Here is a 261,662-nt window from a genome sequence, read left to right as displayed (position 1 = left end):
GAGAGAAGCGCTGAATGGGAACGGAACAGAGTGAAGAGAAAAGGCTTGACAAAGTAACTCAGCATTAAGAGGGTAGCTGTTACAACGACAGCTCTGAAGAGGCCGTGAGGCTCAGCTTCCCCAGACTCATCACGAATCTACTTCCTGAGGCCTCGCTACTTTGGCCATTTGGGTTTTTGTTTTTTTTATATCCTGGGATATTGCCCCAATAAATCCCGATTTTAAGAGTTGTACACTTTTTTAAAGACCAGGGACTGAAATGATAATTGAATGCTATTTTACGCTAACATTTTTCACCCTAAAAGCTGTTCCATCATCACATCCGGTACTCGGAACTTGAGCTCATTACCTTCAAAAGCTTGCAGTTAGTCACAGTGGCAATGTGAGAGGGAGTGCCGGTGGCTCAGGCATCACGGTTCATCACCAAATGGGCTGCGGAGAAGAACCCACGTTTCCAGGCCTGGCTGGTAGCATCAATGTTGTATCTGAAGGGCAATTCTAAACTAATTCCCCCAAAATTTTCATAATTGCTGTCTGCTAAAACTAACTTCAATCTCTAGCAAAACAGATTTAATTGTTAAAAGAAGGTGTAGCCGAAACCGGTTTGGCTCAGTGGATAGAGCGTCAGCCTGCAGACTGAAGGGTCCCAGGTTCGACTCCGGTCAAGGGCATGTACCTTGGTTGCGGGCATACCCCCAGTAGTGGGTGTGCAAGAAGCAACTGATCGATGACTCTCTCATCGATGTTTCTAACTCTCTCTCTCCCTTCCTCTCTGTAAAAAATCAATAAAATATATTTATAAAAAAAAAAAAAGAATGTGTAACAGTTGTGACGGTAAATGAGTTAAAAGGGTAGCCGGGAATCATACAAATCAATCCTGTCAGTGCATATTCTTTTAGTTCTTCTTCTGGCTCTTTTTATTCCTGTTGCTACTCTCCCCTTTTCTCATCACCTGTTGATTGATTTGGTCCCACTCCCTCTGTCTCCATCAGTTCCTCTTTACAGACCTCAAGTGATTTTTTTTTTCCCCATTTGAATTTCCTCCGTATCTGAGGACTCTTCAGCTTTCCCCTCCCCAGATCCCGCCGTCTATTCATCTCCCATTGGAAGAGAGCAGGCTCCTCCCTCCCCTCCAGCCTGTAACCCTTGCTCATGATTCTTCAAGCAAGATGGTCAGTGAGCAGATGCACAGTTTTTAAAATGAAACACTCCAAATTCAGACAACTAATGAAAGGACTGGTTACAACAGAAATGTGACTACATTTCTGTTATTTAATTCTTGACATCTACGACATCAAATGATTCTACATTTTTAGAATGCTTGGCTGAGAATTCAACAGCAACTCTTTTCTAAAGTAATTTTGAAAATTATTACTTCTATGTAATTATTCTAGGTCAGTAATTTCAGCCTTTTTCATCTCATGGCACACAAACGAATAACTAAAAATTTTGGCACACCAAAAGTTATATTTTTTGCCAATCTGACAAATAGGTATAATTTTGATTCATTCACACTGGACAGCTATTGTTGTGTAGGCTGTTGTGTTGGTCAGTGCCCCTGGCTAAATAGGTATTTCTCTTTTTTTTAATTCTTTTAATTTCCACTCCAGTTGAAAGTGACTCTTCTATGTGATATTTTAATAGGAAAAATTTCAAACATGCAAAAGTAGAATACTATGGTGAAACCCAGTGTAGCTATTATCCAATTTCAACAATCAGAAATTCATAGCTATTTTTTTAAATGTTTTTATTGATTTTTTTTTTAGAGAGAGAGAAAGGGAGAGGGAGAGAGAAATATCAGTATCATTGATCAGATGCCTCCTGCACGCCCCCTACTGGGAATCAAGCCTGCAATTTGGCATGTGCCCTGACTGGGAATCAAATCGAGGGTCATTCAAAACTTTTGAACTAGGTATCTGGGATACAAGAGTGGGCAAAACAAAGTCCCCAGAGCGTAGGGCCTACTGGGGATCACAGACACTGTATAATTACAACTGCATTGAGTGCTGTGCACGAGAGCCATGTGGTGCTGTGAGGACATCTGATGGGGAGACCCAGCCTAGTCTGGAATTTCAAAGGAAGTCATCCTGGGGCAGTAACTTGAGCTGAGGTCTGAAAAAGGAGTAAGAGTGAACGAGAAGAGGGTGTCCATCCAGGCAGAGGGAGCAGCGTGTAGAGACGTCTGCTCCTAGAAGGAGCACAGTGCACAGAAGCCAAAGGAGGCCTGAGTGCAAGAGAGACGGATGTGAAATGACCAAGGACAGAGGAGCCATACCATTCAAGGCCTCCCAGGGTGTGGATCAATAAGAAGCCAGGGAATTGTTTCAAGTAGATTGGGACACAATGAGGCATTTTAATCAGATTTGTGTCGTGAAAAAGGTCACTGTGGCTGAAATATAGAGAGTGACTTGGAAGGTGGTGGTAGCCAGCGGGAGAGCAGTTAGGAAGCTATTGCAGTGGCCCAGGCTGGAGGTGGGGGGGGGGGGGGGGGGAGATTATGCATTGTCAGTAAAGATGGAGAGAAGGGGGCGTGGAATTGAGAGCTATTTAGGAGATAAAGTCAGCAGGACTTGATGGTGGATTGATATGGAAAGGGAGGGGTCGAGGATAACCTTTTGGTTTCAGAATTGTTGAAACACCCTGGGGCTTGATCCCCAGAGTGGGGCATGCAGAAGGCAGCTGATCAATGATTCTCTTTCCTCATTGATGTTTCTATCTCTCTCTGCCTCTCCCTTCCTCTCTGAAATCAATAAAAATATATTTTAGATAAAGAAGCTTAGCTATGCATGGGGAGAAGAAAAAGAAAGGATTCACCATTTGAGGAAGTGAAGAACAAAGGATGAAGAGGCAAGGGAGTTGAGGTATTGGCAAGAGACCGGTTGTAGCAAAGAACTATGGGGCCAGGGTTTGAGGAAGTGCAGGCCTCAGTATGGGATGTGTGTGTGTCAGAAATGAGGTGTCTCAGCAAAGGCTAAAGAATCTATGTTCTTCGAAGCCCGTTCACAACTGTTTTCCTGTTTCTCCCTCACAGCAGGCTTGTGGTGGCAGAGCCATAAGTGAGTTAAGGGGCTTGCTGGGCTCAGAGACAGGCCAATACCTTTTGCTTTTCAGGACAGCATTTTCACCACCAACAACTGACTCCATATTAACTGAAGTATGTATATTTATATTTATGTTTATATTTATATTTATATTTATATTTATATTTATATTTATATTTTATTGATTTTTTACAGAGAGGAAGAGAGAGGGATAGAGAAACATCGATGAGAGAGAAACATCAACCAGCTGCCTCTTGCACACCCCCTACTGGGGATGTGCCCTCAACCAAGGTACATGCCCTTGACCAGAATCAAACCTGGGACCTTTCAGTCCGCAGACCGACACTCTATCCACTGAGCCAAACCGATTTCGGAGATAGATATATATATATATATATATATATATATTTAAGACCAGGGACTGGGACAGTGACAACTACTATACTTTCCTCAAAATGAGTATCTGTTAGCTTGAGCCTCTAATACCTTCAGAGTACTGAGTCTAGAGTACTAGGTCACTCTTCTGCTGCTGTTGTTCAAAATGTTCTTGCATGGCCATCGGAATTACCAGGCACTGTTCTAAGCATCTAATGACTATTAGCTCACTTAATCCTCATATCAACGCTCTGAGGTGGGCATTATCATCATCACCCCCACCCATGGTTAGTGTGGTTATCTCTTGCTGCACGGTGCCACAAAACTTAGTGGCTTAAAGGAACCATTGATTGCTATCTCATGGGGTTCGTGGTTTGACTGGGATCAGCTGAGTGGGCCTCCCGTGTAGTCGCAATCAGCGAGCAGTGCGGCCAGAGTCCTTCCTCTGAGGCTCCACAGCCCTGGGCACCGGGCAGCCCCCACCCAGCCCCCGTGTGGGAGGGCGGAGGGAGGGACTATACCTCTCTGGGGTGTGGGGGTGGCAGGCACATTCAGGGGGGGGGGGGGGGGGAGGGATGCCACGCTGCTGCAAACCGAGGCCCAGAGAAGTTACATCACTTAACTCGGTCACACAGCCTGTCTGGAGAAACAGTTAATCCGGTTCCTGAGCCCAGCATCGCAGGGCAGCCTCTCAGAGCAATGCGGGGGCGGTGAAGACACAGCACTGTTCACCGCAGAACCGGAGCGCTCCGGGGTCATCTCCCAGGGATGTGAGAGAGAGGATTGAGGGAGACATTCTAAAACTACTAGGACTGGAAAGAAACCATTCGGGTACAGATTTTAAGGGCTAACTAAATAAGGCTCTGTGTCTCTACCCAATTAGGAAAGAATGGAAATGTGTATGTGTGTGTGTGTGTGTGGTGTTGTTGTTATTGCTTTTCCATTATAAGTAAATCTGAAACGTTTAGTCAGCTATTAGAAGGAATATGGGGGAGCGAGCTTGTGGCTGCGACAGGGAGTTAGGCCCGGAGGTGTCCAGCAGCCTCAGGAAGGATCAAGCTCCTTGAGTGCCCCCTGCTGGACAAAGGCGTAGCCCTGAGAGTCCGCGCCGGCGCTTACTTTACACACATCCTGGCTCCTCTAATGGGAGAACACGGACACACATCTCTACTTCCGAAAGGCTACTCCCTGCACATGCGCCAGGGGGCGCTGCCAGAGAGAAGCGGACTCACGTCCAAGCGCCAGTTTCCCTCCCAAACTCTGACACCCCGGGATGGAGTATAGCTCAGGTCCTCTTCATTGCTGGCGTCTCAGTTCCACTGGACCAAAAGGCCAGGTTCCACCCATCAGCTTGGACAAGCCCGACGTCTGTGTAAACGTGGTGAGTGGGAAGAGCGGCAGGCCATTTCCCAGGTCATTTCTGACGCTTCTCTTCCCAAAAGCCAAAACACAGGGTCACTATCTGTGTCATCTCTCCTGTATAACGGGAACCAGCCTCCGCCGCTATTGCTTATGCTGAGTGTGTCAACGTCCCAGCCGGGGACCTCCTGACCTCTCAGCGTCCAGGAGGGCCCCTGCCTGGCCTCCTCCAGAGGTCCCCACTCCGCGGGGCAGAGAGTCAGCAGGAGTGTGTGCCCACCCCAGACCGCACTCTGAGTGCCCAGGACCTGAGAAATCCCCACCCCCCTCCAGGGCGGGCTCAGGCCTCTTCCCTCCTGAGCAAGCTGCTTGCAGGGGGCGTGGACAGAGTTTGGGCTGTAGTGCCGGGTCCACGTGTGTGTGCATGAGGCCCCCGGCAGGGCAGGCTGTGGGGGCAGGAAGAAGCTATGGGACAAGATCTAGGCTCCGCCCTTCCGTGTGGTCTCCTTCCAGCCAGGACAGCAGAGGGCCTGGGAGTCCCCCTTCGCCTGGCCTCCCAGGGGCCTATGAAGGTGTGTTTGTCAAGGGAGGAGAATAGAGCATTCCTATGTAAGAGCACGTTGGCCGGACGTACGCTTCGTACATATTTAGACACGTGATGCATAGGCTTCTATCGATGGGCTTGCCCTTGACCCTGCAAATGTTTGGCGAGGGGCAGGGGGGCTGTCACTAGTCCCCCACGTGGCTGGTCCTCATCACACTGAGTCTGTGTGCAAGCTCCTGGCCGTATTTCAATGTCCTTCCCACCGCCAAGCCTGGGACAAGCACGGGGCCCCACCTCCAGCCCTCTAAAATCCTCTCGTTATTCCGCACAGACTCCCTCTGTTCTCGTGTCTCTGCTGGCCTCCTGGGGAACCCAGCTCACCATTCAGCTTCCAGCTGCGCACACAAAGCATTGCATGGAGTCCACTCTCCGTATAAGGGGTGGTTCCACTCCTTCTGTTCCTCTCTCCGCCCCTCCACCCCGGCCCCAGTCTGTTCTGCTGAGGGTGGTGGTTGCCGATGGGCCTTCCTGCTGGGTCCTTTGCTGTTTTTATGATGAAAGCATCTGAATTTTCTTTAGACCCCAGCCCTCACTCCCTTACTCCTCAGCCCTACTTTCAGACCCTTTGGATCAGGTTGGGGGTAGCCGGATGAGTGAGAAACACATGACCCAGTTTCTGGTGCGCTGTGTCTCCGCCTCAGCACAAGAACAGGAAACTGAGTCAGAGTCTTCTCCAATATCATCGACAGGAGAATTGGATTTAAGCAAAGCTGGGCCCAAAGGCTCAAACAAACAAGCTTATTCTCTCCTCTCTCTCTCTCTCTCTCTCTCGCTCTCGCTCTCGCTCTCGCTCTCTCGCTCTCTCTTTCTCTCTCCCCTCTCTCTTTTTCTCCATCTCTCCCTCTCTCCCTACCTCCTTCTATCTCTCTCTTCTCTCTCTGCTCTACTTTCCTCCATGTTAGTTTCAGTCTCAGGCTGGTTCTCTCCAGTTGATGGCAAAGATAGTCATGCTTAAGGAAATACACACACACACACAAACATACACACACACACCCAAAAAAAAGCCTCCAGAGAGTGTGAAGGAACTCTGGGAATAATCTCCCCCAAACATCAGAGCCTGGATTTAAACCCGTGACACCTCAGAGGGAGGACACTCCTCCTTCCAGGACAAAGAAGAGATGTCCATCAAACTGGCCACAGAGCACGCTGCGTGCCGCTGAGACACACTGAGCCGCGCTCCCTCCGCCATTCCTCAGCAGAACCAGAAAGAAGGTTTTGCTGTCCCCACTTAATCGATGCAGAAAGGCCCGGGTCCAAGGACTTCAGCCACATGCATGCCGCTAGGGAGAAACCTGGGGACAGAACGAGAGGAAAACGTTCTTTAACACACTGTTGAGGAAGTGGGGTTTCTGCTGGGTTTATGTAGTAGCTCTTTACTATTAATAATACGTAATACATAAGCACTTACAAATGCATTATCCGCTTTCCTCTCCTATTAAGTACAGAGCAGTTATGTCCCTTAACGGTGATGGTTCCTGGAAATTGGAGCAGACAGATCTCCGTAAATGTCCACATCGCTGGGGTCACCTGTAAAGGCCTCCAGTGGCCAGATAGAGGCGGAGAGAAGAGAAGGCCGGGAGTTCCTCGGGCAGCACAGGTAAGGGGGCAGGGAACGGAGAAAGGGCGTGGTCTGAGCCCCAGCAAGTTGGTACCTGAGGGGGAGGAACCGCCAGTCACTGGGCTCCAGTTCCTCTGTGGCCACCTTCCTCCTCGCCTCTGTGACCAGCCTGCCCTGCCCGTCCCTGACGCCGGTGGGAGATGCTGCCCACCCCGCAGGACCTTACAGCGAAGTAGCCGCCAGAAATTGACTGTCATCCCTGGGTCCTATTTGCCAGTTTCTGGAAAAGGGTATCTGACAGCCCCCCCCCCCCCCTCCACCCAGCCGTCAACCTTGGATGGGTGCCTTGGTCAGTTTACTCCTGGCTCAGTTAGTTCAACTCCTGGTTGAAGGACAGAGCCTATTAGGAAGAAGATGGCTGCAGAGCCCAGACCCCGAGGACAAACTTCAGTAATCAGAGAACGCAGAGTGGCTGGGAGAGGCCCTGAGTGCCCACCAGGTGGTCCGGCGGGGACAAGTGCTGCGACTCAGTGATGCATCGCTGTGATCCTGGAGCCCTGTCACTCCCGAAGCCCTGTCACTCCGGAGCCCTGTCACTCCTGAAGCCCTGTCACTCTGGAGCCCTGTCACTCCGGAGCCCTGTCACTCTGGAGCCCTGTCACTCCCAGAGGCCTGTCACTCCGGAGCCCTGTCACTCCCAGAGGCCTGTCACTCCCGGAGGCCTGTCACTCCTGGAGGCCTGTCACTCCCGGAGGCCTGTCACTCCCGGAGCCCTGTCACTCCGGAGCCCTGTCACTCCCAGAGGCCTGTCACTCCTGGAGGCCTGTCACTCCCGAGCCCTGTCACTCCGGAGCCCTGTCACTCCTGAAGGCCTGTCACTCCCAGAGGCCTGTAACTCCAGAGCCCTGTCACTCCCAGAGGCCTGTCACTCCATAGCCCTGTCACTCCCAGAGGCCTGTCACTCCGGAGCCCTGTCACTCCGGAGCCCTGTCACTCCGGAGCCCTGTAACTCCTGAAGGCCTGTTACTCCCAGAGGCCTGTCACTCCGGAGCCCTGTCACTCCCGAAGGCCTGTCACTCCCGGAGGCCTGTCACTCCGGAGCCCTGTCACTCCGGAGCCCTGTCACTCCCGGAGGCCTGTCACTCCCGGAGGCCTGTCACTCCGGAGCCCTGTCACTCCGGAGCCCTGTCACTCCCGAAGGCCTGTCACTCCGGAGCCCTGTCACTCCGGAGCCCTGTCACTCCGGAGCCCTGTCACTGCGGCTTCTGCTGAGCCATCGGGTTACAGGAAGGGCTGCCTGGCTGAGCGCTGGGCTCGGGGCCCTGTCCCACAGCAGCATTCACCTGCTCGTGGGTGGGATGTCATGTGGCAACGTGAGGCGCAGGCTTTGATTATGCTCTTGTAAAGGATGCCTCATCCCTGACCTACGGACATAAAAAATGTGAGCTTGTTTTGACAGAGTGTTTTCACCTCACTTTGTTGAGTTGCAAACGTGTTATTCCTAAGAAATGTCAACTGGAATGTGTGGGACTTGTTTTTGAATATGTTCTTTTTGGGGAGAGCATTTTTACAAAAAGAAAACGTGTTTGTGTCTGGGAAATGGGCAATGTACGCCAGCGCCTGCGTTTGAGAGAAAGCTGGTGTGGGTAGGGATCAGGCCTGGCTTAATTCTTAACCGCTGCTACAGTGTTTCCCCGAAAATAAGACATCCCCTGAAAATAAGACCTAGTGCAACTTTGGGAGAAAAAAATAATATAAGACACTGTCTTATTTTAGGGGAAACAGGGTACCTCCAAACCCCTGGCTCACTTCCAGGGTGGGAGCCCAGGTGGCCCGCCCCACGCTGGGCACAGGACTCGCAGTGTCTCTGAAGAACCGTGAATCAGACACAGGCCCGGAGGGGGCCGGCCTTGGTGTGGAGCAGAGGACGATCTCGCCAGCAGAGGTCACTGGCGCTCCAGCTGGGACTCCGTGCAGCTGAGCCTCCACAATCACGCGCCTTCCCGTCTCCGCCCCTTCATTAGCGTGCTCCCTGCCCAGCTTTCCGCAGGGTAGGTCGGTGTTGCCTTAACCAAGTGTGTGCATGCTATTGCACCCAGCTTTTCTCAGCAGCACTTTACCCTTTGACATTCCAGACCTGAGGGGGTTTTGTTTAACATTGAGTTAATGCTCAATACGACAGGCACTAACAGGAGACACAGAATAGGTTCTGCTTCAACCCTGGATTGTGCCTGACCAGGTGGAGTCCATTCCACAAACTAGTTACACTTGCTTCTTGCCAGGGTTACTGAGAGTTTGTGTGTTTTTTAAAAATATATTTTATTGATTTTTTACAGAGAGGAAGAGAAAGGGATAGAGAGTTAGAAACATCGATGAGAGAGAATCATCCATCCGCTGCCTCCTGCACATCTCCCACTGGGGATGTGCCAACAACCAAGGTACATGCCCTTGACCAGAATCGAACCTGGGACCTTTCAGTCCGCAGGCAGACGTTCTATACACTGAGCCAAACTGGTTTCAGTGTTACCAAGAGTTTAACACACACACGCGCGCGCACACACACACACACACACACACACAAAGACCCCAGCAGAGTAAGGATGGGCGCTGTGGCATAGCATGGAGCAGTATAGCCCCACGATGGGGGTGAAAAGAGAAGGCGCCTGTGGAATGACTGCAGAGAATGGGAAGCTTCAGGGAGCCACCCGTGGGCCCAGAGCTAGCCGTGACAGCAGCTGCGCACCATGGACCAGCGTGCCAGGGTTCTCAAGTGGCCGCCAACAGAGCAAAGAGATGCCACCAAGGGCGGAGGGAAATAAACTGCATTTTCAGGGTGAGGGAGGACGTCCTCAGGCGCCTAAAAGCCACTGGATTGCCACAAGACAGCGCCTATCTCCCAGGGCGAAGAGGCTGCCGTCCGCAGAAGCCAGAGAACACCGACTTCATGAGCCATGAGGACGTGTAGCCTGTTCCTCACCCAGGCAGCCGGTAACTGCACCTCACAGACACTGGGCAGTAGATGTGCGGTGGTCCTAGGGAACCAGAAAGAGGCACAGTGGCAGCAGGAGGTCCCTGGGAAGAGAAGGAAGCTGTCCATTTGCCTGGGAGGAGCTCCGAGAAAGAAGCATGTGACCGAGGCCTAAGCCAATCAAAACGTTGCATGTCCAAGGGATTGGCTCAGCAATGTGCATGCAACCCACCTAGAGCCAATGAGACTTACTAGCCCCTGGGAATGCTGTAAGCGAGAGAGTATTTCTCCTCTTTCTGGACTTGAAGCTGACGGGGTACCCAGTTTGGAGACCCTGCCTCCTTCTTGTCAGCATGAGGAACACCTGGAGCCGAGTGGGACCACCCGGGGGTTCGTGAGACTGTGACTAGCACAACTGGAGAACCTCCAGGTAGGGGACATTGAGTCCTGCTGGCATTGCTTGAGCCCTGAATCCAGCCACAGCTGACGTTAATGGTTTTCAGTGAGCCTGGGATCTCCCTTTGGGCCAATCAGAACCTCGCTCCTGTGCCTGCTGGGGTGGAAGAGATAAAGGTAGGTGTCCTCCTCACCACTCCTAATGTCTGATACCTTTATTCGCCTCTGTCAGCTCTGTCTATAATATCTACCCTCACAATCAGAAGGTGGACAAAGCCAACATTAAGCATCCGGCCCTCACTCAAGGGCAAGAAGAAGAGTAGCATAGCACACTGATCCTCTTCCTCAAAAGCCTTCCACAATCCGTAATTTAGACCACTTCTTGGCAGACAGGGAAGAGATGGCCATGATATGGGTTATCTCCTGGGGCTGGGTTCACCATCACCAAATAACTGTACCAAGTTGGGGACCTTTGAGCATGGAAGGGGGAGACATGAGTTATCTTCATCATGGGATGGCCGCATTGGCGATCATCCAGGCCAATCCCAATTCAACTACACAAACTGTGTTTTAACTTTAAATAATCCATTGCCATCGTAAAACTGGATGACAGCCATTGACCGGCAACCAGGGGTTCAATGCCAATAGCCCTGGCGGCTTTTGGAGGCCCCTGGCGACAATAAGAGCCTTCTTGCTGTGTTTACCACAGATCCTCTCCAGCGAAGGCAGAGACTCGGTAAGTGCGCTCAGCCTCTTCCTGGGCAAAGGTCACCCCTCGGGGAGAAAGCGGCTCATTGTGTGGCCCTTGCAGAACAGTCATCGCTTGTTTCTTCTCCGGGAGACTCAGCGGTCTGGGAGCAGAACTGAAAACCCTTTAACTCTCCTTGCTGTAGCTCCACCTCCAGGGCACGCCCACAGGAGCCTGGAAAATGGCCCTGTGAGGGAGCATGTGGGGGTTGGCAATGACCCTGGGAGGGCACGAGGTTGAGGGCAAGGGGTGATTTCCCAGGAAGTAGCAAAAATGTCACCTAAGAGGCCCATGCATTAACAATTGGCCTTTTATTCCCATTCTTTGCCCAGAGTGATAGAGGCAGAACAAAGGCTATCCGAGCTGCAGGTAGAGACTGCGTGCATGCATGTGTGTGTGTGTGTGTGTGTGTGTGTGTGTGTGTGTGTGTTTACAGTGAACAGGGTCTGAATACGTGTATGAGTGGATGGGAAGGAAGTGGGCAGGATCAGAAAGTGCGTTATGCTTATTGCAATTAACCCACTTCCCAGGGACCACCTGGTTCCACAGGGGGCCACTGTTTCCCCTCCCTCCCAGGGCTGGGAGAAGCCCATGGGCCTGCTGGGTGACAGGACAGGTGGGTGCTGGACCATGGTCGTTGTCATGTGCTCTCTTGGCTTTTCTACTCCCTTGGTCCGCGTTCTGCTCTCGTCCTCTCTCCTTGTCTCTCCCTATGGCTGCAGTGCGGAACCCACTGCCCCCAAGGACAGAGTGTGTGGACCCTAGGAACCCCCGGAATCATCTCAGAGGGACACACCAAACATTTTATCATTTAATAGATTATGCATTAATTTTAGTTTTATTACAAAAAAAAAAAAAGTTGTAATGAGAATCACAATTTGTAAGGAGGCCATGAGAATCCGTTGGTTCTTGAACTCTCCCTATAGAAGAGTGTTGAATGTCCCCCAGAGGCTGGAGAAAAACAACACCCAGATGGAGGGGGTCTGAATGGCATCCTGGAGCATAAAGGCAGTGGCTTCAGTATTTTAAAAGAGCATCTTTGGGCTCCTAACAGAATGCTCCCTCCCTCCACCAAACTTGTGTTAAATACATCTATCTCGTCTTATGCACTTTCTGTTTTTACAGTAACAGAATTCTACAAGTTAACGGAAATAGCTACTTTCTAGGGGAAGCACCAAGGGCTGTAAATTCCTGGATTCCACCCTGATTTCCAGCTCCACTTTCATTTAAGTCTTTTAACACATTCCTGACTATGTTTTTCTTTTGATTCCCTCCTCCAGGAAATTACGGGACAGGGCTGACGTATTGGTGAGTTTTTATTTAGGAATTTAAAAGGAAACGATTCCCCTAGAGCCTGGTTTCAAAGAAAGGGTCGTTGAAATTACATGCCGATGCTCCGCATAAACAGCTCCATCCTATCGAAGATGACCCAGCCCACGTGGGGTAGCGATCTTTTTTGTGGATTCCTCTTTTCCCGTTGCAGACTCAATGCAACTGAGACATCTAGTGTCCAGTTCTAAGAAAAACAAATATCCATGGATCCTAGGTTTAAATGATTCACCAGGTCCGTGTTATGGTACTTGAAAGTAAAACTTGGATTTTCCCCACCCCCGTCTTGGAAACCCAAGGTGTTTCCCAGGTGAAAACTATGTTCCTGTTTCAGAAGCTCGAGAAATGTTTTCCATCCACATGCAGAGTTCTTATTACAACAGGGTTGCCATTCGCGTGAATAAAATATACCCCCTCAGTCCCACCGCATGCATCCTCCTCCAACCTTGTAAAGCAGTTGTCCCGGATAGAACATGTCTCTTTTTCAGTGGCATGTGAGCCCAGGCCACACCTTGTTTATGGATTCCCAGGCCCTAAGAATTCCCTCAAGAAGCCTGTACAGATAAACTCAAGGTATGTAAAGTATTTTCTAAGTACATATTATATACATATAAAATATTTTATGACATATGTTATATAAAATATATATGCACAAGTCATACATAGTCACTTCTATCACATAGTAAAACATATTTTTATATAAATTTGTAAAGTGAATAAATTTATATCCTAAAACTGACAACAATATCACAATCAACAAAAGAAAAAAAATAGATATATTGGACATCATCGAACTTAAACACTTTTGTGTTCCCAAGGGCATCATCAAGAAAATGAAAAGACAGCCCTTAGAATGGTAGAGAGTACTTGAAAATCAAATTTTTGGTAACAGTCTTTTATCGAGACTATATAAAGTACAGTTATAACTCAGTAATAAAAAGACAAATCTAAAATTAATTGGATTAAACAATCCAATTTAAGAAAAGGGCAAAGGATCCAAATAGGCATTTTCCAAAGGAAATGTTGGGTCCCCTCAGGCATTTCAGTTGCCTCATAGAATAAAGTTATACATTTAAAAAAACAAAATCATCGTAAATTCATCAAAAAGTAATAAGTACACTTCAGTGAAAATTATAGTACTAAATCAAATTCACTTAAACATTCAAACTCTTTACATACTTAACATTATCAAAATACTTTCTAATTAAAACCTTGGTTTTTCCAATAACACAAATAAAAACACAGATTATAATAATGATTAGAAAACATAGAGTGAACCCTATTTTTTCATAGCATTGGTCAGCTGACTTTACTGGACCCAACCTTTTCCCTCTCTCTTCCCAAAACTGCAAAGGCTGTTTGTCATCCAACCAGGTGCAGAGCTGTGAGCTCATGCCCGTGGTCCGTGAACCCAGGACCCAGGATGCACGGCGCTGATGCCAGCCTGGGGCCTGTTAATGTGCCATGCCTCATTTTATTTATTTTTAGTAAATCTAAATTTGTGATAATTTTTTTAAATTTCTTTATTGATTAAGGTATTACATATGTGTCCTTATAGCCCCACTATCCCCACTTCCCATTCATGCCCCCACCCCCACCCCCACGTGTCTGTATCCATTGATTAGGCTTATATGCACACATACAAGTCCTTTGGTTGATCTCTCCCCTTTACTCCAACTGTCCTCTACCTTCCCTGAGGTTTGACGGTCTGATTGATGTCTCTCTGTCTCTGGATCTATTTTTGTTCATCAGTTTATGTTGTTCGTTATATTCCACAAATGAGTGAGATCATGTGATGTTTATCTTTCTCTGCCTGGCTTATTTGCTGTGTCTCATTTTAGAGTGTGGGACTCTCTAAACCCATTCCAAATTTCAGCCTTAACCCTGTTCTGTAGCATTTCATTTTCTGATCCGGACTAAAGAGATTCTGAATCCTGTGTGTGCTCCACCGGCCTAGTCCCCTCCTGGTTTACATTGAAGGGCTTTTCCCTTCTTTACGCCTGCCTGAAATGTAGTGTGCAGGTATTCTGAAACTCCTTGATGATGCCCCTTTAACCATTTAAAACCCCTTGCCACTAAAAGGAAATATACACTTACAAAAGCTGCTGCCGCCATTATTATTTGGTCAATATTTATTAGCTCCTTCATATCAGTTCTCAATGAACACTTGTTGAATCAGATGTAAAAGAGTGAATCACAATGTTAATGGTTGTATTTTGAGAACTAGTTCATCTGGAAGAAAGCAAACATGAATGGTAACAAACGTGCCAAAGGGAATAGTGATGACAGACTTAGATCTTGAAAGTTAGTAAATGGTTACTGCGGTGAAAAATGCGTGGTATTGGCGCATAACGGACAGGCTGCTGAAGGGAACAGAAATGCAAGTCATGACGTTGATGTTGACATGAAAGCATGTGTCATTTATAATCAAGGGAAGAACACAAATCAGTGAAAAAGCAAATGGTCTGTTAAATGATATTGAGATTATTGCCTATTTGGGGAAAATATGTGAAGTTTGGTTCACACAATTCACTGAATTTCAAATAAATTAAAAAGTAAAATAAAAAACTAAGTGCATATATATCTGATCTCTGGAAAGAAGAGATTGTCTGACCACAAACAATGATGACAGAAATTGTCACAAAGAAAAAGACTGAGTATGGATTTATAAAAATTGACAATTTCTATATGATGAAAATATGACTAACAAGACTATAGAGAGAAAGAGAGAGAGAGAGAGAAAATCAGCATATCACATATATATGAATGTAGGAAATATTTACCCACAATGGATATGAACTATTTATTTTTTATATTTTATATATATTATATTTTATTATATATATAAATAGTTCATATCCATTGTGGGTAAATATTTCCTACACTCTCCCCCCTTTCACCACCCCAACTAAAGGGATCACAAAAAGCGTCTACTGCTGATATGGAGCCAGGAACCAGGAAAGGAAAGATAAAACATCAAATGCCAAAACCATAAGATTTTTAAAAAGAGTTTGGAAATCTGTCCAGGTGGAGACAAGCACGCCAGTATCCCAGTTCACAGCACTGGCAGGATGAAGCCTCCGAGAGGGGATCATGGGAGCTCCACATCACTGGAGCCGGTAAGCTTTCTGCAGACACGCACCAATAGGCCAAGGCGTGCGGAAGCATGAACATAAAATGTTTAGAACGTACATGTCCTTGTAAAGCACATCGTTGGCCAGGATACCAGTAACCATTATTTTAATGTAGTTCCAGCATAATAACAGATGTTTACAATACATGGCTGAGGCGCGTTTTTCTTTTCAATAACCTTGTATCAATGAAAGTCTTGCCACCCTGTCACTTACAGAATGTATTTCTATCACAAATACCGGTGACTCCGAGTGACACCTGCATGACACACAGGTAGTTCTATCGATTGTTCTCCTCCCTGACTACTTTTGCTACCATTTACTATAGAAGATTCCTTTATCTGGAATGTAGAGAACAGAATGAAACAAAGCAACTGCTTCCTAGAGAAAGAGTATAAGAAAGCAGCCAGTTTAGCGGAGGACAAGAAGCCAAGTCTAAAAAAAACAGTACAAAGCCTCTGAATGCCAGAGAAGGACCCCGTTTACCTGCAGAGATTGTGGGAAATGCTGGGCTTCCCCTCTTCTCCCGCAGGTGGCACTGCACCAGCACCCCGCCTGTGATCGCCCGCCGCCGGCAAAGAGAGGCAGGAACCACCGAGACCACTTCCTGTAGCAGCGATCATAGGACCCATTTGTCTGTGTGTGATTGTGGCCTTCGAGAGCCTCACTCTCTCACAGACCATAGCAACACAGGACCACACACACAGGAAGGCACTTCGCAAAGTGTGTTTGTGGACGCTGATTCAAACCACGCTCCCTAGAGGTACATTCATTTATTCATTCACTCACTTTGTCAGTGAGTATTTTGGGGTTATCTATCATATGTCAGGCCCGTGCTTGGTACTAGGGATTTAATAGTTTAAAAATATATATGGGCCCTAACCCGTTTTGGCTCAGTGGATAGAGCGTCGGCCTGCGGACTGAAAGGTCCCACGTATGATTTCAGTCAAGGGCATGTATCTTGGTTGTGGGCACATCCCCAGTAGGGGGTATGCAGGAGGCAGCTGATGGATGTTTCCCTCTAACTCCCTATATCTCTCCCTTTCCTCTCTGTAAAAAAAATCAATGAACTATGTATATTTTTTTAATTAAAAGAAATACATTGACCCTGTTTTTATGGTCCTTATGGTTTAGTGAGGAAGAGAGATTACTGAAATGCTCACATTAATGAAATAATCATGGTCTGTGGTAATTCAAAGGAAAAGTAGAAGCCATATACCAATACAGACATCAGAATCCAGGTAGAAAGCCTATGTAAATATGGACTAAATTCTGTACAGAATGAAATAGGAATAGTCTAAAATGTGAAAATCTACCCTGTACATTTCTATTATGTTATTAGGAGTCTATGTGGTACTATTTAAAATCACCTCCCAATCCTAGTGCACTGCTGGTGGGAATGCAGACTGGTGCAGCCACTGTGGAAAACAGTATGGAGTTTTCTCAGAAAATTAAAAATGGAACTTTTGTTTGACCCAGCAATCCCATTTCTGGGAATATATCCTAAGAATCCTAAAACACCAGTCTGAAAGAATATATGCACCCCTATGTTCATAACAGCATTACTTACAACCAGAGCCTGGTGCACAAAATTCTGGCACAAATAGGGTCCCTTCGGCCTGGCTGGCGATCAGGGCCGATCAGGGCCTTTCTGCTGCTGGCCAGGCCTTTCTTCATTCCACGCCACACCCTGGTGGCCAGCACATGTCATAGCAAGCTATCGAACTTCCAGTCTCCTCGTCAAACTTCTGAGGGGACACTTTGCATATTAGCTTTATATATATATGTGTGTGTGTGTGTGTGTGTGTGTGTGTGTGTGTGTGTATATATATATATATATATATATATATATATATATATATATATATTAGAGGCCTAATATATAGAGACAATAAGGAAGGAATATGCTAATTGACTGCCATGCCCTCAAAGATGGCAGTGCCCACAGCCACAAGATGGTGGTGCCCAATCCCCTCAGCCCCTCCAGGGCAGTTCCCTGCACCTGCCTCCAGAGTCCCCCAGTCCCCTCAGCTCTCCAGCTGCCGAGGGCCGGTGCATGGTGCATGAAAATTCATGCACTGGAGGCGGGGAGGTCCCTCAGTCCAGCCTGGCCCCTCTCACAGTCTGGGAGCCCTCAGAGGCAAGTGGTGACCCCCGTCACATCTCTGCTGCTGCCACTGCCAACAGCACAAGCCTCAGCCGGCCCTGGTTACCTGAGCCTCAGGCGTCCCTGGGCAGCTGGGGGACTGAGGGGACTAGGGGACTCCAAAGGCAGGTGCACGAAGCAGCCAGAGTCACCTGGGATTAGGCCTGGCTATGCTGCACGTCTGCCACCCCAGCAGGGCTGAGGGGACTGGGTGCGATCTTGTGGCTGTGGGCGCCACCATCTTTGAAGTTGGGGCAGTCAACATATTCCCTCCTTATTGGTGTGAGCACTGCCACCTTCGTGAGGGCATGATGGTCAATTAGCATATTTCCTCTTTATTAGATAGGGCTAGTAGCCCTGTGAATGGATTCATGCACATTGAAAGCAAATTAATTAGAAGAAATATTTTAGTATCACATCAACCAAATCCGTGATCAATTCTGTGAGGCATTGTGCTCCCTCCTCCCTCCTCTCTGGTTCCAGGATGTGAGTGAAGCAGATTCAGGGCTGACAGGGTCCCAGCAGCAAGCTAACCCACAGCCAGCAACCTAACTTACCAGTCAGAGCATCTGCCCCTGGTGGTCAGTGCGTATCATAGCTGCTGGTCGAACAGTCCAACGGACACTTTAGCTTATATGTATATAGATAGACTAGAGGCCCAATTCATAAAATTTATACACAGGTAGGGTTCCTAGGCCTTCCTTCATTCAGCCTGGGCCTTCTTTCATTCCACGCTGCCCCCTGGTGATCAGCACATGTCATAGTGAGCGGTTGAACTCCCGGTCAGTCAAACTCCCGAGGGAAAAATTTGCATATTACCCTTTTATTATATAGAATAGTCAAGATCTGGAAACAGCCCAAGTGCCCATCTAGTAGATGAGTGGATAAAAAAGACATGGTACATATACACTATGGAATACTACGTGACTGTAAAAAAGAAGGAACTCTTATCCCTTGAGATAGCATGGATGGGCCTGGAAATTATTATGCTAAGTGAAATAAGCCAGTCAGAGAAAGACAAATATCACATAATCTCATTTATATGTGGAATCTAATGAACAAAAGAACCTGACAAACAAAATAGGACCAGAGTCAAGGAAGCATGGAACAGACTGGTAGATCTCAGAAGTGAAGGGTATGGGGGGGTAAGGGGTGGGAAGAGAGGTACAGGAAGAGATTAAAAAGAGCATATGCATATATGCATAGCCATGGACACAGACAATGGTGTGGTAAAGGTGGAAGGAGGTAAGGGAGAGGAATGGGCGACACCTGTAACAGTGCCAACAACAACAACAACAAAAATTCAACTCCCAACCCCACCAGGATGACCTATAGGTACAATCACCAACAGATAGAGGACAAGTGTCCCATTCACTTCTCACTAAACCTTACACTTCAGCCAAAGTCTAGGATGGGTTCCAACTCTTCCCTCCTCAATGGCTTTCCTCCTCCAGCCTCTTGCCCTCAGAAGGCAGTAACTCCACCGGAGGCTGCAATAACCTACAACCTAAATTTCCCAGGCAGTTTCCTTCTCATGGACCAGTCAGATCCTCTGACTCTGTCAGAGCTGACAGTTTAGTTTCTCCCCAGATTACTCACGGATCTCTGAGACATGCTTGCTCTAAGTTCCTTTTAGTCCCGCCTCCCCTTGGCCTCTGCACAAATCCCGGAGGCAAATAAGTATAGCTACACCCCTGGAAAAGGGATGCCTCCCTCCCTTCCCTGCCTCTCCCCTGCGCCTTCCATCCGTGCTTTTCAGGCATCTGCAATGGCTTTCTGTCTCATCAATAAATGATGTCTTCCTTAAAATAAAACCACCAACTTTTTAGGTGTTAAAAGTCCTTTCTTTATTAAAAATAATAATAATAACAAACCTTGATGGTAAAAATAGCGGTTTCTTTTATTTTTAAATATATCAAAATATATATTTTATTGATTTTCCATAGAGAGAAAGGGAGAGGGATAGAGAGCTAGAAACGTCGATGAGAAAGAGAAACATCGACCAGCTGCCTCCTACACACCACCCCCTACGGGGGAAGTGCCCGCAACCAATGTGCATGCCCTTAACCGGAATCGAACCTGGGACTTTTCAGTCCACAGACCAATGCTCTATGCACTGAGCCAAACCAGTTTCGGCAATAGTGGTTTCTTTTAAAGATACTTGCTTGACAATGCCAGTCCTCCCTCTGACAACATTTCGTTACACCCACCTTTCAAACGGTAGGGATGGGGAAGCACAATCCCACAGCGAGGGCTCCCTCTGCAGGCCCGGGGCTACCTCCCCTGGGGAGGAAATGAGCCCACACCAGGGCAGTCCTGACTGGTCCGGAGGCCCCTGTGAGTCAAGGGGCCTGGAGGGGAAAGAGCCCTTTCGCCTAGTTGTTGAGATTTGTCCTCAGAGCTCTGGTTTCCTGTCTGCAGACCTGCATCTCCTTCTGGCCACTCGCCGGGCAGATGCAGTCTGTCCACAGGGATGTGGTCCCGCCCCGCAGGCCTCTATGGAGCATCCACCCTAAAGCATGACGGGTGGGAGGGAAAACCATCAATTTATATAATGGCGATAATAGTTTTGAAATACTCACCTATGCTGCTTTCCTTTATACAGGGGTAGGCAAACATAAGTTAATAATAATAATAATAATAATAAATAATAATTAATAAATAATAATACAAGAATAAACTCTGTTTCCTGTATTCACAACTGTAGACCTACTGTTGCTCACCCCCATATTTCCTTATACTGACCTCTCCTTCCCCTTCCCCTGCTTTCCAGAGCTTTCCATTTGCCTTGAGGAGGTTTGGGGTTGTGACAGAAGGAATAGAAGCAAAAGGAGAAAGGGGGAGAAAAAGTTAAGCATCTGCCTCCAAATAGGATTTTAGGATTTTTCAGCCCACTTCTCTTAAAGGCCAGGCTCTGTGCGAGAGAGGGAAGATGTTCTAGATTTCTTTTTCTGTCTCTTGTTGGCATGTCGAAAACTAACTCGATCCCCGTTTTACACCGGGAAGTAGGCAGGAAAGAAAGAGGAACATCTACCCTGTGTGTTCTGGTGGAATGCCCAGAAAAAAGGGAAAGAGAGGTGGGGGGAGGGGGAGCGTCAGAAGTGACCCTAATCTCCGGACTCCGACTCCGGCTCCGGCTCCCGCCCACAGAGGGAGGTGTGCTCAGCAGGCGGAGGAAAGGCGAGGGCTTTTGCAGACTTCTCCGGGCCTCTGGGAGGGGCTCCTCGGGCAGGTTGGCTGGCATCACCCAGGGAGTGGCTGTATCTAGGTTTAACCCAACAGCACAGCGTGGTTCTGCAGGGAGGGAGAGGGAGAGGCTGCCCGCAGGACCAGCAGGGAATAAATTGCACCAAGAAGTTCTCACCTGCTCCTGATTAGAGGCCGGGGAAGTAGCTGATTTGACAGCCAACAGGCCTCCAGGCATCAGCCGCCACGAGGGAAAGGTGAGTCAGCAGAGGGAAAGGTGAGTCAGCAACAAGACTCGTGGTGGACAATCTGGGCAAGAGTCAGACGGGGCAGTGGGGGCTGCAGCGGCCGCCAGAGCAGGGCTGAGTCAGGAGGAAGCGCTAGCAGGCCCTTCCAGCCCGGGAGGAACCGGCAGGAGCTAGAGCCCCAGCAGCGAGCGCTCACAGAACTCCGGGGGATGAGCTGGCTACAACCCAGGGAGTGTGCGGGCCACCCCCCACAGCAGCAGGCAGCAGAGATGCAGAAGGTGCTAATGGCCTGAGAAGCAAGCCCATCTTCTCTCAGTGCTTAGGGCGTGCACGAGCCACACGCCACCCAAAACCCAGACACCATCTCACAAAGACAGAGAGGGAGGATACAGATATCTAGACACTAAGCATGTTTTACATAAAGAGATGGACCAGCCCTAACTGGTTTGGCTTGGTGGATAGAGTGTCGTCAGCCCACATACTGAAGGGTCCTGGGTTCGATTCCAGTCAAGGGCATGTTCCTTGCTTGCGGGCTCAACCCCTAGTAGGGGGCATGTAGGAGGCAGCTGATCAGTATTTCTCATCAATGTTTTTAACTCTTTATCTTTTTCCCTTTCTTTATGTAAAATACACACACACACACACACACACACACACACACACACATATATATGGACCATTTACTTAACATGTCTATTTGTTTTTTTTAATAGATTTTTATTGATTTTAGAGAGGGTGCGTGAGGGAGATAGAAAGATGAAAGATGATAGATAGATAGATAGATAGATAGATAAACATCAATAATGAGAGATAATCCCTGGTCAGCTCCCTCCTGCATACCCCACCCCAGGGATTGAGCCTGCAACCTGGGCATGTGCCCTGACCGGGAATCGAACGTTGACATCCTGGTTTATAGGTTGACCCTCAACCACTGAAGCCACACTAGCTGGGCCCTCACATATCTGTTTAAATTGTTGTGCCAGCGTATTTCCCAGCCGGAGGCTCCTCAGGAAGATAAGAATAATTTTCAGAGAAATAAAGATGGTACATTTTCTCTGCACATTTGTGAGCTGGGTGAAAAAACCTGCCACCCTTCACACATATCGGCATTGCCAGCTTTCCCGTCCTCCTCCTGCTGCTAAATTTGGCACGGCTCTGGCTGCTCGGTTCCTCCCATCCACCCACACCCAACTGTGGAGGAGAGCGTGGAGGGTCCAGACCAGATTTCCGGGATTTTTCGATGCAGAACTGGAGACATGAGAGAGGGAGGGGAGTGGTATTAGCCACCTGGGTAGATTCTAAGGAGAAAAGAATAAAGAAACAAGCTCCTCTTGCAAGAAGCCATGGAGAGCAGGGCCGTGAGCGTGGGCAGCCACACTGGGTGGGAATGGGAGAGGGACGGAGCGAGATGCAGCAGAGAGCACGTTACTCAGGCAGCAGAGTGAGAAGTGGAATGGTTGGACCTTCAAGGGGAGGAAAGATTCCATACTTGGACCTCACTTATATTCCTTGAGATTAAGAATAGAATTTCTTGCTGAAACCGGTTTGGCTCAGTGGATAGAGCGTCGGCCTGAGAACTGAAGGGTCCCAAGTTCGATTCCAGTCAAGGGCATGTACCTTGGTTGAGGGCACATCCCCAGTAGGGGGTGTGCAGGAGGCAACTGGTTGATGATTCTCTCTCATTGATGTTTCTCTCTATCCCTCTCTCTTCCTCTGTAAAAAATCAATTATATATATATATATATATATATATATATATATATATATATATATATATTTTATTTTTATTTTATTTTATTTTATTTTTTTTAAGAGTAGAATTTCTATCAGAACTGCCTTCTGATGCCTCCATCCCTTTGTGGGAGACCTGGCTCCTTCCTCCAGTCACATCAAATGGCAGGCAGGGCCACCAAGTGATGAATCAGGGGCACCGCCCATCAGGTGACTCGTGAATGAACAACTTGAACTCTAAGAGGTACGGTTTCACAGTCAGCACATAACATGTGCAAAAGTCCAGCTTGCAGCAGCTGGGAGCATGCTTTGGGCATCAGTCACTGCCAAACAGTAGCTTAACCTAAAGAGCATCTATTGTCCTCTCTCGTAACAAGCCTGGAGGAAAGCAGTTCGAAGCTGGTGCAGAGCCTGGGAAATTTCGGGACAGGAATTGGCCTTTTTAAAAATGTATTTATTGTTGACACTATTACAAATGCCCCCCTTCCTCCCTCTCCGCCCTCCTCCTTGCCCCCCCCCCCCCAGCCTTTGCCACACTATCGTCTGTGTCCACGGGCTATGCGTACATATAATAGTATACCGAGTGGCCAGATTATTATGACCTCTGAACGCATAATAATCTGGCCACTCAATGTATATCCTATATAACAAAAGGCTAAAATGCAAATTGTCCCCTCGACCAGGAGTTCGACCAGCAGGCCGGCCAACCACCCATGTACAAATTCATGCACCTGGCCTCTAAAATATATATATATATATATATATATATATATATATATATATATATATATACATACACACACATACACACACACACACACACACACACACTGAGTGGCCAGGTTATTATGCGTTCAGAGATCATAATAATCTGGCCACTCAGTGTATATTCTTCCGCTAATCTCTTTACCTTCTTTTATGCACCCACCCGCCTCCCCTCTGACAGCTGTCAGTCTGTTCCATGCATCCACGCCTCTGGTTCTATTATGTTCGTCCATTTATTTTGTTCCTTGGATTCCACATGTAAGTGAGCTATGGCATTTGTCTTTCTGTGACTGGCTTGTCTCGGCCTTTTTGTCACGGTCATGAGAAAGCGGCTGCATTTCCAAACACTGTGTCTGTCCTGTTTAATGAAGGGAGAAGGTGAGGGGGCCGCAGGGAGGAGGTGTGGTGGCAGCCTCACCTGTGCCTTCTGCCAGGGAAAGCAAAAGCCTCTGGAGCCCCAGGAAGCTCCCTGTCGTGTCTCATTAGGCCGCAGAACCCACTCTAGCCGCCAGGAAGGCGAAAATGGCAACATTTGCCTTTACGACCCCTACCCTGAAGGCAGCAGAGCAGATCGGCCCTCGTGGCTGTGAACCCCACGTGAGTGGAGATGCACAGACTTACTTCCCCCGCCAGGGCTGTCAGTCTTCTCCTAGGTGTCTTCTTCCTGCCTTCAACCGAGAGGGGATGAGATCAGGAATGGAGTTAGAAAATGAAGCCCTGACGCTTTAGAACAGGAATAGGTATAGCATGTCTGTTTTGTGTTTTATCTAATTTTATCTAGAGATGGGAAGTACCTGTTAATTGCAATATAAAAGTCTCCTGCTTCCAGCCTGGCGTTTTTCACTGTTTGGAGGTTAGATGGGAAAAGAGATGAGAATGGGAGCTGAGCGTTGATTTTAGGAGAGATTTTGAGCCCAAGCTGTGCTGATTGGGGGCCTAGAACTGGAAAGATGGCCTTTCTCATCAGCTTCGCTGACACCTGGAAGCTGAATAGGCTCTAAGAGACGGGTGTTCTCAGTCTGGGCCTGGACATTCTCACAGCAGCCGCCACAAGGTGGTGAGATTCCCTCAAGCTGCTTCCTGAGTCCTCACAGCGACAGAGGGAAGCCAGGGCAGGAAAGGAAGAACATAACAACCCAGCAGCAGCCCTCTCTCCGCCAATGGTGAGTCTAACTGACCACTTGGGCGCTCCCAGAAATAAATCGATGGGGAGAGGTTGAATCATTCAGGCAAGTGGACGTCAGAGGCAAGATCAGGAACTTTGGGTTAATGATGTTAGCAAGGTTTCACGTGTAGTCACAGGCTGATAGGGTTGCCCGGAGATTCGACCATAATAACAAGCATAAAAACAACCTGCTACTTTGAACTATGTTTTTCCAACTTCCACAACAACCCACACGACATGGAAGATGTTTAGACATAGCCCACCACTAGACAACAGTTCCCGACCTTGGGCTTCTCTCTCCTCGGTGTCTCCGCCAAAAGGGAGCTTCTTACGACATCCACAGCCCCAGCCCAAGGGGAGGATTGCAAACCCCCAAACCCTGCCTTCCTTCCCTTTCTCCTTCCTCATCTGACTTCTGAGGTGTTGCCTTTTCTCTGCACCTAAGCTTCCTGCAAAGCCCGGGCTCAGCCCAACATGGTTATGTGGTCTGCTCTGGTTTCCCTTGTGGGTTTTAGCTTCAGAATGCTGAGTTCATTTATTAGCAGCTTCTCTGAACAGGCCATCCCATTCATTTGCTCATTCATCCATTCGTTCATTCATTCACCACTCATCAAACATTTAGTAAGTGCCTTCTGTGTTCTTGTATGTTTTATATGCCCCAGAGAGGCAAAGACAAATAAAATATTGTCCAGTCTTTGAGAATCTTATATACAATACATACCGGCAAACGAACAGGAATGGTAAGTGTGTTATGTGAATGTATGCACAGTGAATGTATGCAGAGTACTACAGTGGCTCAAAGGAAGAAGAGGCCAATTATACAAGGCAAACCAGGAGGTAAATCTTGGGTATTACACATATTGAAATAGTTTCAGTAGAACTTACTGAGATATAAGTTGTATGGTGGTCTGAGTTTGCTGCCTACTCTACGACTATGGGTTTCTTTTCTTTCACTGGAGAACGTTGGTCTGGTTTAGCTCTTGGGTCTCAGGCAGCATTGGATCGAGAGTCCATCTCCAGGTCCAGGGACTATTTTCTCCTGCACGCCCCCTACTGGGGATCAAGCCCACAAACCAAGCAGGTGACCTTGACCTGAATCCAGCCCAGAACCCTTCAGTCCACAGGCCCGATGCTCTATCCACTGAGCCAAACCAGCTAGGGCCAGATCCAGGGACTGTTGGTCAGGCTAAGACAATTATACATTCGTGATGATTATGAGTGAGATTTAAGGAAAATATACCTGGACAGGATGAGAAGGAGCATGAGGGGAGAGGGAGGTGACTTCCAGAAAATACAATCTGGGAAGGGTTCTCCTCCAAGATTTAAGAGAGAGAGAGAGAGGGAGGGAGAGAGAGAGAGAGAGAGAGAGAGAGAGAGAGAGAGAGAGAGAGAGGGAGAGAGAGAGAAATAAAGACTTCCATTGGATGTGAAGATGTTTAGAGCTTCAGCAGTCATCTTGTGACCAGGAGGCCAAAGCCCAAAGAATTGCCCAGAAGCTAACCCAGAACCTTGCCGTCGTTGAGTTGATGAATTAATCATCCCTTGGACTGTGTATCTAAGGACATTTTTTCCCTTGTGTTTTGTTGTGGTAAAATATATAGAACATAAAAGTGACCTCCTGAGCCAGTGTTAAGTGTACCATTCAGAGGCATTAACTACATTCATATCGTTGTGCAACCATTACCACCATCCATTTCCAGAACTCCTTTCATCTTGCAAAACTGAAACTCTGTACCGATCAAACTGTAACTCCTCGGTGCTCTCCTTGCTCAGCCCCTGACAACTACCTTTCCGTCTCTGTCCCTCGGACTGTGACTGCCACAGGAACCTCCTACAAGTGGAACCATACATGTTTGTCTTCTGTGCCTGGGTCACATCTGAATCGGGGAAGAGGAGACACTTTTACTTTGAAATAACAAGTTTTGATTCTTATTCTGCAGCGGACACTTTCACTAAGGGCAGGAGAGAAGTTGAGTCTCAGGAAAGGAAATGGAGGGGGAAATAAAATGGTTTTTACCCTCAGGGTTCTGCTTACGCTGAATCGCTGGCTTCTCCTCCTCCTCCGGACGGCCCTGCTGCTCCAGGTCCTTCCTCGTGGGCTCCTTCGTGTCTCCAGGAGCAGCCTGTGCCCTTCTTGGCTCCCATAAGATTCCCCTGGGATTCTCTTCCGGAGCCAGCGTTTCCCCTTCGGGACTAACCCCTCCGCCAGCCTTTTCACCTTCAAAATGCCATGGAAGCTGCTCAGACGTTTCTCTCACCCTCAGGAATGACTTCCTCTAAGGGCAGGGCTCACCCAAACCCTCCACACCGGGAAAGCTGCCAAGTGGGAGATGGCTCTTCCTAGGATGGCATTGGAGTAGCGTGACTGGGAGGGGGAGGGGGGGTGCCCTGCAGCGGGACCACATCAGGCCCCATCCCAGATATCCTACTTGCTCGCTGCCTGACCCGCGGAAGTCTCCTCCCTTCTGCACTCAGAGACATCATCCCTAAAAGAGGAATTGCAACAACAGCAAAAATAACAGTAAACAGCCATGATATCAGCCGCACACGGGTCCACATAAAGAGTCCGACACAGAGCACATGGCTCTCTCAGTCCATGGCATTATTCGCCCCTGTGCTTTGCCAGAGCATGGAGATACTCTCAGAGAAGGTCCCCTGGGGCCTGCACTGTTGGATTCTCCTTGCTGATGTTTTCCCCACCCTGGGTTTTGCTGTGAAAGGGGGCTCTGGGCCAGCTCTGTAGCCAGTTTCTTTCTAGTTCCACTCAAGTCTCATTTCTCCATCCTCAGGGTTTGGAAAAACACAAGGTCATGATCTACCCAGCCACGCTTCCAGTGTCCTCCCATGGCGCTGAGAAGAGGGCTGAGAGGCGACAGGTTGGTTTCCAGCCTCCCGTGAGTGCAGCCCGCTGTGACTCCAGCCCTCCCTCCTTGGCTGGAGGTGTCCACCAGGTGAGCGAAAGGGTTCTCCAACTCGGGAGCTCTCAGCTATGTCTTTCCATTCTGAAAATCAGTTGGGCCCTGGCCCGGTTCTCACCAGCCAATGGAACATTTCCCTGGGTCTCCTGGTGATGGGCAGACCTGCCCAGACAGAGAAATTCCTTGAGCCCAGAGCAAGCAGCAGGTGGCACAAGGGCATCTTTGCCCAGCATTCCCACTTTCTCTTCAGAGCCATGGTTTCGCCAGTCTCAAGTGACTAGAGGATACAATGGAGTGGGTACGCCATCCAGCTCAAAAACAGGGAGACTGAGAAACAGCTGGAGTCAGACTGGCATCATTCATTGTCCCAGTTCTAACACTCAGGCCTTCAGTGTCTTCCTCAGGCACCAAGCAAATCTGAAAATGTTTTTAATGGAGGAACTGAGAGTTTTAGGATAAAAACTTGCAAATATATATATATATATTTTTTTTGGGGGGGGGGGCACGAGGGCACATCCTTGTTATGGCCATGTTTGCTCTTAAGGTAAAATGTTAAAAGTACATTTTGAATATCCTGAAAACATATTCTGAGTTTTTAAGGTCTCACTTCACCTTCCACCACTGCAACGTGATCGAAACAAAAAAGCACTGATTGGCTTAGAGGGTGTTTGTACAAAGTAATTAAATGAGCAATGCTTAATATGCCAATGGTTCTCTGATGAGGCGATTGGGAAATTGTCATCAATGACCAAGAGGTCCGCTGTGGTCCCTCATGAGTGGGCAGCCCTAGGAGAATGATCTGCATTCCAATACCAGATCTGCACTCAAATCAAATTCCAGAAAGCAAGCATTTTTCTTCTCCTGGCTCACCAGTAGGAAGGTAATAAATAACTGGGGACCATGCGATGCCCGTTTCATTGCCCTGTTAGAGGTGGAAGGGTGCCAATTCAAAACCATGCCATGCAAACCCGCGTTCTGGGACTAGTTTCTAGCTGTAGGACATCGTCTTATGACGGGAGAGAAGCAGTGTTCCCACCTCAGGCACCATGAAGGCAAGCAGCGGGTGAAAATGACTGAATGGGTTAAACGCGGGCAAAGAAAGAGGAAAAGACAGAAGTAGTGAATGGTTGCTCATCAGAGCTGAGGGGGGGGGGGGGTAGCGTTAGGAGAGACGGCCTTTAAGTACATTCATTAATAATTTGAGGAAGGAAGTGAAGTGCAAGTTCGTGCATGATGCAATATTGTTCCGGTTACTAAACATCGTGAAGAAATGAGAGGAACTCTAGACGAGTTTAAAACACAATGTGCAAGGGCAGCGAAGGGAGGGAGGTGTGACCGCCTTCTTGTGATTGTGCTGTGAGTAAGTATTATTAGTCTCTATAAGATTTTATTTCCCAAATATTTTACATGAAGGAAACACTGACTCTGCCAAAGATCCCTGCAATCAGCCCAGCATCAGTAGAAGAAGAATACTGTCCTTAAATGTCTAATCAAAGTCAGAGCAATTACGAATCATTGTAGATGAAGAAAAATGGGCTTTTAGTGAAACTGTATGATAATTCTGAGACGTGCAATAGGAAGGCTGCTTGAGAGGGGAAAAAGAGGAGGATGCACTTCATGTAAAATTGTTTTCATATCTCTAGTGATAATTTCTTCTTTTTTAATATATATTTTATTGATTTTTTTACAGAGAGGAAGGGAGAGGGATAGAGAGTTAGAAACATCGATCCGCTGCCTCTTGCACACCCCCTACTGGGGATTTGCCCGCAATCAAGGTACATGCCCTTGACTGGAATCAAACCTGAGACCCTTCAGTCCACAGGTCTAGGCTCTATCCACTGAGCCAAACCGGGTAGGGCGACAATTTTATTAATAGAGCTATGGACTTAGAGTTAAAATAGTGAAAAGGAAGAGAAACTAGGAGAATCTGGTATAGATATTGATATTTTAAAGAAGGGAACAAAACTTTAAAAACTAGCTTTTAACTTCAAATTACAGAATAGCGTTCAAGTTTCCCATTTAACCATTTGGACGGCTGTGCTAATGAATAATAATACAAATCAGAATTTTCAAAGCAGGAAAACTTCATGTCGGCCTAGTGGAGGAAGTAGATGAGCAACTCTGATTGGGTCCATGTATTCAACAGATATTTTTTTGAGGGAGTTAAAAACACGAAGCTAGGAGAAGAGAAGAACACGTACACAGGCCCATCATACCCCGTGGAAAGAGCTCAGCGTCACAGAGAGGTACAGAGAAGAACTCTGTCTGGGAGAGAAGGAGACAGATGGCTGAGGCAACACTTGGCCAGGCAGGAAGGAGATGGTCACTAAACAGAGTCAGGCCCGAGAGAAAAGTGACTCAGTGTGGCTGGTGGTAAGAGGAGTTAGGTAGGCCGGGTCCATTTCCGACAGAGGACATTTGCCTGAGGGGTTTTAATTTTCCTCTGCTGTCATTCCTAGCACTCCTCATGACCTGCCTTGGAGCTGACTGGCTGGCTCCAGGGATGAATCAAGCCATCGACGTTCTCTTGGGCTGACAAGTGACAAGCTCCAATTTTTGTTTGAGGAGGATTAGCTTAAGTGGTGTGTGGGAGGATGGGAGACCTCTTAGAGAGGAGCATGAGGCGGTGTTGACTGAGCGAATCCTACTACATGCCCAGCATTCCATCAGACGCTCCACACACACACAGCTCAGAACAACTCCTTGAATGCTCAGAACAACTCCTTGGAGAAGGGAGAGTGAGAATAGCATTTCCATTTTATTGTAAAAAAAAAAATAAAAAAAAAAAATCAGGTTCAGAAAGGCGGAGTAACTTGCCCAAATGTTGCACGTGTAAAAGTGGTAGAATTAGGCTCCCACCCAAGTCGGCCTGTCTCATAAGCTCATGTCTTTTTAAAAAACAAACAAACACTGTAACATATCGGAACTATTCAAATGGCGAGGATTTTAACAAGGACAATGACCGAATGGGAAGGAAGGGAAAGGAGAGAGGAGATTTTGGCAGAGTCAGAAGGATGTGGCAACTGAAAACATATGGTGACAAGGGATTAAAAAAAAAAAAAAAAAACAGTCCAAGTTTTTAGCCCAGATAACAGAATATGGCTGTGAGCTCAGCCTTTGGAAAGAAAAATAAGAAATCAAGTTTTGGACTTATTGTTCGAAATGACAGCAAAACGCCCACATAAGAGGAGGTAAGTTGACTTTCTCCAACATGTGTAAAACCCATATCGAGATGACCAGCAACACACCCAAAACCTGGAAGTGGCACTCCTTGGCCAGACACCTACTGAGGAGAGCCTCTGGGGTTGTCCGGCCTCCGCTCAGTGGCTTCTTTTCCTTGTCACGTTTCTGCCTCTCCTGGCTTGTATTCATATTCAGTTCACCCCGCAGGGCATTTCCCAGGAAGGCCCCCCTCCGCGCCCCCCCCCCCCCCATTTCCTCATCTCTGTTCTTTCCTCCCAGTGCCTCTGTCCCTTTCTGTCTCCCCGTAGACCGAGCTGCTGGAAGGCGGGGACTCCCTTCACCTTGGCCCGATGTGCAGTCTCGGAGGCTATCACTAAGTCTGCCTCTCAAAAAATAATAATAATAATAATAATTTGTTGACAGACTGACTGCTTCCTATTGTTGCCCTGGAAAACAAATACCCTGCCCAGGTTAAGTCACAGTTTCTTCCTTCTTCGGGCAAAGCAGGGCACAACCTCAAGACCAGGAAATCACCTTCTCATCACATACCAGGCTATTATTCATGCAGTTTACTCACTGTATAGAGTTCCCTTGAAATAAAGCTGACAACCAGTCAAAAGATGGACAAATTTCCTAGTGCCAATCAACTTTTTAACAAGCCCACCCACTTTGCGGGGGAGGTTTTGGAGAAGCGGGGAGGGAGGCAGAGACACCCAACCCTTCTCCCTTCTGTTTCCGAAACACACCAGTGGTGGTAAAGGCTCCAGAATTTCTCTGCGGGTGGGTGTCAGGCACTGTCCTCATGTGCTAATGGGGACTATGGTCCTTTTTTTTTTTTTTTTTTTTTTTTGTACCAGCTTTTGCAAAGCAGTTTTATTAAAAAAAATAAATAAGGATGTGTGTGTAGTGTGTGATAGGAGGTGGGGGAAACCTAGGGATATGATTGAGGGACTCTCTAATGCACCTCTTGCTCCTTTTGAATATGGGGGTTTTGAGGTCCACCGGCCTGTCTGATTGCATCCTATTCCCGGGGCAGTTAGGAGAGGGAAGTCCGCGGGTGCAGAGCGCACTTCCCGGGGGGGACTTGGGGGTGTCGGGAGGGCCGGCGTCCTCTCTAAGCGGGTTTCAAGGCTGCTCACAGCCCGGACTTGGGAGCCGCGCTTGGCCGGCGCCTCGGCTCTTATGGGGCAAAGAGCAGGAAAGCCGGGAGCGCGGCTCCCGCGGGGGCAGCGGCCGGGCTCGGTCGGGGTAGGACGGCAGGGACTGCGCGGACCAGGCGGGGCGGGGCGGGGCCGCAGGGGGCGGGGCGAGCCGTCGGGGGGCGGGGCCGGGCGCGCGGCGCCCTCACTCGGCCGCTGGGCTCCGCCTCGCCGGCTACGCAGGCGGCGGGGCTGCGGCACGGGCCGGGCTGCACCATGGCGGCGGCGGCGGCGGCGCCTGATGCTGTGGCGGCTTCCGAGGCGCCGGCGGCGACTGCGACGGCCGAGCCCGAGGCCGGGGACGAGGACAATCGCGAGGTCCGAGTGCTGCAGAGTCTGCGGGGCAAGATCTGTAAGCGGGGGCCGGGCTGACGGGACCCGCCCAGCGGCGGCGGCGGCCGCGGGGCTGAGGGGGCGGCGGGCGCGCGGAGGTGCTGGCGCGGCGCTGCGCGGAGGTCGCGGGGCCGGGAGGGGACCGGGCGGGGGCCCGGGCGGGACGCGCGGTGAGGGGAAGGGAGGCTGGGAGGGGGGTGTGGTGGGGGAGGCGGCGTGGGCTCGGCTGCCCGGTCCGGACGGCGCGGAGCGTCGGGGATCCGTCGGGGAGGGGGGGGGAGGTGCCTGGGCAGCGCCCGCGTGAGGGGCTCGGCCCGGGGGCGCGGCCTGGGCGCGGGGACGCCCCGGCTCCGGGCGCGGCCGGGGGCGAGGGCCGGGGGCGTGAGGCGCTTCCGGCCGCCCGGAGACGCGGGCCTGCGGGCGGTGCGGGCGCCCGGAGCTGCCCGGAGGTGGGAGCCGGGCGGTGATTACCGGGAGGCGCGGCCGGAGGGAGGGGGGAGGAGGAGGAGGGCGGGGACGCGGGGCTGGCCCGAGGGGAGGGGGCTGCCCGCTTCCTGGGCTCGGGAGCCGGGGTCTGAGGTTGGGAGAGGCGCCCTGACCGGGAGGGCCCGGGCCGCCGCCGCGGGGCTCCCGGGGCCGCCGCCCGGGGCGGGGAGGGGCGGGCGGACACCTGTGCTCGCCCGGCGCGGCGGCGGCGGGGACTTGAGTCGGAGGCGGCGTGGCTGACAGTGAGTCGGGCAGGATGTAGTGGCTTCCTGTGAACAGGTCTCAAAACACACTCCTCCAGCCAGCACTTAACCCACTTAATTCATTTCCTCCTCGTGCATTTAATTACTCCTGTGAACGAGCCCTGCGAGCTGACTTAATAACAATTTTTTTTTTTTTTTTTTTTTTTTTTTTTTTGCTCAGAGGCTCTGAGCGTTATTACCACGGAAAGACTCTATGGAGGCCAGTCGTTTGGACGTTTATTTTGGAAATAAAACAACCCTTTGGCGTCAGATTGCTTTTTTTTTTTTCTTTCTTATTCTTCACAGGGTTATATGCAGAGGAAACACTTTTTTTCCCTATTTGTCATTTATATCAGTAAACCTTTTTTTTTTTTTTTTTTTTTTTGCCTTTGTCAGAGGTCACATCTTCTTTATTCCGTATTCTCAAATGCAACGTGCTTCGTGGAAATAACCCTGAGTTAGGAGGAGTACTTGCTCCTTTGTATGGAGGAGAGCGAATTACATTAAAATGGCAAACAATACTCTTCCTACACAGGATGTAAATTTTTCCTCTTTCTGAATAAGGAGTAGTATTAATGGAGCTTGGATTCTCCCACTTGCCTCTTTTCAAGTTGCTCTCCCGTGGCAAGTATTTCTGATTTTATTAAATCTCAGTGGCGGATATGTTAAACTTTCCCACCTTTTTATTCACACAAGTACAGTTTTTAAAACCAGGACAATGACACCAGAAAAGTAGATCTTGTCTGTAACCTTTCCAAATTGAAGTTACCTTTTAGGGTATAAACTCATACAATTTAATATTTGGGGAAATTATAAGTGGGCCAGAGTTTCCCTCTCCATCTAATTTTCCCAGGTTTTTTTTTTACTCCTTTATGTTTTATTGTCACTTGGAGGTGCTAGGCATTCTCCATAGGAGCCTCACTGATTTACATGGCTGCAGGTTACACCATGGAATTGAGGGTTGGGCTCTTTCCAGAGTTCACCTGCCCCCGTACTTTCACCTGCTCCGCTCCACGGCAAAGATATCACAGCAAGAGATACCACTGTAAGTGTACTTGGGCCAACACGTAAAAAAAAACAAAAAAAAACCCCACAAGTTCACTTCTATGGTTTAAGCAACCCCACTACCCAGATGTGAAGATTCATCATCCAGTTGCTAGGAATATTATTACTTTAACTGTAGTCAGAATATTCTGTTAATCTCAGTCAGTTTCTTGCTTTTTTAATTGCTGAGTTTATAGCTCAGATCATAGAGTGTCTGCTTCATAGGAAAAAAAAATTATCAGGACACATATATGAAGTTTCTCTCCCCCCCCACCCCCCTCACCATTTCTTGGCCCTCCTTTTAGCTGGTGTAATCCAGAGTTGGTTGACCTTGAGAACACTGAAGAGATGCAGTTTTCTGTTTCCCTGAAACTGACATGTGGGTTTTGCACGGTGGGGGTTGGGGGATGGAAGAGTCACTAGCAGGTGCTAAAGTCACAGAAATGGGATGAGGGTGGTTGTGACGCTGAAGATATTAAGCATCTTGGGGAATCATGTCAGCTTCCCTTTTCATCGTACTGGGCGCTCGGAGGAAAGCCTGATAGTGCCCACCAGCCTGGAGATGTGCTGGCAGATTCCGAACTGCTGATTGAGAGTCTGATCTGGAGAATTAGAGGCCCATAACGCTGAAAGGGGAGCCCAAGAGGAAATGTCCTTTTTCCTAAACTGGGGTAGGACCCTTCATCTCCAGATCATATCAGTAAAAAAGTGAGGATGGGTGTGTGTGTGTGTGTGTGTGTGTGTGTGTGTGTATATATATATATATATATATATATATATATATATATATTTATTATTATTATTATTATTATTTTAAAAATATATTTTATTGATTTTTTACAGAGAGGAATGGAGAGAGATAGAGAGCTAGAAACGTCGATGAGAGAGAAACATCGACCAGCTGCCTCTTGTACACCCCCTACTGGGGATGTGCCCGCAACCAATGTACATGCCCTTGACCGGAATCGAACCTGGGACCTTTTAGTCCACAGACCGACGCTCTACCACTGAGCCAAACCGGTTTCGGCTTATTTTTATTATTATTTATTATTATTATTATTATTTTAAAGTTCTAAAGCTAACAGTCTATAGCCTTTTCTAGGGGTTTCATTCCAGTGTTTCTTAATTTTCTCATATACTTTAAAAGGTGAAATATTCGGTTGGCAGATGGAAAAACCATTTTGTGGTGTCAAGTTTCAAAGATCAACATTAGCAAATACAGTGTTGCTGACAATATTTTGTCTTACAGGCTGATCCCAGATTCCCCGAGGTCCTTTTAGTGCCCTAGGAAACCATGGCCGTTCCAAATGGTCTGCTTGGTTAATATTCAAGAGGCAGGTTTGGTTGTTGGATGTCCTGCAGTTGTCATGTGAACCCTTGAAAGAAATGGTTACTTCAGACTCCATCCTTTGGTCTGAACTCCTGTACAATGAGTGGCAGATATGCTGGTGCAGAGGAAGCAATTTTGCATTGCTCCCAAAAATAACACAAACCCACACATAAGCAAAAGAAGGGAATTGGGGCTTTCTCCTTTATACTTTCAGGCTTTGTGCTGTTATTTTATGTTGTCCTTTTGTTTACTGCTTTTTGTTAAGTTTGTTCTTGTCTAATTAAATTGGATTGTAAAACTTTTCTGAAAGAGCCCATGCCACCTCATTCATGGGTTTATCTGCTCAAGAGAGACCAGATTTATAAAGGAGCCGAATTTGAGGATTTGTGTGAACATTGAGACGTGTTGTATGGTATCAAATTTGGGAACATGACGTGTCCCAAAACTTATTTGGTTTCCCTGACATCTTCAGATGAAGAATGACCTAGGCCATTTGGCCTAGAAGGATCTGTAGGGTATGCTGGAATATAGATGGATACTTGGTCAGGTTAGTCACTTAATTTCCAACCTTTGTTAATCTCTGTGTGCCTCTATTCTCATGGGTAAAATGGGGATAGTAAAAACATCTCTCACAGGATTGATTTGAGGATTAAATAAATCCTATACCCCCAGAATCTGGGGCAGATTCTCGAATAAGGAGTCAAGTAGGAGATAAAAATTAATCTTTACTTGATGTTCTTACCCAACATGCGCTGGCATTAGTTGGTGTGCGAAGCTGATTAAAATCATAAGAGACCTGTATTTTGTTTCTATTTTGTTAATTATTATTCATGTGATGACTTCAGGCAGCTCACTTAACGTTTGAGCTTATCTTCCTCATCTTTAAAATGGGAATAATGCTACATGCACATGTTGTTCCCACTGCCTGGAATGTTTTCTCCTTTTTTCCACCCTATATATTTATGTCTGAGAACTGCTCATCCTTCAAAAGCCTGCTCCATGTCATCTCCATGTCATGTCTCTTCTCTGGGGTACTGTCAGACCCCCGTTCCTGGAGAGAAAGTGTTAAGACTGTATTGCAGAGAAATCAAAATTCCTTGTCCTTATTATTTAACACATTTCATAAAAATTATTATCTTTGTTAGACTGTGAGCTCTTCCAAGGTAGAATTTATTCTTACTCATTTTTTATAAAAAACTATCCCAGTGTCAGCATGGTGCCTAGAACAGAATAGGCCTTTAGAAAATGGCCTGCCTCTCACTGTGTTTTCCTGAGGAGGATTTGAAACACAAGATAGGAAAGTGTTTTGTAAATTTTAAACTAAACAAAAAGAAGAGATGGTAGTATTAAGTGCCATCTGAGTTTAGGCTTGAACTGTTGCCAAAGTTGCCTCATCAGGAAAAGGATTAAATTTTTCTAAATGCTTTGATTGCTCATTATTAGTGGATTTGAATATTGTTACCTGACAGTATTCAAATCCATGATTGTTACTAATTGGTCCTGAGTCTAGTAAAGAAAAATCTCACAATCACACCTTACCCATTAAATATTTTTATTTGTCATGGCAAGTTTGAGAGATTTTTGGTAATAAAATATAAATCAAAACATTTTATTGACCATACAATACAATTGAGAGGTAGAGATTAAAAAGACTTTATTCATTCTAAGAATTCATTATTATCAGATATTTGAAAAGAGATGTTATTGAATAAATTAATAGAGGAAAAGATTTAAAAAGGGTTGGTTCATGGTAAGAATTTATTATTGTCAGAAACTTGAAATGAGATGAGTTATTCAGAATGAAGGAAGAATCCATCTTTCAGAGGGATAGAAATGAGAGAAAGGGGCTCTTTGTAAAAGTTCACAGAGCAGTCTGCTAATCATTTGCTCTGCGGAAGACAGGAGGTAAACCTCAATGAGTTCATAGATTTTCTTAGTGTGTTTTTTTTTTAACTTAGAACTCTTTGAGTAGACTCTAAGAGACTGTGGAACTAACCTAGCTGAAATAAAACTATCATTTTATCCTTTAATCATAGATGCTAATCCTATTTCCTAGTTAAGTTCTCTATGAAATTATTTGACAATATCAAATTACATGTTTTATGTATTAATGAAGTTTTATGCTCTAACAGTTTTATTGTATAGCCATTGATTAAGGTATATTAAGAAACCTTTTATGTATAGTAACCAATTCCTATTATATAGATTTAGTTTTATTTTTATTTTATTTTTATTTTTTAATATATTTTATTGATTTTGTACAGAGAGGAAGGGAGAGAGATAGAGAGCCAGAAACATCGATGAGAGAGAGTCATCAATCAGCTGCCTCCTGCACACCCCCTACTGGGGCTATGCCGGCAGCCAAGGTACATGCCCTTGACCGGAATCGAACCCAGGTCCCTTCAGTCCCCAAGCCGACGCTCTATCCATTGAGCCAAACCGGTCTCGGCTATAGATTTAGTTTTAAATATCCTAAATCTCTATAAAGTTATACCAGTACACATCAGTGAATAATAATTGACAAATTTTTATTAAAAGCATGTTTCTAAGAATATCATTAATGGCAGAATGACTTCGGAAAAATTCTTTAACTTTGCTGAGTCCCCATTTTCTTGTAAAATGAGAAATTTGGATATGGTCTTTAAGATCCCTATTAACACCTAGTCTTCAATTATTTCTTTTAAACTTGACCCATTTACTTTAAGACAATGCATCAGATGCTTTTACTTTAATGCTTAAATTTATTTAGTATGCCTTTTTGGCATAAGATACACTATTTAAAAAATATCTAAGTTTATTAGATCAGATTGTTTGAATCCTAAAATATTTTTTTCTGTGAATGTTAATTACTTTATTCAGCAGTACTTAATACATATCTGGATTGTAGGGCACTAGCTCGTTGGACTGTAAATTGGACCTCGGCTGTGAATGGAATGAAAACGTTCCTTACTAGTTTATCCTAAAGTGTAACTAAGCAATAGGTGCTTTTTAGACCCCTGTATTAGAGAATTATAGAAGTTTAGGGCTGGAAGATAGAGAACGTCTTTTGTTTTGTCCCCTCATTTTACAAATAAAATTGAAAGAGAGTTCACACAGTTTATGACCTATGTACACTAGTTCACTAGTATTATCAAAGTTCTTTTTAACATGCTATTGATACATAGGGTGAATTCATTAGTACTAATGTTGCAGATGTACTGCATTAAATATATGAAGATGGCTCTGCCCATCTAGTGATATATCCAGTGGTAATAGATTTTCGTGTTATCAACACACTCTCTCATCTGTTTCTTTTTAAGAATTTTGTGAAGTGGTTAGGATTAGTGATGAGACAGACTATGATTGTAACTTGAGTGGAGATTGAGCCTGGATGCTTCCCTGTTGGTGTCATGCTGTAACTCAGCTGTTTTTAGTCCTGACTGCCCATCAGCATCACCTGTGAATTTAAATTCTGATGTCCATGCTCTACTCCGGACCTACTGAATCAGAATTTCTGGAGTAGTACCTGGACATCTGTAGGTTTTTCCACAGAGGGTGCTAATGGGCAGCTAGGATGGCAAACCCCTGCTTTTGCCAATTGAACAGACTAGCCACAAATTACCTGAGTGGCAGCAACCTGCTGTGTGCATGACCATTCAAAGGGGACCAATAGAAAGTTTGGTGTGATCACAAGGAGGTTGCAATTTATTGGTGGCGACCAGGCTGGTAGGGGAGGGCAGTTAGAGGTGACAGGGCCGGCAGGGGAGGAAAGTTAGGGATACCAGGCCAGCAGGGGAGGTTAGTTAGGGGCAATCAGGCTGGCAGGGGAGTGGTTAGGGGATGATCAGGCTGGCAGGCAGAAGAGGCTAAAGGCAGGCAGGCAGGCAGGCAAGCAGGCAAGCAGTTGGGAGCCAGCAGTCCTGGATTGTGAGAGGGATCCTAGATTGGAGAGGGTGCAGGCTGGGCTGAGGGACACTCCCCCACCATGCACAAATTTTGTTCACCAGGCCTCTAGTTTTTAATATGAGTGTATGTGCCTATCAGTAGGATAAATTCCTAGATTTTATGAATTCAATTGATGAATTGAATGGTATGTACATTTTATGTGTAAAGACAATACCAAGCTGCTTTTCTGGGAAACTATAGCAATTTATGCTCCTTTCAGCAGTGTATGAATGCCTATTTCTTTATACCCACATAATGTGAATTTTATTTTATTTTTTATTTATTTTGTTTTTTTTTAAATTTTTTATTAAATTATTATCTCTGTACATATACCATTGCTCCCCCGACCCCCATAATGTGTATTTTAAAACTAATTGATCTTCACTAGTCTGTAAGATGAAATGTCTAGTTTGTAGTTGTAATTTGTGGTCAAGGATCACTTCATTTTTTTTATTTGCTTCATATTTTTAAGAACTATTATTCCATTTTTTTGTGAACTTGCCTATTTCTTTTGTCCTTTTTTTCTACTGGCTTATTATTTTTACTGGTTGTGGGAAAGCTTTATGCAATAAGGAAGTTATCTTTTTTTTTTTTAATGGAAAACTTTGATGCCTGTAATCAAAGAGAACTTGATTGTGAGATCAGTGAGGGCAATCAGTTGTTGTTTTCACCTACTTATGTAATTTCTGATATTAGAATAGAGATGGAGAAAGAACTATTTAAGGAAAGGTAAGTGTAGACTTATAAACTGGAATTAAAAGATAAACAATAGCTTGGGAGAAAATATTTGCAGCAAATCCTATAGGCAAAAAGAAAACATATAACACTTATTATGTGCCAGCCACTTTTAACAGACTTTAAGCATATTAACATACTTAATCCTATAAGAACAGTCATTGTCCATATTTTGCAGATGAAGAAACTGAAGCTCAGAATATCTAAACTAAGTAACTTGACCAAGATCAGACAGTTAGAGTTGTAACGGTTAATCACACTGGGCAGGCCGGCTTTATAGTCCATCCTGTTACTCTGAACCTTCTATGCTATACTGCATCTGTCTTTGTTAGTGTCCATGATATAAAAAGTTCATGCAAACTTTAAAAAGGAAAAGGCCATTAGAAAAATAAAGGATATGAGTAGGCATTGCACAGAAAAGAAGATAAAAAGTTTAGGAAACAGGAAAATACTGGTGAGATTTAACAGAATTTAACCAAGAAAATACAAATTTTAAAAAGTCACTCGTTTGTGAAACCAAAACTTTGTTAATTTCAGTTTTTGGTAAGGATTTAGGGATAAGGTACTTTCCTCACTGTTGCTGTAAATTTAAGTGGTAAAATAGTGTTGAAGAGCATTTTGAAAGTATCTGTTAAAATTTGAATGTATATATCCTATGCATTTCTATGTCTGCATATCTACTTTACAGAAACCCTTGTACATTTGCAGAAGAGGCATATACAGAGATGTTTAATATTGCCTTGTTGATAAAACAAAGCAATTAGAGACGACTTAAGTGTCCATCAGTAGAAAATAGCTAAATAATATATTCACAAATATCTTTTATAGTAGCTAAAAAAAAAAATAAAAAAAAAATGGGTGTATCCATAGTAAGAAAGGAAACAACTTTGACATATTGTTGAGTTAAAGCAATTTGTCAGAATAATATTATAGTATCATGTGTTTTGTTTTTCTATATGTATAGGAGAATTGCACAGAAAGAGGTTTTAAAAGAAGTACAACATTGATTACCTCAGTGGCAGACAAAGAGAAATTAGCTATAGTGTGTATTTGTGTATTAGTTGTGTTATAAAAAATGACCATTTGTATAAATGAATTTGATACATATTAAGCTGTGAGAGCTTCTCTTGCTCTACTGTTGAAGAATATCCTATCTGCAAAAATAATGATAACCAAGTGTTAAGCTTCCTAACATTTTGAGTGCACATAGAAATAGAGTCAACTTTCCTGTCAAGATTTGGGGTAACTTTATTTCCTATATTTTGCCTATTTTCACCATTTGTGTTTAAAAAGTTGACTAAAAAGCCAATGTTTTGTTTCAGAGAAATGGAGTAAAAAGAATAACCTTGATCCTTTAAAATATTAAAACACTTGTGTGAATGCTTTAATTTGGACAATCTTTTTTTTTTTTTTTTTTTTAATATGTTTTACTGATTTTTGTACAGAGAGGAAGGAAGAGAGATAGTCCTACTGGGGATGTGCCCACAACCAAGGTACATGCCCTTGACCGGAATCGAACCCAGGGCCCTTCAGTTCCCAAGCCGATGCTCTATCCATTGAGCCAAACTGGTCGCGGCGTAATTTGGACAATCTTATGTTAGGTAACATTTCCTTAGGATGAGGAAATGAACTAACATTTATTGGGTATTTACTTTTTTCTAGGTACTATGTTACGCTACTTTTGCAAATTGTTTCATTTAATCCAATTTTGTGAAGAAGAGTGTTACTATTCCTCTTTTAGTGAAGAAGAAGCAGACAGAAAGATTGTTTGTTCAGGATTTATAGCTACAGAGCCGGGTTTTCAGAAGGCCTTTAAGTTATCAAAAATCCATATTATTTTCTCTACCAAGTTGCCTATCAGATGGTATATTGGAAAGAACTGATGAGAACATTTCTCTTGTCAAGAAGTTGACCGTTATCCCTTAATTGGTTGTGGTCTAACTTAAAGGATAGTAAATAAATTAGAATGCTGGAATGCTATATCTTTAGTACTGTTTTAGAGATTGACATGCATACAAAATGTTACTTTTCTTTCTGCCTATCTTCATATGGATTTGTCTTGTTAGAACACACATACACACAGAGACACGCATACACTTATACACCTTTTTTATATCTAGGTACCACTTTTTTTTTTTTTTTTTTTTTTTTTTTTTAAGCACTAGGTCCTAATGAGTCCCCATTTGGCTTTGGCTCCCTGGATGCTGTTACCAGAAATTGCAGCCGTATTCCACATATGGCCTGCCCATGGACCCTTAGTTCTGCCACCACCTGGCTTTTGTTTGCTTGCCCTGTAAGGCCCTCTTGGTCAGTTTAGGAGCCTTGCTAAACTTCACATAGCTACAGGAACCTTTGGCTAATCTGTCCCAGGAGAGATTCTTACCATATGTGCTTCAGAATTTGGTTGCCTGTGAGAAGGGGGCTGTAGGAAGTTTAAGGATCAGCACATGTTCAAAACTGAAATAGGAAGTGGGCAAGGCAAACAAACCACAGGAAGATCCTGCCTGCATCTTGGTGACGTATCTGTATAACCCATGGACGCTTCCTGGCAGTACCTTGTGAAACTTGCCTTTTCATGTACACAGGTTTCCTAACTTCTTGTTCTGTACTAAGCTTCAGTCAAAGGTGATTAATACAATAGCAATATAGATAACTGTGCAATTATTGTGCACATGACATATATGAAAGAACTGGCCCCTAACTATGTTCTGTAGACTTTCCCACTGAGAAGTTGCATCTTATCTAGTACAGTAGGACATTTTTAAGGAGTTGCTGTAACTTATGCTCTAATTTTGACTTTATGTATTGTTAAGAATTGTACTTATTGTTCAGGTTTTATAGCCATAAAACAGTTCTTTGACACTGAGTTTAGGCCAACCACCTAAATTATGTTGGATTCCTAGAGTCCTTTACCCATTCAGGTTCTTGCTCTGTGGTATTACCTTGATTTTAGGCAACTTGATGATTGCATGGTACCTATTTCCATGATGGAATAGGTATTGTTATGATTTAGTAAGGGGTGCATATTTGCAGTTTTTACTCAAAACCATGTTGCTGTGTCTTTTATTATTAAATAGAAACCAGAAATAATATGTGTGTGTGTGTGTGTGTGTGTGTGTGTGTGTGTGTGTGTTAACTCTCCCAATTTCTAGATGTTGGCTGCATATTTTTTTTTTTTTTTTAATATTATGTAGGCCAAGCAAATCTCTGGCTACCTAACCCCCATTTTCTGTCCTCTAAAATAATTCAAGTCCCTCATTTTAGAGATTTGGAGCCTGAGTTATAGAAAGGCCAGGTGTTTTTCTACATATTTCTTAAAATAGAAGTGCATTACTTCTGAAATAAGAATCTAATTTTAAAAAAATAAATGAGCTCTTCTGGTGTATCCAGTTATTAAATAACAAATTATCTTCAGTTAGGACTAAATGGCTTGGGTAAAGGGAATTTTTACAGATGCTAATTTTTAGGAATCTCTAACCAAGGAAGGGTACTACTGCTTACTATTTACTGAGTGCTCACTCTGTTTACATATTGTGGTAAGTGCTTTACCTCAGTTAATGCTCACAGCAACCCTATAACATTATAGTTACCCCTTTTTATAGAAGAGTTTGAGATTAAAGACAAAGCTTATATTGAAACTCAAATCTCTGTCTCCAAAATGAATTCATGTAACTTGCTATGCTTTACCAATACTGAATGTTTTCAGAATTATATGCCCCTTTTATTGCAAAAATTTCAATTAAACTTTATAAGAAAATTTGAAAGACCTTATGATATGTTACCATTACTTAGGATTGTCTTGTTTATGTATAAATAGTAGCCCTGCACACAAATCTGTGTGCCAGTAGCTCTGCTGCTCTTCTGTAGCTTCCTTCCCCCGTCCCCCCTCATAGCTTGCTGCCCTGCCCTCTCCTGTAGTTCTCCGCAGGTCACTTGTAGCTTGCTGCCCCACCCTCCTGCTGATCCATGATCTGGTCGTTATGCAGTCGGTGGTCATGCTTTACGTTGTAATGACTATTTGTATATTACATCTTTATTTTATAGGATCAGAGAGCATAACAGTTATCTAATTTAATTTAGAGTAAAATTTTAATTTTTGCTTCATACTTCGCTTCTTTGTGTGTGTGTGTGTGTGTGAATTTAAATAATAAAGTGTGCATGTTTTTGTATCTTTTCTCCACCTAAGTTCCATTCCTCTGTTTAAGTTGATATTCCTGTTACTAGAAAATCATCTCCTGAGTCACTTAAGCCAAGTTATTCTACCTCTGTAGTATCTCTTCCATTTTTCTTTTCCTTCCATTGCCCATACATTACTTTAGTTTAGGCCACTTAACTGTCAGATTTCCCTGAAGCATAGTCTTGATCAGTGACCTTTGTTGCTTATTGAATGCAGTTAAAACTCTTTAGATTGGCATTTCAGGACCTGTTTGATTTCACTCTTCCTTCCTCTACAATCTTATTCCTTCTCGTTCCCCTTTTAGTTCCCTTTATGCTTTAACCAATTTGTACTATTCACTGCCACCTTGAAGGTGCTCCTGCTGTTTCCAACTCCAGACTGTTTCCTCTTACTTCTGTAATATTATCCCTCCATCCTTAGTGTCTATACTTTGGGGGGTGGGGAACCAGTTGGAAGAAGTTATGTGAAATTAAGTGAAGTAATGTATATGAAGTCCCTAAAAAAGAAAAAAATCTATGTGTAGTACATGTATTAACTTATTCAGTAAAGGGTAGCTGTTTTTACGATTTAGCTTTCCTCTCACATCAATCTTTGTCTTTATGGTTATCTTGTCCAGGATTCTGGCCCTTTGCAATATCTCTTGGTGTTTAATTTAATCCTACTGAGCTCTGTCTTGGCTCTTATCCCTGTTCTTAAGTTATCCTTTGAATAGACATGGGCATACAGGATCTCTTAGGGTAATTTCAGAAAGGAATACCTGTCTATGCTTCTCAGCACTTCTCTATTCAGAAAGACATTAAGAGTAATAGAAAGACTAAGCTTTGTAGTTTGATTTTTGTCAAATCATCTTACCAGATATGTAAATTAATTTTTAAAAATTTATAAAAAGGAATGGTAATACCTCTCAAGGTTTTTTTTATAGATCTAATGAGATATTTGAGAAAATGTTTAGCACTAATCTTGGAGTACAGTATTCAGCTACTTGATAAATGTTTATTTTCTTTTCTTATTCCAGTAGTGTCTTTCTTTAGGCTACACAGAAACATACATACAAACCTATACATATAAATGCATGCATATATTTCCCCAAAAACATACACAAAAACACATATGTGCATATTAGAACACATCCAAAAGCTTATATACCAGAATCTGTACCCCGTAGCCTGATAACTTGAAATTCTAGTCCTAGGTAAAATTTATATGGTAGTTCTATATTTACTATCTGGCGACCTTTACAAAGAATCATTGATCTTGTACACAGAAAGTTGGCCTTGTTTCTGTTTCTGTTCATCTGTTATCAGTTTTGATTCCCTGTGGTGTTTATCTTCTTAGCTTAAATTATTTACTTTTTGACAATGACTAAAAGCTACTGTTCTCTAGAAAATATTTACTTGTCTCCGCTCTTCAGGTGTTTATGCAGAAGTTACTTTTTCAGTAGAGCCTTCCTTGGTTCCTCTTTTTTACAGAGAGGAAGGGAGAAGGATAGAGTTAGAAACATTGATGAGAGGAAACATTGATCAGCTGCCTCCTGCACACCCCCTACTGAGAATGTGCCTTCAACCAAGGTTCATGTCCTTGATTGGAATCGAACCTGGGACCTTTCAGTCTGCAGACTGACGTTCTATCCACTGAGCCAAACCTGTTAAGGCAACTCTTTCTTTTTAAAAAATATTTTTTTTTTATTGATTTCAGAAAGGGAGAGGAAGAGAGAGACATAGAAATATCCATGATGAGAGAGAACCATTGATTGGCTACCTCCTGCACGCCCTTTACTGGGAATTGAGCCTAAACTCAGGCATGTGCCCTGACCTGGACTTCCTGGTTCATAAGTTGACGCTCAACCATTGAGCTACACCAGCTTGGTCCCTCTCCAACAAGAGGCTCCTCCCTCTGGAAATGGCATCTCTGTTCATCCAGCTGCTCAGGCTGAAACTCCGGGAAGTCATCCTTGACCTCTCTTTCTCTCACACCCACATCCAAAATATCAAAAATCCTGTTGGCCCTATCTTCAGTATGTATCTCTAATCATGATCATTACAATAGCCTGTGTAATCTTCTGTCTCCACCTTTTCCCTTCTGCAATGAGTCTTCTAGAACAAAAGTTAGATGGTGCCATTTTTCTGTTCAAAATCCTTCAGTAGCTTTCCATCTCACTCAAAGGCTTTCTATTGGCCTATAAGACCTATTTAACTTCTTCCCCCACCTCTGCCTCATCTCTTACCATTTCCTCCCTCTCTCTATTTGGCTTATTTTATAGTTATACTGGCTATTCCTTCAATGTGCCAAATTATCCTGTCTCAGAGCCTTTACATATTTTATTCTTTTTGCTTGTTCATCCCTATCCCCAGATACCCACGTGGCTCAGTCCTTTATTGACTTCCTTCAGGTATATACTCAAATGCCTTAATAGGAAGGCCTTCCCTGATTTCCTGTTATAAATTAACAGTTCTCCCATTCTCTACCCTCTGGGCCGGGCCTCTCTAACCCTCCTACCCTACTTTATTTCTTCCATGGCAATAAATATTAGTTACTTACTTGTTTAAGGGTTTATGTTGTTTGTTTCCCCTGTCTTGATTATACAGCAGTTCCATGGGCCGAGATCTATTTTTATTTATTGTTACATCCCCAGCATTTAGAAAAGTCCCTGGGATGTTGTAGGCACTTAATAAATATTTGCTGAATGAACTATAACAAGTGCAATACAATATGATTATTATAGTAGACATATATACGAGGAAATAAGAGTGACATGACTACCTAGAAATTGAAGGAAGGCTTTATGAGGATGCCCTTTTTTTGGGGGGAAACTGGTAAGAGCATTCTATGCAATGAAAATAACATTGCAGATGTATGTAGGCATGGGAGAATATAGCTGAGTACTGTTAGAGCATATCTTGTGGATGTAAAGATTAAGTAAGTAGAAGAGGCCAAATGTGTAATAGATGGTGTCAGATTATGAAGGGTTTTTATGCCAGACTAAGGAATTTTAGATTTCATTCTGCAAAGTGGGTAGTGTGGCACCATAAAAGATTTTTGAGCAAGGGGTGATATATATGTTTACATATTAAAATGGCAACAGTTTGACAGATGGGGAGCCAAGCTAAACAGGCATTTTATTTAAGCTATATATGATGTTGCAAGCTATGTATGATGCGGAGAAACAGTTACTATCTCATGAGTAGACAAAACGCTGTTTCATTTTATGGTTGGACAAAACCACTGATGTGTAGTGTGAAGGTGTTCTTGGCATCCTTGCAGTACCTCTCTGAGGGAGAAGAAATGCCCCGTGGAGATCAGTTTGCTCATCTCTAAAATTCTATGCTTTAGGAAGTTTTTTTTTTTTTTTAATTTTAGTTATATTATAAGTCATAATGTAGACTAGAAACGATCTCAAGGAGTACCATTTATGAATCCAACAAGAAAGGATGTTGTTACACAATAAAAGATGTTGAGCTTGAAAGCCAGCTTCCTTTCTTCATAGAGGAACAGTTGTTTTGTCAATAATATACTTCCTGATCTTGATTCACTGTTGAAGGAAATAGTGACATTTGAAAATATAATCAGGTCTGTGCTATTTGCTCTAGGGTCGATACATCTGCTTTTGTAGACAAATATCTGCCTTTGCATATTGCAGTACTCTGGCATGCACATAATTTTTTAAATGAGGGATAAGCTAAAAACATTTCTTTCATTCAAATGCAACTAAAAACCACTTCTATTATTTCATTTGTCTTGCTTAAGTGACCTAGCTCAGTAATAAATTGAATGTCTGGAATACTTATTACTTTAAAACATGATGTGTATAAATTTAAGGATAAGATAGAGTTACCCAGGCCAGATAGCTCATTTGGTCTGATATGCCAAGGTTGCGGGTTCGATTGCCAATCAGGGAACATACATGAATCAACTAATGAATGCATAAATAAGTAGAACAACAAGTCTCTATCTCTTTGTCCTTTCTCTCTTTCTCTAAAATCAATCAATACATAAAAACTTTTAGGTTGGAAAAAAGAATATTTTTTAAAAAGATGGAGGTACCAAAATGTTGTACATGGTTTGAATGTTGACAAGTTGATACTGCCAGATTTGTGGAAACATAACACTGTGTTATTGAACCTATTTTAAAAACCACATCCAAATGGTACAGTAGGAAATGAAGAAATATTTGTCAGAGACAGATACAGCAATACAGAGAATTAAGATCCATCTGTCTCTGTTTCTCAGGTTGAAGCATATACCATTCGATCATGCTGTGCTATTCAACTCGCTATCTACCAGAACAATAAAAATAGTTTTTAGTGAGATATTGCTTTGTCATTTCTGAGTTCATGTTTGATTCAGATAGCCACATCTAGCTGAAAGATTTGCCAAACTCTGATGACTAGTAATGTAGGATGGAGTTCTTTAATTTGTTTAGAAATAAAGGCAAGAAAAGAAACCAGTCTAGGATTAAGTTTATAGAATCAACTCTAGCTAGTTTGAGCAGAAAGAGATTTAGTAAAATATTTTAAGTGGCTTATAGAATTGTTGGAAAGACTGTGGAAATGGATTCTATGTTGAACTTTCAGGAATGGCATTTTAACGTCACATTGCAGCTGGACCACTAAGAGAGTTACTCTCTTTTAGGATTAAAAATGTGCCTGCAGAATTGGGAAGCTGTAATTTTTTGCTGCTTGTCTTACAACCTCGCCACCTCTACCATGATCAGGAATCTGCCACTATTAGGAAATAACCATCATCAAGCAGCCATCTTCCTCAGTAATCTGTTGTCATTTCAGCTGGCTCTAGAACCAAGCTACACCTGCCACAACCTGTATGATAGAATGGATGCCTCGTGCCTTTCTTCTTGATACCTATGAAACCTGTAACTAGACACAAGGACTTCTGCAAATGTTGCTGCAGAAAATCTGGACATCTTCAGTAGAAGCAGCCTCAATGCAACCTCCCTTCTCTTCTGCCCTCCAAATTTCTAATGAGTGCATCTGATTGGTGGAATTTAAGTCATATTCACAGTTCTAACTGCAAAAGAGTCTGGGAAATGTAGTTTTTAGCTTTCTAGTTTCTGCAGTGCAGAAAGTCATATACCAAAAGGACATTGGAATGGATGAAGAATACTGATCCACCATACGTACCACAGATATAGATCCTGATTCTCCTTAAGAATAGCCACCATTGAATGGGCTTTGGATAAATTGAGAAAATTTGCATATAATACCATCAAATGTTGAGAGATGTTTAAGTATTTGTTTGTATTTATACACACACACACACACATATATTATATATATAATTTTTATTGACTTCAAAGAGGAAGGAAAAGGGAGAAAGAGATAGAAACATCAATGATGAGAGAGAATCATTAATTGTCTGCCTCCTGTGTGCCCCACACTGGGGACTGAGCCCGCAACCCAGGCATGTGCCCTGACCTGGAATCAAATCATGATCTTCTGGTTCATAGGTTGATGCTCAACCACTTAGCCACATGGCTGGGCTAATTATTTTTTAGCGCGCGTGCGCGCGCGCGCGCGCACACACACACACGTATGCATATCCTATATAATAAAAGCCTAATATGCAAATCGACTGAATGTCAGAACAATCGGTTGGTGGGGGTGTGGGGCCAGTGAGCAGGCCGCGCCAGGCCAGCCAAGATGGGTGCCAGCGGGCAGAGGAAGGGGACAGTAATTGGGGGGTGGCAGTGACCAGTGGTGGTGGAGGGGTGATCAAGGGGGCAGGGGGCAGGGATGGTTGCTCACTGGCCAGCACCGTCCCTGATCACCCTACCAGTTGCCTCCCACAGAAGGAGGCCATTGGTAGCGGTGGCGATGGAGCAATCGGGGCATGTGCCCCTGATCAGCCACGGGCCGCCTCTCCCAGAGGGAGGCTAGCCTGGAGAGCCGGCCTAAGCCATTAGGCAGACATCTCCTGAGGGATCCTGGTCTGCAAGAGGGCACAGACCGGGCTGAGGGACACCTGCCTCCAGCCCCCACTGAGTGCACGAATTTTTGTGCACTGGGCCTCATATATTCAAAATATATATATATATATATATATATACACACACACATACACACACACACACATATATATATATATATATATATATATATATATATATATATATATAGTTAGTTATAGTTATAGTTATAGTTATTATTATTGGAGATAGAAAAAAATATCAATGATGGGAGAGAGATAGAAACATCAATGATGAGAGAGAATTGTTGATCGGCTGCCTTCTTCACACCTTCACTGGGGGTCAAGCCTGCAACCCAGGCATGTGCCCTTGACCATAATTGAACCCGGGACCCTTCACTCTGAGGCCGATTCTCTACCATTGAGCAACAGATAGAGCTGTTTTTTTAGTGTGTGTGTGTGTGTGTGTGTGTGTGTGTGTGTGTGTGTGTATATATATATATATATATTTTTTTTATAGTGACTTTTTTACTGTACCTAAAATGGGTGTTCCACCTATATTAAGTGGCATATGGATGCCAAAAGTTGCCTCACATTTACGGTGTGGGTAATAGATGAAAAGCCTGAACAAGGGAGTAAAGGGAAATTGGGAGTGGGTTCCCTAAACTGAGGCTAGATCAGTGCTATCAAATACTGAAGCATGGTTAAATAAGGTAGGAACTGAAAAGCAATCATTTGATTTGGTAGCACTTAGTATTATTAGTATTCTTGAAGGATCTAGTTAAGAAACACCACAAATTGCAGGTTCAGGCTGTGCGTAGCAGTTTATAGAACAAGTTTTCAAGAAGCTCGCCTTTTAAGGAGAGTAGTTGTTTCGTTTTGTTGTTTTTTTTGTTTAATGCACTTGCTTATTTATATACCATAATTAACTAGAACTAGTGAGGCTCAAAGCAAATATGCATGCAAGACAAGTACAATCTTCCAAATTTCCTCAGTTTTCCCTTTTTTGTGTATCTTGATGTAAAGTGTGTGCTACTAAGATAATCTCTTTTTGCTTAGAGATATAATGGGTACAGTATTACTTTTTTTTTCTGACCTTCACTTTTGATGATTCTTTTACAAAGTGGCAGTTAATTATTTCAATTTATGTCTTTTATAAAATGCCAATTAAATACCACTATATTTTGGAGTTGCAGTTTAAAGTCTTAATAGCTCGCTTAATCAACATATTTGTACTAGAGGCCCAGTGCATGAATTCATGCATGGGTGGTGTCCCTCCAGGAGGCCTGCGGAGATCAGGCCGCAGCTTGTGCCCTCAGCCTCACAGCCCCCCCTGCCAGCCTGTTTGCCCCCAACTGCCACCTCCCTGCTGGCCTGGTCACCCCCAATTTCCCTCCCTTGCTGGCCTAGTCGCCCCTCACTGCATCCCCTGGCACCCTAATTGCCCCCAACTGCCCACCCTGCCAGCCTGGTTACCCCTAACTGCACCCCCCCACACCAGCCTGGCCACCCCCAACTGACCTCCCTGCCGGCCTGGTCACCTCTCATGACGCCCCCGCCGGCCTAGTCGCCCCATGCAGCTGCTTGTTCAGTCATTTGGTTTTCCATCACTAACCCCCCTGCTGGCCTGGTCATAGACAGCCATCTTGTGAGGGCGTGATGGTCAATTTGCATATTACCTATTATATAGGTTGATTGATTGGTGAGTTAGGCACTGATTAGATGAATTCACTTTCAATGTAATTTATTTGAACATTATTGAACGAAGAGTATGATAACTGCTTTTATAGGAAGTTATATGAGTGCATTTTATATATTATATAGAACTTAAGTTTTTATTCTAAGTAAATATCTGTTAAACTTCACTTTTATGTGAATGAAACAGGAACATATTAAAGGCCAATGATTTAGTGTTCCAAGTTTTCTCATTAGATATGGAGCATGCCTATTATGATTTAATTCCAAATTTGTTTACCTTCTAGGCCCCATAGAGTGACCTAGTTGGATTTTGGTTTAAAATAAAACACAGATTATACAGAAGGGAGTTATCAAAGGAGAGACTTAAAGGAACAGAAGGTTGAAAATAATGAAAACAGAATTGCTGAGTGCTCTGGAGTGAAAGGGAAGAGATGGGGTAGAGAGAGCACAGGTAGATGAATGAACTCCAGATGAGCCTTGTTTGAGAGGAGGGACATCTAGAGGAAGAGAATGGATGGATACAAAATCAAATATATATTCTTTTTCCTGTTAAGAAACAGCTTGACCCATATGATGCAATTTTAGGGTCACTTAAAAGATTAGATTCCATGATTCTTACTTGAGATGAATATAAGTATTTTCACATCTTCCATTTAAGTGGTAAATTGACTTTTTTCCCTAATTTCCCAATGACAAGTTTAGTAACAATGATTATCTAACTGGTACCTTTTCATTGATTTTCTCATTTTTATTTTTTAAAAGTATTTGTTTATTGAGGTTTTTTTTATAGGTGCTCCTTAACTTTCTGATAAACTTCTTTAAAATATATTGGTTTAAATGGCCTTTTATTTTAAAGTTTATAAACAATAAGAGACTTAAGTTTATCTATTCCAAATTTTCACCAGGAAAGCTGTGCTTTAGTGATTTGTCTGAAGTCATTTAGCCACTTAGCAGAGGTAAGACAGAACATTGGTTTCATAATTGTTAGGGCAAAGCTCTTTTCCTTATGCCAACTGTCTTGCTTTTCTAATTTAGTACATTGGTGTCTGATTTCAGCACTCACACTTTTGTGTGTCATTGTGGCCCAAGCACATCTTATAAGAACTTCAAACTAGACGTATTGGTTTCCTTAATATGCATTCAACAAATTCTCTCAAGTGTCTTCCTTACTGGGTGGCAGTCACTATTTTAGACCTTGGGTATCAACAAATTCTCAGGCCTCAAGAATGAGGGAATCAGAAAATAGACACTTATGTAATATTAACAATTTCAGATAGTTGTAAATGCTATCATGAAAAGAAACAGAGAAATAAAATGTGGTAACAATAGTCAGAGAAGGTTTCTCTGAGGAAGTGACATTTGAGCTGAGACCTGAGAGATAAGAGCCAGCTACAGGTTAGAGCACTCCAGGCGGAGGCCCGAAGCTTGAGCAAGCTTGGCATGGTTGATGAATGGAAAGAAGGTGAACACTGGGGAAAGTGAGAGGAGAAGAGGTCAGAGAGGAGAAGGCAGTTCAGTAGGGTTGTCTAGACCAGTGTTTTTCAACCTTTTTTGGGCAAAGGCACACTTGTTTCATGAAAAAAATCACGAGGCACACCACCATTAGAAAATGTTAAAAAATTTAACTCTGTGCCTATATTGACTATATATAAAGTAATTCTCTTGAATAGGAATCAAATAAACACAAAGAAAGTATTTTATAATTACTTTATTATGAAATATTAAGTAAACAAAATAGTGAAAAATTATAAAATTCTTGTCTTGTCTGCACCTACGGCACACCAGGCAACATCTCGCGGCACACTAGTGTGCCGCGGAACAGCGGTTGAAAAACGCTGGTCTAGACCATGACCATGGGAATTTAGAAATGGGATTATATTCTAAGTGAAATGGAATGGTATTGTAGCAGGGGAGTGGCTGGCCTGAATGATATGTTTAAAAGATCACACACACTGCTTGAAGGAGAGTGGATTATAGGGTGCAACCAGTGAAAAGTGTTTGGATTTAGGATTTATTTTGGAAGGTCTGTTGGATTTGTTGATGGACTCAATGTGTGGGTGGGAAATTTGGGGAGGATGGTGAGAAAAAGAGGAAGATGGAGTAGACTGGGGAAAGAGCCTGTTTTAAGGGAGGAAGTCAGATGATTTGTCTGGGTCTTGTTAAATTTGAGATACTTACAGAATCCAAGGAGACACTTGGGTATTCATATTTAGTGTTGACAAGAAGGTAGCAGACCTGGAAATGTAGACTTGGGAAGCATCAGCATTAACACCATATACTGAAGGAGTTTTCTTGGGAAAGGAAAGAAGATGGTCCACACAGAGCCCTGAAGCATTGTAAGATTTAGAGGTGAGGAGGGAGAGACATCAGGAGAGAGAGCCAGTGATATAGGAGGAAAGCCAGAGTTATGGAAGCCAAGAAAAGAGGACAATTTAAGGATGGATGTTAGTATTAATTTATTTCTTTTTAAACCTATTTTAAACTAGAGGCCTGGTACATGAGATTCATATACTCAGGGCAGGAGGAAAGAGGACCCTCAGCCTGGCCTGAGCTCTCTCACAGTCCGGGAGCCCTTAGTGCTGCCATGGAGGCGGAGCTGTAAACTGTGAGTCTGGCTCCTGTAGGAGCACACTGACCACCAGGGGGCAGCTCCTGCATTGAGCGTCTGCCCCCTGGTGGTCATTGCACCTTATAGCGACCGGTCATTTCCGCTGGTCGTTTCAGCCTATTTGCATATTACCCTTTTATTACATAGGATAGTGCAGCCAGATCAGGTAGGAGGACAGAGAAATGACTATTGGTCTTGGCAATATGGGAGGCAATTTCTTTTTTTTTTTTTTAATTTCTTAATTGATTAAGATATCACATATTTGTCCCCTCCATTCCAACCCCCCACCCCTCCCCACTCATGCCCCCATCCCCCTATTGTCCTTGACCACTGGTTGGGAGGCAGTTTCAATGTCATTATGGAATTAGAAGCTGATTGGAAAGAGTTGAAGAATGAATGGAAGATGAGGAATTAGAGAATGACTGGAAATAATTACTTTCAAGAAGTTTTGCTGTGAAAGGAACTCTAAAGATGGCATGATACCGCAAAGGAGGAGGTGGAGTCAAAGGAGATTTTCTTTTTATGCTTTTTTAAAATTGGGAAATACCAAAGCTTGTTTATGTGTTGATGGGAACTATTTACTAGAAAGGAAAATTACTGATGATATAAGAAAGAAGGATTAATTGTAGAGTCAAGTTCTTGAGTTGGTGCTGGTGGGATGGAATAGACAGCACACGTTGGGGGATTACCCCTTTCTCAGAACAGAGATACAGTGTTGTAATATGACCTCACTCCCCTTTAAACACAGCTTCTCCCTCAGTATCACCAGACTCCTTTACAAGTTGATCATCTATTTCTAACCACTAATTTTTTTTTCCTGTGCCACATCTTATATGTTCTTTTGGATGAATTAATCCTATTTAAGGTTTAGCATGAAGCAGCTAGTGATATTTAACAACAGTTTCAATTTTTATGCCAACAGGTGAAGCAAAAAATTTATTGCCTTATCTTGGACCCAACAAAATGAGAGATTGTTTCTGCACCATAAATTTGGATCAGGAAGAAGTTTATCGTACTCAAGTTGTTGAAAAATCTTTAAGGTTTGTATAAAATTGGTAAATTATAATTCATATGATATATTTATTAATAAATTGTATGTACTTTTCAGACTTCATCAAAAAGACTTTCTTGATATGAAACTTTTTCTTTTACATTCTGAATTTAATTTTGGAATTACAGAATCTCAGAGTTTGAAGGAGCCTTTAATAGGCATTGAGCTAGACTAGCTGCCTTATGCTTGTTTTTTTCTGACAGTTGTCTTTGACAGGTGGTTCCTGGCATTTGCTTGATCAGTGACCAAGGAGTTTACTGCCTCCTAATCAGCCTGTCTGATCTTAGAAATATTCTGACTCTTAGAAAGCTATTATTTTTAGTTGGTTAATGTCTAATAAAAGAATTTACTATATGCTAAGAAAGTGCTGGGAGCTGTGTGTTAATATATCCATGACAACAAGATAGACATAGTGCTTGCTTGCTTTTGTGTGGCTTTTCATTGCTCAAAGTATATCTTCCTCTTAACTGTTTTTAATTATGTCCCTTGGATTTCAGGAGAACAAGTTTGACATGACACTCTCAAGTTTTTTAAAACAACTGTCATATACCTCAGTCTTTCTCCAGGCTGAATTTTGCCCATTCATTTGAACTTTTCTCAAACTACATCATTATTTTATTTATCTTAAAAATAAATAATCTCCTATAGTTTGTACAAGTCACTTAACTAAGTAGGACATTGTAAAGGAATGAACTCTCAGCTATGTTTCTCATCTTTGAAGGTGCAATAGCACTTGGAGTGTATCATAGTAAATTCTAACTCATAAATTTGAAGTGTGCCACCTCTGCCCTGTGGCAGTGTTTGTGGACAGTGCAGTGCAGAACAGAGCTGGCAGGGTGCAGTCTTGTTCAGACAGAAGAGTCAAAACAAGGGTACCTGTGAGAGTTGTTGGAATGAACATGTGGTGGATGAAATACTGAGTATCATGTCAGGTAAATTGTATGTCACATATATATTTTTTATTCAGTTTCATATATTTTTTCCTTTATACTTGCCCTTATTTTTTTAATCCCTGAAGTTTTCTCCATTATGTCTTCATTGTCAATATTTATAATTTTGAATGTCTATTAAGTTCTTCATAAGAAAGACATTGTATAAAGCTGAAGATACTTTAGTAACTCAAAAAGATTTGAAGTAATACACTACACATCTTTAGTTATAAATCACCTGCCTCTGTTATATTAGAATTTTTGTTATTTATGTTATAAATGATGAAACTGAGTCATCAAAAGGCTGAATAATTTGTGCATGTAATAAAGGAAGTTAGAAGCAAAACTAAGATTGGGACCTGAAACTATTAAAATCTCAATTTGTTATTTAATGTATACTGATTCTACACACACAAAAAATCAGTGATAAAACTAGTAATTGTTCATAAATTGAATGTTTGTGGTAATTTTTAATATGTAACCTTATAGCCGAAACCGGTTTGGCTCAGTGGCAGAGCATCGGTCTGCGGACTGAAAGGTCCCAGGTTCGATTCTGGTAAAGGGCATGTACATTGGTTGCGGGCACATCTCCAGTAGGGGGTGTGCAAGAGGCAGCTGTTTGATGTTTCTCTCTCATCGACGTTCCTAGCTCTCTATCCTTTTCTCTTCCTCTCTGTAAAATATCAATAAAATATATATTTTTAAAAAAATACGTAACCTTGTAAATGAGCAACTAAAATTAGCTTACTTTTTTTTAACCCTGGCCTTTCCAGATATTTGCATAAAGGAAAATTAAATGATAAAACAATTTTTGTCCATCTTAAATTATTATTTTTTTAAAATATATTTTATTGATATTTTACAGAGAGGAAGGGAGAGGGATAGAGAGTTAGAAACATCGATGAGAGAGAATCATCGACCAGCTGCCTCCTGCACACCTCCCACTGGGGATGTGCCCACAGCCAATGTACATGCCCTTGACCGAAATCGAACCTGGGACCCTTCAGTCCACAGACCGACGCTCTATCCACTGAGCCAAACCGATTTCGGCCATCTTAAATTATTTTTCTAAATACATAGCAACTTGGAAGATATTTTAAAGTTAGCAGTGGTTATTTCAGGTCATTCAGTACAGATTATGTACTAGTTAAACTAAGTACTTCTTCAAGTCTAGGTGTCCCCTAGCAATTTTGCCTGTGAAATAGTGTGAAAGAATCTAAACACTTACTCACCTTGTGTTCATTTCAGTGGTTTTTATCCTTTTGCATTTATGATAAGCTGTTAAGTCAAAAGTCAGTAGATACCATTTATATCTTTGGGGTTCTGGATATTACAGTTTTTATAGGTAGTCTGTGTATAGAGTTTTCATGACAGTTAAGAAGGAATTACATATGGAATCTATAGCTCCTAAATCTTTATCTCACTCAAATCCTTTTATACATATATATATATATATACACACACACACACACACACACACACACACACACTAGAGGCCCGGTGCACAAAAATTAGTGCACTGGTGGGAGGGAGTCCCTCAGCAAATTCGTTCACTGGGTTAGGGGTGTCCCTCAGCCCTGCCTGCCCCCTCTCACAGTCTGGGAGCCCTCAGGGGTTGTCCTACTGCAGCTTAGGCCTGTAAGCCACAGTATGGAAAGGCACTGCCCCATCACTCCTCTGCTGCTGCCACTGCCAGCGGCCAAGGCCCTTGCTTCTTAGTGCTGGCCCCGCCCACTGGTGTATTTTGGTGGGGGGGCGATCTGGGGCCAGGCTGGCTCAGGGAGGGGCTGTGGGAGGTTGTGGCACAGCAGGTCACACCCATTCAGCCTTTGCAGAAGTGTGGCACTGGGACCAGCCAGCCCTGCTGCCTCTGTGGCTGCCTCTGTGGAAGAGGCAGCACTGGGACCAGGATTGAGTGCTGCCTCTCCTACGCCGCCTCTGCAAAAGGGGCCGCAGTGCTGGACCAGCCTGTGTCGAGGTCTCTTCTATGCTGCCTCTGCAAAAGGGGTGATGGTGGCAGCAGGTGCCTCTCCCACAGCTTCTGCAAAAGCCACATCGCCCTGCCTCTCCCGCACCTCTAGGCCTCTCCCACACTCCTCGGCCCTTGCAGCTGCTGTGGCTTTGCCCAGATGGACGTCCAGAAGACGTCCGGTCTAATTAATATATTATCCTTTCATTAGTGTGTGTAAAATCAATTAATACACACACACACACACACACACACACACACACTAATTGATTTTAGAAAGGAAGGGAGAGGGGGAGAGAGAAACATCAATGATGACAGAATCATTGATCAGCTATTTCCCGCATGCCTTCTACTGGGGGTTAAACCTGAAATCTAGGCATGTGCTCCTGACTGGAATTGAACCTGGGACCCTTCAGTCCACAGGTTGATGCTCTATCCACTGAACCAAACCAACTAGGGTCAAATCCTTTTTAAAAGTAGGTAATATATAATCAAGCTGAGGACCGGCAGTACAGCTACCTGGGGCTCCTCTTCTCCACACCAGGAATTTCCTTAGGAGAGTCATATGCATGATCTAGTCATTGCTCTTATGAACTTTGTTGAAAAGTTGTCTACAAATGGATTTATTTATTTATTTATAAAATAAAAATGTGGCCAACCAAATATAAGAATTGTTGAGATTGGGATGATAAAGTGACAGATTACTTGGTAAATAAGTCTCATGTTATTCTTATTTGGCTTTAGAATGTGTTTTAAAAATAATATTAAAGTGTAGATGTATGCTATATAAAAGAAATTCTCCATTTTATAATTGTTTATAAAAATGATACAAAGGAGGAAAATATAGTTACCATATCTTAATTGAGATGGAGGCTACACAGTTTATAAACTTATCAAAAATCATTAATCTTTATACTTTGAATTTTATTATATGTAATTTATAACTCAGTAAAGTTGATTTAAAAATAACTTGTTTTATATTTTAATATATATTTTTGTGGTTTTTTAAAATATATTTTATTGATTTTTTACAAAGAGGAAGAGAGAGGGGTAGAGAGTTAGAAACATCGATGAGAGAGAATCATCGATCAGCTGCCTCTTGAACACCCCCTACTTGGGATGTGCCTGCAACCAAGATACATGCCCTTGACCGGAATCGAACCTGCCGGAATCAAACCTGGGACCTTTCAGTTCGCAGGCTGACGCTCTATCCACTGAGCCAAATCGGTTTTAGCTAAAATATATTTTGAAGTAGCATGTTACATAACACACATTTCAGGTGTTACATATTATTGTAATTAATATAGCTTTACTATTTCTGAGATGATGATGAAGACACTGTCCTCCGCTCTCATTTGTGTCCACTTTAGGTGAGCAGGAACCTAGGCAGTTACTGAGTCTTCTGTTCACATGATTCCTGAAAAGCTGTGTGTTCGGAGCTCAATCTTGCAATTGAGGTCCTTTCAGAGTTCAACTTGGTTGTACAGTATTTGGTTGTAATTTAGCATAGATAATTATTTTGGAGCTTCTGAAGCTTTTCTTATGTTTTTTTAGTGTGTAATTTAACTTTATTGAAAATATTATTTGAGGACACTGTTAAATTTATAATGATGAACTTTCCCCTTTTTCTCTCTAGCCCATTTTTCAGTGAAGAATTTTACTTTGACATTCCAAGAACTTTTCAGTATTTGTCTTTCTATGTTTATGATAAGAATGTTTTACAAAGAGACCTTCGTATAGGTAAGTACTATTCATAACTATCTTTAATCACAGCAATGGTTTTTATATTCATTCTTTTTCTAAGCATAAAGTGTTGTAAACAACAGTATAATATATGCTCAGCATTTCTAATCTTTTCTCTAGTCTTCATGTTTGTTTGTTAATCTGGTTTTAATTTGATCCCTCCTTGTCATGGTGTCATGTTTCCTTATACCTGATGGGTCCCTTTCCAGAGTACTCATTACGCTTGTTCATCAGTTTGTTTTTTAATATCTAGATTCTCTAGGTGAATATGATCTTTATGGGGCAGAGGCTATCGCTCACAGTGTCTTTCATTTAATAAATGTTCAGTACAGGTTATGTTAAATGATTCAAGAATGTTTTATACAAAGATTGCCATCTTTGATATCCCCAAGGAACTTCTGTTTTTGAAGTTTTCTAATAGAACTAATTAATTCACTCTAATATGATAATATGTTTTCTGTCTGTTTATATTGTGACCAGTAACTTTATTTATTAAATAATTGTCTGAGCCTCAGTGGAGTACATATGTGTTACATTCATGCTCTTTGTACCCAGTATCTTTGTATTTTAATAACAGGTAGAGGTCTGTAATTTACATGTATTATTCTCTTCCCTTTTAGTATCCTGAATTTCATCATCAGCATCTCTCCTTTCTGATTTGAAATATCTTCATGTCTCCTACAGTTTAAATGATTACGCTTTATTTGACTTAATCTTCTTAACCACCATTTGTTTCTGGCACCATTGAACCACCATTGAACTCTTTTTAACAAATGGTTTATATTCTTCCTTTAAGTTTGCAAAAGTTATTTTAGGGAAAATCAAGTAATCTTAAAAACAACATAGTTTTTTTTTAATTTTAAAACTATTACATGCCAAAACTGGTTTGGTTCAGTGATAGAGCGTCTGTCTGCGGACTGAAAGGTCCCACGTTCGATTCCGGTCAGGGGCATGTGCCTTGGTTGCAGGCACATCCCCGGTGGAGGGTGTGCAAGAGGCGGCTGGTGGATGTTTCTCTCTCATCGATGTTTCTAGCTCTCTATCCCTCTCTCCTCCTCTCTGTAAAAAATCAATAAAATATGTTTAAAAAAACCCAAAAAACTATTACATAATCTTAGTGACTAATAATGACTCTGCACAGGAATAACTATAGTTAAGAATTTATATATTTCTTCCCATTCTGTATTCCATCCTAAGTTCAGTTTTTTCCTTTTTCATTTACTATCAAGCTATGATCTTTTTCCTGTAATAGTAAATATGTTTTAAAAATATTTGTTATGTAATATCTTTTGTGTAGAAATGTATTATTTTAACTGCTTCTTTGTTATTAGACATCTATGATTCCAGATTTTTGGTCCTCTAAATCTTGTGCATACATTTTGCATTTCCATTTTTTCTAGTATAAATTTTTAGAAGTGAAAATACTGAGGCAAAGGGTATGAATATATTTAGAATTTCTTCTCTATATGTTTTTACATTGGTCCCAGAAATGTTGTACTAATTTACATTACCCCCAGACATGCATGGGCATAATCATTTCATCCTCATCCTTCTGGATATTGTCATTTAAAAAATTTTTACAATTTGATAGGTGAAAAATAATATTTAATTTTTTAACTTGTATTTTTCTGATTATTAGTGAATTTGAGGAATTTTTTTATGTCTTCCATTTTTCTTTGATGAATTAATTGCTCATTTTTACCCTATTTTTTACTGGAGTTATATCTTTTAGTTATTGTTATGTATCTTTATTTGTTAAATATGTTCACTCTTGTTAGCTATATTCATAGCAATACTTTTTGTCACAAAACGTAGTTTTTTAATCCTCATCTGCCTCGGTCACATTTGACTCTTTAGATTGCCAAGGAAAAAAACAGTTTAATGACATTGTGTTTTCCTAGTTATCTTTCTGAATTCTTTTTCCTTTATGCCTATTCTCCTCTCTCTTGCAAACCCTTAATTGTAGATCTCCCCTGAGGCTTCATCTTCAATTCAATTAAATAAACTGATACACACTTACATGTGGCATACAATGGATGGGAATGTTAAGATGAATAAGACTCAGGCTATCAGAGGCACACTTGTACTCTAATACTAATATTTTATGATAGGTGCTAGAGGTATGAACAAAGTATTGGGCAGCATAGAGGGAAGAACAGTTCATTTTATTTTATGGAAGATTAACAGACTACTTAGGTAGGAGGATGTTTCAAGGTAGTAGGGATTGACAGAGCAGAGGAGAAAAGTTGAATCATGTTTGTGGTGTATCTGCTGGAGTATATAAATTACTAAGAGAAGGATGGTAGAAGGTGAAGTTGGGAATAATAATTGGGGCAAAGTTGTGATAGACCCTAAAAGCTGTGCTAAGGAATTTGGACCTTATTCTATAGATAATAGTGTTGAGTCTCTTAAGAATGAGGAATCTTTTAAAAATTACATACTAGTATAGCTGTATATACATTTATACTTTTATAGTTTTACAACTTCCTACAATAGTAACTTTCAAACTATAAACTCTGTCTATTGATTATATATTTAAAGTATAATATGTAATTATATATAGCTATATACACACACACACACACTATACATATATATATATATATATATATATATATACACACACACACACACACACACACACACACACTATATAGTTTATAGTTGAGAATAGAGAGAGATTAGAGGCAGAAAGACCAACCAGAAGGCTGTTACCAAATGAGATGAATAGGGTGATGGCAGTGGAAAGGCAAATGAGGAAATGTACTTCATGGGAGTAACTTAAATAGGATTTAGGGACTAAGGGGGCAAAGAGGATGTGAGAAGAGAAAAAGTTGAAAATGTCTTGTTAGTATGGCTGCAGTTAAATGATATAAGGAACCCAGTAGGAGCATTCAGTTTTTGTCTTTTTATTTGTTAATCCTCACCCAAGGATATTTTTTCCATTGGTTTTTTTTTTTAGAGAGTGGAAGGGAAGTTGGGGGAGAGAAAAAGAGGTGGAGGAGAAAGAGAGAAACATCAATGTGAGACACATCGATTTGGTTGCCTCCCTCACGCACCTCAACAAAGATCAGGGAATGAACATGCAAGATAGGTATGTACCCTTGACAGGGAATCGAACCCATGATTCTTTGATGCGTAGGCCACTGCTCTAACCACTGACCACACTGGCCAGGGCAGGAGCATTCTGTTTTGAGTGGGGGATAGGAAGGGAAGAGGTGCTTTTGGTTTAAGCAAGTTAAATTTGTATTACCTGGGGAACATCTTGGTGGAACATCTTTGGTTGACTGGAATGCATATCTGAATCTTAGAGAAAAGAGCTGGAGATGTGGATTTGAGAGTCATTATTATTAAGTGATCCTTGAAGCCTCTGCTGAAATGAATGAATTTCCCCAGAAGATAAGGAGTGTGTTTCAGGGAAAATGAGGCTTCAGTAAAGATTGATAAGGTGTATTAGGAAGGTAGAAAGAGATAAGAAAGACTAATATCTGTGGAAGCAAGGAGATTTAATATCAGCAACTAGAGAGAGGTAGAATAGGATGAGGCTATTGGTGATTATTAGAGACTATGTCTTAAGAAAATAATTTGTAATTGTCATTGTCTGTTTATACATAACATCATAGCTATCATATAGTGTTTCTTGAAAAGGCCTTTAGTTGAAGTTTATGATTTTCAAAAGTTGCCTTTGTGTGTGTGTTTTTGCTTGTTTCAAAGTAAAAATTAATTTTAAGTAAAAATCAATTCTTTGTGGGTTGGTGTCAGAAAATCATACACTTGGTATGAGAACTTTTTTCAAGTAAACTTATTCTTATTAATAGATAACATTTATATATACCTAGTGGGATTTTTTTTCCTTTTATACATAGGAATTATTATTAAACACAGTATATATGTATACTGTTTTAAATCCTCACCTGAGGATATGTTTATTAATTTTTAGAGAGAGAGAGAGAGAAACATTCATCAGTTGCCTCCTGTATGCGCCCTGACATATGATTGAACCTGCAGCCTCGGTATGTATGGAATTGAACTCTCAGTTCTTTAGTGTTTAGGGACAGTGCTCCAACCAGATGAGCCACCGGCCAGGGCCATATGTACACTGTTAAAGTGGAAAAATGGTCTTGCTATTTTCATTTATAAATATTTACATTTTTGTAGTTTGACATTTTCTTTTGTCATTAGCTCATAAAATTGAGTGATTTATTTTTATTTTGAGTGACTGGAAATTGAGTTCCTTCAATTATTTTAAACTCTGAGTTGTCTAATTATAGAACTGTTTCTACTTAAATTTTCATATTAGGCATTTTATATTCCAGGAACAGTTAATGTAAAAGATTAATTAGGGATTAATTAAAAACTTTAGACTTAAAAACCATTTTTACACTAAGAAAGGAAATTGTAAAATTGAGGCTTTAAAAGTATGATATATTGTCTTAAGGTATAGTGTCTTCTTTTAGACAAAAGAAAAACTTTATGCAAGAATATTATGCAGCTATAAAGAAGAAGGAACTCTTACCATTTGCTACAGCATGGATGAAATAAGCCAGCCAGAGAAAGATAAGTATCAGATGATCTCACTTATATGTGGAATCTAATAAAACAAACTAATGAACAAAATAGATAAACTTAAAAAGAAAGAAAGCAGAGAAACCAAGATGGCGTCACAGGGTAGACACCCAAATACAGCCTACCACAACAAATTTGAATTTAGAACTGAAAAACGGGGGAAACATCACCCTGAAGTGCCGGATGGCTGGTTGAGGGGAGGCTCTACCATCTGGGAAGGAGAGAGAAGGCACGCTGAACCTCAGGAACTGTGAAGGTACGGAGAACTATGTGCGTGAAAAGGCGACCGCCCAACTTCGCTGCCGGCTTGCTTGCGGAACGCGGAGAGGGCGGACAGCTAATGCGCGGCTGGCTTTCTTGTTCGGGAGGAAAACAGAACCACCCTATTGCACTGATAGACGGCCCTAGACAGGGAGAGGCCAGACTGTCAGGCAGTGGGCAGAGATCTCTCAGAGGTGTGTGAAGCCAGCGGCCATTATTGCAGGACTCAGAAACCAGACCCCCATAGGGAGGGGCTAAATAATGCTTGTCTGCACCACTCAAGATTCCGCCCCATCCAAGCGGAGTACAGAAGCCCTTCCAGTGGCTAGCTTTCTCGTTCCCAGTGAATGGGACTCTCCTAGGGAGTGACAGACAGGAATCTAAAGCTTGTCTGTGCCTATACCAAAGAGGTGCACGCGCCTGCAACCAATTGTGCGGGATTCAACAAAGCTTGTCTGTGCCACCCCGAGACTCTGCCCCATTCAAGCGGAATACAGAAACCCTCCTAGCTGATACACTTCTGATCCTCATAGCCAATTGGCTTGGAGATCAGCGCTTCCTAGTGATACCAACAACAACAAGGCTTAACAACAAGACTGCACACACAGCCCACAAAGGGCTACACCAAGACTGTCCACCTCAGGTAACTGGGAGGCTGACTCACTGAACCATATTGGACTCCTTAGCACACAAAGCCACCCTACCAACTCAGGGAAGCTGTGAAAATGCCGAGACAAGGAAACAGATCACAGACAAAAGAAATGGAGGAAAAGAAGCGACTGGATATAGACTTCAAAACCACGCTTATAAGGTTTTTCAAGAATTTCCTAGAAAAGGCCAATAAAATAAATGAGACCTATGAGGATATGAAAAGGGATCAACTAGAAATAAAGAATACATTGTCTGAAATAAAAAATATTATATAGAGTCCTAAAAACAGAATGGAAGATCGCAAGAATCAAGTCAAAGATTTGGAACACAAAGAGCCAAAGGACACTCCTCCACAGAAGCAAGAAGATAAGAGAATCCAGAAAGTTGAAGATAGTGTAAGAAACCTCTGGGACAATTTCAAACGAACCAACATCAGAATTATGAGGGGCCCAGAAGAAGAGAGAGAGCAAGATACTGAAAGAATACTGGAAGAAATAGTGACAGAAAACTTCCCCCACCTGGTGAAAGAAATAGACTTACAAGTCCAGGAAGTGCACAGAACTCCAAACAAAAGGAATCCAAAGAGGATCACACCAATCATAATTAAAATTCAAGAGCAAAAGGCAAAGAGAATATTAAAAGCAGCAAGAGCAAAGCAGGTAGTTTCCTATAAAGGAGCACCCATATGATTGTCAGCTGATTTCTCAACAGAAACCATGCAGGCCAGATGGGAATGGCAAGAAATATTCAAGGTGATGAATAGCAAGAACCTACAGCCAAAAATACTCTACCCAGCAAAGCTATCACTCAGAATCGAAGGCCAGATAAAGAGCTTCACTAATAAAAAAAAAAAAGCTAAAGGAGTTCATCACGCCAAACCAGAATTATATGAATTGCTGAAAGGGGTTCTTTAGGAAGAGGAAGAAGATATAGATAAAAATTATGATCAACAAATACGTAACTATCAACAAGTGAAACTAAAAGCCAAGGGAATTAAAAAACCTGATGAACAATGTTAACTGGTGAATATAATAGAATCAGAGGTATGGAAGGGGAATGGACTGACTGTTCTCAGGGAAAAGGGGAGTTGGAGGTTGTGGGAAGAGCCTGAACAAAAACTGTGAGCCTATGGATGAGGACAATGGGGGGTGGAGAAAGGGCAGAGGGTGGGGTGGGAACCTGTTGGAGGGGAGCAATGGAGGGGGAAAAAATGAACATTTGTAATAATATGAACAATAAAGATTTATTTTTTAAAAATAAATTTTTAAAAATTAAGAAAAAAGAAAAAGAAAGAAAGCAAGAATGTATTTCCAGTTCCAATGAAGATCCTAATAACATTTAAATTAAAACTTCCTAATGTGAATTTTTGAGTTACTTTCATTTTCAGAGAATTCTAGGCTTAAACATTGAACTGCAGTTATCTTAGTAGACTCTAGTGACTTTTTCTCCCCTCCCTGGATTTTGCATGATATTTGATAAGAGAATTTTACTAGAACTTTGGAGATGTGAATTCCAGGCATGACTATCAATTTAATTGTATGACCTTAAACCACTTTACCTTTTTAGGCCTAGTTCATAAAATAAGGCTGAGGTTAAGATAGTTCTTTTCCAGCTCTTTAAATTGTAATTTCTGCTGTCATTTAGCTCTTAAGTCAAACCTACTGTTTAAAATTTGCCTAAGACTTTGGTGTCTGTTTGCATAGGTGTATCAGTTATCTATTGCTAAGTAACAACCCACTCCAATACTTAGTGGCTTGATACAGCAACTGTGTATTTGCTTATGATCTTGTAGTTTGTCAACTAGTGTGGAGCTGAAATGGGTGGTTCTTCTGCTGGTTTCACCTGGGGTCATAATGTGCAGATTGGTTGGGCTGAACCATCTGACATATATATCTCATGGCTAGTAATGGCTATTATCTGGGCCTTCCTGTCCACATTGTGCGGGTTCCAAGAGAGTAATAAGCCCAAATGCATAGGTGCTTATTAAGCCTCTGTTTGTATCGCATTTGCTGATGTCCCTTTGGCAAAAGCAAGTGACATAGTCAAACCCAGAGTTTGTGTGGAGAGGACTACACAATGGTATACACCAAGGAGACCATTAACATACAAGTCTACCATGGAGACCAGAGTGTACCCACCTAAACCCTATACACTGAGGCATCGTTATATTGCCATTGACTGAATTGCTGCTATTGACTATCTGCCAGAATTTATTCAGTCTTCTGGTCCTATTTCATCTTGTATAGGCAGTCACAGTTATCATTACTGTAATCTACTACTAGAGGCCCAGTGCATGAAAATTCATGCACTGGGGCGGGGGGGGGGTGGGGGTCCCTCAGCCCAGCCTGCCCCCTCTCACAGTCTGGGAGCCCTCGGGTGGGAGGAGACCCAGTGATAGCACCTCTGCTGTTGTCACTGCTGGCAGCACAAGCCTCAGCCGGCCCTGGTTACCTGAACCTCTGGCAACCTTGAGCGGCTGGGGGGGGCGGGGGGAGGCTGAGGGCAGGTCTGGTCACACCCCGTGCCTACCCATCCCCCACCCGCCTGGGCTGAAAGTACTGGGGGACTCCAGCTGGGCTGAGGGGACTGGGCGCCACCATCTTGTGGCTATGGGAGCTATTATCTTTGTGATGGTATGATGGTCAATTTACATATTCCCTCTTTATTAGATAGGACTTTACCCATTTCTCTTGGTGTCCAAATAAGAATGGGACTGTCGAGATTTTGCCAGTTGGTGAAATTTCTAAGAATATGCTTTGTCTAAAAATGGGGCCCAAATATAACAGTGTTTACAGATGGCAAGAAAGTGCTGCTGGAAAGCTAAGAATACTTTTTTTTTTTTTTTTTTTTTTTTTTTTTTTTTTTTTTTTTTTTTTACTTAGAAACCAAAAAGATGTTTTTTTTGCCCACAGTTCCTTAATTTCTTTTTGTGTTTCCTCTCCTTGTCTTATTTTAAGGAACTAATACAGTATCTAGTTGTGTGGGTGTATGTGTGGGTGTGTGTCGGGTTGTGTGGTCTAAGCTCTTTCTGTCTTATGAGTTCGTTAGGACAGTGAGGAAATGCAATATTACCTATAAATAATTTGTTGGGGTAGTTGCTCCTGGGTGATCATTATTATTATTTTTGAGGTTGGTGATTTCATGGCCAGTGAAGTAACGAGTTAACTTTGCTTAAAACAGTGAACAGTAAACTAAAACAACCTTTGGGACCATTAGAGACACAGAACAGGTTTTTAACATCATTAGAGTTAAAAGTTGTTTCTAATACAGACGAGGTAAATGAGGGGTAACATTTAAATAACCCAAGAGCGCATAGCTAACAAAGTAACAGAACTGATACTATGCTACTGAATGAATGTCTGTGTTGGAAGGAACATGGACAAGGGTACCTTAGTTTTGAAATCTGGCTTAGCACTTATTAGAAGTCAGGTTTCTAACTATCATTAAGCTTTCCTCATCTCTAAGATGATGATTATACCCTCTACACACAGGATCATTATGAAGAATAACCAGAAAATATGAAAGAATTACAATATCTATTATCTAGTTAATGTTCAGTAAATACTGGCTTTTTTTCTCAGTGCTCTTTAAATTGTATCAGGCTGCCTACCTTTTACAATCAATACTTGCCATCTAACCAATTTAACTAAAGGGTAGCCGGATGAAGAGTAGCAGGTTCGATTCCAGTCAAGGGCATGTACCTTGGTTTTAGGCATATCCCTAGTGGGGGGTGTGCAGGAGGCAGCTGATCGATGTTTCTCTCTCTTCAATGTTTCTGTCTCTCTGTCTCTCTCCCTTCCTTTCTGTAAAAATATCAATAAAATATATTCCAAGAGAGAGAATGGGAGGGGGGGGGAGCACCGAGGGGAGGGGAGAGAGAGAGAGGGCGGGCAATAAAATTTTGCAGGTTTTTCTCAATTTTTGAATGGTTTATTTATGCAGCTAGTCAGAGAAGGGTTTCTCTCTCAGAACACAAAAACCATTCAGCTCTTTCATGAGTAACTGGGATACCTAAGATATTAAATAGGAGAAAGAGGACACTTGCTTCTGGGATTTTTTTTAATTTTTTATTTGTGAACTAAGAAAATTCTCTTTTGGGAAGGCACCTGTAAGTAAAGATTTATTTTCAGTGATCTGGAATTGTGAGTCATAAATAGAACTGGTAGATTCCTACTATAGTTTTTATATGCATTATTGGTTAATAATTATACATTGGTTAGTAATAATTGGTTAATAATATAACAGTATTATGTTTGGATAGTATGTAAAAGTATTAATATAACAGTGCTAAGAATTACACTGAGTCTTTGGTTAGGAGAGTCTGGAAATCAAGTCACCATTTAAAACACTGTGCCACTGTGATTATTTTTGAATGTATACATTAATCAAACCAGTAAATTTCTAAATAAAAATTTTTTAAAGCCCTATTTTTAAGTTTGGAGCTTGCTTTAGTGATGTTTGCATATATTATATGTGTACACATATTACACCTACATACATATTATTCATAAATTATCTATGAAATTAGAAATCCTGAAAATTATAGAATAGGAATTTTTAAAAAATATATATTTTATTGATTTTTTACAGAGAGGAAGGGAGAGGGATAGAGAGCTAGAAACATCGATGAGAGAGAAACATCAACCAGCTACCTCCTGCACACCCCCTACTGGGGATGTGCCGCAACCAATGTACGTGCTCTTGACTGGAATTGAACCTGGAACCTTTCAGTCCACTGACCGACGCTCTATCCACTGAGCCAAACTGGTTTTGGCTAAAATAGAAATTTTAAAAAATATATTTATTTTAGAGAGAGGAAGGGAGAGAGAAAAATATTCATGTGAGAGAGAAACAACAATCAGTTGCCGTTGCACATACCTTGACTGGGGATTGAACCCACAGCCTGGGTATGTGCCTTTACCTGGAAATAGACCCTTGACCTTTCAGAGCTCAGGACAACACTCAACCAACTGATCCACACTGGCCAGGGCAAGAATAGGGATCTTAGTCAGGACTGGACCGATGAGTTTTTGGCTGGTGGGTAAACCCTCTTAAAATTCTATGCCAGGGGGAGAATCCAAGATGGCTGCCCAGGTAAACACCTAGCCGCAGCCGCACACAACAATTTCAATAAAATACAACTATTCAATAAAATATAAAATAGACATTACCCAGAACTACAGGAAAGTCGACTGACTGGAAATTCTACAACGAGAAGCAAGGAGAAAACCAGAAGGAAGAGCGGAGGAGCTGTTAAAGCCTAAGGTATGGAGACACACGGCGAGGAGAGGACAGAGTCGGAGAGAAGGGGCGGCTGATTGCCTGGCTGTTGTTCCCTAGCAGGAAGGAGATAAAAGCTCCGACTGTGCTGGGCCCCAGTTCTGACTGCTCTGAACCCCAGTTCTAGGCCAGACCCCAGGGACCCAGGCTCATACAGAGTGAGCCTGGGCTGCGAGGCGGAACCCCGGGGTGCGGCGAAAGGAGGTCCCGGAGGCACGCACATTGTGCGCATAGTGACAGAAAACTTCCCCCACCTGGTTGTGCTGCAAGATTGCCCTGGCGGGAAGGAGACTGGGGCTCTAGACGGCTCTGAACGCCACCTCCAATCCCACTTCCAACTGAACTGAACCCCAGTGCTGGGCTCATTGGGTGAGAGCATAGACTGTTTGGTAGCAGGCGAAAATCGCAAGGGCACCTTTCTCTCAGAGGTGCTTGCAGCGAGTACTGAAGGACCTGGAGTCTCAGGAGCCGCATAGGGCGGGGCTGACGGAAGCCAAGGCTATAGGCTCCACCCTGAAACTCCGCCCCATCAGGGAAGCTGTGAAAATGCGACAACGAAATACAATAGATAATAAATGAAAGAAATGGAGGACAAAAAATGACTGGATATAGAGTTCAAATCTACGCTTATAAGGATTTTCAAGAATTTCCTAGAAAAGGTCGATAAGACCTATGAGGATATGAAAAGGGATCTAGAATTAATAAGGAATCAACGAGAAATGATAAGGGATCAACAAGAAATAAAGAATACATTGTCTGAAATAAAAAATATTATACAGAGTCCTAAAAACAGAATGGAAGATTGCAAGAATCAAGTCAAAGATTTGGAACATAAAGAGCCAGAAGACACTTCTCCACAGAAGCAAGAAGACAAGAGAATCCAGAAAATTGAAGATAATGTAAGAAACCTCTGGGACAACTTCAAGCGAACCAACATCAGAATTATAGGGGTCCCAGAAGATGAGAGAGAGCAAGATATCAAAAACATACTGAAAGAAAGTGACAGAAAATTTCCCCCACCTGGTGAAAGAAATAGACTTACAAGTCCAGGAAGCGCACAACTCCAAACAAAAGGAATCCAAAGAGGACCACACCAAGACAAATCATAATTAAAATTCCAAGAGCAAAAGACAAAGAGAATATTAAAAGCAGCAAAAACAAAGCAGGTAGTTACCTATAAAGGAGAACCTATACGATTGTCAGCTGATTTCTCAACAGAAACCATGCAGGCCAGACGGAAATGGCAAGAAATATTCAAGGTGATGAATAGTAACCTACAGCCAAAGATAATCTACCCAGCAAAGCTATCACTCAGAATGGAAGGCCAGATAAAGAGCTTCACTAATAAAAAAAAAGCTAAAGGAGTTCATCACCCACCAGACCAGAATTATATGAATTGCTGAAGGTGTTCTTTCGGAAGAGAAAGTAAATAAAGATAAAAATTATGAACAACAAATACGTAACTATCAACAAGTGAATCTAAAAACCAAGGAAATTTAAAAAAAATCTGATGAACAATATTAACTGGTGAATATAATAGAATCAGAGGTATGGAAGGGGAGTGAACTGACGATTCTTGGGGAAAAGGGGAGAGAGGGATGTGGGAAGAGACTGAACATAAACTGTGCACCTATGGATGAGGACAGTGGGGGGTGGGGAAAGGGCAGAGGGTGGGATGGGAACCTGGTGGAGGAGAGCAATGGGGGGGGGGGGAGGAACATATGTAATAATATGAACAATAAAAATTTATTTATTAAAAAAAAATTCTATGCCAGATAATACCTGTGCATTTTTTTCTGGGGAGAGGACACAAAATATTCATAGTTAATAAGATTCTTAAAGACGGAGGTGAGTGGTCCTCAAAATATGTAAACTTCAGCTCTAGGACATAAAAGATAAATGTGTGTGTGTGTGTGTGAGTGTGTGTGTGTGTGTGTGTGTGTATGTATTCAACTGTTATATATTGCCTTAATACTTATATCTGGTGTGAACAATGGTAAGTAATCCACTTGATAGAACTGTGATCATCTTAATCATATGTGATGAAACAATATTGAATACTTTGTCATAATTCTATATACTAAGCCATTCTTGGTATTATATTGATTTACGAGGAATTTGATAGAATCTATAGGTAAAACATATCAAGAGATTTATATGATTTGGCTCTTAACCTAAACTTCTTCAGCAGCATGAAGAATATTTGGGTGTTCCAGTTAGTGCTTGAATTCTGTATTTGGCTTGTAATCTGTATATTTAGTACTAGAAGAATTTCCTTTTTTCCCATTAATTTCTATCTTAAATACAACCCTCCCAAAAGGCTGAAATATATTATTTTTCTAGTATCAATTCCTACAAGATTTGAATGAGTTATAAATGCTATATATTTACATGAAGATTTTGGCCTTCACATTAGATTTCATCCAACATATTTAAAAGAAAGTTGGAAAGATTTATACTTTTACATTTTAAAAGTGTTAATAAATATAGCTACTGAATTTTCAATAGCTCTCTTTTTGATTGTATAATTGCCACTTGTGAAAGTATATGTGGCTGTGAATTTTAATATTTTTCTTAAAATTATACATACATATACAGGTAGTCTTTGTAGTCTGAGTTCCAATAATGACTAGGAAGCTAAGCTTATCAAAGTTTTTAATACTGTTAAAATTTTTTTAATATATATTTTATTGATTTTGTACAGAGAGGAAGGGAGAGAGAGAGTTAGAAACATCGATGAGTCATCCATCAGCTGCCTCTTGCACACCCCCTACTGGGGATATGCCCGCAACCAAGATACATGCCCTTGACTGGAATCGAACCCGGGACCCTTCAGTCCCCAAGCCGACGCTCTATGCATTGAGCCAAACCAGTTTCGGCAATACTGTTAAATTTTTTATTTTATTTTATTTTATTTTATTTTATTTTATTTTATTTTATTTATTTATTTATTTATTTATTTATTTATTTATTTATTTATTTATTTTTATTGATTTTACACAGAGAGGAATTGAGAGGGACAGAGAATTAGAAACGTCGATGAGAGAGAAACACCGACCAGCTGCCTCCTGCACCCCCCCCCCCACTGGGGATGTGCCCGCTACTAAGGTACATGCCCTTGACCGAAATCGAACCCAGGATCTTTCAGTCCGCAGGCCGACTCTCTTATCCACTGAGCCAAACCGGTCCCCAATACTGTTAAATTTTTTAATAACATCTTTATTGAGATGTAATTCACATACCATAACTCATTGTGTTTTTTTTAGTATATTAACAGAGTATATATGTTTATTATAAATATTTAATATATAAGAGAAAGTGAACCGTTTTTTATTTTTAGTGCATGTACTTGTTGAAGTTTTGTGTAGAATCTTCAAATAAATTGTCAGTAATATGCAAAACTATGTCTACTTCTTAAAACTTGAATTGAGGAAGGAAATGCTTTGCACCAACATGGCAAATATGATACTTCATTATAATAAGAACAATTTTGTTTCTTCCTCTTCATAATACTTTATTCATTGTACTCTATCTTTCTCTGAGAGGTAGAAACTCTTTAAGGAACTGCCTTGATTTTTTTATATGCATTTAAGCAGCATAAGCAATGTTTGCAATATTTTGATAACAAAATTTTAATACCATGACTTTAATTTTTCTTTACTTTAAGTTAATTTTCAATATTGTCAGTGATGTATGATGTTTTCCTTTTTCTCTTAGTTTGGGCTTATAAACTCTTATTAAATGTAAATATAAAACATACGGTTTATTCATAGCATAAGAATTGGAAGGATTAGTTTATACTATTGTATATTGCATATTGCAATGATTGTATTTTGGGTGAAAACATGAGTGTAATAAGTACTAAAAAATGCAGTTGCATGTACTAATAAATGCAACTGAGTTTTTTCTAATCCCCTATTTCAAAATGACCCAGAGAAGGGCCTGCCAAGGGGCAAGGAAAAATTAGCACTTTTCAATCTTTAAAATATAGAAAAGTACTTTATAAAAATGTATTTTTAATATTAATAGGTATGAATTATTTTAGTTTTTTCTGAAAAATATTAAAATATAACAGTGCTAAGAATTACACAAAATGTTTCCTCATGGTTTTACTTATTTCCTATAGGAAAAGTAGCCATCAAAAAAGAAGACTTGTGTAACCACAGTGGTAAAGAAACTTGGTTTTCACTGCAGCCTATTGACTCCAATTCAGAGGTTCAGGTAAATATTAAGACTTAAGTGGTGTAAGAGATTATCACACAAAGAAAATGAATGAAAAACAAATTATAGTAGTTCATATACATAGAGCTTATTATGCCTTATTTTAAATTCTGGCACCAAGTACTATAGACCTTTGGGTAATATATAGTTAGAAGGAAATTCTTTACCACATGAATTCAAGAATAATACATATGCATGTGCATATATGAGTTTGGGAAGGTTATATTAGGGGGACATTTTCCCCCTTCCTTAGTTCTTTTGTTTAAGTCACAGTAACAAATTATTAAAGCTTTTTCAGATGGGGAAAAGTTTTAAAGGAAGAACATGTTTTATTGACTCTGACTTTGAGGAGAATCCCTAGATCTCTATGATTTCATCTGTTGTGACCTGGATGCTTTACTTTATTCTCTAGTTAACTAGGCTTAGGAAAATGCTATTAATTCAAACCAGGCTTGAGCTCACTATACAGTACCTTTATTCTCACACTCATCCTTCTTATTGTTCACCTTCTATTTTTTAATTTGAAAGGGCACCATTACTCTTTTTAAAGCTCTTCTTTCCTCTTGCCAAAATAAGAGGTCTTACAGATTCTATATGTGAGTAAAGATGGATAGTTAGCCATGTATCTTTTCTTTTTTAAATCCTCACACCAGGATATGTTTCTATTGATTTGAGAGAGAGAAAGGGAGAGGGAGTGAGAGAGAGAGAGAGAAACATCAATGTGAGAGAGACATCAATCAGTTGTCTCCCATACACACCCCAACCAGGGATTGAACCCTCAACCTTTAAGTGTATGGGATGGTGTTCCAACCAACTGAACCATTCTGGCCAGGGTAGGCCATGTATCTTAACTTTCTATTTGGTTCTGAAAAATCTGAGTTTCTCTTAGAAATTATTATTTCTAGCTAAAAGGAATCCTTTTTTATAACCTTACTTATTTGTAAAATATGGTAAGGATTGTGAAACCATTTCCCGAAGGCATAATTGCAAGCAGAATTCTTCCTCTCGAGAAGAAGCTATTATTTGCTACTGTGACTCAAACAGAAGTTTAAGACAAGAAAAAAGTGCTGTGCACACATCCACAGATACTTGCAAATGAAGTGTCTGTGTCTCTATTTCCTCATAACCTCTCAAGCTATCTCTTTGGTTAAATTCTTAAAAAAATTAAGCATTGGTATAATAAAACCCATTCTCAAGTACAAAATATAATTAAAACTTTTCCTGTTTTATCCACTGTACCCCATTTTAATGTTCTTTTTTCCCCTCTTGACAATAACTGTTATTCAGATCCCAATTATACAGTATATGGTAAATGATGCAAATGAGAGGCAAAGTGATGAAGTGGAAAGGGTTTTAAACTAGAAGTCAGAAAATTTAGGTCCTAATGTCTTATGTGGTTACTTTACTGAGCTTGAATTTTATTTTTATAAAATGGAAATAAAAGCTAACATGTTGACTCATCTGTTGTAAGAATTATGTGAAATACCTTTAAGAATATTTTGAAAGCTATAACATACTATCCAAATATAAATATCTGTTTACCAGCAGTTGATCCAGTGACCATTTTCTTATATACACCCCTATGAAAAGGCAGATATGAAAGTTTTAAAGTACCAGTTTTTAAAAATAGTTTTAACAAAAATCAAGATAATAGGCTTTGAGAATTTGGTCTAAAATGAACTTTGAGTTATTTTAAGATGCAGTTTTTAAAAATCCATTCTTATGACCAATGCAAATTTGCTAAACATTTGAGAGCACTAGCTCTCAAAAAGTAGAAATGTCAGCAATTTTTATTTGCTATGAGTTATTTTCATGAACATGAGTTATAATCTTTATAGCTCTTTATTCTTAAATGAAACTTTCTTAGCAGCTCACTATTTAAAATAAATTTGGAAAGAAAAAGACGTTAGGGGGTGGGAAGAATGTATAACACTTTTAAAGTTAATATGGCACTATTGAGAATATTGTTATTTGGTCCCAAAACTGACCTAGAAATAGTTAATTAATTTTGTGAGTCTAGAAAACATAGAAAAGCAGTCTGTGATTCATACAGACCCTATTTGTTAGTAAATTTGTTAACTTGCATAAACTTTATAAAAATATGGAAATTAGAGCTATTGATGGAGCCATATGAAAAAGTTATGACAGATTGAATTCAGCAAGAATTCCATCTAATAATTATTATTGGTAATTATGTCAGTTTATACCAACCAAGTTCTTAATATACATTATCTCATTTAATCTTCAGAATGGGATTATGATTATAGGTAGCATTACCTCCATTTTACAAATGAAGAAATTGATTCTTAAAGGTAGAATGATGTCTCCAAAGTCACAGCACTATTAAGTGATGGAGCCATGATTACAATGGAGATCTTGTGTGATTCTAAAACTCTAACCACAGTGCTTTACTGCCTTTTACCGTTCTGTAAACAGTAGGAGGATACCTTAGGGAACATCTGAGTATAAGAAACACAAGCCTACTCAAAAAGATCAAAGAAAAAGGAAGGGACATTAGAAACTTCATAGGGAACTTCTTAGAGTATAATTACAGGAACTTCAGTTTGGCCAGTAAGAGCTGGAAAATTGTTAGGCATTTACAGAGGAGCTGTATCTTAAGTGGAGGTCAGGTTCTTAGAATAATAGTCTAGATGCAGTTCAAATAGTCATTTTTAAAATACTTTAATTTCTCATAAAATACTGGATAGTGGGTTGTTTTTGGTTGACCACTACATAAGACAACTGGCTTGCATTTGGAGCCATGGTACAGGTAAAATATATATTGTATCTGTAAACTTCCACTCAGTGAGCAGCAGATATTGCAGGAGGCACATGGGAACTGATTCTCACTGATTCATTGCTCCCTACTTTTATGCTTACTGTGCTCATTGAGTGTAAGTGCTCACTGTTTAAATAGTGTTTCTTTTCCTTTTCATTTTGTAAAGTGAGTAATTTTTCTCTCTCATTTTATTAACTACTCACTTTGCAAAATGAAAGGGAAAGGAAAAACTATGAGATTCTGTTGTATTCTTTCAAAATTTTTATTTATTGATTGACTTTAGAGAGGAAGGGGGGAGAGAGAGAGAGAGACAGAGAGAGACAGAGGCAGAGAGACAGAGAGAGAGACAGAGAGACACACATTGATTTGTTGTTCCAGTTATTTATGTATTCATTGGTGTAATCTTATATGTGCCCTGACCCGGGATTGAGCCCGAAGCCTTGACATATCGAATGGCACTTTAACCAACTGAGTTACTTGGCCAAAGCTACCGTATTTTCCGGCGTATAAGACGACTTTTGAAATGAAAAAAAGTCAACCGAAAATTGGGGGCAAAAGACCAAAATTGCACAAAAATTACCTGCAGATCTTGACGGCAAAGTAAGTCTTTTCTTTGAAGTGGGGGGTAGTCTTATACAGCCAATATAGGCCTAAACCTATGTTTTAACTGTAAAATTAGGGGTCGTCTTATATGCCGGAAAATACGGGTGTATTCTTTTTATGTGTCTAATGAGGCTACATGTTTCTCCCTAGGCTTCTCTTCATAAATACATTCTTAATTTCTTGTTAACAGCTTTATTTAAAAAAAGGCCAAAACCACCTTTGAGTCTGCATGACCATAAAGCTCGCTCACTCTCTAAGATCTGACTCATTTCTCTGCCACAATTTAGAGAGAGAATCTGGCCAAACTTGGGTCAGATATCCACTGCAGCCTGATTTGATATGACTAAGGGTAAAGTCACTATAGAAAAGTCTGTTTGGGGGGCTTTGGGTAGGCATGTTCCCCAAGAAAGGGTTTTCGGTAGAGAAAGTGATTGGTATCTCTACTTCAGAGGTTAAGATGTTTGATTTCCTAGTTCTACCACTAATGGTCATTTGTACCCAAAATAGTTGCTAACCTACAATTAGTTGTCTGAGGATCTTCATCTGAAATGAGAACTTCAGTATATAGAATTCTCCATGATTCTCTTCAGTTTAAGTAACAAGAGAAAATGTAATTTAGCCCTGATATGAAAAGATCCCAGTAGTAGTAAGATGGGTTTTATACCAAAACAGTTGAAAAATTGTTAAGAACTCTAATCTCTTACTTGGACTTGTTTCACAGATGCTTTATTATTGCTTTTAATAAAGTTCATTATTTTAACTCTAAAATCACTCTAATCTGCCTTCAGACCCCACAGTGGGTCAGAGTCAGAGCACAACAGCTTTCACTAGTATCACCCATGACATTGTCTCACTGCATCTAATGGACTTGGTGCTTCTCGTACATGACTTTTTAGCATTTTTTTTATATTGTTGACTACTCTCTCCTTTTTGAAGCATTCTCTTTAGTTTCTGGTCATCGTCCTACTTCACTTGGAATTATTTGTCCACTAGAGGCGTGGTGCGCGGATTTGTGCACCGGTAGGGTCCCTTAGCCTAGCCTGTGAGGATCGGGCTGAAGTGGACTCTCTGACATCCCCTGAGGGGTTCCAGAATGCAAGAGGGCAGTTCTCAGGTGAAGCACCCAGGGATCAGTCCCCCTCCTCTCTGGTTCCTGGTGCGTCACCAGAGAACTGCAGCTGCCAAGTCACTGCAGCTCAGCAGCTTCTGCATTGAGCGCCTGTCCCCTAGCGGTCAGTGCGCATCATAGCTACTGGTCAGCCAGTCAGCCGGTCGCTTAGACTTTTATATATATAGATATTCTTTGCTGCATAAGTGAAGTTAAATTGGATTGAGTTGGAGCCTCTTCCTAAAAATCCTCTTTTGGCTTCAGTGAACTGCAGCCATGCTGTTAGCTATTTGGTCCTAGAACTCATAACAAACTAAATATTTTTTTCTTTATTTCTTAGGTGCTATGGTAAAGAGCATGCCTTTACATAAGACTGATTAAAGCAACTCTCTCATATGTAGAAGTTGGTACTCTCATTAAGAGTGGTTGTCTTACACAACTTGTACAAGCAGTAAATCCAGATATACTGTCAATCACATCCTTTTGATGTAATTACTTAGTTAATAAGTCTTTACCAACAAGCTGATCTTGAATTTCTGAGTCATGCCATAAGTTATTGTTTTTGTAGTTTTTCTTTTGGCTTCTGTCCTCTCTTTAAACAAGCATTTTAAAAAGAAATGCATTGATTATAACTGATAAAATAAATCAAGATTTTTTTATGTGCCCATTAAGACAAATTGAATGTTGCAGGTAGATTTTAAAAAATTTAGCCCTGGCCAGATGGCTCAGTTGATTGGAGTGTTGTCCCATGCACTAAACTGTTCTGGGTTCCATTCCCAGCCAGGGCACATATCTAGGTTACAGGTTTGATTCTCAGTCTGGACCGTACAGCAAGTAGCCAATTGATGTTTCTCCCTCTCCCCCTGTCTTCCTTCCTCTCTAAAATCAATAAAAGCGTATTGCCCTGCCCAGTGTGTTCAGTGGTTAGAGCATTGGCCTGGACACCAAAGGGTCTCAGGTTTGATTCCCAGTCAAGGGCACATACCTGGGTTATGGGTTCGCTCCCTGGCCCTGGTCAGGTTGTATAGGGGAGGAAGCCAACTGATGTGTCTTTCACATGATGTTTCTCTCTCCTTTTGTCCATCTCTTCCTTCCACTCTCTCTGAAAAAGCAATGGAAAACATATCTTCAGGTGAGGATTACCAAAACAGAACAAAACAAAATAATAATAATAATAATAATAATAATAATAAAGCATATTCTTGGGTAAGGATTAATTAATTTAAAAACTAAGAAATTTAAATTTGTAAACATGAAATAGCAAAGAAATTAACCTTCTAGATCATAATAAAAACTTCTTTAAGGAGAAAAATAAGTCTACCCATACATACATAAGAGGTGGTAAATAAAACCTTTATTTTGCATCTGACAGGTAGTTGTATCCAAAATGGTTTACAGATTTAATTACTGTATATGAAAACATCTGTCAGAATTCTAGAAGTTGAGATATTTTCCCCTCATATGTTAAAAAACTTTACTAGTTGAAATATACTGAGTTCTTTTATGTAGAATATTGTTAAAATTTAATATTTTGTGATAAAAACTAAAAAAGTGTTTAGACTCAAGAGATTTTAAGAGCATGCATCATATTTTGCTCAAATATCTATGTTCATCTGAGTTTCCCAAACGGTATGCAGAAATTCACATATCTTTATAGCGTACCAAGAATAACAATATAAAATTAACATAACGGATTTTTCTGTGTGAAATTTTTGTAAAACTAATTGAAATAAAGTTAGCATATAAAATATTAAACTTTCAGACAGTACCAGAATAATACAAGTTCCTAAATATGCTAATACAGATTAAAGTGATACAGTTGCATATATCAACCTAACATACTCAATACTGTGGAATAAAGAATAATACCTTCCAATTTTTAATTAAAAATAGAGACTATAATGCTAGATATCTGATCATTCCAGTATCTGACATATTTAAAAGGTATATTATTGTGTTATTGAATGTCCCTTACATATTGGATTAAAAAAAAATAGTTGTGGAGCAAATCACATTGCATGTTTCTGATCAAACATAATCCTTGTCAGTCTTATAGTTTCCTGTTTTTAGACAATAGCTCTGTTTTTCTAGTTGCTTTTAAGATTTTTCTCTTTATCTTATGGTTTCATCAGTTTTTACTGTGCTCTGTCTACTTGTGGTTTTCTTTATATTTATCTTACTTGGGTGTTCCTGGGGCACTTGAATCTTTGCCTTAATGTCATTCTTCAGTTTTGGAAAATTCCAGGCAATTATCTCTTCATCTGTTTGGGGTTTTTTCTTTCCTATTCTTTCTCCTTTCTTCTGGAACTACAATTACATGAATAATAGACCATTTATGCTCTCTCTCTCTCTCTCTGTCTGTCTGTCTCTGCTTCATTTGTAGATGACTACTGACTAATCTACTATTTTACTAATCCTTTATGTAGCTGTAGATAATTTGCTGTTAAATACATTCTCATTTTGATTATTTTATTGCTTAATTCTAAGTTTTTCATTTGATGCATTGAATAGTTTATACTTATTTGCTAGATTTTTTTTTCCTTATAAATCAAACATTTTTTCCCTGTCATTTGTAGGAAATTGAAATTTTTGGGGTGACATTAGATTATTATAAATTAAACAGCCATTTTAACCTGTCAGTTACTCTAGCATCTGCATCTTCTGTAAATTTGCTTCCTTCTGTCCGTTTTTTGTTTTTGTTTTTGTTTTTGGTGTTTGTCTTGTATTCTGGCATGCTCAGTAATTTTTGATGGAGTGCTAGACATTGAAATATGAAATACTTTATAGATAATTTGAAGCTCTGGATTTTTTTTTTTCTTCCTTGAGATTTACTTTTGCTTTTGGCATGTGGGTAGATTAGAGGTAGTTTATCTTAACTATCCAGTTAGGGCTTTGGATGATTCTATGCTAGGTTTCAGTTTGTAAGGGCTGGTCTATGTTCATTCTTACTCCTCAGGCATAGTCTCTCAGAGATTCTAATAGATAGCCTAGGTGTTTACTATCTCCAATTTTTTAAAAATAATTTTTATTGATTTCAGAGAGGAAGGAAGAGGGAGAAAGAGAAACATCAATAATGAGAGAGAACCATCGATTGGCTGCCTTCTGCATGCCCCATTAACAGGGACTGACCCCACAGCCCAGGCATATGCCCCTGACTGGAATCAAACCCAGAACCCTTCAGTCTACAGGCCAATGCTCTATCCAGTGAGCTAAACCAGCCAGAGCACTATCTCCAATTTTTATCTGCCCAAGGCTGTGGAATGCTTTAAGCTTGGCATCTCAGTCCCATTCAACAAGCTTCTTCAGATATCCCACCAGCAGCTTCTGATTTTTGTGTGTGTGTTTGGGAAAGATGATATTTTTTGACCATTGATTTTTAGAGAAAGTGGGAGAGAGAGAGAGAGAGAGAGAGAGAGAGAGAGAGAGAGAGAGAGAGAGAGAGAGAGAGAGAGAGAGAGAGATATGGAGAGATGGAGAGAGAGATATTGATGTGAGACTGACACAGATAGGTTGACTCCCATACATGCTCCTACTGGGGCTGGCAATCACACCTGCAACTCAGTTACGTAACCTTGACTGGAATTTGAACCCTCAACCCTTCAGTGGACAGGGCGATGCTTTAACCACTTAATAGCACTAGCCAGGGTAGCAGCTTCTGTTTTACATCTCAGAACTGTATCATAATTCCTATCTTTAGCCATTATCCCTGGCTTCAAGAGAGACTAGAAAATATTTTTTTATTAATTTCTTTATTGATTAAGGTATCACATATTTGTCCTCAACCTCCCATTCCAATCCCCCCCACACTCATGCCCATACCCCCCTATTGTCCTTGACCACTGGTTAGGCTCATAAGTGTGCACATAAGTCCTTTGGTTGATCTCTCCCTTTTATCCCCACCCTCCCTCTGAGGTCCAACAGTCTGACCGATGGCTCCTTATCTCTGGGTCTGTTCTTGTTCATCAATCTATGTTGTTCACCATTTTCCCTAGATGAGTGAGATCATGTCCTACTGGAAATATACTTATAAGAATCAAAAATGAGAAAAGCAATAATCGTTATGCTGAAAGGCATATGAATCAGTCTGTAGTGAGCTTCTTTCTGAGCCACCAGTTCTTTTGAGACCCAATTTCAATGTCAAACAGTTCCTTATGTGTACATGTCAGCAAGACTAGAAAATATTTTGCTGAACTCATAACTACCCTCTCAAAAAACAACTTGTTTTGCTACAATCCAGATATACAAAATGATGACAGATGTAAGTAAAAGTGAACTTTTGTGCGACTATTAAAGAATACCAAATTTTCAAAAATGTTCAAATATTTAGGTTTCTGACACTGAAAAGTACCGTAGCTTCACATATTTTTTAAAACATTTTTTTTCATTTTTCTTTATTAAACAAAAGCAGTACACATTGGTAGTAAAACTTAAAATCTAAATGAGCAAAAAGAAAAAAATCTGAAATCCCACCAACAAAAGTTAATTTCTATCAATGTTTTAGTAGATGGAGTTGTAGTAATTTTATAGTGATATATGCACAAGTGTATTTTATTATTTTAAATTAACATTATATTATACACCCTATTTTGTAACTTGTTTTTTTTATAAGTATCATGTACATATTTCCATATTAAAGTATACATTGAGGTAGTGTTTTACAGTTTAAAAATTATAATTTCCTTAATTTAATTCATAATGCTTTTTAACTTTAGTATTCCACACTAACAGTGTGTCTTGTGTCTCCTATTCTGTACCAACTCTTTTCTTGACCAGGTTAACACACAATTATGTTATTGTTGGCTAATACCAAAGGAATGTTATGTTTAATAGCTAGTGGGAGTAATGAACATGTTAAGTAGGCTCTGACTCAATGGTAATGATTCCTGGTAGAATCCCTTTGAATATCTTATTTCTAGGCTCAACTTAATTACAGTGCAATGATTTTTAGTTATGAATGAAATTATTATACTTTTTTCTCCACCCCACTTCAAAGGCTTTTTATTGACTTAGAAATAGAGATTCTAGACGTTCCTTGGAGACAGTAGGGAGTGCCTTCTCACCATACAGTTTCTACCATAAAATGCACATGTTAAAATAGTAAAACTGCTTTGAGATGCAAATGTTGGTATAGTTGGCTAGGCGCACTAAGTGACACACACATGCTGACAGGACAGCAGACATGATTTAAACTTCTACTTGAGTAATATTACAGATTACTGCAGATCACGGGCCTCTTCAAGGTCATACTTGAATAGCAGGGGTTGTGAATATTAAATGTAGGACTAACAAAAGATGTATTTTATTAATTACATATGACTTTATAAATATTTGTGCCTAGATTTTTAGTGGAAGATTTGCTTAATTTAATTCTAAATCCACCTAACTGCTAATTTTACTACCAGTGGTGCCTTTCTTTAGAGCTTGGCTTTCTCGTGCAAGTGTTGAGACCAATCAATATTTATTGCTCATCACTAACTATCAATCTAATCCCGAGCTTTGTATTTAGTGAACCTCAGATCCACTCTTGTATAACAAATCCTCATAAAATAGTGAGGCTGATTCAGGATAGATTTCTTTGAAAGAATATCTGAAAGGGTTTGTTTCAAAAAGGAACAGTGAGTAGATAATGAGCCTTATTACCTCTAATGAAATTACTTATGTCATCAGCCCCTGAACATCACATCCTTGAAATCTCCGCATGGCACCATGGGAATCTGTCTTGTCAGCTGGGTGGAGATAATCCAGCACCAGATTCTTAACCAGTGCAAAATTGCTCATAAACCAGTTTAGAATTGCTCATCACAGGGGCAGAGTAGAAATATTAAGTTCTAGATTATATTGTCCTAGGCCTTAGTTTCTTTAGAAGTTGATAGTTTGCTTTAAATTTACACTACTGAATTTTTAAAAATCCATTTGTTATTGGCTGTTTATGAAGGTGCTCCATTGTTTTTAGTATCCATTTTTCCATCAATGCCCTTGGCCATATATTGCTCTCTTTTGTTTGTTATTTTCCCAACTAGATTGTGAGCTTCTTATAAGTAGTAACTATGTGTTATATACATCTATGCATACCTACCCACTCCCACAGTGCCTCTTAAAATATAGTAGATATCCCCCAAACCTATTATTTCAATATTGACAAAATTACATTACTAGTTTTAACTTAGTTTTATTCTTTTAGAATTGTATTATTTCTCTGTCTTTAAATGATACTTCCTCTGCCCTTATTGATGGTTTGTCTTTTCTGGGAAAAGCATTCTACACTTTATAATTAGCTTTTATTTCAAAATTCCCTAAAACATAAGGGTTACCTGTCTTTGTAATCCATGATATTGAGATACATAAGTATTTGTTGAATTGGGCATAAAGTTCTTAGATTTGAAAACCTAAACATTCAAATGTTGGATATAAGCATTTAACCGCTTATCTTTCAGATTTTGATCTACATTGTTGGGTATTAGTCATTTAACAGGTACTTAATGTGGGCAAAACCATGTGCTAGGGATCACTAATATTTAGTTAGTGCATAACTAAATATAATAAGTTTAGTTTGACAAAATATGTACCTTTAATATTTTGTCAACAAAATAGATTACTCAATGTATAATATTTTTTGTCATTATAGGGTAAAGTTCACCTTGAATTAAAGCTGAATGAGCTGATAACAGAGAATGGAACTGTGTGCCAGCAGCTTGTTGTACAGTAAGCATATTTCTTTTACATAAAATAAATTAGAAATAATTCTCCATTTTGTATTTTTTGAATCTTAAGCCAACATGCTATCCTATCTAATAAAAGGGTAATGTTGCCAAAACCGGTTTGGCTAAGTGGATAGAGCATCAGACTGCGGACTGAAGGGTCCCAGGTTTGATTCTGGTCAAGGGCATGTACATTGGTTGTGGGCACATCCCTGGTGGGGGCTGTGCAGGAGGCAGCTGGTTGATGTTTCTCTCTCATCGATGTTTCTAGCTCTCTATCCCTCTCCTTTCCTCTCTGTAAAAAATCAATAAAATATAAAATAAAAATAATAAAAGGGTAATGTGCAAATTGACCCTAATGGCAGAATGACTGGGAATGACTGGGAATGATGTGGGGGAGGGGAGGGGAGTTGTGCCTAAGACTTTAGTTGGACATCCCCGAAGGGCTCCTGGGCTGCCGGAGGAATGTCTGGCTGCCAGCTTAGGCCTGATACCCTGGGGAGCGGCATAAGCCAGCAGGTGGACATCCCCCAAAGAGTCCTAGACTGCAACAGGATTCAGGCCAGGCTGAGGGAAACCCCCCCCCCCCCAAGTGCTCGAATTTTTGTGCACTGGGCCTCTAGTTTTAAATACTTCAGAAACTTTTTTCAGAAATGAAATTATGCCATTTCTTTATTAAGTTGATTTCCAATTTATTTTCTTGTATCTAATCTACTCAGATTATGATAAGCCATCAATTAATTTATCAATATTTATTATTGCACGTGAGTTAAATGATAGATACAGGAAGCAGGGTGTTAGAGTATCACAGGTAAGTGTGTCTAACTACCCGGCAGGAGGGAAGTGGAGAGGCTTCCTAGTGGAGGGCCTCTAGGAACTCTGATACCACAGAGCAGAGCATTAGGGACCTAGTTCTAAAACTAAGTGCCTATCTTGAGATTACTAGTATTAATTTTCACCTACTTTGAGTTCCTTTCCTCCTCTTTTGCTTTTGAGTCATTTTTTTATCACCCAGACTCTAACCTTCTAAGTGTTCTGGTAATCTGTTCCAGCCTAACCCACAACCTTTTCCCTCCCACTCAGATTCTTCCTTATGTTATTAACAAACTATACCCTGACTTCCTCTGAATGTTTTCTCTATTTTTGTCTTAACTGGTATCTGGTTATCCCCTGAGATATATTGTTTTCTCTACTGCTTTCTTAGTCAGAGGCTGTGTTTTTTTTTTTGTTTGTGTTTTTGTGTGTGTGTGTGTGTGTGTGTGTGTGTGTGTGTGTTTTGTTTTGTTTTTTACCATATCCACATACTTTGGAGCCAGGAAGTAGGATAAATGTTACTCTCTTATTGCTGTTCCAGATTATTATTTATTCTATTAATTGTCAATACCCCAACTCCTTTGAAGCATCCTCTTTCTATATAAATATATATTTTTGACTAGAGGCCTGGTATACCTCTAGTGTACAGGTGTGGTCCCTAGACCAGGCAGGTGATCGAAGCGCAAGCATCTGGTGTGGAAGGGCAGGTCCCAGCTGACCTCTGGGCCCTGGGCAGCACCCAGGCCCCTGGGTCCCCACGCACCCTCCTCTACCTGAATCATCAGGCCCCCGCCCAGCTCCCTCAGTATCTGGGAGTTGAGTGGCAGCCCCGCCCCCCGCTGCCACCACTGGTCGCCATCTGCGTCTGCGGGGCGATCAGGCCCCTGCTTGCACCTGCCTTGACCTGGCGCTGCCCTCTCACCTGCTCCACCATTCTGCACCAGTCCAGCTCTTGTTGCGGCCCATCAGGGCCAACAGTGCCTCCACTGCCGCCCACTGCCAGTGGTGTGTTGCTGATGCCCGCCATGTTCCATGCAACCCCCTGGTGTTCAGCTCACGTCATAGCGAGCGATCCAACTCTCTCGAACTTTCAGTTGAGGCGACAATTTGCATATTAGGCTTTTATTATATAGGAGGATTATATAGGATATTAAAGTATCTTTACAAGTACATTAATTACTATATATCTTTTATTTAATTTTTTAGTTAATTTTTTGAACTCTTTCAAAAGAAGGTTATGACCTTTAAGTATATTAGTGTTTATTTCCTAAGAATAAAGATGTTCTCTTAAAATAACTAGTTATCAACTCAGGAAATTTAACATTGTTCAAGTAAAAGTATAACCTGTAGTTATTATATTTAATACCTTAATCTACAGTTATTATATTTCACTTTCATTAACTGTTCCAATAATGTCCTTTAGGATATTCTGTTTCTCTCCATGAAAGAATTTAGTCCAAGAGCATATATTGCACTTAATTGTTATGTCTCCTTAATTTTCTTAACCTATACTGGCTTTTAGCTTTTCTTTGTCATACTGTTAAGATTTTTGAAGCATACAGACCAGTTACTTTTCCATTTAGATTTATCTACTAAAAACAATTGAAGATTTATTTGCAGGTTGTTCCACCTAGACTGACAGCATATAGTGAAGCATACTCCTATGCCCAGTTTGATTATGTTATACATTTGAAACACAATTAGTTGGTTTGGTTTGGTTTGTTTGCATTCAATTTAATGTTTCCCCCCATCCTTGTTGGTTTACTTTTATTTTTTGAATATGTAGAATATTATTAGCATGACTTCAAAAGTCAGAACTATACCAAAAAGCATTATTCAGAAATGTTTTCAGTTCCTGCTCTCTCTACCCTGATTTCTACTGCTATAGTGTTGATTTTTAATTCTTATCCAAGTATAAGGATTAATTTTTAGAGAGAAAGGAAGGTGAAGAGAAAGAAAGAGAGAGAGAGAGAGAGAAACATTGATCATTGATGTGAGAGAAACATTGATCAGCTGCCTCTCATATGAACCCTGACTGGAGATTAAACCTGCAACAATTAGTGTACGGGACAACTCTAACCCACTGAGCCATCTGGCCAGCGCTCTGTCTCTATAGTTTTCCTTTTCCAAAATGTCATATTTCTAGATTAATATACTTAATAGTTTTATATGTCGGGCTTCTTTTACTTAGTTAGCATACTGCTTTTGAGATTCATCTACATGGTTGCATATATCAATAGTTATCCTCTTTTAGGTTTTATTTTCTTGTTATTATTTGATAGATACTACCGAATTTTTCGGACCATAAGACGCACTTTTTTCCCCCCATAAGTGGGGGGGGGGGGGAAGTCCCTGCGTCTTATGGTCCAAATATAGCCTACACATATACTTTAAAAAAAAAGTTTTTTTACTTGCCCGGCTCTGTGTGGTCTCTGTGTGCTTGCCCGGCTCTAAAATGGTTCTAAATGCTGCTGTTTACTTTACAGGGTTGATTACATGTGTTTATGACTGTGATGTTGGGTTTTAATGCACATAAAATATTTTAGGACACTATTTGTTTCAGAATCTTTTTTTCTTCATTTTCCTTCTCTAAAAACTGGTGCGTCTTATGGTCCGGAGCGTCTTATGGTCCGAAAAATACGGTATTTTCTCATTTTACAGATGATAAAATGATACACAGATTGGTTAAATATGCCACCTTTATGCAGGGAGTGGTAGAGTCTGGATTTGAACTCTGGCAGTTTGGTTTAAAAAAACCACACGTTTTTCTTTTTAGATAATCATATATTTACAGGAAATTGTAAATTACAGAAAGGTTCTCTGTACTCTGTACTCAATTTCCCTCAGTGGTTACATCTTACCTAATTATAATACAATATACAAACCAGGAAATGGGCATTGTACACTGTGTGGTGTATTATATTGAGGTATATCATTTCATCACTATGTAACCACCACCACAGTTAAAATATAGAACTATTCTATCACCATAAAGATATCCCTCATAAGATTCCTTCATAGTTCAAACTAGAGGCTCTGTGCATGGATTCGTGCATTGGTGTGGGGCCTGTACGGATTGGCCCACTGTGGGAGCGCCAATCATCCTGGTCAGCAGAGCAGTGTTCCCACTGTGGGAGCTCACTGACCACCAGTGGGCAGCTAATGTGTTGAGTGTCTGCCCCCTGGTGGTCAGTGCAATTGGTTGACCCATCATTCTGGTGGTTCTGCCATTAGGTCGCTGGGCTTTTATATGTATAGATCTATTCCTTTCCTCATCACCATCCATGATGTTTGATTACCAGAGTTTCTTGTGAATAGAGTGTAATTGGTTCACTTTTTATATCTACTCTCCTAAGCTCTGTCTTTTATTTATGAGTTTACCATTTACTTTTAATGGAATTATTGACATATTAGGCTTAAAGCTGTCATGTTTTATTTCTTCTTCCCTCTTTGTCTTCTTTTTCCTGTGGATTACTTGAACATTTTTTAGATTTTCGTTTTGATTTATCTATATTGTTTTTTGATCTATAGTGTATTTCTTTTCTTTTTTTTTAATATATTTTATTGATTTTTTTACAGAGAGGAAGGGAGAGAGATAGAGAGCTAGAAACGCTGATGAGAGAGAAACATCGACCAGCTGCCTCTTGCACACCCCCTACCGGGGATGTGCCTGCAACCAATGTACATGCCCTTGACCGGAATTGAACCTGGGACTTTTCAGTCTGCAGACCGACGCTCTACTGCTGAGCCAAACTGGCTTAGGCTATAGTATATTTCTTTATATAGTTTTTTTAGTGATTGCTTTAGGTATTACATTGTACCTTTTTTAAAATCCCTTTAACACCAACCATCCTAGCTAATAAAAGATAATATGCAAATTAACCATCATCCTGCTATGCCCACAAGCCACACCCACCAGCCAATTAGAGCAAGTATGCAAATTAACCCCAACCAAGATGGCTGCGGCCACAGAGAGCAAGAGGGAGGCTTGGGTTTCCCCGGCAATGGAGGAAGCAAAGCTTCTTCAGCCCTGGCCGGCTCAGGCCTTCACTCCAGGCTACAAAGTTTCAATTATAGAAGATACATAAATTCCAACAGAAATAGCTGCTGCAACGAAGCAAGCAGGAGGCTTGGCTCTGCTCCAGGCTACAAAATTTCAATTATAAAAGATAAACCCCAGATACCAGGACCTCCACTTGGGTTGCGGGGGGGCATGGCCGGCCTGCAAACCACCACAGGTCCCTCACCCAGGCTGCCCTACGCCCCAAGGGAACCCCCACCCTGATCTGGGACACCCTTCAGGGCAAACCAGCTGGCCCCACCCATGCACCAGGCCTCTATCCTATCTAATAAAAGAGTAATTTACAGATTGACCATCACTCCAACACACTAGATAACTACCCCCTTGTGGTCAAAGATCCTGCCCCCATGTGGACACAAGATGGCCACCACAAGATGGCCAGCAAGGGAAGGCAGTTGGGAGGCATCAGGCCTGCAAGGCAGAGCAGTTGGGGGCGATCAAGCCTGCAGGGGAGGACAGTTAGGGGTGACCAGGCCGGCAGAGGAGAGAAGTTGGGGTCAAACAGGTTGGCAGGGTAGTGGTTAGACATCAGTCAGGCTGATATGGGAGTGGTTAGGGGATTATCAGGCTGGCAGGCAGAAGCGGTTAGGGGCAATCAGGAAGGCAGGCAGGTGAGCAGTTGGGAACCAGCAGTCCTGAATTGTGAGAGGAATGTCCAACTGCCCAGTGGGATCGGGCCTAAACAGGCAGTCAGATATCCTTAAAGGTGTCCCAGATTGGAGAAGGTGCAGGCTGGGCTGAGGGACACCCCTTCATGCACGAATTTTGTGCACTAGGCCTCTAGTTTGTAATATAATTGTTTTAAATGTTTCCTTTAGGTACCTTCAGAACCACATCAAACTGTTACAATTTTTGTTTCAACCATTTAAAGTTTAAATTTTTAAAAGTTAGAAAATTGTATTTATCCATATTTTTGCTCTTTCTGTATTCTTTTTCCTTCCTATTGTTTCAAGATTCCTCCTTTTATCACTATCTTCATGTTTAGAGAATTTACTCTTTTTCTTTAGGGTAAGTCTGTCTATTGGTGATCCATCCTCTTAATTTTTCTTCATCTAAGGATATCTTGCACAGCTTCCTAAGGCTCCGCTCTTCTCCCTCACCTCCAACTCTATTTTCCCTCTGTTTTTCATTTTGGGTCATTTCTATTGTTCCATCTTTAAACTCACTTATTCCTTCTTCTGTCTTCTTCATTCTGATGTTGAGCCCATTTATTGAGTTTTTAATTTTAGTTATTATATTTTTAAGTTCTAAAATTTCTATTTTGTTCTCTCTATATTTTTTTTCCTTTGGTGAGAATTTCTCTTTTCTGCTAAAACTTTTAATTTTTTCATTTATTTCAAATATGTTCAGAATTTCTCAATGAATCATTTTTATGATGGCTGCTTTTACATTCTTGCCAAATAATTTCAACATCTACATGTTAGCTCAGTGTTGACATCTGCTGACTATCTTTTCTCATTGAATTTGAAGATTGTCCGTTTTTTTTGGTATGATGAGTGGTTTTCGGTTCTCTCCTAGACATTTTGGGTGTTATGTTATAAGACTCTGGATCTCATTTAAATCTTCTATTTTAGCCAAATTCCTCTGACATTCTTCCCGGTGGAGGAAGAGGAGTACTGCCAGTAGAGGTAGAAGTGCAGGTTTCTGACTTAACATCTGTTGATACCCCTTGAGTAATGTTCCTTGTTATTTCAGATTGGAGTGACAGTAGCGCCCCTTATCAGTGGTTTCACTTTCTGTGCTTTCACTTACCCACAACCAATCACAGTCCAAAAATATTAAAAATAAATTTTCAGAAATAAACAATTATAATTTTAAATTGCACACAAATCTGAGTAGCATGGTGAAATTTCACACCTCCCTGCCCCATCCAGCTCAGGATATGAATCATGCCTTTGTCCGATGTAGCCACACTGTACTACCTACCGTTAGTCACTTTGTAGGTGTCTGGTTATCATATTGACTGTCACAATATATCCCAGTGCTTATGTTCAAATAACCCTCATTTGACTTAATAACCCCCGAAGCACAAGAGTAGTGATGCTGGCTGCTGGGAATCCGGATATGCCAGAGAGAAGCTGTAAAGCACCTCCTTTAAGTGAGAAGGTGAAAGTTCTCAATTAGAAAGAAAAAATTATATGCTGAGGTTGCTAAGATCCATAGTAAGAATGAATTTGCCCTGGCTGGTTTGGCTCAGTGGATAGAGCGACAGCCTGCAAACTGAAGGGTTCCAGGTTCGATTCTGGTCAAGGGTACATGACCGGGTTGTGGGCTTGATCCCTAGTGAGAGACTTGCAGGAGGCAGCTGATCCATGATTCTCTCTCTTTTGATATTTCTATCTCACTCTTCCTTCCTCTTTGAGATATATATATATCTTACGTGAAATTGTAAGGAAGGACGAAGAAATTCATGCTAGTTTAACAAGAGAGAGACCAGATTTATATAGCTTTTATTAGAGTATTTGGCTATAATTATTAGTTATTATTGCTAATCTCTTACTATGCCTAATTTATAAATTAAACTTATAGGTATGTATGTATGTATGTATGTATGTATGACGAAAAACAGTATACATAGGGTTCAGTACTATCCATGGATCAGGGTGACTACTGTTTAAAGAAAGCCCAGGGAACTCATTGCTGTATCTTTCCTTGGTCCCAAGAGTTCGACTTGGTTTGTCTTTTCTTCACCCTTAAGATTTTTCTTACGTTTTATATATAATGTCCATGTTTCTTATTTATATTATTAGAAGGAATAGAGAGGCATACATCTACTCCATCTTGTCATGGAATTGGAAACAAGTTGTTTTTGTTTTGTTTTTTTGGTTTTTTTTTTTTTTTGTTAATCCTTACCCGAGGATATTTTTTATTGCTTTTTAGAGAGATTGGAGAGAAGGAAGGGAAGGAGGCGGCAGGGGATGGGAGGAGAGAAAGAAAAAGATGGAGACCGTGACATCAATTGATTCCCCTCAACAGGAGGGTCAGGATGGAACCTGCACGCCAGGTACCTGCCCTTGTTTGGGAATCGAATCTGCCACCCTTCTACGCAAGGGCTGATGCTCTCACCACTGAGCAACACCCGTGAGGATTGTTGGGGGTTTTTCTTTTTGCTTGTTTTTGTGTTTGGGGGTTCTTTTTGTTAATTTTTACACGAGGATGTTTTTTCCATTACTTTTTAGAAAGAGTGGAAGGGTGGTAAAGAGGAGTGGGGGAGGGAGGGAGGGAGAGAGCGAGAGCGAGAGCGAGAGCGAGAGAGAGAGAGAGAGAGAGAGAGAAAGAGAGATTAATGTAAGAGATACACATCAATTGGTTGCTTCCCCCATGTGTCCTGATGGTGCCTGGAAATGAACCCCAGGTACATGCCATGACCCAGATTGAACCTGCAACCCTTTGGTGTGTGGGCCTATGCTTTCACCACTGAGCAACACCGGCCAGGGCCCTTTTTTTTTTGTATGTTTATGAGTAGTATTCCATTATATGAAATTTTTTTATTCACTCATCAGATTATGGATATTTGCATTGTTTTCAGTTTGAGACTATTATAAAGAAAGCTGCTGTAAATGTTCACAAACTGGTTTTTATGTGGACGTACACCTGTCTGTATTCTTTTTTCTTTTTTCTCCTCTTTTTCACTTAAGCCTCCATTGTCCATACTCACTGACTTGCAGCAACAGAATACCAGTAATAGCCTTATGGAATTCATTGTCGCTTTCTCAGCTTGAGAGGTATTTTGAAGTTTGTGGTATTCTATGTTTCAGTAATGTTGACGTTATAGTTTTCTGTGTGCTCCTTGGTTTTGAGGGGTTATGTGTGGAATGATTCATATCTTAGCAGTAGCTATTTTTCTCCAGACATAGAAGCTCCTCACTGAAGCATTCTTATACGTCACTAAGACCATTTTCCACTTGTCTTTACCACATTCTTATTACCTGCTCTTATTTCACTTCCCTTTATGTCTCTCTTTATTTTTTTTTAATCTGTCACTATAATTATTTTCTTGCAGGTTCCCTAAATCCTCTGCTCTTCTCTTCATCACTGTTATTTATTTAGAAATTTTTAATATTAATTAAATTCTTCCTCTGCGTTCAATCTGCACTTGAATAGTGCTGGAGAAAAGGCACACAGTTAGATTGATTGTACTTTAAATTCATGACCACAAACCTTATATCTGCCCTGGAGTTTTATTGTGCTCTAATGCACCAATGAGATTTTCCATCACTACAGATTATATGGTCACATCTTCCTGAATATAAATCTGTAAACCTGTATTGGCACCCATATTTTTGTCCTTATGTGTAATAGTAGAGGAGTTGCCCCTTTTCTTATTGGGAGTGAATTTTTCCATTCGAGTTCCTGGATTACTTCTATTTCCCCACTGAGAGGCTTTCTTTGCTCCTTCAGATATCCCTTCTTCTGTTTCATCCCTTTTAGATTGTTCTCATCATCATGTAAACGTGTTTTAGAGTCTCCCATCTTAAAAGACATACCTTTCAAGACCTCATCTCCACCACTCTCATTCCTATTTTTCTGTTCTCCTTCAAAGACAGATTTCTCAAAATATAGCCCTATATAATAAAAGCCTCATATGCAAATTGACTGAATGGTGGAACAACTGGTCACTATGATGCGCATTGACCACCAGGGGGCAGACGTTCAATTCAGGAGCTGCTCCCAGCTTGCAGGCCCCAGGCCAGCCATGGTGGGTGCCATCAGGGCCCCCCTCTCTCCCCACCAATCGCCCCACAGATCGGCCCCGATTGCCAGCCAGGCCTAGGGAACCTACCTGTGCATGAATTTTGTGCACTGGGCCTCTAATTGTCTAATAAATGTAAGTGTGTGTACACACTAGCTCAGTTTACTGAGAAGGCTTAGAGATAATGTCGCCACAGTAGTAATGAGCATACTTAGCACCCATATTTTGACTTCTAAATAGCATTCTCCAATCAATACTGTCTGATAGATCTTTCTGTGGTGATGAAAATGTTTTGTATCTTAACTGCCAGGACAGTTATGTGTATGACTATTAAAACTTGAAATATGGGTAGTGCACTAAAAAACTAATTTTTTAATTTTGTCTAACTTTAATTAAATTTAAGTAACTACAAGTGGCTAATGGTTACAATATTAGCCAGAGCTGCATAAATAAAAAGAACTTGGACCTCTTTTTAGCAGTGGCTAATTTCAAGGCTTAGCCAGAGAAAATATAAGATGAGCTCAGAGCATGTGTGGAGACAAAGTGTGAAAGAGCTTAAAAAATAATGAGGCCATGTAGAAAGGACATTGAAACCAACTTGAAGGAGCTTCAGATAACCAAATCTGAGATGATTTGAGCATCAACATGAAAAACTATGATGATGGTTTGTTTTATAAAACCTGTAGAATAAAATAAATATCTATGGGTTAGTGCTGCTATAAATAAATAAATACCTGGAGGAGAAATGACTGCTTTTCCTTATAATGGAATTCTAATTACTGAATGTTGGGCAAATGATATAAATAGGTATCATTGTTGGCAAACACTATAGTAATGCAGGGACAAATTTAGTTGCTAAAAAAGTGAGCATAAGTATGATGACAAATAGCATATCTGCATAGTCTCAGTATCCACACAAGGTATCTGATAGATGCCACCTTACCTGAATGATCAAAGTTAATATCATCTGTAATGAGACACCCAGTACCTCCTTGTATGTCCACCTGCCTTTTTGATACCTTCACTTTGATATCTCACAACATCGCAATTTAACACATTTAAAACTGAAGTACTGATTCTCATATCTATCCAGCTCCTCCCCTTAGCAAATGGTATCACCATCCACCTAATTGCTCAAGGCATGATTCTGAGAGGCATTTAAAATCTCCTCACGCATTGGATCCATTTCTTTTTGATTCTATACAATATTTCATGAATTTTCTAATTTTTAATAATATCTACTGACATGTCCTTATTTCAAACCACCAATCATTTCTTACCTTGACTTGACTATTTCAGTAGTTTCTAAGTTAGTCTTTCACTCTGCAATGCATTCTCTTTATAGCAACCCAGAATAATCTTTTAAAACAAATTAGGTTATATCATTCCCCTGCTCAAACAGGTAGTGATTTCCCATCGCATTTAGAATAAAGTGCAAGTCCCTTATCTTGGCCCGCAAGATCCAGCACGTTCTGACCCTGCCTGCCTCTTTGATTTCATCTTGCGGCATGCTTCATCTAGTCCCTGTGCTTGCTGGCCTTCTCTCAATTCCTCAAATGTGACACAGTCATCCAGGTTAGAGTTCTACAGAAATCAATTCTTTTTACCTAGAATGCCCTTTGGCCATTTTTTTTTTAAGCTGGTTCCTTCTCACCCTTCAGATTTCAGCGTAAATACTACTTACTCTAAAATAGGGCTTTCTATTATTTTTCCTTCATAACACTTACCACTATTTGTCGTTACTATTTTTTTTTTCTTTCTTTCTTATCATTTACTCCTTCAAGTGGATTCTAAGCTCCATGAGGTCAGGGAACATGTTTGTCTTGTTCACCTCATTACCCTATTGCCTGACACTTAATAAGCACTAAATAAATCCTTGAAACAATAAATGAAGAAAAAAGGTAGCATTTGAATGAATAGAAAATAGCTATCCTAGCAAAAGTGAGATTTATTTTATTTTATTTTATTTTTTTTTTTTTTTACCCTAGAAGAAACAATAGAGGCAAAAGTATGGGGGCAAGAATCAGCATGATGAGTGTTTGTTTAATTTTGCTGTTGTCAACATATTTTGTATTATGTGAATACTTTTAAATTTACCAACACTTATTTTTTGCCCCTAAAGACTATTTTTTATAAATGTTAATTATATCAGGTCTATTTCTCCCTGAAGTTTTATCAGCTTTTACTTCATTTGTTTTGTAGCTCTGATGTTAGGAGCTTAACATTTAGGATTGTTATGTCCCCTTGATAAGTGGAACTCTTCATCATTATAAAATGACCTCTAACTCTCTGTTGTGAAATCTACTTTGTCTGATGTTAATATAGCCATTTTGACTAGCTATCTTTCTTCCTTTTTTAATGTTTCTAATTCAAAATATAACTTTAATTTATATTTATATCTCTTTCCTCTTAATAAAAATCTTAATTTCTAACAACATTAACATAATTACTTATCTTCTATATCTTATCTTGTGAGACATAAAAAATAAATTTAAAGTAATATTGCCAATTACCACTGACAGGTAGGTTAGTTACTGAATGAAGTTTAAGATATCTTCCTGTTATTTGTTCTAAGAATATATGTCACTAAGAATGTAGTCAAATACTGTGTTCTAGACCTTTAAAATTAATTATTTTCTTCATTAGTGGTTTCTCAGGTTTTTATTTTTAAGGATTGCTTCGTAAGTTTAATTTTACTTTTGAAATGTAAAAGTTTTTATGTTTCCAAAATCAGAACTTATATAAGATATATTTGGGGAGGTATCACATCCATTCCCAACTCTGTAGCCTCCTTACTCCTATATTTAAAAGTTTTGGATTTTCTTTCACTATTTTTGAAGATATAAGCAAATATACATTCCTACATATGTAAATAGAAATAAAAATATATTTACATTTCCCGCTCAATTCTTACACAAAGTATAGTGTTTTATAACTTCCTCTTTTTTAATAACATAACCTGAAAATAACATAACTCTGACTTCATGTCAGAGTAATTAGAGAATATTTACCTTTTTTTTTTTTTTTTTTTTTTTTTTGACAACTGCAAAGATTCCAATATAAAGATTTACTGTAGCTCATTCGATCAGAGCCCTACTGATGGACATTTGGGTTATTATTACCCATATACATACTGAGCTTTCTTTTGATTAAGTATTAGCAAAGTATGTATTTTTCCATTCTTATACTTTTAACCTAATTTTTATATTTAAAGTGAGTTTCTTATAGGTAGCATATAATTTTCTCTTTTTGTTCAATCTGAAAATCTCTGCATTTTAATAGGCATGTTTAGACCATTTACACATCTTTTTAATATGTGTTTATTGCTCTGTCATTGTGTGTACTAATCTTTTCTTCTGCCATATCGAATCTTCTGTTATTCCCATTTAGTGTGTTTTTCTTGTGAGGCCTGTGTTTTTCATCTCTAGACTTTCATTTTTAATTAAATTTAAACTATTGTCTGTGTCTATACCAAACATATGAAACAGTTATAATAACTGGTTTTTAATATCCTTATCTACTAGTTCTATCATCCATGTCATTTTTGGTCCTTGATTGCTTTTCTTTTTCATGTGGGTCATATTTTTTTTATTCTTTGTGTTTCTGCTTATTTTCTATTGGAACTATACATTGTGAAGTTGCTGAATATTATTGTATATATTCCCATGAATATACTTAAGGGCTCAGTTAAGTTATTTTGATTCTTTTGTGTTTTGCTTTTAAGCTTTATTAGATGGAATAAGAGTTGGCCTTTTGCCTAGGGCTTATATTCTCCCACTGTTGAGGTAGAACCCATGAATTACCAGGTTTTCTGGTTAGACCTCCTTCTAGCCATTTGTGGGCTTTAGGAATTGTTCCCTTTGCTCTTATCAAATGGTTCTTTCCCAAGCCTCAGGTAGTAGTTTCCTCATAAGTGTATGCTTATCAGCACTCAGCATTCTTGTACCTTTCTGGGGTTTGTTTGTTTTTTTCTGTGTGCAGTTTTCTTTCCTTTAGCATTCTGCCCTAGAAACTCAAGTCACTTTGGCCTTTCCCAACTGACAATTCTTCCTCTTCTTCCCAGGAAAACTATATAACTGTAAGCTGGGACATTTGGAGGGCTCACCTTATTTATTCCTTCCTCAGAAATGACTATCCTGTGTTACTGATTTTGTCCTTTTTTTAATATTTTTTTTTTCTGTTGGGAGAGTAAATCTATTCCCTGTTCTTTCATCTTGGCTATATGTAGAAGTTAATATTTGTCTTTTAGTTAAAAAAAAAATATTAAAAAATTCAAGGGCCCTAGCCGGTTTGGCTCAGTGGATAGAGCATCGGCCTGTGGACTGAAGGGTCCTAGGTTTGATCCCAGTCAGGGCCATGTACCTTGGTTGTGGGCATATTCCCAGTGGGGCATGTGCAGGAGGCAGCTGATCGATGCTTCTAGCTCTCTATCCCTCTCCCTTTCTCTCTGTAAAAAATCAATAAAATACATTTATATATATATATATATATATATATATATATATATATATGCACAAGATAGGTATGTGTGTGTGTGTGTTTACATACTCATATACATATATGTATATACATATATACACACACATATATATCTCCAAGGAAAAGATTCAAATCACTCTATATTATTAACTAGTTTGGACTAAGTGTATTTTCCTTTGTAATTTCTAAAAATAAATGTATTAATATCCAATCTTTGTATGTGATGTATAAACAAGATGTAAGATAATATACTACATAGTATACTACGGTGGATATTTTCAACATTTTCTGCTCTTCTATGGTTTATGATATGAAACTGCTTGGTTTACCAATTAGAAGAATAATTGTATCCTATTTATTAGAAACATAGTATTTCATAATATATGTAGCAAATAAAATAACCTATATTTATAATATTACTTGTTTATCACAAAACTCTTACATTTAAAAATTGAGTATTCTGATGATTTTTATAGACTTGTAAGTTTCATTGTTTTTGGGTATTATCATAGAAGTCTTTGTATACTGCATTTTTCTCAATTTTTTATACTTCATAAAATTATAGTAAATTTCTATAATTTAGATTTCTCATAATTAGTGTTTACATAAGACATATTTTATATTACAAGGAGAGTAATACAATATATTCAGGCACTGGGAAAAGGTAGAAGTATGCTAGACTTCAGACACAATTAAGAAAGTAGAAATTGAGTCTTGGCCCACTTCTTACACATTTTTTATTACCTTGTTAGCCTTATTTTGTTACTTTCTTACATAACCTTTTGGGTCTTCTTCTTTAAGATAGAATGATGGTACTCTTTGATGCTCTTCTCAGAGGCATTTGTGAGAACTGGATGTTTTGTGAAAATGCACAGTAAACTGCAAACGTTATATAAAAATCAGGTTTAGCCTGAGAAATGTAAGTTTTACACAGCATGTACAGTGGGAAAGTTTGACTGTACTTAAGCCTAACATTAATAACCAGAATCATTATCTTGGCCTGTGCTTTCTTTGGTTAGTTTCAGAAATTTTTAAAATTTGTTTTTTATACCCAGTTTAATAGAAATGAGTCATATTATCATTTCTTTCTTTACTCAGCAGTACACCATTTGTACTTCACATATATGATCTGTGGGTTGAGAGGAATAGGATGTTGCTCAGTAGCCCACATCTTTCAGTGAAGAATACTTTTCAGCAGCACTGATGACTTTCTCTGAGGCATTAGGAAATGCATATATTAATCTAAATTCATGAACTCAGTAATAATTCATGAGGAAATTTGAGGAGCAGGTCATTGAGTCAGATTCTGTGATCTCTGTAAATACCAACTGCTTTTACCCATGGAATGGATTAGATGCCTTCTGTTTTTATGGTTTAAAACATTTTCAACAGAATGATGCAGGACCTGTTACTGAGAATCAGAATAAAAGGCTACATACAGCATTATCTGAGGCTTGCCCTCCATATATGAATCAGATTTTGTTGTTGTTATTTTGAGGTTTTTTTATTTTCTATATCTATTTTCATTGTTATTTATATAACATGATAGTTGAATAACATGCAATTAAATCAGAGCTTTCTGCTTCACAGCCTAGCATTTTTTAAAATCAATTTTGTGGTAAAAAACCCTCTGACATCACAGCCTGTTGCTGTGAGAATAGAACATCTAAAAATTGGCAGCACAAATTTATCTAACAGGGTAGCTCAGGATAAGTTTAAAGGAAAAGAGGCCAAGTTACAATTCCCATTTTTCAAGTATTGTCTTGGCCCCTCTAATTCCTAAAGATATCTAACAAACATGAAATTTGAAAATTTACATGATTAAGAAACATTTTCACTGAAACCAGTGAAAGTTATTCCTATCCACAGGTCTAGTGTACTTGTCAGAAACTGGGCTGTGAAGTCAGTGAATTTTGTGATGCTCCATGTGATGCATAGGCCTCTCCATCAGGTTCAAATGTAGATCCTCAAAGTACATCCAGCATTAGGGCCGATGGAAGTTTCCAGAGAAAGGCCAGGATACCCTGGACCACCCAGGAGGTCAAGGGCCCACAAAGCCCGGTTTTTCCCCTCCTGGCAGGTACTTGGCATCATTCATCATTCCTTTATGAATCAGATTTTAAGGGGAAACCACAATTGTTTCTTTGTTTCTCATTCATGTTTTAGCAGAGGATGTGCCACCATAGATCTGGCTAAGTTTTGTAGTTTCACCTTTAAGGTTCACACCGCTTTCTTTTCCTTTTTAGAAGCCACAGCAGTTTTAATATATATTGTCAAACCACAAAATGTACCTTGTTAGAGATTTAGTGGGGATATGTGTGCTAAATATTATTTGGTAGTCTCAGATCATGTGTGCTAAGTATTATTGTATAATCCTGTTTTGGAATTCTAGCATAAATAAATGCATGCATACATACATATATTTGGGGTAGGCGTTGTATGTACGCATACAACACCAAGCATGTGGAAAACAATTTTCTCTCTTTGAATATGTTCATTTGTATTTAAAAATAATGTCTTATATTGCTTAACCTGAATATTATATCTTAATTTTCTTTTATTCTTCCTTAGCATCAAGGCATGCCATGGGTTGCCTCTCATAAATGGACAAAGCTGTGACCCTTATGCAACAGTTTCTCTAGTGGGCCCTTCTAGGTAATATTTATTAAATTACGAGATTTTTAAGTTTTAAAGTTTGATGTAAGAATTATAAAATTAAGGTTCTAAAAGCAAATGCTAAGTAACTATTTATGACACAAAGTAATGTATTGAAAGAAAAATCTTTAGTGAGTTCTATTATACACTTGTAACAACCAAGTCCTATTTTTATAGAAAGAAAATGAGTATCATTTCAAATCTGCCAGACTTTTAGGCTGTGGGGAAAGAACATCAATTTTATAGTAGTTAAAATGTACTTGAAAACATAAACTTCACTTTCTTTATTCATTGTCAGCCTTCCTACTGGCAAATGTCTTAGGTTTTATGCAGAATAAGGCAGTTTCCTCAGAATAAGGCTGTTTCTATATTGTTACCTGGAAAGCAGCTCAAGGCCAAAACTGCCTTATCTACTCACAGCATTTGTGCTGAGAGAATCTGAGTAATAGACAAAGTGCTCAAGTGCCAGGACATGGAGCGCACCCACCAAACCATGGGTTTTACTTATTAGTCAGGCTAATTTAAGGGAAGCCTGTAGCACTTTGTACTGTTTTGTAGTTTATAACTTCATTATGGTTTTTTTCAGCGCCTGACTAGTTTGAAATTTATCTACAACTGAAAGGTTTAGAATCAGGAAACAGAGCACAACATTCCCTCAACACCACTGGTTCTCACCCTTTCTAATGCCACGACCCTTTAATACAGTTCCTCATGTTGTGGTGACCCCCAACCATAAAATTATTTTCATTGCTACTTCATAACTGTAATTTTGCTACTGTTACGAACCGTAATGTAAATATCTGTTTTCTGATGGTCTTAGGCGGTCCTGCTAGCGGTTCCCACAGGTTGAGACCATTGGAAAACAGATATTTACATTACATTACAATTCATTTGCGCATCGGCCTGGTATTTATTGGGTACTCAAACAGTGGTACGCTATTAACATACATGGTTTTAAATATAAAAGGAGCTAGATACCCAATCCTTCATGCTGTCAGAGAAATTTGTATGTTAAAAATATTTAACCTGGTTGAGCTGTTCTTGTTTTTTGTCTTTGTAATCTATACCTGACAAGCAAATTCTTAAGTGTAACTGTTTAGTGACATACAGATAGAAACTATTTGGCATATGAATTTTTTTTATAAAAAAATCAATATTGCTTTTTATATTGTAATATAATTGTATATGATGTTAACTTTGGAGGAGGCTGGGGAAAGATTGTGTGGGACTTCCTTATTTTTTTTCTAACTTACTCTGAATCTGTAATTACTTCAAAATAAGAAGTTTTGTTTTTTTGTTTTTTTGTTTTTTGTTTTTTTATAAAGCCACATTGTAGCTGAAGCCCAGAAACTAAATTGAGTGCTTTTCATGTTTCTCAGGTATTTTTCAACATAGGTAAAGGCACTCTGAATCTCATTGTCTTCCTTCTGCCATTTCTTCTAAGTTGTTTATATATTAGAATGTGTTATTAAAACCTCTGACATAAGCTTGGCAGTCAATCTGATATAGCCACAGAGAAAATCATACAATTTTGCTAAATATCAGATACACAAAACTTGTGTATTCTTATATTTGAATTTTTAGACACCTCATTTGCCAACTCCCTCCCCCCAAGTAGTATTTACAAGTGCAGTCTTCCTGAGGCATCTTAACAGCTAAACAGAGGTCAGGCTCCCTGGTTGGAAATAGCATGTTTTATAATTGTGTGCTGTTAAGTTCTACAAGGTAAAACTCTACCACATTGGAACAGGAATGACCAAAAGAAGACTAAAGTAAAGAAGAAAACAAGCAATCCACAGTTTAATGAAATCTTTTATTTTGAGGTAACTTTCTATTTTATATAAATTTTAACATTTAACATTGAATGTTGATTTACTTCTTTTTTCAAATTACTGCTATAGTAATCATTTCACCAACTAATGCAACTAAACAGTTCTCTTCTGAAAGCAGGAGAGCCATAGTGCAATGCAGTTGAGGCTCAATGTGTAAAATAAATGAAGGCAGAGCCCTGATTGATTGATTGATTGATTGGGGATGGGGAGTTCTAGGAGCATACCTCAATATCACATGTCATCCTCAATATCACACATTCTCTGTGCGTCTCCCCAGCTCACCCAACCCTCCACCCTCCCCTCACACACACACACCCCTGACAGACAGTGACCACAGGACTCTTCTGCAGAGTACTGTTTGAATACCACAGTGAAGCCAGAACAACTTAGTTCTGTTGCTCTACGTTCATTAATGGTTGTTACATCCAGCCTGGAGAAAAGATAGGGGCAACTTGGAGCAAGCAGATGGCCCTCTGGAAATCAAGACCTGACCTGCTTATTATATCCAAGCATACCTATTAGGCCTGAAACATTCATTCAAAAGACACTTTGTTGAGCTGATTTTAAAGATAAGATTTGGTGTCTGCTAGTGGAGCAAGAGACACAAAACACACATGCAAGTGTACCTGCAGCAGTAAAATGATGTAGATATTGGGACCCAGATGAGCTCTGCTCCAGTTGAGTTAGTGAAGTCAGAGGAAAGAGAGAGTATTACAGAGGAGCATTTTGAGGTAAACAGAAAGTTGTGTCCAAAGATAGCAAATAGTAATTGGACTGGAAGGTTTATGTAAGGGAATAATGGGAACTAAGCTTAAAAAGATAGAGTAAGACCCTACCCGGTTTGGCTCTATGGATAGGGTGTCGACTTACAGACTGGAGGGTCCCTGGTTTGATTCTCGTCAAGGGCATGTGCCTTGGTGCAAACTCGATCCCTAGCCTTGGTCGGGGCACGTGTGGGAGGCTAATCAGTGTGTCTAATCAGTGTATCTCTTTCATATTGAGGTTTCTCTCTCTCTCTCTCTCTCTCTCTCTCTCTCTCTCTCTCTCTCTCTCTCTCTCTGTCTCTTCCCTCCCTCCCCCGCCCCCCCCCTCTCCATTTCACTCTCTCTAAAAAACAATGGAAAAATATCCTCAGGTGTTAACAACAACAACAAAAAAAGTAAGACCACAATCAAAGATCCTGGGTGCCTGCCTGAGGTTCTTAAATGCTAGCCATTAAATATTTTTGAGCCTGGAAACTGTAAGAGTAATGCAGTATTTGGGGAAGAATTAACCATGATCTGTGGACCAAATGGCTGAGGTAGAGAGAACAGAAATCAAGAGATTGTAATTTAAAAAGGTAGGGGGGAGGGAGGAAGCGGATCTGACCCAAGAGAGTAATATGGAAATAGAGAAGGGACAGATGAAAAAAGAATGACAAAGGCAAGACACTGGATTAGTTATAGAACCAAAGACAAAGGGAGGAGTCAGCTATTGTCTTCATGATTTCATATCTTGAGAAAGAGGAAAATCAAGACAAGGAAAAAAGACGTGGTTCATTTTGGGGCATAATTAGCTTGAGGTCTGGGATGTAAAATCCTCCAATAAGCAGTTTGTGACTGAAACGTAAAATGGAGGACAGGTGCAAATAAAGACTCCAGACCTGCTTACAGAGAGGCAAGAAAGACAGGGGGAAGAGGGAGGGCCACAGTAAAGGAGGAAAGTGAAGACAAGCAGTTTTGGCACTCACTCGGTATTCAACTTGGAGCACGTCTCTTCATTTTTGTACTTGAGCTTCCTCATTTTTGAGATGAGGATAATAAATCTAGCTGCCTGCTTCAGAGCGGTGATCTGATGAACAAAGGAGATAATGGATCTGAAAGCACTTTGTCAACTATGCAGCACTTGCAGGTCTTAGGACAAAATAAGAAATAAAACCTTAAAGAAAACCCATACTCGTAGGTTCTGTGGAAAAAGTACCAGAGGAAGAAGCGGAGAGAGCAGAAGGTTGCCAGGATAGTGCCTGTGCACCGCAAAGAAAAGAATGTTTCTGGAAAAGGAGATACAGTTGTGTGATTGCTCCTTCAGATAGAGGGGTCAGTGAAGGTGAGAACTAAGAATCCATCATCCGACTTGGTGATTAAGAGCAGGGTTTTAGGCGGGTGACCTGTGAGGAAGTCAGATATGAAGAGTTACTGTAGTGAGTGGGTGGTGAGGAAGTGGAGGCTATGAAGATGGTTTCATGGTTTTCAGATATTTGTCTGAGAAAGGAAGGCGATAAAGGGACCATAGTTTAAGGGGAGAATTTTTCTTAGCCTTCAGTGACATGACAAACTGGTAAAGAAAGCTGTAATTAAATCAACTAGTGGAGACCACAACCCTAAAACGACATAGCTGGAAAGCTGCTAAATATTCTGTTAGGGTCTTCCCCAGAATCTCCCCTAAACTCAACCCTTAAAACCCTTAGGAAAGAGGACCCAGTGCACGCTCCTTCCTGGGAGCATGCCTTTCCCTTCTTCTCCTTCCTCCCCACCCTCCCAGGGGTCTTATCTTTCGCTTCCTAACTCCCAGACTCCCGGGGCCCTTCCTTTATGCCAGGGATGTGGAACCATCCGCCTGTGGGATTTGGCCTGGCCCTACCAAGGCAATCACAGGCTGGACTTGAAATTCAATAAATCTAGGAGCTTTTTTATAGCAACATGAATTTATATGAAATAAATTATATTAGCAATCCTATATAATAAAGAGCTAATATGCTAATTAGACTGAACAACAGAATGTCCTTCTGGACAAAGCTGGGGCTGTGAGGGCTGAGCCCCTTGCACAAATTTCATGTATCGGGCCTCTAGTTATATAAGTAACCAAATAGCCCTTGGCAGAAAATAGGTTCCCCACGCCTGCTCTGTAATGTTTTTTCGAAGCCCATTTCTTCTAGGAATTACTTTTTCTACCTCTGAGATTTATCAAATAAATATTCTCTTTTAAAAAAGTGAATGCTTACTGTGTATTAGGTGTGGGTGGAGTAGTTTAAGAAAAGAGGAAGATCATACTATCTTGTTGCGAAGGGGCTGGAGAAAACTCAAGCAGAAAGGACTTAATGGGCATGGACAAATTCAGGTGGATTGTAGTTGAGGAAGTTCCTACTAATGGCCTTGATATTTTCAGTGAAAATGTGAGAAGGAAGAATAAGGGTGGCATAGGGATCGTCAGAAATACGGGACTATGCAGCTTCACTGAAATATAACACTCATTGAGTCACCACCAGATTACAGTTGAGCCAGAGAATCTAATGTTGCTTTATACTGAGTTGATAAAGAAGGGTGTGGAGGCTTTTGGTAATTTTTAAAATCCTCATATACTTACTGATTTCAGAGAGAGGATGGAAGGGAGGGAGGAAACACCCATCAGTTGCCTCCTATATGTGCCCAACAGGGGATCAAACCCGCAGCTTTTTGGGGTATGGGATGATGCTCCAACCAACTGAGCCACCCTGCCAAAGCTTTTGATATTTTTATACCACCTTGTTCTTCCATGGCTATTTTACATTTAGCTTTTGGGCTAAAATATTGCTAGGCATTTTCCTCTGTTTATAATAAAATAAAAGATTTTAAAGGTAATGATTTTAAAGATAATTTTAAGTTCATGACGGAAAAAGATATTTCAAAAAAAAATTTTTTACTAGAATATTCTGTTTACAGGTAACCAGATCCAGTAGTTATACCAGAAAATCCCAGTTCCAGGTAGAAGAGGAGGACATTGAAAAGCTAGAAATTAGGTATGTGTTTTGGAGTTTTACACAATTTCTTTTTTTCTATGCCAAAAATTATCCTAAATTCAACTGAAAAAGGTGTACCATTCTTAATAGAATTCTCTTTTGTAGCAAGTTGGTTGATGAAATTTAGAGGAACATGCATCTAACTTCAATCCAAATTATCTTTCCAAAATATGATTCTTGACAGAACAGTCTTTATAATAGAAATAGTCTTATAAACAAAGATGAACTAATTTTCACCTATTTTATTATATTTTAAAATTTTAATTGCTCCTTAAATTTCTGAATCATAGCATAATGGATACAAAAAGTATATTTATAGAAAGTAATTACATATTAGCCTTACACATTAGAAATAATGTTTTTATTCTTCTTAACATATCTGCTGTCTAACAGAAATTTCAGTGAGGTAAGAAGTCTTGTAAGATAACTCAACAGGTGCATGTGTTTGAAGTTTGTGCATTTCCTAGATCTTAAATACCTGTGCTGTTTGGAAGGGGAAAGTTTTTGTAAGTGCATGTATAGGTGTGGTGTTAACAGTGTGTTCATCTAAAGGATATGTTAATCACATGTTTGGAATGATCGGGTAGTATATTTTTCTAAATTGTCTATCTTTACACATTAACTGATTCTAATTGAGAAACTGTAGTTTCTTTTCTCCAATTCAACAAAGTAACTCTGTAGACCTTATTGTTACAGGTTAAAATATTAAAATAAAACCTAGACTTTGAAACTGAGAAACTTAAATGCTTTCTTTAGACTATTTAAAATGGTTACTTTCTGTGCTTATAAATAAAAGCTACTGCAATATTTTGCTTTCTTAGTTAGATAGTGAGGTATATGAAGTGCTAACATCTCTTTTAAGCATGTAAAATTAATGCTGTAATCCAAATCAAAATAATTTGAAGCTATTTGGTGGTTTGAGTTCTCTTAAGCATTGTTTGCAAACAAATAAAGCCAGTTTTAAATTTTCAGGATTGACCTGTGGAACAATGGAAACCTGGTCCAAGATATCTTCCTAGGGGAGATTAAGGTTCCTGTGAACGTGTTAAGAAATGATACCTCCCATCAAGCCTGGTAAGAAGACAAACATTCTAGTGAACTCTCTGTACATGCAAATAAGTGCTTATAATAATCATAATGAAATAAGCCAAAATCATTAATATTAATTGATCTGGTCATTAATTTATTCTTGCAGAAATACACTGAGTGGCCAGATTATTATGATATCTAAACACATAATAATCTGGCCACTCAATGTGTTGTGTATAAATATATATATATATTAGAGGCCCGGTGCATTTAATTCATGCATGGGTGGGAGTTTGGCCAGCCTGGCCATGGGAGGGGACATGGCCTGCCTGCTGGTCGAATTCCTGGTCGAGGGGACAATTTGCATATTAGCCTTTTATTCTATACAATATACACTGAGTGGCCAGGTTATTATACGTTATTATAGAGATCATAATAATCTGGCCACTCATTGTATAAGTATATTGATAGTTTTGTGACTTGACCTCTGGTACTGAGACAAAAGTACTAAATTGTCTAAATTCAAAAACTACAGGAGATATTGGGGACCAGATGAGCTCTGCTCCAGCTGAGTTAGTAAAGTCAGAGGAAAGAGTATTGCAGAGAAGGAGCATTTTGAGGTAAACAGAAAGTTGTGTCCAAAGATAGCAAGTAGTAATTTGACTGGAAGGTTTATGTAAGGGAATAATGGGAACTAAGCTTAAAAAGATGGAGTAAGACTGTTCAAAAACTAAATCCTATCTCTAAGGGGAAATGGAAAACATTTTAAATATCACATAAGAGTTGCCCATGTAAGACAATGCATGGTCACAAATTAATATCTGCAGTTGAGAAGTTTCATTAATGGTCATGAAAACTATGAATGTTTGAAGGCAAAGGGTTTATTGTAGGGAATCAGCTGTTTATGGGCTCTAACCAGTTGTTCTTCACCACACCCCATTGAAACGTACGATAGATGGCCCTGGTGTTATTTTCTAAATGTCTAGGGTCTGGCTATTGTTGAGCTGATTCAGTTAATACACTTTCCAGGACTCTGGTGGGTCGGCATTGGTCCAACATTATTTTACCTTTTAGGATCCTAAAAATTTTGAGAGTCTAAAAATCAGTCTTCAAGAGATAACTGCTTGAGGACAACGGAGTCCAAAGCGAAGAATGTCTGATGGCCAACCAGGAGAGGCAGGCTCCTCTAAGGACGGAGGAGACTGGTGCCCATGGTAAGAAACATCTAAACACTCATTTTCAACTCCTTCCAGGCAACTGAAACCAAGTTCTAAAAAGTGGGCCTTAAAAGTTTAGTAAATGAGAAAAAGCATGTTCTTTAACACTCAGCTGAAACGTTAAACTGGTAACATCAGTTTAGTGACGTTAAACTGGTGCTAAACGAAACTTAATGTTTGGGCCTTAAATTGCTGTTCACTTCCTTAGCATAAGTGGTCTGCAGCTATTGTTTGTTCTGTTTATGATACTTAGAAGCTCTATACCCTGTACTTTCCAACAGGGTGCCCCGCAGCCCTCATGCTGGACTTGGGTTTCAGCTGAGTGTGAAAGAACATGCTTTTTCTCATTTACTAAACTTTTAAGGCCCACTTTTTAGAACTTGGTTTCAGTTGCCTGGAAGGAGTTGAAAATGAGTGTTTAGATGTTTCTTACCATGGGCACCAGTCTCCTCCGTCCATAGAGGAGCCTGCCTCTCCTGGTTGGCCATCAGACATTCTTCGCTTTGGACTCCGTTGTCCTCAAGCAGTTATCTCTTGAAGACTGATTTTTAGACTCTCAAAATTTTTATTTTTAGCTCTTGCTAATACAGATCTAAGGTTTATTGGCCTTTATGGTTGTGTTTTTTGTACGTTATAATTTCTAAACTGCATTCACAGAAGAGGGAAAAATTACTTAGTCACTGTGAAAAATTAATAAATATTTGTTACCTTCCTACCCACCCCCATCCCCATGTCTTCTTTCACCTTTTATAAAGTACTATACATTTTAAGATGAAAATTTAGAACTCAAGTTTTTTTAGTCTTTAAAATAATATGTCAAGCTACTCATTACAAAATAAAAAGTAAGTTGTGCCTCTTAGAGCCCCTCAAAGTGAAATTGAAATGTGCCACTTAGCCTGTCTATTAGGTAAGACTATCTCCATGAAGGCCCTCCAAATGTGGCAAAACTTTGTCCAACTACCTTGGCAGGATGGAAGAAAACTAACAAACAGAAATTAAATTTATTCATATATATATATTTAAATTCCTTTTAAATAGAAATTACTAAAGTCTTAGCCTCCTTTGTCAGTTGTAGAGCTATAGCATCCCCTTGTGGGACTGATGGCAACTGCAGGACCAGTCAAGAAAAGCTTTATTTACCTTACAAGACTTCAGGCATATTTTTTCTAATCTTGATATTATGAAAGATAGAGAATAATGATCAGTAGTGTTTTAAAAGCATCAATTTCATTTTTCATAGAATTTCTACTTAGTCTTTACCTATTATAATCCTTGTCTGAAAACTGATTTTTAATGGTTCCAATTTGATTTTATCCTCAAATTAAACATGATTCAGTCATTTCCCATTCCTTTCTTGACTCTTCAATTCCTTAGTAATGATGTGTGTTCTTTGTTCTGAAACTTCTATGAAATGTTAAGATTAGCTTGTTAGTGTTGATATTAGTTAACTTTAACTTGAACCTATATAGATACTAGAATTTTATTTGACTTTTTGAATAAGTAACATATGGTTCACAGTTTAAAAAGCAGAATATGTCACCTGCTTCTGTCCTCCAGCTAAACAGTTTCCTTCTTCTGAGGCAGCTACTGTTTTGAGTTTTCTGGTGTTTTTTTTAAAATATATTTTATTGATTTTTTTACAGAGAGGAAGGGAGAGGGAGAGTTAGAAACATCTAGGAGAGAGAAACATTGATCAGCTGCCTCCTGCACACCCCCTACTGGGGATGTGCCCGCAACCAAGGTACATGCCCTTGACTGGAATCGAACCTGGGACCCTTGAGTCCACAGGCCGACACTCTATCCACTGAGCCAAACCGGTTAGGGCTATTTTGAGTTTGAAAATATTTTATGTATATACAGACAAATACACATATATTCTTCTTTCCCTTTCTTTACACAAAGGGACATATTCTGTACCTTGCTTTTTTTCACTTATCAATTTAGTAGAATATCAGTAAGTATTTGTTGTCTCTGACCGTGGTTAAGACTCTGGCCCTCGCCAGAATATAGACTCTGGAACCAAATGCCGTGGTCCAAATTCATCTCTGCCATTAACTACCGGTGTGGCCGAGGACAGATTACTCCGCCTATTTGCCTTGCTTTCTTTGACTAGAAAATAGGGGTAATAGCATTAATACCTGCATCCCAAAGTTGTTAAAGGGTGAAATGAGTTTAAATAAGTGATCCGCAAGTGTTATGGCCATGGGCATAACTCATGTTCTCATCATTGTAGTTATTGCTGCTGTCATTACCATTATTCTGCATCAGTACATATAAAATTTCTGTCCTTTTTTTTAATATATACCAGTATTCCTTTATTTGGAATGTTATAAATAAAAAGAATGTAGTTTAATCATATTTTACCAGTTACCTCAATGTCAGAGAACTTAATGTATGTAAAACCATTGTAAAATTACACAGATTGGTACAATTTGCACCCAAATGATTTAAAACTGTAAAAGTGTACATTAAGAAAAGAAAATAGATATAAATAAATTCTCATGTTATAACTTTTAATTTTGAAAGTATGATTCAAATAGTAAATGAAACAAATGATAGGGGTTTTTTCCCACACATAAAATAAATATTTACTTACACATATTTAAAAGTAGATTAATATTTAATTTGAGATGAGTTGGTTTCCTACTTTGCCAATATGAGCACCTAATTTTTAGTCTCCTATTTTAGTAAAAATCCATTGATAATGGTTATCTTTATGGAAACAAAGTAATATTCAAGTATTATAGATCTGCTTTGAGCAGTTATTTTCTAGCTTATATAGCATTATGAATAAATAATTATAGTTTTGCCTACCTACCTCATTTTCAGTTATATAGACCTTATGGTTAAAATTTCCAAGTGCTCTTAATAAAAATTTTTTTAATTAAAAAAATAATAAATAAATAAAATTTCCAAATGCTGATATTTAAGTAGTATATTCAGGAACTGTCAAAACTACCAACTCCTGCGAGCATAAGGATTACTTTTATGCCTCTCTAGTTGTGAATAAAAAAATAAAGTAGGTGCAGAACAACTCACTGGCACATTCATGTAATAATTTATCTTTATTTCATGTTTCTTACTCTTTTAAACTGAAAAACTTTATTCAAAAAACTAGAAAAAATGTATTTCAGATCTTCCTTTTTTTTATCCCTAGTCCTTAGGCATACCAGATAGCTTCTATTTAATATATCTTGAGGTTTTTCCCTTTAGTTCTAGTTTATACAAAATTCCTTAATTTACGAGCTATCCTTCAGGTAATTTAAAATTGAGCCTTTTGTCACAAAGTTTTAAAATAATAAATCACATTTATATAGATATTATAACTAACTATATTTATCTAGAGTTATTTATATATTTAAGTGGTAACAGTTATATATATATACAAATAACATTTACATAGTATTTACTGTGTACAAGACATTATTCTATGTGCTTACTTACCTCTTTAGAGTTGTTGTAAGGATTAAATCATTTAGACACTATAATTATCCATTTATTTAACAACAGATAAGATAACAAGCACAGAAAGATTGAGCAGTTTGCTCAAGGTCACACAGTTTGGGATTTGAACCAAACTCTCTGACCCCAAAGTATGTGCTCTTAACTAACATAGATAGATAGATAGATAGATAGATAGATAGATAGATAGAATCTCTAAGTGATTGTTAACAACCTAACAATGGAAATGACCAATTGACCAGTCACTATGATGCTCACAGACCACCAGGGGGCAGACACTCAGCGCAGGACCTGTCTCCTGGTGGTCAGTGCACTCCCACTGCCAACCTCCTGCAGCCCCACCCCCTGTCCGGCCAGCCCCCCATAGACCTTGATCACCAGCCAGGCCGAGGGACCGCCCCACCTGTACACAAATTTGTGCACCGGACCTATAGTGTACTATAATAAATTTGTACTTTGGCATACATATTTTTGAATATGTTTAAAACTAAAAAATACTCTGTTTTAAGCTATCAGCAAAGATTTGAGTGGCCTTTGCCTATACAATATTATTTAAAAGAAAATTGAAGTGCTCTCTACTCATTGAAAAAAATGATTTTTTCCCCCAAAAAATAGGTAGGACAATGAAATGTTTTGGAAGTACCTATTAGATTTCAGGTTTTAGTACTACAAACATCTTGATTTCTAAACATTTTTCTTTCCATGGATACTTAAGCTGTCTCTATTTTTACTTTTTTTTTTTTCCTTTTAACTGAAAAAAAAAGTAAATCTGATTTTTACAAATAAACATTTTCAGTAGTTACACAGTTACTCTAATAATATAAATATCTATTTATAAACTTTTAATCACTAATTTTCTTTTAAAAAGAAGTTCAAGTTTTTTGCTTTATAAAGAATTTAAAACAAGCCTGTGAGGGGCAGGGGCAGGATGAAGAGGGTGAATGGGAAAATAAATAAACTAACAAAAGGACATCTGTAATATTTTCAACAATAAAGATAAAATTTTTAAAAAGAATTTACAAGATCACTTATGCCTTTTTGTGTAGTGTGTCTTTTTCAACTAAATGCATATTTCTTAAATTTAGTTGGTAAAAGAAATAATTTTGATAATAATTGAATTAAAATTTTTTTTCTAAACCCACAACTTATCAAACTCTTATTCAATCCTTTGAGATCTTAATTTTTGTATTAGCTATATTTTTTGTTTTTGTATAAAAATCTATTGATAGCTTTCTAGTTCAATATGTAACCAATATTAAGCCTCTGAAAATTAATAGTCTGTTTCTTATGAATTGTCCTCACCTTAAATATTAAGGTGATTTTTGGTTTAGTTTTTTATAGCTTAGCTGTTTATGTACCTCACCAACTTGGATGCTCAGCTCATTACCATCACATGGAATTGACTGCATTTTTACTTTAGGTACTTGCTACAGCCAAGAGACAATGGAAACAAGTCATCTAAAACTGATGACCTGGGGTCTCTTCGATTGAATATATGTTACACAGAAGATTATGTGCTTCCTTCAGAGTACTATGGTCCTTTGAAAACTTTGCTGCTAAAATCACCAGATGTTCAGGTACTTTAAAAAGTTTAAGTATATAATTTAATATTAAAAAGCTAAAATGGTTATGTAAAAGGGGAGGAAAAGATTTCAGAGTGTCAAGTTTTATTAAGACAATAAAAAAAAACATATATATATATACAAGGGTGGGGGAAAGTGGTTTACAGGTGTGAGTACAAGCAACAGAGTTTATTTTTATATTATTAACTTATTATTATTGTAAACCCACTTTATTAATTACTCTCAACCTACTTTTGCCCATCCCTGTATATACATACGTATATTTAGTTCATCTGAACGACAGTTCTGTGATTCCTATATGTGTTCTAAATTTCTCTTATAGTTAACTAGAGGCCCGGTAACGAAATTGCTGCACAGGGGAGAGGGGGCTCTTCAGCCTGGCCTGCTCCCTCTGGCAATCCGGGGATGCCCAATTGCCAGTTTCATCCTTCTGGCAATCTGGGACCCCTTGCTCCTAACCACCCGCCTTCTTGCTCTTAACCGCCCATCTGCTTACTTCTAACCACCTGCCTGCTCGCTCCTTACTGCCTGCCTGCTCACTCCTTACCACTTGGTTCACTACTCCTTAACGCTGATGCAGAGGTGGGAGAGGCTCCCATCACTGCCATTGTGCTTGCCAGCTGTGAGCCCAGCTTCTGGCCGAGCAGCACTCCCACTGTAGGAGCATGCTGACCTTGGGACAGCTCCTGCATTGAGCATCTGCCCCCTGGTGGTCAGTGCACATCACAGCGACCAGTCATTCCATTGTAATCGTTGCTTAGGCTTTTATATATATATATAGACTAGAGGCCTGTGCATGAAATTTGTGCGCGCACACACGTGTGTGTGTGTGTGTGTGTGTGTGTGTGTGTGTGTGTGTGTTGTGTGTGTTATGTGTGTGTGTGTTATGTGTGTTGTGTGTGTGTGTCCCTCAGCCCAGCCTGCACCCTCTCCAATCTGGAACCTCTCTAGGGATGTCCGACTGCCTGTTTAGACCTGATCCTGGCGGGCAGTCAGACATCTCTCTCACAATCCAGGACTGCTGGCTCCCAACAGCTTGCTTGCCTGCCTGGCTGCCTGCCTGCCTGCCTGATTGCCCCTAACCGCTTCTGCCTGCTAGCCTGATCATCCCCTAACCCAGTGGTGGGCAAACCACAGCTCACGAGCCACTTGCAGCTCTTTGGCCCCTTGAGTGTGGCTCAAGGTTAGAACCACTCTTTCAAAACAGACTCACCCAGGTGAAAAACCGATTATTGCACATGGGCCACGAAGCTTCATTCACATTGTATGTGTGCACCTGCACATGGTATTTTGTGGAAGAACCACATGTGAGGCCAAAGAATCGCATGTGCTCGCGATTTGCTGACCACTGCCCTGCCAACCTGATTGATGCCTAACTGCTCCCCTGCCAGCCTGGTGGCTCCTAACTGCCCTTCCCTGCTGGCCTGGTCTTCCCTAACTGCTCTCTCCTGCAGGCCTGGTTGCCCCCAACTGCCCTCCCCTGCAGGCCTGGGTTCCCCCTGAAAGGTCCTTCCCTGCAGGCCATATTGTGGCAGCCATCTTGTGTCCACTTGGGAGAGTCATCTTTGGCCATTTTGTTGGAGTGATGGTCAATTTGCATATTACCTCTTTATTAGATAGGATGAATATATTTGAATTACTTTTATAGACTAGTGATTGGAGATTTAGTTACATTTTCTTGATTTTGTGCTGTTTTCTACCTTTCTATATTCCAGCCAATATCTGCCTCAGCTGCTTACATTTTGGGTGAAATATGTCGAGATAAAAATGATGCTGTTTTGCCCCTTGTACGACTGTTGCTGCACCATGATAAACTTGTTCCTTTTGCCACTGCAGTGGCTGAATTAGACTTGAAGGATACACAGTAAGAGTTATATTAAGTATTAATTGTGTGTCATTAAATTTAAACTTTAATTTTTCAAACTGTTTCTCTAATCTTACTTCTTTTGTGTTGATCAGCTTTACTGTATCATAGTATAAAGAACTGCTTGGCATGTAATAAAAGGGAATTCTGGCAAACAGTATCCACCAGCAGTAAAATTAACAATTAATAACAGGTGTGTGTGTGTGTGTTTGTGTGTGTGTGTTTTTAAACTCAGTGCCAAAATTTCCTATTTCTAGTCTTTGCTTCTTATTATAATGATTCACATGCTACAAAATACCAGGTCAGAAGTTTCTTTTTCCTTGTCCATTATGTATTATCCTTATGTGCACAAGTGTGACATATAAAAAAAAACAATCTGGTGGCTTCCTGTTCCCGTCACACTGCAGGCGTCTTCAAACTACAGCCCGCGGGCCACATGCGGCCTGCAGAGGAGTCTGATCCGGCCCACCAGGTTTTTTGGGCAGTGAGCGCAGCCGAGGTGTTACAGTAGGAATTAGTAGTTCATATAGTCCGGCCCTCCAGCTCTCTGAGGGACCGTGATCTGGCCCCCACTTTAAAAAGTTTGAGGACGCCTGCGTCACAGTCTTACAGTGTTGTTATACACACAAATATGTTTGCTTTTTTTTTTTTTTTTTAAATTCTCATTTGAGGATATCTTAGAAAGGGAGGGGGGAGAGAGAGAGAATGAACTATCAATGTGAGAGGGAAATATTGATCTGTTACCCTCCGTATCCCACCCTGACTGGGGATCAAACCAGCAACCTTTCATGCACAGAACAACACTTAACCAACTGAGCTACTCCATCTGATGCTTTTTTTTTTAATTGTTTTCTTATATCTTCATTAAATAGTTTTTATAAGTTTAAAAATCCTAAGGGCAGCAAGCTTTTAAATGGATGGTAAAAATTACTAAGATTGTATGTATGACCAAGTCAGATATCTCATATTATTGACAGCCACTGTTTAGTACACTTGTTTTCACCTTATTTCTACTTATATTTCAGAGATGCAAACACAATTTTCAGAGGAAATTCCTTGGCTACCCGATGTCTAGATGAGATGATGAAAATAGTGGGAGGGCACTACCTGAAAGTAACATTAAAACCTATTCTGGATGAGGTACGGAATGAATAAACATACTTGGATAACAAGAGTTTGCATGGCCTTATAGCACATTTCATTTAGTGACCTATAGATGGGGATGATATACCCATTCATGTATTACTGAAAGAACAAGGCTGAGCACTTTAGAAGTAATATCAGTTATCTACTGTTTCATCAGTGGAATTTTACCAAAGGACACATTATAGTATAATCTACATAATTAGTTTTTTTTTTATTATTATTTGATTTCTGTTTAGCTAGAGTTTCAAATATATGAAAATTTTTTTCTATATAATTCTTCAGGAATATTGTATATATTATCTCTGGATGGGGGTTTTAAACTTTGTTTATAGTTTTAATTTTTATAATTTTTATTATTAGAAAAATATTTTCATTTTGCCAAATATTTTAAAAAGCATTAAATGAAAAATTAATTTATTCTTCAGATATGCGAATCCTCAAAATCTTGTGAAATTGACCCTATTAGATTGAAAGAGGGAGATAATGTAGAAAATAATAAGGTAAGCCCTTGTTTTCTTCATAATTCTGTTAAAATTGGCCTTAAAAGTATACCTATCTCCCACTTATGTTATAGTAATATTATGTAGAGGGAATAGTGCCTTTTATTCTTTACATAATGCCTATGCCATTTGCAGCATTTCCTATGTCTAGTTTTTAGAATGTTATCTCTTCATCAAGTTTCACTTTGTTTTTGTTCTTGATTGTCTCTTTTTGGCTCTAGTAATAGTAGTGGAATAAGGCTACATCTAGTTGCAGCCTCATTCTGATTGGTCCTTTAGGTTCAAACTGATCAACTAAATAGCACATGACTTGGTCGGTCAGCCAACACTTAAAGTTGCCTCTGGGAAGAGTCACAAGTTTTCCTTGCAGCAGATAACAGTGCCACAGTGTCTATGTGCCTGCATATCTGAGTTGTTTTCCTAATTTGCCCTGGGGTCGTTATACTTTCTGTTGCTTCTTGTGCAGTTTAATCCATACATCACTTATGTCTACCTAGTCCAAATATAGTATATTAAATGGATTCAAGCTGTAAATTGTCCTTTAACTGAATGAGTTTAGAGAAGGGAAGCAGAGCTCTAGAATACTAGCTAGTGACTGCCTAATTGAGCTTGTTTTCATTGCATTTTTTCCCCCATGAAGTCTGTTGAAGATGTGTAAAAGCCAAAATCTTAATGTTTACCTTCTTAAATCCTACAGGAAAATCTGCGCTACTATGTAGATAAGTTATTCAGTACAATTATACAATCAAGTATGAGCTGCCCCACTGTAATGTGTGATATCTTTTACTCTCTACGGCAAATGGCTGCTCAAAGATTTCCTAGTAAGTGCCTTGTATTACTAAAACAAGCCGTTTCTTTTTCAGTATTTAATTTTTTGTAGATTTACTGTGTGTTTGGTTTATGTGAAATGGTTTATGGTTTATAGGTACAGTCTTATTTATTTATTTTTAAATATATTTTATTGATTTTCCACAGAGAGGAAGAGAGAGGGATAGAGAGCTAGAAACATCGATGAGAGAGAAACATCGACCAGCTGCCTCCTGCACATCCCTTGCCGGGGATGTGCCCACAACCAATGTACAATACATGCCCTTGACCGGAATCGAACCTGGGACCTTTCAGTCTGCAGAGCGACGCTCTATCCACTGAGCCAAACCGGTCTCAGTGGTACAGTCTTATTTAGTTTTTCTAAATAGTTCTTGTTTTTTATGAAACACCTGATTTAATTTTCTTATAATCTCACAACATATATTATTTTATTTTAATATAATGACAACTTTATACAAATCAAAATTAGCATTCTTTTTAAGAAAGGCAAAATTTAGAACTATAACATTATATAAATTAACCTTTATACCAGGTGCTTATGAGATTGTTAAATATAATAAACAAAACACCATTGTTATTTGTACCAACTCCCTTTTCTACTTGCATACATTCAGATAGTGAAAATTTTTAGTACAATATAACTAACTAGATCTGACAGTTTGAGAATTATAGGTTTTGGGAATGGTAGGTTTTTACAGATACGGTTTTAGACATTAAAAACATCTCTGTTGCCGAAACCAGTTTGGTTCAGTGGATAGAACGTCAGCCTGTGGACTCAAGGGTCCCAGGTTTGATTCTGGTCAAGGGCATGTACCTTGGTTGCGGGCACATCCCAGTGCAAGAGGCAGCTGATAGGTGTTCCTCTCTCATCGATGTTTCTCTCTATCCCTCTCTCTTCCTCTCTGTAAAAAATCAGTAAAATACATTTAATTAAAAAAAAAATCTGTTGTAATATACTTAGAATTTTGAGGTCAGTAACTGGTGTGTTTTAATTTTACACAGCAGCAGTGTCAAGGCTTTGCTTAGTGGAAACATTTTATAAAATTAAGAGTTGCTATCTCTGTCAATACTTGGAAGTATTCTAATTATATGCATATCTGATAAGTAAGTAAACTTGCTGTAGCTGTCTTTCCCAGTCTACCTGGAATAGGGCAAAGAAGGAGGAGATAAGGCAACTACTTAAATTATCAGTCTTACCCAGCTGTGTGAAACCTTAAGTTTATTTCTATAACCATCTGAAGAGATGTTATTTTTATTGATTTTAGAAAGAGAGAAAGGGAGAGGGAGAGGGAGAGAGACATCAATTTGAGAGTGAAACATTAATCAGTTGTGTGTGCCCTGACTGGGGATTGAACCTGAAAACTTTCCGTGTACCAGACGATGCACCAACCAACTGAGCCATACCAGCTAAGGCATATCACATTCTTTTAAGTGTATGAATGTGTACAATGTATGTGCAGTTACCTGATCTTCCACTAAAGTTACCCAGTGCTAAAGTGGTGGGGCTGAATTGTCCAACTAGCATGTAGATAAATTAAGACCTAGATGACTTGACTAATTATAGTGAAGATGTAAACACTTAAACCTCTCCTTAGTACTTTGAAACAAAAATAAGAGGATCAGAAACATTAACATATGGAAAGATGAAATACTGACTGAAATTACATTTTGGTATTTGGCATTTGGAGTTAGATCATGGTAACCACATTGAATGCTTCACTACTGAACGGACACATGCTAGCCTGTATTATCTCCTACTGTCATCTACATAGTACCACATGAGGCAGGTTTTGTCCTCTTAAGTAGATATAGAGAAGTTTAAGTAAATTACACAAGATCCATGACATAGCCAGTGGGCAAGCAGGTTCTCAAACCTGGGTCTAGTCTATTCCAAAGTGTGCAGTAGTCACAGTACTCTACCCAGTGCTCTTGGCCTAAAATATGCTTTATCTGTTTAATTCTTTTTTAAAAAAATATATATTTTGTTGATTTTTTACAGAAAGGAAGAGAGAGGGATAGAGAGTTAGAAACATCGATGAGAGAGAATCATCGATCAGCTGCCTCTTGCACACCCCTTACTGGGGATATGCCCGCAACCAAAGTACATGCCCTTGACCGGAATCAAACCTGTGACCTTTCAATCCGCAGGCCGACGCTCTGTCCACTGAGCCAAACCAGTTTCGGCTATCTGTTTAATTCTTATTTATGTAAATAATCTAAAACATATTTTTTTTTATTTTTCATAAGTGCAAAAGTATCTCCTTGACTGACTTGTTGTTGACTTAAATATTAATGTTTTCATATCTTTAGTTGATTACAGTAATGATATTTTTATTACCAAGTATTTTTATAGTTTTTTCATTTGTCCTTATCACTCTGGGAAGAAGATTGGTTGGGAAGGAGGGAAGCAATGAGTGGGGAGCAGGTAGAATTGAAGAATTACAAATAAATGGCTTGTCCATGACTGCCTTTTGTGTGACTTAGAAGAATTAAAATTCAAACCAAATCCAGACATTCTTGCTCTCCCCACCTGCTTCTTTCCCATCTGATTGTTGGGTTAAGTATAGACTTCAGTCTTACACGAAAGCTGGAGGTTAATGATCAAACCCAAGTTGTCTCCGTTTCATTTGTGATTTTGTATGGAATATAGATAGTTTTTTTTTAAATTAAAGATTTTAGCCTAATTGTTTTAATGGCAGAGTCTTTGATATTATCTAGATTTTTGAGGGGAAAATTAAAACAATAACTAAAACTGAGAATCTCCTATCAGGGATTCAGTATTGCCACAAGGTAGTGCTAGATACTACTTTTATTTTTGTTATAATTTCAGGAGACTCTTCTTGCAGATTGAGGAAAGAAGTGTTTCCAAATTAAAATATTTCTCAAAATCTAGTGGCTTTGCCTTTCATTTTATTAGTGCTTATAGATTTCTTTTTTTAGTCATAGGATTTTTTTCTTTTAATTTAGTCATAATCATCACTATCATTTCATCAATTCAGTCCTGACTAGGCAAATTATATTGATTTCCTATTTAGTTTACATGTTTTCTCAATATTTTTTACTTTGTCATCTTTGTTTTTTAATTCGGTGTTTTTGTGCATGACATTTCACCATTTTTTCCCTGCAGATGACCCTCATGTTCAGTATTCTGCAGTGAGCAGCTTTGTATTTCTTCGTTTCTTTGCTGTAGCCGTAGTATCACCTCATACTTTTCATTTGCGACCTCACCATCCAGTAAGTGTTGCTCTTCTCAAAGCTTTATTCCATTTTTTTTTATTTTTATTAAAATGAAGAAAAGGTAAAATAGGCCACTTTCACTTAGCTATGTTTTCTTATACTTAAATTTACTGGGCATTTTTCTTGACCATTTTAGTCTTTTAGAGAAGGCTGAAAATTCTATTTTTGTTATTGCTATTAAAACATATTACACAGAGTAATAAAATATTGATAATTACAGAAGCTTGGTGATGGATACAAAGAAGATTCATTACATTTTCCATCTGCTGTTGTGTATGTTTGTAAATTTCCATAATACAAGGATAGTTTTTTAAATTAGTTATATGTTTAGTTTAACTGCAGATATTTTTAAATCTTACAGAAGTTTTTTTTTTCCTCAAGTTCACTTACTCTTTCTTATGTCATTGGCATTCTTTTTTCTTTTTTTTAATCCATCCAGTGATTGTGTAAATTTCAGGTATTTTATTTTTTAGGTACAGTCTTTTCATTTACTTTTTTTTTTTAATTGATTTTGTACAGAGAGGAAGGGAGAGAGATAGAGAGTTAGAAACATCGATGAGAGAGAGACATTGATCAGCTGCCTCCTGCACACCCCCCACTGGGGATATGCCCACAACCAAGGTACATGCCCTTGACCGGAATCGAACCTGGGACCTTTCAGTCCCCAAGCCGACGCTCTATCCATTGAGCCAAACCGGTTTCAGCTAAATGTTACAGAAGTTTAAAGAGGCTCATTTCTAAAATGTTCAGAAACTTTTATTGGAACATAATTTTTTTTTATATCTCCATATTTTTGCTTTTTATTCACCTGAGATGCTATTGTAATTATGAATTTAAAACTCTTTTAAAGCATATAATCTTTTTGTTGTGAAGTTCTATTTAATTACTTAAACAGGAGTCTGCACCACATAGATGTACATCTCTGAACGCTTTAAAACTCCTTATTTTTCCTGTTTGTGTTTCATTCTCATACAGTGTATTTCTGCTAATTCTTTAACCTTTTATTTCCCAAATATTTTATAATCTTACCTGATTGCTTTTGTAGTTGATATGTATAACAAGTAATAATAGCCAAAATTTATTTAGGTCTTACTTTGTACTAGGCTTTGTCCTGGGTATTTTATATATTTTAACTTAGTCCTCCCAATAACCCTGTGAAGTAAATTCTATTATCATCCCCATTTGCGGATAAGCAAATCACAATTCAGTAACATCTCCAAGGTCAAACAACTAATAAATTATTATTTGATCTCACTCAGTTGGAATGGAATTAAATCAAATTCTGACTCAGTCAGTCTTCCCAGTGTGTGAGCTTACCCCTCTTAGGCAGTTAGATGTTGGAACAACTATACTGCATCAAACACTGCTCAGCACTGGCCATGAGGCCATGATGGGAAAGACCTCCCTATCCTTAAGAAACTCACTGACTGATACAGTGTATGGAGGACTGTGGTTTTGGCAGTTAAACTGGGCTCTGAGGGTTACTCCTCTGGACATTGGCTGCTCATTTAACTTTGAGACCTGAATGGACAATGCTGCCTTGGCAGCAACATTCCTTTCTTGTCAAAGAACAGACAGTCTGGTCTGTGAGTAGCTGCAGCAGTGAGAGGGCTAGTGTCCTTTCGTCCACATGCTGTTCTGTCTGTGACTCTGTCGCTGAAGCAGTACTGAACTCGTGAAGCAAAAGTTTCACAGCAGTGCTCTGGACATAAATGGAACTCCTACCCCTGAGCTTGTGACCCTGCCTTATATTCAGACTTTAGTTTGCATATTCCTGTAACAGATGTAGCAATCAAGTCCTTCCAAGCATAAACTCTTGTTATTTTAGATCACTTTTCATATGCCAGGATGTTTGCTTCATGCTGGCAAACATTGTTTACTTTTAAGTATAACCTTATCCCTTCTTTTTAAGAAGCTTTCATTCTAATTGGGTAAATGGGGCAAATACATAAAGTACGTAATCTAAAGCTACATATATAAATCTAAAACTAACACCTGATTAGCACCAGGTAAGAAGTATAGACAATTCATACTATACAAATGGAGAGCAAGGGATGACCTCAGGAACCTGGGGTGATGACCTTGTCGAGACCAGTGGTGAAATTTATAGAGTAGTTGGGGATGAAAGCTAATGAAAGTTCATTGGATTTTACATTTAGAAGTTCTGTGAATTTTGGGAAGCCAGTTTTAGTATAGTAAAAGAGAAGAAGAAAATCAGATTGCAGAAGATTAAAGAATAAATAGGTGAGTGTAGTTTTACTAAGAAATACATCAAAAGTGAGCTAGGACTGCTGCTAAACCACCGGCACCCAGGCATGTACACATATGTATAATGTATGAATAATTTCTAAAAAACACTAATTTTAAAACATGGGATATATTAACATTGACCCAATAGGCCACTCTTTCCACGTTGGATAATAGACCCTAATTGTAACCCTCTGATATGAAGTAGGTGACTTCTCATTGCCTAATTTGAATTTAAGTCTTTGCTTCCAGGTGGAAAGTCTTGATTGCTTATGCAACCATATAAATTATTGAATGTGTTTAGAATTGGATTGGGAACTACATTTTAAGTTATAAGGTAGAAAAAAGTAGATGCTATTGACATTTTAAAAGTGAATACAATTTATTAGGTAATTCAAGCTGTCATACTATACAAAACAACATATATGTAATATTGATTAAATTATAGCTTTCAAAAGTGACACATCATAAATATAATTACTTTTGGAGGAATTGTCAATTATATGTGGCTTCTTTTAGTAGTCTCTTTATTCCTTAGTCCAATGAATTGTGCCCATCCTTAGCAAGATTCTAATTACATTGCATTGGATGAACATTTTTGAGTCATTGTTTGTAGAGCAATGTAGCCCATTCACTCTATTCTACTTTTTATACAAATTCTGTTTTTTTTTAAACTTAACGGGAGTTTTATGTCTTTTTCACATTCTCTAGGATGCACCGACAATTAGAACATTAACTCTCATCTCAAAAACCATTCAGACTTTGGGAAGCTGGGGGAGTTTGTCCAAAAGCAAGGTAAGTCTTTCCATATCTTGCTTTGTATTCATACTTCTAAATGTAGTTCTACCCTGTGATTCCTCCTCTATTAACTAATTCCCTTCTAAATTAGAAGCAGAGTAAAACCAAAAATGCATAGTATGCACAGATGCAGTAGCTTTTAGGTAGATTTCTGTGTCTTAGTCACCTGTTAAAGACAGATTAATTTTAACTAATATCTCTATGAAGGGAAGCGGGTCTGGTAAATAGATGCTAGTGCCTCCTTTTATTCGTCTGCACCATAATCATCTAACAGCTATTGAGGCCATCTTCAGCTCCAAGCCCTATAACTCTCTTAAGATATATGATTGACTCCTTTTAGGGCTTAATCCTCAGCTTTATTAAAAATATAGTCCACTATATTCTTAGTTCTCTACTTAATATATATAAATCCTGTGTGTATTTTTTATTTAGTCAAGTTTCAAGGAGACATTCATGTGTGAATTTTTCAAAATGTTTCAAGAGGAAGGATACATTCTAGCAGTTAAAAAGGTATGATTGTTTTACCTTGGAAATATCATTTCTTTATCATAGAGCATTGGAAAATAACACTTCATAATATTCCTAAGAGTTAATCTTTAGTTTAAAAAAATAATGTAAAACTATCCATCAACTATAACAAGGCTGTCTTTTTCCCCACTTTCTCCTCCCATTCAAAACTATGGGTTTTTTAGCTTTGAAAACACCTAAATGAGTTTTGGCAATAGCTACTATTGTCAATGTCTTAATAACACAAATTATAAGTGTCCAGACTTAGGGCTTTTCAACAGTGGCACTATTGGCAACTTAGTACCAGTAATTTTAGATTGTGAAGGGCTATCTTGTACATTTTAGGATGTTTAGCAGCATCCCTGGCCTCCACAATTAGACACCAGTAACATGCCTCTCATTTGACAACCAAAAACTTCTTTAAACAACCTAATGACCCCTTAAGGACAAAAATTGCCTCTGATTGAGAACCTCTGGTATAGAGATAAAGACTTAGTATGTGTCTGATATATAGTAGTAAAAAATATTTGAATTATTGGACATTTTATAAACAATATAGGCTTATGATAGCAATATACAAAAATTCTTAGAAACTGAAAATTTTTTTAAAAATATATGTTTTATTGATTTTTTTACAGAGAGGAAGGGAGAGTGATAGAGAGTTAAAAACATCGATGAGAGAGAATCATTGATCAGCTGCATCCTGCACACCCCCTATTGAGGATGTGCCCGCAACCGAGGTACATGCCCTTGACCGGAATTGAACCTGGGACCCTTGAGTCCGCAGGCCGATGCTCTATCCACTGAGCCAAACTGGTTAGAGCTGAAAATGTTTTGAAAGGATCTAAAATTTCTCAAGTCTTTAATTTTAAATCATTCTAAACAAAATTTAACATTATTATAATGCCCTAAAAATTGGTTAAGAAAGTTGTTTTGAAGTGTATATCTAAACTTGCCTCAGTTATAACTTAGTGTATTCAAATTAGCAATGGCAAATTTTAAAGATTTCATTCAATTTCTGCAACATGATTCACAGCTGATTGCCAAAAGAATATTTTGTAGAATTTGTTTGTACTTTTTAAATTCATACGGGACTCAGTAAATGAAAATGATAATTTAAAAAAATTAAAGCCTGTTGGAAGCTCAACCAAAATTATTTTAAGCAACCATTGAAGGCTTTTGAGGAGAAAGTATTTCAAAAAAATAGGCAGAGAAAAAGCTGCCCTTTTATTTATGGGACATTGTGGAACAGTATAGGTAAACTTTGGTTGGCAAGATTATGATCTACTGTTTTGTTTGTTTTACAGTTGTTTTTCAATTTTTTATGACCTAGGGCCAGGGCGGCCCGCGGGCCACATGCGGCCCGCAGAGGAGTCTGATCCGGCCCGCCAGGTTTTTTGGGCAGTGAGCGCAGCCGAGGTGTTACAGTAGGAATTAGTAGTTCATATAGTCCGGCCCTCCAGCTCTCTGAGGGACCGTGATCTGGCCCCCACTTTAAAAAGTTTGAGGACCCCTGATCCTAGGCCATAGCAGCATCTGATTTTATTTTCCCTGGTATAATCAGAATGTTTTGAGTTTATAAGGTCAGTCAGTGGAGAAAGTATGTTAGGGTGCTAGGTGTCTAGTCTGTTCCTCGCCTGCCCTGAGTCACCCACTCACATTCTCGTGAGCTATATATCTCCTGCCACAGATTTGGTTCTAGGCTCCTAAGCTAGCATAGGCCATTTTGCCCTGATATAGTTTTCTTTATTATTCACTAGCTAAGTCTGGATATGTGCAGTGCTATAAGGGGAAAAAGCTTATAAACACAAACTTCTCACTTGAACTATTTTCACTAGTGACATTGGCCACCGTTCCAGAAGAGAATAGGTTATAACGCTGAACCTATGCTAGTCTCACAGAGTTTAGGAAGTGAACCTGGATAGGTCTGTAAACAAATGACCATATAATTTCATGTCCAAACCTGGACACTTTCAAGAGTAAAAGGAATCCTATTTGACTATGTTGGGACCACAGTTATAGACAAGGATAGCCCTGAGCACATTGGAATCTATAGTCCATCTTAATTATTGTGTTTCCTTTTTACTTTGTCTAACTGTATGTACTCCATAGTTCCTTATATATATATAACAAATAAATGTAATTATCATAAATATTTTTCAAATAAGTCAGCGCCTTCAGTCAAAATTAAGAAATGAAACCTTTAGATAAGTCTGTTACACTCCATTAGCGGGTGGTTTAAGTGAGAACTAAAGATGTGATAGGACACTTCTTTAGTTCCCTTAGACACGCCTCTGTATCACCCACACGTGTAATGCAGGAGAAACTCTGCTCTCATTCTTTCACTTGCCAAGGTTTCCTTCTAGCAAACTAGCAATAAACATCCCACTGAAGAATGTGGATTCTGGCGGGTAATTCGCAGCCAGTTTTAGGAGGAAAAAAAATTCTGGTTTTTATTTATTTAAATTTTTTTATTTTTAAATTCTCATGCAAAGGTATCTTTCCATTGATTTTTAGGGAGAGTAGAAGAGAGAGGGAAAGACAGAAACATAGATGTGAGAGAAACATACTGATTGGTTGCCTCCTGCACATGCCCTGACCAGGGCCCAGGCTGGGGAGGAGCCTGTAACTGAAGTACAGCCCTTGACCAGAATTGGACCTGGGACTCTTCAGTCCACAGGCCGGCACTCTATCCACTGAGCCAAACTAGCTAGGGCTTATTCTGGTTTTTAAATAAATTAAGATTAACCTTTTTAGAATATCATTTATTAATTACTCTGCAATTAAATATGTGTTTTGCTTTATAAATTACAATTATGTTTATTTCTTAATCTTGAAGAACTTTACAATATTATGAGTGACACTTGAAATAAGCTGAATTTATGATGAATCATATCACTAAGTGAAATATTTGCCTATTTGCCCATTTAGTTCTTGGATGAAATTTCTTCTACTGAAACTAAAGAGTCCAGTGGTACGAGTGAGCCTGTGCACCTGAAAGAAGGGTAATTCAATGAAATTCGACATTAAAGTCACATTTTAGTATAGACGTTAATTAAGTACAAAAGGCATGGGTCTGGGAGTGAGGAAATGGGGCTGGGTTCTGTGCTACAACTGCCTAAGTAGCATCCATCAGGTAAGTCACCCCCTGTCCTGAAAACTTTGTCAGATGGGCATGACTCCTTGTCTGTACAGTCCTAGAATTGTTTTGCAAATATAATAAGATAGTGGGTATTAAGCAAATTAGAGTTACTATTTTGGAAAAGTAACAGTACTATTCAGTCTCAAAGTATTAATATCATTGAAAGTTAAGGGGGAAAATCACTCATTTGGCCCTTTTAGTTCTGGATGGCACAGTTATAAATACTGTTTAAAATGAAAAGACAATTTTTTGTTTTGGATTAACTTTTTAATATTTGTAACTAAATGTTTACATCTGTTGTTTTGGCAGTGAGATGTATAAAAGAGCTCAGGGAAGAACTCGGATTGGAAAAAAGAATTTCAAGAAACGGTGGTTCTGCTTAACAAGCAGAGAGCTCACCTACCACAAACAGCCAGGTAGTTTTGTTTATGCTTTATTGTGGGGTCTTTCCTGGTTCTTAGTAAAAGTTTCTTTTTGCTGTGTAATGTGACTCTAGTGAACCTTTTCACTAATACTACACACATACTAAGAATGCAATAAATATTTGACAACACCATGTAAATTATATTTTTCTCTCACATGCTCTGTTTTTTTAAAAAATCCCTGCTGTTATAATCAATAAGAAATAACATTAAGACCTCTTAGAACTTGGAAGTTTCTTTTAACTCTCAGAGCCAAATTGGTAAGAATCATTATCTAATAAATGAGACTATTTTAGTGGTTTGCTCATTAATGTCAATCAAAAATTCTCACAGTTATACCAGATTCATTCTAGACTGATTTAAAGATCTTTTTTTAAAAAAAATATAGTTCTATAGATTGTATTTCCCCTTTGTCTTTCTTGTGCAAATATACCTCTAATGCATCAGTTTTCAGTTTGATTTCTCCAAACTGGAGCTAGAACTTAAATACTTGAAAAATAATCCAAGTACAGAATACTTTTTTTTTTTTTTAATTTATTGTTGAAAGTATTACATATGTCCCCTCTTTTTTCCTTATTGACCTTCCCACTCGCATCACATTCCCCTCTCAGGACTTCACCACATTACTGTCTGTGTACATAGGTTATGCATATATGCATGTAAGTTCTTTTAGATTTTCAGGATAGTCATCCTAATCTTTTACAGCTGTCTCAACCTTATATAAATCAACCTTATTTGTGTAGGTTTCCTTTTTTAAAGCTTTTCAAAGCACTTGCCTAATTTTCAAATAAATAGTAAATCTGTTACTAGGGGACAGACACTTTAAATATATTTTAGTAAATTATAATTATGACATGGAAAATGGCATAAATAGGTTTGGGAACAAACCCAACAGACTTGGAAAACAAAAAAGCTGAACTAATGGAACAGAAGGATACAGGATTAATAGATAATTGCCTAGCAACCACCAGCATTTAGCATCCCATGAACATCATTTAGTATGTTTTACAGAGGAAATGGGGAGTCTTAGTCCATCAAATCTGTTAGGTAAAATAAGAGAGCTTCTGCCTTAAGTTCTGAAATGATAAATACCAAACATAGGCTACTTTTAAGAGAATATAGAGTGCCAAGTAGACTGTTTTTTGAAGAATAGAGTGATAAGAAAAATGTTTTGTTTCATAATTTTTTTGAATGGCCTAGCCAGAAGACTATATATGTCCAAATATATTAGTAAGACATAAGAAACCAAGTGCATTGTATGTTTAGGCATCCAGATAATTTTTATGGCACATAAATATGACTGAAGATCAATAGGCTACATACTTGCCCTTCCAGACAGCATTTCCTTATGCTGAGCATACTTCAAGGGATTTAGAAGTTATAGTGTATGTTCTCACATACATAGTAGCATTCTTAAAATAGTTGTCACAATGTGCCAATTATGTTTACAGGAACGGTACATTGAAATAAAATTTAAGGTGAGTCATTCTCCATGAGTAAATTAGCTTTTTGTTTTTTCTCTTTCTCTCTTTCATTCAAAGTATTTTCTAATCCAAGCCAGTATTATAAAGTCTTTTTTGGTTTTAGACTCTAAGAATCAGATGATAGTTTTGGACCCTTCCCTCCAGAAAAATGCACATACAAACTAGACACAAAACTTTTTACGTAATTTTAGGGAGTTCATAGACCCACAGTTCTATCCAGTAAAATGATTAGGCTGCTCTAGGTATAAAATAGACACATTAGAAGTTACATTGTTTTTAGGCGTTAAGAAATTTAACATATTGGAATGACAGTGGAGGAGTGAACTCTATTATATGAAATTTACTAAAGACTACAATTTTAATCATCCATGTTTGTTGCTTTAACTATTTTGATGGGTTTTTCCAAAATGTATTACATGCTTTCCTGCCTTCTAAAAAAAGAGTTCATTGAACGTAAGTTAACATTTTCTGGATGACTTGGGTCTGTCATTGATAATATTAATCTTATATAATGCTCTGATTTAGTGATGTTTTCAGGGCTGCTATGAGTGTGTGCAGCTGTTTATTCTCCAGCTAAATGCCTTGGACTGCTGTCGCTTTTTGTATTCCTGTGTTTGCTTTATATGTTTTTTCTCTATTCTCTTTATGTTTAGGCTATCACTTAATTTATTATGCTGTCCGTGAACCATAATGTAACATCTCACTTCCACCTCCATCACCCACCTCCATTTTTTAAGGCTAATATACTAGGAGTGAGGATACAGGTTCTCTGTTAAAATTATGCATAAGATTAAAAGTCTTGGATGAAAGACTTCAGGAACTTCCTCTATAAATAAAATACATGGGTTTTGGATTTTCTGTTTGGTTGTTAAGCAAATGTTTTGTTTACTTCCTGTTTCCTTGCTGCTTTCTGGATAGCCACGGCTGCTAGTTAAATCTCTTGCTGCACTAACTACCTGACTTCGGTGTCTGAAAGAGTGCCTCCCAAATTTCCTATAACATAGCTCTGAATCATTGAGTCCCATTTATCCTCTTACTGGAAACTAGCATTCTGAATTTTTCTGCCACTTAGAATCAAACAATATAGTCTTTTCCCAAATTATTGGGAACTGAATTAATAGAATTTTCTCATTTTTAAGGGTATTTCCCAAATAAGTTATTAAACATTTGGTGCCTGCTTAGAGAATTAATTACTAACAAGCAATAGTAAGCAACAAACCTTCAATACAACTAAATAATGTGTGACAAATGAATATTATGGGTCACTCGATCAGTTATCAGTCATGCTTACATTGACAATTTTTTATGGGCCTGTGTGCTTGGATTATGGTTTTATATTGCTGTATTGGGATGCAGTCATCTACCTGTGGAAGTTCTCCTCGTTGTATGTGGGACCTAGGAAGTAATTGGTGTTTCAGCCTCTTCCTGTCTCACCCAGCCTCTCCTTTTGCATTCTCCCTGTGTCACTTCACCAGACTACTCTTGCAATTCTTTAACTTGTACTCTTTTACATTCGTGCTTTTGCATATGAGCTACCTAGAAATCCCCTTTTCTTCACCTGTATAATTTGCTGTCCTTTAGCATCAAATTCAGTGTTCGCTCTTTACAGAAGTCATTGATAAGCCTCCAGCCACCTCAGTTGAGCTATTCCTTTACTATGTTTCTTTAAGGCTTTAGTGATCACTTCCGTTACATAAGTAGTCCTTACTTTTCTCTCTTCCTCTAGTCTTTAAAATCCTTAGTGTTTAGGGCCATGTTTTACTTCCTTCATTAATGCATTAGTAAATGTTTTAAATAAATGGTGTTTTTCAAAAAAGGACATATCTTCTAGATATGTTGTCATTTGAATTATTTTAAGAACCACTGCTCTAGGCTTCTAAACTGTTCACCAAGCATAGTAATAATAGATTATTAACAAATTAATCTCTGATATTTTATCCTGTGTTCTCCCAATTTGATTAGATATTATCTACTTTTGGGAGACCTCACATATTCAGGTACATACATACAGCCTACACAACTTCCATGTGATAGCAAATGTTCTAGCTCATATAGCTTGTGGATGCTGTAAAAGAAATTTTCATGAAGCTTTAAACAGGAATCTTAATACATTTGGGTTGACTTGATTTTTTTTTTTTTTTTTTTTTAATCTTCACACTGTTCTAGGCTTGGAGAACACAGTAGTGAATAAAACATACCAAAATCCTTGCCCTTGTGGATGTTACTATTTAGTAGTAATAGACAATACATACAAAAAAGTACTATGTACCTGTGCACTGAAGCACTGAAAGGTTGCCAATTCAATTCCCAGTCAGGGCAGTATGGAAGGCAGCCAATCTCTCTCTCTGTTCTCTCAGCACGTCCTTGGGGGAGGGTTTAAAAAGAAAGTATGTCTTATATTGGGTAATAATAAATGAGATGGACAAAAAAATAAGGGGAACATAGAATGATGGACTTATTAAGTAGAGTTGCGATATTAAAATTTTTTTTAAATGTCCTAAGACAGTGACATTTCAGCAAAGACCTAGAGATGTTGAGGGAATGTGCCATGTGGATATTTGGTGTAGTAGTAATGCAGATGTAACTAACGGCAGCCAGTATAAACACCCTGAAACAGAAACTTGCCTAGAGTATTCAAGAAACATGAGAAAGCTCTTGCAGCTAAGGAAAAGGAAAGGAGCAAGAGGTAATCATAGAAATGGATATCAAGAGATCATGGAGAAGTTAGACTTTATAGGGCTTTGTGGACCATTGGAAGTCTTTTACTCTTAAGATGGAAAGACATTGGAGAGTTTTAAGCAGAGGAATAACATTTTAATGGGGTTAACCCCTCATGTCGTTGGAGTGCTGTGAGAAGAGTAGAATGCAGGGTTCAAGGAGACCAGTTAAGGGGCTGTTGCAGTAACCCGGGGAGGGGGGACAGGGGGCCAGTTGCTAACAATGGAGGTGGTAAAAATGGATCCCATCCCAGGTCTGTTTTGAAGATAGTACTCACAGGATTTGCAAGAGGATCAGATATCAAGAGTGAGAGAAAAAGGCAGGATCCTCCCACCCCACCCTGCCCAGAAATGTTATATATTTCTTATATAACATAATTCTCTTTTCTGGATTCATTATTTATTTTTCAGGAATTATTTCAGATAAGCTTTATGGCTGATAAATTGTCTGAGTCCTTGCATGTTTTTTTAAAATTTAATAAATCTTTATTGTTCAGATTATTACAATTTTTTTTTAAATATATTTTATTGATTTTGTACAGAGAGGAAGGGAGAGAGATAGAGAGTTAGAAACATCAATGAGAGAGAGTCATCGATCAGTTGCCTCTTGCACACCCCCTACTGGGGATATGCCCGCAACCAAGGTGCATGCCCTTGACCGGAATCGAACCCGGGTCCCTTCAGTCCCCAAGCCGACGCTCTATCCATTGAGCTAAACCGGTCCCGGCTATTACAATTTTTTTTCTCATTTTTTCCCCTTCACCCGCTTCCCACTCCACTCTTTGCCCTTATCTCCTCTCCCCTCCCCCCAGCCTCATCCATAGGTGAATGATTTTTGTCCACTCTCTTCCTGTACCCCTTATACCTCTTTCCCCCTGAGAATTATCAATCCACTCCCATTCTATGCCCCTGAATCTTTTATATCCACCAGTTTATTCTGTTCTCAGATCTTTAATTCGTTTGATTTTTAGATTCATTTGTTAATAGATATGTATTTGTTGTTCATAATTTTTATCTTTACTTTTTTCTTCTTCTTCCTCTTCTTAAAGAATACCTTTAAGCATTTCATATAACACTGGTTTGGTGTTGATGAACTCCTTTAGCTTTTTCTTATCTATGAAGGTCTTTATCTGCCCTTCAATTCTGAATGATAACTTTGCTGGGTAGAGTAATCTTGGTTATAGGTTCTTGCTATTCATCACTTTGAATATTTCTTGCCACTCCCATCTGGCCTGCATAGTTTCTGTTGAGAAATCAGCTGACAATCATATGGGTGCTCCCTTGTAGGTAATTAACTGTTTTTCTCTTGCTGCTTTTAATATCACTTCTTTGTCTTTTGCCCTTGGCATTTTAATTATGGTGTGTCTTGGTGTGGTCCTCTTTGGATTCCTTTTGTTTGGGGTTCTGTGCACTTTCTGTACTTGTAAGTCTATTTCTTTCACCAGGTGAGGGAAGTTTTTGATTATTATTTCTTCAAATAGGTTTTCAGTATCTTGTTCTCTCTTTTCTTCTGGCACCCCTATAATTCTGATGTTGGTATGTTTGAAGTTGTTCCGGAGACTTCTTACACTATTTTCACCTTTTTGGATTCTTTTTGCTTTTCCAGTTGATTGTTCTTTGCTTCTTTGTACTTCAAACCTTTGACTTTATTCTTTCATTCCTCTGGTCTGCTGTTAAGTTTCTGTACAATACTTTTTATTTTAGTCAGTGTATGTTTAATTTCTAATTGGCCCTTTTTCATATCCTCGAGTCTCGTTAAATTTATCAGCCTTTTCTAGGAAATTCTTGAAAACCTTATTACCGTGGTTTTGAACTCTGTATCCAGTCATTTGTTCTCCTCCATTTCTTTCATTTGTGATCTGTAGCCTTGTCTCCTCATTTTTGCTGCTTCTCTGAGTTGGTAGGGTGGCTTTGTGTGCTAGGTGTCCTATATGGTTCAATTGGTCAGCCTCCCAGTTACCTGAGGTGGATACTCTTGGTGCACCCCTTTATGGACTGGTTGTACAGCCTTGTAGTTAAGTCTTAATTGCTGTTGATGTCACTGGGAGGAATTGACCTCTAGGCCACTTGGCTGTAAGGACCTGCTGTGTCTATAACAGAAGAATTGCTGTGCTAGAAACATGCTTATGGGGCAGGACTTGTTCCAGTGGGGCTTTGGTACTCACTGAGTCTGCCTATTGAATGTGTTCCTTATGAGAATAATTGAAATCTTGTCTCATCTCACACAGACCACTAGATATATTAGCTTCTGGATCTCCAATGGGGTGCAGATCAGCTACTGTCTGAGGCCACCCAGCAGGAGCTACAGCAAGAAATGTAGTTTTCTCCTCTTTGCTTGGGGTTTGGAGGTTTTGGAGCTATCTGACCGGAGCTGCAGTTAGTTTGGTTAAGCTGCGACAGGGCAGGCCATTTATATGTAAAAGCTGCTGCTCAGAGCTTGTGTGTATTTGTAGATGTGAGTGGCTAGGTCTCAGGGAGTCATTAGGCTAGGGCGTGGCAAACAGCAATGGCTGCCAGTCTGCCTTTCTCCGTTTTCAAGTCCCCATGTCCCGTGTCCCAGCATAGTAAACAATGATTGCTGCCCACACCTCTGCAAGAAAGTCACCCTCACTTTCCGACCCGATGGCTGACATTCCGGCTTCTCCCTGTAGGAGTCTGGGTCCCCGTGGCTCCCCAGAAACTGGATTTCAGAGTAATTGGAAGCTTGTCTCCCTTCTGTTTGAAAAAAAACAGCGCACCCAGTTGCCTGCTGCCAGCCCGATTCATGCGCCTCTGTACCTCAATTTTCAGCACTATGCTCTTTTCTCTTTCCTTCTACCCTGTTTCCCTGAAAATAAGATAGTGTCTTATATTAATTTTTTCTCCCAAAGTTGCGCTAGGTCTTATTTTCAGGGGATGTCTTATCTTTCCATGCACTAGGTCTTATTTTCGGAGGATGTTTTATTTTTGGGGAAACACTGTAGTTGTAGAACTTCCACTCAGTCAACTTTCCCGTGGTTCTGGGTGATAGATATTTTATCTTTTAGTTGTAGTTTTGAAATTGTTGTGTGAGGCAGCAGTTTAGGTGTTTACCTATGCCGCCATCTTGGTTTCTCTTCCCTTGCATATTTTTAGTGTTTATTTTACCCTAGCTCTTCAATGATAGTTAGACTGAATTTAACATTATGTTTCCTCAGAACTTTTAAGATATTACTCCATGGAATCCTAGCTGGTGGCTCAGTGGATAAAGTGTCAGCCTGGGGTTTGAAGGATCCCAAGTTCGGTTCCAGTCAAGGGCACACGCCCAGGTTGTGGCCCTGATCCCCAGTAGGGGGCATTCATGAGGCAGGCGATCAATGATTCTCTCTCATCATTGATGTTTCTATCTCACTTTCTCTCTGAAATCAATAAAAATATGTATATATGTTTAAAAGGCAATACTCAATGGTTTGCTAGTTTTCATTGTTGCTGGTGAGAATTTTTATGTCAGTCCTCTAATTCTCAATCTTTATTCTTCTTCCTAAAAATTTAAGACTTCCTTTAGCTTTCAAGTTTTGATATTTTACAGTCAACTGTATAGGTATTGACTTTTTGCTTCTATTTGCTCAGTACTTGATGGATCCTTTTCATCTGAAGGTTTCTCCCTGATTCTCTTGGACATTTTCATTGGTAATTTTCTCCTAAACACTATTTCTCTAATGTTTCTGGAATACTTATTAGACAGCTATTGAAACTTCTAAATCTATCCACTCAGGCTCTTAACTTTTTTATTACAGTTTCTTTGTCTTATTTGTACATTCTTTTTTTTTGTACATATTTTTTAGAAAGTCCTCAGTACTCTTCTGTTTTAATAATTTACTTTAAAATTCTGTTTACTGTGAATTAACTCTGATTACATGACAATATATGTGTCTGGGAGCAGTATGCTTTCTCTGTGTATAACATATTATAATTTGTCCAGAAATTAACAAATATAGCAATCCTAGGGTGTGTGAATTCTTTGTATATTCAACAAATCTAAAAATAGAAATTTCCTGCGAAATTTTTAAATTCTCTGTAACCTCTGTGGTGCCCCCTGTAGTGTAGATCGGCACCTACAGATGTGTCTTCTGCCCCATAATTATCACAGTTTCCTTCGATTTTCTCTCTTTGTTGTGCTATGTGTATCTCTCCTTTAGAGTTTGGTGATTTCCTCATCTCTTTGGTGATTTTGTGTTGTGTGTGTGATTTGCTCATATTTGTTCATTTCTTTGGTGGTTTTTGTGATTTGCTCATATTTGTGTTTTACAGTTTGATCACTGCTCGAGTGGTCAGTGGCTTATGGCCCTTGATTGTGAGGGAGGGGCAAGGGTGCTAGTGCTTGTTTCCTGGTGTGGGTGTTCTTCCCTCCTGAGGCAGCTACCTGTGACATGGCACTGCTCTGCAGCCCAGTATGCATCCTTGCTGCTTTAGCCCAGGATATGTGCCTCTGTTGACTGATGCTTAGCGCAAGCTGGGGGGGTAGGGGGAACAGAAGGACCTAATTGGCCCAGCTGTTTCAGATGCAGCTTGCCGACTAATTATCCTTATGTGTGTCTGAGTGTGTCCATTGACTCTGGCTTAAAGATGTCTTCTAACCAGTCCTATTTTTGCAGACATCTTCTACACTACATGTAGTCGCCTGTGGCTTTCTTGAGTTTCCTCCCTCCCCATTTCCCCTGCCATAAATTTGACCTTGTCTGCTTTCAGGAGACTGCTGTTAGTCTTTTCTTATCATCCTGTGCATTTACAATTTGTATTTGTTTAAGTAAAATGTAATTTCCTTAGAAAATTCTGTTTCCCCTTACCACCCAATTTAAAATAACGTCCCAATCTCTATAACATCACTTAAGGTAATTTTCATTATAGCATTCATCTCCACCTAATACATATTTATCTATGTCAGTCTTTCAAGACCTCCTAATAAATGTCAACTTCATTAGGGGCCTATTAGTTCTGCTTACTGCTTAGTCCCAAGTGAGATACAGTGTCTGGTATATAGACACATTCAATACAATAGTTGAATTAGTGATTTTATGTTTTCTTTTTAAATTATATGTCACATTTGCTTGAATTACACAAATTTTTGATTTTCTAATAGGAACTAGGCTTAGCAAATAGTCTATATTAACCTCTCTAAGACAGAAAGCCTTTAATAAACAAATAACTGCCTTTGACCAAAAAGCTATACATTACATGGACTAATGTAAAATGTAAAGGTCTTAACCTCTAGCACTTTAATCTACATGTCATTAAACAGAGTTTGGGGAAAGAAAGTAAAGCTTTGACTTTCTAAGAACAACATTACAAAATGACCAGAAAAAGTCATAATCCTATTTGTTTATAGTTTCTATGATTATATGAAATCAAGTCTGTTCTCATGTAAATTATAAGATGAAGTGCATCATATTCTTCATTCCATATTATTATGGAACTTATTTTTTTAGAGAGAGATGGAGAGAGAAACATCAAATGTGAGACCAAAACATCTATTGGTTGGCCCCTAGGCATAGCACCCCCATTCCCCCCACCTATCTCCCAACCCTCCCAGGATCAAGCCTGTAACCCAAGCTGTGCCCGCCCTGACTGGGAATCAAACCCATAACCTTTTGATACATAGGATGATGCCGAACCAACTGAGCTACCCCAGCCAGGACTGGAACTTCTTTAGCAAACTCAAATTTCCAAATTCTTAAATTGGGTTAAAGATTCACTGTATGAAATAATTTTTTTACTTTTGTTTCCTGTATCTCTTAGAGTTAATTTGGTAGCTCTAGTTAGCTGACCAGCCAACATGATAGTAATGAACAATTTTCAATGAAAAGTCATTATTTTGAGGGTTACCCCTTAATTATATTAGAACACCAGAAAAATTTACCTAGATACAAACAGATTCAATGCTCAGGTAATAACTCCATGAATGAAAATTAAGTTCCGAATAGGCCTCTGTCGCTATTTTTTTTTCAGTCTCCATTTAATATTACAAACTATTATAACATTTTACCAAATTATATTGAATGTTAAGAAAAGATTTATGAGAATTTGTTCTAATCAACTAAGAATGCTTTTTTTAGTATGACCTATGTAAAATAAAAATAATTCTAGGTATATAAAAAATAATTATAATATTTTTATTTTCTATATAGAGATCAAATTTATTTCCACATTTTTTTCTTGAAAATGTTTTAAATTTATACTCAAAGTAAAGAGGAAGTCACTTTATAGAAAATAATCAAAAGTTATCTGTTCCATAAAACAAAGAATATTTATATGTGTGCAGTTTGGAAATCTGTACTTACTTATACTCCTACCATCAAGAAGATGAACTTAAACCTTACAGAATTAGCCTCTTAGCTTTATAATTCTGAGGAAACTATTTTGATTTTGTTGTACTTTTCTTTTTAGGTAAAGATGCACTTTACACAATTCCAGTGAAAAACATTCTTGCTGTGGAAAAACTGGAAGATAGCTCTTTCAACAAGAAAAATGTAAGTACAGAAATAATTAAAGCTTTTTAAACTGCTTATAATTACTTAGTTGAAAAATTTCCAGAGGTTGGTCATTTTAATGTTTGCCATTAATCACTAATACTTTACAATTGCTTTTTAGAACTGTCTTAAAATTGTTGGTTATTGTTGATGGAGTCTGCCTAGCCTATTAAGTTAATGGCACTTTTCTCAATATTACCTGATTAAACTTCTCAGCTTGACATTTAAGTCTTTAGTAATATATTCTCAACCAATCTATGCAATCCTATCTTCTGCTGCCATTCAGTGCATACCATTATATCCAGCCAACCAAGGTGATTTCTTTGTTTTGCTCTATTTCCCACTGCTTTGCCATTATGTATACTTTTCCTCCATCTGAAATTCTCTCCCTTTATTTCTATTTATATGATAGTCCGTTCCTTTGGCCATATGTGGCTTCTAAAAATTATATAGTGGTTAACAGTTTAGTATCATGTGACTCAGATTGTCCTTGCTTGAAAAGGAACAGTTCATAAGCTACTTCAGCAACAGTTATCTAGCCAAGCAAATTATATTTCTGTGATAAACCTTTTTCTGTTTTATACTGTGTGTTGATTTTTAGACTGTCACTAACTTTTTGTCTTATTTGCCTATAAAGATGTTCCAAGTAATTCACACAGAGAAACCACTCTATGTCCAGGCAAATAATTGTGTAGAAGCTAATGAATGGATAGACGTACTCTGCAGGGTGAGCCGGTGCAATCAGAACAGGCTCAGCTCTTATCATCCCTCTGCATATCTAAATGGCAGCTGGCTCTGCTGTCAGGAGACCAGTGAACATGCTCTCGGCTGCAAGCCATGTACTGCGTAAGTTTCTTCCTGATTAAAAAGTAGTGTTTCAAATGTGGTCTATCTGTACAATAGAATATTACTCAGCCACAAAGTGAAATTACATACTTTTATATGCTACGAATACACATGAACCTTGGAAACATGCTCAGTGAAAGAAGCCAGACAAAAAGATCATATACCTTAGGATGATATTTATATAGTGTCCAGAATAGGTTAATTCATAGAGACAGAAAGTAGAATAGCAGTAGCATGGTGCAGGAGGGCAGGAGGGATGAAGAGTGCTAATGGATAAAGAGGTTTTTTTTAGAGTGATAAAAATGTTCTCAAATTAATAGTGGCTGGCACAAGTCAGAAAAAAAGGGTCACGTAAACTTGAGCCAAGACATAAAGGAAAAAGGGCTAAGCATTCTCTTTTTAAAATGTTTTTATGATGTTTTTATTTATTTCAGAGAGAGGAAGTGGGAGAGGGAGAGAAAGATAGAAACATCAATGATGAGAGAGAATCATTGATCAGCTGCCTCCTGCATGCCCCCAACCAGAGGTCAAGACTGCAAAACAGGCATGTGTCCTGACTGGGAATTGAACCATTATCTCCTGATTCACTGAGCCACATTGGCTGGGCTAAGCCCTCTCTTTTCTGATTGCATAGAGCAGCTATTGAATTAAAAAGTAACATGTTACTATTGAGAATGAAGCATAGGTTATGAAAATAATTTCACTTTTAAATTCCTCCTTCTGATTCGAGTTGCATAATAACTAAACCTCTGTTGGCCCTTTTTAATTTAATTACCAAATGTGACTAGATTTCTTAGGTTCCTTCTGCAAAATTCTGTGGTTTTGTTTTTTAGTCTCAAACTGTCAAAAGTGTTTGACATGTTAACAAAGTGAAATTTTTTCAATGTCTTTAATTTCATTTTTACCATAGAGGTGTTCCTGCAGACATCCAGATAGATATTGATGAAGACAGAGAAACAGAAAGAATTTATTCCCTTTTTACCCTCAGTTTACTTAAGCTACAGAAAATGGAAGGTAATGCATGATTAAAATATTTTTATTTAACCACGTTCCTTAATTACCAATTCCTGAAGTATTGCTTTGGCATTATCTCAAAGTTGGAAATAATCATATTTACCAAAATGTTACTTATATGACAAAAAGAGGGAAAATTTCTCATAGATATATTCATGAAGTAAAAATGCTATTTTTGCATAAATGTAAGGATCATAATTAATAAAATGAATGTATTTTGGTTATCTGTGCATTTCCAGGGGAAATCTCCCCAGGTTGAGACACTTGAAAAGTTCTTATTTCTACTACTAATTACATTTATGGAACATAGTTGTCTGATCAGAGATTTCGCTGCTCCTTGTAGAGGCTTGTGGAACTATAGCAGTGTATCAAGGACCACAGAAAGAACCTGATGATTATTCAAACTTTGTTATCGAGGATTCTGTAACAACCTTTAAGACAATTCAGCAAATAAAAAGCATCATAGAGAAGCTAGATGAACCTCATGAAAAGTATAGGAAGAAAAGATCAAGTAGTGCAAAATATGGGAGCAAGTAAGTATTTTTAAGGTACTTTTTAAACATAGTTTGAGATTGCTCTGTGCTCACACCTGAAATGCAGGCCTCCTACCTTCATCATTCAAGACCCAGCTCAGAACCTTCTTCTTGTGTAAGAATCTCCCTGTTCAGTGATCTTTGACTTTTCAGTTCTGGTATCACTTCCCCATGTTGGTGCTGTACTTCATCTCTACTTTTAATGTTATATCCTAACATCCATTAAGTTGAATACTTAGTAGCCTGTTATTTGTTTTGTTTTTACTGATCCTCATCCTCCTCAGTATCTCCCACAGTGCCTTATACATACTTCGTACTAAAAAAAAAAAATTTAAAAAGTGATGTCAAAGTGCCAGAGTACTTTATAGTGGATTTTCAGATCCATCTCAGCTGGAGATGGATACTACAGTGGATAACAACACAACTAACATTTATTAGGAGCTTATTCTAGCACCAGGTACTGTGCCCAGTACTTTACATCAGATCACATAGATTGTTTTTAGCAGCAAGTAACTGAAAATCCCAGTTGAAGTCCTAACCAATAAGAAATCTTTTAATCTCACAAATTGAGTCCTAACTTCTACAGTTGTTTAGCTCACCAGCTCAGTGCTCTCATCAAAGTGCATCCAGCCACTGAGCCTCAACAGGTGATTTCTGTCCCCAGCTGTCCCCTCGTGCTCACAGATGGGCTACAATAGTTCAGAGCCTCACGTTTTTATATAATAGTGTCCAGAGGCAGAAGGAGCTGTTTTATCCTCACCAAGAGAAAAGAACCTTATCTAACGTTAACCCAGTTTCCCCTCGGCTGTAGAACTGTCCTGGACTAGCACTGGAGTCTTTTTCTATTTACACAGAAGTAGATAGGGAGAGGACAGTCCTTAGACCAGCAAATAAGTGTGTGCCACAGGTGCACTCTCTCATTGATCCTCACGTCAGCCTAACGTTGTTACAGTCCCATTTTCAGCTAAAGGAACTGAGGCTCAGGCAAGAGAAGTGCCTTGCCCAAGGTCACACTGCTGACTGGTGAGGGGACTTTGAAACCTGGCCCCATCACTTTAGGTGTGTGTGTTTTTTAAATTATGCAGATTAATAATTATATCTGTGCTTTTTGAACAGTAAAAATCAGTCTGACAGGTATAAATGTTTATGTTCTCCCTGCATCGAAGGCTCAGCATTTTGTAAACATCCTAATCCTGTCTCTTCTACATTAGTGTGATCAGTTCTCTTCCCACAGTATCTTGTGGTTTTGGAGCCCCAGGAAGTTTCCATATGAACCCTAACCAGTGTTGGCCATTCTCAGTTAGTAGGTCCCCACACGCACTATGCCCCTCTCCAGCTCTGTTTTTCTCTATCAAGAAATACTAGTCACTCTTGAACTAAATATTTTACCTGTTCATTTTATTTTCCTTTCCCATAATGTAAGCTCCAGGAGGACAAAAGGTTTTGTCGATTCTGTTCACTGTTGTAACTGTAGCTTCTGAAACAGGGCCTGACATTTAATAGGTGGTTAGGTGGTCAGCAAATATTGGTTGACTTAATGAAATAAGACTTGGCATAAGTGGTTACCAAGGGGAAATTATAAATAATAGATACTATGCGATATTTGTCAGTTTTTAAAATGGTATATTTTTTTAACTTTTGAAAAATGATTTTCTCCTATTTTTTTTCTAGGGACAATCCAATTGGTGGGAAAGCATCTTAGAGTTTGACCAATTGATTCAGAACTGGAAAATATTATTTTTGTTGGAGTTTTTCAATTCAACATATGTTTTGTTTATAGTATTTAAAAATGAACATTGGCTTCAGTGTCATCTGCATTCACTTTGTATTTAATATTTAATAATTGGAATCAACTGTTTGGGGATCCTGTATTGATGTACTGCTATAGAATTTTAAATCCAAGATTCCCTTCATATCTGTGTATTGAAAGCCATGTTTCTGCAACTTTTTTTAAATAGAAAGAATCTTCCTAAAGAAGCTTTGTAACAAAAGGAGAACTCCTCCGCACCATCTCTTTTTGTAACACACTCCGTGTTCTGTGGACTTTTCACTACCATTAGTGCCTGCTCTATACTGCCAGCGTTGTGTTGTTTTCCTAGAAAATCCCAGCCAATAACTCAGAACTTTCCATTTATTTAGTTCACCTAGACCCTCTGCCTCAAAAAAGAGAAAAAAAAAATACAAGATTTTCCTTTGGTCCATTAGTCTTAAAGATTACATTCAGAGCAGCGACAGAAACTTTGGAAACTGCCAGTTTAAAGATGTAAACAGAATTCAGATAGGAGGAACCAGGGAACATGCACTATTGGGTGTATCTTGTTTACATTTGGGATGAATGGTGGCAAATGAAATAAAATGAGACCACTAAATTTTTTTTTCATTGTTTTAAATATCAGGTACTCATTTTCTTGATTTGAGAGTTCAGGTTAATATGACTTCTAAGGACATTTCTTCTGAAAAAGGAGAGAGTAAACAGTGAACGAAGGTGGTGGGAAAATCACTCAACTTCACCTGCTACTCCATGTTGTGTTATATAAGGGCCATCATCAGGACGCCCTCTCCTAGTGTGACTGTTACCAAGTTGAGAGCCAACTCCAGAACAGTCGCCCAGCGCACTTTAATAATCTGGGCTCCCAGACCCAGGTTATGCTTTAGATACTCTGTGGTATCTAATCCTTATGATCAGTTCAATGATCGGTGTTTAAGTGTAGAAATAGTGCTTTCCTGAAAATGTTTATATTTCATTGCTATTTCCTTTCTGCCTGCTAGCCAAATGGAATTTGGGCAAGCAACTGTTTGAATCCTGTTTTATCCTATTAATTTACCTTTATCCTAAAAACCGTAACTGTAAATAAGCAATCGAAGCAGGTTGCCAACTTGAAGTCAAGAGGGACATACTTTGCTTCATCAGTATTAAAAACCACGGTACTTTTATTCTGTCTTTTTAAATTGGAACATTTTCTGAATGTGGTACTTAGAACCGTGGGGTATTTACATGTTTCGGTTTAAAACTGTGACTCATTAATGCAAGCCTGCCTAGTACTGCTTTTTTTGTTTGGCCCCCAAGGGCCTCATTCCTCTGCCGTTACCTGTGAGTACTTTGATTTTTACCACCTGATCTGCTTTCTCTGCCTTTTCCACACTTGAAAAAATATATGGCAGCTCATTTCACCCTAAAAACCTGGAAACCCCAAGAAGGAGAGGAAAGAACGATACAGACTACTCTTGCCATAAATGCCAGTTCTGGTTCTTAGATTAGCCACTTCCATCAGTTAACATTGAGGTGATCTCTTCCTTGTTTTGTTGTTATTGTTCGTTTTGTTTTTTGTTCAACTTTGTGTTTTAATATTCATTTAATAAGATGATGGGCAATAGCAAAGTTTCCACTCCCAGAAATACAGTTTATCAAATTGAATGATTTTATTTGCCAAAGAAATATGTTTATAATACAACAGGTTAATTGTGAAATGAGGCTTTCCTTATTCAAAAAAAAGTGACAAATGCTGTGGTTATGGTCTCTGATTTTGAAGCCTAATTTCATATATTTACCAGAAAGGTTCATTCATACCAGGTTTTAGAAAACAGATTGTGTTAAAAGTAAAAGCACCTTTAATTTGTCCTAACGGTACATACTATAAAGACAGAATGCAACAGAGCTTTTCAGGTGTGCGTGCTGATGTGAAAAATACAGGACCTATTCTCAAGTTAAATTACCAGCCTTGGTTGATATTATTTGCTTCCATTTTTATAACTTGGAAATTAATATGTTGCTAGTAAATATCGGTTTTTACAGTGTCCACTTTTAAAATGTAAGTTATCGAAACTTAATGTAGTGCATTTGTGTAACCATATTGTATTATTGAGAATGTATTTTTATTTAAATTTTATTTTCTTATCAAGAGTATTATAAAAATTAAAAACTTTTGTAACTGTTGCTTAGAAATAACTCAAATAAATTACAAGGAGCCTGTCTGTTCTTTGTGAGACCTTACTTTCTTACTAATTCTTGTTTAAAATAGTACCTTGCTTATTATTAGTAAGGGAATGATGGAAGTGAGGAATTCTCAGTTACTAAGAAAATGAAGCAGTTGGAAATGGCTCAGTATTCTTGCATTTAACCAGGCTGATGTTTGATAGACTGTGGTCATTTTTTGTTATTCATTCAACAGACTTGTTTTGAGGGCCTACCGTGTGCCGTGCAGGGCCCTGTCATTCCTTGGACCATGCACACCTGGTGTTCAGGAACATATTTCACTCCTGTCTGGGTAAATAACTTAGAGCTGATGTTCAGCCTATTTTAGCTTTTTAGAAGAATCTCACATTCTACTCTTCTCAAAAAGGTTGACTCCATAGTCTCTGGTGGCTCAGGTGCCACACCGACTCTGCAGGTGAGCCTGCAACGGAACTCAACTTGCCGTGCATCCTTCTGGGTGTCGGGATTTGATCATGTCCTGCCGCTTTGCTGATTTGTCCAGAGAACATAGAGTGACAGCCCCCAATGCCGTCAGTCACTTTCTTGTACCCCCAAGTTGAGAAGCAAGAATCCTCCCCAGTAGAACCTCAATAGCACTCTGAGCATCTTTAAATCAACCTTCATAAAACGGCCCGAATGACTCCAGAAGAGGTTAAGGTTAATAAGGAAGAAAGAATAAGGTTCTGAATCTCTTAAGGATCTTATTTTATTGAAATACCAGATCCCAGCTCAGACTGGCCCATGTTATCAGAATAGAGCTTGTCAGAAATATTAAAGAATTAGGGTTCCACACCACGATGTAAACAGAAGAAAAAGGGGGGTCATACTTAAGTGGGGTTTCCTCTCCAAATTGTGTGATTCCAAAATGAGAGAGAACTGAGGCTAGGTGGGTCCCTTTATGTGTACACAGAGCCTGGTCTGCTGTGTCTGGTCTCTGCTGTTTCTCTTCTGCTCTAGGCCAATGGCCAGTGCTGACCCGTAGAGAAGAACCCGTCTTGGGTAGACATGACGTGCTTCAAAATAAGCTGTCCGGTCTTTAGAGAGTTGATATCTCATACACATCCTCACCTGAGGTCCAGTCTTTTCATTCTTCGGCATGTCGTTTTGCATTTGACTTCTTAGTTTGGTAACACCACTTACTACCATTTTTTAAGCTTATGCCTATATTTTATATTAACAGCAGAGAAGGTGTAACCCAAGTGTGTCAAACTTATGGCCCACAACGAATATTTTTGCAGCCCAGCCAATGTAACGGTATGTAAGAAACGTTTTAATAAACATTTTGTAACTTAATTTTTACAATATCCTGTTACACATAATTATTAACGAACTGCAACATTCGCTAATGACTGAAGACTATAATCATGTTGCATTCATTTCCCTTACTTGCCTTATGCGCAGGTGCACCATTTCTCTCCACCAATACCAGCAATGAATATTTTAGCAGCTGATTGCCACGCCATTAGCATTGTACTGACTTGTTTGGTGTGTGCAACAGGAAGTATTTCGCTTTCTGAGAACAAGAAAAATAGGTTTATTTGTGTATGCTTACTAATTTGTGGGGTTATTCAGTGTCTGGTAATGTTCAAGAATAAATATTAATTTTTATTAAAATGTATTATTTTTGTTAACAATGACTCACTTATTTCAGCCCTTTGTATTCAGTCTGTCTCTATCGAAATAAACTACATTTCTATGAAAATTCAAGCTTCTGTTTTTTTGCAGCCCACATAAACTTAAACCTTGTTCATTTGGCCCGTGTTAGCCTTTGAGTTTGACATGCTTTTGCTGTAACCAGTTTAATTACTAAAGTCCTGTTATTTAGGTTTTTGCCCTGTTTTTCAAGTCCTCTTTGTTCCATAGTATCAAAATCTTTGTACTTTCTTTGTATTGATCTACTTTTAACATGGAATTCAATCTTAGACACAATATTTTTTGCTTATCAAATAATTCTTTTATCTTTTGTGAACAATATTGAATGTTTTCCCAATTTAACATATTCCTCAGTTCCTCCCAGAACTGAGAAGGCCACACTGCCTGCACTGTCCCTATAAAAAGAAAAAGCCTGGTCAGGTGGCTTGGTTGGTTGGAGCATCGTCCCATCAGGGCACTTGCAGGTTCCGTCCTGGGTGGGGTCATGTACAGGAGTAAGTGATCGATGCTTCTCTCTCACATCAATGTTTCTTTCACCCACTCTCCCTCTCTTTCTAAAATCAATCTTTAAAAAAACACACATATCCTTGGGTGAAGTTTTTTTTTTTTTTTTTAAGACTCACCATTTTAGACAGATTCTCAGTGCAGGGTGGGTAAGTGACCCCTGGAGAGGCATACTAGCATCTCCTGAGAAGATAGCGGGCGGGCTCCGGGGTGGGAAGGCATACGGTTTAAAAAGTCATCGTCAATATTACGATTTTACACTTAAAAATTCAAACCAACATCTGATTTTGTAATTCAAGAAGCAAAAAGGCTCAGCCTTGACTCATGCAAATGCACAGGTGAACCCTTAATTTTTACCTGGAGGCCCTTTCCATTAAGGAGCCTGAGATATTTGTGTTATTGTGGGACAGTTGTTTCTAAAGTTTGGGAAATACCGACCCCCAAGTCTCAGTCCTAAACTCGACCCCAAATTATGTGTCGGTCGTAAGCGTACAGCCCAAATCACTGAGGCTGGTTATATGCTGTGGCGAGGAGAAAACCTAAGTGAACAAGTATTGTGTCAGGTGGTACTCGGTACAGTGGAGCAAAGCTGAGCAGGGAAAGGAGCGTGGAGTGCTATGCACAGTGCTAGAAGAGGTGGGGGTGGAATTGTAAACAAGGTGGTTAGGGAAGACCTCACTAGGAAGGAGATATTCGAACCAAGATCTGAAGAAGTGAGGAAAGGGAGTCAGAAGGGTATGTAGAGAAGACTCTCTAAGCAGGAAAAAAAATGCATTGTGTGCTCAAAACAGCAAGATGCGTGTGGCCAGATAGGAGGTTGAGGTGAAGGTTTTGAGTAGTAGAGTGACATGATCCACTTGCCTTCTGGGTTGCTCTGACTGCTGTGTGAGAAGCCTCAGAGGGCATAGGAGGGCGTGTGAGACCGGGTGGGCCGGCATCCTAACAGTGTGAGAGCGGTGGCTGGTCCCGGGTGATTGCACTGCGGGGAATGAGGCCCGTTAGACTCTGGTTATATTTGATGGTAGAAAACCAACAGGACTTGTTGACAGATGGAACATGGGAGAAGGAAGGTTGAAGAAGATCCAGTGGCCCAAGCAACTGGAAGAAAGGAGGGCACATGGCAACGAGGGAGGCATGTGGTCATGTTGGTGGCTCCCGGAGACCAGGCCCATCTACATCCCGTGGTAAGGACCGCACATGCTTCGCCTAGTTCCACACATGTCTCATCTCTCCTTTACTAGATTGTGAATGGCTCCGGGGCAGAGCCCCTGGCCCTTAGACGAGGAAGACAGTCCCGTTCCATGAATGAATGACATACTGCGGCCAACGGAGGAGCAGCAGGCCTTGCTGAGGGTCCCGACGCCACTAGAAATCACCTTTCTGATCTGGGCCAGGTAACCCCTTTGGGCTTTGGTTTCCCTGCCTTCAAGAACAACATACAGGGCCCTTGCTCTTCACTGAGCACTCTGCTGGCCCCAAGGGCCCTGAGAGGCTGCCCTGCACTTGCTCATGGTCAAGCTAGAGACTGCACCAGAGTGACCGGAAGGTTCTGCGGCCTCAGTACCTGGGCCACTCCTAGGTGCCTCCCAGCTTCTGTGGAGATAATTCAGTTCCTTCGGCGGGCCTGTCCTGGCAGCATGTTCCCAGCTGTTCTCTGAAGCGCCACAACTCTGGTCCAATTTAGAAGCATTGACCCTGTCAGGCCCTGTACAATCGAATGCTCATCCTCCTCCCATAATCCTTAGGGAAATCAATAGAGTCCTGGTCATTAATGAAATAATGAAACAGCCTGGTGTGGGAAAAGAGCCCAGCACCCGTTCTGCCAAGGTGTTGTTAAATTAATGGAGCAAGGAGGTGACTCGAATGCTGTGATGATCTGCAAAAAAAACACAATCTCAGTCTGTAAATGTCTCAAGGGTATGAAATCAAACGCTGAGGACCACCAATCACAGCCAGCCAACAGGCTGTAAGCTATAGCCAACCAACGTCCTTTCTTGTGCATCATCTCTACGTCTCCCGGGCCTGTGTGGGCGGAGAGCTCCTCCTCACTCTGGCTTGACACTGCCTGGGTGGTTTTTGCTTAAATCACCTCTCACATGTGTTAATGTGCCTCCGTTTATCTTTTTAACAACTCATAGACAAAAAGCTGCCTTAAAACAGCAAAGCTGGCACTGACCTGTGAAGGTGGGTTTTATGTGGACTCGAGTAAGGAGTTGAAGGGACTGACGGTGCATTCTAACGTCACAGAGGACGTTTGGGGCGGTCCTTGGCCCTTTCAGTGATCAAAGGAGATGAGACCCAGATCCAGGCACTTCCCCCTCCTCTGGCTGGCTCTGTTTCTGACAGGTAGCCCCTCGTTACTTATGGGGAGCATGCAGGAAAGGAAAGCTGTTAGCGTGGCCGAAGGAGAAACGCACGAGGCAAATAGTGGTAAAGAATTCCAACGTCATTAGGCCACCTGGAAAACCAGAGGGGCTGAGTCCCAAAACGGCGCCAGCAGCCAGGGACAGGAGTCAGGTGTTAAAGGACTCTAGGCGGGCTCTTTCCGTGGGGAATCCTCTGGGCAGGTCCAGATCCTGGGAAGGTCCGGAGGGAAAGGATAATGGTCTTAGCAAATGGAATGTGGTCTAAGCCCGTGGTCGGCAAACTGTGGCTCGCAAAGCCACAGGCGGCTCTTTGGTCCCTTGAGTGTGGCTCTTGCACAAAATACCATGGCCTGGTCAAGTCTATTTTGAAGAAGTGGCATTTAAGTTTTAAAAAATGTGGCTCTCGAAGAAGCCGGTTTGGCTCAGTGGTAGAGCGTTGGTCTGCGGACTGAAAGATCCCGGGTTCGATTCCAGTCAAGGGCATATACATTTGGCTGCGGGCACATCCCCAGTGGGGGATGTGCAGGAGGCGGCTGGTCGATGTTTCTCTCTCATCAACGTTTCTGGCTCTCTATCTCTCTCCCTTCCTCTCTGTAAAAATTCAATTAAAAAATTAAAATTAAAATAAAAAAATGTGGCTCTCAAAAGAAATTTCAGTCGTTGTCCTGTTGATATTTGGCTCTGTTGACTAATGAGTTTGCCGACCCTAAGCAAAAAGGAATGTTGGTTGTGAAGTGATCTAAAAGTCAGTTCCCACCAGTAGAAGGGGTATCGATTCAATTATTTGATCAGACCTAACAAAAACCTATAACCGATGATAGTGTAATGATCATTTTGGTATTCAATTGGCAGGTGTGTGTGTGTGTGTGTGTGTGTGTGTGTGTGTGTGTGTTTAAAACAGCTAAAAAGGCTAGATTTCAAAAACATTTGTAGCAAGAAAATGAAACCAATCATTCAGTCTCTAACTTTCACAATTAAATGCCCTATTTACTTATATCTTGGAAATGGTTTTTACCTCTTTTATTTCATTTAAATGCTTAAGGAAATAAAGAGACTTGTTCAGTTAAAAGCTTGAAATGCTTGAACCCAGTCACTGTTTGGAAGTATTTTATCCACATATCACAAAATATGTGAAAACCTTTACAAACTGACCACTAAAATGTGGTAGGGACATCAGGCATGTAATCTGCATATCTTAAATCCTCTACAGCAGTATTTGTAAAAGTGCCCAAGTTCAGTTAACTTGTTCCACCATCCTAGCCAAGGGGGTGGGGAGCGCGGTGGGATTCAAGTGTCCAGCTGCCCTTGAAGGGTGTTTGCTCAAACCCAGGCCCCGTTTTCCCGAACTTTCCTGCAATTCCAGTTTGACCAGCTGCACCAAGTGGGGTGAGGGAGACTTTTCCTGCAGCAGCCTCTCCACTGGAGCCCTTCACTTGTCATTTTGATGGTTTTTTTAAAGGTTGGGAGTTTAAGGGCCATCTCAGGGGAGATGGCGATACAATACCCATCAGCTTTTCCAGGTGTGACCTATCAGGACCGAGGTCCCTCCTGATTGGCCGGGGCCAGGAGCGGTCATGAGTCAGCACAGCTGGTCCTGCCTGGTCCGCTGCTCTCCTGGGCCTGGAGCGGAAAGGTCAGGGGGTCTGCACTGCCTGAGCAGCCATGTGTCCGGGGAGGGAAGGCCACCTGGGGGCGGGAGCTGGCACCAGCTTGGCCTGTTGCTAGGTACCCGGTGCTTTCTGCCCTGGGCACCTTCTGTCTCTGGCTGGAAATGGCTCAGCTGGTTTGGTCAGCTCTCTGCCTCAGTTTCCCCATTCCCCGTGCCAAGGAGTTTTCCTGGCGTCTTACTCTCTGCACAGCAAAGGTGGCTTTCTGCTGGGTGAACTGGCCCTGACTGAAAGACCAGGAGCAGTTCTCACCCCGCAGGAGGGCTGAGGCCCCCGCCGAGACCTCCACACCATCCCAGGGAAGGGCTGCGGGCAGCCCTGGACCTGGGGAACAGAACGCCAAAGGGTTCCCCGGAGAAGAGGGATCTGCCCGGGTGGCCCCGATAGGCAGAACCCCTCGGAGTGGGGTAGGCATGTGTGACAGTGGCTCCAGGCCAGGAGGGAATTTCTTACTTTGCAAGCCGTTCCTGCCTCTCAGCTTCTTCCTCCCTTAACCCTCTGCCCCTGGACCTGTCTCTTTAAGCCAGTCCCACCTGGATGTGGGGTCAACAGGGAAAAAATGATGTCTGTGTTAGGTGTGGTTACTGTTCCCTGGATCCTTACGTCTAAGTTCGTGCAGGGGGACACCCACTCTTGTTATCTACTCTTCCTCATTTGAAAGATAATGGATAAAGAACGGTGTCACCCTGGCCAGTGTGCTCAATGGTTAGAGCGTCGGCCCACGCAGTGAAGGGTCATGAGTTCGATTCTCGGTCAAGGACATGTACCTGGGTTGCAGATTCAATCCCCCACCCTAGTCAGGGCTTGTGCGGGAAGCAACCAATTGATGTCTCTCTCACATTGACATTTCTCTCTCTCTCTCCTCTCCTTCATGCCTTCTACTCTCTCAAAAAAAGGAAATCAATGAAAAAAATAGCCTCGGGTGAGAATTAACAACAACAAAGAACGGTGGTGTGTAGATTTGCTGAGGAGAGGGGCTCCAAGGCCTCTTTGCGTCCTTCTACGGAAAGGAGGACCTGCCAGGGGACACCAGAATCGGCTCAACTCAGAGTAGGAAAATGCCCCTCAGTTCCTTCCAGGCCAGAGCCCTCGCTGTTGAATCTTTTCACATCCCAAGAATCACCTTTTCAGAACGTCTGCCCTTTTTCAACCACCGTCATCTGAGCTTTCCTGACTGGAGGGAGGAGTGGGGGACCCCAGACCACCCTTCTGGCCCCCCCTACTCACCTCCTTACCCCCACATTCAGTCCAAGCTCCAGACCATGGCAGGAGGGCAGGAGCTGGTGCTAGACACTGGGCCAAGGTGGCCCGCGGTTCTGGAAGAGGGGAAGGGGGCTGAAGGGACACGTTTATATTCATTGTATGAGCATTTCCCTAACGTGAGCCTCACAACAGTCCCACCACAAAGGGACACGCTGCCCACAGAGGCCGTGACCTTCCCAAGGAGGAGACTGTAGCCCCAGACCCACCCCCCTGGGCAGGCCAGTGGGTGGGAGCCAGTGGGTGCAGCTTGGAAAGACTTGAAAGCAGACCAGGGAGCCCAGACACAGGGTGCAGCCTCCAAATGGGAGGGCCCAGAGGGGGCATCCAGGACCAGGGATGGGGAAACGGGATGAGGAAATGGGAAGCAGTGGACAAGGCCCCTGGGAGGTCTGACGCCAAGCAATCCAGAATGTGATCAGATGGGGTCTGTATGGGCCTGGGGAGATGTTGTGGGGCGGGGGCGGGGAGGGAGGGGGGGTTGTGCATGGAAGATAATCTCAGAAAGGAGCATCAGACGTCACAGCCGGGGGCCCAGGACGGGAGCCAGGAGAGCCCCATGAGGCCTCATTTGTGGGGCCCTGTGGGGACGGGATCCGAGTCACCCCAGCCCTCAAGCCCTCTCCACCTTCATTTCCCCACACCCTGCTCAGCTCCTCGGGGTGACCCCTGACAAGTGCCCTTGTCGCCGGTCCTCCAGGCGCAGGTCTCAGGCTCCCTGCACTCACCCACGTGTCACTTGCTCCCAATGCCTGGTCCTCCTGCAGCTTTGCAGCCAGCCTGCGGACACTTCTCAGGCAGCCAGCCCACGGACTGGCAGAGTCCTTCTCAGGGAGAGAACAAGCCTAGGCACCTTCCAGAAAGTCGTCAGGTACTAGGCAGACTTCTGATCCCTTGAGACTTAACCCAGGCCTAGATAACCAGCAAAACGGCCTTTCCTCCTCCTCCGACTAACCCCACCTTCAGCGTGAATCCCAGGAGGAGCCTCCGGCCTCTGCAGGCAGTCCCCCAGCTGCGAGCTAACATGTTAGGCAGCTTTGGAAAGAAAGAGCATTCAGTCAGTGCCGTGGTCGGCGAACCACACCTCGCGAACCACGTGCCATGCGGCTCTTTGGCCCCTTGAGTGTGGCTCTTCCACAAAAATACCATGACCTGGGCGAGTCTGTTTTGAAGAAGTGGCGTTAGAAGAAGTCTAAGTTTAAACATGTTGACTCTCCAAAGAAATTGCAATCGTTGTCCTGTTGATATGTGGCTCTGTGGACTAATGAGTTTGCCGACCACTGGGTCAGTGGTTCTCCAGGACCGGCAGGGGCTACATCACCTGGGAGGGAACCTGCTGGAAAGCAAACGCCCGGGCCCAGCCCAGGCCTCCTGAGTGACAGCTCCGGGGGCGGGGCCCCGCCTGCAGGTGCGGGTGCCTGCAGGGGGTTGTGCCAGCCACTCAGCTGGAGAGCCCTGCGTTAGCTCTCCGTGGGCAGGTCTGCAAAGGTCTCCGGGGCTGTGGGTTCTGGGTGCCCCCCTACCCCCACCCCGACACTGCTGAAGAGCAGAAACCAGCCACCAGGTTCTGGGGGAGCAGGTGATTCCTGGAAGCCCCAAACCTCTCTGACTTCCCCTCGAGGTTAGCCCTGGGGGAGAAGCCCGGAGCCGAATCAAAGTGGCACGGAGCCATCAGAGATTAAAAAAAAATAATAATAAAGTTCCCAAAATATTATTGTTGGGAGTACTTGGAGGCTCTGCCTTTCCCACAAATATTGTGAGTCACAATAACGCTGTTTGCCTTCTTTCCCCTTCGGCAAATAAGGACCCCTCTGAGGGGGGGTGGGGTGTGCTGGTGTTTATTTATTTTGGGGTGAGCATCGTGATAGCAGAAATGTTTTGTACGTGATTATAGACCCCTGGGGCGAAGGCCCTGCCCCTGGGGAGGAGGGGTTGCAGGGGGCTCACCAGTAAATCCTGTGGACACGCCCCCCCAGTGAAGGAGACCCCAACGCGACAGTCCTTGTTTTTAGTGACATCACTCCAGCCATCTTGCTTCACCATAAAAGGCCAGGTCAGGCCCCTGGGAAAGGGAAGGCAGTCCTGGCAGAGGGTGCCTGGCCCAGCAACCTCATGTTTTTTTTACACAGCTTTTCCTGTGCCTCGGTTTCCCCTGGTTTCTCTGCCTCGTGGGGCAGCTGCAGGCTCAGGCCCCGGATCTGGTCTGGAGCCAGGTCCTTGGGAGGGATCCTTACTGGCAGATCCCTCCAGCGGCCGCCATAACCTCCTGCCTCAGAATCCTACTGACGTAAGTGACTTCAAGAGAGAGAACTGAGATGACAGAGTACGGAGAACAGCCCTGCTCCAAACCCAACTGGCCAGCGTCTGACCAAAGGCAGGGTGCATCCCGACACTACGTTCTTGAGAATAAGGCTGGACTGTGACCGGCATTTGGAGAGGTTACTGGTTTTTAACACTGGATTGGGAGAAACAGAACCATCTATCCACACAAAGGCGTATACAGAAGGGTTATAGCAGCTTTATTCGTAGACACCAAGAAATGGAAACCCAGCCGGAACCGGTTTGGCTCAGTGGATAGAGCGTCGGCCTGCGGACTAAAAGGTCCCGGGTTCGATTCCGGTCAAGGGCATGTACCTTGGTTGCAGGCACATCCCCAGTAGGGGGTGTGCAAGAGGCAGCTGGTCGATGTATCTCTCTCATCGACGTTTCTAACTCTCTATCCCTCTCAATTCCTCTCTGTGTAAAATCAATAAAATATATTCAATAAATAAATAAATAAATAATAAATATATTTAAGAAATGGAAACCCAAATGTCCACTAGCAGGTGAACCCATCATCGATCCTGGCCTGTCCATCTGTCCCAACAATGAAGGCTCACTGCTGAGCAGTCCGAGGAGCTCACCACCCCCGTGTCCCACAGCAGGCAGTTCTGGGAGTCACTCTTCTGAGGGAAAGAAGCTGGGCACGGAAGACCGCCTGCTGTGCGGTTGGTGTGTGTAAAATTCTAGAAAGTGCAAACGAACCCCTGGTGCCAGAAAGGAGGCCGGGGGCGATCTGTGGGAGAGGAGGGGGCCTGCAGGGCACAGGGAAATGGGGTTCTGACTACGCTCACTCTCGATGGTGGCAATGGTTTCATGGTTACACAGGTCTACACATACCAGGTCATACACGTAAAGGTGATTCTTATTAGGACATAGGTAATCCGTCAGGGAAGTTTCTGAAAACATGGGCTGGCAATACTCACTGCTTCCTGGAGAAACAAGCCCCACTTCTTCTGCCAGAGCCCCCACTTTCCCCGGGGAGCTGTTCTGTGTGGAGAACTGTTGACAGCCAGACAGCGACAAACAGTTTTCCAGGGCAAACAGTGCGTGAGGCTGTGGTGCGGCTCTTTCATGGTGACCGTGATAGCTGCTCGTCCACAAGCTGAGCGTTCCTTATCCACCAGGCTCATCGTTTCACAAACGTTCTCTTATTTAATGCGCACGCAGCCTTAGGCATAGGCATCACCAGACCCACTTTACAGGACAGGAAGCTAAGTCAGGGAAATGAAGTGACTTCCCAAGCAGTGGCAGGCAGATCCCGGATTGGAACTCTAAGATTTTAAACTGGCCATCTCTGGCTAGCGATTACAACTGCTTTTGGCTTACTTTTTTTTTTTTTTTAATTTTCATATATTCTAAGCGTTCGGCAATGTGCATGTACTGTTATTTTTTTTTCATGTACTGTTATTAACTGGAAGTGCTTTTATTATGTTAAAATCATTATAATGACTCTATTTTTTTTTTATTACAGTTGACATTCAAGATGATTTTATATCAGTTCCAGGTGTGCAGCTTGGTGGTTAGTCCTATAAAGTGGTCCCCCTATTTTTAAAGTCCCCACCTCACACCATCCTTAGTTATTACAGTATCACAGGCTCTGTTCCATAGGAAGACTGCACTGAGTATTTATTAATCGCCAGCTTGTATTCCTTAATCCCCGCCCCTTTTGCACCCAGTCCTCCCACCGCCCGCCCTCCCTCTCCGGCAGCCCTCCGTTTGTTTAGGTCTCTGAGAGTCTGGTTCAGTTTTGTTTGTTCGTTTCTTTTAGTCTGTGATTTCCGCGTGCAGGTGCAATCACAGTTCTCAAAGCCAGAGCCCCAGGAACCCTGGACCGGCATTTCTGCGGCCGCCCCTCCTCCTCCTCCTCCAGCCCTTGCCGGCCACTGCCCCCTGCAGCCTCCGCCCTCCCTCCCCGCCCGGTTCCCGCCCCTCCCCACCGGGACCGCCCCGGCTGCCTCTCCAGGCGCCCGACCCGCGGGAAGGCGGCTGGGCGGGGGCGCAGACCGGGCCCTGGGTGAGTGCCCGCCTGACCTGTGCGGCCCCTGGCCGGCTGCTCGGACCCGGCTGGTCCTGAGCTCCACGGAGACGGTAACGCCCGCCCCTCCCATCCCCACCCCAGGTACCCAACCAGGGCAAAGCGCCCCGCAGCCAGGAGTGTCCTGGCCTCGGGTAGGTAGTCAGGATTCTCTCCGGAAAGGATTGAAATATTGGGGGTGGAAAGGATTGAAATTGGGGGTGGAAAGGATTGAAATTGAGGGTGGAAAGGATTGAAATTGGGGGTGGAAAGGATTGAAATTGAGGGTGGAAAGGATTGAAATTGGGGGTGGAAAGGATTGAAATATTGGGGGTGGAAAGGATTGAAATTGGGGGTGGAAAGGATTGAAATTGAGGGTGGAAAGGATTGAAATTGGGGGTGGAAAGGATTGAAATTGAGGGTGGAAAGGATTGAAATTGGGGGTGGAAAGTACTGAAATTGGGGGTGCGTCAAGAGCCCTAGAGAAGGGAGCGGTTCACCGGGTCTCAGTTCAACAAGGAGAGACTCCTTTGATGGAAAAGAACAAATACATTTTTTGGACAATCTGTAGCTGGAAACCTTCCCATTTGGCGAAACTCTAATAATTCCCATAAACTTTGTCTCTCTGAACCCAGCTCCGAGACTCAGCCATCACTTGAAGTTACCACATGGAGGGGCCCTTTGGGACTGGGTAATTCAGAAGACAAAAATCAGAATAATAACAAATAACAATAAAGTGGACTGAGCACTTCCACGATGTGCCAGATGCTGTGCTTTATAATCTCACTTAATCCTTATGACAACCAAAACCTGTTTTACAGATAGTGAAACAGAGGCGGGCGAGGCTAACTCACGCCCCTGAGGCCACCCAGTGAGTCCAAAGTGAAGATAAATCTAACATCCAGGCCTGCTCCCTCCAAAGCCGTGTTCTTAGCCACAGTGACACTGCCTGAAGGGTGAGGTCCCCAAAGAGAGCTGTGCCGATGTTAAGTAACTGTGTCCTTGGTAACACTGAGTACCCCCTCTCAGATTAACTGTGTCCCTTTATAAGTGAGCTCTGTGGGTACTGCCCTCGTTCTAAAAGAGAGAGCATGGATCCATGAATATAGAGATTGGAAATGGAAAAATTCCACTTGGCTATCTCTATTTAATTCCCCACTTCCACTTTAAGACAAATGAGGCGAAAAAATGCTGAAACCGGTTTGGCTCAGTGGATAGAGCAGTCAGCCTGCGGACTGAAAGGTCCTGGGTTCAATTCCGGTCAAGGGCATGTACCTTGGTTGTGGGCACATCCCTGGTGGGGGCTGTGTAGGAGGCGGCTGGTCGATGTTTCTCTCTCATTGATGTTTCTAGCTCTCTATCGTTTTCCCTTCCTCTCTGTAAAAAAATAAATAAATAAAAAAATCAATAAAATATATATATATATATATATATATATATATATATATATATATTTTTTTTTTTTTTAAAGGTAAATGAGGCGCCTTAACATTGTCAGAAAAGGATGTGCAGCAATATTTGCCAGTTTTGGGGGGTGGGGAGGGTGTAAGCTGCTCCTTAAAATGTAGATACCTGTGTGTTGGGTTTCAGGGCGAGTGGCTGTGTGCAGACTGCAGGTGGATGTAACGCTATAGAGCAGGCGTCTTCAAACTTCTCTCATTATGAGAATCACCTGGTGGAGGTGTTAAAACACAGATTCCTGATAGCACTTCTTATAGTTGGGATCCGGGAATCTGTGTTTAAACAGCTCCACCAGGTGATTCTCATAATGAGAGAAGTTTGAAGACCCCTGATAGAGCGATGCCAGGAGAGAAGACGGCAGCACTCAGCCGTGAGGGGGCGCCGCTGCCCGTCGCCCCGATTCTCCAAAGGTTCCTGAAAACCTACGAGGAGCGCTGTGCACAGGAGCAGACGCCCGTGTGCCCGGCCATCAGGAAGGACCTGAAAACCAGCATCGACGATGACCAGGTCCTCAGGAAGGTGAACGGGGGTGCTCCTCTCCTTGTGCTTCTCTGACGTGAACTGACCAGGGTTCACGCCCCAGGAACGTGGGTCCTCGGCCCCCGGAGCACCTCACCGGCGGTGTCGCCCCCTCCGTGTTCCCGCCCTGAAGGCCAGAGCCTGGCTCAGGGCCCAGGGGCCTGCTCGGCACTTCTCCTGCCTTGTAATGTATTTTATTTATTTGTTTCTGTTCATCCTTCCCCGAGGATGTGTTTCCCATCGACTTGTAGAAAGAGTGGGAGAGATGGAGGGAGAGAGAGAGATTGATGTGAGAGAGACACACATTGACCAAGCCTGCAACCGAGGTACATGCCCTTGACTGGAAACGAACCAGACCCTCAGTCCTAGGGCCAGCACGCTACCCACTGAGCCAAACCGGCGAGGGCTGGATGTCTCTTTATGACACGCACCTGTGGTTTTTCTCTCATACCAGTTTGTGCTTGTAAAACCCGATGACTCCCAGCCCAGCCCCCTCCCGATGTCCTTGGAGCCTTTGCTCATGACAATTCGTGATGCGAGTTACAGGCCGGGGGAGCAGCCCTGCCTCTGGGGACTTCAGCTGAGCAACCCGGAGGTCGCCAGCCTCGTGAGTCACGCACTTTAAAAACGTTTATTCGATTAATCTCAAAATTGACAGGAAGCATGTTACACCATGTGTCCCAGCTATAATTCGTTTCGTTGTTGACTGTTACGCCCGCGAGGTTTTCTTTAAAAAAGAAACAGTGTGATTTTAATGAAACCTTTCACCCCGATAAAAGTACAGAAAATAATAGAACTGACATCCTTGTCTATTTCATGAAATTTACTTGAACACCCAATGTTTTCCAAACATTTTAAATCATAATCACTGCCCTGTTGCTCATTGGCCCGTGCCCTGAAGGGTTGTGGGTTCGATCCCGGGCCCGGGCCAGGCAGGACACGTGTATTAAAACATAGACATTGCGAATTTCACAGATACAATAGCTAAGCTTCATCTCACTTCTCCCATCGACTGCCCAGAGGCTCGATCCCTGCTTTAACGATGCTCTCAAAGCTGCTTCATGCCTATAGCCCCCTCCAGGCTCCCATGTCTCATTCACGGACCTTCGGCTACTCCTCACTAACCTGCCAGTCAGGCGACACATTTTTAAAAAAATATATTTTATTGAGTTTTTACAGAGAGGAAGAGAGAGGGATAGAGAGCTAGAAACATCTATGAGAGAGAAACATTGATCAGCCGCCTCTTGCACACCACCTACTGGGGATGTGCCCGCAACCAAGGTACATGCCCTTGACCGGAATCGAACCCGGGACCCCTCAGTCTGCAGGCCGACGCTCTCTCCACTGAGCAAAACCGGTTTCGGCTGCACATTTTTTTAAAAGTATTTTTTAACACTCTTAGAAAAAAACAAACAAACACTTTATGATGTTGGATTTGGCAGTGGTTTCTTGCATATGACACTAAAAGCACAGGCAACAAAAGAAAAGCTAGATGAACCGACTTCATCCAAACTCAACCCTTCTGTGCATCGAAAGGCACAGACAACGGAATGAAAAGGCAACCCACGGAGGGGCAGAAAATGATCGCAAGTCACGTATCTGATCAAGGGTTAACGGCCAGGGCGTACAAAGAACTCCTACTCCTCACCACCAACAAAGCGAGCGGCCTGACTTAAAAATGGGCAGAAGGCCTGAGGGGACATTCTCCAAGGAAGGTCTACAATGACCCACACGCCCCAGATGCCCCACATCACCACTAATCACTAGAGCACTGCAGGTCAAAGCCACAGTGAGATGCCACCTCATGTAAATGGGATGGCTGCTATAAAAAAAGCGGAAATCACATGTTGATGAGGGTGTGGAGAAATTGGAACCCTTGTGCGCCGCTGGTAGGAATGTAAAACGGCGCGGCCACCATGGAAAACAGTAGGGAGGTTCCTCAGAAAATCAAAATAGGATTATCAGACAATCCAGCAATCCCGTTTCTGGGTATGTGGCCCAAAGAATTGAAAACGGGGTCTCAGAGAGAGATTTATACTCTCGTGTTCATAGGAGCGCTCACATTGCCAAAGGTGGAAACAGTCCAAGTGGACAGGCAAATGGGGGGAAAAGTGGTTTATACATACAGTAAAATATTATTCAGCTTTAAAATGCTGAAACAGCTGAAACCGGTTTGGCTCAGTGGGTAGAGCGTCGGTCTGTGGACTGAAAGGTCCCAGGTTCGATTCCAGTCAAGGGCATGTACCCTGGTTGCAGACACATCCCCAGTAGGGGTGTGCAAGAGGCAGCTAATCGATGTTTCTCTCTCATCGATGTTTCTAACTCTCTATCACTCTCTCTTTCTTTCTGTAAAATATCAATAAAATATATTTTTTAAATTATTATTTTTTTAATGCTGAAACAGGCTACATACAGCATGGACCTTGAAGGACTTAGGGTACGTTAAAGAAGCCAGTCACGAAAGGACAAATACTAAGTCATTCCACTTAGATGAGGTCCCCAGGGGGGTCAGGTTCAGAGACAGAAGGAGTGGCAGTTAGCCGCCAGGGGCCGGGAGGGAGGGGGGTGGGGAGGGAGAGGGGAGAGAAGGAGGGTGATTTATTGGGCACAGAGTTTCTGTTTTGCAAGACCAAGAAGTTCTGGAGACGGATGGTGCTGACGTTTACACCACCGTGGGAATGCACTTAACGCCTCTGAAATGCACACTTCAAAATGGTGACGATGGTACCTTTTATGTTGTGTGTACTAGTATTTGACCACAATTTATGACGACGATTTGAAATCTATAACCAGGATTTTTAGTTGTTTCCATTTAGAGGGCCCGTCAGGGCACCCAGTCCATTCGGGGCGGAGATACAGCGCTGTCCCTGATGCTAACACTTCGCGGTTCCTGAAAGCGCGCCCTCGGGCGGTGTGGCGGCTGCGGGGAAAGTCCTCCGCGGATGCTGTGGAATGCCCGCGGCAGGGCTGGAGCCCCGGAGGCTCCGACCTCCGGCCCGGACAGCCTGTTTTGCACAGACCAGCCTGACCGGAGGCGGCGTGACCGCCGGGGCGCCTCCGGCAGAAGCGGCTGGAGAAACCCAACCGCACCAGCCCGGGCCTTCCCTCGCACAGAGGCCGCGGCACGGCGCCAGGTCCGGGTGGCCACTGCCTTTTTATTCTCAGCCGGGGTATCATTTGCAATCCTATCTCTGACCAACCTGTCATTAGCTCAAAAAGCCCCAAACCCTCCAGACCTCACCAAGCCTCCCTTCGGCCTAAATTCAGAGCGGAAGGAACCCTCAGGGGGTGGTGATTCCAGCTGCTAAAAGGGGGCCTTCATGGCTGGTAGCTTTAACCGCCCTGCCCTGTCCGGAAGGCAGGGACTTAACGGTGACTGGGATCATTTGGCGTTTTGGGGGTTTTGTTTGTTTGTTTAAATATATCTTTATTGATTTCAGAGAGGAAAGGAGAGGGAAAGAGAGATGGAAACATCAGTGGTGAGCCGAAACCGGTTTGGCTCAGCGGTAGAGCGTCAGCCTGCGGACTGAAAGGTCCCGGGTTCGATTCCGGTCGAGAGCATGTGCGTTGGTTGCGGGCACATCCCCGGTGGGGGATGTGCAAGAGGCAGCTGGTCGATGTTTCTCTCTCATCGACGTTTCTAGCTCTCTGTCTCTCTCCCTTCCTCTCTGTAAAAAATCAATAAAATATATTTTAAAGAAAGAAAGAAAGAAAGAAAGAAAGAAAGAAAGAAAGAAAGAAAGAAAGAAAGAGAAAAAAACATCAATGATGAGAGAGAATCGTGGATCAACTGCCTCCTGCAAGTTCTCTACTGGGGATCGAGCCCACAACCCTGGCCTGTTCCCTTGAGTGGAATCGAACCTGGGACCTTTCCCTTTGCAGGCCGGCGCTCTATCCACTGGGCCAAAGCGGCTAGGGCTCCCATATAATTCTTTGATGAGTCTTCCTGTTTAAGGGGAATTATTCTGTCTGCATGATACTTTCTCCTTGGGTCAGCAGAAAGTTATTTTAGAAGCAAACATGTTGAGGTATTTAAGATGGTTGACTTTTAAGAAACATGAACACAGAGAACATATTAATCTTTATGACACAGGAACCCTTTGCTTCACATTCTCAGGCTTTGCTTCTGGAATCGAAGGGGCACACGCCCTGCCCGCTGACCACCCTGGAGCTCATTGACTGCAAGATGGACCCGTGGTCTCTGGGGAGGCTGGGGCAGGCTCTGCAGCTCAGCAGCTTGCATTCTCTTGTCCTCGATTACTGCACGTAAGGCTCCGCCCGCTGTCAGCTGGGGGAGGCAAGGGCAGGGGAGGGCAATGCCCCATTTCCTTGTGGCTCATCGAGTCATCACTGAAAGGGGGCACTGCAAAGCCGCCTTAGTGATAATGTTCCTGAGTGAACGTCAGGGTTCTCACAAAAGAGTCTTTTCACTCACTTACTCTTTCAACAAATATTTGTCCAAGGCCTGTCTGTGCAAGACTCTGTGCTCATTGCTAAGGAAGATGCAAACATACCCAGGGTGAGGCTGGTGTCCGGGGGAGCCCTCAGGCTAGCAGTGGAGAGGAGATATGCTCTTCTTCTTTATATATATATATATATATATATATATATATATATATATATATACATACACACAATATATATACACACACAGTATATATATATATGATTGTTTTTTTTACAGAGCAGAAAAGAGAGGGATAGAGAGTTAGAAACATCAATCAGCTGCCTCGTGCACACCCCCTATTGGGGATGTGCCCACAACCAAGGTACATGCCCTTGACCGGAATCAAACCTGGGACCCTTGAGTCCACAGACCGACGATCTATCCACTGAGCCAAACCAGTCAGGGCGACATGCTCTTCTTTTTTTTTCTTTCTTTTTGTTTTTCTTTTTTTTTTTTTTAATATCTTTTATTGATTTTGTATAGAGAGGAAGGGAGAGAGATAGAGAGTAAGAAACATCGATGAGAGAGAGTCATCAATCAGCTGCCTCTTGCACACCCCCTACTGGGGATGTGCCCGCAACCAAGGTACATGCGCTTGACCAGAATCGAACCCGGGACCTTTCAGTCCCCAAGCCGACGCTCTATCCGCTGAGCCAAACAGGTTTCGGCAGACATGCTCTTCTTGATTGTGCAGAATGTAAGGTGGACGCTGAGTAGCACAAAAGAGGCGCATATAAAGCTTAGCAGTCGTGTGGCTAAGGGAAACCACAGCCTCGAGGGACAGTGCAATGGGAGGGGAGGCGCAACCCAGGGCTGTGGAAGGAGGTCTGGGAGTTGGGCTTCCCTGAACCTGCTCCGGACAAATTTTCAAAGGCCACTCCTACCTGGCCCGTGGGGCTGAGTGGTGGAGCCTCGACCCACAAACCAGGAGTCGTGTACCAGTGAGTCTTCCCAGACTCCTTCGGCCCTGCCAGCTGGGCCATCTCTCGTGACCTCGGGGCTCAGAGCTTGCTTGAATGGCTACTCAGTCCACCCACTGCTCTCTGCTTAGAAGGCAGACGCCAGGCCCCCTTCCTCCACACGCAGGCAGCCCCCTCTGTCAACCCAGCCCAGCCCAGAGCCAGCCCGGGCCCGGGAAGCCCAAATCAAGGATCACAAAAGTGCCTCTAACTGCCCGAGGGGTGCTTGACAATGACTAATCCAGTGGGTGACATGGGTCTCACACGTCACTAATTTGTTCCTGTGGTTTCCTTGTAGACTTGGGAGTGAAGAAATTGAGAGCATTTTCTCAGGCCTGAAGAACAACCGCAGGCTTCAGGGCCTCAGCCTGCGCTACTGTGGGCTGGGGCCGCCGAGCGGGCCACGCCTGGGCTCTGTCATCTGCCGGAGTGCCATTTGGTGAGAGGTGCTCCCTGTTGCCCAGCCTGCCTCCTGGCACTGTTCTCTCTGGAATTACATAACTAGCTTATTGACAGAGCCCACTAGTTCCTCTAACGTTTCAATGTGTTTCTAATCATCTTTTTCTCTCCTCTCGTTATGTTGTATTTTCTTCTTCTTAATGATAAGAGCAAGATCCTCCACTTACACTTGAGATTCAGGGATGTCGTGTTCCATGCATGTCTCTGGCCATAACATGGCCACCAGGTCTCTGTTTTATGCCATGGTCTGTTATGTATTACTAGAGGCCCCTTGCACGAAGATCCATGCAAGAATAGGCCTTCCTTCCCCTGGCTTCGCTCCTGGCAGCCTGGAGCCGGCAGTCTTTGTTCCCAGCCAAAGCACTGCTCCTGTAATTCCCTCTGCCTCCCCACCCTCTCCCTCATAGCAGGCATCTTGCCCCGTCAGGCTGCTCCGTGCCTGCATATGCAAATTAACCCACCATCTTTGTTGGGTTAATTTGCATACTCACTCCTGATTGGCTGGTGGGCATTGCAGAAGTACGGTCAATTTGTATGTTTTTCTTTTATTAGTGTAGATGCTTATTTATTATGTTGTAATGAGAGAGAGATGTTAGCATTTTATTTTATGAGGTGGAGACCTCTAATCCTGATTGAGAGAGTTGAAATAACATCTAATGAGCTGTGTATTTGGCCCCTTCCCCAGCGAGCTGCACCTGGATGGCAATTACCTGCAGTGTTCCGGAGCGCTGGCCCTCCTCAGGCCCATAGCAGAGTATGCCGAGTCGCAGGGCAGAGGCCCGCCAGCCACAGCCTGGCCAGACTCCAGCGTCCCCCGCACGCACTCCCAGGTAAGCGCTGGAGGACGAGAAGGACACTGCTTTGCCGCCAAGTGGCCTTCCCAGTGGTCCATCTCGAGTCTGCTTCCTGAGTCTGCGTGAGACCGGAACAAGAGACCCCCAAAGATATTCTCGTCCAGATCTTCAGAATCTGTGACTGTGCGACCTTCATGGCAAAGGGACTTTGCAGATGTGAGAGAATTAAGGGTCTTGCTTTAGGGGATTATCCTGGGTTAGCTGAGAGGGTCCAGTGTAATTGCCAGCGTCTTCATGAGAGGGGGGCAGGACGGTCGGAGTCAGAGAGAAGGCAAGGTGGTAGGAGGAGGAGAGATGGCAGTGAGGTGAGGAAGGGGCCATGAGCCAGGACGTAAGTGCTGGAAAGGGCTAGGAAGCGGGTCCTCCCCAGAGCCTCCAGAAGGAGCGCAGCTCTGCTGACGCCTTCACTTTGGCCTCTAAGACCTTTCAGACTTCTGACCTCCAACACTGGAAGATAATAACAGTTGTGTTGTTTGAAGCCACTACATTGCTGGTCATTGGTTACAGCAACAATAGGAAACAAGTGCAGCATGCACCTCAGCAAGCAGCCCAAACAAAATTAAAGTCAACGAGGGTTTTGTTGGCTCGCATAACTGGGGTGTCGGCAGGTGGTGTGGTCTTCAGACATGGCTGCGGTCAGGGGTGCAGACCACATCATCAGGAGAAACCCAGTTTGCTGCTCATGACCCTGCTTCCCTTCTGAGGGTTGGTCTCCTCTCCCAGTGCACTAGACTTGCTGTGGCAACCATGTCACAACATATACATGTATGAAGTCATTATGGTCGACACCTGAAACTAATATAATGTTATCTGTATCTCAATTTCTCTTATTTATTTATTTACTAGAGGCTCAGTGCTCGAATTCATGCACCAGTGGTGTTGCTTGGCCTGGCCTGTGGGATCGGGCCAAATCCAGCTCTCCAACATTCCCTGAGGGATCCTGGGTTGGGAGAGGATGCAGGCCAGGCCGAGGGACCCCACAGTGCACACTCGGCTGGAGAGGAACCGCAGGAGGGCTCCAGGGCGTGTCTGGCCTATCTCCCTCTGTCCAGATCGGCCAGACGCCAGCAGCAAGCTAACCTATCAATCGACTGTCTGCCCCTGCGTGGTCAGTGCACATCCTAATGAGCAGTTGAGCAGCCTTAGCATATCATTAGCATATTACGCTTCGATTGGTTGAGTGGCTGACTGCACAACCGGACACATAGCATATTAGGCTTTTATTATATATAGGATTTATTTTTAGTCCTCACCCGAGGATATTTTTCCATTGATTTTTAGGGAGAGTGGAAGAGAGAGGGAAAGACAGAGAAACATTGGTTTGAGAGAAACACATTAATTGGTTGCCTCCTGCACACACCCCAACTAGGACCCAGGCTGGGGAGGAGCCTGCAACTAAGGTACATGCCCTGTATGGACTTAAACTCAGGACCCTTGGTCCACAGTCTGACGCTCTATCCACCGAGCCCAACTGGCTAGGTCTGTATCTCAATTTTTATTTTTTTTAATTATTCGCCCTAACCAGTTTGGCTCAGTGGATAGAGCGTTGGCCTGCAGATTCAAGGGTACCAGGTTTGATTCTGGTCCAGGGCATGTACCTAGCTTGAGGCACATCCTCAGTAGGAGGTGTGCAGGAGGCAGCTGATCGATGTTTCTCTCTCATGGGTGTTTCTAATTCTTTATCCCTCTCCCTTTCTCTCTGTAAAAATCAATAAAATATATATATATTTTTAAATTATTCACTGACTTACCCTATTTTAAAAAAAAGAGCTGAAGTCAAGGCTACTTTGTGGAAATGGGCTCAAAGAACTTGCAATGAACACAGATTCACAAATGGTTATCCCCCATTTAGGTATTTTCATGGTATCAAAATTATACAGGTTATTAGTTGAATTTGATAATTCAATTACCCCAACAAATATACAAAAGGAAGCCTCGAAACAATGTTTGCTGTCAAATATTATTATACTTTCCCTTTGCTATTTTCTACCAAGATTCTTATAAAAAGCCATGGTCCGATTTATGAAGTCCTGTATTGTAACTTTGGTTTCTAAATAATTAAGTGAATCTGTGATTTTCTTTTGAAGAAATCGTTGGAAATGTAAAAGCACCCTTGTAAGGGATTGCTTGTGGCAGGCAGGGACAGGTGTGAGAGGGGTGGGACTGGAAAAGTGAAGACAAGGAGACCTGGCCAGGTTGCTCAGTGGTTGGAGCATCATCCTGTGCACCAAGTGTTTGTGGGTTCAGTTCCTGGCCAGGGCACATACCTAGGATGTGTGTTTGATCCTGGGTCAGGGCACGTGTGGGAGACAACTGATCAATGTTTCTCTCTCGCATTTGATCTTTCTCTCTCCTCCCTCCTTCCTTCCCTATCTCTCTCTCTGATATATATACACACATATATGTAAATGAAAATATATCCTAAAAAGTGACAAGGGTGCAGGGAAGAAATGTGACTATTCTGGTTATTCCAACCGGCTTTCTGCTGAGAGGGGCATTAGGCTTAGTCTTCGGGTTCTGGATTTGTTTTCCCCGAGAGCCACAAATGCCAGGGTGAGAGCTGACCACAGAGAGCGCCTGCCCTATCATTCTTCACAGCAGCCTGGACAGGGTGCAAACTGCTCCCGCTGAGCCGCGCCCTGAGGTCAGTGGTCGGCACACACAACCTCTTGTAAATCCGTCTCTTTACTCAGGATTTTAGCAATCGCAACAACAAAACCCACACCGAGTGCATGTCTAGGCTCCCCGCTTCCTCTATGGCTGACGGTGACAGGCCCTCACACGGACAGTCACTCGAACCTTCGTTGCTGTTCAGTGCATCCAGTGCATGTTAGCTCTTCTGGATTCTTCTGGGTCAGGGTATCGGGCTGCTGGGCTGCCATAACAAATACCACAGGCTGGGTGGTTTAAAGAACACAGTTATTTTCTCACAGCTCTGGAGGCTGGAAGTCCAGCTCCAAGTGCCAGCGGATCCAGTTCCTATTAAGAGCTCTCTTTCTGGCTTACAGATGGCCGGCCTCTTGCTGTGTCCTCACATGGCCTTTCTAGGTACATACACTCTAGTACACACACTTACACACACACACACACACACACACACACACGCTCCCACACATGCACACACGCACATGCAGCACTCTCTGGTATCTCTCCAGTATGGGCACTGATTCTATATGACCAGGGACCCACCTTTATGACCTCAATTAAACCTTCATTACTTCCTAAGACAGGGGTGGGGAACCTCTGACCAGCAGGCCGCACAAGACCCAATAATCATTTGGGTTGGCCCTGCCGAGGCATTAGGGGTGAGTTAAGTAATGTTTGACCAAATATAGCAGGCTGGTTTTTAAGTTGATAATTTAGTGTGGCCCGAGAATGATGTTATACACACCCACGTGACCATTGGCAGACACAAGGTTCCCCACCCCAGTCCTAAGAGGACAGTAGGGGTTCAGAATGAGTCGCCCCAAGATGTACCGGGTATGTGAATTGTTTTGAACCAAAGGCCACCAAGACCTTGTGGGCTCAAAAGAAACTTCTACCCCAGCTTAACTACCTAGACCCGTGGTCGGCAAACTGCGACTCGTGAGCCACATGCGGCTCTTTGGCCCCTTGAGTGTGGCTCTTCCACAAAATACCATGGCCTGGGTGAGTCTATTTTGAAGAAGTGGCGTTAGAAGAAGTTTAAGTTTGAAAGATTTGGCTCCAAAGAAATTTCAATCTGTTGTACTGTTGATATTTGGCTCTGTTGACTAAGAAGAATTTGAATTAGGGGCCTTGCCCAAAACAAGAGATTTTTAGAGATAACCTCTGTTTGACTTATCTGTAGGGCAGGATAAACGACTAATTACTGAACATCTGCTCTTCTTCTTGCCCTGCAATGACCTTCCTTCCCTCTGAAGCCTCAAGGTGATCCTTAGCTCAGAGGGATGTGCTTCCTGGTTCACAGACAGCCGTCTTCTCGATTCATATGATCCTTCATATGATCCTATAATATATGATCCTTCATCAGAGGATCATATATTATAGATCTCATTATTGCTTCCTGTCTTTGCACCCCTCATGTATGGGGGGTTCCTAGACATACGTATGTGATTAAATTTGGTTATTTTCTCTTGCTAATTTGTCTCCTATTTGATTATTAGACCAGCCAAAAGGATGTTGAGAGTAGAAGACAGTGTTTTTGCTCCCCCTTAGCCCCATCTCCAAATATGGCCATCTGGGTGTTAAACTTAGGAATTTTGAGAGGACTCGGACTTCCTGTCCATAGCAGAAACGCACACAGCAGCTCTGAGTAAAAGTGCCTTCTACTTCAGAGCTGGACTAATACACCTCTGCTCAGGCAAATTAGTTTGCCCATCCTGATTTTACTTCTTTGCCAACAGGATTAGCCATAAATGGAAAAAATGGAGGGGCGGGGGGAGAGACACATGAGGCTAGAAAATGATTGTGGTCCATTACCAGCCCTCTCTCCTGACCACAGTGGGTATGGGTCCCAAGCCCGCCAGCTGGACTTGGCCACCCTAAAATGTGATTCTTGAGCAAAAGAACCTGTTACCCTACCCCCAACAGCCTGTGCTTTAGCTCACCCTGCCCGGCCCCCAGTTCTGGTCCCTTACAACCCTTATCTTGAAACAAGGCTGTTCCATTCTGTTGTGTCCACCCAAAATTCATATGTTGAAATCCTAATTCTCAAGATGATGGTGTTAGGAGGTGGAGCCTTGAGGAGGTGCTGAGGTCATGAGAGCAGAGCCCTCCTGAGTGGGATTTGGGATTTGTGCCCTCATAAAAGAGGCCCCATGCCGAAACCGGTTTGGCTCAGTGGTAGAGCGTCAGCCTGCGGACTGAAAGGTCCCGGGTTCGATTCCGATCAAGGGCATGTACCTTGGTTGCGGGCACATCCCCGGTAGGGGGTGTGTAAGAGGCAGCTGGTCGATGTTTCTTTCTCATCGACATTTCTGGCTCTCCCTCTCCCTTCCTCTCTGTAAAAAATCGATAAAATAAAAATAAAAAAAGAGGCCCCAGTACATATAATACCTTAATAAAAAAAAAAAATGAGGAAAACAAACAAACAAGAAGCCTCCGAGAGCTTCCTCCCCTCGGCCACGTGAGGTTACAGCGAGAAGACGGCTGTCTGTGAACCAGGAAGCCAGCTCTCACCCGACACTGAGTCTGCCGGTGCTGGGACACCAGAAGGAGGAAATGTTTGCTGTTTCTAAGCACCCCCAATGCACCAGGACACGGAATACCTGGAAACTTCCAGGGGGGTGAATGTGAGAGGGTGTAGATGATATGCTTTTTTTAATGTCCAGAGTCTCACCTTCCAGGACCTGATACCTGGGATTCATTTCCTTGGTCGCCATCATCACTTTACTTTGCCAAAGAAAGGCACATTTCTTCCCGATCCAGTATCTGAGCAGAGCGCCTTCCCTAGGGGACAAAAACAAAGAGGCAATTCGCAATATTAATGTAAGTGTTAAGAAAGTGAGTGTCTCTAATAAATCAGAGACAACCCACTTTTCACACATGGCTGGCTTCCAATTTTTGCTTTTAATGTAATTTAAGGAGAGCACAATCACTATTAACTGACAGGTTATTAAAAACCTTTTTTTCAATCAACCAGATGTGATTTCTAGCCTATAACTCAGGCGTTCACAGAATTGAATAGTATTGCTATGATAAAAATCATTCTAGAATTTCCCAGCTAAGTTTGAATTTTAGATTAAAAAATCTAAATAATTTGCCGAAACCGGTTTGGCTCAGTGGTAGAGCGTCGGTCTGCGGACTGAAAGGTCCCGGGTTCGATTCCGGTCAAGGGCATGTACCTTGGTTGCAGGCACATCCCCGGTGGGGGGTGTGCAGGAGGCAGCTGGTCGATGTTTCTCTCTCATCAACGTTTCTATCTATCTATCTCTCTCACTTTCTCTCTGTAAAAAATCAATAAAATATATTCTATATATATATATATATATATATATATATATATATATATATATATATATATATATATATATATATAAAGTTTATTATAAGTATGTCCCATGCAATGTTTGGATATAGTAACTAAAATAATTGTTCTTTATTTCTCTGACATTTAAATTGAACTGGGTGCCCTGTATTTGGGGCAGGGAGGGGGTGGGTAAGAAAGATTACGTCTGGCAACCCTATTCCCTTGCATCTGTATGAACAAGATTTCCCAGGATTTACAATTATCACAATGAAAAATAGAAATAGCATTGATGTGTCTGCCACATTTTAGCAGTAATATTCTTTAATGAATACAAGAATCTTTTTCTATATATATAAAAGGTAATATGCAAAGTGTCTCCTCTGGAGTTCAACAGGGAGACTGGGAGTTCAATTGCTCGCTATGACGTGCACTGACCACCAGGGGGCAGCATGGAATGAAAGAAACCCCAACGGGCAGCTGGGAAAGGAAGGTCTGGCAGCTGGAAGGCCCTAATTGGCCCTGGTCACCAGTCAGACCTAGGGATCCTGCCTGTGCATGGTTCTGTGCACTGGGCCTTGAGTTAGTTATAAAGACAAATATGTAAAACAACCATTTACCTCATTGACAGGCATTCAATAAATTTTATGTTTGTATTGAATTAGGATTTATCAAAATGTATAACATACATATGTTGTATTAATCAATCATATTCTTCTAAAAATTGATTAATTGCAGAAGACATTTTTAAAATATATATTTTATTGATTTTTTACAGAGAGGAAGAGAGAGGGATAGAGAGTTAGAAACATCGATGAGAGAGAATCATCGATCAGCTGCCTCTTACACACCCCCTACTGGGGATGTGCCCGCAACCAAGGTAGATGCCCTTGACCAGAATCGAACCCGGGACCTTTCAGTCCACAGTCCGACGCTCTATCCATTGAGCCAAACCGGTTTTGGCCATTTTTAAAACTTTAGATTTTAAAATATTAAATTTAAAGTATTAAAATTTTGATTTTTGTAAATGTAGCAATTTTGTTACGGAGAAGTGTTACAGGGTGAGCTATAGAAGACTCAAATATAAAATTTTGTGAAATAAGTAGAATGTGAATACAAATGAAAACTCAAGAAGAAAGGAGAATAAGGTAAAATTTTAAATCACTAAAGAAGAATTTGCTCATGTTTTGAGTTGTTCAGGATTGATTGATTGATTGATTGATTGATTTGAGAGAGGGGAAGGGATAGAGAAAGAGAAACTGATCAGTTGCCTCCCATACGCACTCTGACCAGGACTGAACCACAATCTACGTATGAGTCCTGATCAGAAATCAAACCCAAAACCTTGGCACATTGGGAGGACTCTCCAACCAATTGAGCTACCAGCCAGGGTGGTTGTTTGGAATTTTAAAAAACATATTTTTTATTGACTTCAGAGGGGAAGAGAAAGGAAGAGAGAGACAGAAACATCGATGAAAACAGAGAATCATTGATCAGTTGTCTCCTGCACACCCCCTACTGGGGCATGTGCCTTGACCAGAATCAAACCCAGGACCTTTCAGTCTTCAGGCCAGCACTTTACCCACTGAGCCAAACCAGCTGGGGCTGTTTGGAATTTTTTTTAAATAGAGGATGGTGGCTATCAGATCGCTTGGAAATTTAGATTCCATTTGATACATTTAAAAGAAAGGTAAGACAAATTTCATTTTTAAATGTCACATGTGCCATCTTTGCTAGAAATCTCATCCTTTGAAATTTTAAAACTTAGGATGACCAAGTTTAAATTCCAACCTCAGAACGTACCAGGTAGCTTTTCCGTAGTCCCCTTGGGTGCTATGAAAGCAGTGACGCTGGGAGGCCACGGCTCGGTAAGGCCCGGATGTTTGGTTCTCTCTCCTCCTCTGTGAGTTACTCCCGGACCTCCTCCTTCCCACCAGAGTCGGGCACAGTGGGTTTCTGTTGCTGACAAAGAGGCATGACTGCCTCACGATCCAAAGCCCAGTTTGTTTTCTGAATTACATGTTATCATGTATAATATGTAATCTTAGTAATGATGCTCCTTCCTCCCTCCCTCCTTCCTTCCTTCCGTCCCCAAGGTCTCTGTGCTCAAGCGTGTCCCTCCTTATCTGTGCCAAGTCCTGGTTCTTGGGAGACATTAGTGCAGGAAGCAAAGAGCCTGCCCCAGAGGAGAGGCTGGGAGCGCATTTGCCCGTGTGTGTGTGTGTGTGTGTGTGTGTGTGTGTGTGTGTGTCTGTGTGTCTGTCTGTGTGTGTGTGTGTCTGTGTGTGTGTGTCTGTGTGTGTGTGTCTGTGTGTGCATGTGTCTGTGTCTCTCTGTGTGTGGGTCTGTGTCTCTGTGTGTGGGTCTGTGTCTCTGTGTGTGTGTCTGTGTCTCTGTGTGTGTGTCTGTGTGTGTGTGTGTGTCCGTGTGTGTGTCTGGGTGTGTGTGTGTGTCTGTGTGTGTGTCCGTGTGTGTGTGTCTGTGTGTGCATGTGTCTGTATCTCTCTGTGTGTGTCTGTGTCTCTCTGTGTGTGTCTGTGTCTCTGTGTGTGTGTGTCATTGTGTGTCTCTGTGTGTGTGTGTGTCTGTGTGCAGGGGGGTGGGAGCCAGACAGTTTCTAAAAGGCATAACAAACATATACGGGCTACAGCTCGTTAGAAGGTGGAAAAATAAAACGTCAAGAGAGAGAGGCAAGTTTGGGAGTCTGGGGAAGGAGGATGGTGGGGTGTGATTTCAAACAGATGGTTGAGGGTGGGTCTCCTAGGAAAGGTAACCTTTGTGTACAGACACTGGAGGTGAGGGAGGGAGCCTGAGGATAAACCGGGAGCGCGTTCCAGATGGAGGGGATGGCCTGCCGGAGGCCCCAAGGAGCGAGCAGGGTGATAACTGGGACCAGGGATTTAGGGCCTTCTTAGCTAGGAGGGAGCAGAGTAGTTAGGATTTAGATTTGAGAAGGACCCCTCCATCTGTGTGGCAAACAGTCTGGGTGGGGAAAGGGGGAGGGCGTTTTATTGGGAGGCTGTTTTCAACCAGCTAAGGGTGCCTACCCAGGTGAGAGGAGGGTAGCAGAGAGGTCAGCTTCTGCATCTGTACCATTTCCTGCAAGAGACAGAAAAAGAAGGGTGTTATGACTCCAGTGATAATGCACTAATATTTTTTATAAAATATTTCAAAAAATATGTCCCTCTCTGCTACATTCTCCCAAACCCCAGGGATTTAGAGCCGTTTTGCAGTGGGCAGCTGTGGGGTGTGAAGAATCTATGGAAGGTTCTCGGGGCCCTACTTGGTTGCTTGTTCCCCTCAAGCCTTTGGGGAAATAAACATAAAAAAGACAGGACTGAGCTGAAGTGAACGCAGTTTTGACAGTGGGTGGGATAATTCTCTCTCCTGAGAAAGCTCTCTGCCCAAGTTGTACGTAAAATGAAGGCAATAAGCCAATAGGTAATTAAGTGTGTAAAAAACACATCCACTTTTTAAAATAAATGGGATAAGTGGTAGGAAATATCAACTAGGATTTGTATGGCTCTGTGGGTGTATTGCAGAAGTTGTTTATAATCTTTTCTTGGCATGTAATACAATAAATTCTTAGACATGATGCTTAAAAATAAACAATAAAACAAAAACAAAACAAAACAAAAAAAAACCATCCATGCATCTTTGAACAGGCTTTTTTTTTTTTTTTTTTTTTTTATCCTTTCTATTTTTCCTTACAGCCAGTCAGAGAGGAAGTTCAACTTTGAACCAAATGACGAAGTCCTCTGAAACTGGAACTGTGAAAACTACTTCAGGGAAGAAGAAGAAGAAGAAGAAGAGAAAAAAGGGTACTTTTGTTGTTGTTTCCATAGTTCCTCTCACTTCCTTCATCATGAAATCACTTCCTCTTTTCCTGGGCTGTGTGTGCGCACTGCTACTGTAATTACCCCAAACAGAAAGGTTGGCGGCCTTGAAGAACTGCCGGCTGCCTAGGGTCACTCTTTCAGTCACGTTGAGGAGAGACACTGTCCTCAAGGCCGTTTTGGCTGGTGAGTGAGGGATGCAGGAAGGGATGTCCCTGGTCCCTGGTCCCAAGGAGCTTACCTTCTGGACCTTCGAGCTGCCTCCGTTGAAGATGGTTATCCTGCCCCCGTGAGCTCCTGCCTCTCGGCGGTATTAGTTCCTGAGGGCTGCCAGAGCCAAGTACCACAGACCAGGTGGCTTAACGAGTAGCAACACACTGCCTCACGATGCTGGAGCCTGGAAGTCAAGGTCGAGATGTTGGCAGGGTTGGCTCCTCCCGGAGGGCCTAAGGGAGGATGGGTTCCAGGCCTCTCACAGCTTCTGGTGCTTTGCTGGCAGCCTGTGGAATCCTTGGCTTGAAAGGACCCCAACCTTGGCCTTGGCGTTCTCCTTTTGTGTGTGTCTGAGCCCAGATGGCCTCCCTTTATAAGGACACCAGTCACGTTGGATTAGGGCCCACTCTGATCTAGATATGGCTTCATCTAGGTTAATTATGTCTGCCACGACCCTGTTTCCAAATAAGGTCACATGCCGGTGAACTGGGGGCTTCCACATGGGAATCCGGGAGGAGACAAAAGTCAACTCGGTGTGTAGGATACACACCCAGGAAACAGCAACAACACAAGCAGCATCTGCCAAGGGCCACACGTGGACCCTGGGTTCAGAGAAGGGACAGAACTGGGGAGACGTTTCTGTGAACGAGCCAAGATCCGGCCTGATGCAGAAGGAAAGAAAGAAAAGGCTTAATGAGGAAACACTAAGCCCCCTGCCCCTGCCGCTGGAACGAGAGGGTGGGGGGGCGCGCCTGGCAGGAGGTATGGGGCCCATGAACGAGGACCTCACACATCAGACGAAGCGTTGGACCTGACCCAGCAGACAATGGGAGCCGTTAAAGCCTTTTGTCTCCCAAGGGAGCCTGAGCCTCACATCAACAGGAACACCTTGTGTGGAGTGTACATTTGTTTTATAGTTTCTCACAAGAGCAGACCATTTTCATGCAAAGCAAATGTAAGCACAGCTCCTCACGTCTGATGGATTCTTTTGAAGTCCTGAGGTCTTTGGTTGGCGGTGAGTTTGGCCTTGGGTAGAGGAGTTCTACTTGTTTCAGCTTCAGCGGCTTCCCATCAGCCTCCGGGGCAAGGAGTGCAGATGGTTTCCATTTGGCCCCGATTGGAAGCAGGCAGACTGTCTTTATGCTGCTCCTTGTGGGCGGCAGGCCGAGGGCCCGCTGCTCGGACAGACGGACTCACAGCACCGTGTGAATCAAAGCCCCACTCAGAAGCCTGACGCCCTCTAAAAGTCCCCTCCAAGTGCATAATTACAAGAACCTGACAGTGTTACACTTAGCAGCCATTTAAAAGTTACTAGAAGAGGCAAGGGGTTCCATTTCTGTGCTTCTAGAAGGGAAATGTCCGTTTGTCCAAGTCAGTCCCGCCTCAAAGCACCCCGGACGCAGATTGCTCCCCGCGCACCAAGGTCTGAACCAGTAGGTCAGAGGCAAGGCTCGAGAATTTGCTCTCCTCTCAAGTTCCCAAGTGCTCTGACTCTGAAAACCACAATGGCTTTAGCCTTGGGAGAAAACCAGCTTGCCTCTCTATGTCTGTTGCTCAGGGAAGAAAATCAGAGGCACAGGGAAGCTCCGAGGTGCCTTTTCTCTGCCATGGCAGCCATAGAACAAACAGGGCCCAGGCCCATTTCTGTTCTGGCTTCTCTGTCTCTTCCAGACCCCATCTGGCCCACCTCTGAGCCCCATGGCTCTGTACCAGGGCCCTGTGAGAATTAGGGACCCTGAACCTGAGGGTGTCCGCACTCTGGTGAGTGATGTTGGTTTGGCCTATGCCCCGTCACAGGCCCATCAGCCCATAAAGAGCCAGAGATGGAAGTTCACTGCAAGGTCATCAGGAACCACCATCTGCAGATAAGTTATCTTCCCTGAGCCCCATTCAGCCAGGCCCAACCCGTCGCCTCAGGCCCCAAACATTCCTGGAAGACCCTGCATGCCCCATCCTAAGTCAGCTCTGCTTCCCTGCCCAAGCCCACCATAGCTCTTCCCTCCATAGCTCTCAGGGTTGTCTTCGTTCTTGAGGATTTAGGACTGAGCAGCAAAATCCAACCATAACATGGTCAGTCCACAGCCTGGGATTGTCAGACATTTACTGGCCCAAGTGGCCCAAGTGGCCAATTCACTTCCCCCAAAACAAGGCTTACAGCATAGCATCGGCATGCTGACGGCACGAAGGAATTCCAAGGTCAAGTTCCAAAGTCAAGATGTAATCTTCAAAAGAACTTTATTAGTTCCAAACCAGGAAGTTACTGGTCATAACCCTGAAGTGACTTGACTTGGGGTTTTATCCTGGGGTGGTACTGAACGGTGGGGACCTTCATGGGCAGGTTCCAGGGTCTGAGGTGCGAATCAGCCAGCACTAATTACGCTTTACTTCCTTAAGACCTGCAGTCAAGCGAATGCAACTTTCTGTTCTGGTTTATGCATCTCTGGCCATTACACAGGCGGTCACAATGCTTTTTGTTCTTTCAGTGGGGGGTTGGGGAGGGTGGGGGGGTGGAAGCTATTTTTAACAAGCTTTAAAAAAAACAAACAAAAAAAAACTATCTCAAAAAGATGATCCTACCGGGATACCGGGACTTGGCGTCCACAGATGAACATTTGAGGAGTCGTTCAGCAAAACAGTCCGGTGCCCACCAGCAGGTGTGGTGCCCACCTACCCTGGCAGTCCCCGAAGAGGCCAGAGGAGGAAGGACACGCTGAGGAGCCTTCTCTGTGGAGCGTCCGGGTCCATGAAAATTCCTACTTACCCTTTGGATGCCGGTCCACGCAGGAAAAAGAGCTCTCTCTGGGAGGAATGAGGAAAGGTTCGTCAACTGGAAAAGAGAGGGCGTTCCGGGCAAAGGGGCCGCGGGACTCAAGGCCGGCCGTGAAAGTGCCCGGCCTGTGAGGGCTGGGCGTGCGGGAGCAGCGCGGTCACTGGGAGGGAGATGAGGGATGTCGCTGGGAAGGCCGGGCCACCCACGGGGCCAAAGCCACGAGTGCCGATGAGGAGTGAGACTTTCTCCCGGGCGCAGAGGAAGGCCGCAGTGCTTTTGAGGCAAGGCAGTGGCATGAGAATCAGACTCTTGAAAAGAACCTCAGGCAGCTTTGCAAGAATTATATTTTAGGCAGAGGGACAGCGGGACAGTGGGAGATGAGTGTGGAGAGTTTTACGACAGTGCGGGGGAGAGAGGTAGAGTACAGAGCTGAGGCTGCAGAGCTGGACAGACGAGAGTCCCAGTGTATTTAGGAGGAGAGTTGACAACACCTGGCATTGGGTTTTCAGCGAGGGTGGTGAGAAAGACTCTGCAGTCAGGAACACATGGGGGATCTGGGCAGTTCACCAAAGAGGAAGGGGAGGGGGAGGCACAGAGGTGGGAGAGCTCACATTGGATCTATGGGGTGGCTTCCAGGGAAGATGTGCAGTTGTCGGCAGTCTATGTCTGATCCTCAGAAAGCCCGTGGCAAAAGTGGGGGGACACCTTACACATAGAGAGTCTTCACCAGGTTGCCCCCATGCCAGTGTTTCCGTGACTTAAAAAACCTAGAAACGAAACTGGGAAGTGGGGCAGTATTGTTTACGGCACTCTGAGTGCCTCTACGGCTGTCACTCCACCACGCCTCCCAGTCCATCTTCACAGCGCACCCAAGGGATGAGTACTATGATCTCTGTGTTAGCAACGAGGCAGATTAGGTTCAGAGAAGTTTGGCGACTTTCTGGAGAGTTACACAGCATTCTCCAGAGAGATTTTCTTAAAAATATATATTTTATTGCTTTTTCACAGAGAGGGAGAGAGATAGCTAGAAACATCGATGAGAGACAAACATCAATCAGCTGCCTCCTGCACACCCCCTACTGGGGATGTGCTGCAACCAAGGTACATGCCCGGGAATCGAACCCGGGTCCTCTCACTTTGCAGGCTGACGCTCTCTATCCACTGAGCCAAACCAGTTTCGGCCAGAAAGAGATGTCAAACCCGGAGATGCTGCCCATTTTTCTGTGCCTCTTGGCACAATCGGCATGGCTATGCCACTGCCAAGTTCTCCGAGATGGGAATAAATGAAAGTGGTCATTGTTGGTGAGGTTCTTTTTAAAATAAAGACATGTAAGGTTGGGTAAGAATAGGTTGAGGTGCACAGCTGGGGTGGATCGAGTGAGTGTTACCAGGGGCTGAGCATAGACTCACCTTGACTCCAAGGAAGTTGTTTTCCATCCAGAAAAAAAGAAAGAAAAGGAAAAAAAAGGATTTGGTCTGAGCAGCATCAGCCTCCGGCCCTTCTCATAGGGCACGTGACTTGCTGGCCGTCGAAATTCTGGAGAGTAGTTTGAACTAGCATTTTCCAACCTGATAGTTATCATGTTGTTACCTCCCTTGCCACTAGTTGGAGGGAGGTCTGGATTGTTCTTGGGGGGTGAAGGGAGGAGGGATGTGAGTTGTGCCAGGCCAATGGCAGGCCCGGGAGCTCCCTCCCTCCCCAGCGGCACACAGTGGGGCCAGGCCGGCTACACTGGGGATGTGGACTGGCTGTGGCTGCCTCTCTCCTGCACAAGAATGTGGCCTGTGGCCGTGGCCCCATTCACCCCATGTTTTATCGTAACCTTAACTTTTCAGAGACATTTATATTCCTGAAGGGATTGGATGAATAGAAATATCATATTCTCTGTATTTTCATGAATCTCAAGACATTATGAGCTACACTGGACTTGGAAAAACAAGGAACAGTGAGATAGAAGTTTCCACAGTATGATTGCATTCTGTTTCTCTTACTCATGGACTCGCTCATTTAGTCAACAAGCAGTTATCAAACACCTGCACGGTGCCAGATACTATTCTAGCGTGTTAGCACCATTGTATGACTCATGTTTGTCATTCGCTATCGTCCCCATGCCCAGGATGTGAGGACAAATGAAATTTGGACAAATGAGGTGTATCCTCAATAAAACCAAAGGACAGGCTAGTTTTCTCCCTCCGACTGTGTTAGAGGCAAAGAAATCCTGTCACTTCTATTCAATAATCCAGCAGATTAGATTCATATTTAAAGAAACCAATGGAATCTTTTTAAAAAACATACTTAAAATAACTGGCAAAACTAGAATGGCCCAATGTCCCTCTCCCTGACAGGAGTTCTCTTTCCTAATTTGAAAATGTATACTTACTTACCACCAACTCTTCTCTCTTCTCACTAGTTAGCATTCACTTCCTGTCAGCTTCATGAGGGCAGGGAGTTCTGTTTCCTGTTGGGTTCCTGTCGCCTCGAACAGGGCCTGGCACATAATGGGAGCTCACAGATATTGCCTGCTGAATGCACTCAAGTCCAAGACCCCTGTCTAGCCCTGGGGTTATGTTCTCAAATCATAGATTTTTGCACGATAGGCAAACTTAGTGAGCCTATAAAATCCCTTAAATTGCCCCCACAAACCACATGCAGAGATATGATCTCCAAGTCTTCCTGGCATTGGGACAGATTATTGTTTTCCAGTTGAGCCCAGGATGAAGTGGTTGGTAGGGTTTAGAGAGTCCTGTTGCAGACGCAGCATATAACTGCGAGCACTTGGAGCCCCCCCCCCCCCCCCCCCATCCCCTAAAGCAGCCTGCCTTTGGGACTGGAGCCTCAGCCCTGCCCTCTCACACTTCCTGAGCGGATGAGCCACACCGTTTCTCTTCCTCCATCCCCGTCCTGCATTTTTTCTCTGCTAAACTCCTAAACTTGATCTGGCGTTAATTAAACGCATACAAGATGCACTCTACAGCTGGACAGACTGACAAAGGTGGACCAGGCTCCAGGACCACTGGCCTCAGGCATGCAGTCTATGAAGGCAGAATGGTTCTTTTGCCTTTGAACTTGTCCTTCTAGAAAGAAAAAGGAAAAAAGTGACAACTCTATAGGCTCTTTTAAAAGCCTGAACCCCGTATATGGGCCATCACTTCCCCAGGATCAGTGGATAATTCATTCTTCTGTCAAGAAAATCCAGAGACCTTGATTTCTTCTTTAGCAAAAGTAAAGGAAGCAATCTCAGTCTTCAATGAAATGTCCTTCAGGCAATTTGGAGCGTTGTTGTTGTTTTTTAATGAGTTCTTAAATTACTTGTATTTCCTTAACTGTATGACAAAAAAAATGCATCTGCCCACACAAGTGAAATAAGTCTGTATGGTTCTTAAAAACCCGTTGTAAACAGGGGAACTATTGTCTAAAAAATAACACAACACAACTTTTCTCGTAGGAACCAAGAAAAAGATGAAAGGTCTGACGGAGGCTGGGCCTTGGTTAGTGAAATTGTATTTGGCCGATAATGGCATAGATGGAAAAGGGAAAGATGGAGAAAACAGTTTGTTGGAATTCACTCAAATCTTAACATGGTGAGTAGAAAATGGAGAGATTTTACGTGTTCATCTTCCAGAACTAGTGCTTGGGATAAATCATGGGGACAGTTATTTAACTGCACCTTGTTAACCGTGCTGAGTGAGGTTTTTCCTCTCTGGGAGAGAAGCAGGAACCGGTCTTGGTCTTGGGATGAGATCCTAAGGGAAGGCCGACACGCACAGAAATGGCATGGCGGACCGGCATTTTGCTTTCTGCTCAGCCACACTACAGATGACGGCAGAACTGGCTACAGAATTTGTGGGGACCCAACCTGGCTGGCATGGCTCAGGGGTTGAGCTTTGACCTACGAACCAGGGGTCACAGTTTGATTCCCAGTCAGGGCCCATGATTCTCTCTAGTCATTGATATTTCTAGCTCTCTCTCCCTCTCCTTTCCTCTCTGAAATCAATAAAAATATATTAAATTTTTAAAAAAGAGCTAAAACCGGTTTGGCTCAGTGGATAGAGTGTTGGCCTGCAGACTGAAAGGTCCCAGATTCGATTCCGGTCAAGGGCATGTACCTTGGTTGCAGGCACATCCCCAGTAGGGGGTGTGCAGGAGGCAGCCGATTGATGTTTCTCTCATCGATATTTCTAACTCTCTATCTCTCTCCTTTCCTCTCTGTAAAAAATCAATAAAATATATTTTTAATAAATAAATAAAAAAGAATTTGTGGGGGACCCGGTGCAAATGCAAACTCATGAGCCCTCATCTCATATTAAGGATTTTAGGATGAAAATAGCAGAGCTCAGCCGAAACCGGTTTAGCTCAGTGGATAGAGCGTTGGTCTGCGGACTGAAAGGTCCCAGGTTTGATTCCAGTCAAGGGCATGTACCTTGGTTGCGGGCACATCCCCAATGGGGGATGTGCAGGAGGCAGCTGGTCGATGTTTCTCTCTCATCGACGTTTCTAGCTCTCTATCTCTCTCCCTTCCTCTCTGTAAAAAATCCATAAAGTATATATTAAAAAAGAAAAAGAAAAAGAAAATAGCAGAGCTCTGTACTGAGTGAGGAGCACGTCTGAGCATGGGGCCCTGTGCAGCCAACGGCCGGCTCCGTGTGCCGGGCTTGTAGACACCACTAATGCGCGCCAGCGGGCAGTCCCTTCCCCATGCCTTTTTTTAAAAAATATATTTTATTGATTTTTATGGAGAGGAAGGGAGAAGGATAGAGAACTAGAAACATCAACGAGAGTGAAACATGGATTAGCTGCCTCCTGCACACTCCCTACTGGGGATGTGCCCACACCGAGGTACACGCCCTTGTCCGGAATCGAACCTGGGACCCTTGAGTCCTCAGGTCGACGCTCTACCCACTGAGCCAAACCGGTTAGGGCTCCCATGTCCTTTTAATTCTGACACTGAACGCGTCGTAAATCTTTTTGTTCTCCCTTTGAGAGCATCCTCATTGAGGAACACTGGAGATTAAAACACTCGCTTGGCATCTTCGAATCCTACGTCCTGGCTCTCCTCGAGCAGACTGCCTGGTTCCCGCTCCTGCTCCAGCTTCCCCAGCAGAATCATCTCAGGCGCGTCACGTAGCTTCTCCGTACCTGTTTCCTCGTTTGTATAATGAACGGGGATAATGATCGTGCCTAACCCACGAGGGTGTTTTAGGGTTAAATGAGACTGTGTGTGTAGGGTGCTGCATGCAGTGCTCGGGCGCCAGCTGGCACCTTAATACAAACCGGCAAAAAGGGCCCCTCTGGGCAGAGGAGTTAAAAGAGGCACCACCTCTGGCCGGGGAGTCCGAGGCCGTCGCCCCTTCCAGATCTGTGTTTCGGGGCCCAGGACCTGGAGTTCAGCCGCACCCACACCCGTGGAGGGCCCCTTGTGCCAGGCACAGGCGTAGGCGTGTGGGTGACCATGATCACAGCTGATGCAGAGTGAACGCTCTGTAACCACAGCTGCCGGGAGGGAGCTGTGCGGAGTGGTGGCTAAGCCCAGGGCCTCTGATCTCAGACCGAGGTGCAGATCTGTGGAGCTGTCAGGTTTATCGTCAATACTATCCACCCACCTTCTGTGCATCCTGCTTCCTCCCTGAGGCATGCCTGTTCTCTCCCAGCTTGTCGGAAGCAGTTGGACACAGTCAGGCCATTCAGGAATCCAGAGTTGGTCAAGCCCTGATTAGACAGACTGTGTAGTCCTTGGGGGCAAGGCCTTCAAGAGGGAGAGTCTGCGGTTTGGCTCAATGGATAGAGCGTCGGCTTGGGGACTGAAGGATCCCAGGTTCGATTCCAGTCAAGGGCATGTACCTTGGTTGCAGGCATATCCCCAGTAGGGGGTGTGCAAGAGGCAGCTGATCGATGACTCTCTCTCATCGATGTTTCTAACTCTGTATCTCTCTCCCTTCCTCTCTGTACAAAATCAATAAAAATATATTTAAAAAAAAAGAAAAAAAAGAGGGAGAGTCTGGCGGGGTCACTCAGCCCTGGCCTTGGATTCTGGCTGCGGAATCAGCAGGAAGTGTGCACAGGGAGCAGCCTTGTCCTCACTTATTGACCCTAACCAAGATTTCCTATCCCCACCCATGGTAAGAACTCAAAACGGTTTTATCACAGTTTCTTTCAAGAGTGGGGGCCATGTGTGAAATTCCTTGTTACCCTGCAATGCTAGGCACATGAGAATATGCACGTACTAAGTACGCACTCGTTATATAGCATTCTTGCTGTTGCGTTTTGCAAGATGCTTCCATAGGAACGGCTGCACTCTGTGTTCACCACAGCCTCATGACACAGGCAGAAGAACCCTTTCCAGGCGGCTTTAGAGATGAGCACAGTGAGGCCCAGGAGGCACGTGATTGACAAGAGATAGAAGCTGCCCAGGAACCCAGGCCTTCACCCAGATTCCCTGTCCACTCATGATGCCAGAAATTCCCAAAGACAAGTCGGCTCAATAATCCTCAATGAAATTCGAAAAATTCGAAAGACAGGTAGAATGTTCATTTTTCATGAAGCTAAACTTGCTTGATTTTAAAAAGCTATCCCGTAGCCCAGCCGGTGTGGCTCAGTGGATTGAGTGTCAACCCATGCACCAAGAGACCACTGCTTCCATACCCAGTCAGGGCACACACCCGGGTTGCAGGCTCCATCCCCAGTAAGGGGCATGCAAGAGGCAACTGATCTATGTTTCTATCTCTTCCTTTGCCTCTCTCTAAAAATCAATAAAATCATGTTTTTGTTTGTTTTTAAATATTATGGCCTTCCTAATTTCATGTGAAAATGTTTGTTCTTTTATAGTGTTGCTAGGTAAGAGTTGTAATTTATTGGACATAATAAAATTTGCCAAACTGATCTTTGTCGGTCCTCCCAAGTTTTTTGTTTTGTTTGTTTGCTTGTTTGTTTAATATTTTACTGTTGTGTAGAATCTGGGAAGCCCTGACAATACTATCATTATAAATAAATAAATGAATGAATGAATGAATGAATGAATGATTTAAGGCAACCAAAAATCCTTATCCTACCAACTTACTTAGAATAGACATCCAAACTAGAGGTTAAATTGGGGGGGGGGGGGGGGAAGAAATGGATTCAGGAGGTCTGGTTTCAAACTGAGTCAGTGCATTATCTTTGGAACCCGGGGAGGGGGTGGAGGAGAAGGGGGGGGGGGGTGGAGGGGGAAGAGGATCTAAAAAGAAAGATCATACTCCAAAATAACCGAAGTGAGTTTCTCTGAATAACCATGCTTGGAGCAACGCCATTTTGTTTTGTCATTTTCTTTGGTCAGCCTGATCCGATACTCTGCTCACTTAAAGGAACTTGACCTTGGAAACAATGCCCTGGGAGAAATGGCTGCTATTGACATACTTGAAGCGCTGAGAGCCAGAAAGACAGGTAGAGTGTCTTCAGTCTGTGTCCCTGCCTCCTGTCTGCATCCCACTCATCCCCAGCTGCTGTGCTATCCACACCAGCTGGGTGTCCTACAATTCAGCTGCTGACACTATCGCCCTGCAGTCAGCATCAGACTCCACGTGGTGAGGGCTCTGTCCCCCAAGACTGCCCTCCCCTTCAGCAGCCAATTGCAAGACCAGGTTTTCACTTGTGCTTCTGATGGGCTGGTTATAAATCAGGGATTCCCATGACCCCTCACTGGGTTCAGTTAATTTGTTAGAGCCCCTCATAGGACTCAGGAAGCCAGTTTACTCACCGGATTGCCAGTTTATCACAAAAGATATTAAAGGATACAAATCAACAAACAATCATACCTCGGGTGAGATTCCAGACACAGGAGCTCTGTCCTCGTGGAGTTGGGCTGGTTGCTGGCATGTGGAAGCATCCTGGTTCCCATCCTAGAAGCTCTCTGAACTCTATGCTTTTGGGTCCTTACGGAGGCTTTGTTACAGAGATAACGGGGTTAGGAAGTCCAGTTAGAAGGCTACCACAACCATCAGGTGAAATACATAGACAGTGGGAAAAGAGAGGACCAGTGGGAGTTATTACAGAAATAAATTGTCACTGGTTACTCACATCAAGAAGGTATAGGGAAAGGGTATTAAGTATGATGAAAGTTTCCCAGTTAATAAGAATGTGGGAGCCTTAGGCTGGGTGGCTCAGTTGGTTGAGAGTTATCCCATGCATCGGTTGTACAATCCCCAGTGGGGGTATGCAGGAGGCAGCTGATCTCTCTCTCTCTCTCTCTCTCTCTCTCTCTCTCTCTCTCTCTCTCTCATTCTTTCTCTCTAAAATCAATAAAAACATATTATTAAAAAAAATAATGTGGGAGAAGGGCCCTTTCAGAAGCCTGTGACTCAGTCCATCAAATGGAGAGTGTGAGGTACCCTATCCATTTACTACTATGTTCTTCCCCCTCTCAGGTAAACTCCCAGTCTTAAAGGTTACAGTTACCCCTCAGATCTCTTCGGACACCTTCAGATCTATTTGGAAAAGCAGCAATAAATCTAAGGTTACCGGTAAAAGGAAGAAAAAGGTATGCTCTTGGATGTTTGTTCCTGTTAGTTACAGCCACCAGGGGGCGCTGTATAGACCATGCACACTAAACTGGGCAGACTATTACAGCAGATTTTGCACTTGATACTATGGTGAGAATTTTGGTTCTAAGTTAACAGTCCTCTAAGCCATCATTCCATTCTAATGAATGGTTATTGCACACACAAAAAAACCCACTTTTTAAAAAAAATTTATGATTTCTTGTTCATTCTTTTACAGGTTAAACACTGAATGTGGATGCCATGTTACCTTATGGATGCTATTTCCATGGCCAGTGAGACACACATATAAAGATATTGCTTGTTATGTGATAATATTTTTCACTATAACCAATTCTCTTTCAAGTTCTAAAGTTTGATAAGACTGTTGTGTGAAAGTTCAAAGTAGTTTTAATGCTATCATGCTTGTCATTTTCTAAAATTTGCGTTTCACAGTAAGCCTTAGTAAAAAATAAAAAATTAAAAAAAATTAAAAAAAGGTGAGATTCTTCTCTAGGGCTTTTTCTCTTGTACATGCGAAAGTTATAATTTGAAGAAAGTCTTGACTTTTATCTCAGAGTCTTCTTTCATAAATATATCTGTAGTTGGGAACAATAGGAATGTTTGGAAATAATAACCACTTTCTAAAAGATAATATCCCCCAAGCGAGGAAATGTCTAGTCACTCTACCCCCAATTCAGAGCTCAGACGGCTCCAGGGGAAATGGTAGAGGTATGGCTGATCAATGCATAGATGTAAATTAGATTAAGTTGAATTTTATATGACATGATAATGTGGTACAGGAATGAGAAGCACCTTTTTTAGTCGGAATTAAAAAAAAATAGAATTCTCTGTGGAAATCTGTTACTTTTAACATATGACCTTGGGCAAGTCAGTTAACCTGGTGCCTCACTTTCCCCTGAGGTAAGACCGATAAGAATGCTAGCTTTCTCATTTTGTAAGCTTGAGTGAGATGGCACATGCCAAGCATTGTAGGACAATGCCTGTTTCATAGTGCACGCTCAAAAATAAACCAGTGGCTGTTATTAGTGTTGATGTCAGAATTGAGTGACCACGGGCATTTCACTTTGAACAGCTACACAAGAAAAGCAGAATGGACCAAACTGACTTAAAATAAATGTACATTGGGGGGGGGGGGGAAAGAAAAGAAAAGAAAAAAGACGACTTAAGACTGCTCTATTTTGAACTAGAAAAAGAAAAAAGAAAAAAAAAACTTGTTATTTTTCCATGTACAAGTCTAATAAATGCTGGCAAATCCATGGAACCAAACTAATGTGGAGGTGCAGTTGGGCATAATAAATTATGTCCACCTTGAGGCTTGCTAGGAAGACAAGACCTCATGCATTATAAGTAAACAACAATAGAGACCCAGAGCTGAAATAATATAACAAACCTTTCCCATTTATAAATCCAGTGTGTGAAACCTTCTGAGACCTTATTCCTACTTTAAAAAACAACCTCTTTTGAAATGTGCCACTAACATCCATGGGTGGGAGTGTAAAGTCTATGTTCTATCTTTTGGCAATGTCTATCAAGATGAAAAATAGACAGCTTCTGACCCAGGCATTCTATTCCTAGAAATTTGTTTTACAGATATACTCTGACACATGTGCAAGGAAATATATGCAGCACTGTTTATTATACATTAGAAACAATTAAATGTGTCTCAAAGGGTTCTCAGGGCAATAAATCACAGGAAAGTATGTGGTGGGATGCTACATAGCCATTAAAAAGAATAATGTGCCTATATACAAGTGTTTATGTGGACAGATGTCATAGAAGTACTATTAAATAAAATAAAAAAGCGGGCTACAGAGCAGTATATGTAAAAAATTCATATCGAAAACTAATCGAGCCCTAGCTGGTTTGGCTCAGTGGACAGAGTGTCCCTGTGCTAGCAATAGACACCCGACTTCAAAACTGTCACCATTACTTCTCTGGACCTCATTCCTCCTACATAGAAAGGGAGGAGGTTAAGCTAAATTAAAGGTTCACAAAGAGTGGCCCCCAGGGTTCCTGGGAACTTTTCAGAGGTCAAGATCATTTACATAACAATACTCAGAGCTATTTTCTCTCTTCATCTCTCTCTCTCCCTCCCTCCCTCCCTCCCTCCCTCCCTCCCTCCCTCTCTCTCTCTCTCTCTCTCTCTCTCTCTCTCTCTCTCTCTCTCTCTCTCTCTCTCCCCAGTGTTTTCCTGAAGCTACATGATTTGCGAGGTCATTGCTCTTAAGATAATTTGTAATGAGTTTATTGTTGTTATTTTTTAATGAATTAATACATTGCCCTGCTCGATGTGGCTCTGTTGGCTGGAGCATCCATCATCCTGTACACCAGAAAGGTGGTGAGTTTAATTCCTGGTCGGAGCACATACCCAGGTTGTGGATTCCACCCCTGGTCAGGGTGTGTGCAAGAGACAACCAATCTGTTTCTCTCTCATCAATGTTTCTCTCTCTCCCCCTTCCTCTCTTTAAAGTATATATATATATGTATATATGTATGGATGTATGTATATATGTGTGTACATATGTATGTATATGTATATATATTTATTTATTTAATGTTTTTGTTTTAATTTCTTAACATATATTCTCCACAATCAAAAGCCTCTTGAGATCCTAGTAATGTTTGAGTGTAAAAGGCTCCTGAGACAATCATGGCAGCTCAGGAAGGTCATCCAGTCCCTCTGCAAATGACCGGGGCTTCTGCGGCCGGGCGAGTTTAGATCCGGAGGACAGGATGCTGACAGACTGGTCCCTGCCCTTAGGCAGTCTGCACTGGGGTGGGGAAACAAGCGGATGTGTTCACACGGTAATTTCTGAAAGCCGTCCGTCTCACGAAGGCCGAAAGCAGGACAGGCGTTTCCTGCACGAGGTGCCCCGGCCATCGCGACAGAACACGCCCCGGCGCGGCGGCGGACACACTCGACCGGCCCGCGCCCGACCCCGCCCGGTCCTCACCCGCCTGGCCCTCAGGCCTCCAGGCCGCACGGCACGTGACGGGGCGGGGGGCGGGGCCAACGGCGGCCGGGCGCCGGCGTCAGGTGACGTCAAGGCCAGCGCCAGCCAATCGCGGACGGCGCCCGTGGCGGCCGGCTCCGCGGCGGCCGGCGGCCTGCGGGCGGCGCTGTGGTCCGCCGGGCGGCCTCGCGGAGCCGCCATAACCGCCGGCCTTCCCCGAGCCAACGTCTCCGCGCCGCCGCCATGGCCGACGTGGAAGACGGCGACGAGCCCTGCGCCCTGTCCTCTCACTCCGGGGGCGCGGGCTCCAAGTCGGGAGGCGACAAGATGTTCTCCCTCAAGAAGTGGAACGCCGTGGCCATGTGGAGCTGGGACGTGGAGTGCGATACGTGCGCCATCTGCAGGGTCCAGGTGATGGGTAAGCGCTGCACGCGAGGCCGGGGCCGCGCTGCGGCCTCCGCGGGGCCGGCTCCGGGGGCTGGGGGGCTGAGGCCCGGAGAGCCCGCTGCCCGGTGGGGGGCTGTGGCCGCCGCCCGCCCGGGCCGCGGGGCCCCAGCGACCGGGGCCGGGTTCTGGCGAGGGGAACGGGCAGCGGGTGGAGGGAGGAAGGTCACCTCGGGGAGCGATGGGTGTGGCCGAGGACATACATCTGTGTGGTTTGTCCGGAGCTGGGAGGAACCGACTCGGTTATTAGGGCGCCAGGCCCCAGCCCCGACCCTGAATAGCGGTCCGCCGAGGCCCCGGGGCCGCACAGCACGTCACCGGTTCGGGTCACACCCCCGAGTGATGCTCCGGTCCATCGTCCACCGCCGAACACGACGCCCTCCGTCCGCCCCTGAGAGCGGGGCTCCTGCGGGGAAGGAGAGGGGCCCGGCCGCGGCGCCGGCGGGCCCGCTGCAGCCGCCCCGGCTGCCCAGTCCGGAGGGCCCGGCTGCAGAGGGAGCCCAGGGTGGTGGTCGGATTATATTTTTTCCGTTTTGCGGGAATGGAGTAACGTGAAGCTCTGGACTTAGAGGCATACAGAACTTAATCTTCTCGCCGGCCAGCCCTTCCTGTCGTAGAGATGCCCCTTTCCTGGAAGAGACTGCCCCCTGCTCGGAGCCAGGCCTCTGTGTGTGGATGGAGAACCCGCTTTTACACATAAGTTTGCCTTCCTCCTAGGGTGCTGTGAAGGAAAAATATTGGCCCGAGTGAAGCCTCTCTCATAACAACCTCACCCCGAGTGGCTGTGAGTGGTTTCTGTTTCTAAGATCTCAGGCCACCTTGGAAAAGAGGTGCTGTTGAATGCAAGTTACATGTTTAAATAGAGCATTGGAAACTAAGCTGAGAGCTTCTTGACGTGTTGTTGCTTGAGGGTGGGTGAGGGGAATGGAGGTTTCTATCATTTTTAAAACTTGGTGTCTTGCCCTGAAAAATGAGAGAATTGGAGAAAACAAAAGAGAATTGCTCTCCCTTCTTGCGAGATGAAAACGTCTAGCAGCATCAAGAGATTTCTCAGTGTACACGCTCTTTAGTGTGCCCTCTAGTCTTCTATGGATAAGAACTTGTTTTAGAGGATTTAAAACAGTGGGATCCAAATATTTTTTTTATGTTTTACTTTCGAAAGAGCTTGATTTCAGACATGATCCACTTATTTTGCATATTTAGGTTTGGAAGTACCTCGTTTATTGGCCTGCAGTCCAGCCCCCTTACTCACAACTTAACGCCTTAAGAACTAGAATCAGATTTTCCACTTTGGGTGGCATTTTTAACTTACATAGGTGACTTCAATTTTTGATCTTTAACAAGAGGGGCTTTGCTGAAAATATTGTCACCTAAATTTTCTTTAGTTTAAAAAGAAGAGTGTTCCTAAAAAGGCATTTTATCCTCCCCAAAGAAAAAAAATTCAACCAGGAAGTGGAAGTATGGGATTAAAGTACTGGTTGGTATCTTGCAACAAATAAACTGTATGTGTGATATTTAAGTCAAAGTATGGGCTGTAAATGGTTCCCCTTCTCATTGACTGTCTAATTATAGCAAGTATTCTGCTACTGTGGATTAACGTTGCCGATTACAACAGCTATACTTTGAGTTCAGGAGAGTGTTCTGGACTAGACCTTTGTATTTTGTTTACGAGGTGTTAAAATCCACTTAGAGGTCAACTTGACAGCAGGAGGAAGTTTGTTTTTCAGACTTCCCAGTCCTTCCCCTGGCACCATTCTAAAAGGTGTAAGTGTTATTGTACTGCTTAGAAATGTGCTGTTTCAGATATTAGCAACATCATCAAGAGAAACTTTAAAATCTGAAACTGGGGGAATTTTTATCTACTTCCGTCGGTTTAGGGGTGTCGAACTCAATCAGAGAAGGGGCCAAAATCTAAAAATCCAGCCTAAATCGCGGGCCGAATGGTTTACTGAACAGTCATAAACTGTCATTGTGATGGAAACGCAGCGAGTGCAGTGATGACAGCGCGGTGCGGGCCACATTGCAAGGCCTGGCGGGACGGATTTGGCCCGCGGGCCTTGTGTTTGACACATGTGATCTAAATCAAAACTATAATGTAATTCAAACTTCTAGATCCTACAAAAAGAGCCCACTTAATTTTTAATTAATATTTCCTTAATATTTGGAATTCATCTCATACACAACTGATTTATTATGACTTCTTTATCCAAGATTTGCCTGTCAGCCTATTCGGATGTGGTTAACACCGTGTCCACGCTGCTGAGGAAGAGGGGAATACTTTAGCTTGTACTGCCAACTTATAAGAGCCAGAGTAACCTTCATGGCTGTGTTACCTTGGACAGTTGACAGCCTTTTGGGCCTTCTTTTCCTCATTTGTGAGAGGCAGCTGGGATCACACACTCTAATTCTGTGATTGCACAGAACAAGAGCCTCCTCTTCACCATTACATCAGGATCCTTAAGATACTTTGTTGTTTGCCTGTCTGTCTCCCTATTTGCTGTGGAGACCAGGAATCCAGACTTAGTCCTCTCCATGTCCCCTGTGCATATAACTCTTTGTGCAGAGTAGATACTTAGTAATTGTGGAGTTGAAGAAGGTTTTAGGCGGCAATGTTGTTTTTAGTCCACATGGCAGAGGCCAGGGTGGTGTGTTTTTTTAGGGTAAAAGCACGCAGAGAGAAGCAAACAAGGGCCTGTGTATAACCAGTGTAAGAAGAACAGGCTTCGGCTCCACCGTGTGTCTATTTTTACTGAATTATTTTTTTTCCAGTTAAAACTTTTTTTTCTGTTGGTTTGAACTTCCTTTACCCAACTTTGACTCCTCTTCCAGCTAGTGAATGAATTCATTTAATTGGTCCCTAAAATAATCTATTTTACCTCCTTCACCAAAAATATATATTTTCTGTATTGCCTTCTTCATCAAGCAACCTAGTTTACTTAAGCTTCCCATTCCTGGTATTTACTCCTAAGTAATATATTAAAATACTTTGCCATTGTTGGGCTCAGACTTAGTTTGTAAAGGAAGCATTTTATTAGAAGAAGAACAACTCCTAGTTTTTAGAAAGCATTTTTAGTTAATTTTAATGTTTAAATAGATTATATAATCACATAATTCAAAAATTTAAGGCAGTATACAATAAAATTCCTTCCCACTCAGTCCCCTCCAATAAACTCTATTATTAGTTTCTTGGGTATCCTTCTAAAGTTTCTTTATGTATGTATAAGCAAATGCCAATATATGTGCATGGCTCATTTATTTTTAAAATTTTATTCAATTATACTTCACATTCAGTATGACATTTTGTACAGCAGCAAAGTGGTTAGATAACAGTATACTTTCCAAAGTGTTTCCCCCAATATTTCCAGTACCCACCTGGCACCATACATAGTTATTATAGTATTGGCCATTCCCTATGCTATAGTTTATATCCCCATGTGCATAGTTTATTTAAAAGGGTGTCTGGAAAATAAGCTACCCCTAACATTGAGCTATATGAGCATGCCCAGTGAGCTTATAACAACTTCTAATACAGTGGAGTGTTCTCTAGTGGTTGCATCCACTGGCAGGGCATCTTTTCATCAGAGCTTGTAAAAAAAGAGGGTTTAGTAACCCTGGGAAAATTGCTCCTGGTCAGAAGTAGATTAGTCCAGTGCCTTCTACTTTATTCCTGTTTAAACAGTTTTGTTCAGATGAGAAATTAATAGAATGAACCTTTCATCTCCATCTCTAACCCTTTGGGCTTTTATTTGACTTTGAAGTGTCTGGTTTTTAAAAATTGCATTCTGAGCATCAGAATGAGAATTGCTGTTTGTTTACTTTCAGATGCCTGTCTTAGATGTCAAGCTGAAAACAAACAAGAGGATTGTGTTGGTATGTTGTAATTTCATTCTCATGCTTTTTCAACTGAAGGTTTTCTCTCAGTGGGAATGTTTGAATTTGCTATTAAGATTGACTTTACCAATACACAAAAATAAACTGTAAAGCAGTGATCCATTATTAATATAAAATGTGTTGGTTCTCAAAGGGCCTTAAGAATTCATCTGCAAGGTGTTTTCTTATTGCCTGTAATTAAGAAGAATTAGTTATATAAGTATTCCAGATATGGGCATAGTAAATACTTTGATAATCAAAAAAATGAATAATCCTCTTTTGTTAAGAAAATTATATAAGAAGGAGTTTGCCAAAGCATCATTAAAATTTTGAATATGTTATAGGTCAGTTTTGGTAGCGTTTCATTCTATTAAAGCATTTCAGTTTTCAGTACTCTTAAGATATAGTGTTTAACTGATAGAGAAAAATTGTCTTTTTTTAGAAATATAGCCAAAGCCGGTTTAGCTCAGTGGAAGAGCGTCGGTCTGCGGACTGAAAGGTCCCAGGTTCGATTCCGGTCAAGGGCATGTACTTTGGTTGTGGGCACATCCCCAGTAGGGGGTGTGCAAGAGGCAGCTGGTCGATGTTTCTCTCACATCGACGTTTCTAGCTCTCTATCTCTCTCCCTTTCTCTCTGTTAAAAATCAATAAAATATATAAAAAATAAAAATAAATAAAAAATAATCATATATATATAAAGTTTTCCTTATAGTCTGGGGCTACAAAAGTTGTCTTGACTAAATGTTGTAAACAGTTCAAAGGTTTATATGTTCCAGTTCTTGAAATCGTCACTTCTAGATTGCTTTATATAAGTGTTTAAACATTTTTCCTAGATGAAAAGTTAACTTTGCACTTTGTGCTGGTGTGGTTTATAGGATATGTTTTTATTGATTTTTTTAGAGAGGGATGGAGGGAGAGAAATAGAAACATCAATGTAAGAAAGAAATATCATTACCTCCCATATACCAGGAATTGAACCTGATACCTAGATATGTGCCCTGACCAGGAATTGAACCCAAAATCTTTTGGTATACAGGACGATGCTCCCAACTGAGCCCCCTGGCCAGGGCTATATATAGCTTCTAATTAATGATCTATGCCATTTTGATCTAACCCTGTTTCTTCCCTCTGAATCACTAGAATGATTCTTGCTTTCTACCTTCTGCAGCCTATTTTCATAAGAAGCTTTTTTTTTTCTTTTTTATTCCTGTGTCTTAATTGTTCTGTTATAGCTCAGATGGTTAAGCAAGGGACAGATGAAGCTCACATTTGAGATTGTAGTCCAGATTGTGGGTGATTTCCCTTGGTTTAAAATTTTTTTTTCATGCTGTTTGTTAAAAAACAACACATTAATTTGGTAATTGTGAGTTATAAGTTATCTTTCTTTGATCACAAAGAGACCTCTCTTTCCAGCCAGCCACTTTGAAAATTTAATTGTCACATAAGGAATTGCACTGCTTATTGATGACAACACAATTACCAGCATTTCTAGGAAACAACTCAGCAGATGCACAGCTGATAATAATTAGAAGCATGTCATCTATTCATAATAGCCTACTTATGAACTTGAAAACATTTAAAACTCATATCTTAATAAATAAAAACCAGGAGGATGTTTTTCAGTAAAATAAAGCCCAAAACATCTCCAAAGTCATGAACTCAGGTCTGGGCTCTAAGGAAGACTCAGGTCCTTTAATCTCCTAACTTCAGGAGGACAGCTGTACAGTAAGGAGCTGTGCAGGAACTGGGGCCACCACATCATTCACAGATTCTAGAGCTGTGGTGGGACTCCCCTATGCACAAACCTTTCTTTACAGGTAGAAAAAATTATTTTGACCAATTTATCATCTCTGTTTGAGATTATGAACAATGTTTATTATTCATAATATAAAATAAGCTGTATATTTGAGCTTGGTCATTTAAATTGAAATGTCTAATGTCAAATAATCTTTTCTTTTCCCTCTTAGTGGTCTGGGGAGAATGTAATCATTCCTTCCACAACTGCTGCATGTCCCTGTGGGTGAAACAGAACAATCGCTGCCCTCTCTGCCAGCAGGACTGGGTGGTCCAAAGAATCGGCAAGTGAGAGTGGTGAAAGGGCTTCTTAGTGCGTTTGTCCAGAGCCCTGGGGCATCGCCTTATCAAGTGCCCTACAATGGCCAGGATACTCCGAGGACCAAGTCTTCAAATAGGAGATGGGTCTTTGGTCCTTGAGGACTCACCAGAGGCATTGGGTTAGCATTTTTCAGTTTTATTTTCAGAAGTTCTCTACAATTAAGAAGATAATTTATTAAAGATGGTCTTTCCTATCTCTGTGGTATGTGTCACACTGCTCAGAAGTGCTATAAAGGAAGAGAGAACTACACATTGAATGACCTTTATAATTTACTTAATGATATCTAAGGGGCTGTGGAAGCAGTTGCATTTGGAAGAGAACTTTTGCATGCTTAAGATAGCTCAGTTAAAAAACAAACAAAAAACAATGTTATAGTAACAAATAAAATGCAGTTTAAAACCCAACTCTTATCCTTAATTTGTTCCTGATATTTATTTTAGACAGGAAAGGGGGGTGATTAATTATATTATTTGATATGACAATTTTAAGTTTGCACCAGAGAGCAGGGTAAATAAGATTTCATCTTTGGACATAGGGGATTTTGCTTGTCTTTTAGGTTATGGTCCTCTATCATTGACTCATCAAAAAAACCTATATCTGCACACCTCACTGTTCAGTCATTCAGGGGAAAGAACAGGGGCATTTCCCAAGTTTTAATTAGTTTATGGTATAATTTAACTGTGTTTCAGGTGAACTGTTAATAAGGGAAATGTTTACCACTATAGCCTCGGATCAAAAAAGGTTTATTTTATTACACAGTGCTTTAATAAACAGTTTATTCTGTTTACTTCATTTAAATTGTCATTATTGCAGTTTTATGCACAACCTTAAACTTGATATTAATAAACTGATTTGTCAAGTGAATGCTTTTGTTAGAAAAAAATATTTATATGCTCTTTCATCTATATATATAAAAGCCTAAGCACCTGTTACAACTGGAACGACCAACCAGTCGCTATGACATGCTCAATGCAGGAGTTGCCCCTTGGTCAGTGCACTCCCACAGCCAACCTCCTGCAGTCCCTTCCCCCAGCCAGCCAGCTCGACCTATAGGCCCTAATCAGGGTGGCTGTCTGGCCAACCTCCCGGGGTCCTTCCCCTGGCCAACCAGCCCCCCAATAGGCCTCGATCACTGGCCAGGCCAAGGGACCCACCCATGCATGAATTCTGGACCTCTAGTTGGTAATAAGAAAATTTTAAGTTTATTACCTAGAAATATAAAATTGTAAGAAAATAAAATCTTATCCCATTCATTCACATTTAGTGGAAGTTAATTTATAACAATTTATGAATCTTTACATCTAAGGAATATACATACATAAGATATGAAAATCTATATACCGTATTTTCCGCGTATAAGACGACCCCCTAATTTTACAGTTAAAACATAGGTTTAGCCAGGGGTCCTCAAACTTTTTAAAGTGGGGGCCAGATCACGGTCCCTCAGAGAGCTGGAGGGCCGGACTATATGAACTACTAATTCCTACTGTAACACCTCGGCTGCGCTCACTGCCCAAAAAACCTGGTGGGCCGGATCAGACTCCTCTGTGGGCCGCATGTGGCCCACGGGCCGTAGTTTGAAGACGCCTGGTTTAGGCCTATATTCGCTGTATAAGACTACCCCCCACTTCTGAGGCAACACCAGTTCTTTTTTTAATAGACCGCCTCTCTGACTCTGGCCAATCTGAGCAGGCTTTTTATGCATGCAAATTATACATGTTCTATACCCGAAGCTACACTGTGTTCTAATAAAAAGCCTGCTCAGATTGGCCAGAGTCAGAGAGGCGGTCTTAAAAAAAGAACTGGTGTTGCCTCGGAAGTGGGGGGTAGTCTTATACAGTGAATATAGGCCTAAACCTATGTTTTAATTGTAAAATTAGTGGGTCGTCTTATACGCCAGAAAATACGGTATATAAAAGCTTAAGTGACCAAACAACTGATCAACTGGTTGCTATGATGTGTATTGACCACCAGGGGGCAGAAACTCAGTGAAGGAGCTGCCCCCTGGGGGTCATTGTGCTCCCACAGCCAGAGTACCACTTGCTGACCAACTGACGCAAGCCTCTCCTGCCTCTGCAGCAGCACTACGGAGTGGCAGCAGCGGTGGCAGGCACAGCGGGGTCGGGATGAACAGGAGCACTGTGGTGCCTGGCCTGGGCTCTGGTTCATCCCCGGCCTTTGGCCTCATCCCGCGGGCTCCTTTGCCTGCAGGGATCTGGCCAAAACCAGCAGTCTGACATCTCCCAACAGGTTCCATATCGCAAGAGGGCACAGGCCAGGCTGAGGGACCCCCCCCCCCAGTGCAGGAATTCATGCTTGGGCCTCATAATAAGTAAAATTCTGTATGCATTCACATTGGCTACTACTAATCAGATTTCTCTGGAAATTTTTGCTTATATATTTTCACAACTGTCCACTGAAAAATTACAATATCCTCTATAATAAACGTAATATGTTAAGTGTCTGACCGATCTGTCGACCAGTCAACTGCTCCAACCAGTAGATAAGCTTGCTGCTGGGGTCTGGTGGATTGAGACTGGGTGAGAGAGCCAGACACACCCTGGAGCCCTCTCACGGTCCCTCCCCGGCTAGCCAGCCAGCTCCCATCACCCTAATCAGGAGTGGGCTAGACGGCCCCGATCACTGGCCAGCCCAAGGGACCCCACCCGTGCACGAATTCGTGAACCAGGCCTCTAGCATAAATATGTTTGACTATTTGAATGTGTTTGTCATGGGCAGTGAACTATTTTAGCGGCTTTTGGACCTTTTTAAAAAGTTGTATCTATAAAAAGTGAACCAAATATTTGGCTTTGAAGTAAAGAGAAATACTAAAATTGTTGAGTTATTTTAGTGTGACAGTATGTAAATAAATGAAATGAGGATGGTGGTGGTAAATTAATTTTCCATAGCAAAACTGCCCGTCCGCCACCTAACAAAGCTTTGTTTCTATTACACATCATCCTCTGAGGATAGAAAAGGAGGAGGGACTGGACAAGCAGCACTCATGCTACCCGCCCTGGAATGGTGTCAGCTCATCGGCATAGCCATCAGAAAGTTGCAGCCAAAAGACCAAGCTGTGACATCTAATTAAGACATCCAGCGCAGAAGCTAAGCATTGAACAGGTTTTCTTTCCTTGTGGTTAAACAGTGTTGAATTTTATTTTACTAGTGTATTGGGAACATTTGTCGTCTTTAGCTATTTAATTTCCCACCTGTGCAAGTTGCCTTCTATTATGGCTGGCATCTGCGTTGGTAAATTGACCCTATCAAGCCCATTACTTCCTTTTTATAAAAAGTGTCCCCTTTACTATCCTGAAGTGACATTAAAATGTATATAATAACTTCATTGTACATAGAAATAAGAGGAAATTATAATTTATATTCAGTATGTAAATGCTTGGGTATAATTACATCTGAACACTGTAAGTGATCATTCCATATAGACTAGGGGTGTCGAACTCAATCAGAGAAGGGGCCAAAATCTAAAATCCAGCCTAAATCGCGGGCTGAATGGTTTACTGAACAGTCATAAACTGTCATTGTGATGGAAACGCAGCGGAGTGCAGTGATGACAGCGCGGTGCGGGCCACATTGCAAGGCCTGGCGGGACGGATTTGGCCTGTGGGCCTTGTGTTTGACACATGTGATATAGACTGTTGTGATTCAGAAACACAAACATTTCTATTGGTGATAAGATTTTTCCCCCTAATTTGGTGGATCGTACATGGTAAGGTAAAGTTCTGAACAAATGTACAATCTTGGTTCACATGTTAGTTGCATGTTTGGCAACAATGAATTTTAAAGCTATGCAAAATACTTAATACTGTATTAAAAAAATTAAGTTCTAGGTTCAGATCATCATAAACTGATTTTTCTACTATTAATACGTGAATGGGCATTGAAAAGTCACATGGTATGCTGAATTATGTTTCTTCATGTGAGATTGTCCCACATGTTGTAAGACTTTGAACTTCTCTAGTCCCCACCCACCAAATGCCAGGGGTGCCATCAATCATTGTTCCCAAAACATTCCCTTTAGAAATTGTATTGGCTTATTTGGGAGTGTCTGTAACAAGCACTGTTATAAGTGCTTGTACAGGCAATTAGTTTATATACTTCAGACATCTGAAAAGAAAGGTTACTATTTGTTAAATGCTTTGTTGCTTTTTAAGTTACTGCCAAGGACTGACTTCAGGTAATGCTCTGAAAAGAAAATTAGAAAATTTTCAAGTTTAGTAAACCCTTATTAAAAAAAAATATTTAAAGGAAAAATATTACTGATTGGCTATAAGGAAAATTAGAATTAAAGTTCAAATGGTTTTAAATTTTTGAGCTGCTTTATATTGAGCATGTGATACATGAGAAGTACTTGCATGGAAGTTCCTACTCTGCCTGCCATTTTTACATCATTCCACTTCTGTTAGGTTTTATTCAATGAAGTACATCTTACAGAAAAAGTATCTTCTCTGCATGTTAGTCTAGTCTGCCAAAATACCTGGACTTGAATCCTAGTGCTACCATTTATTTGTGTGACTGTGAGCAAGTTATTTTACCTCTCCATACCTGAGTTTCCTCATGTACAATATCTACCAGATCATTTTGAGCACTGAAAATGGTTTATTAATACCCACGTAAAACTGAGAATGATTCCCAGTACATGGTAAGTGCTATTGTTATTTTATTCGTTTTTGGAAGTTCCTTTAATAGAATTGGCACTTTGAAAGGCAGCTATGCTCACCACTACCACCAACGCAGACAGAATTGGCACTTTGAAAATAATGTTCTTAATTACGGGCTAAAGCACTCCTAACTGTTCTTAATAAGGATTTTGTAAGAAGTTAATTGTAAACATGTTAGATTACTTGTAGCACTGAGCATCAGTGAAGGATGGTAATGAGGCTCTATTAACAACAACAAGAAAGAAATCGTTGCTTTTTTTAATTGTCCTGAGAAATTTAAACTGTTTGGGAAGATATAGTAAATCTAATGCTCTTACCTAGCTATCTTATTTTGGCCAGTGCTGTCTCAACATCTGCACAATATTCAGATTCTATTTTTTTTTTAAAATATATTTTATTGATTTTTTACAGAGAGGAAGGGAGAAGGATAGAGAGGAAGGGAGAAACGTCGATGAGAGAGAAACATTGACCAGCTGCCTCTTGCACACCCCCTACTGGGCATGTGCCCGCAACTCAGATACATGCCTTGACCAGAATCGAACCCAGGACCCTTCAGTCCGCAGACCGACGCTCTACCACTGAGCCAAACCGGTTTCGGCTTAAAATATATTTTTATTGATTTCAGAAAGGAAGGAAGAGGGAGAGAGAGAAACTTAAATGATGAGAGAGAATTTGATTGGCTGCCTCCTACCCCTAATAGGAATCGAGCCTACAACCCAGGCATGTGCCCTGACCTGGAATCAAGCTGCAATCTCCTGGTTCATAGGTCAATGCTCAACCACTGAGCCAAGCAGCCGGGTTCAGCTTCTATAAAGGAATATGGTCTGTCAACAGAATATTGCCTGATATGGCCATATTCTCAACAATAGTTTAAAGAGCTGATATTGGGCAACAGAATTGAAAAGACAGGTCACAAAAGAAGGCATACAAATAGGCAGTTAGTACATGAAAAGGTGCCTAACATTCCTCATCAGAAAAAGTCACTATGAAATACCTTTACACACTCCTTAGACTAGCTCAAGTTAAAAAGACTGATAACACCAAGTCTTGGTGAAGATCGGGAGGACCTGGAATTCTCTTAGGCTGTTGGTGGGAATGAAAAATGGAACAGACACTCTGGCAAACAGTAAGACAGTAAAAAGTTAAATATACATCTACCCTAAAACCCAACAATTCTATTCCTAGGTATTTGCCTAAGAGGAAAGAAAACATGAATCAAGAAAACAGACAAATATTCAAAACTGCTTTTTATCATGTTTGTAATAGCCCCAAACTGGAAACAGCCCAAGTGTCTGTCAACAGAAGAATAGTGGTATATTCATAGAATTAAATACTACTCAGCAGTAAAGTTTTTTTTAAAAAGAACAAACTACTGAAACATGCTACAAAACAGATGCATCTCAAAACATGTTGAGCAAAAGAATGCAGGCATAAAAGAGTGCTTAACAGTAGGATTTTGTTTATATAAAACTCAAGAATAGGCAAAAGGAATCGCTAGCGATGGAAGAATGGTTGCCTTCTGGTGAGAGCATGGAAGAGGGCACAAGCTTTTATCGGGGATAGAGATGTTCTATCCATTGATTTGGGTGATAGTTACATGAGTATGTTTGTCAAAACTCACCCAACTATACACTTAAGACCTCTACAGTTTAAGTAAAATAAATCTGAGGAGTTTTTTGTTTTCTTTTTTTAAGAAATGGATTTTATCATTTAAGACCACAACCAACACTAATTTACATTTACTACTAAGTGGGAAATGCAAGAAGATGCATTAATGATTTATTAATGGTTGTTCCATTTGTCTTATTGTTCAACTCTTCACGAAAGCACTCAAATCAAAATAATTGTGTTTCTCATATTGTTCTGGTCCCCTGGAGAGGTCATCTGAGAAAGCTCCTTGGAGTTCATTAGGAATGCTACATTTTCAAGAAGTTTATCAAAATGTAGAAGAAATAAGTAACAGAAGAGGTGACTTTTTAAAAGGAAAATTTTATTCATTCCAACTCTTCTAGAACATTTTCCAGGGTTTTAAATGTACAAGGCAAACAATTTAGTCTGGCCTGAAATTCCTCTCTGAACTCTCGTAACTTTTCTAACGAGGCGTTTAAATCTTAAGGATAAAAGATACGGAGTGGGGTCTTTCCCATACGTTACACTTCACAGCCCTGAGGCTGTAGTGTGGGGTTTTCTGTCGGACAGATGGCCCACAACTGAGATCTTGTAGTACATACAGACAGCGAATAAAACTCAGGAGTGCTGAAGTCCTCCCAACCACAGCTCTGCTGCTGGGTGCTCAGATGGGTGTAAAGTAAAAGGAGTCCCCACCCAGCCCTCAAACCACCATCTAACCACGAAAACGCCTCAGTCCCCCCGGCTCAGCGCAGGCTTTAAATGTCATTTATCTGCTGGGTGACTCCCAACGAGGATCCCCACAACCTGCGCTTCCAGAGGCTGGCCGGCTGAGATGTGGAAAGTCATCCTTCCAGGGATGCGGACCCAGAGCTTGGACTCAACCTTATCCTCTTTCTTTCTGCCACATCCCATGTTCAACTCCTTTGCAAACCCCCCCCCCTCCCCCCCCAGACCTAGACTCCAAATGGGTTTCTCTAGTTTTAGCCTTACCCCCTTCAGTCTAGGAACCTGTTAACATTGTAGCAGAAGCTTCCAGTGGCGCCTCAGCTCTCCCAGCTGAGCCAGGAACGCAGGCACGTGAGTCAGATGGGCAAGGAGCTGCACAATCAAAGCTCAGAATTATGGGAAATAATAAATCATTATTTTAGGTTTTGAAGTTTTGGGGTGGTTTATAATACCACAATTTGATACATTACGTATTTTGTTTATTGACAGTCTCATCCACTAAAATGTCATCTTCATAAAGACACGGATTTTTATCTGTTTTTATTGTTGCACACCCTGTGCCTAGAACAGTGCCTGATATCTCCCCCCCCCCTTCTCTCTCCCCTTCCCCTCTCCCCTCTCCCCTCTCTCCTCTCTTCTCTCTCCTCTCTCCTCTCTTCTTTGTGGGATGAATGAATAGACTGAATAGACAAATGAAATCCATGCCAGGAGAACTGTGTTGATTTTACTACTCAATTCTAGCTTTAATAATTCCCTTTTATACATCAAGTTCATTACTTGCATTGAATGATATTTAAATCTTACCAACTGAATCTGGTTTTCTCTAGCAAAACACATGTCAGAGTCAACCTTCTATTATGTTCCCTCCTAGGTAGAGAAATAAGGCTTTCATCTCATTTGCTATTACCAAGTGACCCTCATGTTACTACTGTTTATTAAACTTGATGCTGTTTATATACTTTCAAGTATTTTTTAACATAACTCCCCTCACCCCACTAGTGGACATTTAGCTGTGGTCTAATGCTTAATTTGTTCACTTTTCCTTATAATTCCCTTATTCTCTCAACTCTCAATTATTCTTTTCTTCACTGAATATGAAAAAAGAAAGTTTCAGAAGCAGACTTACCAAAATTTGTAGCAAACACTGAATACTTCTCCATTCCAGAATAGCCTTCTGTGTTCCAATGAAAATAACTTTGACTTTCATCCCCCTTTTTTTTTTTATTATAACCACAAGAAGTTTTACTACTCGTTCCCACATTTTCAAAGGGTATGCTTCGTGGACTTTATTTTGCTTTTTGTTGTTGTTGCTGTGGTTGTTAGCACTGCATTGTTTGGTCTTCTCTACTAATCTTGTAGACTTCTTTAATGAAATCTACTTTACAGAGAGCCGTTTTAATAGATTTTTTAAGTCTCACTGTGTGGACACACTTTCTTTTGTACTTCTGCCATAATACATTTGCAAATTGAACTTCTAGTCAGGAAGTGTTTTCTGTTTTCTTCAAATATACCAATTACTTAACTTTCTCAGCTACTATGGCTCCTTGTTGAAGAAGAATATCCTTTGTTATGGGTATGTAGTCATTATTAAAACAGTTAGCGTCCTGTTTAAAGAGGAAGATGTTGAAACCGGTTTGGCTCAATGGATAGAGTGTCGGCTTGGGGACTGAAAGGTCCCGGGTTCTATTCTGGTCAAGGGCATGTACCTTGGTTTCGGGCATATCCCCAGTAGGGGGTGTGCAAGAGGCAGCTGATTGATGACTCTCTCTCATCGATGTTTCTAACTCTCTATCCCTCTCCCTTCCTTTCTGTACAAAATCAATAAAGTATATATTTTTTTTAAAAAGCAATAAAATATATTAAAAAATAATTTTTAAAAAATCCAAAAAATAAAAAATAAAAAAATAAAATAAATAAAGAGGAAGATGTTTATGTTATGCCAGATTATGAATCCTAAGGTTCAATATTTATGAATTTAATTTATGATAAAAGCAAGAAATTTTGTACAGGTCTGTGGATTCTATGGTCCCAGTTAAAGCATTTGCAACTTCTTCTATGTTATGTAACTCAAAGCAAAATTTTTCCCTGTGTATCCTTGGTATGGCTTTTAAGGAAGGTCAGAATTCCTGTTGATGCAATCATTTTTCCTTTGAATACTTGGCAATTGTTTTAGTAGCCATTAAAATAGGGCTGAACTAAATGGGTAGTGTTATAACCATGGTTAGAAAATTTGCCATTTTGATAGTAAACTAAGCACAAGAATAATTTCCAAAGCCAATCCCAGCTTCTTCCAATCCAGATGGGACTCTCTTGACCCCACAGCTTTTCTGTGCCACAGGGGCAGTCCCCGGTGAGAAACACCCTTCACTGAAGAGGGGGACCCCAAGTTCCTAGTCCAAACCTGGCACTTCTTTTTTTTTTGGTATCAATTTTCTTATGTTCAGTAAGAACTTAGACTGGTCAACACTAACGTTACGTATGTTGTATTTAACTCTGTCTATGATTGTTGGATAATGTTTGAAGTAAATAAGAACATGCTTGGCTTGGCCTGTGTGGCTCAGTAGTTGAGTGTTGACCCATGAACCAAGAGGTCACAGGTTCGATTCCAGGTCAGGGCACATGACCCAGTTGTAGGCTCAATCCCAGTAGGGGGTGTGCAGAAGGTAGCCGATCAATGATTCTCTCTCATCTTTGATGTTTCTATGTCTCCCTCTCCTTGGCCCTCTCTGAAATCAATAAAAAAACATATTTAAGTAAATAAATAAAAGTCAAAGCTTTAAAAAAAGAAAAAAAGAAAATGTTTGGCAGACTAATATTACTAGATTTACTCTTTAAAAGATCATCTCTGTCGAAGATGGGTTTGAGCTAAAGAAAGAGTAGGGGCAGAGAACATACTTATAATAATTAAAAACGTGCTGGCTACCGTCTTCTCTACAGCATGCCTGTCTCATCTTTAGTTGAAAACAGGAAATCTGTAAAGTTCCTGGAAAATATTTCCATTCCTAATATGAAAGCTCCTTTTACTGAAGGATTTTAAGGAAAATGCTTGATTTAAACAGACACTTCCTGGCAGCTAGAAAGTGATTGCTCCCTTCTCAATGCTCCCATTGGATGTGGTGCCTCCTTCCGTGATGGCCTCTCACCACGGGCCATCACGGGTATTATGCTAAATGGAGTGACCAACCAAAACCCTGGCCCCCACACCCAGCCTCTTGCTATAATAGGAGAGCAGCCTCTGAGTCCAAAAGCCCTTCACCTGGGCTTTGAACGCCGCTGTCTTCGCAGGAACCTTAACGCCTGTGTTCTCATGGGGAAACCTTGCCCTCTACACTGGGTCCTGCTACCAGCTTTCCAGATGCTACCATTAGTGCCTTCCCTCTCCCCAGCGCCCGGGGCTGCCTCCTCCTCTTCACAGCCAAACTGCCCCTGGTGCAATCCGCCCTCTTTCATCTTTCTTCCCTTTTCAGCCTGCTCCAGTTAGGCTTACCACCCCCTGACGCCGCCAAAACTGTTCTCCAGACTCGCCTGGTCATTCATCATTTCTCTGTCTTCATCTTGTGCTTGAAAACTAAATTTTTATGAGAAAAATTCTGTGACCAGATGGAAACAATAGTCTAAAATGCATCTAGCTCCATGTCTTCTCTGTTTAGTCTTCAAAAAATGTTAACCAACAAGACATCCTTGATTTCATCGCATTCTGAAAATACCAAGTGTGGTCTGCTGTTGTTGGAAGGATAAAGACTCTTCGCTTTTTCTTTGAGTACTTGTCTTCCATTGAAAGAAAAAAGCAATAATAATAATGATGATGATGATGATGATGATGATGATGTTATTTTTGGAGCAGAGGTTCTTAGCCTGATCTCTCAGTTTTTGATCATCATGACTTTGCTATGGAAGAATTTAAATCAGAAGCTGAAGAATAATCTGGGTTCATTGGATGTCTTAATGCTAGCATTCATATGTTAGTCTGCTTCAGAACTTACACTGCTCAAAATATCTGGTTTCTGAGATCATATAATACTGAGTTATATATATTATTTCATAATTCTTTCTTTTTGTTTTGTTAATCCTCACCAGAGGATATTTTTCCTTTGATTTTTAGAGAGAGTGAAAGGGAGGGGGAGAGACACGGAGACAAAAACGTCAATGTGAAAGGGACACATTGGTTGGTTGCCTCCCACACGGGCTCTGGGGTCCGAGGAGCAAACTGGCTAGGGCTGTTTTATAATTCTTTTTTTTTTTTTAATGTATTTTATTGATTTTTCACAGAGAGGAAGGGAGAAAGATAGAGAGCTAGAAACGTCAATGAGAGAGAAACATCGACCAGCTGCCTCTTGCACACCCTCTAACGGGAATGTGCCCGCAACCAATGTACATGCCCTTGACTGGAATCGAACCTGGGACCTTTCAGTCCGCAGACCGACACTCTACCACTGAGCCAAACCGGCTTCGGCTATTTTATAATTCTTGATCATCAAATAGATGTGCTGTTGGTCTGTGCAGAGAATTGTGCATCATGAAAAAAAGGTCATGCTCTTACTAGAAACCTTACTTTACTGTTTTCCTTCTTCTAATAAGTATTTTCAAAACTTAATATCCTTCGAAAGGGAAGCAAATTAAGCATACCACAATTCTAATCATTAACCTAAACTTTTTACGCTCTTTTTGTTTCATAATGTTGAAGGATATCAGAGCATTGTAAACTTGGAGGACACACACATCACAGATAAGGCCCTACACCTCATGAGGCAAAATCTCACGGAAGATCTGGGCAAAGAGCATTTTTTTCTCTCTACCTTACAAAAGATATTTTTGTTGTTTTCTCCTATCATAAAAGTTTATTTTCTTCTTCTAAAATGAAATACCTCCTCTTATCACACTCTGTGTGTGGTGTGTGTGTATAGTAAATCATTTAGTTGCAATAGTTCGTTGTTAGAAATCTTGCATGTTGATTAATCCGATCTGCCTGTCTTCCAGTTCCACCAAACCCCACAGCTTTCCAAGCTCATGTGAAATTCTGACTTGGCTGCTCTCTGCTGGGTGGACATTGGACAGAGGACCCCAGCTTCCTCCACATTGCTTAGGTCGCTCCTGACTCCAGTCTGCATCAGAAAAACGTTTGAATCAGGTTTTGATGATTGCAGTAACCATTTAAAAGCTAATACTTTAGCCCTAACCGGTTTGGCTCAATGGATAGAGCATCGGCCTGCAGACTGGAAGGTCCCAGGTTCGATTCCGGTCAAGGGCACGTACCTTGGTTGCGGGCACATCCCCAGTAGGGGGTGTGCAAGAGGCAGCTGATCGATGATTCTCTCTCATCGATGTTTGTAACTCTCTATTCCTCTCTCTTTCTCTCTGTAAAAAAATAAAAGCTAATACTTTAGCCCTAACCGGTTTGGCTCAGTGGATAGAGTTTTGGTCTGCGGACTGAAAGGTCCCAGGTTTGATTCTAGTCAAGGGCATGTACCTCGGTTGCGGGCACTTCGCCAGTAGGAAGTGTGCAGAAGGCAGCTAATGGATGTTTTTCTCTCATTGATGTTTCTAACTCTCTATCCTTCTCCCTCCTCTCTGTAAAAAATCAATAAAATATTTTTTAAAAAATAAAAGCTAATACTTCTAATATGACTTCATTGTGCTAGGCACTATTTAACATGGACTTCCCTCAAGAACTTATTCTATTATTTTCTCAGTTTTCAGTTCACGAGGCTGAGGCTCAGAGAAGTAACATGCTGGAGATCACACAGCTAGGACTTGCTAGCAACAGGACTCAGCTTTCCCAAGCAGTGCTGAAGCTCGTCCTCATAACCATCTGGCCACATCTCCCAAGCCAGGATTCCTGGCACTGTTCCCCATCGGTGCAGGGTGTCTGTCCTCACTGTGCCCAGCCCGTGGCTCTGCTTCTAAGCTAAGAACTCAGCGCTGCCCTTTAATTGGATCGACAATGGCTGCTTCATTAAGCTGGGACCTCAGCCCTAATTGTTAGCAGCCACACAAAGTGTTCCATTTTTTTTTTCCAGGTGGCTAAGACTTTACAATAATGATACTCTATTTACAATTGCCAGAAGACAACAAACAGTCATTTTTAAAAATATATATTTTATCGATTTTTTACAGAGAGGAAGGGAGAGGGATAGAGAGCTAGAAACATCGATGAGAGAGAAACACCAATTAGCTGCCTCCTGCACACCCCCCACTGGGGATGTGCCCGCAACCAAGGTACATGCCCTTGACCGGAATCGAACCTGGGACCTTCCAGTCCACAGGCCGACGCTCTATCCACTGAGCCAAACCGGTTTCAGCCAAACAGTCATTTTATAACGTCTAAATTTTGTGTTCAAATATTACCTAAATGTTGTCCTCATTAGTCAGGTCATTTTCAATCACTGCGAGTGTGTGTGGTTGTTTTTCACCCAGACGGTCTGTGCCAACACTAATTAGAATACAAACAAAAATAAGACAGACTTCCTCTTCTTTATGAAGGATAAAGCTGCCGAAAGAAGGGTTAAGTGTGAGCTGTTTAAAAAGGCAGCCGCTGCCCACATGTGGCTACTGAGCATCTGAGATGTGGCTGGCTCGAACTGAGCTGTGCGGTTCAAGTAAAACACAAAGCAGATTCCGAACGCTCAGAACACAGAGCAGGCTGCACAGGAGCCCAGGAGCAGCGTTGCCACCAGTCACGTGTTGAAATGACAGTATCTCGCTCAACATAAAATGCATTACTAAAGTCCACTTCCCTTGTTTCTTTTCACCTTCCTCATGTGGCTACTAGGAAATCTTGAACTCCATCTGTGGTTCTGCATGTCCCTATGGAACGCGACTGGGAGAAAGCAAGTGTTTGTGCGAGTGGAGTGAAGCAGTTGGTAGCGTCTATATTCATCTGTGAAAAGCATACTTTTCAGTGACAATTCTACCTTTTTCTCAAGGTACTGCCCCATCGGACGGTCACTGTATCCCTAAGGACCCCGAGAAATGGCACCTCCTCCTCTGGAGAGATTCTCAGGCTGACTGTTCACTCCTCGGACATGTGGACCCCGGATGACCCATCCAGAACAAAAAAAAGTACCAGCCTCTCTCGGGTGGGTGTCAGAGCGCCCTGCCCGGCTCTGAGCGGCGGTCACTGGCACGGAGCGCCCTCTCTGCCGGGGGATGACAGCTCCCAGCGCCGCGGTGCGGAGCCAGAGGGCGCCCACGGGGTCGTTACATAATGCCCGGTAGCATGCGGCCAAGCGGGTCTGTGCCGGGCCGGTGGGCAGGCTCTGCCACGCAGACCAGGCATCACTGCGATGTTTGGACAGAGCGTGTGCTAGAGGCTGTTTGTTTGGAGAAAACACACTCTCTCTCTCTCTCTCTCTCTCTCTCTCTCTCTCTCTCTCTCTCTCTCTCTCTCTCTCTCTCTTTCTCCCCCTCTCTTTTAAGCACTTTGGCGTAATACTGAGTGACTGTTTTCAAGCCTTCCTTCGTCAAGAAAAAGCCTGAGTCTTCCTTCCCTGCAGGACACAAGTGTTATTTTTGGAGCGGAGGTTCTTAGCCTGATCTCTGTCTAAACCGATTTCTGTTCTTCTGAGGTCGTGGTCTGGGGCGGCGCTGAGCGATCTCCGTGGAGGGAAGCTTCCTGGCTCCTCGAGGGAGGTGGGCAGAGCTGCGGAGGGGCCACCCTGAAACTTGCCCACCCACACCTCACCTACAGGTTCCCGTGCGCTCAGATTGTGCCCTAGGAACAGGCGTGGCCCCAGGTGTGAACTGGTGTGCTCCTCCTGCTTGTGTCACTTGGTGGGACGTTTGGGGTGAAGGTGACTCCCCCTTTTTAGCCCGGTTCTGTAGGTCACTGACTCCTCAGAACTGAGAACGCCACAGCCGGACAACCCCTGCGGACCACTCCGGGTGGGGGCCGTGGGAGAGCACAGCCCTCGGCGAGGCCGCAAGGGCCTCCAGGGATGGCTCAGGATCCCGCGTCCGGAGCACCCTCCCCACGGCCGCTCTGCCGCAGGCTGCCGGTCGCCGGGAGGGAATGCAAGCTCCAGCTTCTCGCCGCTCCTCTTCCTGACCTGCCATCCCAGGGGTTGCGGAGCTTGAAGCTGCGAGGAAGCACGTGAGATTAGAAACAGCTGAACACACACACGTGGCCCCGCCTCGCTCCCACTCCCTTCCTTTGGAAACTGGTCGCTGGGTGTTCGGGGAGCAGGTGTGCACAGAGGAAGGTGATGCCCAAGGAGCCCCTGCAGGTGCCTCAGGCTCCCAGGACGGGAGGCACCTGCGACGCGTCCCTCCCTGACATAGCCAGCAAAGCCTCTTACCTGGGGAACCGCTCTCTGCACCCCCCCCCCCCCACACACACACACACCCCTGCAGACCAGAGCCTCCCTGCAAATCCCGCAGGAGTTACTGCCCCTGGGCACCCACACCCGCCAGCTGGCAGCCGGCCCTGGCCGAGTCCCCCGCGGCCTCCAGCCCGCCTCTCCTTCCCCTGTGCTCAGCCGTGGTGGACATGGGGGCCTGGACAACCTGATGGCCCACACGGCCTACCTGCAGGCCGGCAAGGCGGGGGAGGGAGAGCGCCGGGAGCTGCGGCGGCGCCCGCTCCGCCAGGCGCTGCCCACCCCCACTCCCACAGCCTGTGCCAGCAGCAGCCCGTGGGCCGCCGCCTCTTCCGGGCCTTCCTGGCCACGGAGCCCCGGTACCGAGAGGCCGCGGCCTCCTGCGCAGGTGCAGAGCTGGGCGCTGGCGGAGGGCCCGGCCAAGGGCAGCAGGCTAGCAGGCTGCAGGCGCTGGTGGCCGCTGCTGGCGGCCCTGCCCCCGGGCACCCACCCGCCTTCCTCGGCCCGGCTCTGAGCGCCAGGTGCCTGGCCGCCACCGCTGAGGATGAGCGGGCAGCCCTGGTGGCGCTGGACCGGGCCGAGGCCACGGCCTTCCTGCAGGGCCAGCCCCTCCTACGGCCAGTTCCTGCGCTGGAAGGCCTTGGAGATGCAGCGGGGGTCGGAGCAGTGCCTCGCCGAGTTCCGCGTGCTGGGGAAAGGCGGCTCCGGGAGGTAGGCGTCTCCGCACAGCCAGGTTGGAAGCTGAAGGATTCTGCATAAAAGGGGTTTGCTTTGTTTCGCCTTTTCTTCCTTCTTCTTTGATTTCAAGGGAACTTCCTTAAAACTCATTTCATGCCACCTGTGGCGAATTCCTGGCACGCTCTCCCCTCTCCTCCCTCGCCACCCTGTGAAATAAAATGAGATGGCATAGGGAAGACAAATGAAATGTGGAGCTGGCCAAGAATCTTTCTCTTGGGGTCCACACCAGGCACCCCCTGCGGGGCCCCCGGGGACATGATGGAGAATGGCAGCAGGTGATGGGGAGCCCCTTTTCCCTTTAGTGGTGATGGGGGGCAGGGGGGGTGTGGGCCGTGGATTGAGACAAACGGCAGAGATATGAAAAAACACTCATCTTAAGGTAAAGTGGAGAATTCATTGTGCACCACTGCTGTGCTCAGCTCTTTCTTTTTTTAAGTAAGAAAAAAATTTTTTTGAGGTAAAATTCACATGAGATTAAACTTAATCATTTATAAGGTAAAATCACATCACAAAATTAACCATTAGCCATATAGGGTGTACCATTCAGTAGCATCCAGGACATTACAATGTTGTAGAACCATCACCCCTACGAGACACTTCCATCCTTCCTGTCACTCCCCCTCCCCCCTCCGCCCTGTCCCCGGCGACAGCTGGTCTGCTTTCTGTCTCTGGATGCGCCTATCCTCATGTTTCATGTAAATGGGATCAGACAATCTGTCACCTTTGGTGTCTGGCTGCTTTCAATGGGCATAGTTTTTGGTGGTTCCTTCATGCTGTAGCATGTGTTATTCCTGTCCAGGGCTGGGTAACACGCTATTGCATGGGCATGTTACCTTTCCTTTGTCCAGTCACCCATTGGTGGGCACCTGCTTGTTTTTACCCTCTGGCTGCGGTGGACAGGACCACTGTGAGCACTTATGGAGGAACCACCAAACATTTACACTCTATGTTCCCACCAGCAATGCCGGGGGTGCCAGCGTCTTCGCATCCTCGCCAACACCTGTTGTTACAGCTTCTCTTTTCTCAGATGCCTGCCATCTGTTCGCTTTGGCTGATTTCTACCCCTCCACCTTCCACATCCTGCCCCCACCCCTCCAGTGCATTCTACTATATATATATATATATATGATTGATTTTTTTACAGAGAGGAAGAGAGAGAGATAGTTAGATACATCAATAAGAGAGAAACATCAATCAGCTGCCTCCCTGCACATACTGGGGATGTGCCCGCAACCAAGGTACATGCCCTTGACCAGAATCGAACCTGGGACCCTTCAGTCGGTAGGCCGACACTCTATCCACTGAGCCAAACCGGTTAGGGCTACTTCTACTTCTTCCTCTCCCTCTCTTCCTCTCCTTTTAGGTATGTGCTGTCCAGGTGAAAAACACTGGCAAGACGTATGCCTGTAAGAAGCTGGACAAGAAGGGGCTGCAGAAGAAACACGGTGAGAAAATGGCTCTCCTGCCAAAGGAGACCTGGAGAGGATCAGCAGCCCTTTCGTTGTCTCTCTGGCCTACGCCTTTGAGAGCAAGTCCCACCTGTGCCTGGTCCTGAGCCTGATGAACGGGGGAGACCTCAAGGTCCACACCTACAGCGTGGGCCCCCTCGGCCTGGCCACGAGCAGGGCCGTCTGCTCCTCGGCCCAGATGGCCTGCGGGTCGCTGCACCTGCACTCCCTCGGCATCGTCTACCGGGACCTGACGCCCGAGAACGTGCTCCTGGACGGCGATGGCCACCGCAGGCTGTCCGACCTGGGGCTGGCCGTGCAGACCCGGGAAGGCAGGCCCGTCACCCAGAAGGTGAGGGGCTCTCCCTCTGCCCGTAGGGCAGGGCACAGCGTTGGAGAGGAGAGGGCTGTTCTATTCCCAGGCCAAACAGAGCCTTGGGCCTAATTCTTCTGATTTCCTTTTCCCTAAAGCCCTCGGGTTGTCGTCCTGCCTGGGGGTGGTGGTGTAAGAGGATTAGCTCAGCTGGTTGTTTGGGGGCTACTTAGCCGTCCTCTCGGTGGAGGCTGAGGGGGGCCTTCTTGGTGAGCGGGAGGTAGTCCGTGCTGAACCTAACGTCAGGGCCTGGGTTCCTTCCACGGATAACCAGCCTCCTGGTGCCGTGTACCTGAGTCAACAGAGCCTTGGTTTTCTTCTCTGGAAAACGAGGGGCTGGACCCTAAAATTCCAGGGACTGGTCCCTAAAATCCAGAATTTTTGCAGGTAAACTTCAATAGGATGAGACAAAGAAAAAGAAGAAACCCCTGGCTCTTAGCATGTTGAATTAAATAAGGCCCTGTCTGTGGAGTGTGGAATGGGGGATGTTTTATATTACATGAAGATGAAATTCGAACTGAAGTGTATAAAAGAGGACAAAGGCAACTGATGTGTACTAGTATTTTTTATTTATTTATTTTTTTGCTGATTAACTGTTGTCTCTTCTGTTTAGTGTTCTTTGATGTGTACTAGTATTTTGATCAATTTTGGAGAAAGTGGCTTGCAGAGAATTCTTTGATTAAAAAGAGAAGTAGCCCTGGCCAGCAGTTAGAGCATGGGCCTGCACACTGGAAGGCTTCAGGTTTGATTCCTAGTCTAGGGCATATACCTCAATTGCAGGGTCGACCTCTACCCCAAATTTGGGCAAATGCAGGAGGAAGCCAATCAATGTGTCCTCTCACATTGATGTTTCTCTCTCTTTCTCTTTTTCTCTCTTCTCTCTCCCTCTCCCTACCTCCCCTCCCTTCCACGCTTTCTAAAAATCAATGGAAAAAATATTCTCACTCCTTGGATGGGGGTTTTAAAAAGGGGAGTGGGAAATCCTATACAATAAAACCCTAATATGCAAATAGACCCAATAGCAGAACATCCAGTCACTATGACACGCACTGACCACCAGGGGCCAGACGCTCAGTGCAGGAGCTGCCTCCTATGGGAGTGACGCTCAGCCAGAAGCTGGGCTCATGGCTGGCGAGTGCAGCAGCAGTTGCAGGAGCCTCTCCTGCCTCTGCTGTAGGTAGGCAGTAAGGAGCGAGAGGGCCCCGAACTGCAAGAGGGATATCTGCCTGCTGACTTAGGCCTGATCCCTAGGCCTAAGCCTGCAGGCAGACATCCCCCGAGGGGTCCCAGACTATGAGAGGGTGCAGGCCAGGCTGAGGGACACCTCTCCCCCAGTGTACAAATTTTGTTTGTACTTCTAGTTATATATGTAATTAAGCAATTTTGTTAAGTAAACAATACAAAGTCTCTGGAATTCTGACAGGTCTTTACCACTGAGTTTCGGTGAATAAAGGTGGGAGATTCCTCAGGAAGACAAGGGCCCAAGGCTGGGACTTTTCAGATTCAGCATTCAATGTGGGCAACAGTGACCACAGATTTTATGGAACATGGGTCCTTAAAACTTGTTATTTAGTCAAGACTAGACATGAAGTTAGAATAATAACCCAAAAGCTTTTCCACATTTGGTTACCTTGTTCTGCCTTAAAGCCTCTGACCTACTCCTTACATTCAGAAGGATAGTGGGTGACAGAGGCTGAGCATTATATATATATATATATATATATATATATATAATTGATTTTTTTACAGAGAGGAAGGGAGAGAGATAGAGAGTTAGAAACATCGATGAGAGAGAAACATCGATCAGCCACCTCTTGCACACTCCCTACTGGGGGATGTGCCCACAACCAAGGTACATGCCCTTGACCAGAATCGAACCTGGGACCCTTCAGTCCACAGGCTGATGCTCTATCCACTGAGCCAAACCAGTTAGGGCTGGGCATTATTATCTTTATTTTTAAGCCTTTATTATACTGAACACAATGCTATAGACACACTGAGTTAAGTGATCTTTAAGAGATTTCTGAATATGTTATCAGAGGTTAACACCTACAGACATAACCATTGTGACCCTGCTCCAAATTTTTTTCTTTTTGAAATTTATTTCTGGGTAATAGTTTAAGAGCCTCCCAGGAGAGGCATTCCGGTTACTTCATGGTCTCCACCAAAATTATAACCACCGTCAGTTCCTACAAACTTTTTTTACAAACTGATTTTAGAGATCAAGAGGAAGGGAGAGACAGCGATTTGTTGTTCCACTTATTTATGCATCCAATGGTTAGTTCCTGCATGTGCCCTGACCAGGAATCAAACCTGAAATCTTGGCATATTGGGACGATGCTCTAACCCAGTGGTCGGCAAACTCATTAGTCAACAGAGCCAAATATCAACAGTACGACGATTGAAATTTCTTTTGAGAGCCAAATTTTTTAAACTTAAACCTCTTCTAACACCACTTCTTCAAAATATACTCGCCCAGGCTGTAGTATTTTTGTGGAAGAGCCACACTCAAGGGGCCAAAGAGCCGCATATGGCTCACGAGCCGCAGTTTGCCAACCACAGCTCTAACCAACTGAGTTACCCAGCTAGGGCCTAGGAACTGGCCCTCTACAAAAACTTCAAGGCCAGCCCGGCCAGCATGGCTCAGTAGCTGAGCATCAGCCTATGAACCAGGAGATCACAGTTCAGTTTCCGGTCAGGGCATATGCCTGGGTTGCTGGCTTGATCCCCCATGTGGAGTGTGCAGGAGGCAACTGGTTGACGATTCTCATCATTGATGTTTCTATCTCTCCCTCCCTTTCTTTCCTCTCTGAAATATATATATTAGAAGAAAAACCTTCAAATCCATTTTCAAAGTATTTACTACTATTAAGAGTATTCAACAATCTTCATAGCAGTTTTGGAATTACTTTAACATTCCTTCATTGAAAAGGCAGTCATTCATTCATTCACTCACTCAAGGAATTATTCAACATACACTTATTGAGCATTTTCCAGGACTGAGTAAACATGCAGGATAGAATGATGAGCTAAAAACGGACATGGTTTTCTGCCCACACGGGTCTAGTAGGGGAGAGATAGAACTTAGTAATAATTAGAACGAATGTAAGATTTCAATTATGATAAATGCTGTGAAAATGTGGTACATGGGGCTCTCCACGGAGGATTTGACTTAACATGTGAGGATCAGAATTAACCGCAGGGAAATACAACGTATTTGCTGTTGAGAGAGAGACAGGCATTTACTCAGCAAAGAAGTTGGGGTGGTATCTGAGGCTGTGTTCCCTGGAAACGGACTCTGAGACAGACTTACACATGTAAGATTTATTAGGGTGCAATCCCATGAGATACAAGCATGAGGAAGGCAGGGTTGGCAAAGAGAGACGCTGACCCACAATGAACTTGAACTAAGTAATTCCTCAGGCAGTCCCTCGGTGAGCTCTGGAGTCGCGGTGGCTCTAGAGTTGTCCAGGCGTTTGTATCCCTCCATGAGCCTGTCGGTGACCTTGGCCAGCTGCCAGAATGGGGGAACCTTGGATGAGCAGTTCCCTGATGCAAAGGGGCGGTGACAAGGCAGTGTGGTTGGGGCTGTGCAGGTTGGGTGAACGGAGGGCACCCAGTCTGACAGAGGGACATGGGGTGGGGAAGGACTTCCAGGGGGAAATGACAACCAGTTCAACACTTGCACAGCACAGAAGGTAGGCAGGAAAGAGGAAGGAGTGTAGGCCAGGCAAAGGGATTGGCAGATGTTCATGATCCTCAACCAAGGGCGATTTGGGCCCCAGGGGACGAGTGGCAACGTCGGGGGACAGTTTTGGTTGTCATGCCTGGTGACTAGTGGGTAGAGGCCAGGGCTGCTGCTAGTTTTGGGCCATGCTCAGTGCAGCATCCCTCCTCAAAGAACGGGCTGGCCCACAATGCCTGTGGTGCCGCGGTTGAAAACCCTAGCCAAGGTAAATTCATAGAACAGAGTGGCTCTGCAACTGTCTAGAACATGTGATCATAGCGTGTCAGGGGTGACAAAGAGAACAAGTAGAGATGCCAGCCTAGGAGGCTGGAGGAGTCAGATAAGGATATTTGAACCTGATGCCACAGGTGTGTTGGGTGGGGAGCCACTGAAGATTTTCAGGGTTGAAAGTGACGCCTGTTGGGAGCTCAGAGCATCCCTTCAGATTAAGGGCAGCTGATGGAAAATGCTCCATAGGATCACAAGATGGAAGGAGGGTGAATGTGCAAAGGAGTCTGCCACTCACTATGGCTGCTGTGTACAGAGGCCAGGCTGACCCCTCACGGGGGCACCTGGCCAGGAGACAGTGGGGACTGATGGCTAACCCATGCTCCGTGCACGTGGCATGCAGAATGCCTTCTTCCAAATGCCCCTTTGGCCACAGCCCTGTACTTGACCCCAGGGAAGCTATGCCTGTTCTCTAAGCCTGGTTATTGCCACCTGCTTCTTAGGCTTGATGAGAAGATTAAGTAACAAGATAGATAAATGCCTAGCAAAGGGTCAGCTACTTGGTAGGCAATCAAGAAACGACTATTCTAAAAAAAAAAAAAAGAAAGAAAGAAAGAAAGAGAAAAGAAGAAGAAGAAGAAAGAGAAGAAGAAGAAGAAGAAGAAGAAGAAGAAGAAGAAAAATGTTGTTCTGACTATCTATATATATAAAAGCATAAGCAACCAGCCAACTGGCCAGTAGCTATGACACACAATGAGCACCAGGGGGCAGACACTCAATGCAGGAGCAGCCAAGCAACAGCAACTTTGCAGAGTCCCCTTTGACACTCCGGGACCCCCGCAGGGGATGTCAGACTGCCAGTTTTGGCCTGATCCCCCCAGGCCAGGCCAAGCGACCCCACCTGCCAGAGGGATCCCGCTCACTCTGCAGATGCCCTGCGAGCCCTGGCACTGCCCCAGATGCAGCCAGCTGGGGTGGGACCGTAGGAAGTTGGCTCCAGGGCGTGTCTGGCCCATCTAACTCAGTCCTGCCCCGGCAGCCACCTTCTAATTAATTTCCTTTCAATGAGCAGGAATCTGTGCACCAGGCCTCTAGTTCTATAAGAAGCCAGACCCCAGCCTCTTATCACAGTCCCCACTTTTTTTTTTTAATATATTTTATTGATTTTTTACAGAGAGGAAGGGAGAGAGCTAGAGAGCTAGAAATGTGGATGAGAGAGAAACATCGACCAGCTGCCTCTTGCACACCCCCTACCAGGGATGTGCCCGCAACCAATGTACATGCCCTTGACCGGAATCGAACCTGGGACCTTTCAGTCTGCAGACCAACGCTCTACCACTGAGCCAAACCGGTTTCGGCACAGTCCCCATTTTTGCTTTGTTTCTGCCTCACCTGACATGACAGGCACTGCAGCTGCTCAGGTGAGCTTTGCAGCTGTGTTTTGTTCCCTGAGAGGCACAGGCAGCCAACAGGAGTCCCAGGCTGCCCTGGGTGGGCAGCGGGCGAGGGCCCAGCTCACCTCTAGGCTGAGCCAAGCAGCACACACAGTTGTCTTGCTTCCTCATAGCCACGTGGAGCTTCACTTGTGGTTTTCTTTTGAGCATCTTGGAGGCACCAGGGAAAATATGCCTCAGCCCGCTGCTGTATGGATTCACAGAACATGAAACCACCGAAGAACACACTCGGGTGAAAGAACCGCAATTACTGTATTGATCACTGACGTGCCAGGGGCCAGGCCTGTCTTTCACTCTGATGGGGTCTTAGAGGCATCTGGGTTTTTCTTCTTGTGCTCTTCCTGTGCAGCTGTCATATCTGAGACAACAAGAGCCCAGGCTTGATGACCATCCTCGCTAACCTACTTTTTAAAAACAGTTTTATTTATTTCAGAGAGAAAAGGAAAGAGAGAGAGAGAGAGAGAGAGAGAGAGAGAGAGAGAGAGAGGAACGTCAATGATGAGACAGAATCATTGATTGGCCTCCTGCACCCATTGGTGATCAAGCCTGAAACCTGGACATGTGCCCTTGACCGGAATCGAACCTTCAGTCTGCAAGCCGACATGCTGTCCATTGAGCCAAACCAGCCAGGGCCTTGCTAACCTATTGAGGGCCTGCTGTGTATCAGGCTTTTGGAGGGCGGCCAATTGTGTCTTAATCGCTTTCATGTTCCTCACAGGCCTGTGAGGTAAGCCCTCTGAGGCTCAGAGAGGTTGAGAAGCTAGCTGGGGTGACCAGCTAATAATGGGTGAAGCTGGAGTCTGAGCACCGCAGGCTGACTGACACCAGGTAGGACAGCTCAGAAAGCTTTATCAGAGGGACCCTCTCTCGGGTCCCCTGTTGGGGCGTCCTCCCCGGCGGGGGAGGGGGGGGTGGTGGTTATGAAAGAGTAGGAAGCCACCTCTGGGAGGCTCCTATTCCCCAGCCAGGAAATGGCTGGCAGAGAGATGGGAGGGGAGAGGGGAGCACAGAGGCGGGGTGAGCAGACAGGCACTGGGGCCTGGGCCCGAGCTGCAGCCTGGGGCCCAGTTGGGGGGCGGGGGGAGAGGGGAGGGAGGGAAAGGGATGAGGGAGGTGGAGGGGCGGGGCCTCGGAACCAAGTCCCCTGGGGTCTGGGGCTGCATTCCTCCGAGGTCTGCAAAGGCCAGCGCTTAAAGGCGCAGAGGAGCAGCTGGGAACGAGAACAAAGCGGCCAGGCCCCCCTCGGGGGGGGGGAAGGAAGGAGCGAACCCCAGGAAACAGCTGATAGCGCTAAGCTCAGCTTGTTTTTTTCCTCTGCTCAACAGTTCTCCTGCCACGGCAAACAAAAGATGTACATTTTGATTCCCTCTTCTGTTTGGATTGTGCTGTCAAGTGGATCTGGTTTGTGGTGAGCTGGGGGGCCGGCGGAGGAGAGCCGCGGGGGGGGCTTCTTGCTTCTCGCCGTTAGCTGGGCCCAGGCTGCCGCCTGGACACCAGGGAGCGTCTCGTCGACCTCCCCCACCTGCTCAGCAAAGGGCCTGGCCACACCGGGGCTGTGGCACCGGCCTGTCGTCTAATTGTGGCATTTGAGGTGGCCAACTTTTCAGACGCAGTGAAAGTGGAGACTTGCTCCCCACTGTGACCTGCTGGGCCTGCACGTCCATGCAGTGCCCACGCATCCTCTGCTGGATGGTGTGTGACACTGTTAGGACAGGAGCTGTGCCCTCTGAGACCCACTGCAAGGCCCCTCCCTGTCCTCATCACCCCCGAGGCCACAGTCTACTGCTGGCCAAAGCCACACTGAGGCTCCTGTGAGTGCAGGACTCACCCCACCCCCACTCACACACACCCCAGCCACGCCACTCAGCCCCTGAGGGCCCAGCGATGAGAGTGACAACAGCTACAGGGCCAGTGGAAACCAACATCCAACAGCAACTGGAATGGAGCTGGTGTCTGCACAGGCCCCAACGGGCTGGCTCTGATCTTGACCCCACTTTAGGGTGTCAGTATGGACACCTATAGGGAACAGGTGGCCCTGATGGGACTAAGCCAGTGGTCGGCAAACTGCGGCTCTTTGGCCCCTTGAATGTGGCTCTTCCACAAAACACCAGGTGCAGGCACACACAGTGCAATTGAAATTTCGTGGTTCATGCGAAGAAGTCCGTTTTCTCAAAAGAAATTTCAATCTTTGTCCTGTTGTTATTTGGCTCTGTTGACTACTGTGTTTGCCGACCACTGGACTAGGCACTCCACATGCCACGGCTGTGGTAGAAGGACTTCTTGCTGCCCCCTGGGGGGCAGCTGGGGAGGGGGCAGCCCCTACATGGCTCCCTAAACCCTGTGAGGTCTGGTGCTTGAGGCAATGCCAGGCATTCTTTGTGTTGACTGTGTGCGTCTGCCAAAGGGCACTCACTGTGAAACCAAAAGCAAAACAAAATGAAGCAAAAGGAAAAAGAAGAAAAAAAGGACAAACCATACAAAAACCTCCATCCAGAGGTCTGTTGCTGCTGCCCCTTGGTGATCCCACAGCCCAGGCGGTGGCCGCTCTGGTCACGGGAGCTGGAAGCGGCTGTTGGGATGGCACAGAGACTCGTGTGTGGGGCCCCTTGTAACGGCAAGAGTTAAACGGAGCCAGAGAGGTCAGCCGGCTCGACCCGCCCCATGCTGCTCGCTGGCCGGTTCTCTCCTCCCACACCTCAGAGGAGGCCGTTCACAGGCAGAAGACAAATGGCAGAAAGGGCAGGCCATTAATTTTTTCAGCTGGAGGCTGCGATGGAATTCGGGTGCTTGGTCTCTGGCTCTGATTCCACCCTTCTCCTCTGTGAGGCACCTCCACTCTGCAAGGAGGCGGGGCCCTCCGCGCCCCACCAGGGTCTTCGCTGTCTCCGGCCAGGAGGCAAGTTTAGTCCCGAACATCGTGTGGAGTGAATCTCGGGCTACCCTTGCTGTCCGTTGTTTCTTTCCACCGCACCAACGGCTCCAGTGCGGGAAGGACGGAGGCTGATCCTTCATTCATGCTCTTGGGACGGGAACATCGCGGCCCCAGGGTAACCCGGGTCCGGCCCCCCGCCTCCCAGCAGCCTTTGCAGTGGGAGCAGCCCAGCGGCCTCTGATGGCCAGAGATACGGGCAAAGAAAGGAGACCTTGTTGGGAAAGGGTGAAGGAAAGCAGCTTAAGCAAGAACGGAACAAGGAGAGCACTTAGTTCTTGGCACACGGGGAGAGGGGAGGAGGGGGCTCAGAGGGGAGAAAACGAACCCTGGAGGGGACGTGGAGGGCCAGGAAAAGCAACTTCACCTGCTCCCCTGGAGGCCGGGTGGTGCCGTGGCTCAAAGTGCAGACCTGGGTGGGAATCTCGGGCAGGTAACCGTGGGCAAGATTAAACTCTCTGTGGTTTTCTAATCTGCAAAATGGGGTGCACAATAGTCTCTCTCTCTCACAGGATTATCATGAAGCTTAAATAGGAAGTTCGGGTAATGCTCCTGAGAAAACATTTAGCATGTGACACACGCTCCTTTAGTATTGCCCGCTATTATTTCTAGTTTTTCTCCCAGCGTGTGTCCCACAAAAGCCTTTTTTCAGGACAAGGCGTGTTCTCCACTTTCCCCTTACACCTCCTACTGAGCCGCTGGTGTTTATCTGGTCCTGGTTGGCGATGCTCATCCTTAAAGTCATAAGGCTCCGAAATGTGCTGCGTGGAAGGGTGACACACACAGAGTGGAACTTACCAGCCACCACGGTCTGAAGGCAGTTGGATGTTGCTTGTATCTTTCTCTGTGTCTCTCCCACCCCAGCAGGAGAGATTAAACCCAAGAGAAGCTGGACAGGAACATACAGCCCGGCTGAGAGTTGAGGATAGGGCATACTGCATACGGGGAGACCCTCATCCCAGAATGAGGGTAAGCAGGCAGACGCCTCTCAGGTAGGGTCCTGGAGGATCTTTGTGGGGAAACTGAGCCCAACAAGGTCAATGGATACTCACAGGTGAGGTCCCCACTGAATGGGTTGGCAGGATCGCCCTCCAGTAAAGCCCATCCATTGGTCAGCTTCATGCTGGCTTTTTAGTGTCCACTCTTACATGTGAGCAAATCATCAAAGATCATTTATCATTTCAAAAAACTCTAAAATAAAATGCAATGAAAATAAAAAAGAAAGGAAGATCCAGGTTGGTGTGGCTCAGTGGCTGAGCATCGACCTCTGAACCAGAGGTCACAGTTCTGTTCTGGTCAGGGCACATGCCCAGGTTGCAGGCTGGATCCCCAGTAGAGGGTGTGCAGGAGGCAGCCAATCCCTCTTCCCTTTTCTCTGAAATAATATTTTCTTTCTTTCTTTTTTAAGAAAACAGAAGAAACTTGTAGAAAACAGGAACAATGCAGAAAGTAGAAGAGACCATTATTTTAAAAAACATACGTAATATCCTTTGAGATTTAAGAGAAGATATTGCATCCATGAAACAAGAACAAATGCTATAAGGCAAGGAACACTCAGAGAAAAACAACAAGGGTATTTGCAAAGTAAAAAAACAAAAACAAACAAAAAAAAAGCCAACCTGATATGTTTGTAGAACAACATGGGTAAATCTCAAAAACAGTAAAAAAAAGTCACAAAACAAGGGGGGGGGGGCGGTGTGGTGAGATGAAGATATCTGTAATAGTGTCAACAATTAAAAAAAGGAGGGGGAAAAAGAAGCCAGACACAAAAACGTATCTGCCATTCAATGTCATTTATTTGAAATCGAAGAACCAACAAAACAAATATATGGTGACAGGAATCAGGAAGTGTTGGCCTGGGAGGAGAATGGACTAGAGAGGGGCACAGGGTACTTTCTTAGATGAAACTGTTCTACATCTTGTTTAGGTGGCATTTATGTGGGAGTATTATCAAAATTTATTTAGCTGAGTAAATAGACCTGTGCACATTATTCTATGCTAATTATATGTTAATAAAAGCATAATTGTAGCCCTTGCTGGGTAGCTCAGTTGTTAGAGGATTGTCCAAAATGCCAATGTCAGGGTTCCAATCCCGGTCAGGGCACATACAAGAAATCAACCAATGAATGCATAAATAAGTGGAACAACAAATCAATGTTTCTCTCTCTCTCAAATAAATCCATTTAAAAAATAAAGAATGAATAAAAACATATTTGCAGAAATGAAAAGCTCAGTAGAAAAATTAAGCCTCCAGAATCTAGATATAGCTATCAATGCACAGGAAATACACAGTACAGAGGAACATGTAACTGGTACCACCAAGGTACAGTCAGCAAAACATGTCTGTGGCAAACTCTACAGTTTAGCCAAATTTTTCCAATAAAAACTTGCAAGGGGTGGTAACAGACAAAGGAAGAATTTATATATTCACAGAGATTTAAGAGACCTATCAATCAATCATATGGGCTATTGGAATCCAAACTTAAACTGTTTAGAAGACAAATATATAGGACAATTGGGACAGCATTAACATATCCAGATATTTGAAAATATTAAAGAATTATTGTGATTTACATGAGAGAATGGTATTATAGTGATTGGTTTTTTGGATTTGTTTTAATGACTTTATCTTTTAGAGATTCATGGTGAAATACTTATAAAGAATGCGAGGTCTAGGATATTGTGGGGCAGTGGGAGTGGGCAGGGGAACAGGAGCAGTACATATAATATGTCATTTGGGTGACCATATATTTGTTTGCCCAGTTTACGTCTGTTATCCGTCCTTTAATCCATCATATCTTTTATGTATTTATAGTAAGCTCCCTTCCTTTCCCCCCAAACCCCCAGCACCTTCACCTTGCTCATATCACATGACCACCCTGGGTGCAAAGGATGCTGGGAGGTGGAGTACTTAGCCTCCTGGCCTCTAAAAAAGATACAAAAGAAAGGGAAGACTAGGATTGCCTTTTACTACTTTGACTTAAAGCATTTCTCAGACTCATCCACCTCCCCCTTCCCTTCTCCCCTCCCACCATCGCATCCCATAGACCTTGTATTTCAGAATCTCAGCTTCCTTAAAGATCTTCCAAGGTCCCTGAGCACCTCACACTTTCCCTGACTTCATCTCTTACACAGGCCCGTTAGCTGGATAGCGGTCTCTCCCCTGTGCTTGCTTTTTCCTCCCATTATGGCATTTACCCACTTTATTGAATTAACCTTTTGACCTGTCTGTCTCCACCAGCCTGTAAGTTCCTAAGGGCAGGCGCCAGGCCTTATATCTCTTGGTATCTCTAGACCTCACCGCAGGGAACGGCTCCATAGTGAACGGAAAACATCTAGTCACCAGCGTTTGCTGCGGTTTATTCACAGCGTCTTGTTGGGCTTGCACCAAGGGAGGCAGTAAGCACCTGGTTTGGCTACAAAGATGAGTAGGTATATCCTGGGCCTCAGTTATACCCTTTTGTCCAGGCAAATGCAAAACCAGGCAAGACACCAGAACAACAGATGCAAACCGGGACCGTCCCGGGCAAACTGGAATACACGCTCACCCAAATTACATACTACACACACGCTGGCTGCTGCTGTGAAAACAGCAGTGCGTGCTGACTCATGCCAGCCTGTCAGACCCCTGCCACTTCCAGAGTTTTCTTGCACCTCTAATTACTCCTCATTAGTGCTTGGGTCACTTAATTTTGTTTCCTGATACCCATGTAAAAATTATTACAAATTTAGTATCCTAAGGCATTGACATACACTGTGCAAACAAAAAACATATATGTTTGTCTGGCCAGCATGGCTCAGTGGTTGAGTGTCGACCTATGAACCAGGAAGTCGCGGTCTGATTCCCAGGCAGGGTCCATGCCCGAGGTTGCGGACTCCATGCCCAGTGTGGGGCGTGAATATACATGTCTTGGTATTAACACTAGTCTCTGGTCTATTGTTTTTATTGATGGTCATTGTGGGTGTTTCTAGCTTGTGACCATGATGAATAATGGAACTAAGAACATCTCAAAATAGATCCCTTTTTCTTCCTTCTGGGTCATTTCTTAGAGGTACAGTATACTGCAAAGCTAAGTAACCCGGTTGAAGGACAGGAACAGTTGATACATTGAATTTTCTATTGCTCTAAGTCTTACTGCTCTAATATAAGCTTATTATCACTTTAAGGTCTTTTTGTTTACATTTAAAAAATTTATTGATATTTTACAGAGAGGAAGGGAGAGGGGTAGAGAGTCAAAAACATCGATGAAAGAGAAACATCCATCAGCTGCCTCCTGCACACCTCCTACTGGGGATGTGCCCGCAATCAAGATACATGCCCTTGACCGGAATCAAACCCAGGACCCTTCAGTCTGCAGGCCAACACTCTATCCACTGAGCCAAACCCGTTAGGACTGTTTGCATTTTTAATTGCTATAAAAGTTATATATTATGCTTTAACCAAAAGCTATTTAGTTTTGGGAAAAACATATTATCATGTAAATACATAGTTTAATCATTATAAGGTATGTTGTAGGTATTTGTTAAATTTTTGTTGAATGAATGAATGTACTAAAATCACACACAGTCACAATAAACGACAAACACTGTATGATTCCAGTTATGTAAGGTCCCTAGAGTATTCGCATTCATAGAGACAGAAAGTAGGATGGTGGTTGCCCGGGGCTGTGGGATTTTTGTTTAATGGATATTAGAGTTTCAGTTTTGCAAGATGAAAAGCGTTCTGGTGATTCATTGCAGTGATGTGAATGTTCTTTATTCTCTTGGGCTGTACATTTAAAAATGACTAAGATGGTAAATTTTGTGTTATGTGCATTTCACATATATATAAATTTTTTAACACAGTGGTCATTTGGTATATATTGCCAGTAGAGGTGTGCCTACATTATATGGTCATGCATGTTAAATAAGGTTTCATGTGTGCGATTTTCTAAACGGCTGTTAATTTTTTAAAGCAGAGACAGACAGACCAAGATATGTGATGTCAATACTACTGCATAGCGAATAGAGTAGGAAACAGCATAGACTAGAACATTCAAAATTAGCAATGATGTGCTCAACCTTACAACCTTAAAAAAAAAATAATGCATCTAATTTCCTGTTACCTGTGATGTGAAACAGACAGGCCTGGCTGGTGTGGCTCCGGTGGATGGAACATCCTTCTGTGGACGGAAGGGTGACAGGTTCCATCCCCAGTCAGGGTGCATACCAGGGTTTCAGGTTTGGTCACCCATCGGGGCACGTGTGGGAGGCCACCGATCAATGTTTCTCACATTGATGTTTTTCTCTATCTCTCTCTTCCTCTCTTTAAAATCAATTTTTTAAAAGAGAAAACTTGTTTAATAAATAAATAAAACAAAGGCAGAGCTTAGGGGTTTTAGAGAACCCGCTTGAACTTTTCACCTTTAAAAATGAGGTGAGGCCGAAACCAGTTTGGCTCAGTGGTAGAGCATTGGTCTGCGGACTGAAAGGTCCCAGGTTCGATTCCGGTCAAGGGCATGTACATTGGTTGCGGGCACATCCCCAGTGAGGGGTGGGGGGTGCAGGAGGCAGCTGGTCGATGTTTCTTTCTCATCGATGTTTCTGGCTCTCTGTCCCTCTCTCTTCCTCTCTGTAAAAAAAATCAATAAAATATATATATAAAAAAAAAAAGAAGAAGAAGATGAGGTGAGGAGACTAAGAGAGGGCAAGTGGTTTTCTCTCTTCAAGAGCAGCCACATTGTCCCTGTCATAGCACACTTCAGCCCAGTCCTTTTCATATGTCATTGGCCCAATGGATCTCATGTCCTGCCCTGGCTGCCCAGAGCCTGCTGGGAAAGCAGGGAGTAGAATGGGTTAGGCACAATGTCATGCCAAATCTATAATAATAAAAGCATAATATGCTAATTACACTGGACTTTCTTCTGGATGAAGCTGGGGCTGCAAGGGAAGCCCAGGTCCTGGGTGCCTGCAGGCGGCCGGAGGGAAGCAAGCTTGGATCAGAGGTGCCAGAGAGAAGCCGGTGCCAGCAGCCCGGGGAAGCAAGGCCTACTCTTGCACGAATTTCGTGCATTGGGCCTCTAGTAAATTAATAAGCCCCTTAACAAGACAAGAAGAGGAGAATGGGTATTGGATAGACAATCAACCACTTCTGTTCCACTCACATTTTGTTTTGGTTTTGTTTGGGTGTTATAGGCTGGAACCAATGGTTACATGGCGCCTGGAATCCTAATGGGAAAAGTGAGTTACTCCTACCCCGTGGACTGGTTTGCGATGGGATGCGGTATCTATGAAATGGTTGCTGGAAGAATACCATTCAAAGATTACAAGGAAAAAGTCAGTAAAGAGGATTTAAAGCGAAGAACCCTGCAAGAGGAGGTCAGATTCCAGCATGACAACTTCACAGAGGAAGCCACAGGCACATGCAGACTCTTTTGGCTAAGAACCCAGGGCAACGAGTAGGAAGCAGGTAAATTACCATGTAATAGAGATGATTCGTGATGTCAGCACTGTCCACAGGCATTTGGAGAATGTTGTGGATTAATAACAAAGCTTTGGGATTGTGTTATTATTGTCCTACTAGAGGCCCAGTGCATGACACTCATGCACTTGAGGGTCCCTCAGCCCAGCCTGCGCCCTTTAGCAGTCCAGGAGCCCTCAGGGGGATGTCCAACTGACGGCTTACCAGGGGTCTTCAAACTACGGCCATGCGGCCCGCAGAGGAGTCTAATCCGGCCCGCCAGGTTTTTTGGGCAGTGAGCACAGCCAAGGTGTTACAGTAGGAATTAGTAGTTCATATAGTCCGGCCCTCCAGCTCTCTGAGGGACCGTGATCTGGCCCCCACTTTAAAAAGTTTGAGGACCCCTGGTTAGGCCCACTCCCCACTCGATGTTTCTGCAAATATTTCTCAAAATGAGATTAACATATAAATCAGTAGGCTTTCAGTAAAGATTATGCTTCATAATGTGGATGGGCCTCACCCAATCAGTTGAAGGCCTCTGAGAAGAGAGAATTCTCCCAGAAAACCTAGCTTGGGACTTGAACTGCACCTACTCCCTGGCTCCCCTGATAGCTTACCTTAAAGAATTGGGACTTGCCAAGCCTCCACCAGGAAAAAATATTTTTCTCTACCCTCTTACGTTCAAGAATGGAGAGACCTGCAAACTGAACTGGCAAAAGACATTTTCCTTTATGTACGTACGCAGGAGTTCACAGACAGATGTGAGTAGAAGGTGGTTAGAATTAGGGGCTTCTGTTCCCTCTTAAGAGGGGAACGGGAGGAGGAGAAGGGCATGGATAGGCAAACAAATGACTTCCTTTTTCTTTTTCTTTTTTAAATATATTTTATTGATTTTTCACAGAGAGGAAGGGAGAGAGATAGAGAGCTAGAAACATCGATGAGACAGAAACATCGACCAATGGCCTCCTGCACACCCCCTACCGGGAATGTGCCTACAACCAATGACCATGCCCTTGACCGGAATCAAACCTGGGACCTTTCATTCCGCAGACCGACGCTCTACCACTGAGCCAAACTGGTTTCGGCAAAACAAATGACTTCTTAGTGCTGGTGGGGGTGGGCACTGTGGAGAAGAAATGTCTTTTCGGACAAATAGGCGGGCCCTCGGGAGAATAGATGGGAGAAGCGATAGTTTTGTGACAATATCTATTTTTGGCGCGGTGTTTATTTCTGTCACTGGCAATAAGAGTCCATCTCGCCTGGTTCCAAAACTCCTGAAATGCCCGGGGGAGGGGATTGATGAGTTGAGTTCTTTTAGGGGGCTCTGCTTTTATGCACATGTGCATCTGTTGACTCTCAACTGCCCTTAGCTCAAGATAGCTTTCATGGCACTGTGGTGCATTCTGGATCCTTTCGACATCCTTTGGCTCTGCCCCTCTGGAGAACCCTGGCTAACACAGCGGGCATCTCCCTGCTGAGCAGTGGCTCAGAGATCCCGGCTGCTTCCATCTTTTTCTTTTTCTTTTTCTTTTTCTTTTTTTAATATATATTTTTATTGTTTTCAGAGAGGAAGGGAAAGGGAGAGAAGAAAATCAATGATGAGAGTTATTGATTGGCTGCCTCCTGCATGCCCCCCCTCCCCCAATTAGGAATCAAGCCCAAAACCCAGGCATGTGCCGTGACCGGGAATCAAACCGTGGCCTCCTGGTTCATAGGTTGACGCTCAACCACTGAGCCACACTGGCTGGGCGTGGCTGCATCCATCTTACAGCTCAGTGGGAACAGGTGGCTTCCAGGCACTGTGGCCCGAGAAGAGAACCCGGGGGGAGCTCTGTGCTGCCTGAGCCGGGAAGTGGCCCGCTTCACACTTCACTTCTAATGGCCAGGACGTTCCTTGGGCCCTAGCTAAAGGGGGGGGGGGGGGGGGGGGGCGGGGCTGGCCGGTGTTGTCTTCTGTGTGCCCTGGAAGGAGAGACCTGGATGTGGTGACCACCGACCGTCTCTACCACCTGGTTCATATATATATATATATATATATACACACACATATATATACACACATATATATATATATTATTGATTTTCCACAGAGAGGAAGGGAGAAAGATAGAGAGCTAGAAACGTCGATGAGAGAGAAGCATTGATCAGCTGCCTCCTGCACACACCCCCTCAGGGATGTGCCTGCAACCAAGGTACATGCCCTTGACCAGAATTGAACCTGGGACCTTTCAGTCCACGCTCTATCCACTGAGCCAAACCGGTTTCAGCTACCATCTGGTTCTTGAGTATCCAAGGGCACACCCACACTGGCCATGGCAGTGGGGGAAGGGAACAGTCCCTTTATTTTATTTTATTTTCATTTTTTAGGATGGATTTTTCATTTACAGTTGAAGTACAACACTGAATTAGTTTCCGGTGTACAAGGTAGTGATGAGACATTTATATAACCTGCAACGTGATCCCCCTGACAAGGCGAGAGCCCACTGACACCATACCCCGGGGAGCCATCTCCTTAGATGGCTTCCCCAGAGGAAGTGCTACCCACCGGGGGCGTTTGAAACCCTATCTCAGTCCTTCACCAGCACACGTCGGGGCTGTAAAATCAGAGGTTGATAAACTTCTTCAAGAAAATGCCACCTTAAAGCACTAAACCGTTGCCTGAGCTGCTCCATCAAACCTTTTCATAAAGCATATGTTGTTGTGACTGTTTTGAATATAACTGTTTACAGCGTTAGAGAAGAGACATGTAAAAACCAGCTGTTCAGTGAAAAAAAGAAAGCCTTCCAATATTTTCATTCCAACTCTTCATGGGTTTTAAAAAAATTCATTCGTGTCCCGGTCAGCAGCGTGGCTCCGTCGGTTGAGCATCTTCCCATGCACCAAAGGTTGCCGGTTCAATCCCCAGTGGGGGGCGTGCAGGAGGCGGGGGATCCATGCTCTATCGATATTCATTCATATCGACGTTTTTCTCCCCCTCTCCCTTCCTCTGTCTCTAAAATCAATTTTTAAAAAATCTTAATGCTGTAAACATTTCACTCAAATTTGGTTAATTTTGCGGAAGTCCTTCAGAACAGAGCGAATGCCTAGAGAGCATGTTACATAGCAGAGAGGTCAAGTGTGCCTACGAGCATTTAAAATAAACTGAAGTGGAATCTGATGAACAAAAATAAACTAACAAACAAAATAGAAACAGACTCATAGATAGAGAACAAACAGCTGTCAGAAGGGAGTGGGTTTGGGGGCGGGGTCTGGGTGAAAAAGGTGAAGGGATTTAAAAAAAAAACCACCTCATAGACACAGATAGCCGTAAGGTGATTACTAGAGGGTAAGGGAGATGGAGGGACCAAACCATGGTGTTTTCCAATAAAATCAAAGATGAAGGTCATGTAAGTATTTTGCAGGTTTCATTCTGATCGGCCCTGCAGCAGAGCAAGAGCAAATGCCATGCACTTGTCTGACGACAGTGCTTCCCTCCCCCGCCCCGCCCCCCACCTCCCCATCTGCCCCCCACCCGCAGGTTCAGGCTAACGCCCACTGTCCTTGGCAGACCCAACCCCACAGTGTGGTCCTGGTGTATGGGCAGCCGGTATCTTAGTGTCATTGGATGGTGTGAGAAAAGCCGTTATAATCTCCGTGTGGGAATCAGTGACCAAGAGCCCCTGTTAATGCTCAGAAATAGATCCCACTCCAGCGGGCTGGGGACGTCTCCCTGCAGCTGCCGGGCTGGCTGTTACGAAAGAGGAGACGGCTCAGAGGAGCCCTGCCCAGATCAAAGCCATCTTCCTGCGATGTCTAACCACAGGTCTCAGGTGAAGTGGATCGGAGTGACCAGCTTTGTGGTGGCCCAGACACGGAGGGCAAGGCGTGGAGGTGGGGAAGCCGCCGCTTCCGTGGTCAGCATCTGCAAACACAGACACCCCCTGGGAAAGGACATTGGTATGTAAATTCCCAGGCCCAGAGGCCGAGAAAGCTGCAGGCAGACCATTCTCACATTACATCAAGAATTTATCCCTAACTTACATACGAGGCATGTCTGGGGCGGTGGCAAGATGCCATGGATATCCCCGTGCAGGTGATAAGGGTTATTTAGTACAGGGCAGGGTGGGTGGGATACTGGGGTGACCAGTCCCAAATTAGGAGGAAATGCCTTATATGCTTGCCTGGGGCATACCTGGGGGCTAGGGGTGGGGTCCATCAGACAGTCTCTGAGAGGAGTTTCCAGAGGCAATGTTTGGCCAGGATCTAGCTGGCAGGTCCCTCAGTGTCAGGCACTGGTCACATCATGGAATCGTCTCTCCCCCATAGATATAAGGCATGGCCCTGCCTTCCAGAGGTCTCTGGTTGAAATTCTTTTCATTTTATTTTATTTTTTAAATATATTTTATTGATTTTTTATAGAGAGGAAGAGAGAGGGATAGAGAGTTAGAAACATCAATGAGAGAGAATCATCAAACAGCTGCCTCTTGCACACCCCCTACTTGGGATGCGCCCGCAACCAACGTACATGCCCTTGACCGGAATCGAACCTGGGACCTTTCAGTCCGCAGGCCGATGCTCTATCCACTGAGCCAAACCAGTCCCGGCTGGTTGGAGTTCTTGAAGAACCTTAAAGAAAGCCTCCACGTGGTTCCTCGGTCCTTGTCTTTTGTGACAAGTTGCAAAAGGGCTGCATTCAGCCATCCTGACAGACGAGCGCAGGCCATCCGGTTTCTCCACGTTACAGCTGCTCAGAGTGAGTGGAAGGCGCCCTCTGGACCTCTGGGGCAGTGTGGTCGTGCCTGCCCTCGGCCATCATGTGGCTCAGATTCCTTCCTCCTGGCACCTGGGCCCATTCCAAGCCCTTTGTTCTCTGTGAGACACACAGGCCCGGGGCTCATTCCTGATCTCCGTGGATGGAATTCTCGTTCTATCCTTGTTCCACCACATTTAAAAGCTATCTGAAACCCACCACCCAGTCTCTCTGATACCTTAACACGGTGACGAGTGCTGTGTAAATTATACCTCAATACAGCTAACTAACAATTTTTATAGTAACCCCCCCCAAAAAAGTATACACACTTTAATAGCTGATAGCTCAATTTTGAAAGTAAAATGTATTTTAATAAACACTGCCTTTATGATTATTAAAAGTGAGTGTGTACATTCTGGGGGAAGCTTCAGTTCATCGCAGTAACCCTCCCTCAAGGCTTCTACTCTACAGGATATAAACCACACAGGTATTGGGCAGTGGATTCTCATAGAAGGCAAGCCTGCATTTTCCTTTCTTTCCATTGACGGAAACTTGGAGGCCTTTGGAAGAAAAGAGAAACCTTGTAGTAATCTCAGGATGAAGCTCTCCATACCTGTCTTTTCAGTAGGGTTGTAATGGGGAAAGTCCAGGGAGGCCTGGATGGCCCTTCTGGATGGGACTAGGCCCGAGTCACAGAACAACAACATAAGTGAAGGATTTAACATGTTAGCTGAGAGTAGGCTCTGAATAAATGTTCATTATTGCCATTATTAGTAGTAACATCCTTATTATGTTTAGACTCTAGACATATTATGGGGCAGAATGTGCTTCAGTAATCATGTGACATGATGGGAAATCTCTGAGGGGTGAGCTGGGCTTTCTGTCTTGTTTCTAACAAATAGAATATGGCAGAATGATGAGATGTTCATTTCCAAGATAACTAATAAAAAGACTGTGCCTTCTGTCTTAGACTCTACCTACCCTTTACCCCTCCCTGATCATTTGCCCTGGGGATAACCAGTGACAATGTTACAAGGAAACCCTATGGAGAGGCTCACATGATGAGGGATGGAGACTTTCCAATAATTATATGAGTGAGCTTAGAAAGAGATCTTCCCCCAACCCCAGGTGAACCTTCAGATGAGACCACGGCCCTGACCAACAGCTGTACTGCAACCTCCCAAGAGACTTCAAGCCAGGGGCACCCAGTTAAGCCATGTCTACATTCTTGACCCACAAAAACTGTGAGATTAATTAATGTTTATTGTTGTAAGCCACTAAATGTTGGGGCAATTTGTTAGACAGCAACAGGTAAATAATAGAAAAGGTTACACAGTTGGGAACATATCGTACATTTCCCCCCTATTCTGGGGCAATTACTGGAATAATTTCTAGCATAAGGAAGGAAGATTTGATAACAAATAAACATAGTCTTGATATGTTTATTTGTTATCAAACATATGCTAATAATACCAAACATATGCTCATTCATGCTACTGACAATTACGAATGGATTTATTTTAAGTTCTTAAAGATTATTTTGCCTGTTAGGAGGTTGGGGAGGGGGTGAGGATTAAGTGGGCTCCTAGAAATCATGTTCTATGATGAGTGAGATGTGAGTGTGGTCTTTTAAAATGTGAGTGGTTGTAATGTGGAAATAGACATTAACTTCTTCTCTGTGACCCTGAAGGGCAGAGCAAGAGGTGAAGACTGGAAGTTGCAGGCAAGCAGTGATGTTTGCTGGTGTTTCATGGAAATACCAAGAATGAAAGTCCTGTCAACTGCTAGATTCTTAGCAAATCATATCTATGTGTGAAGGCTGTCTGCAAACAATAAAAATGCTAAGATCTGCATAGGCTGGAATTGTGGGTGATTTTTAAAGTCCTCATTTTTGTAAATGATTCTTTTTTTTATTATTGATTTTTTTACAGAGAGAAAGGGAGAGGGGTAGAGAGTTAGAAACATCAATCAACTGCCTCCTGCACACCCACCGCTGGGGATGTGCCCACAACCAAGGTACATGCCTTGACCGGAATCGAACCTGGGACCCCTCAGTCCGCAAGCCGACACTCTATCCACTGAGCCAAACCAGTTTCAGCAATTCTTTTTATTATTATTATTATTATTATTATTATTCTTGATTTTTTACAGAGAGAAAGGGAGAGGGATAGAGTTAGAAACATTGATGAGAGAGAAACATAGATCAGTTGCCTCCTGCACACCCCCCACTGGGGATGTGCCCGCAACCAAGGTACATGCCTTGACCGGAATCAAACCCGGGACCCGACGCTCTATCCACTGAGCCAAACCCGTTAGGGTTGTAAATGATTTTTTTGTGTCGCTCTATTGTCTTGGCCATTGACCTATGTTCCAGGAAAAGCACGCGGCACCCTTGTATTGTTGGGACGGTTCCTCTTGGGTTTGTTACTGGGTCGGGCTGAGCACCTCCTTTCTTCCCAGAGAAAAGTCAGATGGTCCCAGGAAACACCCTTTCTTCAAAACCATCAACTCCCCGCGCCCGGAAGCAGGCCTCGTTGAACCCCCTACGTGCCAGACCCTTCGGTGGTTCATGCCAAGGACACCGACGACAGTGAAGCTTTCTCGGAGGTTCGGGGGACGGAGGTTGACGCTGGAGACAAGACGCCCTTCCAAAGGTTCGCCTCAGGTGCTGTCCCCGCAGCGGCGGGAGGAGGTCCTGGAAACGGGGCGGATTGAAGCACTGCGCCATCCCGGCAGACGTGCAGGTTGCGGGGAGGGTAATTCGGCCGCGTCTGCCGCGTGTTTGTTATTGTAAGTTGTTCTCCCTACCAGACAGGCAGCAGGAGTCTCAGCTGACCTAATCCTCGAATGTTCCTGTTAACCCAAAAATAAAAAAATAAAAAATAAAAAGGCCTTTCAAGAGGAGAGGCAACACGCCCTTCTGGAGGTCCATCTTCTGGAGGAAGAGCTATTTGGGACGCACCGGTTCAGACGGGAGCCCAAATGGCGTTCTGATTAGGAGACAAAGGCAACGGGGATTTATGAGGAAGGGAAGGGTGGCCATCGCAGGAGTAAGAGGAAGCCATGTCTGTCGGTGCAGAGAACATAACACAGCGACGGTAATTCCCAATAACGCTGTTTTCGTTTTCAGTCCAGTAGTTAGTTGTAGGAACTGCTTTCTTGTTATCTTTGCAAACAGATTTTTAGGACAAATGTTGCCCTAGGCCCCATCCAGAGGTTATTTTGTCCCGTTTTAACGTTCCAAAGATTTGAGGCAGAGGCACACCAGGCAGCTGGCTCCTCTGGCATGGCAGTTCTGGTTTCACTTTAAAGAGGCTCCACTTATGTCACGTTGACATTTCCTGACACACCAAAGTCTCCCACAAAGGGAACCAATCAATTTTGTGGGGCATTTATCATAAAGCTATTCAAAGGACAAGCGCGCGCTCTCTCTCTCTCTCTCTCTCTCTCTCTCTCTCTCTCTCTCTCTCTCTCTCTCTCTCTCTCTCTCCTTCCTTCTTGCTCCTGTCCTCCTTCCTTCTCCCCCTTCCTCCCTTTCTTTCTTCATAAAGATGAGTACAGTCTTAGTTTTCACTGAGGGCTGGGGAAGGGAACACAGGTTTATTTTGATAAACTGAAAGCATGAGCTCTCTACCATCATGTCCCTGAAAATTACACAAAGTCCTAGGAGCACAGAAGGGAACTGTGTGGTGTGCACAGAAAATGAGCATTTGCAATTCTTAGTAAATAATCATTTTAGTCTTCCTTTGTTTGTATCCTTTCTTCCCTTCATCTTCCAGGTTGTTTGTGTTTTGGTTTTGTTTTGTTTTTATTTCCGCTTCCGTACTCATTCAAAGGATTTTGATGCTGGAAGTAGGTCTCTTTTTCATATTATTTCATAAAGAGGGGAGAGAGATAGAAACATCAATGATGAGAATCGTTGATCGTCTGCTCTCTGCATACGCCCTACTGGGGATGGAGCCTGCAACCAGGGCATGTGCCTTGACTAGGAACGAAACCACGACCTCCTGGTTCATAGGTTGATGCTCAACCACTGAGCCACACCGGCCGGGCAGGTCTGGTTATTCTTTCAAAATATATCGCTGCATGTCATGAGCCAGGCTCCATTTTGGTTTTGGGGGATATGCTGGGCTTTGTCTCTTTAGGGTTTTTAGATTGGAAGGTGCTTTTGCTCTCCCTCAGTCTCAGTGAAACCTTTTATCTCTCTGAGGAGAGATGAATTTTGTTTTCTTCTCATTTCCCCCCAAATGTTCTGCACTGGACACATCTTTTTAAAATCAGGGAGTGGGGTGGGAATATATTGATTAAATCAAGCAAGACCCATGTAGTTGGACCTGGGAGTGCAGGAATGCCCAGGCCGGCTCTGGCCATCACTGGCCTCCGAGGAGCCCCCTCCTGGCCAAAGGGCAGCGGCCTGGGTCCCAGAGGAGGGCCAGGTCCCCTGCTGAGTCCACAGAGTCTCCCTGCCCAGAGCCGGCAGCCGGTGTCAAAGGCGGGGCTGGACTGGAGGCTCCACGATGCAGCTGTGAGCAGAGGCTGGTCGGTGGTGACGTCTGGCCACGCCTCGGAGAAGTGGGAGAAAGGACAACACAGCGAGTGTGTCCCGTGCTCCTCACTTCCACCGTCGCTGGGGTGACATCGCCACCCGGCCCTCTTTTATGAGGTCGTTGATACTTCCCAAAAGTAAAACGTGGAGCACCTGGGTCCGCTCCCCAGGTTTCTTTATCTTTATTTATTTTTCTGACCCATGAAATCTCAAAATCCGGGATGCCCTGGCCCGGGTGACCTGGAACGGCATTCCATAGAGAATCCCACCCTTCTCTCTGCTTCCATAGAGAACGGTGCATTGTTCAGAGGGGGATCTGCAAACTTTTCCTGGAAAAACACCGAGAGTAAAAATATTTTAGACTCTGCCCACAGCAACCACTTAGCCCTGCCTCCACAGTGGGAAGGTAGCCATAGATAGCGCGTCAGGACCGAGGGTGGCCGTGTGCCAATAAAGCTTTATGTACAAAAACAGGCAGTGGGGCTGGAGTTGGCCCACGAGCAGTAGTTTACTGTTCCCAGTCATAAATAAAGTCTTATTATTAAACCCTGCCTCTCCCCTCTGCACCACCAGCTGCCACCTCCGTTCCTGCCATGTGCACGGCGCCTGCAAGCAGCAGGAGGAGCTGCCAGGGGGAGAGGCCGGGAGGAGGGTGGGAGCCAGAAGAAGCCAGGCTGGCCTCTGAGTTCACCTGCTGGCGGGGCACTGAGCCTTGGAGGCTGCCAGCGCGGGCTTGCATCCTGGAGACCCACGGGGTCCCTGGTGGGACCGCACTCCTCCGAGGTCCGCTGCCTTCACACTCGGCCTGTCCACGTGCATTTGAATTGCAGGAAACAACAAGCAGTTTTTTTCCTAGTGTAAGTATGTTCCAAAAGTTGCATAGGACCTATCCTTAAAAACCATCTGTTGTCTATGAGTCGAGATAATCGACTTAAGAATAAGTCTGTGGAGCCCTAACTGGTTTGGCTCAGTGGATAGAGCATCGGCCTGCGGACTGGAGGGTCCCAGATTTTATTCCGGCCAAGGGCATGTACCTTTGTTGCGAGCACATCCCCAATAAGGGGTGTGCAGGAGGCAGCCGATCGTTGTTTACCTCTCTCCCTTCTTCTCTGTAAAAATAATCAATAAAATATATTGGGGGTTGGGGGGGTGTAGAATAGTCTGTGGTCAAGAAGTAAAAAAAAAAAATTTCTAAAAATTAAAACACAGGACAAAAATATAGAAATTAAAAAACAAAAAACAAAAAAAACAAAAACGAATAGTCTGTGATCAAGATTAAAGAAAATGCAGGAAAACTACCAGCACCGCGCCTGCAAAACGTGCAGTTCCAGCCACACCTGAGCTCCCTGAATTGCTCAGACTGGCCTCCCAGGCAGCTTTGCGAACTTCTCTCTGCAAGTCCACGTGGGTGCCCACTCTCCCTGCAGAGCTGGCGGGCAGCGGCAGCTTCGTCACCACGGCGACCAGGGATAGTCACCCGAGAGGAGCTGCCCGCTATGGAGCGCTTTTTGTGTGTTCCCCTCAGTGCTCACAATCCCCCTGCGAACCGGGCTCTACTGTCTGCGTTGTATCGACGACGGACTCGCCAAGTTCACGGTAAGTGCTGAGTGACCCCAGGCCGGCCTGGCGACGTGTGGCTCTGAGGTTACTGGTTCCCCCTGGCAGGAGCTGCCTCTGTGTCTCCCTGTCCCCTCAGAGCAGTGAGTGGGCCGAGCCCAAGGCAGAGATAAGTATATATATTTAGGCCCCAAGTGGGCGAGCAGGGCCAGACGAAAGGTGGGGGAGGGAGGCCCCTCGGTCACCATGTTGATGCTGGCAATCACTCTCAGGATCAAGCAACTGCGGAATCAAAACGTGCACCGAACGGAGAGGGAGTGCCTCCTTCAGTTTCGCAACCTCCGGCTTTATTGCAATCACATTAATTCTCAACCCGGGGACTAAACGGCTCAGGTGTAGCTACTTGGGAAAATCCCTTGGAAAGTACCTTTCTTTGCCCCTTCAAAAACAGCCCTGGCCGCTGTGCTCAGTGGTCAGGGCTTTGGCATGAGAGGGCTCAATTCCTGGTCAATGGTCAGTGGTCAGTGGCACATATCTGGGTGGTACCTTTGATCCCCAACCCAGGCTAGGACACATACAGGAGGCAACCAATCAATGTGTCTCTCTCACAGTGATGCTTCTCTCTCCCTCCCTCCCTCTTTCCTCCACTCTCTCTAAAAATAAAATAAAATAATAAAATAAATTGATGGAAAAAACATCCTCAGGTGAGGATTAACAAAAAACTATCTCTACATTCATTCATCCAACAAATATTAATTCAGGGCTACCACGTGTTAGGGGTTTAGGAGCCAGGAATACAGCCCAAGACAGACCACGCCCATCCTGAAACATGTCCCTAGTCCTTTGACTGGGTGGGTTTCTCTATTAGCCAATATGGATCAATAATTGTTCCTACTTGTCACCTTTCAGTTGACGCCAAAGACCAAGAAACACAATGTCCCCGGGGTATTTAAGAACCGAAATTCAGTTTCCCCTTTTCCCCTTCTTCTTGAAAAGATTTTCCCCCGGTTTGCGCGTTAGAATCCTTGTTCTGGAGAAGGTATGGAATGGGACCTGTGAACTCCTTACTCCTCTCCCTTCAAGTGGAAAGTTACAGGCAGGCTCACAGGCACTTCCAGGTTGGCCCGTGGTGAGTGTTGTTCTAACGAATGCCAGTGGAATGAAGGGGCTGGTACATGTCACAACTGGTAACAAGGCAGACGATGGTGAAAGAGCAGCTCTTCCCAGGAGCGGTGCCCTCCGGGCCTCGCCTGTGCTCGGCCTGTTCTGGGCCAGGCCCGTACACAGCGCCACCGATGTTTGCTCAGACCTGCGGCGTTTCCACGATCGTTATTGCTTTGTGTGTCTTTGTCAGCACTTCCTGTCATAGTTCAGTGTTTGGTCAATGCTAAGTCCCTTCGGTCTGATAAGCAAGTTTGTGAACTGTCTGGTCACCTTGCCTCCCTCTACCACAGCCCGCTTTGGGTCAGCTTGTCCCGCCCATTGTGGGTAGGGATGCAGAAAGGAAGAGAAATAAATCCATCCCGGTTGATTTGGAAACAAGGAATTTAAGAAGAAACCCAAAACTGTGCACTGATATCTGGATACTCTCCCCGATCACCTTCTCCCACCCCCTTTTTTCATAGCCATGGATCGCTCTGCTAATGAGCCTCAGATGTAACATTAAGTTGAGACTTTTTCAAAATTGATTTTGAAAGAGAGAGAGAGAGAGAGAGAGAGAGAGAGAGAGAGAAACATCAATCTGTTGTTTTCACATATTGATGCATTCATTGGTTGCTTATATGTGCCCTGACTGGAGATCAAACCCACAACCTTGGACATCCTGAGGACACTCTAACCAACTGAGCTACCCAGACAGAGCCAAGAATTTATATCTCAATTACAGTGTACATTCAATATTATTCTATACTGGAGGCCCAGTGCACAGATTCGTGCATTGGGGGAGGAGGGTCCCTCAGCCTGACCTGCATCCTCTAACAATCCAGGACCCTTCAGGAGATGTCTGACTGCCAATTTAGGCTGGATCCCTGAGAGAGGTAGCCGTGCGCCAAGCGGCAGGTGGCCAGGGAGAAGCCTAAGCCAGGGCAGGTGCCAAGCCACTTGCGCTCATCCTGGCCTGCTGCGCCTGCTGCCACTGCTCGTTAGCTCCGCCACAGAGTCAGGAGAGGTTCCCACCACCACAGCCACGCTCATCAGTAGTGAGCTCCTGCATTGAGCATCCACCCCCTGGTGGTCAGTGTGCATCATAGTGACTGGTCAACTGGTCATTCAGTCATAACGGTCCCTTAGGCTTATAGAGAGAGAGAGATTAGCTTCAGATGTGCAATATAGTGGCTAGAAATCATGTGCTTCTTAGAGTGGTCCCCCTGATGTTTCAAGTACTCACCTGGCCCCATCCATAGTTATTATATCAGTGACTACAGTATTCCCTATGCTGTCATTTACATCTCTATGACTATGTGGTAACTACCAATTTGTACTTCACCTTTTTATACCCAGTCCTCCAACCCTCTGAAAACCGTCAGTCTGTGTTGAGAATTTTCTGGTCACACTGGAGACACCCAGAAGGAACTGGGTGCCTATATTTAACCCTTTCACCTCCCCCATGACCCTGTGCCAGCACTGCCTCACACGGGAGAGGGAGGAACAGTGGGGACCACCGAGAGGGAAACGCAGTTCTAGGTCAAAGCGTATTCCAGTCATACTCCGTGCCGAAGGCTAACCCGGACAGAATGTGGGAGGAAGGTTTCCTGTGGAAAAGTCCGGAGAGAACGTGTTTGCTTCGTTCTTCCCTGTCCGGGAAGAGGGAGACTGTTGAAACACTGTGTGGTGAGGACGTGCCTGCACTTGGCCCCGGGTGTGCTGCAGCCAACTGTGCCACCTCCTCCCCACGCCCTGTTCCGGGGGTGCACTCACCGTGGCAGCTGGGATTGGGCCACAGTGGGTGTATCTGCATCGTGAGAGTCAGCAAATGCTACAAACCAGGGATTGCTTTCTCTGGAGAGCAGGAGGGTAAGCATTTCTCAGCACTTCAGCGACTTATCCCTGAACTGGACGCGGTTGGTTAGTTGTGATTCTGCCCCCCCAGGGCCCAGCAGGGACAGCCCCAACCGTTGGTTCCTTGGCAGGGCGTGGGCAAGGCTGTAGGGGAGAAACGGACCAAAGAGTCACAAGCCATTGCCCCAGGCAGCCACTCCCGAGGCAGCAGGGCTGACGAGGGCCAGGGAAAGCTAGAGGGGGAGGCTGCCGATATCTAAAAAGATGGGAGGAGGAGGACATGAGAGCCTTTGACAAGCACAGGACCAGGCAAAAGGAAAGGGGTGCAGAGAGAGGAAGGGGCTGAGTGGTCCCTCCGAAAATGTTACATCAGGTCCCAGAGTTTGGGTCATCACTCCACAGCAGGGGTTTATTACAAATGTGATTTGAGCCGAAGCCAGTTTGGCTCAGTGGTAGAGCGTCGGTCTGCGGACTGAAGGGTCCCAGGTTCGATTCTGGTCGGGGGGCATGTACCTTGGTTGCGGGCACATCCCCGGGGGGTGTGCAGGAGGCGGCTGGTCGATGTTTCTCTCTCATCGACGTTTCTGGCTCTCTATCTCTCTCCCTTTCTCTCTGTTAAAAATCAATAAAATATATTTTTTTTAAAAAACAAAAAACAAAACAAATGTGATTTGAGGGAGAGAGAGGGGAGGACAGAGTGGGGATAAGTGCTGATGGATGGAGATGTGGGGTAGTGAACACACAACACAATACATAGATGATGTACTATAGAATTGTACCCCCGAAACCTATTAATTTAAAAAAAATACGTATTTTATTGATTTTCTACAGAGAGGAAGGGAGAGAGATAGAGAATTAGAAACATCGATGAGAGAGAATCATCGATCAGCCGCCTCTTGCACACCCCCTACTGGGGATATGCCCGCAACCAAGGTACATGCCCTTGACCGGAATCGAACCCAGGACCCTTCAGTCCCCAATCCATTGAGCCAAACCGGTTTCGGCCGAAACCTATTAATTTTATTAACCAATGTCACACCAATAAATTAAATTTTTTTTAAAATGTGATTTTGATGGAAGCTACTTTGTGTTAATGGACCTGCCACCTCTCACATACACATTGACATAAAGCAAACGTGCTTCATTCAACAGCAAAAACACAAAACAGAGAGAAAGGTGAGGTGTCCCCCATGTCACAAAATTCCTTGCTGATCATTTTTTTACAACTGCATTTCATTCCATAGATGCACCATCATTTAACCAATCCTCTGTTTTGATTATAAATCTTTTTCTTTTTTTTAAATATATTTTATTGAATTTTTTTTTTTTTTTTTTTTTTTTTTTTTTACATTGAGAAAGAGAGGGATAGAGAGCTAGAAACATCAGTCAGCTGCCTCCTGCACACTTCCCACTGGGGATGTGCCTGCAACCAAGGTACATGCCGTTGACCAGAATCAAACCTGGGACCCTTCAGTCTGCAGGCCAACACTATCCACTGAGCCAAACCGGTTAGGGCTCACCCCTTCTTTTTAATGGTGGAAAGGAAATTCAATCTCCAGTCCCTCCCAGGCCAGGCTGGTCCACACCCAGTTTCTCGGCAGCCCACGTGCAATGGGAATCCTGCCCCTGCCATCATCCATTCCTCCCGGATCTAGTGACAGCTGGGCGTCCAAGCCTGGGGCTCCTCTGCAGCCCAGGAATGACAGCAGCCCACCCGCCATCCGGGCGAGTGGTCCCCGGAGGACTGCTCTTCCTGGGGGCTCCCCGTCCGGAGGCAAACTGCGCTGGCTGCCCCGGGGGCTATTATTCGCTTAAAACAATGGAAGCGCTCACAAAAACCAGGAGGGAGAAGTCGGCCTGCCAGTCACCTCTAGGTCTCTCTGGAACAAGCCAAGGCAGGATGTCCAAGCTCTTTCCTCCCCGTGTGCTCCGAGGCAGCGAAGCACAGCGCGTGGCAGTGCACACCCGGGCAGGGGCAGCCCTGGCTCGGTGGCAGGGCCGGCAGCACCATCACTTCCTCAGGAGGGAGCCCCCTGATAATAAAAGCCCTTCATGGCACGCCCCCCCTTCCCGGCCCTCACCTGCACTTACAGCTCTGAGAGAAACTGTGGTCATGAGGCAAGGCAGCCACCGGCTGATTACAATCTCATCATGATATAATTTTTCTTTTCTTGCCGGAAAGGAGCGCCCCACCTCATGAATCATCTAACCGCTATTCTTTGTTTGCTTTTGCTCAGCTCGTGTTTTTTTTTAGTTCTTTCAATTGTCTTTCCCTCCCCCCCCCCCCCCCCCCCCCCTACTCACCTCCCACCCTCGCTTGGAGTTAATCCCCTGTCTCTGGTGCCAAAACCCACCAGGAGCAAAGCCCACGTGAGGTGCGTGCACCTTAGGGTGGGCCTGGCCGATAGGAGGGAGCCAGGTGCTGCCTGGGACTGGGGGCCAGAGGCCAGAGAGGCCGGACACCTTGGTTTTCTGCAGGGCTTCGGCAGAGCCCGCCGCACAGCTTACGTGCCACCCGGGGTAGCTGCCAGCTCTCACCCATCTCTGGTGGCAGCTCAGGAGGCATTTTGGAGAGGGATGTTACAAAAGCAAAATGGAGAGTTCTCCTGGACAAACCAGCTGCATTGTCTCTACCTACCGGGGTGGTGTGTTCCACGGGCTGTTGGGGAAGATCTTAGTGGTTCTGAATTAAAGATTATTTTTTGTGTGTATGTGTCAGAGTGCACAGTGCCAGCCATCAGCATCCCGCCTTACAGGGAGCTGTGCCTGCTGATTGCAGCTCCTGGATGCGCTGGCTGGTGAGGCTCTCAGGCCCAGTCCTTCCCAGGCTCTCCTCTTCACTCTTTTATTTTATTTTACTTTATTATATTGATCTCACAGAGGGAGGAAGAGGAGAGAGAGAGAGAGGAACATCAGTGATGAGAGGGAATCATTGATCCGCTGCCTCCTGCACACCCCACACTGGGGATCAAGCCCAAAACCAGGGCATGTGCCCTGACTGGAATCGAACCGTGACCTCCTGGTTCATAGGTTGATGCTCATCCACTGAGCCACACCGGCTGGGCCCCTTCACTCTTTTTTTGCACGGAGCTCCGGTTCAGTCCCCGCCCACTTCCTCTCTCCTCGGCAATTTCAATAGGATTTCTCAAAGTTCTTGAACCTGGGTCAGCCACTGTTATACATCTTGAAATTCTCAAAACTTTGAGCAAACATTTAGAAACAGCCCCTCAGAGCTCATTTGAGCTTCACCTGTATTCTATACACACACTGGATTCAAGGCAGGCGATGAACGTTTGACCTTAAAGAAGTACAGAGCCCTGGCAAGGTTGCTCAGTTGGTTAGGCGCCGTGATCGGCAAACTGTGGCTCTCGAGCCACATGCGGCTCTTTGGCCCCTTGAGTGTGGCTCTTCCACAAAATACCATGGCCTGGGCGAGTCTATTTTGAAGAAGTGGCATTAGAAGAAGTTTAAGTTTAAAAAAACTTGGCTCTCTCAAAAGAAATTTAAATCTTTGTACTGTTGATATCTGGCTCTGTTGACTGTGTTTGCCGACCGCTAGATTAGGGCATTGTCCTGATTAACCGAGGTTGCAGGTTCAATCTCGGATCTAGACACATACAAGAATCAACCAATGAGCCTGGCCTGTGTGGCTCAGTGGTTGAGCGTTCACCTAAGAACCAGGAGGTCACACTCTGATTCTGGTCAGGGCACAGGCCCAGGCTTCAGGCTTCATCCCCAGTAGAGGGTGTGCAGGAGGCAACCAATCAGTGATTATCTCTCATCGTTGATGTTTCCTCTTTTCCCACAGATGTGAGCCAGGCTTTCGCTTTTTCCAAGCTACCCGTGTATAATGCTGAACAATTTGTAAAGAACTTTCAAACTTACTCTGCTTCCCTTACTATCCTAGAAGGAGGGTTATTCTGCTCGGCAATATATTAAATAGCTCTCTCAGGCATGAACAAGTTTTGACCACAGACTATCTGACAGTAACTAATTCATTTCAATAGATAATCTATCCTGCATCCTTACACTGGAATGATTCTTTCCTGATCAGCCCAGAAGCCCCCTCATGCTTCTTTCCAATCATGACCTCCGCCCTCTCTTCTATCAGAGGTAACCACTACCTTGACTTCTATGGAAATCAGTTCTCTACTTTACTTAATATATTTTTATTGATTTCAGAAAAGAAGGGAGAAAGAGAGAGAGAAAAAAATATATATCAATGATGAGAGAGAATCATTGATTGGCTGCCTTCTTGCCCTCTTGGGGATCGAGCCCACAACCCAAGCATGTGCCCTCAACCAGAATCAAACCAGGACCCTTCAGTCTGCAGGCCGATGCTCTATCCACTGAGCCAAGCCAGCTAGGGCTCTACTTTTCTTTATAGTGTACCTTCCAGCAGGCAGCCCTGATACTCTATGTCTTTCCTATTATTGACCTTTACACAAATGAGTTCATACAGTATGGGCCTCTCTATGTCAGGCTTCTTGCACCAATAATTGTTTGTGAGAGTCAACCATGTTCTGTGTGTGCATGCATCGTGTTCTTTCTCATAGCTGTGTAGTATGCTGCTCTATGACAAAGCATCCTTTACTTACCCATTCTTCTGTGGGTAGATACAGGGACTCCTCAGCTTGGGACTATGCTGAAAAACAGTGTTTTGAAGGCCCCTTGTATATTGACTCCAGCGGTCTTTTTCACTAACCAACAGGTGTGTTCTGTCTCTCTGCTCCTCAGAAAGAGCATTTTCTCCCCAGCACACCCCACCCCGCCCCTACCACTCAGTCTGCTGTTGAACTTAGAAATGTCAAAACATTACAGTACACGCTGAGAACCAAAGAAGTGGGAGGTCAGAGACTTTCTGGAGACTTCCCTTCCTTTCTGCTTCAGATTTGACTTTTGATAACAATAGCAACAACAGCAAAATACTTAAAAGCATGAAAAGAATTCTTGTTCATTTCCTCTGAGAAGTCAGGGAGAACCCTTGTTGGTATTGCTGGTGAGGCTGGGACCAGGTTTTTGTGGGAGTTTTTTAAATATACTTTTGTTGATTTCAGAGAGGAAGGGAGAGGGGGAGAGAGCTAGAAACATCAATGATGACTGAGACTCATTGGTCGGCTGCCTCCTGTGCATGCCCTCCTGGTGCATAGGTGAATGCTCAACCACTGAGCCACACCGGCTGGGCTGAGCCCAGGTTCTTGAAAACCTCAAGTCGGGTGGGGGTTCTGTCACCAGAAAGGGACAGGCCTAGAGCGGATCTGCTTCCGGCTAGCCTGCAGAGTGTGGTTCTTGACTTCCTGCTAGAAAGATTTCACAAGCCGAGTCTGGGTGGTGTACTAAAGCTGGGAACAGGGAAGCAGGGGCGGGCTTAGGATAAAGAAGCAGCAGGAGCTGAAACCCGTTTGGCTCAGTGGATAGAGCGTCGGCCCGCGGACTGAAAGGTCCCGGGTTCAATTCCGGTCAAGGGCATGTACCCTGGTTGCGGGCACATCCCCAGTAGGGGTGTGCAAGAGGCAGCTGATCGATGTTTCTCTCTCATCGATGTTTCTAACTCTCTATCCCTCTCCCTTCCTCTCTGTAAAAAATCAATAAAATATATTAAACAACAACAACAACAAAACAGCAGCAGGAGAGAGCCAGGCAGGGCCCCTGTGGCTCTCCAGTACTGTTATAGGGAAGAAGTGAGCCACAGCGGGGTTGTGTCAGACCACTAAGAAGTCAGAGAAAGGGGAGCCTTGGAGACAGCTTCAGGGGGTCGGCCTGGGACTAGCTGTGGCTGCCCATTGCTCCCCTGGTTGCAAATCTCGTGGGGACACTTCGAGTTCAGGAGAAAGCTCACAGTGTGGGTGGGAATCTTAGAGGAGATCTTAGGGGAGTGTTTCAGAAGAATACTCACCAGCTTTCCAAGCCTTTTTTTTAATAATATGTTCATGGACCAGAACGAGTGCATACAGAGAGCAGGGTCAGCTCTGCCTCTCTCTTGGTGTTCTGGTGTTTATTCCTCTGACTTCATCTGTCCTTGGGTTTGGCCTGCACTAACGCACTAACTCGGTCGCTGTTACCTATCTCCCAGACCAAGAGGATTTAAGCTATTTCCCCTCTGGTTAGGGAAGAGAGGTGTCCTTGGCTAGAGGGGAGATGATGCAGGTTACTAGCTGGCTGTAAATGGCTTGGCTTGTTTTGGCCCTATTTGTCTAACCACCTGACTCAGTTTCCCTTTTCCCACTTGCCAAACATTCTCCTAACGTCTAACTGTCCGGCCTCAGTTCCTCTTCTTGCACAAGGAGTGGGGAAGATGTGGGCTTCTGCTCCAGGCAGGCAGATCCACAGCCAGCTCGCAGGTCACCGGGAGGAAGGACAGAGAGGCCAGCCACCAGGGAACTCACCCCAGCTGCAGGCCAGGTCTGCAGAAGGCCGAGCTGGCTGGGCCCGTTCACGCCGTCAGCGTGGCTCAGAAACAGTGGGCCTGGCTGAGCTAGCGGGAGGGTGTCCTCTGCTGCGTACGCCAAGAGGTGCCCGAGAGCTCTGCCCCCGTGGAGAGGGTGTATCTGGTTCCCATAAGGAGCTAAAATGCAGAGGGCTCGAAGGTTTCAGCAGCGTGAAGACAGGGCCGGACCCACGACTCTCCCTCCTCAGCTCCGTTTCTTGGGTCATCATCCACCAGAGAAGCCATCCGGCTGCTGCGGTTTGTTTTACATTTCCATTGTTTCCGTGTGTTGGACTTCAATATCTTCCACACCACACTGCAGGCAGGCACATCTGGTACCAGCTTTCTGGAGGGCTCCTTGGTAATAAGAATCAGAAACCTGGGAAAGATGCTTTTCCTTGGGCCCACAGTTCTACTTCTAGGAAGCCATCAGGAATAATCAGACAACAGATGCAGGAATGATCATCACAGTATTGTTTATAGTGTAAGATCTCGATATAACGGACTAATTGGGGAGAGGGGGTATCCGTTAGAGCTGAAAGTCTGTTATATAATAAAGTTGGTTTCCGAATGCGTATGTTAAAATTTTGACAAGTTAGCCAAAACCGGTTTGGCTCAGTGGATAGAGTGTTGGCCTGCGGACTGAAAGGTCCCGGGTTCTGTTCCAGTCAAGGGCACGTACCTTTGTTGCGGGCACATCCCCAGTAGGAGGTGTGCAGGAAGCAACTGATCGATGTTTCTAACTATCTCTCTTCCTTCCTCTCTGTAAGAAATCAATAAAAATTTATTTTAAAAAAAACTTAAAAAAATTTGACAAATTAGTTTACCTGTTTTTACTTATGTTAAAACTGCTATAGAAAGTCATGCCACGTGACAGAATCAATTGTGTCAAGTGGTGCTGTGTGATCACATGCTAATCATTCCCTGAACATTGTTTACCAACGGTGACTCTTGGATTTAAATATGTAGACTATTAGTTGTAGATATGTAATATTTATGTCAGTGAAATTACTACAGTCTTTTTTCCAACATATGGCCTATTCACTAAAATTTGTTAAAAATAACAGTGAATCAATAACCAAAAAAATAACCTATTAATTTAATTATAAGCAAATCTTGGGTAAAAACATTTAAAAATTAACAGGATATTAATTTTCACTTATGATATATGGGCTGGAAATTTTGTCTGTTAAATCTGAAGTCTGTTAAATCAAGGTCCCCAAAATCGAGGATTTACTGTAATATGGAAAAACTAGAGACAAGCCCCAATAAGGATCCAGATAAATAAATCTCTATACATTCTTAAAAAGCAGAATGCTTTATATCATGGAATGATGTTAACTCATAAAATAATAGTTAATGGTATCACCCCAAAGGGAGGTAGAGAAAGACTGAAAGGATGTATATTTTCATAGAAAACTATGGATTCATATGTAATTATAGAATTAGTAGACACTATAGGTAATATTCTAAAATCTTCATTTTTATTGTAAAGTAACACATGCTCACTGGAAAAATTCAGAAATCTTTATTTAAGGCCATTTCTTGGAGGTAACCACTGTCAACAGTTTTGTCTCTTTCCTTCAAAACCTATTTACATATTCAAGTGCTTTTATGATTTATAATCTATTTTTACTGGCTCCATCCTACAGCTGAAGAGATGAGCTCCCGATGGTTAACCCTGGAACACCATCGCTATACAAAACGGACCTCAGCACAAAGAGGCACATCCTTGGCTGGCCCTCGGCCCCTTTGTCCTGTCAGTTTTTGGCCTCTGGGGAGATTTGATTTGGAAGAGATGATTTTTAAAAAATATATTTTATTGATTTTTTTACAGAGAGGAAGAGAGAAGGATAGAGAGTTAGAAACATCAACGAGAGAGAATCATCGATCAGCTGCCTCCTGCACACCCCTTACTGGGGATGTGTCCGCAACCAAGGAACATGCCCTTGACCGGAATCCAACCTGGAACCTTTCAGTCCGCAGGCAGACGCTCTATCCACTGAGCCAAACCGCTTTCTGCTGGAAGAGATTTTTGAGATTAATAGCCTCCAACTGTTACCATACTAACGGGGTCTGTTTGCCTTCAGTCATCAAAGCCCAATAAGACACCATCAGGAGTTTGCAGCCAAAAAAGTAAGGGCTCATGTTTAGGAAGTGGCCCGTGTGCAGGAACAGGCGAGCTGATGCTCAGAGACCTGGCTCCTGATAGCTTGCAGGGGATGGGTTTTATAGGAGGGAAATCACTAATCATGGTGACTAAGGGAGTTAGGGCCATGGGCAGGGTCCTGGTCTCTGCTAATTGGTCCTTGATCAGTGCATCTGGCCACGCTGTGGCCTCACAGCATCTGGTTTTGCTTCTTCTCTGGGCCTGGAGCTGAAACACAACTGAGGCCTAGATGTTATCTCTAGTTTGATCTGAACTCTTGTCTCTGGAGTCAACAGACCTGAGGCCTTGTTCCTAAGATTATGGGAAGCTGATCAGAACCTCCTTGTCCTGAGGGCTGAATGACTGAGGGAAGATGGGGGCAGGTGAGGCAGGATGAGGCCAGTTTGGATCAAAAGGAAGGAAAGGAAAACGTTCATATTAAAGAAATGAAGTCTCGCCGAAACTGGTTTGGCTCAGTGGTAGAGCATCGGCTTGCAGACTGAAAGGTCCCAGGTTCGATTCCGGTCAAGGGCATGTACCTTGGTTGCGGGCACATCCCTGGTAGGGGGTGTGCAAGAGGCAGCTGGTCGATTCTCTCTCATCGACGTTTCTAGCTCTCTATCTCTCCCCCTTCCTCTCTGTAAAATATCAATAAAAAAATATGTATTAAAAAAATAAAATAAAGAAATGAAGTCTCAACGGGTTACACAGCCCCTTCGAGGCACAGATGTTCCCCTGCTCCATGCAGAGGGTGGCCCCTCCGGTCACTTCTTGACATGCCCAGTGGCGGGTCCCGGGTTTCCACAGGCGCCTCCTTTCCTTCACAGAAATCTACCCCCTACAACCTGAACTCCCTGATCCCAGCTTTTCTTCCGAGTTCACATCCTACTGGTGAGCCCTGGCCAACAGCAGGGCTGAGGCAGCATTTTAAGAGATGGGACCAAGGGTCAGAGTTGAGAGCCAGCTTCCAGGCTTGGAGGAGTGGGGGCGAGGGGATGGAGGGGAGAGACAGTTCTGAAGTTGCCTGTATGTAGGGGACAAACTAAGATTTAATGACATGAAAACCTCCTGGATACATGGGAGAGACCCAGGAAAACTGAACAATTAGCCAAGGCAGCTGAAGCCACCACCTTAAATGCCGTCTTCAGCTGAAGAGGAGGAAGATGCTGGGCTGGGCTGCCAGCTATGGGAGGCCACCTGGGAGAGCACGGCAAGCCAGGACACGGCGGCTGCCGGTCTGCGTCTCTGTCTTCTGCATCGATGGGAGTGTCCAGAGAGAAGGTCGGCCCCCTTACAAATGGGGATCACGTGTACAAATGGAAAGGCCACTTCGAGTTGGTTTGCAGAGCTGCTCCCATGGCTGCTGTTCCTCAAAATTAACCAGCCTCGCCCTAGCCGGTTTGGCTCAGTGGATAGAGCATCAGCCTGCAGACTGAAGGGTCCTGGGTTCGATTCCGGTCAAGGGCATGTACTTTGGTTGCAGGCACAACCCCAGTGCGGGGTGTGCAAGTGGCAGCTGATTGATGTTTTTCTCTCATCGACATTTCTAACTTTCCATCCTTCTCCCTTCTTCTCTGTAAAAAAAAAAAATAATAAAGTCAATAAAATATATTTAAAAAAACAAACTAACCAACCTAAAAGTAATCCTTATGCCAAATAGACATCCTCTGGGGTGAAAAATTGTTCCCCTGCAGCTGCTAAGCTACAAACCTGCATAGCACGTGCCTGTACTGAATACTCCTGGCAATTGCTCACGGTGTCAGAGGAGGAATGGGCTGTACTGTGACGGCTACGGTGTCGTGGTGTTAGCACTTCCCAGCTCCATGGTAATCTCATGGTCCCACCGTCCTACGTGCAGCTCTTTGGTGACCAAAATGCTGTTTTGCAGCACATGACCGTGCAGAGATTCCAGGCTCACACCGGAAGGAGCGGAAGTGGCTCACCCCGTAGAGACCAGGCCTGCAATGAGCACAGGCCGGCTTCCTCCGCACTCTGTCGGTCAGAGCGGTAACAGGTCAGCCCAGGTCAGGGGGACGCAGACCCCACTCTCAGCAGGAAGAACAGAATTTGTGGCCGTCTTAAACCCCCCACAAATAGTAAGATAGGTAAATGGTTGTGTCCTCAGACACCGAAATAAAAAGAGCAACAACTAGGACTTGAGGAGAGTGACTCCCATGGACCTAATGCTGAGTGGAAGGTCAGGCACAAGTTATACATTCGGTGATAGTCCATTTATGCAAACTTTTATTTGCATAATCCACCCAGGGAAATAGAGGCCAGAAATCCCCACGAGGGCGTACTTCCTTGGACGGGGCCTAGGGAAGCCTTCGAGATGCTGGAGGCAAGATGCCAACATCTTGATCTGGATGGCAAGGGCACAGGTATGTACATATGCAAAAACCCAGCAAACAACACACTTATGTTCGTGTTTTTACCGTATGTAAAGTATGAATACATTTTAAAATCTAAGAAAATAAAAATCCTACAGAAAAGAGGAGACAGTTGCAGGGAGATTGGATAAGCGCGTAGGCTGGTCGGTGAGAGCAGAAGGAAATGGAATTGCTCTTTCGGTTTCCTCATTGGGAACAAGTAGCAGGTCAGTAGCTGACCAAGAGGAGAGTAAGGGGAAGTGGAGGCCTGGCCCAGCCAGTGTAGCTCAGGGGGTGAGCGTTGACCTATGAACCAGGAGATCATGGTTTGATGCCTGGTCAGGGCACATGCCTGGGCTGGCAGACTGGATCCCCAGTGTGGTGCGTGCAGGAAGCAGCTGATCAATGATTCTCTCTCATTGTTGATGTTTCTGTCTCTCTCTCCCTCCCCCTTCTCTTCCTCTCTGAGGTCAATAGATATATATGTTTTTATATATAAAGAAGTGGAGTACTGGTGAGAAGAAACAGTGGGAAAGAATGGTCCGGAATGGCCATGGAGGAGGACATTGCTGCAGCATGCAGCCCTAAACACCCCATGAGGCATTTGGTCATTCATTTAAAGCGAGGCAAGGCCGAAGCCGGTTTGGCTCAGGGGATAGAGCGTCGGCCTGCGGACTGAAGGGTCCCAGGTTCGATTCCAGTCAAGGGCATGTACCTTGGTTGCGGGCACATCCCCAATGGGGGGTGTGCAAGAGGCAGCCGATCGATGATTATCTCTCATCGATGTTTCTAACTCTCTATCCCTCTCTCTTCCTCTCTGTAAAAAATCAATAAAATATATTTAAAAAAATAAAGCGAAGCAAGTCAGCATGGTGCCCCTCTCGCTGAGGGCCGGCAGGGAGGTGGGTTTCACTCCAGAGTGGGCTTTGCTAGGACAGGACAGCGGAAGGCGGCAGGGACAAGGATGCTGAGGGTACACGCCAGGGAGGAAGGCCCAGGAGATGGGGGTCCGTGGTGAGGAGGAAAGCTGAGAAAGTGTTGGAGTTGCAGCATTGGAGGGAAGGAGCTGAAAATAGCGAGTGAGGGGAGGAGGAAGGCTGAAGTGGAGGTTACAGAGGAGACGCAGCTATTGGTGACAACACTGTCTAAACGTGGCGTGGGTGGCTGAGACTGTGTGCTGGTCAGGCTAACGGCTGTAACAAACAACCCCTAAATCAGGCGTCTTCAAACTACGGCCCGCGGGCCACATGCGGCCCGCAGAGGAGTCTGATCCGGCCCGCCAGGTTTTTTGGGCAGTGAGCGCAGCCGAGGTGTTACAGTAGGAATTAGTAGTTCATATAGTCCGGCCCTCCAGCTCTCTGAGGGACCGTGATCTGGCCCCCACTTTAAAAAGTTTGAAGACGCCTGCTAAATCTTAGTGGTTGGCACACAAGATTTACTTCTTAAAAAAAAAAAAAAAATTATATATATATATATATATATATATATATATATATATATATATATATATATATTTGCATTAATTCAGAGAGGAAGGGAGAGGAAGAGACAGATAGAAATATCAACAAAGAGAAAGAATGCATGTGCCCTGACCTCTTGGTTCATAGGTCAATGTTTAACCACTAAGCCACACCAGCCAGGCAAGTTTTACCTCTTGCTCACACCACAGCCCCAGGTTTGTCCGTGGGGTGGGGGTGAAAGTCGGCTCCCTGCTGTCACTCAGGGTCCTGACCTTACCTAACAAGGGGCAAACACACACGCAAACCAACGCTGAGAGAAGAAAGGGCTTTTCTTTGTGAAGAGACAGGCGGCAGACTCAGATCTGTCTCCCCACCCCAGGGCTCAGGGCGGAGTTCGAAGGGGTAGCAGTTAAGAGTTTACAAGGGTTGCATCCGCGGTGTAAACTCTGGTGCAAGGGTTTCTCGGAAACATAGGACCAGTGTGAGCTGGCTTTGCGGGGACCCTGGGCTCCTCCCTGGCCGCTCGGACCCTAGGCCCACACTCTCCGACACTGAGCACTTGAAATGGGACTGGTGCAGCGAACAAGCACTTTACATTTTTAGTTGTGCTACTTAAAATATTGAAAGAGCCCTAACTAGTTTGGCACAGAGATGAAGAGAGAGGGATAGAGAGTTAGAAACATCAAAGAGAGAGAATCATCCATCATCTGCCTCTTGCACACCTCCTACTGGGGATGTGCCCGCAAGCAATGTACATGCCCTTGACCGGAATCGAAGCCGGACCTTTCAGTCCGCAGGCCGACGCTCTATCCACGGAGCCAAACCGGTTTCGGCGAGCTAAGAGCTTTGGAGGAGAGAAAGGATGAGCTTGAAGCAGCAATCAGAAGAAACGGGGACACCTCCCACCCCCAGGCCCAGGGCTCAGGAGTGTGTAGAGGGCAGGAAAGAAGTCCCTCCTGACAGGGTCCGGGTGTAACCTTGAGCAAGTTAGTTGACCATTCTGTGTGAGTTTTCCTTATCCCCAAAGCGGGATAATAATAATAATACTTATCTGCCGAAACTGCTTTGGCTCAATGGATAGAGCGTCGGCTTGGGTACTGAAAGGTCCCGGGTTCAATTCCGGTCAAGGGCACGTACCTTGGTTGCGGGCACATCCCCAGTGGGCGGTGTGGAAGAGGCAGCTGATCGATGACTCTCTCTCATCGATGTTTCTAGCTCTCTATCTCTCTCCCTTCCTCTCTGTAGAAAATCAATAAAATATATTAAAAAATAATAATAATAATAATACTTATCTTATAGGATTGTTATTATTAACCTGTTAACCGGGGAGTTCCCTTTTCAATTATGCAACTTACAACGGGCACATGCTCTTTCACTGGGACGTGTCAGTCCGTCACCCCAGTGGACGTAATTTCATATTATTATTTATTTTTTATTTATACTGAAAATAAATGAAAAGACTATGAAATATATATTTTTTCATTTATTTATGTATAAAGCACAAAGGAAAATACAAAATTACAAACAAATAGAAAAGAATACCAACAAAAAAATGGAAACATCGAATTAAAAAATTATAAATTCTACAAACAATTATAAAGATTACAAAAAATATATTTTTTTATTTCGATACACAATAAAAAATATTTTAAAAAGTTAACAATTACAGAACAATAAATGAAAGCACACAAATAAAATAGAAATGTTGAGTTTAAAAAATTAAAATATAGATGTAAAAATTCAAAACTCAACTTCCGTGTGATATATTTTAAAACAATTGTTGATACATAGTGCTACCTTACAACCCGGACACCAGTATGTAGATTCTTTCCGAACACCTTTTTTGTAGCAAACTCAGCATTTCCTGGATTTAGTTTTTCCTATATCACTTTTCATTTGTTCTGGAAAATGCCTTTCAACTAAGCGTGATGGTTTAGATCACATGTGTCAAACACAAGGCCCGAGGGCCAAATCCGTCCCGCCAGGCCTTGCAATGTGGCCCGCACCGCACTGTCATCACTGCACTCCGCTGCGTTTCCATCACAATGACAGTTTATGACTGTTCAGTAAACCATTCAGCCCGCGATTTAGGCTGGATTTTAGATTTTGGCCCCTTCTCTGATTGAGTTCGACACCCCTAGTTTAGATGCAGAGCTGCTTGTTGATGTCTTTGGGTGGGTTTTCACTATGTTGTTATGTACCAACTTCTCTACACACTGTATCAAAAAGTGTAATCGATCCAAATGACCTTTATCTTTTTTGTATATAATATATGCAATGAAGCAGCATATAGCAATTAACTGTAGAAAAAAATTTTTTTTATAGATTTTTTTTACCCTATTACGGGCAGCCGTGTAGGCCACCATAACTCCATCTCCCAAATCTACCCATATTCTTGTTATAATCCAGGACAACATTCGGTTTTTCTTGCCTTCTTCCTCTCTTTTCAATCATTGTCTTTTGTCATTATGAATAGAACTGAGCATCAATACGTCTTTTTTATTCTTCCATTTTAAAACCATAAGTTTGTCTTTGAATCTTACTATATGTTCATTTTTCTGTAATTTTTTTGTTTTTATTTCACTGGGGATTCCGACTTTGTTTATCCTCATTGTTCCAACAATGTCTGTATTGTTTTGACACAAGAGTTCAGCCAAATGAATTGACGTATAGAAATTATCTAAGTAAATCCTGTACCCTTTATTCAGTAAGTCATGTGTTAACTCCAAAATAATTCTTGTTGAACACGTCCACCACTCTCACTAGCGAAATTATACTGATTCCCTCCGTGTCTTAAATTCATGTCGAGACATGTATGGATGACTAATACCTTTGTTGTTCGGAAATATACGTCCCGCCCGTTTCAGGGCGCAACATATATTTCAAGGACATATTCATATGTCCTACCCGTACCTGACATTGTTTACGTTTGACGTAATTATACTTCCTGCTTGGTTAACAGGTTAAAGAGGAAATTACTGTTCCAAAACAGTGTCCCTTGTGCTAAAAGCCTATGATACCAAACCTCGATGTAATATCTGATCGAAGGGCAGTTCCAACCTCTCCCAGAAATGCGATTTTTAAAAAATTATATTTTTTTATTTATTCCAGAGAGGAAGGAAGAGGGAGGAGAAAGGGATGGAAACTTCCATGATGAGAGAGAATCATGCCTCCTGGGGGTCAAGCCCACAACCCAGGCATGAGCCCTGACCAGGAATCAAACCCTGACCTTCAGGTTCTCAGGTCGAGGCTCAACCACTGAGCAACACCGGCCGGCCCAGAAATGCAATCTTAATGAACCAGTCTGGAATTTCTTGGCCAAGCACTAGTAAGGCGATCTGTCATGTTGGTGGCCCTCCCCTTCTCCCTCCCCATCTCATAAAAAGAAGAGGTAATCTGCTGCATTAAAAAAAAAAAAAAAAAAAATGCTTGCTGTTCTCTTTCCCCCTCAAAGAAGCTGTCCAGGTCTAAAAATAATCATTCCTTTTGTGAACAGCTCCCGTGCCCCACCCTTCTTCCTATAAAACTGTCCATTTTGTAAAACCCTCGGAGCGCCCATCTGATGGGACGCTGCCCAATTCTCGAATCGCTCGACAAAGCCCATCGGCTCTTCCCAGTCGCTCCGTTGAGTTTTGTGTTTTTATCTCGGTCCGTGTGTGGCAGGTAGAAGTGACGATTCCGTGGCTTCCTCGCATTGTGCTAACGCTGCCCCGTTCCTCCTTTGTTCTGCATCTTCTTCCTTTGTGAACGCACTTCCCTTTGTGCGTGCCCTCAGCTGGCCTTGCCCTCCGATAAAGGAAAGCACGCTCTCCCTTCTGCCCTGCTCT

General features: G+C 42.9%; 4 protein-coding genes and 1 long non-coding RNA gene across 12 annotated transcripts; all 5 read left to right on the top strand.

The window, feature by feature from the left end:
- Positions 1–32,213: 32,213 nt before the first annotated feature.
- Positions 32,214–147,745, top strand: RASA2 (RAS p21 protein activator 2). Of its 3 annotated transcripts, XM_045579224.1 has the most exons (25): positions 32,214–32,402; positions 55,469–55,586; positions 60,132–60,235; positions 75,123–75,217; positions 86,333–86,409; positions 103,043–103,126; positions 104,877–104,949; positions 108,636–108,712; positions 109,685–109,786; positions 115,841–115,997; positions 117,719–117,867; positions 118,893–119,007; positions 119,439–119,513; positions 120,211–120,334; positions 123,469–123,575; positions 126,537–126,620; positions 127,056–127,133; positions 130,062–130,135; positions 130,582–130,688; positions 132,620–132,631; positions 141,298–141,380; positions 142,018–142,226; positions 143,137–143,240; positions 143,584–143,773; positions 145,445–147,745. In XM_045579224.1, the coding sequence occupies exons 1-25, from the start codon at positions 32,267–32,269 to the stop codon at positions 145,473–145,475; spliced, it is 2,565 nt and encodes an 854-aa protein (XP_045435180.1). In that variant the 5' UTR covers positions 32,214–32,266; the 3' UTR covers positions 145,476–147,745. The 3 variants fall into 3 exon arrangements, with proteins under 3 accessions (XP_045435180.1, XP_036287161.1, XP_036287160.1); XM_036431268.2 differs by lacking the exon at positions 132,620–132,631; XM_036431267.2 differs by lacking the exon at positions 132,620–132,631 and having other exon boundaries at positions 130,582–130,691.
- Positions 147,746–161,332: 13,587 nt separating this feature from the next.
- LOC118715275 lies at positions 161,333–189,734 on the top strand. The gene is made up of 10 exons (XM_045579223.1): positions 161,333–161,512; positions 161,967–162,119; positions 165,630–165,778; positions 167,217–167,357; positions 168,063–168,193; positions 168,433–168,447; positions 177,892–177,999; positions 184,444–184,579; positions 188,308–188,414; positions 189,395–189,734. The coding sequence occupies exons 1-10, from the start codon at positions 161,333–161,335 to the stop codon at positions 189,610–189,612; spliced, it is 1,338 nt and encodes a 445-aa protein (XP_045435179.1). The 3' UTR covers positions 189,613–189,734.
- Positions 189,735–192,602: 2,868 nt separating this feature from the next.
- Positions 192,603–199,705, top strand: RNF7 (ring finger protein 7). Of its 6 annotated transcripts, none has more exons than XM_036431261.2 (4): positions 192,603–192,894; positions 196,750–196,797; positions 197,510–197,558; positions 198,281–198,500. In XM_036431261.2, the coding sequence occupies exons 1-4, from the start codon at positions 192,727–192,729 to the stop codon at positions 198,421–198,423; spliced, it is 408 nt and encodes a 135-aa protein (XP_036287154.1). In that variant the 5' UTR covers positions 192,603–192,726; the 3' UTR covers positions 198,424–198,500. The 6 variants fall into 6 exon arrangements, with proteins under 6 accessions (XP_036287154.1, XP_036287157.1, XP_036287156.1 ...); XM_036431264.2 differs by lacking the exon at positions 198,281–198,500 and adding an exon at positions 197,966–198,204 and having other exon boundaries at positions 192,607–192,894; XM_036431263.2 differs by lacking the exons at positions 197,510–197,558; positions 198,281–198,500 and adding exons at positions 198,508–198,614; positions 198,765–198,898 and having other exon boundaries at positions 192,610–192,894.
- Positions 199,706–201,486: 1,781 nt separating this feature from the next.
- On the top strand, positions 201,487–213,047 carry LOC118715272. Its single transcript, XR_006741122.1, has 3 exons — positions 201,487–202,036; positions 210,928–211,078; positions 212,874–213,047. It is a non-coding gene; the product is annotated as an uncharacterized LOC118715272 (long non-coding RNA).
- Positions 213,048–213,908: 861 nt separating this feature from the next.
- GRK7 (G protein-coupled receptor kinase 7) lies at positions 213,909–239,246 on the top strand. Its single transcript, XM_036432374.2, is given in 14 exon segments — positions 213,909–214,398; positions 214,401–214,433; positions 214,436–214,545; positions 214,548–214,642; positions 214,644–214,698; positions 214,701–214,876; positions 214,878–214,998; positions 216,367–216,475; positions 216,478–216,803; positions 231,337–231,574; positions 231,577–231,610; positions 238,791–238,867; positions 238,870–239,011; positions 239,013–239,246. Coding segments are annotated over 14 exon segments (1,875 nt in total). The 5' UTR covers positions 213,909–214,151; the 3' UTR covers positions 239,125–239,246.
- Positions 239,247–261,662: the final 22,416 nt, after the last annotated feature.

This window comes from Pipistrellus kuhlii, unplaced genomic scaffold (genome assembly GCF_014108245.1).
Source record: "Pipistrellus kuhlii isolate mPipKuh1 unplaced genomic scaffold, mPipKuh1.p scaffold_m20_p_11, whole genome shotgun sequence".
In the NCBI taxonomy this organism is placed as follows: domain Eukaryota; kingdom Metazoa; phylum Chordata; class Mammalia; order Chiroptera; family Vespertilionidae; genus Pipistrellus; species Pipistrellus kuhlii.
The sequence above is the reverse complement of the archived record's forward strand: the minus strand, read 5'-3'. Positions and strand labels throughout refer to the sequence as shown.

What these genes read in the sequence shown, in the direction of transcription:
- RASA2 (XM_045579224.1), top strand. Translation starts at nt 32,267, where the DNA reads ATGGCGGCGGCGGCGGCGGCGCCTGATGCTGTGGCGGCTTCCGAGGCG. An exon ending in ATGAAATCTTTTATTTTGAG is followed by an intron (nt 104,950 to 108,635) that starts GTAACTTTCTAT and finishes TTCTGTTTACAG; the next exon opens with GTAACCAGATCCAGTAGTTA. An exon ending in CCTGTGCACCTGAAAGAAGG is followed by an intron (nt 130,136 to 130,581) that starts GTAATTCAATGA and finishes TTGTTTTGGCAG; the next exon opens with TGAGATGTATAAAAGAGCTC.
- LOC118715275 (XM_045579223.1), top strand. Translation starts at nt 161,333, where the DNA reads ATGCCAGGAGAGAAGACGGCAGCACTCAGCCGTGAGGGGGCGCCGCTG. An exon ending in ACCCGGAGGTCGCCAGCCTC is followed by an intron (nt 162,120 to 165,629) that starts GTGAGTCACGCA and finishes TCACATTCTCAG; the next exon opens with GCTTTGCTTCTGGAATCGAA. An exon ending in TTCACTCAAATCTTAACATG is followed by an intron (nt 184,580 to 188,307) that starts GTGAGTAGAAAA and finishes TTCTTTGGTCAG; the next exon opens with CCTGATCCGATACTCTGCTC.
- RNF7 (XM_036431261.2), top strand. Translation starts at nt 192,727, where the DNA reads ATGGCCGACGTGGAAGACGGCGACGAGCCCTGCGCCCTGTCCTCTCAC. An exon ending in GCGCCATCTGCAGGGTCCAG is followed by an intron (nt 192,895 to 196,749) that starts GTGATGGGTAAG and finishes GTTTACTTTCAG; the next exon opens with ATGCCTGTCTTAGATGTCAA. An exon ending in ATGTTGTAAACAGTTCAAAG is followed by an intron (nt 197,559 to 198,280) that starts GTTTATATGTTC and finishes CACAATTACCAG; the next exon opens with CATTTCTAGGAAACAACTCA.